The sequence below is a fragment of the Haemaphysalis longicornis genome, unplaced genomic scaffold, assembly GCF_048455015.1.
Source record: "Haemaphysalis longicornis isolate Haplotype H1 unplaced genomic scaffold, Haemaphysalis longicornis Haplotype H1 scaffold_1, whole genome shotgun sequence".
Lineage (NCBI taxonomy): Eukaryota > Metazoa > Arthropoda > Arachnida > Ixodida > Ixodidae > Haemaphysalis > Haemaphysalis longicornis.
In genome coordinates this window covers 469,347,305-469,591,097 of record NW_027526203.1, presented here as the reverse complement: position 1 = coordinate 469,591,097, position 243,793 = coordinate 469,347,305, and the positions used below count along the sequence as shown (strand labels likewise).

The 243,793-nt window shown below is 49.4% G+C and overlaps 3 protein-coding genes and 1 pseudogene across 5 annotated transcripts; all 4 read left to right on the top strand.

The window, feature by feature from the left end:
• The first annotated feature begins 1,180 nt into the window (after positions 1-1,180).
• On the top strand, positions 1,181-242,512 carry LOC144156241 (myosin light chain kinase family member 4-like). 3 transcript variants are annotated; one of them, XM_077688151.1, is made up of 13 exons: positions 1,181-1,335; positions 132,458-132,718; positions 138,896-139,483; positions 142,205-142,349; positions 153,623-153,785; positions 212,046-212,420; positions 213,951-214,038; positions 217,522-217,728; positions 221,505-221,685; positions 225,016-225,176; positions 229,207-229,359; positions 241,703-241,832; positions 242,196-242,512. In XM_077688151.1, exons 3-13 carry the CDS (start codon positions 139,104-139,106, stop codon positions 242,370-242,372), a joined length of 2,160 nt encoding a protein of 719 aa, XP_077544277.1. In that variant the 5' UTR covers positions 1,181-1,335; positions 132,458-132,718; positions 138,896-139,103; the 3' UTR covers positions 242,373-242,512. The 3 variants fall into 3 exon arrangements, with proteins under 3 accessions (XP_077544277.1, XP_077544278.1, XP_077544279.1); XM_077688152.1 differs by lacking the exon at positions 217,522-217,728; XM_077688153.1 differs by lacking the exons at positions 1,181-1,335; positions 132,458-132,718; positions 138,896-139,483; positions 142,205-142,349; positions 153,623-153,785 and adding an exon at positions 181,002-181,121.
• Positions 95,571-98,596, top strand: LOC144156240 (mitochondrial sodium/calcium exchanger protein-like). Its single transcript, XM_077688150.1, has one exon. It carries the CDS (start codon positions 95,989-95,991, stop codon positions 97,906-97,908), a length of 1,920 nt encoding a protein of 639 aa, XP_077544276.1. The 5' UTR covers positions 95,571-95,988; the 3' UTR covers positions 97,909-98,596.
• On the top strand, positions 157,367-159,951 carry LOC144173630 (kelch-like protein 10). Its single transcript, XM_077701974.1, has one exon. The coding sequence runs from the start codon at positions 157,864-157,866 to the stop codon at positions 159,604-159,606; it is 1,743 nt and encodes a 580-aa protein (XP_077558100.1). The 5' UTR covers positions 157,367-157,863; the 3' UTR covers positions 159,607-159,951.
• LOC144144125 (uncharacterized) lies at positions 202,429-210,320 on the top strand (annotated as a pseudogene).
• Positions 242,513-243,793: the final 1,281 nt, after the last annotated feature.

Below are 243,793 nucleotides of genomic sequence, written 5' to 3'. Positions count from 1 at the left end.
CGTACGTTAAAGATCCCCAGGTGGCCAAAATTAATCCGGAGCCCTCCACTACGGCGTGCCTCATAGCCCAGGTGTAGCTTCGGCGCGTGTAACCCCCCTAACTTTGAAATCCTTTCTGTGTCTCCGAGGTGGCTTTTTCGGGAAATGGCCAACCGCTGGATGAGTTGAGGAAATAAACGGGGCAGTGTTGTTTCGAGCGAAATCTAATTCTTACGTAAATTTTGCGTCATGCGGTCTAATCAAGACTGAGTAAGGTAATTAAATTAACATTACGGCAGTGGAAGACAACAGAAAATTTGATTCCGTGAGCGAGCAAAAAATGCTGATAAGGGGTCGTTACCTATTGAGTGGCCGATTTATTCTGACCAGAGTGTTTCTCAAGGCGTTTCCGCGTACTCTACTTTCCCGGTCGTCGCGCCGTGCTGTCCTGGCATACCTGTTGCGCCGGGCTCTCCCCCAAGACGCGGCTTTCCTCTGAAGTGACTCACGCCGGGCGTCTCCCTCGTGTAGCGGATGTGCCGTGGTGCTCCACTTGCGCACTCCGCTCGCTGTCGGTAGATGAACTCACTCGCGAGTGACGTGCCGTAGCGGATGCGCCTGAGCCGCGCATGAAAAGGCGAGTTAACGAGGTCCACTGTCCTCCATACTGACTAATCACCGCGATCGAAAGTCGCGCCCGCCATGTAATGGAACAACATACACAAAAATAGAGGAAAAGACAGTTTCTGCTGCATCACATTCTAATCGTTCTTGTGAAGCTGCTCTCTACCTGGCAATATGCGTATCGCGTGCACGAGCAACGAATGGTACGTGATCCTGTTGCGGAAGGCTATCGCCTTCCCTGTATTCGCGTGTGCGCGTGCTCTAATATAAGAAGTAGGGCAGCCATAACGGCAGAGGCACTTTAACCGAACTCCAGATCTTAGCCACTACCACAACTAAGTTTTGCACCCCACATAAGCGATCTGAACACGGAGACAACTCTGCAACGTCCCGGCTCGCTCTCCACGTTCCCGACTCTTCCATTCGACGAGACCGTCCCAGTTCCCCGCCGTCTCTCCGAGCAGCGGTGGTGAGTTCTCGTGTCGTGGGTGGCGCGCGGTGGAGGCCCGCGCGCAGGCGTGCTCCGGGCCGCGTCGTTCGCCGTCGCTTCTGTTGCTGCCGCTCCTTTTGCCGTTGCCTGCAGCCAGCGTCGCTCGCGTCGCTCCCAGCTCTCCACCGAGCGCGTTCCTCCGGCGCCGCCAGTCCGCTCTCGCAGGCTCGCCCCCGCCGGTCGGCTTCCCTGCCCGTCTCGTGCCGGCCGCGACCACCAGTCGCCGCCCACCTGCTGCGGCGGTGAGTCCCGCTTTCCGTTGTTCGCGTTCAGTTGTCCGCTGTCCCGTTTGAGGGCACTAGCCTCTTTGTCACCCTCTCTCGCCTCGTAGTCGTGACCGCGTGCAGCGTGCCACGCTGTGAAGCGGGAGCAGACAGTGGCTTTGCCTTGACACAAGAGCCTGTAATGCGGCGGCTTGCTAAAATTTGAAACATTGCTGGCGCTAAGCTACCACGGACGAAGAAGTGAAACACAAGACCACTGAAGCGCAGAATGAGTTCTAGAACAACGATTTTTGTTCGCCATCAATTCTTTTCCGCACGAAGCGTGCGCTCATCTGTCATCACTGGTGTATGTGCGTGCACCACAAACACAGTATCGTCGCAAAGTCAATTTTTCAACATTCGTTTTGCCTCCCTTCTGGCAGAAAATTTATTCCATCGATTGGGTGGAAAAAGCCCATTTAATGAAGACGAATTTCGCTCGACAATTGGAGTTTTCCCAAAACTGGCTGAGGCTGCTACTTGTCCTAAATATTTCGTCGGTGGTTTTCCTGTTTTCAACTAGCGCCCCAGTCATGTAATTCAATTCTAAGGCCAGAGCAGGCTGTGCATTTTTTGTGCCGTAGTGCACGCTTTCCGGTACAAAACTTCGAGAACTGTAGCTTAATAGTAAGACATTACGAGATTTTACTTCTACCACGGAGAAGAATCGGTAGTTGGTTACTAACGCAGACGTCGTGTGCACAAAGGCTTGTTTTCCAGTGAAATCTTTATCGTGCGAGAACACTTTGCGCAGTTGCGAGCGGGCCTCTTTCTTTATTTTTGTCTCCCTTTGCCGCGTCATAAGTCAGGCTGTGTCGGCGAATGTAGGGGCTAACTCTTGCGCAAAGCCGTCTCCGAGTCTTCTCTTTTCATCTTTCCACGGGATGCATCATTCTTCGTCGCAGAGAAACTGATATGTTCGGTTTATACGGTCGATGGCTCAAACAAACCCTGGCGTCGGAGCCGAATGCTGTAATATCGCTTATTTCCATGGGTCGTCGGAGGTGGACAAAGGGAATTATTGCTCTTTTGTACTGGTCGCAGTTTTCTAGGCACAGTTAAAGGGGCCATGAAGACAAAATACAGCATTATTTGATGCCAAAACACTGGCCTTTGGTAACGCACTCATCTCCATTCCAGACCCGAACTATGTTTTTTTGCAACGGAAGAAAAGTTAAAAAAATATTTAAAAATTTTAAAATTTGGCGCTGCGCGATGTCACACTGACGTAATCGGAAGATATTAAAAACATAGTTTTCGTTGTGGGAACTGCACGTTAGCATTGAAGTGATGCGATCAAACGGAACTGTAGGAAATCACAACTGCGCAGCCGTGCTTCTTGGTGGTAGCTTTGGCCGGCCGCCGCCAACAGCACAAACAAGTCGCTGCGACTTCACTATAATAGGACCCGCAGAGAAAGTGGCTGGTGAGGAGGCCCTGCTGCAGCTGTTTCCTTTTATAGTTCTTGGGAGTTCGCTTTGAAATTGGCAGCATTCGGGCCGACGCAATCTTTTGAATGAACGAAACTTGTATGCTGTGTGACAAACTAAGGCTTGACTTTGGGCTACTTGGTTGTACATATTGGGGGAAAATGCGTGGGAATAAAGTCAAAAGAAAGGAAAAAAAGACGGAACACGCGCTGTCACCTTTAAACAATTGGCCGGCACAAAAGGAAACTCACTGACTGTCTTCATTTAAAAAGTGTCAGTAACAAACAGGCAGTAACTTGGCGGTTTCACAATGCTTACGGGTTTACGGTTCTACAAGCATGCCGTGGGATTTGTTTCAGATTATTCGTCGAAGGAACACCAAGATTTCAGTAATGCAAACGTGTACACTTGAGTACGAGAGCCACAGATTCCAGCAAGGAAGGCGAGGAGGGCTCGTGTCCGTTGCTAGGCAACGCCAAGGCGCGTTGACCGTGCGCAGTGTGGCTCGCCTTGCGCCAACGAAGGCGTGTCCTCCTCTTCTTCCTGTTTCTTCTATTTGTTCGTTTTCTAGGTCAAACTTACTACTACAGGTGAAACCCAGAAAACGGCTCGTTTCTGGTAGCATCAGCCTGACCTTGAAGCTCATCCAAGGCCACGCCAGCGCCTCGCGCGGTCGCAGGGCGGAAACTCCGTTCCACAGGGCGAAGAGGGTGAGAGAAAGGGCGCCCAAAAAATCATGCAAGGGGGCTGCATCCAAGTTCACGGCGCCTACTCCACCAAGCTTTTGTGTTGCAATTGTGTCCTCTCGGCTTGAACTGTCCCTCGATAAACTTGGTTTAACCGCGTTCAACCACGCTAAATGTATGCTTCAATTCTGTGCCACTACGTACCTCTGTGTCATGAGCTAAACACCTTTTTTTTTTCTTCCTTCCGCCTCGTTCGGCTTTCGCTGCTCCCTTCTGCGGGTGCCCGGTCGCCCCTTCACTCGCGCACTACCGCCGCATTAAGCAGTTGAACGCCACGCAATTTTCTTGCCTCGTATGTATCACTTGCTTTTGTTTTGTTCGATCCACGCGCTTTAAAACCCGGCATCTCCGCCGGCAATCCCACCAGCGAACTCGCACTAAATCCCAGCGCTAAAAGATTGCTTTTAATGTTCGTGATTTTTTTTATTTTGTTGATGCTCGATCACGGAAATGAGAAGACCAAGTGAATTAATGGTCCGTATCATAAAGCACACAGCTCCATTAGGTACTTTAAGGTCGAGCTTCGACTGGCCGACTGCCCCTACCTGGGAAGAAGCCTTTTCCTGTGCACCTAGATGAGCGGAGGACCACTACGCGGGTGAAATTTCCAGCCCGCAAGGGAAGGGCTGCGTGAAGTGTGCAAAGGGCAGTTCACAAACGTACGAAAAAAAAAAGCGCTTGTTTTCTTGTCTTTTTTATCATATGCATGCCTTGTGCGTTTTGCAGAAAGAATCTTTTTGTATGCGTAAGCATTCTTTGGCCACTCGCCCTCAAGAATTTGTCTGTCCGTCCGGGCCTCCAAGGCATGGTATTAAATTTCGTGCTAGTGTTACTTGGGCAACTCGATTGTAGTATCAAACGCGGCTCATGAGTCGAAATGATAAGAAAAACGAAACTTTGCAGCTTAATATGTGGAGCAAGTTCGCAGTGTTCTACGTGTGGAAATAAAAACGGAAAGCATGTGCGTTATGAACCAGTTATTGCAGCCGAGCCATTTAATACCGTTATCTTTTCTAGACAATGATGGTAAGGGTACCTTCATCGAATTTCCTGTTTCACACGAGTGGGGCTGGAGTCTCGTTAGAGCCATTATGCACCAACGAATCTCCTGGTTAGTACCATAAAATTTCATACAGTAATAACAAAAGGGAAACTGGCGCTAGTGTCAACGCGAACATGGCAGCGGCGCGTACGCTTCAATGGAAATGATGGGTAGTTCTGGAACCGGATTGCGTAGAATCGAAACGGGCCTCTGGCTGCGCAAATTGTGTTTTTTGACCAAAAAAAAAAAAAACTCTTATTGCCCGGTTCTCCGTTTACAAATTCCATTGTGAACAAGAAAGTTAGTGACGAAAAACCGGTTTTGTACGAAATAAAACGGCGCGTTCAAATAAAAGCAGACGTGGAGTCGAGGAGGTTTGTGGAGCAGCTAGGTTTGCCATTTGCCGCCAACTACAGCAGGACGCGGACTTCATTAAAAACTACTTGTAAAAGTTTCGGCGCTGGTGGTTTGTAATAGGAAGAGAAAAGTTTTGTGCTATTAAAAAAAAAAAAAAAAAAAGAAACCGATTACCATTGGAGAAGTTATTCTTCCCTGAATTAGTGGCATTCATCAAGCAGCGTTCCTATCAGCCGCCGGTACTGCTGGTCTACGCCGTAGGAGCCGGCGTTCGCACGGAAGGTGTGGCTGTTCCAAGCGATTCGCAACCGTCGTCAGCTTCGACAATACATTGCTCTGCCGAACGAGCAGCGCCGCAACTCCTAATTCGCAGACAGAGCGCCGTTATTTGTGTTTTCGTGCTCGCTGTGCCGGCAATGAATTGGTAACCCACCCAATTCACAACTCTGGTTATAAAACATTCCACTCAGGGCGGCGTCAGTGCGCGCGCGGCATACAATTCGAGGAGAAACGTATTGTTGACAGCTTCTTACAACACCCCGCGTAGGCAAATTCGTTCATGTAAATCCAAAACGAAAACGAAACTACCTGCAATCCATAGTAATTTCCACAAGCCATCGATCGCCAATCCGAATCCAGAACTACCCATCACGCCCATTGAGGCATGCGATCGCAGCGCCAGATTCCTCTCTAGTTGATATTGTATGAAACTCTATGGTTAGTAGGGTGCGATTGAGCGAAGACGGAGACGAAGAGGCGCTCGCGGCGGGAATTTCGAATTTGTGGACTGAGCCGCATTGCGCTTGTTTTTCTGGTTTCCCATGCTGTGTGATAACGACACACGCGGACCGGAGGACACTGATCTAACGATGATGGCAACACGCAGGAAACCACGGAGAGAAATAGACACCTCCGGACTAAAATAGGCTAGACAAGAATTGTGAGCAATGCGGCCATCCTGCACTTACTGGCATCACTGGCAGCGCCCAATCCCAGTGTGTCGGAGCCATGCTCTGTCGATGTAAAATGAGGTCAGGTCAGACATTTCCGCGGTGTCGTGCACCCTGCAACACTAAACAAAAAAAAAAAAAAATTCCCCCGGACCTCCCCGAAGGGAATCGTGCAGAAATGCGAATGCACTGGGTGCACCGATGAGTGTGTCGTGAGTAATGGCGTAATTAATGACGAGAGTGTGAACGTAATCATTTATTCATCAGCACCTGTTTGTGTTATCGTTGTACCTGACGGCCACAATCACTGCCTTGTGATCGCTAAAGTGCACGGTCAAAGGGTCTTTGAGAAGCATACGCGCGTCACAGTTTCGCGTAAAGACCAGATCAATGCAACTCCCGTGAATGGTAGTGGGGCACGTGTCGAAGCCGGCAGAGAGACAATGCATAGAGTGCCTGGTCTGCATGTACTCGACCAGCCACTCGCCACTCTTCTTGCGCACGTCAACGTTGAAGTCGCCAAACCAAGACTATGGGGTCAGAGAGTTTGGAGCGCACGCGCACACTTTCCATAGCCGCGTCCAGAAATGCATTCGCATTTACGACGACGACGACGACGAAGGCAGAACTACGAGGCGCGAGCGCACGTGCGACGACGACGACGACGTCGAAAGAAATGCATTCGCATTTACGACGACGACGACGACGAAGGCAGAACTACGAGGCGCGAGCGCACGTGCGCGCGCTCACGTGCGCTAGCGCTGGAGGAATGCAGGCGCACGCCGGCCAACGGAGCAAGACAACCCCCGGCTAATAAATGCATTCGCATTTAAAAAAATAAATAAACGCAGTATATTTCATCATGAAGAGAGGACAATAACCACACTACTCACCTACCGGCAATTTCTCACAGGTTATTTAAACAGAAAGAATACGGCAAATGGAAAAATGTGAAACAACATTCTACAGCTGTAAAAATGAGCGCAGCATTGTTCATGACGGAAAAATTTCGCGGAAAAAAAACAAGCGTCCCGCCACAGTGTAGATCGCTAGTGAACCTCATAGATGCGTAACAACACACCGAAAAAGTTTAGAAAATCCATCTCGTTTGTGGTCTAAACGCTTTTATTTAAACGTTTAAAGATATTTCCTATCCCGAACGTCATGTCCACCCATTCCAAGCTTTCGTGGTCCTTGTCATAAAGCGCGTTGCGCTGCTGAGCACGAGGTCGCGGGTTCGACTCCCGGCCGCGGCGGCCGCTTTTCTGATGGAGGCGAAAAGCAAAAACGGCCGTGTGTACGAGATTTCGGCGCACGTTAAAGATCCCCAGGTTGTCAAAATTAATCCGGAGCCCTCCACTACGGCGCGCCTCATCGCCTGTGAAGCGTCGGCGCGTTAAACCCTACAACCAACCATCCTTGTCATAAAGCGGGTCGTTATCGTCATATACTCATAGACGACATGGGTGGACAGTATAAGATCAGATATTTTCAATGCTTACCTTTTCTTGTCATGCTTTCGCCTTTATAGCACCCAGGTGTTCCGCTTTGACCGGTACAGTGGCGCTTTGAAGGCCCAATCCAGCATTCTTAAGTCGAGCACGTCCTGTTTTGCGGAAATTTCCGTGGTTGTGAATGCAGTGTCCTAAACAAGCAACGCAAACAGAGCAGGAAAAAAAAAAAAAAACATCGCCGTGTACGTATTTGGTCGTCGAAAAACGAGAGCCTGCTGCGGCCCTTGCCATATAAAAATTTCCCTTCTCTCTCTCCCCCCCACCCCCTCCTCCACTTTTCGATCCTCCTACGGTAAACACGGTGGAAGTTTCTTAAAGCTAATTCAATTTTACCGCGTTCCGCGCCATCTACTGGAACCTTTTGGTACTGTTGAACTTGGAACACTGACATGAGATCCATGCTCGCGCGATATCTTTCTGTAATTTTGGGTCAAAATATTTTTTTTCACCACGTATTTTTCATTTGCTATCGCAAATATCAAGGACACATCTTTTTTCAATTAAAAGAACACTGCGAGTACCAGTTGTGCGTTGATGTTTTGCCTCAAATATGACTAATGTTGTCTTGTTGTTCAACAATGTTGACAAGTATGAAATGTGTCTCCATATTTAGTGGTCTGGAAAAGTTTTGCCTATATGAACATCTCGTTCAAGTATTTGGTTAATATTATTATTATTATTATTATTATTATTATTATTATTATTATTATTATTATTATTATTATTAATAATAATATTATTATTATTATTATTGATTAGTTATTATCATTATTCATTCATTATTGATGCCAGTTTTCCAGACCTGTGTCCTTAGGGATTTTCGTTGTAACAATTGATTTTGGTGTTAGAAATGTGCGTTAGTGCGGTACAGTACCTGTTGTGACATAAAACCAACCCTGTTTTGTATATTGCTGCATTCTTGAAGAGAATGTTTTTGTATCATTGTTTTCCTCGCATGTTAATCTTTTGGTTGTAAGCAACTCTAAATTGTTTGTATGTTAATCTTTTGTCTACAATCAACTTGAAACTTTTTATGGGTTTCTGTAAGTGTCTGTAACTGGCAGCCTTCGCGCTCTATTAGTTTTGTAGCAACAGGCGCTGCACTTGTTTAATTGTTTCTGGTTGTTACGTTGTATCATTGATACCAGGATTTTTTTTATAATAAATTTATCTTTTCATGACAGCATACAGACAGACCGAAATTTTCGAGTTCAAGTAGCCCAAGAAAGACTATCGTCTCTCAAAAACCGTCCTGCGATCGTATACCCGCGGCACATTTTAGTCCCACGAGGATGGTGTCTGATCCCATGGGACTAGAAAAGTCTGCCACCAGATATTTTAGCTAGAGCGCATAACTACGCAGTCTTAAACAAGCGTATCGCAATAGCAGTATAGGCCCATCATCAAATGAAAAAAAAAGCTCTTTATACAGTTTTAGGGCAATAGCTGAGCATTAGCTTAGGCTCATAGCTTCACATAGCGGTGGCTCAGTGGCTAAGGCGTTGTGCTGCTGAGCACGAGGTCGCGGGTTCGATTCCCGGCCGCGGCGGCCGCTTTTCTGATTGAGGCGAAAAGCAAAAACGTCCGTGTGTACGGAATTTCGGCGCACGTTAAAGATGCCCAGGTGGTCAAAATTAATCCGGAGCCCTCCACTATTGAGCGCCTCATCACTTGCGTTGCGTCGGCGCGTTAAACCGTGCAATCAATCAATCAAATCATTCAAAATTACTGTTATCACTCTAGTTTACACCCAATTGACTGTTGGTTTGTTCACAAACAGTTAACATGCGTTCAATGCGCGCGTAGTTTGTTCAATTCCGCCCTACGCTCATGCCGCCGTGTCGTCAGAGCAGACGCCGCCCAATCTGCGAGGAGAATGATGCGAGGAGAGCATGCACTTTTTTCGCGGAGACAAAAAGTGCGTGGAAAGCATGACATCACATAACATGACCTGCACTTTCTAGACGTTTAATCTGATCTAGCGAGTAGACAGCGTTTATAACTCACATCAGCGTCTATTTATGACTTCCTGCAGTTCGCTGATGGCGTTATTCTTTCTGCAGCAGCTGCTGCTCCTTCCGCTCTCGCTCTTGCAATGTCCGGGAGGGGGCCCCCTTTATGTCTCTCGCGCTGTTTCTCTGAAGATATACGCCCGAAAGTATGCTTCGTAAGACTTTCCCGTGGGAGCCCTCGCGATACACCGAGTACCCGCACTGCCGACTGCGGCAGTGGCTACAGTGTTAATGGCACGGTAGACTTTTACGATAAATGACCTCACCTTGCGAACATGGAAAGGCTGAGGTTTCGACGCAAGCTCATTCGTCTTCTTTCCAGTCGGCTTCCACTGATAGTTTGGTTGGTGAGCACCGTTCTAGCGACCTGAGCATTAGCCCAAACTCCTTAGACGAGATTTGCAGTTGTTATTATCAATAATGCCATTTGATTATTTATTAATCACATCATCATGAAGTGATTTGGGAGTTCAATTGTTCAGTGACTTTTGTTGAACTCTGTGTACCGGAGTGTTTTGTGCTGGTTTAGTTTGACGCTTTTCCCTTGCCACCCAGCTGTGAAATTCCAAGAAAGTAGCACGGACATCACCGTGCATGGGCCTCCTTTCATTTTCTTGCATCAAAGCAGCATGGCCAGTTATTCCGGCTACAGTCTTCATGACAACCACGTGTACAACGTGCCGCTTTTTTTCGGCAACATGCCGAGCAATTCCGGTCAAAACGCGGGTTACTTGAATTCGGCCTAAATTCTAGCGGTTCAGTGCCAAGGGAAGGAGTCGCAAGGAAGCCTGATTACCGAAGCTCAATCGGCGCTCCACGGCCTCGCAGTCGTGGAGTTCTCTCGGGAGCACGTTCCTTGGCGGCGGTGGTGGCCCGTTTCTTCGCATCCGCGAGAACATGCAGGGGTTCCCTAGTCGCTCACGTCCACACAGGTTGTAAGAGAACCTGCTTTTCGCTTTTCTTAAACCCGACCTCCATTTTCCTTTTCGAAATGGAGCGTGGAGCTCCGTTTTAGTCTGAAAGGGACCCGCTGGCGGGTCCCTTTCGGCGAGGGGGTTGCACAGTGACCGACGTGAGCCTAAAAGGAATTCGGTATGTGGCATATTATACATCGCTTCTGCAAATTTGCGGGCCACGCCTATGCACTGTGAAGCTCTCCGTGGGTTTGCCCGCGACTACCGGGCGCCGCTCATAGTTGGCGCGTGACGTTCCACGCCGGGCCTGGAGGCGAATCGCGGCCTCGTTTCTGGGCCGCGCACGGCCGTCACCGCCATGGAAACGGGCGTGTGCGTGACGGAAAGCGATGAGCGCGTTTAACCACCTCCCGCCGACGATGAACAAGGAGCTGCTTCGTGGTCCGCGGCGGGGCCACTCTCTTGCCGGTTAATCGATACAGCGTGGCCATGAGCATTGCGCACCGTGCTGGGTCATCCACGCCTGTTATCCGAGTGCTCCACTAGTGAACTGCAGCTTGGACCAAACGACAGCTGAGCGTGGGGCGTTGGCACATAGCTGTTGTGCAAATGGCCACGAAGCGCTGTTATCTCGAGCGTCACTCTGGTGACACACGCCGACAGAGCGCGTGTGCGCCCAGATGTCCTCCGTGCAACGTCCCAGGGAGCTCGCAGCGTGGTTACGTATCACCCCGTCGACAGTAAACGCAGAATTGTTTTCGAGAAGATCGAGCCTATTTTCGTCACGCAAAATTGAACAAAATTTACGTCGCGTGGCTTAGCCTGTCGCACGCAGGGAAGGCGGAAACGTAAAAATAGAGATGTCTACCTCGACATAATACTCAAAACGAACCGGCAATACAACGTTTCAACTAGTAACGTTGGTTTCACCAGAACCGTGCGGGGATATTCAAGACACAATGATAAACAGGCTCTGGCAACAGTTCGCGGAAGGGAGTTCTCGAGTAGCGTGTCGTCGGCGTGCTCCCGAAAACGGAAGCGTACGCTCTCGCCATCGGCTGCCGTAGCTTTCCCTTTCCCCCGCCGCGGGCAGGTTGTGGAAGAGAGTAGCCATGGTGTACCCCGCTGGCGCACAAATGTCTAGCTGTGAGTTCAGTGCGGCAGCATTTTCTGTACACCTCCGCAATTCGGAGAACTGCTATGACAAGACGGCGTTTGGCGTGGGCCCAGGGTAATGGTTAAGTAACTTGCCTGACACCTCGCGCCGCAGAGTTACATTCCCGTTCCTGCCACGTTTTTTAAAATCAGAATTTGGACGCCATCCGCTGCTCGCAATGCCGCTGTTTTTTCGCCACATGGGGTGCACATGACACTTCGGCACTCATAAGTTGCCCCGTTCCACGATCCATGGAGCTTACATGCCGGTATCTAGCCGGCGTCGAACGGGCCCCGCGCATGATGGAAAAGGCAAGAAATCAGCCCTCGTGCCATCGGCCGCAATTGACATTCCCAACTACAGCCCAACATAATGTCATGCCGCTCAAGGGTTGCCCGAGGATCCTGCATTGCCCCGTGTTTGCACCACAGAGCGCAACCCGTGGCTGGTGGCAGTTGAAACTCCGCTCTCTGCTCAACGAGCATTGGCGCGCCTACGGCCCGCCGACGCTGCAAGCGCGGGCAAAGAGCGAATCCGCCATGTCAAGAAGTCTCCGTGGAAAAGAAGAGTAATACAAAAGGTAATGGGCCGCACCCTTCAGCGTCTCTCCGCGGAAGACGATGATAAAAAGCCATAAAAACAGACTGTCGGCGCCAAACCTCACCCACACATCGTCAATATTTGGGTTTTACGCACCGAGGCAGCACCGCAATGGAATTCAGGCCACGGGTCATCAACGCGCGTCGAAACCTCGTTCACACGGCAGTTTTTGTTCAGATGCGGCTAGTGCTCCGACAGTGCTAACCAGTGCTACCCGGATGAATCGATACCCACCATGTGCACTAAGGTTAAGTATGGCTTTCACGGAACTGGGAAATTTTAGGGATTTTACGCGCCGAAGCTTAGCTGTGGAGCGGAGGGCTTCAGATTAATTTATACCACCTGCGGGGGATCTTTGACGCGCGCCGAAACCTCGACATTCGGCCGTCTTTGTTTCTCACCCCCATAAGAAAAACGGCCACCGTGGCCGGGTTCGAACCCGAGTCCTTGGGTTCCGCAACACAACACCTTGCCCACTAAACGCGGCGGGTGCTCTCACGGAACTATGAAAGCCACCGAAGTGACGTACAAAGCTATGGTGCACTGTATCAACGGCACTTAAACCCGACAAGGTTAGCGTGACACCATTATTGAATGCTATCGAAAACAACACACCAGTTATAGACCAGCAAGAGCACACAGAAGGAAAACTACAGTCGCGAACTCCGCAGATTAAAAGAAGGAAAGAACGCTGAGTAGGTCAAAGCTGCGATTCCGGTATCCGTAAGCGAAGGCGTAGCCAGTGAAACTACGCCACAGCTAGGGCGTCAGTGGCATATTCGAACGACTTGTAATCAAGTGTTGGTCGGAAGTGCACGCCTTTTCCCGTTTGGACGTCACCCCAGCGACGATGATAGTTCAGTTCGGACGGAATGCTAACGGCGGTGATACCTTAGTCTGAAAAGCATGCTAGACACCCTCTTTTTGTTTTTCCTCTGAAAACCACCGAAGAGCCGAAAATCGAACGCGGGACCCCGTGCTCCGCAGCACAACGGCTTAGCCAATAAAACACCACGGCGGCTGTACTTACAAAATACTCAGTCTCTCCTGTTCTTAAGAAGGTGACTCAGCATTTTTAGGCCTCATAACGGGAAGCTCTTGGTCGTAGTTGGCCGTTATGCCATTCTTTTTTATCCCTAAATTTTGTAGCGCTGTGTATTTCTCTCTCTCGTGCATGTTACTTGACATGGTTTGTGTTGCATTTCCCTCGTGTGATCGCTGCCGCGGTCACTATTACATGTATCACGGCGTCCACGCAACAAGCGCGGCGTGCACGAGGTTCAGTGCGACTTTATGTATCTCTTTTCCGTTAAGCGCCCGCAAAGAGTGCTAGCTAGGGCTTCTGCTTGTTGGTACTCCATAGCCGCTTTCTTTTGCATGCCGTCCAGTCAGTACAGAAGGAAGAGCTTTTCTCTATTCGTCTGTTTTGTCAAAGAAGTGGCTATATTAGATGAACGACTTCGCCTGTGCCATCACCGGAAATCAAGTGAGTGGCCCAGATTAAATATTACAGTATAGGCAGAGCACAGAAGAGCCAACTATTGCACGATAATGTGGCGTAAAGTGCGATGCCTGCCGTGCAACCTTTCGCCCGCCTTAATTATGCCAATTTCATCGGGTGGATGTTGCTAGTAAGCGCATTAAAATGCACTCGGGTGAACTCGCTTCTTGTCTTGCCCGCGCAAGACAAGAAGCGAGTTCGCCCCGTGATGAGCAGCAGGGCAAGAGGAAGCGCGGATTTCGGCTGTTTTATTTATTTCTGCTCTTCACGCTTGGCAATGTCACCAAGAATATGAGAGAAAAAAGTGGTTTCTAAAATTTTTAAGCACAAAAACCTAACAAGACACGAAAAGACGGCAAGTATAATTAACGACATGCTGCCCAGCACTCTCGGCGCACTGCATGTAGAAACTTCGCGTCATTTTCCCATGGGGCTGAAGCGCCCACTGACACGGGCTTGAAGCATCGTAAAGGTTTCTAATGTTTCTCTTTATTTTTTGCTCTTAGATGGGCCAGTATGTAATCTCTTCATCTGCAAGCTCAGGAGAGGTTCTGCGACATCAACGGAGTGGGCGAAACGTGGAGCTAAAACTACTAAAGTCGGCGTTTCCTTCCGTCTCCGGTTTTGTTTTTCACCCTGTGTTCGTCTGCCGTGAATCAGGTATGCCTGTGTAGGTTGACAAAAATATGTATTGTTATTCGCCGTTTGCACAGTGCTACGAGCGAGGTGGTCGCAAGTTTCATTCGCTTTTCAATTACCCTTTCAGAGCTCATAGACAGCGCCCACAATATTGTTGAAATTTACTTGCTCCGCCTATCCGCAATGTCCAGGATTTCGTGTTTGTGTCTTCCACATTCGCACACGACCCCACGGGCTACCCTTTGTCATAAAACAGGCTAGGCATGCGGCGCACGGCTCTCCCTGCGAACACTCCACCACAGACACGCGTGCGTGGGTGGGAACACATTCTTGACTTTTTAGTGCTATTCCCTGTATATGTGTGTCCTCTCTAACTCTTTCTTCTCCCTTTCCTGCCTGTGTTTTCCCCCATCCCCCCCACCCCCACACCAGCAGGTGTTCCGGTGTCCACCCTTACGCGACACAGCGCCTGCTGGTGGCCTTTCCTTTCCATGGTCTATAACAATAAATTCTTAATTCATTCCTCAAAACAAAAAAAGTGCTACGACAAGCGTTCAACACGAAGACGAAGCATGTCGCGATAAATTAACTGACGGCAATGCAATGATGCCCGCATCATCATCCTTCTAGCGCTAGGTGTGCGCCATGAGGCTTCCTTGCCTCCTGATCTCACAGCGCCTCGCGCAGCCTGGAAGGTCGCCAGGCGCGGCACAAGGCTCAAGTGGCGGACAACATCGCGCCGTGATTCAACTTTAAGGCGAAAGCATCAGATGCCCCATGAAATGCGAAAAGTAACCGTCGTCGTCGGCGGCGCCGTCAACACGATTGGTAACAAAATGGCCGCCGCTGTAGAGAGAAAATGAATAAATAAAAACACATTTGCGTTCGTGGGGGATTCAAGCACGGATCGCTATAACAGGGGGCCAAGAGCTTGCGTAGCACCCTGCCAGAGGGGAAACAAGGATTAGCCGGATGCGTGCCGCGTGATGGGTGAACGTGACGGCAAGTGGGTAGAACAGGCTGTGCACGCGGACGCGAGATCTGGCTGCGGCAAAGCTGCCGCGTCAAGTATGCGCCCAGTCTGCCTGTCGGAGTCAAAAGACAAAGAAACCAAAACGAAGAAATGGGCGCGAACACGATGCAGCACTAAAGAAGTCTGATAATCGCTAGGCTTCCCCCTTCAAAGCTCCGCAAGCAGATTTCAGTTCCCGGAGAATTCGTTTTTACGAAATTGCTGGGCTGAATCTTGCAAATATCCGGTGTGTACGAACTTAGCTTTCCCGGAAGCTGTCCTGTGTTTCACAAAATAGCCATGCATTTTGGTCATTTCGGTATCAATGCATGGATGAATGAAACTTCATTTTGGTTTGATGCCGGTGGTGGTCCCCGAGAGCCACGTCAACGTTGGCGCCACGTGCCTCGAAGGAGCCCGCCGCAGTTCCGTTTCCGGCCGCTCGCGTTGTAACCGCTGCGTCGGAGGTCTCACCTTTGGCCTTGAAAGCGAGTCTTCAGGGTTTCGGGTTCGGTTCCCGGCCGCGGCGGCCGCTTTTCGGATGGAGGCGAAAAGCAAAAACGCCCGTGTGTACGAGATTTCGGCGCACGTTAAAGATCCCCAGGTGGTCAAAATTAATCCGGAGCCCTCCACTACGGCGCGCCTCATCGCCTGCGTTGCGTCGGCGCGTTAAACCCTACAATCAATCAATAAATCTTCAGGGCTTCGGATCAATGACTCGAACGCATCGTTCGGATGCCGGGCACCTTAGACGTAGCGAGGCTGCAGACGCGGCCGTTCAAGCGCTTACTCACCGGGCACCTCACCCCAGGCTCTTCCAGCTCAGAGATCACGCTTCTGCAGTTCAGGGACATTCTGGCAGACTATTGTCAACGTCATCGGCGTTTTCCGGTCCTGCTAAGGGCCCGAGTAAGGCCGATGAACGAACCTTGAGGCGCCTGCACACCAAAACCCGGTTGTGCAGTAGCGAAACATTTTGACCAGTAAGTGGGTGGGCGATGCCCTCACTGTGGGGAAGTCTCCGATAACCTCCACGTGATGTGGGCATGCCAGGCGAATCTGTCCCTGTCACTGTGGTTATAATCTGTCACTGTGGTTATAATCTGACAGAATTTGTCGACACAAAGACAGGGGGTGCTGGCATAATATCTAGTATTCATGAGATCACGATGTGTATCTGCTGGCTGTACGCCTTCGTATACGCTTTAGTCACAAGGCGGCCAAATTCGTTTAAACTCAGCGGGGAACGTATACTCGTGTCTCGTGTCGTTTTTCACGGGAGGTCGAACAGTGGAAGTTACCACAAGGAAAGCACGCCGTAAAGTGCAGCACATAGATGTGAGCGTGGCGTGGGACAGCTATATTAATGCAAAAGCATTGCGTGTCTCATGAGTTGAAAAATACGGCGGCGTTGTTGACCGTCCACATTGAATGGTAGGAAAAGTCTCGCGGAGCGCAGCGCGTGGGCAGAGCACTTGACGGCACGTGAGGAGAGCAGGGGCACCCAGCCGCAGAGAACGCCGATTTTATGGACGTAGTGGCGTGAAGTGAATGCGGCTGCGTTTATAGAATGCTAAATAAAACAAAAAATTCAGGACACCTAATTTTAGTTACGTAATCGACCTGGCTTCCTACCTGGACGCTTAGGAACTCCTCCAGGCCCTCCACGTTCTCTCCGGGTAGCAAACTGGACTGTGGCCGTGTGTGTTTTCGTTGTTGTTGTTGTTTTGTTTATTTTTGATGTATTATACCGTATATACGTATATATGGAATATGCGTTCCCTCTCACTCTTTCTTCTCCCTTTCCTGCCTGTCCGTTCTCCCCATCCCCCCCACCCCCACACCAGCAGGCGCTCCGGTGCCCACCCTTTTGTGAAAGAAACTACGCCTTCTGATGAACTTTCTTTTCATTTACATGGACAATAAATTCATTCATTCATTCATTCATTCATTCATTCATTCATGCCAGGAAAGACCACAATGCTATCAAAGCACATAAGGAGGCTCAAGGGCCCTGAGGAATTTTCGAGCTGCTTTTAGTAGTGGTTCGTAACTTGTGATGACTTTTTTGTTTACGCAGTGTCTAGAGTGCCGTCCGACGGCACTCTAGCTGATCGTTGCAGGCATGGCTAGAGTGCCGTCCGACGACATTCGAATATTTAACACTAGGCTAGCACCGCCGGGAGAGCCTGTGTTGCCACCGCAGTCCCACTACGTTGCTTACTCTGCGGCTCAAGTGAAGGCACGCCTAAAGGTGGTTGGAGTCTCTGTGACGACAGTATGTACGCGTACCAGCATTGGTAACCACATCGAGCGTGCCAGTGCATTATGTATATATGTATATCCTTGTAAATAAAAAATTGTGTTTGGAAGGGAAAAAAAATCGTTGTAGTGTAGAGGTTCCGTCTTCGCTTCTTGATCCCAAAGTCGGGGGTTCGAGACCGGCTGTTGCCTCGGTTTTTTTTATTTACGTATTTATTTAAGGTGTAAGTTTTATGCCTTAGGTTAGTTTGGGTGTTTTAAATGATTTCTTTGTGTGCGTTAGGTTATCTTAGGTTATGTTTTCGGCGTTTTCCTAGCTTTACGTTATCTAGACCGATGTACTGCCGGACGCGGCAATTTTGCCCCGAAACGCCGGTGGATGTCGATATAGTGGAGTGCTTATAATACCGTCGGACGGCACTCTAGACACGGCCTTTTGTTTATTGCGATGTATACCCGATGGCATAAAGACTTTGTTATAGGTGTAGGTTAACTCCCGTTTCGCGAAGAAACGCAGGGAGGGAGGAGCGGTGGTGGGGTCCCCATATCCACCCATGGAGGTCAGGGGGTCTGCCAGGCTGGAGGACTGTGCCTCGAAGGTGTCGCGTTCTGGCTGCCTCCAAGGAAGGGCACGTCCACAGCAGGTGTTCTGTGTCCGCACCTTCGGCAGGAGCCGTGCACAAGCGGCAGTTGTGTGTGAATGAGGCACATTAGTGAGGTGGCCCCTGCCGGATCACAGCAGGAGCGAGGGGTCTGTGCGGCGAGACCGCCTTCCAGCGAGCGAGTCTACTAGGGAGGTCCGTTCCACACGGTGGAATTAGAGCTCGTGTGGCGCGAAGAAGATCTTTCTGTTGTCGAAACTGCCCTGGGGCATCTATTGTCAGTAATGGCAATGGTCGTGGAACGAATGCCGGGTGGCAGGCACCATCCGCCGCACTGTGAGCGGGGAGCGTATTTCGCCGAACCCACGAGAGCCCAAGATGGCATGGGTACGTATCCAGTATATCATGAATGTCCCTCGAGATAGCTGTGTGGTTATTTACTCGACGTAAATCACGTATGGCCGCCGTGGAGTCTGTATTAATTTGGAAAGTAGTACCTCCAGGGGCTTGATGAAGAGCAATAGTTCGTGCTCGTAAACCGTCCCGGATGGCAGTAAGCTCCGCCCGCGTAGACTTGGTATTGGGCCTCAAAGCAAGCCCTTGTAGCAATGCTCCTCGCCGGCGAAATGTATGACAACCCCAGCGGGTTAGGTCATGACCGCATGTTTGGGAAATTGATTGTAGGGTTTAATGGGCCGATGCAACGCAGGCGATGAGGCGCGCCATAGTGGACGGCTCCAGATTAATTTTGACCACCTGGGGGTCTTTACCGTGCACCCAAATCTCGTATACAAACGGGCGTTCTTGCGTTCTTCGACATGACGATGACGGCGACGACTATGATGATGACACGAAAAAAAAAAAACGCTTCGGAATTGAACCTCAGTCCCTCGCGTTATGAAGCTGACGTCTATTGTTTTTATTGTGTGCCATTCCGGCACGGTAGAAGCAGTTTGTATTATGAAGCGAATTTCAACACTTCGCTTTGAACGACGATGATGGGTGGAGGGGGGGGGGGGGGGGGTGCGCACAGCTTTCTCGAGAGTGGTTCGTTTGCTGTCGTCTGAGTTTGGACTTCGACCCGTGGGCAGTTTACACTTCGATCGTCGACACTTGGTCTTTAGTGCACCGGATTTGACTTCGTCACTCCACCATTTCATTTTCCCGCGCAAGAAAGCTTCGCGTTTCAACCATCGTCGGCGTTAGAGACGGGGGAATTTGAATTTTTCTCCTCTAATCGTGATAACCATTTAAAATGAAAGGAAACACGGTCTTTTAATGTTTTCTGCATGCTCGGGGTGCTTTTGTGCCGCTTGTCTCGTTCCATGTCTTCCTTGAATCGTGCGCCGGAGCCCAGCAGCCGAGCACCCTCCTGCCTTCCCGCCGTTGCGTCGACTTGCGTGACTGCGCGCTCTCGCCCCTGTTCGCCCAAGTGCAGTCACGTCACGCGGGCTATCGGGCATGAGTGCATGGTCACGCCCTAGGATACGTCGCCGTGCACGCAGATGAAGGGGGTCGACAGAAGCACGTCGAGAAACGCTTTTCGATGAAATCGCGAAGCATGGTCAGGCTGTTATAAGTATATCGCTGCTGGTGGTCGCATAAAGGCGTATCGTCGCGGGCGTTTGCATACATTTGCTGTGTCTGAGTGGCTGTACATGAAATTAACCCCCCTTTAATGAAGCTGGCCGAAGGACGCTGCGTGCTCAAGGCGAGGAACCGTTAATTTTAAAAATGAAAATTAGCCCAGCTTCACTGACTTAACGTCGCGAACGCTGATGTTGACAGCGAAAAAGCTGCCTGGCGTTCCCTAAGTGCATCACCCGAGAAGACCCAGCACTGTTGGTGAGAACTGAAAATAAATGAATGAATGAATGAATGAATGAATGAATGAATGAATGAATGAATGAATGAAGAAGTAAATAAATAAGGCTATAGGCTTCATACACCTTCTCAAAGCCAGCAGATCGATTCCCGTTAGCGGCACTGCTCGCGCCATCTACTGAAACCTTTTGTTACTTTTCAACTTGGAACACTATCTCGAGGGGGCACCGCGGGCACTTTTTGTTTTTTCACGACGTATTTTATATGCTATCGCAAAAATCAAGCAGCCATATATTTTTAGTTAAAAGAACAATGCAAATACCACTTATGATTTATGTCCTGCCTCAAATGTGATTAATGTTTTCTTTTTTCTCAGCGATGTTCACAAGTATGTTGGGCCAACAATGTTGGCAATGTTGGCAATGTTGGCAGCATTGCCACCGGCTTTAGTAGTGTAGAAAAACTTCGCCTTTATAAGCGTCTCGTTCAAGCATTCTTGCTGCACGTATGCGTGGCACTTGCTATCCTCCTCGCTAGGCTATGCCCTCTCCACATCACCGCGACCGCGTCACCACATTTCGTCCCTTGAAAGCCTCGATGTCACATCAACAACTAAGCGGATTCTAGCACAGAAAAGAAACATTTAATTCACGAGGACGGTATTTACACCACAAGACACCAAACCCTTAGCTGCACACAGTGCTATAGGTTGTGTTCACTGGCGTGGCCCGCATGCAGGCAACCATGTGTATGCGCCGCCATGACGGAGCCTGAGCGTCCCTGTTGCTAAGGCGACGTTGTATGCACGAGCCGTGCGCAACACAGGCGGCCGCGACTCCTCTATGTCTTCCGGGCTGCCTGTTACGCAGTTTGTGTTTTTCTTGTACGAGGCATCTTCGAGTGATTCCATAACGCAGGGTGTGCCGCGATAACGTTGGTTACGCAAAGAGAGCGGCTGTTCCGTTCATCGGCGTGACAACCTTGCACTGCAGTTCAACCTCAACCTCCGCGTACACTTACGAGCGAGTAGAAGTTGGTCGTGGCTCAAAGGCTGAAAAGTGAGCGCCGAAGTAGCGCTGTTGTACTGCAGCGTTTGTGAGGCCAGCAGCAGCAGCAGTATTGTGACCCACCGAGCGCGAAAGTATTACCTCGACGTCAAGTACTGTTTCGCGAACCGCCCGACAGCCTACTTGTCGCAAGACACGGCTGAAGTCGTCGGTACAGATCAGCTGATTGCCAGCTGACGCGTTTTGGTATCTGCCCCAGATTGCTCAGATCTCGGCGAACGCCTTCCCCTTCGACGGCTCGGCCATTTGATTGATTGATTGATTGTGGGGTTTAACGCCCCGACGCAACGCAGACGATGAGGCGCGCCGTAGTGGAGGGCTCCGGATTAATTTTGACCACCTGGGGATCTTTAACGTGCGCCGAAATCTCGTGCACACGGGCGTTTTTGCTTTTCGCCTCCATCAGAAAAGCGGCCGCCGCGGCCGGGAATCGAACCCGCGACCTCGTGCTCAGCAGCGCTCGGCCATTTGCCGATATTCTCCCAGCTAACAATGCACTCACTGCTACGCTACCGATCTATCACAATCGGTGTGCGCGTGAACGCTCACAATTTCTTCGGAAGCATTATTTGGGATTTGTACTGAACGACTGTGCCTTGGGTAAGGTGTGGGCGCACCTGCGTCGATATCTGCGTCCGCAGGCAACTGCGCCGCAGCGTGCATCGTACCGCTTTCTTTCGCAACCACAGATCCATTCTTTGGTGGGGATGCGGAGTTTTCAAGGGCAAGTAGAGCTTCACCACACAATATAACTGCGATTATTCCTCTATTGACGCCACGGCCAAGTTTATTCAGTCAGTCAGTCAGTCAGTCAGTCAGTGATGTTTCGCCGTTGGGTTTTCAACAGAGGTGGAGGGACACCATCGTCATCATCATCATCACAGCATCGCTATCATCATTATTAACCGGCTCAGGCTCGAAACGCGCTTGGAACCTGGCCTGGAGGGCGGGGGCCCCGTTCTACGCTCCTCGCGCTCACCATGGGCACAGCCATCGCAACCTCAGTAAATGTGGGCTCGGGCACACTGCCTCGTCGACCGCCTACAATTGGTGACCTAGACGTGGTCGGTTTCGCCATGGCAGCGCACCGCTGCTTCCCCAGCCACAAAGCGGACGACGGCACGCGACGAACAGCACCCGCCCTCCCAGGTATACCCGGGCTGATTCTGTTTGGCTTCATCGCAATAGACTCTGCATGGTTTGTCATCCTGGAGAGTCATTTTTATGTAAACGACATCTTGTTTTCGAAAATCAGGTACCATGTTGTCCTGCAGAAGCTACCTGATGACACCTCCTTGTCCAAATCCAGCTGTCGGTCCCTGGCCCCAGTGCGTATGACGACATAAAAGACATCTTCCTCAACCACGAAGGCATAAAAACCCGGCAGACGAAAATGGAAGCAGAACGTACTGCCGGTACCACCACCAGTCCTCCGTGGCTGCCCTCAGCCCCTGTACCGGAATCCTTAAAAGGCGACAGGGCCGTGATACTCAGCGGACATCCAGAGCTCCAAGACCCCTACGGTCTTACGGAAGTCTATACACCTCGCTGCGAGAACTGGTTTATTCATCTCGAGAGCCACTTCACCAACGACGTAAGGAGCCAACAGCTTTGCTACCACCACGGCTACCACTTCGCAGCGACGCGGCTACCGGACGTGTTCCTCGCACAGCTTAGGCTACCACAATCTGGCCCACAGGTCTACGATCACTTAAAGAAGGCTGTTGTGCGCGTTATGGCTCAGACAGCATCTCAATATTACGGCGACGGCTCTACTGACAAGCCCATCTCTGTCATGACTGCACCGACGCCATGCTCGTCAGAACCACGCGTTCCAACGGCACCTGTAGATGCAACTTCGCCGGAATGTCCAGCACCGGCTCTCCAGGAAACGCGAGCCTCCGCTACGACTTGCAGCACGACAGAGTCGAGCTTTCACTTAGGGTACTCGCGCAACATCCTGTCGCAGCACCACAGCTTGTCGCGTCTGCTGCGCAGACCCACGCAAGTTTTGACGGCTTTGCCATTCCTATAGCTGGGAAACTCCAGCGCCTTCGCAGCACGGCACACGGGTGAGAGTGACCTTCAAGACCACTGCACTCCCCACGTGCGACAACAATCTTCCCCAACGCGGATTCTACAGCTTCTAGCAGCCACAGACTGCTCGAAGACTTGGGGAGCTCAACGTATCCCAGAAGCAGAAACGTCCGCCCTGCACGATCGTCGCACCATGGATGCGATGGCTGAACCGACAATGAGATTGCGAGACACAAATCTCGCGTGTCAATCTCATCAGCCACGCTTTCGTGCGTTTTTGGAAGCCCCTACCTCTGACGGTCTACTTACAGGCGTCAGGCCTACCAAGAAGCGTCACTGAAAAACACATCACGTGTTCTCACGCCATCAAGGCACGTATCAGAAACATGTGACTAGTTCTAGACGAATACCCAGCTCCAAGGCAGTGCTCGGTAGTCGCCCTGGAGCTCGGCTGGCAGACTACCAACAAGAGCGGCGGTACTCACGTACACGAAGGATATCAAACGCATGTGCAGTTCTATCGGAGCTCTTGGTTGGCCCTCCCTCCGATTCCACTTGTCACCGCGGGTGTGCGAGCTTCCCGGACAGCGACGAAGCCGCAGAGATAACGCCGACGCACATGTCAAGTCTGCACTTCGGCCGTCACTGCGCTGCACTACGCTTCGTCTCGCTCTCCTTCGAGTCACGCCTGCTGTTCGCTCCACCAGTTACGCCTGCTGGCCGCACTCCCAGCCTCGACCACCAGAGGTTGCCCCACACCCCGGACAGTGACGTCGCCGACGGCCACGACCGCGCCGTTCAGTCAGCTCCTTCCACTTGACCACTCACTGCCCACGGACTCTATCTGGCTACGGAAAAACATATGTGCCTGTAAATATCTATAAATGCCTCCTCTACGAAAAAAACTTGAGAGAAAAGAAAAAAAAAAGACTACGCAGGACGATTCAGCGAGCAATGGAACAAAAGATGATAGGTGTAACATTAAGGGACAAGAAGAGAGCGGAGTGGATCAGGGAACAAACTCGGATAAAGTACATATTAGTAGAAATTAAGAAGAAATGGGTGTGGGCAGGGCATGTAATGCGAATGGAAGATAACCGTTGGTCATTAAGGGTAACAGAGTGGATCCCTAGAGAAGGCAAGCGTGGCAGGGGGCGGCAGAAAGTCAGATGGGCAGGTGAGATCAACATGTTTGCGGGGATAAATTGGTCGCAGTTGGCACAGGCCCGGGATAATTGGAGATCTATGGGAGAGGCCTTTGCCCTTCAGTGGGCGCAGGTAGGCTGCTGCTCCTGCTGCTGCTGCTGATGGTGATGATGACTGCGCAGAAATGCTTCCTTTCGCCCCGAGCATTATCAAACATCCGATACTTGTTTTCTCGTAACGCGCTGCGCGCTAAGGGGATCTCTGCAGCGACGTCATCATCATCATCATCTCTATCAGCGTCGCTATCATCATTACCAACCGGTTCGTGCTCAGAATACAACACGTCAATAGAGTCCTAAGAAGCGGCACTGTCCGGCTCGGACCTTTCCAGTCAGCGGGAACTGGTGGAAAGAGCCAAGTTGAAGGCTTTCGCCACTGGAGTCCTGGAAATGGGATTCCACCCTTAATTATACCCCTCCCCCTTTGTTGTGAATAAAGTTTACTACCACTACTACTACTACTACTACTACTACACGCTTAGCACCTGGCCTGGAGCCGCACCCCGTTCTACGCTGCTCGCCCTCCCCGTGGCACAGCTGCCGCAGCCTCAATAAATATGGGCTCGGCCAAACTACCTCGTCGGCCGCCGACACAAGAATGATCTGCTATGAAAGCTTGTTCGATGTTCAACCGCTGCGTTGCAAATAGAGTTAGATTTGAGTATGCCTCTAGAAACGAGGATGCAACTGCATGCCCACGTTTGAAGAAGTCTGTCTGGAGAGCACGCGGAACGTAGCCCAAGAATCCCTGCGAAAATTGTGGAGACAATATCAACTACCACAATTTCCCGATTTTTTTTATTCAAAATTGTGCCTCTTGTCACTGAGAAGGAGCCTGTTATTCCACTGCTGCTATAGCGATTGTTTTCCGGTAGTTGGTTTAGCTAGATGACTAGGGTCTGTTGTTCGGACCTGTATGGTCCGAACAGTCAATGCTATGCCCGGTAACATGAACAACGATCTCAAAATGCACTCGAAAGTGGAAGGTGGGGCTTAACAGCGTTCATGTAGGTGCCGATTTTGAAAATAGGCATTCATAGGCGTTTTGGCACGAAGGTCAAAATAGGCATTTATAGGCACTCTAAAAGCATCACAAAAACCCTTCTTAACCTCTAATTCATGCCCATATATCAAAGTGTCTTGATAGAAGCGCAGTGAACAAAATAAGCATTTGCCTAAAATCCAGTCTCTCACTCGACCAAACGGATCACTGTTAAGAAAGTTTCAGACCAGCGCCTCCTTGAACTGGTTGCTTGGGCAGTGTAGGCTCGCATAGTACACGTGTGGTTGGCGTTGAAGCAGAGCATGTGAACTCGCAAGCTGCAGCAGCTTATATGAAGCTTTCAAGTTCCGGTGAATAGCGAGGCACACCTCGGAGAATCAGCGTGGCTCAAGCATTCATCCCGCTCACGTTCGTACCCGTCACGGGGGCTGAAGCGTTGTGCTGTTGAGCCCGAGAACGCGGGTTCCTTCCCCGCCCGTTTTCCTGATGAAGGCGGAAAACAAGAAGGCCCGTGTGTTGGCATGTAGGCGCACGTCCCCAGGCCGTCTAGGCTAATGCGAAGCCCTAGCTCTTGCGTAGCTTCGGCGCGTAAAACCCGTGTAAAATAAAAATAACAAAACAATTAACGCTCGTACTCTAGCGTCTATATCCGCGCAACCCATTGCGCACTTCTCCGCTTCTGTCTCTGGAACATACGTGTCACTGTTAACACGCGGATGTTTTGTTTTTGCGCGCACGAAGCTGATCCCTTCAATTCATTGGGCTCAGCCCGACGGCTCAATAGGGGCGTGATTCACGCGGTTAACAATTCACACCTTGACAGAAAGGAAGGTTGGGGTGCAGAGGACAGGGCCATATTGAGACGACACGTCCGTGCATGCTATATTGGCCATTATCACACTCCCCTGAAACACACGGCCCAACTTGCATAACGTACAGAGTTGACCCGCTGCCAGCGTAGCGTTCGCGTCGCCACCAGCGGCGCTCGAAAGCTGGCCGGCCTCCTCTTGCCTTTTGAACGGGTTCCCCGCTTCTGGGATAGCACAAACGGAAAAGACGAGGAGACAATGGGCCCAGTGATACTTTTGCGAGCTTTGCATCGGCGCTTGGGCTTTGTATATCGCGCGTGCAAATTAAAATCACTGACTGTCCACCTTGCCGCACAATTCTAACAATGCGAAGCCCCGCAGACCTGTTTCGTGTCTCTGCGCCGGCTAAAAATGCGTCTTTGTGTCACGCATAGATGCTGCTTTCCGATGAATTCGAGTGTTATGCGGGGCGCGGGAATGGCCATAAATATCGCAGCTCTGTAAATGTCACAGTACCGGTCCTGCGAAATGACAGAATCGTGTAGCACAATCTACACGTTGAGCTGAGCATTAGAAGTGAACATTTTATTTAAATGGTTCAGTGAGGCATCGCGGCATGAGCGTCTTTTCGCTGCTCCACTGATCTTTGCTCATCGCTGGTGGAGAACTGCTGTTTTAGCTGCCGAGTCATTGTGCTGTAGCCTGACACAGCAAGTCGGGTGAGAACAAACGGAAGCAGCTGGACATCCCGGGACGCACGCGCAGCAAGCCGCTGAGCAGCTGGGCACAAGAGATGTGCGCCGGACGTTTGATACATATTAAAAGCAGTGAATGAATGAATGAATGAATGAATGAATGAGCGAGCTCGTGGGAAATAGTGCAGCCAGCGGGTAAGGCAGAAGAGGAACGAAGTTAGCAACGGCGCTGTTCGAAGCGTATTAGTTATCACTGCGACCCGCCGCGGAGGCTCAGTGGCTAAGGCGTTGCGCTGTTGAGCACGAGGACGCGGGTTCGATTCCAGTCCGCGGCGGCCGCTTTTCTGATAGAGGCGAAAAGCATAAACGCCCATGTATACGAGATTTCTGCGCACGTTAAAGATCCCCACGTAGTCAAAATTAATCCGGAGCCCTCCACTATGGCGTGCCTCATTGCCTGCGTTAAACCCTACAATTAATCAATCAATTAATCAATCAATTATCAATCAATTAATCAAGCAAGCAATCAATCAATCAAACAATCAATAAAGCAGTCAGCACTGCGAGACTACTAGATTGCAAGTGTGTGCTGCAAAGGGTGTTTCGAAGAATCTGAAGTCCCAAGTGCATTGTGCAAATAAATGACCCATAATGCCCCACGAGCCGCTGCCTTTAGAGACACGTTTCAGTTACAAGCGCTCCGTGTCGGAAGTCAGGCGTGCGCACTTTTGCCTCGCAGAATACCTGCAACCTCATTTTGTTGAACGCCCATGGGTCGCTGATCATTGTTGAGTATATGGGCGTAATGTTGATAACCCCTCAGGTCACATCGGGCATATTTTATCTGGTGCCACAGTATACGGCACGGTACGGTATAGCTTTGGCGACGTGCGTGCACCTAGCCGAGGAACAGGGCGCAGCGTGTGTTTGCGCCGTGCACAGAGAGAGACCCACCACCGGCGCAGCTGTACGTGGGCGCTGCTGCATGCTCCACGTGTCGGCGGCAGCCGCGCTCGCGGCGTCGCCAGGCTGCGCTCCCAAGTGCCACCGGGCGGGCGGCAGCAGCTGCTCGCTGTTTGTGCAACAATGCCAGCCGACGCCGGAACGTGTGGTTGCACCGTGCGGGCTTTGATCGCATGTGCGACCTCACGGCGCATGCATGCCGCTTTCCAGCCAGCAGAGATGGTACTAACAGATTATTGCGACTCAATAATACGTTGGGCACCATTTCGTGATGTTGGTGTTTGTAATGTTTATCCGGGCGTCGATGATATCAAAAGTTGCTTACATTTATTTATTTATTTATTTATTTATTTATTTATTTATTTATTTATTTACTGCATTTCCGTGATTCTAAGCACCCCGGGATTCTAAGCACCCTCCCGTACTTTCAGAAAAAAAAAAAAACGGAAAAAATGTTCGCATGCGAATCTAAGCATCACTTTTCTACGAGGCAGCGCGCGTTGCCCAGGCTACAGAATTAATACGGCCCAATCCGCCAACCGCGCTTTCTCGCTCTGTTTTTGAGCCTTTCACTCCACTTGAGTAATTTAAAAGAAAAGTTTGACGGAACAGAAGACAACCTGCTGTGAGATACTTTGAGCAGCGGCTGAAGCGGTGCTACACACTCGAGTGGTAGTGAGAGTGACTATAGACGTAAGCGGTGAGCTCAATATGTGTGCCTACTTGTTTTAATGTTTGATGCATAAAACATTATTTCTTGCGCCTGTCTCATCTAGCTACTGCCGCGAAAAGTGTGTGTGTATAGGGGGGGGGGAGGGGGGAGGGTATTTTAGATTTTTTGAATCTAAGCACCCCCCTCACTTTGGGCTCTGCAATCGTGAAAAAAAAGGGGGTGCTTAGAATCGAGTAAATACGGTATTTATTTATTTATTTATTTATTTATTTATTTATTTATTTATTTATTTATTTATTTATTTGAATACCTTAAGAGCCCAGAAGGCATTACATAAGGGGAATACATAGGTGATGTTAAAACAGTATCAGTAGAACAGTACGCCAGGGAGCAATACCAATAAAAAAGTGGAAAAGGGGCCAATAACACACGCAGCAGTACTAATAACACAGTGAATAATAACACAGTAAGCAGTCCGCGGTAACAGGAAACATATTTCAAAATATAGCAATAAACATTCTCGACGGATACATTACGCATTAAATGTCAACGGTGGCTACAAATTGTTGTGTACTTCTGCTGTTAAAGCAGATTGGAAACGGGGGGATTCCGTAATGGCGACGATGTTTGACGGTAGAACGTTACACTCGTTTATGTCCAACAGAAGAGGTGAAAATTGGTATTTCTTAGTGCGTGAGTATTGGATCAGCCTTATGCGCATGGTCTCTGAGTTTGCGCACCTCAGGCGGCGTTTAGAAAGACCGACTTTTTTCAACGATTTGCTGCTGATATATTCGGCATAGCTGTTCCAGGTTAAGCCGGAGCTAAAGAAAATACCGAGGTATTTGTCGACGAAGCGGTCTCAATTACGGTGCTGTTAACCACAAATCTGTCGGGGGAGTGGTTGACTACGGAAGTAAATCTAATGTGTTTGGTATTTTGAGTGTTGATGTCCGTATGCCACAAATTGCACCACTCTGTTAGTTTTACCAAATCTGATAGTAGGGTTGTAATATCATGCGGTTCGGTTATCATCTTATATATGATGCAATCATCTGCGTATAGGCGTAGGGAAGAAACTATATTAGATGCAATGTCATTGATGTAAACCAAGAAAAATAACGGACCGAGCACGGAGCCCCGGGGGACACCGGACTTTACTAAGCACTTTCTGGAAATTATGTGGTTACGTTTGGCTGACTGCGATCGGTTGCAGAGGAACTCTTGAATCTATTGGTTTGTTTTCTGATCAGGCTTGAGGTTGCTGACTTTGGTTAGTAATCGTTTATGTTGAATACGATCAAAAGCCTTTGAAAGGTCGGAAAAAAATTGCATCTATATGCATGAATTTATGTAAGTCTGTCAATAATTCAAATAGTTAAGTGTTGCAAGAGCGTTTTCCCCGAAAACCGAGTTGATTTTAGATGAGAAAGTTGTTTCTGTTCAAATTAGAAATAACGTGCGAGTAAAGAGTGTGTTCTGATAGCTTGCAAGTAATGCAGGTTAGGAAGATAGGATGGTAATTGTTGGGACATGACTTTTGTATTTCAATATCTATAGGTTTAACAAAGGCTTATTTCCTGTCTTCGGGTGCACAGCCCGCATCGAGCTATTGCTGAAAAATCAGCGACAATAAGTACAGTAATACCTCGTTAACTCGAACTCGCATATCTGTAAAAAATCGGCTAAGTCGAAATTTTCCACGGCACCGAACCATTTCCTATACGTCCCATGTATTTGCTGCCCTTTATTTCGAAGCACTTTCAGGCCAGACTGCGGATGTCTCGAAATCTTAACTGAGGATGGAACGAAAATTTCTCCACCGCGGACCATTTCACAAGATTTCCGCGATGCGGCCGTGCCAAGTCCCGCGATTTTTTTCTTCTTTAGCCGCGGCTACCACACTGCCGATGTTTTCCCAGAACGTGGAGTCTGAGCCTAGAAGCATATCAACTTCGTCAAGCAACCCTGCCGGTGAACGTCTCCTGTATGTTTTTTCTCTTTCAAACCTTTATGAAAAGCAAGATTGGAAGCTGCTTTCGAAGAGCTAGTAAGCTGTAGCGCCTTTTTTTTTCAAAGAACTCGATATTTCATGGCAATTCGCGCAGCTTTGCTTATCTCGAAATATTTCCCGGTTTTTAGTACTTCGAGTTAACGAGTAATGAACTCATACTTCTAGCGAACTTTAACACAGGACGAAGAAAGAAACGACGAAACACACGCTAGAGTTAACGACGTATTACTGTACTTGAGAAGCCATGAGAATTGCGCAGAAGGACGACACACAGAAAAAAGACAACAGGACGAGTGCAACTAACAACTGATTTATCCAAGGGCTTACGCCCCCAAATAAAGACAAAGTTGGTGCATGCGCCGAACATACATGGGCAAAACACCTAGAAGACATGATCGATCGTCACACCCTACGAGCACGTCTTTAACAAATCTGACTCGCTGTTATATAAAGCCAAGGATGTGTCTCTAACGCAATTGTGCCCATTATTTATCAAAAAGGCTTCCATAACCTCACGTGCGACATCGCTGCTGCCCCGGCCAAGAATCTTAATCTCATTCAGCCGCGGCCTGCACCCGCTTTTTTGGCAATTTCTGCAATTCTCCGTCAAGTTAGTTCTACAATCTTTATCTCCCAATGTGCGCTCATGCTCCCCTGCATGGACATTCACGCAAAGCCCAGTTTGGCCAATGTAGGCCTTTCCGCATGTCAGTGAAATTTCATACACGACGCATTTCGCGTATTTCACAAAGGGCTTGGTATGTTTTGTTTTTTTTGGTAGGTTTTCATATTCTAGTGGGTTTTAAAGTTCTGATAGGTTCTTAATGTATTAGACAATAAGTATGCTTATGTGTGGCAGGTTGATTTTAAGAGTTTGGCACTAATGCCGTCGAGCCCTGGGCTAGTCTTACAAATAAGTCGTTCTATAGCTCGTGCAACACGATTTCGGACTTCGATTCTCCTCGAGACACTTCCTCAGATCGCATAAGACAAAACTTTATTGTTGCTACGGGTGGGACCGTTTTCAGATCGACTTCAGTGTCCTTCCGGCGACGGCAGGATTCATGTAGATCTCTGCGGCGTCTTCGGCCACTGGGCTAGTGAGGCCTGGGCTATGGGGTCTGTGCTGAGCAGCACGGCCTCCCACTGCTCCTCGTTCGATATTTGTAATAAAATGGGGTGCTTTTTAAGAGTTTGTAGGGGTTTTTCTTCACAGAACCAAATCACATGTGGTACGTCTGCGTATTTATGGCAAAGAGGGCATCGGATAGAGCGCAACTTGAGGTAGTAGAGTGATAGGAAGGCAAGGGTGGGAAATGTGGATGTTTGAAGTTGGCGCAATACTACAGCGTGGCGGCGGGAGAGGGAGGCGTCAAACAGTCGGTAGTGATCGAGTAACGATCGGTAGGTCAAGAGGCGGTCCCTATGGGAGAACAGTTGAGGAGATTCTACAGCGTCACTGGGCTCTCAGATTACCAGTTCTCGAGCAACCTCGTGTGCCGATTTATTTCCTGGGAATACGGAGTGGTCCGGTGGCCAAATAATATATATTTTTCGCTTCGGGAATTGGCGTGCCTTCAGGAGTAGGCATAAAGTGCGGGGGTCAACTCGCCCGTTGGAGTAATTTGTATTGGCCTATTTGGATTCGCTTATTATAGTAGTAATCTTAGGGCTGGAAATAATGGCAAGAGCGATAGCCATTTCTTCGCATACGGTTGGAAATTGAGTAGGGAAGGCAACTTGTGGGTTGGAGGACTGTTGCTTGTGTAAAGCATGTGCTCTCGCTCGGCGCCTTCCCTCGTTATGAACCGGGTGCATGTGTTTAGGAAGGGGTGGATTACCAGTTGGTCTCGAATGACTGGGGGAATGTCGACGTAGGTGTCAGAGATAGTGGGTTGACTGAGGCTAAGACTCTGAAGAATGTGGCGTACAGTGTCACTCCTCGTGAGTCGCTCTAGTTGCGAGACCCGTTGGGCTTCGATAATTTCGTCTAGTGTATTGTGAAGACCAAGTGAGAGTAAATTGTCTGTTGAGAGTGTAACGGTAAGGCCTAGGGCCTGTTTGTATGATTTACGTATCATAGCTTCAATTTTGTGTGTTTCACTGACTTTGAGGTTTAGGAAGGGGGTGACGTATTCTATCCGACTGATGACGAAGGCTTGAGAGAGACGTATTAGGTTTTTTTCTTTCACTCCTGGGTGTTTGGTAGCTATGCCAGAGATGAGTCGTGTAGTCTGGTAAACCCCTTTTTATAGGGCACGGAGAGTATCTACATCGTATACCCGCTTGCCTGTATACGGATACCTAGATTCTTGATGCAGTCAACTATTGGGATAGGTTGGCCGTTAGAGGTAGTGATTTGGATGAGGAGGAGTGGGGAACGTGGTTGTTTTCCTGGTATTTTAAGTATGTATAGAAGAAACTGTTATTTTGTTGGGGAGGAGGACAGACCATGAGAGGCAGCATACGCCTCGACGACTTCAATTGCCGTTTGAAATGTCAGTTTAACTTCCGACGCTACACAGGCGATGAAGCGTGCCATAGTGGAGTGCTCCGGATCAATTTTGACCACCTGGGAATCTGGGTACAGTGGCCTTTGTGTCCAGTATGCTCTATGACTGAGGACATTAGGCACATCTTATGCCGCTGCTCGCGTTGTGCTAGTCAACGGGTAAGAGCATCGGAGGCACTTGTGCGACTCCGACGTTGAAGGGCACTAGAACTTTACACTTCCTCGGACACTGGGGCAATCATCGCGAGCCAGTGCTGGGGACAAAAACTCTGTTTGCCATTCTTGCGGAGTCGGGGCTGGAAGAGGTCCTGTGAACCATCTGAACATTTGCAATTTAAATATGTGGACATCTCCCCGTGATGGGCGGTTACATATCATATTTTGTGTAGCGAGATTGACGTATCATCGTGCATATCGCCATCTGTATGCCTATATATATCGCGATGTTGTACTTTTGCTCTCACCCTCCCCTCCCTAGCTCTCCATCCACCCTCTCTCTCTCTCTCTCCCTGCTTTCATCCGAGTAGCAAGCCCTAACCGTTAGTGGGCTGACCTCTTCAGCTTTCATAAAAGTTTCTCCCTCCCTCTACGCTCTGTGACACTGCACACTCCATTATACGTACGAATAATATCGCATTTAAAACCAGTGCACTGTCTGCAACTCCGAAAGTGCAGCCTCCTCCCGAACGCGTGCAAGGGTACTGTCGCTTCGGTCTGTTGCTTGTCTTCATGCCAAAACACATTTTGTTTCCCTGATTAAATCCAATTCCACTTACTCTAAATGCTGTACTGAGGTACTATCCCGGGGGACAATATGTAAACGTTGAATCTGAGCCTCTTCTACCACTGTAGTGCAAATTCATACATTTTAGCACCACTTTCGTTACACCGCCTGCAGCCGGTTGACTACGTGGTGTCGATAGTGTCAAGGGAACGCTTTTCCGAGAATCGAAGCAGCAGTATCAGAGCACATTAGCGAATCCCTCGCAGGCGTGATTCGCGCACGCGTGATCAAGCCAACCGGTTCACTGCCTGCACGCACTCACTCGCTTCTTTGGCACATAGACGAGTTGGCCATTTAGTGCTAACAACATCTACACTTTATTCCTATGCCGTATCAGCACTGCGCAGCATTTACATCGCATGGTTCCGCGAGTTTGCAGATTGCACGTCAGTTTGTCCTTGCATCAGCACTGCGACTATAGGTAGATTTTTTTTTCCTTCGTGGAGGAAAGCCTCGGGGTATACGAGCTGATTTAGACCATCGCGGCCCTTCTACTCCGCATCGACCGCGGCGGTTTTGCTTCGTTCCTTTGTTCTGCCTCTGCCCATCAGATTCTGTCACCCTCGGCCTCGAGACACGTAGCCCGACGTCTCGGGCTTTGTTTCTCTGTGGCAGCTGTGGCGTTGGGAAACCTAGAAGATCTTCCAGGGTATAAGGAACAAAATATCCTCTACACTTTAATGCTTGAGCATCACTCACACGTCACTCATATTAGTTGGCGAAAGACGCGGCGTCTTCTGATTGGCGTAACCGCACAGCGCGGCGAAAAAATGTCGCCAATTTTGTCCAACCTTAAAAAGGCCCAAGGCCCCTCATATTTTGATAAGACAGCTTATAGTGCCCTGACAAAAATGTCATAGGAATGCACTTGTGTAAAGTGGTGAAGCCTAGTTTGAAGAGACGCGATGTAAAGCTTGGTTATTTAAAGCTGGCTCTTCCACACTGTATCTTGCAGTAAAGATCACTCAAAAGGAAAAATTGAGGTCTTGCGTGTTTCACGCCACCACACACGCAGCAACACTAAACTCAGTCAACCCAACGATACTGAACTAAGCGACATAGATCGGCGAGTCGTGCCCATGTCATTGACGTCTTGGCGCTACTTCTCGTTACCGCAGCAAGTGGTGCTCAAGCAGGGAACTGTCGTGTGCAGTTGAGAGCGCCCCACAGTAGAGAATGGCGTTGATTACGTATAGTAACCACGAATAAAAGGCGGTTGATGGAAGGTCTCTTTCGAGGCGTACCACGATGTACTACGGTAGAGCAAGTATACTGAAAAGATGAAGAGGCAGTAACCGTTGCGATGATTCTAATTTCCATTCCAGAGGCCACCCCACCGAGTGGGCGCCCAACCGGCAGCGGCCTGAAGCTCGTTAAAATACATGTCTACTCACTCACACCCCTGGTGCGATTCTGTCTCTTTATGCTGCGAGTACCGCTGAGCCTATGCGGGTGGCGCCATTAGTTCGATTTGATGCTTTCATATGAAAACAGTAGTGCAGCGTATTTCGAAATCTCGCCAGTATGTAGTGCGCTTGGAAAACTGCAGAGAGCAACTTGCAGCCCGTGGCTCTCAACATTGCATTTCTCTCTACTGGAAAACTATATAAGGACCCTAACAAAGCACGTGCAAACATTTTGTTTGTTTTATTTTTTTCTCCTTTATACAAGCAAAACCTTTGCCGCATACGCTACACTGCGCCCTCACGGACACGTATGGCGTAGTAAACAAGTGCCTACCCCGGATGCGCTTTGCCCTCAGCGCAGCTGTTGTGATATGAATAGATCATCGGAGGGCTTCGCGTGCACATCGCGCAGCTTGGACGCTGCAACTTTGCATGTTTTGAAGAGAAACGGCGCCCAAGGCCCCTTAGCAGCGCATGTTACGTCTGCGGGCGTCGTGGGCCCCTTGGGCTCATTTCGCCCGCTGCCCTCTCCTAGCTTCGCAGTCTTGGCGGTTGGGAAACGTCGGTTTCCGGTGGAACAGAACAGGATCTGTGGCTTGTGTTTCTTTTATCGCTTGTGATGGCGCTTGTTTTGTCACTTTGATGCGGGAAAACAGACGGGGGGAAACAAAACTTCACCATAGAAAAGATAAAGAAGTCAACTCTGCAAATTGAAAGAACAGTGAAAAGAATAAATAGATACTCTACGAAAACCTACGTGAAACCAACAATCTGAATCCCAATACGATGCAATAACAATTCGCAGCAGCCTCTCTTGTAGAAGCGCAGCAACTTCGCTTGTCATGTCATTGTGTACGGAAACTGCGGCTTCCCGCCATATTCGAAGCGCTGTTCGTTCAATGGGCTGAATCTGTCGAATTCTAGCTCACTAATATCCCGAGGGAGAGCTTAACCGCCCTCAAACAACGGAGGTTGTGGCTATTATACAAGCAATGCGCCCGACTTAGTTTAATCGTGCGATACACAGGCTGCCTGATTTTGGCTGCTCCCTAAGATACATCGCTAATTGTGGGCAACGTCATTTTGAAAAGCTCAGTGTTGGAAGCATAGTTTCCCGTCGAACAACCCGTTTTCAAATGCCCCGTTTTCAAATGAAGCGAGGTTTTATATCGTCTTTATGACCCCTTTAAGAATAACCCTTGAAGTGCTTTTCGGCCGGAAGGGTTTACAATTAAAATCATGACAGTAATTTTTCCACCCCTAGGTTGGCATTGCGACCGTCACAAGCGAGTATCAGTGCTGCTTAATATTGCATGAGTAATAGATGGGGAATGTCGGCAAAATTAACGCGTCGATGGGCCAACAGAACAAGCGACAAAAGAGCACAGAACGATAGAGTGAAGAGCGCGCGGAGAAAGCAGCCTTTAAAGAAGTAATGAGTTGCCTCAGAGACGCTTACGACGTTGCCAAGGGGACGTCAAGTCGAAGCGCAGCTCGCCACCTGCCTCTTTGCAGGTTGGCCAAAGAGGAAGCCGGAGGAGCAAGGCGTGCGTGAACATCGGGCCGAGCCTCACGCATTCTTGAATATCCACCAACGCATTGTTAAGTAATTGTGCGTGGTAAACGGGATAAAAACAGCGCGTACTGTCTGATGATCACAGCCAGAGACGGGGGCCGAGACCCCCCCCTTCCCCGCCAGTCAAGGGGAAATGGGGATGTGAGCTAGGCGACGGGTGGAGCACAGACACATTACGACTGTCGCTGTTGGGAACAACGTGACGCCGGGATTCATTCCTTGTCATGTGTTTGGAGTGGACAAGTGGCACATCCGATGCCCTTTCACGGCTGAAGGGTGCTTCGGAGCAAGGGGCGACGTGCGAAGGCTGGGCTCTACGAGACGTTGTTTGGTAGTCTCTCGAACATAATGTTAACATGCGTATTATGTGTTGCAGGCTATGTAAGCTTCACAGGGCTCGCCAAGAGACGGCAAATCACGTTTAAAGGTTGCAGTTCGCAGTAGTGTAGATGGAAACATCAAAGGAAGCTGTCCGCAGGGTTCAACAGTATTGCAACACAGCTGCCCTGGTCAATTCCTTAAAGCACCAAAAGCTGAAAATATTATGAAGGCTTGGGTGAATTTTGACGGTGGCTGTGCATTGCAACTTCCGCAAGCGAGATTGCCCATTCTGCACCGAAGGTTTGGCACGCCTAATTCCAGGGTAAGCCTAAGAAAGGAGAAAGTGTAGAATTCTACGCCGGAGACGGCAAGCTATAGTTTGCAAGTTGCGTTCAGAAACTTAACCGATGACGATGGTTGGTGTTTAATGGCGCAAGGCCAACAAGGGCAAAGAACGCCAAAGAACGAGTTATTTAATGGGTCATGTAACCGTAAATACTAAAACCTGTGAGTAAAGGTAAAAGTGAAACAGAAACGTGAAGGAAACAGAAAGGGTATTAGAAACTTGATTATTGTTGCAGACAGCAAATATACTAAGCTATACTAATACAACGTCCGAGGATGACTAAACGCTTCTTATGAGTGGTGAATGAGGATGTCCGATTTAACGACGCAGAGTGCTCTTTCGGATCTGCATGTGGACGTCGTAGCCAAATGAATGGGTGAATCGGCCGTGGGCTTCTGGCGGCATCCGTCACCGTCGCTGGCCAACGCCACTGAGGTGTTATGCCTGTATTCAGCTTCAACGGGCAGGTTACGTTGATTCTGAGCCTTACGACGTGTCAAGCAACGTCAAACTCGTACGTCGGGCCGCGTGATCTGTTTGTGGACTCTTTCTGACTAATTGGCAAGCCACGGTAGTATAGTCGGAGTGGCGCTGGGATGCGTGCTCGAAGGGCATTACGGCGGCCTGTGTTTGATTCCCACCCAGTCCTAAATTTGTATTTTCGACTCAACTTGTTCATTTATCTTCTCCTGGCGCCGTCGGCCTTTTAAGGAGCCGTAAACGCCGGACGCCAGCTGTTCTGCTCAGCGGAACACCTAATGCTTTCGCGTCAGTAGGACCATAGAGTTAAGAAATACCAAGGAAGACGGAGCTCTCCATCCCGCAGGGCTGAGCGAGTGCATAGCCCAAGGTAGAATGCAGAGCTCTACAACGTAGAAACAACAGGGCTGGAAGCTGCGTCAGCGTGCGCTGCGGGGGCGTTTGATGCTCTGAACGTCGGCAGTGAAAGCATAAGGTATATGCCGAGCGCCGGTATCCCTCGGAAAAGAGACTATACCACTTGATATCTTCGATCTCCGTTGGTCCTTGCAGTTTCTTGTTTCATTTATGAGCGAACGGGCCCATTTTAGACAAACTGCGAGCGTCGGTGAGGGGCCCGTGATCACTGAGGGTCACAAAGACGTGTCTCCGCAAGAAAACAAATACTCGGAGGCCTGGTTTGCTGTCTAACAGGGTTGCTTTTAGAGGAGGTTTGCTAAACACGAAAGTGGTTTGCTAAAATCAAATCAATTTTCGCGCGTTCCACTGCTCGCGCACCGTCTAAAGGAACCTTTCGTTACTGTAGAACTTGGAACGCCGTCACGAAGTCCAAACTTGTCGCATGCTCTCTTTGTATTTTCGGGTCAAAGTATTTATGCAACGCATACTTTTTTATTTGACATCGGAAAAAATCAAACAGCCGCGTATGCCATTGCAAATACCACTAATAAAAATGCTGTTTATGCAAACGCTGCAAATGCCGTTTATGTGTTGATGCTTTGCCTCAAATACGCCTAATGTCTTCTTTTTTGCCGAACCAGTTTGGCAAGTATGAAGTGTGCTTCCAGATTTGGTGGTTTGGAAAAGTTTTATTTGTATAATCTTCTCGTCCCTGTATTCGTTTACCTTTTGACCTGGAGGCTGAATTGAGGGACAGACAGACAGACATTTTCGGGTTTGAGTTGCCCAAGAAAGACTGTCGTCTTTAATGAAAAAAGGCATGCTCAGCAGTTCCCGGTGGGTCGGGGGGGGGGGGGGGGGGGAGTGCACACTATGAAATTCAGATGAAACAAAGCGTATGCGCTTGTTTTATAGCTCTCACACCAGCTACTCAAATCTGTTTGTCCGAGGGAACGCCGTGAATTCCCTAATAAAAGTGGCGATAGTAATTCCAGATGACAGCGCCCTTGAGCACAAACACTACACCGAGGGGAAAAAAATAAACTACACTTCTGTCGAAACGACAACGGCGGGGAAAGCGAAGCTTTCAAAAATCAAGTCCACCACCAAGCGAACCAACCCAGAAGCGAGCTGACCCACATCACACCACCTTACCAAGGTATTTCTTATCGGGGCGGTTTACTGCACTGCGATTGTGCTGTATAATGCTTTACTGATGCGGGAATTCCATGGCTTTACTTAGCGTTCAGCCATCGTGGTTGTTTGGCGGCAGGGTGCATTTTCTGTCTAGTTTTGCACGTCCACGCACCCCTCTCCGAAACCAAGCTGCCTCGACCCTGCCGGAACGGAGCAGTCGGACACAGACGTCGGCTTCATCATCGCGAGGGAGCCAGGCTCGATTACGGCCACGTTTTAATTTTGCTTCGCTTCACCCACGATCATCATCACCGTCAGAGAAAGTTGGCTTTCCTGCAGTGCTTTCTGGGTGAACTACATACATCAGTAAGAGGCTGAGAGCTTCGCTTTAAAAAGAAATGCGATCGATGAATGACAGTAGAATACGTGCGCTTCTGTGTTTGCCCCACACTACGCGCGAGAGCTGCGGAGAAGAACGGCAGTATACGGGATCCAGTCTTTATTTTAGTTCCGCTAGTTTTGAGGTGCTCTAGTGTCGTCATAAGAGAGACGATACAACGTAAAAACGGGCTTTTTTTTTTTTTTTGCGCTTGTGATGAGGATCCCATCGCTGATGCGTGTTTTTATTATAGTTGAGCACATCGGCAAAATAGGCATAAATATATGCTGAGACGGCAACCCCAGCAACGTTGCGCAAGAGAGGAACATGGTGCAAAGCAGACGGAAATGGCAGCGCAATCGCCGACTCGCATCTACAATTTTATTGAAACGACGCCCAAGTGTATGGTCGTGAACCAACCTCTAAGAAATCTTTCGCAAGTTCACTCGTTGGCGAATTTCGCTGACGTATGTAACTTTACCAACGTAACGTAAGACGCTGGTGGATAGCTTCACAATCTGAGCGCAAGGATTTATGCTTTCAGATCGTCTAAAGCATGCCACATGGTTTTTCTTTGGCAAGTTTCGTGATCATTGGGAACGTGCGTGTCCCAACCTGTCTTGAAGTTGTAGCTCCAGCTCCACCGCGTATCCGTGGCTACTAACATGCGACACAAACGTAGGCGACAGCTTAAATAAAGTATCCAGAAAGTGTGAGGTCTCCGTAGGGACGTAATTCACGCCCGAAAAAAAATAATTGGAAAAGAGGGCCGCGTCTATGCGGAGCAGTACAAGCCATAAGAAAATCCCACATTTCCCAATAATAAAAATCAGTGCCATTCCGCTCTGTGAAGGTGGACGACCTAGAGACCTATTTGTGGGTTACCGTGGTTTGTCCCCGGAAACCTCAAACGATCTCACTCCGCACAAGCGACGCCGAACTAGCTGGCCGTAGAGTCCGGCTCAAAGTGTGCCGTCGCGGCTGGGGAAGCGGGACTGTAGTTTTCCGCCTCCCAGTGTAGGCACGCTGCACCGGACAGGGGCCGCTGTGAGCGCAGCACTACTCCTAATAAAGCCGCCTGTAGAGGAGCCTGCTGGGGCATCGACACAGAAGCGGAGATTTCTCTGCCAGTTAGCGCCCACTTCCTGCAGCGTGCCGTGCCAGCGCTCTACGGGGCTGACACTGAGACACGGCTTAACGAAGGACGGCCGTGATGAATGCATCGGTTCCTCCCTGCCTTTTGTATTATCTACAATTTGATTGGTCGGCTTCAATATCAACGACTAACGTCTGTTCATTTTCGCCACACAAACTATTCGTTCCTCTCGGCCTTTGTTGTTATGACATTATCGTACACAGGCCTTTCTTGTGAGGGCGCCCGTGCTCCACTCATGATAATACCGGCTGTTGGTATCTCGGGCAGAACGCCGACACTTGCGCAAATTTAGTGCTACGACCAAAGGCCATGAATAGCGTGGCATCTTTCAAACAGCAATGATGCCCTGGGGCCAGAAAAATGCGCCATCAGCGCAACGTGCCTATTCAGGGTTCCGACGGGCACCGCGCTTACACTTGGAGCCCGTGGCCCGACCTTCGTCGCGGTGGTCTCCTCCCGCCGCGTTCGCGGGCAGTTAGCCTATTATTTCTTTATTAAGGGCTTCACTGTGCATGACACGACGTGGGAACGCCCTCTTACAAAGACCAAGCTTTCACCGATCCCCTTACAGTAAGCTTCACATCTAAACACGAATAAAATTCTGGGAAGACTTTTTTTTTTCAGATGCAATGTACGCCGTTATATCAAAATATGAAGCGCTGGAGGCGAACAGGCGGCCAAAGGGTGGGCATACAGCGCGAGAGGAGAAAACTTGCCGTCAGCACGCTTTCTCCTCTATTGCTGAAACTGCGTCGGATACGCATTTTCAGCACCTGCTGAAAATGCGTATCCTTTCTGTCATCTCCATGGTAGCGTCATTGTCATTCTTTCCACACTGCGGTTGCCTGTGCGCCGTATTCACGATTTGGGCGAGCCCATAGAGTTTCTTACTATACACACTAGAGAGGAATATGGCGCTAGCGTCTATACGGCTCACATCAAGGCCGTCTGTGTCGTCATGGGACGCTATTATACCGCGCGCTCGCATTAGTTTCATCATTGGCTTGGACTAAAATGTTCTAGTGGCCGTAAAGTCAAATAAAATGCCACAAAAACGCAAAGTGGAGTGTGCAATTGTGTAATTATAAAATAAAACACGCTGTTTTAAAGCTAAAAAAATAATAAATCAAGCATTTTTTTTTACTGAAAGGCTGCCAGAACGGTTATGGCTACTATTCGTGCAGACCAAGCTGGTAGTCAACAATAATGTAAAATTTTGCGAGAAAGTCATTAAAGGCTCTTATTGTGCAAACGTTTCAATAATAAATTGATTGAAAAGCTCAGAAAGGTTTTGTGCGCGTACCTATGAAAACGAGCCCCTCGTCTTCGCGGTGTTTTCGTTCGTGCTTTCTTAACAGACCGTCTGCTACAATTTTCGCAGCGACAAATTACCCACTCAGATGTCCGGGCGCTGTTAACATAAGTACTAATACCGCAAAAAAAGAACCCTGAAGCACACTCTCCTTACTACACACTAACATGTCTACATTGTGGGCTTGTGCTTATGTAAGTATGTACTGATGGTCGTTCGCCGGCACTAGTCCTCCCACTTGCTTATAATGAAGCACAGCTGTCCTAGCATGAACTAATGGGGCGAATTTCGAGTTTCCAAGAGATGCGAGAGAAACGAAGCGAGTTTCGGGCAATTCGGCCGAAGCGGCTACCTCGTAGACATAGCACTGCATAGTGAGGAAAGCAAACCCAAGAACACGCTTAAGAATCTGATAGACATGCCAAGCCAGCAGCTGTGGTCTTCCCATGAGGCATAAGGCCTGGTTAATTCCTGGTTATACGACCCACATGCAGGCGGGCCGCCGCGTCAATTTAAAGCCGCTTATGAAGCGGTGGTTCAGGCGGCCTCGATTGCAAGCGGCCCGCCGAACACGCGGCCCACCGAACACGCGGCCCGGCGTTTAAGTGTCCCTCTTGAGGGCCGCCTAACCAAAGGGCCACCTAAACTACAGGCCGTGTGTTCGGCGGGCCGCTGGTCGTAATTTTTATACGCGGCCCGTTATGCTTATCTATTCCCGCTTGCGAAGCGGCCCTCAAATCATACGGCCCCTCAAATAAGCGGCCTTCTTGCTTTCACAAAAAAGAAAAAATGCCATTCGGCTAGAGCTGATTTTAATCGTTTTTTTTTTCGCTCGCATTACCAGGCCAACGCCAGCACCCCGTGGCGAATGCTCTTACACATGGTACAGTAAGGCAAAAGGCTACTCGAGCGGCGTACTCCGGACTGCGCGGGAGACATCTAGTGATAACGCCTGGTTTGAGACCGGTAGAATGTGAGCATGCGCGGCCCGCATCAGCGCGATGGCTGTTTCTTTTGTCGCTGTGCCCGTCGCCTTGGCTTTCGTACCTTCTTTCGCCGCGAGAAGCGCTCTCTGCGCTTTCGGGCCGGGAAACAAAAGTGGAGATTAGCGATTGTTAGTACAGCGTTGGCTGCGTTTACGTGCAACGCCGCGTAATTTTCGCAGCGCCCTGCGGAATTTAAACAGGAGTTGTTTATTTATGGATGTGATAAAACGAACAACAATCGGCGAAAATGCATCGCTACCGGCGTTCTGGAGTGACTAGATATCGGTCCGTGATCGCTTGCACAGTGCATTAAGTATTGTGGCGTGCAAAGCCAATCGCAGAAACCGCGTAGGGGTGCACGCGGTATTCATGCAGTTTATTGGCAGAACGTTGACTTAATGAACAGCTGTGCGCCAAAGCTAATGCAGCAGCGCACGCTCGCGCGAGTATACCCTTTCGGTTCCAAGCCCGGCAGCGCAAGCATTCAGCGCTTATTACGGTGAAAGAAGGTATGGAAGCCAAGGCGACAGGCACAGTTTGATTTGAACGCGCCGACGCAACGCAGGCGATGAGGCGCGCCGTAGTGGAGGGCTCCGGATAAATTTTGACCACCTGGGGGATCTTTATCGTGAGCCGAAATCTCGTACACACGGGCGTTTTTGCTTTTCGCCTCCATCAGAAAAGCAGCCGCCGCGGCCGGGAATCGAACCCGCGACCTCGTGCTCAGAAGCGTAACGCCTTAGCCACTGAGCCACCGCGGCGGGTCGACAGGCACAGTGAGGAGGGACACAGCCATCGCGCTGATGCGGGTCGCGCATGCTCACATTCAACCTATCTGAAACCAGGCGTTATCACTGGGTGTCTCCCGCGCAGTCCGGAGCACGCCGCTCGAGTGTTATAGACAAGCCTTTTGCCGACTGTACATCATACAAGACGCACAAATTACACATAAGCACATAGACGTAAACCTACGGAGATTCGAACCTGGGTCTACTAAAACGCATGAAGAGGCGGATATCATAACCACTGCGCCATGACCCACAGGCTGCTGGGAAGTGCAAACATGGGCTTATAAGTATACTGCATGCTGTAGCGCGTCACGCACAAGTCTAAAATAACACATTCGGCGGCGAGTGGCTTTCTTTCGCCCGCCGTTTTTGAACCGCTGTACCAAAGAGGCCTAATACTACGGTTTGCGGGTATTTAAGTAGATTGGTACGAGCGGAAACCTTTTGTCATGCTGTGTTCCCGTTCCAACAGTATCACCGCCGTGCAGGGCTTTATTCCATCGATGCAGGCGGAATTGATAACAGCTCTTCTGCCTTGTTACCAAAATTATTCTTGGTCATTGGCGGAAAGTGCCCTATCGCAATGCTTGCAAATAACTGGCACGTAAGGCGCACTGTCGTGCTGAAAATAAGAGCTGTCTCGTCACGAGTGGCAAGTATACCGAGCGTGAAATGGTGTACTGAATGTTTTCTGCTCGTCGTAGCTCTTCTGACGGTGCGGTTACATGCCCTGACCTTTATTTTTTTAATAGGGGGCGTAGTAAATTACGCATCTGGTAATGTAATGAACCAATAATAAATCACTCACTCTATATAACATTGTGTCGCGACGCCTGTAGAATAACTGCGTTGACGGCGCTCCAACGCCTAGGTAAAGAGCCGTCGGACGGCCCTCTAGATACTGCGTTTTTTTTTATGGATCGCCACCACACAAAGAATATCATAGCGTTTTCTCACGCAGACCGGATAAGCGCTCGGCCGTGTAACTTGTAACGCCCTGCGTTTCCAGAAAAATGCAGGTGTCGCGGAAGCCTTCCACCTTTAGTCGTTATAATAGCGTAAATGGAGATCATTGGTCAAATGAAATTTTGAGAAACTAGAAATTACGAAAAATACAAACAAAAAATCACGGAAAATAGCGAACCCTATAACGCCCTGCATTTCCACAATAATGCATATTTTGCGGAAGTTCCACTTGTAATCGTTATAATAGGGTAGATGGAAATAATTGATCGAACAGAATTTTGAAAAACTAAAAAACAAGAAAAACATAAAAATGCGGAAAATGGTGAGCCGTGTAACACCATTGATTCACAAAAAATTCAGATGTGGCGCAAGTAACCCATGTGATCGTTATAATATGGTACATGGAGATAATTGGACGGACAAAATTTAGAAAAACCAAAAAATTTGCTTAAAAGACTCACACTCAAGAGAAGCGGCATAATATTGCTGCGCATTAGTAGACAATTCTCTGAATTTCTGCAATTTTCTTCAGTGGCCTCATTTTATTCGCGCTCCTGTTATTAACGAGTTATATTATTGTACGGGGAAGCGCAAGGTCGCAGTTCAGCATTTTCAACATTTTGAAGGAGGTTTACCAAAACCTATGGCATCTTGGGCATTAACCACCCATGTGCATCTGAAGTTTAGACCGTATAAAACAATGCCACCAATAAATGGGTTGCCATGGCTGCAATTGCAATAACACATTTGCAATTTGTGCACTTCTGGAGCATCTTCATGACCTCAGTTTTCGTGCAATGAGGTTTTGCCACCTGATTTATCAGGCCTCAGTGCACGTACCGTGAAATAAAAGCCCCTATACTCATAATGTCGTGTTGCAAGCCAAGCTGTAAAGCAAGTATCTGTTATGGAACGGGACGCAGACGCGAGGCCATGGCTGAGCCGGACCGAGTTTATTAGCCTCTTTCTCCTCTAGCCCCTGATGGCCATGATAGTACGCGGTCGTCTTCCTCTTCTTCTTCCGTAATTCCGCAACAGTATCTGTATACCTTAAACCTATCCGGATCTTGAAGTGATAGTCTACTCATGCAAGCTTGGGACACGAACAGAAAACTGAGTTGGGTATGTAAATGTTAAGTATTTTGTCATTCTCTAATTCATGAGCATGCACACGCGTGAGATGAAAATTACATAAATGACACCATGTCGAAGGAACGATGTTTTTATTTGATATCTTTTTATTTAAAGGGGTCCTGAAATGCCTTCCGCCGATGCATGGATGTACATGTAACCAAATAAAGCAATGTATTAGCAGTCTCCTCCTGCAAGAATTTTGTTAAAGCGATGAGTATTAGCTGAGAAATCGTAAATCAAAAACCGCGCATAATCGTCGCGCCGTATTTCCTCCTCCTTTCAACTGTTTCTTCGCTGTTGGCCTCCCCTCCCATGATGCTCCGCTCCTCAGCGGTGACGTACTTCCTCTATTGCGCTCCCACAGACTGCCGTCTGCTACGCGCCAGCTCTTTCGGCTTTTTCATCTTTGTAGACACCATGGACACTCCTCTAAAGGCTGGAAAAGCGAACGAAAGACCTGGCCGCATGTGTGCGGCCTGGCCTTGCCCTTTCGCGGTGTACGTAGCTGCCGTTGGTATCGGCGGCGAACTCGCAGCCGCGCGGGGAGAATCGTGCGCTCGTTCCCTTTGGTGCACCGCGCACTGTTTATCCAAAAAGCGCGGTCTCAGATGTGGCCCCGCTGGTGCCGGGTGTTATTTTGCGGTGGTTGTAATTCCTACTACCGGCGGCATGTGAAAAAAGACATTTTCAACCGACACAGAACCCGTTCACAAAACGCGCCGGATCGGATCGCTTTATCAGCGGCGACGAACGGGAAGGCGCAGAGCAAACCAACGCCGCACTCGATCAGCGAGAACCCGTGTTCTGGCAAGCTGCACCCATGTGTTGCATTCAACACTGACGGGAAAGCGTTTGTTTGCACTTGTTTGGATAGTCGTAAAATGTCCAAACACTCCGGCACTCCGCTAGCAGATCAGCCGGCGAGACATTTCGGAAAACATTTGACAGATGGCGCCGTATGCATTAGTGTGTCGCTACGCAAAACTGATGAGACGCTCTACTAAAACAAACTCCCCTCGCGGTGTTTACGTAGCGGGACGCAAAAATTTAGCGTTTAGCGTATGCAAAGGCCACAAACGCTGTACTAAAACTTTATTAGCAGCAAAATAGCGTGCGTATGTGAGACCGCTTGCGTTTACAAAGCTGCACGCCGAGCGCGTACGTTTCAAACCTAGTGACATCGTTTAAATACACTGGAAAGCACAGTGTAACGTAGTCAGATATCAACCGTATACTCAGGCGACAAGCAATAGCTTGTTTTATGTGGGGCGGAGATTGCGCATAAAGGCCCGTTCGCACTTGCGACGAAAGCGAGTGAAAGCGGCAGGAATTCCGTCGCTTTGTCGCGCGACGATCGTTTTTGTCGGATGGTCGGGACAAATTTTCGTCGCGCGACAGAATTCCCGTCGCTTTCGCTCGCTTTCGTCGCAAGCGGGAATGGAAAGTTCTGCCGCTGCCGTCTGCTACGCAGCTCGGAGGTAACCGCGCGATCTGCTCGGGCCGGACGAACGCGCACACTCCCGTACGGCAGCGCCCCAAGCGGCAGCCGTCCGCGTACATCGCTCCCAGCGTCCGCCTGGAGCCCGCCCTCGGCACTGTAGCCAGTATATTTGAAAGGCACTATAATGGAGGAGATTTTTTGCTTCCGATGAACCTAGTTCTTTGCTCCTGTGTTTTTAAATACGTGAAGTGGTTAGCACGTCGTCCTCACGCAGCCCTGTATCGTCGTAGCATCGCTGATTGTCCGAACGAAGCTTGCAGCTAAGCCAATGCAGCCACCGAAGCTGTGTGTGTGTGTGTGCATCGCCTCCTGTGTGTTGTGGACGCCTTCGTTTCGCGATGAAATGCGATATTGTACTTCTGCGGGTGGATAGTGCTTCCCATGGTCTGGATTATCTTTCTCGAACGACGTACCACTCAACCTCGCATGGGGTATGTGTAGTGTGCCTGGCTAAAAGCCTTCTCGCTTGCGCGCCAGAGTTGTTACTTGCTGTTCGTCCCCGCAAACCGGGTGTAAGGTGAGTGCCGAATTTACGACGGGCAGGAGGAAGCAACCCATCGTCTGTCAATCGCGGTTCAGACTTGAAAACGCATGTTGTGACGGTGCGTTCGTTCGAAACGCATCTCTGGATTGTTTTGAAGTTGAATAAAATGTACGCGTCAAACCCGGGCATTCGGCTCAGGGCGTTCTCTGCGATTGCACCAAAGAAGTGCCACGGGGCTTTCTTTATGGTACGTACTCACGTAAGATAAAATCCATGTCGTGTTATGGCCGTGTTGCATTCAATACAAACGATTAAGCCTTTGTTTACACTTGTTTCGTTTGTCGTAAAATGTCAAAGCACTCCGGCACTCCGCTGGCAGATCAGCCGGCGAGCCGACGCTGAGCAGACGACACATCTCTTTGCCGGAAGTGCGTGAAAAAGCCGCCCAATAGCAGGATTTCTACCTCGTGACGAACATCAGGGAATCGATGATGTAGACATGTGAAGATGGCGGCGTCCAAAAACACGAAGGAAAGGGTGAGAAAAGGGCGACAAACTTTGCAACAAAAGTGTGAGCTTTCCGCTGCGCGTAAAAGAGTAATACTTGGCACAGGTGACGTTGACGACCCAATCTAACGATTGCGCTAGTTCATTTAGTGTGCTCAAAATGCCTTTCAGGGCCCCTTTAATATCCAAAATACAAATATGAACACGAAAGACTTATACTGAAATAACAAATACAAATATTAGCAGATTGCCCTTATGGAATGCACAAATGAAAATATTTCCTTGTGGAAGAGCAAATGAGGGCCTGTCAAGATAAAGTTATTGTTTTCATTTTTTCCAGAATTTTCAGCAGCTTGCTGCTTACAACACAGGGAGGAAACTCGTCTTTTTTGCAGGCTACTGACTGGGTAACGCCCAACGTTTGGCCTAAAGCTGACGGGTGTCTCATGTCCTCAATGTAATATATTACCAAACAAAAAAAAAAATACTTTCTCCAAGCGTCAATTATGGTCCAGGTACGCCACTTCCGATGATGTAGATGGCCTTTGTAGAATCGCCCCAAGCAATGTCTGGCCCCGGGGGCTGCTGCTTCTGGAATTTCGTCGCACTGGAATAGAAACAGCGTTGTAAACATTTCAAAAACGTTGAGTCACGGGTAGCAATCTGTTGTGTTGGCACTGCGTGAAGAAAAGAAACGGCAGGTGAAAAAGTGACCAGGTACAAAATGGTGGCGTTATTTATCGGCGCTATAACAGTATCCTGGAGGGGCGCAGCAGAAGTATCAACAATGCCTTAGCAGATATGTGAAAATATCACAAATCAGGCAAGACTGTAGTTTAGGCAATTATTTCTTTCGAGTCTGGTTTCACTCTTTGTAGAGCCACGTGTTTGAACTCAATGACGTCGCATGGGCAATTGTTGTGGGTGTCATTTAAAGCATTGCTTTCCGAACACCTTCACAGCGTGGATTAAAGCCAGTTTTTCCCTTCCAATTCTAGGTATCCTGTTCGCGTTGGACAACTTGCGGCGGGGTTAAACAGCTCCGCTGTTCATAAATAAATAAATAAACCAGTTCTGCGGACACGCCGGGGTGGCCCATTGTTGTTGTCCCTGAACATTTGTAATGATGAGATGCGTACTGCAGGTATGTTATGACGACCGAGGCTTCGCGCGCGTCTCGGTAGGTTCTCATTGCACGTTCGTTAAATCAGACCTTGTCTGTGCTTTTTCTCATTGCTTCCGCAGGCCGGATTCGTGTTCGAGCCTATGAGCACATTCGCGGAAGTAGCGTGCAGAAGGACTTTCTTTAACGTGGACGCGACCTTTAGACCTTTGCGACACGGCAGTCCAAAAAGCAAATGACGGTTTTTTTTTCTCGTGACTCCTCGTTCCCGGAGAAAGAAACTATTTAAAGAAGAAATAGATGCTACACAAAAGCTACGTCAAAGTATTACAAATGCTCAGCGGTGGATTTTTCTCTATGCAGACACTAATCGCCTTACCTGGTCTAGAATTGAACGCGGAAGAAAGCTAAGGGATGGAAAGAGAAGGACGCTATTGGCCGGAACAGTGCCCAACGCTCAAAGCAGAGCAATGCAAGGAAGCCAGAGGGCAGAAAGTGGCGTCTAGCAGCTTTTGCGCACAATTCTTCCGGAGAGTCCATTAGAGCAGCTCGGCGACCTGTCAGCCATTAGCGGAAGGCGAGACGCGGCGAGTAGCGCTCAGGCGTCGCGCTGCCAACGCCACGGCCACCGTTGTAAAAGTTTCCGACGTAGCCTAGTTCCGTAGCTCTGCCTCATCCGCACAGGAGACAAGTTGGGTTTGCGTGGGCTCTTAGCGGTGCCTCCGTGGTTTCCAGAGAGGCCGGCAGAGCCACCTAGAATATTTAATTGCTCTAGTGGACATGGGTCTGTATGCATGCTGCTCCCCAGCGGCAGGGAGATGTTCTTCCTAAATTTAGGAAATAGAAAAACCTCTTCCAGTTTACATCTCCTGCTCGTCGTAAACGCGAGGAGGAACGAGTGACACAAACGCCGCACGCCCGCCCCTCAGCGACTACACTCTTTCTCTCCTCTTGCGATGAGCGACCGTAATCCACCCGCTCTAGCGTCACAAGATTGAGTAGGAGTGACAAGGACTCGGCGCACTGGACGCCACCTTCCTGCGCTCAGTGGGCCATTGAAAATGCCGTGATGCAACGCGAACAGGGCTAGTTATTCTCACTTGCCGTGTGGCTGCCCTGTGTGGGCTCGTAGAGAGCAGCCGAAAGGCCCGCAAATTGCATTTGTGCGATATTGCCCAAAATATTTTCGAGGGATACGATAGCCTGTACGGGGTTCGAAACCAGAGATCTTTTCAGGCCAAGACGGTCAGCTACCTTGTGAGGAATCTCTCACGACCGCCGTTGAAAAGTGAAAAAAAGAATAATAATAAAGCTGAAGATCACGATACTCCCTATAATTTGGGCGCAGGGCAAACTGCAGTCTTCTGGGTGACGTCTCACGAAGTGATCGCCTCATCCGCGAACGCACAAAGACGCGCGATATACTCTGGCGTTGTCTCATAGCGCGTCGTCGCAGGGAACCATGTCTCGCACCTTTCGCCGTACTTCCATCTTCCGCTTTCCTGCTCGCTCTGTCTGCGGTGGCCTCTTCGTTCTCTCGGTTATCTCGTAGCGCGTCGCCGCCGGAGAGAATAATGAGGTTTAGCATAGCGGCTAGCGTACGCTAACGCTGTGGCGGTGGGCACTGGGCTCCGGACCCGACTAAGCAGGTGCGCATTCGGTCCACTGAGGGGCGACCTCCTCGCCCTCCAGGCGCGCGCATACGCGGTCGGGTTTCGGTAACTACTAACTCGCCGCCGTAGCGTTAGCATACGCTATCCGCTATGCTAGAACTCTCTACTGTCTAATGTCTCACGCCTTCGCGGCATACCACCCTCTTTCCTCTTCCGCTTTCCTGCTCGTTCTTTCTCGTCTGTCGTCGGTGTCCCCTTCGTTCGCTCGAGATCTGTTACAATGAGGGACGACGGTGCCGTGAGACCACAGGAGCGGGCGCTTAAGGGCTGCGCCCTAAAACATGATTATTCAAGCGCACGTGACTTACACACCCCTTCACGAATACGCCACTCCTCGCGTGAATCATGAAGTAGTGAGACGGCATTCTACTTTTGATTTTCCCCTTCAGTGACTCTACGACGTGTCATGGCAGGAACTGACATGATGCACAAGACTGCAATGAAACCACATCGCCCCCAAAGCGACCCAAGAGCATGAGCACTGGGCAGCTGTGTCGTCATTTCGTAACTGAGTAAGGCGGAAGTTTGGACTAATTGGTGCTCCGTTTCACAGCGTGTAAAGCGCGAAATTCGAGGTACGATGAAAGAACGACACAGACAAGCGCTTTCCCGTGTCGTTCTTTCATCGCCCCTCGACAAAATTTTGAGCTTTGCATGTTTTGAAATGACGTTTCAATGCCTGGCAAGAAGTGGGGAAACCAGTGCGACGGCAACTGCTAAACGGCGCAGTTCACTTGGCTTTTATGGCATACGATGCGCTCGAAGCCGCGAAATTCGAAGCACGGCATTTTGCATTGCGTTGCGTGATGTCATGACGCAGATCCCAATTTTAAGTCTAATCGTGTGGTTGGCCTCGTTCTTCGTCTGGTTTACCTTTTTGGTTGAGCGATTGGTCATCTAGGGGCAGTGTGTTGGAAAAGACCCGCAACCAGTCCAGGAGTGTAGCTTCGGTGCGGAAAACGCTATTTTAAATTTTAATTGTGATAAATATTGGTAGCTTTTTTAAAGTGCAAAAACAAATCTGGTCGTTTTGCTTTGGTCTCCTGATTTAAAAAAGCATGCTTGCCTATCGAACATTGGGAACCTGCCAGAAGTCCAATCTAGATTGTCTGGACGCCTGGACACGAGTCTGTGGCGGGCACTGGGTGGCCCGAGAACCCGCTATCCTTGCATGCCCGCCGGTCGGCCCAGCCCTCGTCGGAATCCCCAGAAAGAACATCCTGGAGCGTCACCGACTGCGTAAGGAAAGGGGCCCGCCACCACGCCTTCAAATCGGCAAATAAAAAACAGTCCTGTTCAGGGGACTGAAAAGTATTCCTTCTAGCACCCGGTCACAGAAGTGCGCGGCCACCAACGTTTCACCCGACCAACCAAGCAGCCATTCCCTACCTTGGCTGGTGAACAGGGCAAGGCTTATTACTACTCCACTCCACAAAGGTCGACTCACCACTTCGTATTTCCAAGTGCCCAAAGAATTATTGTTTTTGACCAACGACACGTGCGCTGTCGTGTTAATGGTTATATAAGTGTTTGATTTTACTCGCCGTACTGCGACATGGCACGCTTTCACCCCTAATAATCGAAAAAGTTTCACAAACATGTGGCCAGCCCCCCGACTACACGGGGCTGCTTGTATAACAACAGCCGTGACGAGGCCTTCCTGCTTTTTCTTATATAAGGGATTGGGAACCTTCGTGTTATCGCATGCATGGGCGCGTGGATCATGATCTCCTGAAATGGATTAGGCACAGAACGTTCATCTCATGGGGAACCCGACTGCAGACCGATCAGCCGAGGAAATCACACCGGCGCAACACAAGCAGCCGAGCGCCTTGAGGATATGTGAACAGGGCAAACGACAAGGAGGAAAGAAAGAAGGGAACAACACCGCAGCGCTGTCTGCATCTTGTTCGAGCGACAGGCTACCTTACGGATATAACAAGATACGGAACGCGATTTGTTGAGGCGATCAAAGCACTAGCCTCTGAGCTCTGTTAAGGTCCTGAGAGGGATGAATGATGCGGCTGTGTTGTACCTGGCCGCTTTTTGTTTGTGTGTGTGTGTGTGGAAGGGAGGGGCATTACAATAGACCCACTATTGTGGATCAATAACTAAAGTCTTGTGGGTCTGGGCACAAGTTGCGCGTTTGATTCTTCGCCGTGGACCTGATGAAGGCGGAAGACAAAAAACACCCCTGTGTTTAAGGGCATCAAGGAACTGAGCTTCACGTGCGCACAAACCCCGAATTAGAATTTCTTAAAATCTAGGGTTTCTGTATGCGCTCGCTTGCTCGGTAGTGTGCGTCTTGTTCACCCTCGCAAACGCTCTGTATGCGGGCTTAGCCGAGGAAAGCACACGCGTCACTCGCAGTTCAGTACTGCACATCGCACAGGTTAAAGGGGTCAAGTTTGCTCCATTAAAAAGACTGCTTTGCCCCGATAACAACGATAGCAATTCAATAGCGCACTTGGAACAAATACTGGAGATATTAAATAAAACCCGCGGAGCAGTGGCGACTTCCCATGGTCACTTTTCCGCGATTCCTTCGTGACGTCACAGAGAGTTGTCCGTTCCATGACTGGCGGCCGCCGGCCTAAGCCAGAGCCAAGAAACATGGCTGGCCGATTGTAGGGGGGCCTCCATAGTTACGTTTGTTCGCATCACTCCAGTGCTAACGAGAAATATAACGAACTGACATCTTTGTCTTTTGTGCTGGTCCATATTACGTCCCTGCTGCCCATAATACATCACTGCAGCACGAAATTTCAAAGTGTTGCATTATTTCTTGCATTTCTTTGGTTTAAAAATGCATTTCGTGTCTGTAATGGAGCTGAGATAGTTGCGAAAGGCTTTCAAACTGGACAAGGTTGTATTTTGTCTTCATGCCCGCCCCCCCCTTGACGTCGCTCGCTTCAAGTCCCTCCCCGGCCGCTTTTCTGATGATAGAGGCGAAGAGCCCCCCTCGTGTTCGAGATTTCGGCGCACATTAAAGGTTTTCTTTTCGCCTTAGTTAGGTCGGCGTCCCAGTCAACCCCTTGTGAATAATAAGTTCTCAAATTGCTACTCAAAGTATATTTGTGAATCATTTTGTAGTGCCAGTTTCCTTCGTATTTGAACGGCTTCGCTGTCCAATCACGTGAGTAGGGTTGAGTGCCAGTCATTTTTTCTGCTTCTTTTCTGTTTCCTTTCACTTGTTGGAGATTTTCATGTCTCCCTCGGGTCATGCGTGCGACAGTTGAAGGAGCCTCCGGAACGTTGAGCGAGGGGCGCGAAAAATCTTGCTAGAAATTTTTTGTGGAAATGCATTTAGCAACTTCTTGCCAATCCTGCATTGTAAATGCTAGCCTTAATGCCGGGGTTGCCGCTTCGAATGCGTAACTGCTTTACGTAATCTATTCAGGTTCGAACTAATTTAATATCATCAAAGGGAAATGAGGTTGCGGGAAGGGTGAGGGGTAGATGAGGGTGAAAGGGCAGTCCATGATTTTGAACCGGCGTTAAGGTGAACTTGCCTCAATGACGAGGTTGAAGTTTTGAGATGAAGCTGAGGCACGTTTTCATTGTGGGAAAAGTTATTGACGTCACTTTCCCACCTCTGCAACGCGGAACCTGCAGCCCGCAGATTGCCGTTTACTCCCAACTGCGCATGTACAGCGCTGCCCGCGGCAAGCACTACACTCGTGTCCTTTTCTGTAACGTCGGACACTGCACGGGACACTGCCACACATAGATTGATTGATTGATTGATTGATTGATTGATTGATTGATTGATTGATTGATTGATTGATTGATTGATTGATTGATTGATTGATTGATTGATTGATTGATTGATTGATTGATTGATTGGGTGAGTGGATGGAAGGAGAGAGGGAGTGGTCTTAATTTCGCCGAAACTCATCAAAACCACGAAACTGTGATCAGACGTAGAAGTCTCTCCCCGCCTCTCAAGTCTGAACTGAAAAACGCAAACCGTAAACTTAAAATAACGTCTTCTGGCCTCGTTTAGGCATTTCAATCGGAAAACATTGGCGCAGCTTGCACTAGGGGTGCAAAGCTGGAGAAACAGCCGAGCTGGGGGTCGACCTAGCTTCCCCCCCACACTGACAGCGGATCCCAGGCGAGAGGGAGCAGCCTGCCCCAGCAGTGAAAAGCAGTTGTGGACGGCACTGTAAAGCAAAGACCAGTAAAGTGTGTACAGTGTTACATTCAGTAGCAATCGTCGTCATCCCTTCCCTCGTCATCTGCCGACGGCAAATCCTCTTCTAGCGCGTCCCCGCCATGGTTAACCTCCACTTTGTTAGCTGGTCCGGTGGCCGCCTTCACATGTTGATTGGGAAGGAATGGCTTGACAAAGTCATCATCATCTTCTTCGTCGCGGTGACCCGTGGCGCGCCGGCCGCTACGGGACGATGACGACAAAGGCGAGAGCTCCTCATGGGGTGTGAGCCCACGCGCAAGCCTGGACGACGCCGGGCGGTCACCGCGAGGCACGCGCTCACGTGCACTCGATATTTTTGAGGGGCGAATACCCTTAGGGGCTCGGGCTGTCGGCGCCTTGAGTCGTATTATCATGTGGTCACTGTACTCGCTTCCCAATGCCTCGCTTTCCACTCACTTTCCAATGCCTCGCGCTACAACGTAACACGTACTAAAAGCGTATAATGGACAAAACCGGTTCAAAATAAACTAACATGATTGAGAGATTTGTGCAATGTTCCCTGTCCGCTTCAGCAATCTTCAAGCGCAAACAGACTGTTCGTAGAGGGGCTATAATTTGGTTACACTCAAGTACCCACCGGCTCTTGACGCTAGACCTGATCGGGTGTGGTCGGTCGAAGCAAGAAAAGGCTTGCTTACCCGCTGCTAGGGCCTCGTTGATTATCGAGGACGAGCTGGCGCTGACCCCGCCACTCCAAAACTGGGGCAGATAGGGCATGCGAATTACTTAACTGCTGTTCAACGCAAGAGAGGGCGCCACCGCCTCAGCAAGCCCGCGATTGCTCCACTCACCGGCGCTTCTCCGGCGCCCAGTCAGCGCGCGCCGTGGGGCAAGAGAGTAACTTACAATCTTTGAATACACTGATACACTACATGCTTGGCCCCTCCCTAGTTTTTACGTTAGTGGAGATGCCCCGGGATTTAGCAACCCGAAAAACATTTGTACCTCAAGTCAATAATAAAGATTTCACACAAAATAGATTATGACTTGAATTCGTTTCGTTAGATAAAATTTAATTTCAAAGATTCTACGCCAAGCAGCACAATAGGAATGAACTTCAAAGAGTCTATTTAACTGGCTAATATGAATCAGCGTGACAATTTTCTTTTGCTAAAGCCATTGCGCGAAGGTCGTTCCCGGCGCCTCGCGCCGCGGGGACGCCAGGCGGTCGCCGGGAGGCCCGCACACGCGTGCGCTCGGGGTTTTCTGTCTACGCCGGACAGATTTGTGTCGGCCTAAACAGCTCTTCGGTTAATATATGTGCAAAAGAAGATGATCTCGTTTGTGCCCATTTTGCCAGGATTATAGCGTTTACAATGAAGTAAGTTCCTCTCCTTGAAACAACTGCCCTCGTTTGTTTCTTATTTATATTTCTCGTTCCATGTATTTTAATGGCACCTGGTCGCGTTCTCGCATACGAAAAGCTTGGGCGAAATGGATGGGGGCTGGAGAGCGGCTCGAGACCTTTTGCTGTGCTGTGGCCACTATCCTAATTAATTCTGCTTTTTTATGTTATTTCTCTTTGGTCTGCATTTTCATGAGCATCTCTTTTGTTTAAATTTTTGTTCGGAAAGTTAACCTGAGCGAGTTCAAAGACTAATTTCGCTCTTCCGCTGATTAGGATATTAATCTCTAGTGAAGTTCATTTTCTTCTCTCACAAATATTTCGACCTTCGCTGTCTGTAGCTGTGAGAAAGGAGGTGGGCTCATTATTAAGCCATAACCTCATTTCTTCCCCAAGAGGAAAAGGAAAGAAAGAAAACAGGTCATTCCGAGAAGTTCTCGGTGAATCCTGTCATGTGCGGCCAAGTTGTGGAAGTGCGGTACAGCGTTTTCCTCGGCAGCACAGCCGCCCGTGACGGGACTACATGTGCTTCTCACATGGTATTTATAGTGACCGCAGGCTGCGACAGACCTCGTGCTGTGCTTTCCAAGAAAAAAAAAAGAGAAGAAAAGAGTCTCATTCGAGGGCGCACTTTATGACTTGGAAAAAATTGTTTACCACCGGCGCAGCGAAACCTTGACAGTGCATCCTCCCATATCTCTCCGTTCAGTCTGCCGCTCCCCATAGGGTTTTCGCTCTCGAAGTAGGAAAGGGGAAAACGCAGGGGACAAACAAGTTTGGTAGAAGCGGTTTCATGTAAAATATTGAAAAAAGGCGAGGAAATGGGAGGATGGGAAGCCCCGCCTGAATGTCATCCCGCAGTTATCCCGTCCCTGCCTCCGCTCCGCACATTGCCCGGCCCGGCTACCATGGCGACCCGGTTTCTAGCGGGCGCTTTTATGCGAGTCAATTGAATCTGGCGGGCGTCATTTTCCGCTTATGCGAGCACGCTAAGCGGCGGGGCGCCCAGGAATGATGGGGACATGTCGTTCACGGAGCGGTGACAAAGCGAGGGCCGAGAAACATGTTTTCTCCTGTGCACCTGCTGCATTTGCTGCTTATTGGTTCCTTCGTCACATATCGCCCACGCATCGCCGTCTCGGTGCGGCGTAAGCGGGAACTCGTGGCATTCGCTGCAGAAGGCCTTTCTCGGTTGCACCGCTCCTCTGCGGCACCCTCGTTCTAAACACTCGCGTCAAGACCTTGTTTAGACCGCTGGTTGTAGCTCCCGCAATTTTCCTCTAAAGCGAACCCGATGACTACTACTGCCGTTGGGAGCCCATAGGTGGTCTTTTTCAGTACTCCTGGATACGACACATCCGTCTCGAAACGCGAAAATACTGGTCTGTCTGTCTGTCTGTCTGTCTGTCTGTCTGTCTGTCTGTCTGTCTGTCTGTCTGTCTGTCTGTCTGTCTGCAAAGCTCACTAGTAAAAATAACGCCACTGCAATGAATTGAAGGAAACAACGTAGACAGTGCATATCAAGCGTAGTGAAAGCGCTGAGAACTCTTCCATTCAGTGTATTCTCCCTTTCCCAATGGCGAAAAAAAAGCATGCCAGGCCACTTGTGCCCAGCCCAACACCGCCTAGCTGATACTCGCCCGGCTGGGCGGGGCGGGGGGTGGGGGGGGGGCATAGTTTCGGTTTATGCTTGCCGCGATTTCGGGTCCGAGAAGGCGTCTGGCTGCAGCCGCGTGCTCGTGTATCGCCGCTACGGCCACCCCACCGTGATGTCACAAGTCACCTGCGCCTGTTGCCGCCAACATGGGGCGCTCCTTCCCCTTCGGTGCTTCGACGATAGCTCGCGGACGTTAGTCTAGTTGGACCGTCTCTGTGTGACATAGACGCGGTTGTCAACACGAGTGGGTCGCCAGCACTTCCGGTTAGCCGTATAGGAATGCTGTCTTTGTGAATGGCGAATTTTGGCCCAGTGCGCCTGCTATCGTTACCACGCACCTTCGTCGTGTAGCCGTGCCAGTATGTAAGGAAGGAAGGGTGCAGAAGGAAGGCAGGAAAGTTACACTAGCTAGAGCCTAGTTTGCTATCCTGCACGTGGGAAAGGGAAATTAGGCAAAAAAGAGAAAGGAGAGAATGAAGAAAAGTTGAAGCAGTCACGTATGCCCAGCACTGGAGCGCTAAACGTTCAGTTCAGTGATTGTCACTGGAGCCTTTCAGTCTATAGTCTGGCGTCTCCCGTCGTCGCCCGTAGGAAGCGTAAGAGTTCCTTAGTCGCCTTCTGAGCGCATGACAGAGGAGACCAGTGACATAGAATCTTCTCTTCCGAAAATGGCCGCCGATAGTCCAGGTTCCTCAGTGCTGGCGCCAGATTCTTTCTTTCAGGCGAGTAACGTGGGCACTCGCTTAAAAAGTAAATGCGCATTAAAAGGTAGGGACTGCACTTTCGGTTTCTAACTAAAGCTCGTTTCTTTCCTACTTCCGTGCTTTGGTGGTGGTGTTCTCGCCGCTGTCATTGTGGTACTTGAGTAAATCCGTAACGGAAAGGAACATATAGAGGGAGGCTTAGGAATCTGCTTCTTTTGAGAAGTCGGGCTGCGCCGACGTCCACATTACGCAATCTAGAAACACTGCAGAAAAACGTGTTCAGTTATATTTCGGCAGTTGGCACGGCACAGGCGTGGGACACTCGCGTGCCTGCGAAAGACGAAAAAAGTTTTGACAAGTCTTCAACAGTCTCTTACTAGCAGATCTTGGGGAGTAATACGTGCCTTGCCTAGGGACCTCTACAGCACTAGAGGAGAGGAACGAAAAAAAAGGCAACCGTCGACAAGACACTTCAACAGCCTGCTACTAAAAGCACTTGGTAAATGTTTTTTTTTTCTTTGCGCGCTAACGCGCAGAGTGTGTAACGGAGTAAGTAATTAGTGAAGCTATGCAAAAGAGTGCCAGGCCCCCTATTAGTTAAAACAACAACATATCGGTGGAATGGCGGCCAGGCCAATTGAATGAGACAATAAATGTCCAACTACAGTATTAAAATGAAACAAGAATGCAACGGTTACCTAATAGGATGCCCACTTCCCGCGCCCAATGCTTAGAGAGAAATCTTAGAATGCGATCTGAATTAACCAAGATAATTGATTAATAACATGAGGAGAGGCAGAAGTGGCGATGATGGTGTTTAGACCATGTTGCATATCTAGATTTTAACCTGAATGGTGAAGTTTTATTGAGGTCGAGAAAACGAATATGAGTGTAAGGTGACGTTATTCCCCCGCCTGTCGTCCCAGCTGGGCGCGCTGAAGTTGATTGATTATCAGGTTTACCGCGCCGACGCAACGCAGGCGATGAGGCGCGCCGTAGTGGAAGGCTCCGGTTAATTTTGACCACCTGGAGATCTTTAACGTGCGCCGAAATCTCGTACACACGGGCGTTTTTTGCTTTTCGTCTCCATTAGAAAAGCGGCCGCCGCGGCCGGGAATCGAACCCGCGACCTCGTGCTCGAGCGCGCTGAAGTACAGCGCCATGTCGTGCTCGTAGGTGTTTGTCGAGCACGGTGGCCTGTCTGTGAAATCAAAGGCCATTGTTTTTGGACGTAGTTTGCAAGGAAACAAAGAATGGAGGGTTTTTTTACCCAGGTCACTTTATACCCTAACCCCTCACCCACCCGTAGCCTCGGTTCTGGTATCAATACATTGAACCCTACGCCATATTATGCCACTGAGTCAACCGTTGAATTAAGACTATCTGTATGGTTCATCATGTGTGTGTGTGTGTGTGACAGAGAGAGAGAGAGAGAGAGAGAGAGAGAGAGAGAGAGAGAGAGAGAGAGAGAGAGAGAGAGAGAGAGAGAGAGAGAGAGAGAGAGAGATTGATTGATTGATTGATTGTGGGGTTTAACGCGCCGACGCAACGCAGGCGATGAGGCGCGCCGTAGTGGAGGGCTCCGGATTAATTTCGACCACCTGGGGATCTTTAACGTGCGCCGAAATCTCGTACACACGGGCGTTTTTGCTTTTCGCCTCCATCAGAAAAGCGGCCGCCGCGGCCGGGAATCGAACCCGCGACCTCGTGCTCAGCAGCGCAACGCCTTAGCCACTGAGCCACCGCGGCGGGTAGAGAGAGAGAGAGAGAGAGAGAGAGAGAGAGAGAGAGAGAGAGAGAGAGAGAGAGAGAGAGAGAGAGAGAGAGAGAGAGAGAATACTTTGTTGGGACAAAATGAGAAGACCGCTCTACCAAACTGTAGATTTCGTTGAGGATGGGCTAAACTCTCACACATAATGTGGAAGTGCCCGCACATCACTACAAACAAAGGGGAACACATCGCACATTTACTGAACATACACAACAGCGTGCAGTGTGAGGCTGCGCTGCACAGCTCTGCCCCTGAAAATCAACACGCCCTAGTCGGAATAGCGAGTGAGCCCGCTGACTTCTTTTTGTCTTCTTTCTTGTAGGGGCTCGGCCGACCCCCTGGGAGTCAGCGGCCACCCTTGAATATCACCTATCATGAGGCTGGCGGTTCTCGCTGTGACATAGTATAGTGCACTTGCCCACTCCGAGCAGCTCCAAATGCTCTAGTATGGCGGAGTGTCTGGCTTTGTCGAAGGCTTTAGTTAAGTCTGTATATAGTCCCAGAACGGTCCTGGTTTCATAGAAAGAGCTGTGTCGTCCCTCGATGACTTGGTGTTTGACATTTCGTAACAAGGATCACATGTCGCGCACCACCTGTTGTTTCACCTGCTCGGTCTGTCAGTTTTTTTCAAGCCGGGCAAGCTCACATATCTTGATTGATTATCACGTTTAACGCGCCGACAACACACATGTGATGAGGCACGCCGTAGGGGAGGGCTCCGGATTAGTTTTGACTATTGAAAATCTTTAACGTGCGCCGAAATCTCGAACATATGGGGTTATATGGGGTGATTTACTTAGAAGCACAAGTATTGCGGCGTTGTTCTTGCGTCCACATTCGGTAATCAGCAATAACTCAGGAACGAAGAAGCCGAGGACACACTGATGGGGATATAAATTTCTGGTGAATAAACCTGTACCTTCTTCCCGTTTAAAGGACTAAGGGTAACAGAATTAAAGCTTCAGCTTTTCCAAAGTGTAATTTTGAATAGTCCGCATTTTAGGACGTCGGTAAAAACGTTATAAGCCTATACCCTCGTTCCCGAGACCCCATTTGTTATTCCCTCCATATTTTGTGCTTGATAACTTGCGTGGACAAAAGTTGATGCGCAGTATGATAAGGGGCGAAAGAGGTATGCCACGGCCCGAAGTTAAACACGACGTTACGCCTTTGAGTCTAATTTTGTCTACTGGTACCCGTAGCCCGACCTAGAATGAGTATGCTGTTGTTTGACACGTCTCAAGGCTAAACTTGACGGTTGCCTAGCGGTACGCCTAAACATTGGACGTTAGGCCTAACGTCACGCTTTGAGGTCTGGCGTAAGTACTCGATGGACGTCAAGCTGCGGGTACCGGTTCACATCGTCAGACCTCAAAGCGAAACGCTAGGCCTGCGCTCGGGCACATATACTCGGTAGTTGCTGCTGTTCTCCTATAGCGAAGAGATACATGCCACCAGAGGAGGACGCACCCGTAGCGGTGCATTGCAGACCGCTTTGCAGGCAGGAATGCACGCCACTGCCGCAGGCGTTGCTGCAGCGTTGCCGGCCGCGGTGAATGATGGTTGTGCAGCAAAGGATCAACGAGGGGACAAAGCAACTACTCGGGAAACGGAGGCTTTAGAAAGCACCGGCATTTGTTCATTTTCCCTCCCTCCCAGTCTCTTTGCTCCGTCGTGACCAGTGGTCCTAGACTCTAAATGCTGCGTGCCTGGATTACCCAGGTGCACACAGCCACGCGGCAGCGCCTTCCAGCACTGGTGTACTGGACAACGCTTTGTAAGCACGAATATACATGCTGCTTTCGCAAGACATTCTATTTGTAGGGGAACCGACCGTCATTTATTTTACTTTCCGATTGGGGTATGGTTTTGGGAAGGCTGCATAAATCGCTCACCCGTAGTAGGAGAAGCTATAGCGTGACCGGCCTAACTCAGGGAATCATACAGCCAGAGCGCGTGGAGTGCATTTGTTGACGAGAAGTGGTTCATCTGCGAAGTCCGAAGCTTGGCCCCACATGGAAGACGCGCGCTCTCTTGCCTCAGCGCAGCCAGCCAGCCATCCGCCGCGCTGCGCTTAACAGACCCGGCGCCCGTCGGGCTGCGCGCGGATGAATGGGGATCCGTTACAGCACTTTCGCAAGCCACCCTCGGCCAAATATCCGAGAGGCGCGCGCCTGCTTTGAAGGGCGTCGCTTGTTGTTCCGCTAGAATGCCCCCCTCCTCTCCACCCGCGCAGAGGTGAGGTGACACATGCTCGATTTAGTGTAGCGCCATCAAAGCTTGCCCCTGCCGGCGTTTTTCCCTGAATACTCGCTTTCTGCCCTGCTTCTCCGAGCCCGCGGCGGAGAGTAACAGCGCGAGGGCCACCCGTTTCCGCGGCGTCCCTGTGCCACTCGGGCAGCGGTGCGTGACGCTAACTTCGCACATTTTTGCGGCTGTAGACGCATATTGATTCTCTCCCAATCTTGCACATAAAGCGCACCTGGTGTATTTTCAGCTGCAGTGCTTCAATTTCCATGCACATTTTTATTGAACGCCAAGCTTTTCTACGCGGACTTGGGTGGGTTTCTCGGTCGTTGGGATATGCGGCTAATGTGGCTGTACGAAGAATAGATAAATGAACCTCTGCTAGTCAGCTCTGACAGCACAAAGCTAAACAAGCAACAACAAGGCACGATTCCCGACTGTATAGCCTTCTCATGACGGCCAGCCCACGGGTGCGACCGCTGTAAGTATCGGCGCGGCATTCACGCTGGTCCGCTCACGCAGGCGAAATGTCGCCACTTCATCCCGTCCTTTCGATGCTGACGGAGGAAAGCTTTCCAGACTGCCCCTCCCTAAATGTGGTGACGACGGAAGGCCAGAGGTGTGAAGCAATTCCAATGAATGCGCCTTAAAGGGCTTTCCCTTCGGACGACTGAGTTGTTAGTATACTTTTATTGCGGGCGCAGTGGATGATGTCGGCAAAATTTTCGCGTCGATCTGCGTCGACCTGCGTCACACTGTAACACAGCGGACGAGAAAGGTGCACAGAGTGTCGAGAGCGCTCGGGAAAATGTGCCTTCGAGAGTGAAGAGAGCCGCCCTTGTAACGCTGGCGACGTTGTCAGCTGGAGACGAGAAGTCGAAGCGCATGTCGCCCGCTGCCTCCGTCTCGACTCGTACCGTCGCTGCCGCCAACGAATGAACGCGTGCTGCAAGGAGTCCGCAGCCAGAGCTGCGGTCGGCAAAACAGGAAGGAGTGGGGATGGCGGCAATGCATTAGCCCATGTTGGTCAACAGCGAAATGAGGACGGGCAGTCAATGCCACTGCTAAAGCGGCAAAATGAGACCACATAGAGTTCTAAGCACGGTGTACGAGGGGCCGCCGCATAGCGCGCTCCTGAAGCCGGGACAAGGCGGGCGCATAGGATCAAGCCTCAAGCCCGCGAGGGAGAGGGATCAGATGCTCGCGCATTCCTAAAGATCAACCAATGGAGGCAAATGTTATATTGAGCAAAAAAAGTGGGTGGCGTCCTTCGACCAGGAATCCCGGGCGGCCAGGCGCCGCTGGTCCTCCGGCTGCTAAATGGATTCTTTCTTCTTGGCTTCCAGTCACCAGAGCCAATCGTGATGGGCACGCGAGACAAGCGTCGTCGCCTAAATGATACACACGTGCGCTGTGTCTGAACTCGTTCGCGTTGGGTACAGGGCGACTTGGATTGCATCCACGGTCTGTGGGGAAACCGAGGGAATAGGAGGAACAATTATGATTGTATAAAAAGAAGAGCCTCTCTTTTGTATTCAACTCTCATCTTATCGCCAAGCACTAAACGTCCGATTTGTTACCAACTCCGTCCCTCAATCGGTCTCGTCTTAAGTCCCGTTTGTTTTTCAAAGCGACGACGAACACCGATTAACGCTATACGGCAAAAAACTGTCTGTCAGCCAGTTTTCACGGATTTTATGGCTCTACGACCGTATGATTGATTGATTGGAAAACTTCATTAGCTCAAAATATTGAGCGTCCATATTCCAGGACGCTGTATATCGAGGTTTCCATCTGGGCGGTTACAAATAGTTTCCCCGTTCTTCCGGCTGGTTCGCATTGTCTTGTCTCTGCAGATTGAGTTGGGCTAAAAGTGCTTCAGGGCGGCGATTTATCGTGTTCGGCTTCCTGCGATTAGGTGAGTGCGTTTCTTTTTCTTGCCGGGGTTTATCAGGCTTCGCTTAGAGGGCCTGGTGCAAGTCAGGTAATGTGGTGAGTATTGTGATTGTAGTGTGTAATGTTTGTACGAGCGCGGCAGTGGGATTTTTTTGCCAAGAAAAATCAGCGGAATTTCGCGGAACCATGGATCTGAACGCAATGTTGAAACTGCAATTGCTAGGAGAAAACTTCGACTGAACGTGCATTACCAAACTAGAAAGTCAGAAATACTTGGAGCTTTTCTTGCATTTAAACGAAAACGCCGAAAGCCGAGATTTTGCCGCACGTTAAGGGTCCCTATGCGCTAAATTAGTCCGCAGACGTGCACTACGGCGTGCCTCGGTCACAGCCCAGGTGGACCTTCGATGAACTAAACCTCCGAAATTTCATTTTTTTTTTCATTGGAGGCGGAAAATGATGAAATCACCAAGTGATTAATGTTATTCAGCGAAAAAAAAAGAAAAGCTACAAGGCGCACACAGAGAGAGAGAGAGAGAGAGAGAGAGAGAGAGAGAGAGAGAGAGAGAGAGAGAGAGAGAGAGAGAGAGAGAGAGAGAGAGAGAGAGAGAGAGAGAGAGAGAGAGAGAGAGAGAGGGAGGGAGGGAGGGAGGGAGGGAGGGAGGGAGGGGGTAGAAGGAAATCATGCACCCCTCCGTCTAACTACCACGATGGTTCAACGCGAAGCTTTCTTGTGATGCATGGATGACATCATGACCCGCCTAGGCAGCACAGTTGTACCACGGCCGCTGGATGAAAGGCGCGATTCTTATTTCTGTCTGTAGCTGTTCGTTAGGTACCCGGCACAGGGCCGACAGGAGTGACTGAAGTGCAGGCTTTGAATCACAGAAGATCGACCATCTCTGGCTTCCCAGTCACTGCGGCATTGTCGGCAACGAAAGTGCGGACGCTGCCGCCCGTTTGGCGCATTAAACAGCGATGACTGTACACATTCCATTGTCTAGGACGGCCGCAGCTAGGGCCCTCCTTATAGTTGCCCAGGAAGCAACACTCTCTCAATGGTCTACAGAAGAATTCACCTGTGCACGTACTGGTGCCCTGGACTTGCACCAGCAGCGTCCCCTCCCACTAAGCCTTTCACGGTGTGACGCAACTCTTCTTTGCCGCCCCTAGCTGGGGGTGGCATTCACAAATGCTTACTCGTACTTGATGGGAGTAGCAGCAAGTGAGAAGTGTGAAACGTGCGGCATGCCGGGGAGACGATACGCCACGTTTTATGCGAGTGCCCACGCTACTCGCCTGAATTACAGAAAGAAGCTGTCGTCAGCACTGAGTAACCTGGACTCTCGGCGGCCATTTTCGGAGAAGATTCTGTGTCACTCGCCTTCTCTGTTATCAGCTCCGAAGGCGTCTAAGGAGCTCTTACGCTTCGGGCAACGAACTTAAACACCAGACTGTACACTGAAAAACTCCAGTGACAATAACTGAACCTGAACGTTTAGTGCTTCATCCTCGACGCCACCGAAAAGTCCATTCCTTACGCCTCTGGTGCCCCGCGCAACCAGATGAGGCCGTGGTGGAATGAGAACTGTAGCCGGGCGCGAGAGGCCCAGAACAAGGCTTGGGGTATCCTTCGACGGTACCCCGCGTCGGATAACCTCCTTTTGTTCAAGCGGGCAAAGGCGTTTGGGGAACGTGTCGACGTGGGGAAAAACGAGATAGTGATGGCGCACCTTCTTGTGACATCCATTAACTCGTACACCGACACACACAAAGTCTGGACCCTGTTACGAATCGGCCCGCCGTGGTACTTCCCAGCATCACTCCTCGGCTGTGCGGCGAAGCCACTACGTGCGCCTTTCAGACAAGCCCCACCGTGTCGGTAACTCATGTTTTCATGCCTGGACAAAGCCCGGGCCAGACGCTTCGCTTTCGGCGCGTTTCAAACTTCGGCAGTTGCCGGCGAGGCGCGCCGACTTGTTCAAGGACACAGAGGCCCTGCGATCGCAGCGGAGTCTTCCTCTCTCCCCTCTCTCGCACTCAACGTGCGCCGATGCTACCGCCTGCTCACGAAGTCTGGAAAGAGCGTTGTGTGTGTCTGTGACGTTCGTGGCGTGTTGCCGCTTGTTGGCGTTTTGCCCGTTACCGCTTTTGGGTATAAATAGAGCCGCCCAAGCGCTGTAACCTATTCCTGTTTGAGCAGTGAATACATGCTGTCACTCTGCTCGAGTCCTGTACTGTTACCGCCGCCCGTCGGGGCATTGTTCTTTGGCTTCGGCTCACCTCTCGCTATGAAGTAAACAGTTACGTTAGCCTACGGCTTCTGGACTTCTTCACGGCTGCAACAGCGGCTGGCCGCTCGTCACACCACGCTACCACTCGTATGTCGGATGCGACGAACCTCGGCTCTAGTTGGCCCACCCGGTCGCAACAACACGTATACGAAAATTCAAATGACATCAGACACACAGCCTGCCCTTGATCAGTACAACGGGGGACACACTGGAAGACCAGGCTAACACACAATGCTAACCGGATGCTTGGTTTTATTCGTAGAAACTTTTCTCTCGCCCCTACCGCACTAAAATTGTTGCTTTATAAAACGCTAGTACGGTCAAAAGTAGAATACGCATCATCAGTTTGGGATACATCAACTAACACGCTCATTTCCACACTCGAATCACTCCAGAATCGCGCAGCACGACTTATACTTTCAAATTATTCCCGTTTAGCTAGTGTCACGCAAATGAAATCTTCATTACATCTTCCAGATCTTTCGTCCCGCCGACAACTATCTCGTTTATCACTCTTTCATAAAATTTTTTATACCAATGCAATCCTAAAAGAAAGTCTTTTCACTCGTCCCAGCTACCTATCATCTCGCATAGACCACGATCTGAAAGTTGGCATACCCCAATGCAGGACTAACCTTTTTTATGATTCTTTTGTACCCAGAACCAGCAGGGACTGGAACCACTTTCCGGCCTCTGTTGTATCAATCACAGATCATTCCACTTTCAAAAACGCACTTCTTGGCTGTATAACTTGAGATTGTTTGCCATTTTCATCCATTTCTTGCTTGTTACTTGATAATTATTTTTGTACTTTGTACCCGGTCCTCTCTGTAACGCCTGAATGGCCCTGACAGCATGTAAATGAATAAATAAATAAATAAAAACTCACATTCATTTCTCACATCAAGCAAATAAAACATAAATGCCTCAAAGCAATAAACATTTTTAAGGTCCTTTCACATCGCTCCTATGGTGCGGACAAACAACTCCTCTTACGCGTCATCACAAGCTTCGTGGGGTCCCGCTTGGATTATGTGAGTGTGGCTTATGTGTCGGCATGAAAAATAGCGCTGAAAATGCTAGACCCAGGGCTCCACTTGGGGCTTCGCCTCGCGTCGGGCGCTTTCCGTACTAGCCCTGTGCAAAGCCTATACGTCGAGTGCGATAAATGGTCCCTAGATCACCAGCGAACATACATGGATCTTCTTTACGCTTTTAAAATTTCGTCAATAACCCAACATCATTTTCAACCTTTTATTTGTGATACACCCATGTGCCAACTTCTTCTAAATCGTCCATCTATCTGTGCTCCGTTCTCACATAGAGTGAGACAGGAAGCATCAGAATTATCTGTCACCTTTTCAGACACCTACAAATCAACCCTTTCTGACTTTTTACCACCATGGCAGCTTCGCCCCGTGTCATGCAACTTGTCTTTTGTAGCAGTTGATAATAAACGAGTACCCACAACTGCAATTCTGCAGCACTTCTTGTTCCTTCAAGAGAAATATAAGTGTGCAGAATTTTTAAGTGCGAATGCACTTTATAAGCGACCCCAAACCATCCACCGCCGGCGGCGGCGGCGGCGGCGGCGGCGTCCGCAGTGCTCCTCTATATTTAAAAAAGAAACAGCATCCGGCGCCAGGTTTCCATCCGAGGACTTTGCGGCCGCAGCGCGACGCTCTACCGACTAAGCCACGGACGCCACGCTGATATCAGTGTTAGTGACACGCTTTATATCTTTAACGCATTCAAACTACGTCGTCAGCGGCGTGCGTTGGCGACTCAGCGGCGTTATAGCGGCTTGATAACTGCGTGGTGTACACGTGATACTACAAACCCGATGGAAGAGATGGAAGAGAAGGCGGCGAGGCGGTGGGCTGCGGGGGCCGAGCGCAAGCGCCGCAAGCGGGCCGACAACCGTGCATTCGCACTTTCACATTCTCCCCCTCGGGGAAATGCGGGGGAATTTTTTAGCGACGTGTCAAAAACAGCCCTTACCGTGTCGTGTGCTGCGCACGGACCTGATTTTTGGGTATGTAATGCCCTAAACTCGAAAAGCAGCATTTTTACGGCTGAAGCCTACGGCATTGTTCTGGTTTTAAAGCACATAGTCCATCATAAAATTCCCAAGTTCATCATCTTCACAGATTCCTTGAGCGTAGTACGTGCATTGGCATATAAGCAGTTTTGTAAAAATCATGTTATTCATTTAGTTTATAAACTATTATGTCAGCATATGCGTTAAGTCTTGAAGTGACCGTTTGCTGGGTGCCAGGTCACTCGGAGATCGCCGGAAACGAGACAGCAGATCAAAAGGCCGCTGCTGCTACACTTACAACTACAGTTCACATAACAACAATACCTTACACTGACCTTAAGTCACACATCACCCAACACCTTCGCAAAACATGGCAAGCACACTGGAATGAGCAGACAGAGAACAAACTACACACTATAAAGCCACTCTTGGGAGCATACACCACTGACACACACAACAGACACAATGAAGTTACCCTGGTTCGATTACGGATAGGCCACACGCATACAACACACTCCTATCTGCTCGCGGGATCTCCAAGACCCCTGTGTATCAGGTGTGGAGACGGCCTATCCGTAATCCATGTGCTACTTCAATGCAAAACACTCCACACAATACGACACAAACCCTTCGCCGACCTCTACAGACAACACATTCCACTACACCCAGCATTGTTTTTAGCGGATGATCCCATGATTCCTGTACAACGCACCTTTAAGTTTCTTAGTGACATCAAGTTTTTACACCTCATTTCATATCCCGCGTAGTTGTTTTTAAACCCGATTTTACGCCACGCACCATCACAACCTGTCCTTTTACACCAGCCATCCTCATTGTCTTTTACTGAATACACTTTTGTTTTGTTGAACGATTTTAGCGTTTACGGTTACATCCTTAATACCTAACCACCGTTTTGGCGCTCTTTGCCCACGTCGGCCTTGCGCCATAAACATCCAACCATCATCATCATCATCGCTGGGCATACCTGTCTGCTCCAACTTTCCTTCACTCTTTGCTTTCTCTTTTTTGCGTATTTTCCCTTTCCCGCGTGCAGGATAATAAACAAGGCTCTAGCCAGGTTAACTTTCCTGCCTTTCTTCTACATCCTTCCTTCCTTCCTTCCTTTCTCGTGATAGATTCTAGAATACCCACAGCAACTCTCGGTGGGCACTCCGAAGGCCTATCGTTTGGGTTTGGGGTGTACGGCGCGAATCGGTACCTGCTGCTTGGCGTTCATGAGTGGGTGCCGGTTTGGGGTGTTCAACCCCATGATGGGACGTTAGGCCTAACGTCTTGTGGCTAGCAGCCTGAAGGCATTCAGACCAACGCCATTCTCGTGACGGATTCTTTAATTGTCGTCCGAGTTTTCCAAACCGCTTCGACCACGTCGGGCCCTGACGGAATTGTCGCAGAGTTCTACTCAGCTTTCCGCAAATAATTTAGCCCCAGCCTTGCGAGTGTATTTGAAGGCATACGGAAAGAGAAAATCCTGCCGCCATCCATGCGGGGCAGTCATCTGGTCCTATAATACCAAAAACGAATATTTACCCGCCGCGGTGGCTCAGTGGCTAAGGCGTTCCGCTGCTGAGCACGAGGTCGCGGGCTCGATTCCCGGCCGCGGCGGCCGCTTTTCTGATGGAGGCGAAAAGCAAAAAAGCTCCGCTTTAAAAGTCCGTCAAGGTGAGCTCAGGCGTGAGGATCAAGAAATTTAGTTCAAAGGTATTAAATTTGAGCCCCAGCCACGACCGGCTTTATAGATAATGCCTAGGGCTGTTAGTAGGCACTTCCAAATAAAGAAATAAAGGAATAAAGAAATAGCGACCTGCCCACCGCGGCCGGCGACAATGGGAGCCAGCATGCCAAAAATGTTGCCATGTAGGGAAGGCACACTCTGTCAGGTTGGGCTAAGTTTACTCCTCAAACTTCCCAGCCTCGCTTCTCTCGCAGTGGGGCTCGCGATTGCTCGCATAAAAGGTATATAGGGGTCGTACTAATCAAGGCTGATTGTACCGAACACAACCTATAATACCGGCCAGAAACGAGAATTCACGATTAAGTCTAGACCCGTTCCTTTGCTAAGCAAACGCCAACGTACGCAAGTAAACCACACTGCTACCAGATTTGCCTGCTCGACTAGCGTTCTTTATTTTCGAGCATTTTCCTTCATTTGATTACGCGGAAACTTTGTCGACTTTCGCTTTACGTTGAGGCGCTTTCTTCTCACGTGAAGCTCATCTATGCACGTGCCATACGTTACAGGGCACGCTTTAATTTGTATAAACACCCCAGCAGAGCCATTCTGTGCGTAAAAGCGCCGCCATATTCTTGCGGGAAAACAGGGTTTTTCCAGCGAAGGGAGCACCAATCGCCGATAACCTTTTCGGCGGCTGCGGCGCTTTCACCGTAACTGAAGCGCCACGCTCCTAACAGCTCCGTCGGGCTGGCTTACAAGCCCAACAAATGGCAAAGTTGGGTATGGCAGCCGTCCCCGGCCAATGCTTGCGGCGAGAGCCACATCTTCGGGATCTATTTTTAAGCCACTGCCCCGCACCGAAACAAGGGCAAAACAGCGCAGCCAGAGACGGGACGCAAAGGAAGAACGACACCGGACTAGCGCTGGATATAAACTGAATAAATTTTACCGCGCACAAAAAAGGTATACAGCGCATGCGCGAACAGGAGCGAAATAATAAGGAAAATTTTTGCGACGAAGTCAGGTGGTTCTCTTTTTACGCACGTGGCTAGTGCGCGTTGAGATAATCTATTTCTGATTTTTTTTGACAACGCCATAGATGCCGTGCTAACACAGTTGTCGCCTGCATTAACAATACACCACGCTTCACATAATTCGTGGCTGGCCTGGTCTTTAAACCAGCGCAAAAATTGTGTGTTTTTTTTTTTTTGAAAAGTGGAACGCAGTGTGGAACGCACAGGCAGCGGTGGCAATGGTCAGCTAAATGGTGCTCCCGGAGCCTGTCATTGACGCACCTACCTGTCTGCCCTATATAGCATTTTCCACACCGCGTCTCACCAAAGACCCCGCCTCATTTGTGAGGTTGCCTGCCTCATTTAGCTCCGCTGCAGTCACATTCCTAACCGCGCCTGTCGGCGCCCTGGCCACCCTTCCTGCCCCACCTGTTCTCACTCGTCCACCCTTCACTCCTATTGGGAGGGAACGCACTCCACCATCCCTCGCCTCCATCACTTCCTGGGAGCTCTCTCCCCCGCCGACCGTGAACATCCAAGAAGCTCTCTGTGAACATGTGCGCCGGATCCGCACGGACATTCTTCAGCACTACGTGGACCATGGTGAACTAAAGACCGCAATTGCCACCTGGACCTGGGTCTCTTCAACAACAAAGTTTGTTATCTCTCCGTCTAACTCGAATTCTCCCCCGACGCCACGGCTGCCTGTTAATGGTGTTTCATTGCAGTTAGTGCGCTAGCACAAATACGTTTCTCACGTGCACCGCAGCTGTCTGGCGACCAAGAAGGAGGCTCTACATTCCCCTACTATTTTTCGTCACCGCGTCGCCTAGACCTTCAACTACGGGACCTTGCGAGGCGACCTTGCAAAGGAGAGGCAGCATTACCCGCGCAAACTGTTACCGCTTTATGTCGAGGCGGTCATCGTAGGAAGAAGCCTAGAAGGTCATAGAAAGCTAGCTCTGGACGCGGGACTGCACTAATTTCGGCTTTGAAAAATAAAAAAAAAATTCCGCACGCTTGCTTTCTGTAAAAGTTAGCAGGCCGTCCTTGTACCGCGGCATCAGAGACGGCCTTCGGATGCAGGCAGCCTCTCGGAAAGGATCGGCCTGCGGACTCTGTCTGCACGCGCAGAGGAGGAGCAAGTCCGGCGGCGGTTCGTTGGCGCGCTGCTACGCACGTGAAGTGAAAACGGGCGCTTCGACCCTTTCAACACAGGGCCCTCATTCTGTCGTCTGAATAGGGACCTGTTTGCGTATCTGCCCACTGCTACGATGCCGAAAGGAAACTCTGCCCAAACAGTGAGTCAAAAAAGAGTCCGCCGCGAGCAATGACGCTGCCAACACGGCGCCGATCAGCTCGCTGGCCCGCTTTTTTCGTTTTGTCTCGGCCGATTCCTTTCGATTTTACATACAAAACTCCTTGCCTGAACTGGAACAGTCCCATCCCGTAGCCAGCACCTTTGAAGACACGACACTGCGGAGCTTGTTTTACTGGCTGCGCCGATTGCACGATGAAGCTGATGGGGCAACGAGCCCACATCGTCGCAAAAAGCCCGCTCGTCACCGGAGAACTCGTCATAGGTCAACTCGTCACGCCGACCTTTTGGTTCAATGCCATCTCGAGACAGGAACTCTCGGGCAAGGTGCCTCACGCGGATTTCGTTGCACTGCGACCATGCGAACAAAAGCTTTGAAGGGCAGACCGAAAATCGGCATGTTAAGCGGGTCTGAGGCTGGTTTGGACAATGGTTACAGCTGTTTAGGAGGGCGTGGGGAGGACTGTGCAACCTGCACGCGTGTATGTATAACGCCCTGAAGGGCTGTTCTTTTTCTTTTGGGGAAGGGGGTGGGTGGGGAGTTCAGCGCTGCACTTCTTTGAAGCGCTGATGATACAGGGGCGTTGAGGTTGGGCACTTATCTGATATCGATAATAGTATACTTTAGTTACAGCTGTAGTTGGGGAGGGTGGTGGAGAGGTCTGTGGGACCACGTGATGGCGTGACCGGCACATGTGTTTAACCCTTGGAACGCAGCTGGAGGGCTGTTCGGATTGCAGTGCCTGAAGGATGAGCAGGGGCTGTAGGAGCTTAAGATGGCCCAGTTAGACGTCGGACAGCAGGCCCCACGCCTCGCACGCAAATCCTAAGATGTCAACGCTCGCATCGCAAGAATCCTGGCAGATCATGGCAGCAGAGCGGCAGTCAACACGCTTCGGACTATTGCCCGGAACATCCGCTTCTAAACTGAGGTAGCGAAGAATGACGACGCGTACATAAGGAGAGAGCGGGACAACACTACAATAGTAAGTAAAGCCCGCTTATATCGAACACGGATATATCGAATTATTGCCTATATCGAACCCTTGTATAATTCTGATAAAAATTACATGCATTTTAAACTTTTTATATCGAACTCGCTTTTGCCCACAATGGATATATCGAACTCTCCCGCGCCAGATTTTTCGCTCTGATGATGATGATGATGATTGATGATTTCTATTGGTTTCCCCTTTGTATCGGGGTGATGACATGTCATCTTACCAAAAAGGACTAATATACATATGTTTTACACTTTTGGTTCAATACTAGCGCTGCTTAGGGCAGGCACAAAAAGCTTATTAGGCACAAAATACTTTTTTTTCTGTTACAGGTGGTAACTGTCCTAGGCAATATTCCCCTCTCTGCTTTTCGTCCACCAGCATTCTAATCTTCTTTTCGTCCCCTCGACAGCCTTGAAGGTAACTTCCTCTGTGATACCCTTAAATCCTAGGGCTTCTGAAAGCCCAATATTCCCTTCATGTAGATTTGGATGGATACCCTCACATTCTAACACGATGTGCCGCATAGTTTCTGTTTCTTTTCCGCAAACCACGCATACCCCATCATTTTGTGAATACTTCCCCACAAAACTCTTAGTTCGCAGGCAACCTGCTCTAGCCTCAAAAAGCAAAGCACTGCCCTGGGAATTATCGTAGAAATTTTCCTTTCTGATGTTCATCTTCTCAGCCCTGTACATCTCTAACGACGTTTTAGCTTCCATTTTTTCCCTCCATTTATTCGTTTCAATCTGCCTTGCCTCTTTTTTGGTTACCTTGGCTGTTTTGGATTCCCCACTGTTCTTTCCGTATTTCATCGTTAGCCTTCTAGTCTTTCTTAATCACTGCGTGTCCACGCTTTTCAAGTATAGGTACCTAAAAACCTTAGCTGCCCACCTTCGTTGATCCATTGCCCTCAACCTCATCTCAAAGCATATTTTACTCTGAGCTTCTCTAACTTCAAACGACGCCCAGCCCATATCTCCCTGAACTGCTTCGTTAGTGGTTTTTCCATGCGCGCCTAAGGCCAAACGTCCTACCGTTCTCTGGTTTACTTCAAGGCCTGATAGAACGTCTGATTTTAAGCAGAGTACAGCATTCGCAAACGTGAGACCCGGAACCATTACTCCTTTCCACATTCCTCTTACTACTTCATATTTGTTATACCCCCACAGAGCTCTATGCTTCATTATAGCTGCGTTTCGCTTTCCCTTAACCTTAAGTTGCTCCTCGTGAGTACTTAAGTAGTTATCCCCTTCGTTTATCCACACTCCCAAATATTTATATTCCTTCACTCTAGGTAATTCGCCTTGCTGGATAGACACTACGTCGGTGATAGCGTCATTGAAAACCATTATTCCTGATTTTTCTGCACTGAAATTTAATCCGAGGTCAGTGGCTTCCTGGCCGCAAATATTTATTAGCCGCTGCATATCGGTTTGGTTATCAGCTAAAAGAACAATGTCGTCTGCGTATAACATTCCCGGAATATGCTGTTGTACCACTTCGCCTTGCAGCATATGGGTTAGGCTAAACCCTACTTGACTTTCTTCCATTTTCTTTTCTAACCCTGCCATGTAAAGCATGAACAGTATTGGGCTCAAAGGGCATCCCTGTTTCAGTCCCCGATGGATGTTGACCTGCTGGGCGCATTTCTGTCCTTCCCAAGTAAGGTGCACTCTATTGTCTTTATAGATTGCTATAAGGAACTGTACTAACTCGTCATCTAATCCCTGGAGTTTCAGCATCCTCCACAGCCGTTCTCTGTTTACGTTGTCATATGCCCCTTTAATGTCCAAGAACGTAATCCATAGTGGTCTATTCTGTGCTTTCGCAATTTCAATGCATTGCGTTATCACGAACAGATTGTCATCCAGTCGCCTGTCTTGTCTAAATCCATTCTGCAGTTCCCCAAGTATTTCATTTTCTTCCATCCATACTTGAATTTCTGATTTTATCGCCTGCATTACGAATCTATACACCACCGACGTTACTGTGAGTGGTCTGTATGAATCAATACTGGCTTTGTCTCCTCTGCCTTTATATATTAAATTCACCCTACTTTCTAACCAGTCATCTGGTATTTGTTTGGTTTCTATCACCTTATCTATTGCTCTCATAAACGATTCCTTACTTTTAGGTCCAAGTAGGTTTATCAGTTGCATTGGTATTCCGTCCGGGCCCACTGCTGTCTGGGGGGAAACCTTTTGCTCTGCTTTTTTCCAATCAAGGTTACTCAAACTTATTTCCCTTTCCGCAGTCCTTTGTGGCGCTGATGTTATCGGTGCAGGTTTCCCTACCACTATTGTCCTAAACTTCTCACTAATCACTCGATGAATATGCGCCAACGCGTGCTCTCCTTCTAAATGTTCCCCCTCTTCATCAATCAGGAATTTTCGATGGTTATCGTTTTTTGAGCTTAGTGATTTTACATGGTTCCAAAACTTCTTGGATGCGCTTTTGTCCTTCTTCCGTATTTCTGCCATCCATTGTTCGCTTTTCTGCTTGATCTTTGTTTGCACCATTTTCTGCACTTCTAGTTTTTTCCCCCGGTAGACCTCCCACTTCTCCTTCACTACCTCCGGTTCCATACCAGTTCTTTTTGCTTCTCTATGTTCTCTCGACGCCTTTCTTCGCTGTTCAATAGCCTCTTTTATTTCCTTATTCCACCAGCTTCTCGGCTTTCTCTTCCCTTTCCATCGGTTTCGTTCCTTTGCTTCATTCATCTTACCCTTTATGAACGCAATCATTTCGTCGTAATCCCAATTTTTGCCTGGGTATTTATTGATTTCATCTTCCAATTTATCAGCGATGATCTTTAACTGCTCATTATTCAAATTATTTCCTCCTATTGTACCTATTTCTGCCTTTGTCCGGGTTGCGCCTCCAAAGTGCTCTCCTTAGGCATGCGGCAGGCTTTCCCGCAATGCATCGGAGCGCAGCGGTGGCGTGGGTGTCGCTTGCGACTCCCGCGCGAGCTCGAGCTTTTCCAAACCGGCCGTGGCCGAGTGCACCAGCTCCAGACATGCGTGCTGTTGGCGCCTAAAGCGCCACATTGGGCGCTGCGGGCTGCGGTGTCACCGATCTTCAAGTCCGCGCCGCTCGCTGCCCGCACTTGCTCGGTTCGCTGGGGTCGCCGTTATTCGCTTGTAGCATAGAGTTTCTTACAGTATACACTAGAGAGGAATCTGACGCTAGCGTCTATGCGGCTCACATCAAGGTCGTCTGTGTCATCATTGGCCGCCATTATACATCGCGTTCGCCTTAGTTTCATCATTGGCTTGGATTGAAACGTTTTAGTGACCGCAAATTTAAACAAAGTGCCACAAAAGTGCGAAGAATAGCCAAGGTAAATGTAACTGGTAGCGAAGGTTCCATAGAAGCCCATACGTTCAGAAAATGGCGGCTCTCGAGCTGCTCATGGGGCTTAGCGCCATCTATGTGAGGAGGGAACACTTCCGGCGGAACAAAAAATAAACCGGATGTGAAGCAAGATCCGGTCAAAAAGTGACGTCATTTTGGTGGCATTAGCGCGAAAATTTGACTTCAAAATATTTTTAGCGCGCCTCTGATCGCTCAGGGCTCATGTCATTGCCATCTGACGTAAGTTGGCGAGCCGTTGTCGTGTGTGCTTCCAGTCAACGCCAGCCTAACTAGTACAGACTCGTGACTACAGAAACGTACTTAAGCATACTGTCGTGTGATCAACCTCGGCGTTGCTGAAAACATCTTGCATTATCTCTGAAACTTTATTCTCTATTCATGTCTTCAACTGCTGTACAAAAGCAATCAGTTGTTTATTTTGATTACAGTGGGTGGCAAACCGGGAACCGGGCACGCACACCCCCGACCGGAATTTTTTTTTCTGCCATGGGATGCAGAGCACAAAATGACACTCAACCACTCTCCCCGACCCCCTCCCCCCCCCCTTCATACCAAAAATGTGCCCACTCCTCACCCCGATACAAATTTCTACCAACGCCACTACTGGGCTGTTTAATTGCGTCGCACATACGCAGGTTGCGTGCGTGCCTTAAGTATAGATCAATGTTATATAATGCTTGCTCGGTTTGTGTGCTTCAGTTCTAAGAGAAGAAATAACGCATAGTCAAGCTATACCCAAGATATTTGAATTTTATTCCAGCATAAACATAAAACAACTTTAACACACTGTACAAAATCAGCACGTATACAATAAGTACAAAATGTTCGTGGAAACTACATGCATTATGGTTTTTTTACGAGCCAAAAAATTGACTTTACCCGTAACACATAGCATTATGAGCATGAAAGCCTCAACAGCAGAACTACTTCGAAACAAGTGAAAAGAACTAGGCACTGCATCTTGACGCAGAAAACCAGGCCGCAGTAATGCGGATTCACGAAAGTGAAGCGAGCACACCGCAGCTGTCCCGGCGTCTTATCAAGTAGACATGGGTTTCTCAGAACTTCACCCAGGATTCACGCCGGCAATTTCATGGTTGCATTGTTTAGGCAAGTGTCGCAACAGATAAGTAAAAAAAGCAGGAAAGATCTGGCAGCAGGGCAGCACGGAGCAGCACAACACAGTACTGTGATGGGAATAATGCTTGCGGGAAGCAACGATCAGTACAAGCGTTGTAATGCAATAAAGGCACTGAGATCGACAATTAAAGTGAATCATTTGAATTCAAGTGTGAATACGCTGAGAAGTCCTAGAGTAATTGACACCACTTGCTCCGATCCAACCTGAGGTGAAATCAAGAGGTAACTGTGACATAACAAAGCTTTAGACCCACTATTTTTCGAAGCACCACCACGTCCCCTAACACAACCCCCGTGCACGTATTAACAGTACCATATTTTCGCGTTACCTGTGAAAAAGCGAGGAAAATGGTGCAGTGAAACGCCAGGCGTACGGGAGTTGCTGTTGAAACCTTGTATACAGCACATCGTTTCCGTAGGTACCGAAGAAAGCGCTCCGCTCCAACCGTTGGCAGCATCGTCCCGTAGTCACCGTGCCCGCCGGGCACGGTACTAAACGTGTTCACCCACGATACGACGCACCTCGCAACTCCACGCACAGCAAAAATTAAGGGCACACTAAATTAACAAGGAAGAACAAATGCAAATGCGCACCACCAAAACACGCGAGGGGCGTTTCCTAGCAGACGAACTTTAGGTGCTCCTTTCCGAACACTACAATGACTGCATCACAGAAAAATGACATGTGCCATTCTTCAGAGGGCGCTACAAAAAAGGTTTTTAAGAATGAACAACATTTTCATAAGTTCTTTGCACACTGTGCCTAAATAAATGTGATTCAGAAATAAATACAGTTCGTAAAATATAAATGTTGCTTTATTGTTGAATAAAACTTGGTTTTTTGTTACTAGTGTTTGTTCCCTCCTCACCTAGTCGCGCTTCAATCGCTACTCCCATAAGCCCCCATGCTGATGTTGCTGGCAATAGGTTCTGAACCGCTTTTCGCGCGAGCCTTCGCTACCATTTATATTTACCTTGGAATAGCGTGCAATTATGCAAGTGGAAAATAAAAACAGGTTATTTTAAAACTAAGGCAAAAGGAAGTAAAGCGTATTTTTGCCGGAACAGTTGTGCCTGCTATTCCGCAGGCCAAGGTTTTAGTTACGAATAAGGTTAATATTTGGGGGGGGGGGACTCATTAGAGACTGATTTTATTAATTTTACCATTATTGCAAATAATAAGTTGCTTGAAGAGTTTGGAACGTTTTTTTGAGCGTGCCTATTAAAACGTTGCCTTCGTGGTGAACCGGTGCACCGACCGCCAACTAGTTTAACAAGACAAAAGAAAACGTGGCGTTAAACAGTCGTGCACGATGACAAGATAGGACGCATACAAGCTCCCGTATCTGTCGTATCCCCGTGGTCGTATCTTGTCTTCGTCGAAGTTTCTTTTCGTCGGCTACAAATTTCGCGGCGGCATATTACCCGCTCAGTCATGCGTCTTTCGACTGCGGCATGAGCAACATCAGGTGCGACCACGCATTGCCTGCTGTTTCACCGAACACGGCTACCACAGAACAGGGAAGATTTCAGCTTCCTTGTAGCTCGTAAACGTGTTAATGCATAGTGAAGAAAGCAAATCCAAAAACCGCTTAAAAATCCAATTGTCATGCCAAGCACAAGCCAAAAAGGAAGCCCTTCCCATGAATACCCACGACGACATGGCTTACAAGGCGCAGTTTCCTCTCTAGTGTATACTTACTAAGAAACTCTATGGGCTAGCGGGACCCGAATCGGACGAAGAATTGCGCGAGGCATTGTACCAGGCAGCGATTTCCTTTATATACAAAGGAGGCCATCCGCCGAGACAACCATGCTATACGAAAGAAGCAGGCGTTGAAGGCGTAAACGCCAAATACAGCATTTACACAGAAACGAGCTGGTATAGTATACACAGAATACTAAATACACAGAACGAGCTGGTATAGTAAAAAGAAACAATTGCACGAAAAAAAAAAAAGTCAATTGACGATCCATCGGTGAACACTGAAGAATGCGCGAGCATCTCGTCTCTCTCCCCGGCGAGCTTGAGGCTCAGACCGGTGCGCACTCCACGCTCCGGCTTCCCGCTTTGCCGCTCTGCACTTGCTGCACACCCGATTCTGCCACGCGTGCACGGGGCCTGTCGAGGCGGCGCAGGGGCCTCACCAGGGTGAGGCGGCACACCGTTGCGAAGGCGACTCTCTCCCCTCCCGAAGGCAGCTCTCTGTTCTCTTCAGTCACCCGCCGCGGTGGCTCAGTGGCTAAGGCGTTGCGCTGCTGGTCACGAGGTCGCGGGTTCGATTCCCGGCCGCGGCGGCCGCTTTTCTGGTGGAGGCGAAAAGCAAAAACGCCCGTGGTGTGTACGAGATTTCGGCGCACGTTAAAGATCCCCAGGTGGTCAAAAATAATCCGGAGCCCTCCACTACGGCGCGCCTCATCGCCTGCGTTGTGTCGGCGCGTAAAACCCTACAGTCATCATCATCATCATGTTCTCTTCAGTCGCTCGCTTTGCTGACAGATCAACGCTGCTGTTCGGAGCGACCTGGAAATTTTGAATTTAGACTGCAATATGTACAGCCACGCACAGTTTGGGCTGAAGCGATCGAGTCGCCGACCGAACCGCACCGGTGACGAGAACGGAAAATAATTGCGGTATAAGCATAGCCTCCGCAATCGTCCGATCGCGGAGGCCATGGCTGTAGTTCCGCTCCTGCGCGACTGTGCCTGCACCAAGGCAGCATTAAGGGAATAGAAACGGCGCCCTTATTCCATTTCGCATAGAACGCCGTTGTAGTGGTCCTCGGTTCGAGCACGGCGGAAAGCGGGGGCGTACGCAGATTTCATTAGGGGGGAGGAGGGGGTGGTGGAGCAGGGAGAGCGTGAACGTGAAAAAAGAACACAAGTACAAAGCATCAACAGCGAAAGCAAAAAGAACAAGTAGCCTGAACAAAGAATTAATTCAAAATAAAATATAGAATCCTTGGCCCGTCGTGCGAGTACTGCCATGACCCAAGTACTATTTGTGTCTGCATTCTTGTTGCTCTTTAGGAACATTGCGAAATGGCTGATCGTTGTGGTGAGAGCAGACGTCGAAGCCGCGTAGCATTGTGGTTAACATTGATTGATTGATTGATTGATTGTAGGGTTTAACGCGCCGACGCAACGCAGGCGATGAGGCGCGCCGTAGTGGAGGGCTCCGGATTAATTTTGACCACCTGGGGATCCTTAACGTGCGCCGAAATCTCGTACACACGGGCGCATTGTGGTTAACATATCAAGAGTTGACATAACATTGGTTAACATAACATTGGTTGACATTGGTTAACATAAGAAGACGTCGAAGCCGCGTAACATAAAAGTTTATACGTACCTGTTCGAAAACTAATGAAGTGCACTGTTTTTACGAGCGCTAACGTTGTAAAGAGCATAATGGTATTATTCAATTTAATCGTTAAATAAAGTATTTTGATGGCTATGTAATGAAACAGAAATTTTGTTAACAAAGCAAAAAATGTCTAAAAAAATCTTCAAATTTATCGACAAGAAATAGAATGAACAATGAAAAACATGCCATGCAATGGTGAAGACTATACGTCTGATTAATGAAGTGCAGTGTGTGTGTCCCGGCTTAATACGAGAAGCGGATAAAAGAAAAGGAGAAGAGCGTGCACTTGAATGAATTTTCACGTCCGAATCGTGACACTCCAGCTGTTAATTTGGCTTAACTGGGGAGTACGGGGCTGGTGCATGCAGGCTTGGGGCATCACTGGCAGCATGCGAGGAGGGCGGCAGCATGTCTAAGACAAATGTTATTTGTGCCGCGAAATGGGGCCATGGCGGAGAGACCGAGCTCTCCCAAGAATGAAAGACAGCCTGGAAGAGCGTGTCAGGTGAGGTCATTCCCTTCCCGGATGCCGTTTCCCGAACGGTGATTGAGTGGCTCGAGAACGGGACCAATATGGGCGTCGAATGTTGTGGTAACCGCCACATGCCTTCAGACTGCAAGGAAGGTCTGTGGGAGAACAGGTCGCACGGCAGTGAATTGACTTGCCCTTGGCGGACGCGGGGCCTCGGCGGCGTGCGAGGTGTGGGGAGGGCGGAGAAAGAAGACGACGTAAGTGGAGGAGCTCTTCGAGTTTCGTGAGTTTCTGTCGCCTGCGTTCGCGGAGCTTCGCGTTGTAATCTTCCGTCTATAGGGAACAAGGCTGCGCGGGGACGGGTCGCGAGTAAGGCATGAGCCCTTTCATCTTCCTCTATGCGTCGGTGACCCCATTCCCGAAGGACATTGGGCTAGGAGTGGAATAATATCGTGTTTTTTCGCTCGAATACTTGATGTTCTTTTGTTTGTTGATCGTTCCCTATCTGTTTGCATGCTCTGCGTTTCGTAGCAGTACCGAGACAATGACGACGGCGACGATCGCTCCGATGAGGTGAAAGCTTGAAGCGTACATTTACGCTTTGTGCATTTAGGATCAAATATACAGAAAGTGAAACAGCATCTCCCTGACCGACCCTGTGCACGTAGCGCTCTTATCCGCGATGGAACACGGCTTGCCCCACAACAGCCACGCAGGAAACCTTGCATGCATTTAGCTCGTTCCTTTCCCCGCGCTCTCCTCTCGTACCGCGGGCGGCTGTTATCGGGCCCGCATCCTCGACCCCGGCTTGTGTCCCGCCCCCCTGGCGAGCGTGGTTCCGGGCAACAGGACCGCGCGTTTCTGTAGTCGGCCGATGGGTACTGGATCCAGTCGTAAGGCGTTAGCCGGGTTCCTCACAAACCCAGCTTGCTGCTTCCGGAGGGAAGCTGTCACTGCCTACCTTAGCAATTCTGATTGCAGGTTTGGTTTCCTATCGGCGATGCTGCAGAATCTCTTCCACAATCCCTACTATCTCTTTGCAAACCAAGAAACATATCCCCAGCTCTCTCCGCCCCCGGCGGCACAGAGTATTTCGCCTGTTCAACACCAAAAAGCCCGCCCCTTTTCCTCTGACCTCGCTTAGTCGTATGATGTGCAGTTCAAAGCCTTCCCCCAGCAGCACATCTGAGGTATACCATCTCTTTGCACAACACTCGTATCAGGCGTTGCCATTTTCAAGCCAGTGGCGCGGGCTGTCGGGAAACAGCGATTCTTGGCACTCTTTTCTGTACGCTCACCTGACTGCCTCCTTGATTGATTGATTGATTGATTGATTGATTGATTGATTGATTGATTGATTGTAGGTTTAACGCGCCGACGCAACGCAGGTGATGAGGCGCGCCGTAGTGAAGGGATCTAGATTAATTTTGACCACCTGGGAATCTTTAATGTGCGCCGAAATCTCGTACACACGGGCGTTTTTTTTTTCTTTTCGCCTCCATCAAAAAAGCGGCCGCCACGGTCTGGAGTCGAACCCGCGTCCTCGTGCTGAGCTGACTGGCTCCTTGGCGAGGCGCTCTAAAACATACGTAAAGTACAATACTGAAATTCACTAGAGTTAAAGCTGACGCTAGTGGATGGCGAGTCTTACTTCAACGAGCGTGGCAAGATGCTGGAGAATTCTTGCTTGCCATGGCTCGCAACAATTATATTTGTAGCTGCCATTGGTTTCCAAATTTTTAACATTCTTCATCTTGTCAGTATAAAAGTAGAGTTAATAAACTGATTGTTCGTCAGGATTTTTTTAAGCTGCTGCAGAAAGATCAAGAACAAAAAAATGGTAGGGGATGCTTAAAACGTTCTAGGAATGTGAAGGCGAAAGCGTAGTTGGATCTCCTGTTGATGCGCTCTTGAGCACTCTGTTGAACTGTGCGGCTGGTCTCCTCTTGACCAGCCCACTGGACAGCACCTTCCGAAGCTCGTTCCGGTCACTCGCCACCGCCAGGAGCTTCCCGTTCAGCTCCGTCGGTAACCCTCAGCTCTCGAGCGGCTCGTACTGCACGTGCGGAAACGGGAAACAGCTTCCATCGTGGCAGCTGTTTCCCTTTTTCCGGTGCGCGCGGCACCGGCCTTTCTCAAAACCCTCCTCCGATCCCCCTTCCGCACTGCTGTTTACCTTTCCTGCCGCGTGATCGCCCGCTCACGCTCCCCGGCTTGACCACCTCGTTCCGGTACTACAAAATGCGCGTGCTTGAAGCATATAGATTTGAGACTTTCGGCGTAACAAATCTCAAATACGACCCACACGCGTTTCTTTCAGTGTCGTGATTCGTGAAATGCCCGCCGCGGGGGCTCAGGGGCTAATCCGTTGTGCTCCTGAGCCCAAGGACGCGGGTTCGCTCCCTGCTGCGCTGGCTGCTTTTCTGATGAAAGCGAAAAGCGAAAACGCCGGTGCGGCGAGAATTCGGCGCACGTCAGAAATCCCCACGGGGTCAAAATTAATCCGGAGCCCATCACTACAGCGCGCCTCATCACCCAGGTGCAGCTTCGGCGCTTTAAACACCACAATCTCCCAAATCCCCCTTGCACCGTGATCGAACCACTGATTCGTGATGGTGCGAGCTAACGGGAAATACTCTGCGATTTTCCAGTAGATGGCGCCACCGCCCGCTTGCGTGTGACTTTACTTGCGTGCGGCTCCCGCGGCCGACTGCTGGCTTCTCTGCAGCGCTCACATTGGAGCGAAGCTTCTCATTCGCTGGCTCCTACCCTCTTTTGCAATCACTGCACGAAAACAAAAAAAGCCCGCTCTTATTTACGTAGTTATGGCAGTCCATCATGACAAGCGCACTCACTGCATAGTCAGTCATAAACGCTCCGTAATGGCATCAAGGGATGGAACGCTGAGCGCAGCTTCCTGTTACCGAAGGAACTTTCACGACCAACGCAGAAATCCGAATAAAAAAAATACTAATGAAAGATTCGTTAGTCGTTGCTCCTATACGTTATCGCAACTTAAAAAAAAAAACTGTAAGTGACACAGTTTAAGTTACTGCTGTGTCGTCTGGCTCAGCACATGCGTAGCTTCCTTCTCCAGAAAAAAATATATTTAACCTGTAAGCTGCCGTTTCACTCCCTGATCGACTGTAAATAAAGCACATCACCTACTTCCCTACCGCGAGGCATATAGCAAGGCCAAAATATAGCCTGAACCGCATCTGTGCATTTACAATACCTGTAAGTCGACGTACATGCAGCAAATGACAAAAAACACCCGAATTCGGGCTAATAATACGCTACTCTAGAGGAAATTCCAAAATTAAAACGCTTCACCAAGTACTTCGTAGGAATTTTGTGTTGTGTATTTTTCTTGTCAAATCACCTCACTCGCTAACAGAATGACGTTGTTTGTGTTCGACACTCAAGTATTCAGCTTTAAATAATGCTGCTTTTGCATTAGCTTTACACTGTATTCACTACTTACCTGTGAAGAAATTGCAGTTCCTAGCAATGATGTCGTCACTGTACCTTGCCAGAGGTTTTAAGTGCTGTGACGCAGCTGTTTGTGCACGCGCCGAAGCTGCACCTGAGACGCGCCGTATGACTACGAAATAATTTAGGCCACCCGGGTATCTTTAACGTGTTCGGATGTAGGAGCACAAAGCCGTTTTAGTTTTCTGCCTCAGCCAGAAAAACGGCAGCCGCAGCAAATGGCATCAAGATGATAACAAGATGTTCGCTTAACAGTAGCCGACCACCCGTCTCGGTGGCTCGGTGACTAAGGCGTTGAACTGCTGAGCTCGATCCTGGGTTCGATCCTGGCCGCGGTGGCTGCTTTTTTTTATGGAAGCTAAAAGCGAAAACGCCCGTGTGTTGCGATTTCGGAGCAGGTTCAAGATCCCCAGGTGTAAAAAATTAATCCGGAGCCCTCCACTGTATACGGCGCGCCTCATCCAAGGTCTGGCTTCGGCTCGTTAAACCCGGCAATCAATCCATCAATCAATCAATCAATCAATCAATCAATCAATCAATCAATCAATCAATCAATCAATCAATCAATCAATCAATCAATCAATCAGTCAATCAATCCATCCATCCATCCATCAATCAATCAATCAATCAATCAATCAATCAATCAATCAATCAATCAATCAATCAATCAATCAATCAATCAATCAATCAATCAATCAAAAGTAGCCGACCGCTTTTGAACCGCTAAGCTTGTCACAAGTTATCACAGTGTTAAAAAGGGTGGACATACTGGGATAAATACGGCGCAAAAGAGCCATCAACATACCCTATTTACTCGTGTAATGATCGCACTTTTTTTTTTAAATTTCATGCAAAGTTAGGGGTGCGTTCATTACGCGGGGTAAATTTTTCGCGAAAAACTTTTGAGCACAGAAAAAGCAAGCAAGTTGCGGGTCAAAATTTTTACGGTAGATCTCATGAACATAATAAAAATAATAGATGAAAACAATAACTCCACACACCGCCGCCAGCCGCTTTCCAAAGTGACGCAAAATGCACTGTTTTCATGAATTACGGAATGCACCGGAACGAGTTTGCTGCGAGGTGACAACAGAGCGACTAATAAATGACTGCCGCTGTCCCAGTGCGGGACATCAAAACAGACACGGCTGCCGATGCAGGAAGCTGAGCGCATTTTCTTCGTTGTCTTGTGAGTACATTATGTGCACTTAGTGAGAGTTTCTTACTCATCAGTATTGAGCGCATGCTCGCCCATATCGGTAATATCGGCAAGTCTGCCGCAATAACATAGCCATGTCCGCTTTGAAAGGGAAGGAAACAGAGGTATGAACGATCATAATCAGCTAGACTTGGCACACATATGACATCTGCTGCGGCAAGTTCAGGGTGCGTTCATTGCGCGGGAAATTTAAAAAAAATCGAATTTTGACGACAAACTTCAGAGGTGCGATCATTACGCGAGTGCGATCATTATGCGAGTAAATGCGGTACTCTTTAAAACGGCAAAGCGAAAGATGCACCTAGTTGTCGGCGCGTGTGCGCTGAATGGGTGGCCGAATACCGGCTGAAACCTTTAAATGTACGGATGACCTATTTTTGCTGAAATACGAACGTTGGTATACATTGCAATCAATTTCTTTTTTAAACGGAGGGTGTTTTTATGGCCAAATTCAGCGGGTTTAAGGCTACGTGCCTGCCTCAACCCTTTCACTTCACCTCGGAAACCTTCCTAGAGGCGACTTCGTGCGGGGCCTGTAATACCAGCTTTTCTGCACAGCTTTCTCTTGATAATGGTGGTGGGCTCACAGTGGACCTGAGGGTATTGATTGATTGATCGTAGGGCTTAACGCGCCGACGCAACGCAGGCGATGAGGCGCGCCGTAGTGGAGGGCTCCGGGTTAATTTTGACCACCTGGGTATCTTTAACGTGCGCACAAATCTCGTACACACGGGCGTTTTTGCTTTTAGCCTCCTTCAGAAAAAAAGCCGCCGCAGCGGGAATCGAACCCGCGTCCTCGTGCTCAGCAGAACAACGCCATAGCCACTGAGCCACCGCGGCGGGTTGGACCTGAGGGTAGAATTTGCGTGCACAGACTACGGGAACAAATTTGGGAAGCGAGAGCAGCTACGATGAGTTTGCAGTGGATGCTTTGTGCACGTCATTCCTTGAACCAGCCAGCCATACGCAAGCACTGCGCAAATACAGCCAAGTTCAGCACGAGCACGAGCACATGCAGCGATGCCTATTTCAAACAGTGTCCTCTGGCGCCGTGAACCGGGATCAAGACCGACAAAATTGCCCGCCTGTCTGCTAGCTCCCCTGCAAGTCTCCTTCAAAGACCCTTCTGCAGCCCCTCTCGCACCCCTCGCGCTGCTCCAGTAATGGATGCAATGACGCTTTGTTCAATTCAGTTCAATTTTCCCGCGTTCGCACTGCTCGCGCGCCTTCCGTTGAGACAGCGCGGACCTTTTTCTTAACCTTTTTTTTTTTTTTTTGCTTGCAATGGCAGGAGCCGACATCGTTTGTTTTAGTGTTTTCTTTTACTTCGCCTCTGTTCGACACCTTTGGAATGCGCTGTTGGATTTTTTTTCGCTATCAAATACCCAGTATAACGCGTATTCGTATTTGAGGCGGTTTTTGTTTTTTTCGAAGTGAGCCAGATCTGGAAACCGAAACTAAGTCAGCTAAAACTGCAGTGACAAGAAAAACTCGGCAACATTTCCCCGAAAAAGAGGTGGCAAGAAAATAGGTGAGATAACGCCCTGCAAACGTGTACGCAGATCGTAGTTCGTATCAAAAATGATCCGGATCCTGCTGTTGCACGGATCAAAATTAGCCAAACCCATTTTCCGAATGGGAGTTTGCTTTTGTTTTGACTATTCAGTCTGTTTTGTGGATGTTTTCAGAGGATTTTTTTCCCCTTTTCGAAGCTGGCTTATCATAAATTCGGACTGCAATAATGAGATCGGCGAAAGACCTGTCCCCAGATGTCGACGACAAAGTCGACGGAAGAAGCAAACGAAATGAAAGTGATAGATGTGAAACAATGATTTCATCTCGTCTCCCCGTCCCTACGGAGTTACTCTGGTTATGTTTATTCTTGTTACTCCCATATTTATCAGTTTTGAACTTAACTAAACAGCCGCCGCTTACACGCCCTGCAAGTCCCCCCCCCCCTGATTGTACGAGCCACTTCATCAAGGTGAACAAGAGGATATGAGCAGCCTTCTTGTGGAGCGTTTTGGAAATTCATGGCAATACAATGAAGCGCTTGCTTACTTCGTGAGTGCCTTCAGGCGTGCCCAAGAAAATTATCCTAGGGAAGAATTCGAAAAGAGCTGCTAATGGTGCCACCTGCTCTTCATGTACAGTTCTACTGTTCTTGAAGCCCTGTTGCGTATGTTTAATGCCTTTTCTGCCAAAACTGAATCGCAGGAAGAATGCCGCATCAACTTCAATGTTTCATTTCAAGGGTGAAAAAACTGCGCGTAAAAGACAAGGCAATAACGAAGGGGACGGGCGCCCGTCTTGTCCCTTCCTTATTGTCTTGTCTTTTACGCACAGTTTCTTCACCCTGGAAATGATGCCCCAACTAGCCCGACAACATGCTGTTCAGTGTTTCAATTCAATATGAGCCAAACCCAAACTTATCATTCCGACATTGCTCAAATCCACCGCATAATTTTAATTACTTGTGGCCATAAACTTCCCCCAGCTGACATGTAAAAAGTATCATATAATAGCTTTGACAGCGTTACATTTAGGTCCGGTAACATACCCGCTTTTTTTGTGCAATTCGCTTTACATGTGCAGCTTTCCGGCTCATGGCAAATTCTTTCCGAAGTAATTATTCTGCAGTTATTTAGCGTTACCTAAATAATTTTGGCACTGCTAATACTGAGGGCAACAGCTTTCATTGTGCGGAGTTGGAGTTCTGCGCTTAACTCTACTACGTTCCAAGGAAACTATCCCATTGAAATGTATGGGCGCGAACCTTTGACAGCGAGTAAGTCAAAAATTATTCAGAATTCTAGAAACATCTTTCACCGTGTTTATGTCCAAGTCGACTCTCTGCTCCATGCGAAATATTACTTTCCTGCAGTGGTTCCACTAGGTTCCTCAGAATTCAGAATTCTGAGCGAGAAAGCTGGGGATGAGTTGGATTTGGCCCATTTCGAAAAAAAAAAAAAAACGCCTGAGTAGTAATTGAACAAATGCTTTTACTCTCGGTTATGTAGTTAGATATTGTCTCAAATATGCTTTAGAATAATAAAAAAAAACACAAAAAACTAACGCTTTTTTCTGGAAGAAAAATGGTTGAAACGCGAAGCATTCTCCGCTACAAATGCAAAAGTCCACAATCCAATCAGCCAAAGTCAAAATCTACGATAACGCTCTAACCGAACGTGATTTTGTATCTATTAGTTTGTGATTGGGTCACCTGAATGTCCTGATTCGGCTAGCTCAGCGTTGTCGTTGATTTAGGCTTCCCATTGGTTAAGCGTGTAACGTGATCAACGAGCCATCTGTGCGCCTGTCAGAGAATGCGTTCATCATAATCATCGCTCAACGGCGTGATGCTAAACTGCATTCGTCTGCCACAATGGAGCCCATTGTGCATGTAAAGAGATACCTTTGTTTATGCGGTGTGTCATTGATATGTGCCCTCTGTGGAAACCCGTTTTGTAAAGCTGGCCTTTTCTGCAGGGCGTTTTTTTTTTTTTTTTCGACACCGTCACAAGTGGGACATAGAAAGCTTCGCCTTAATAAATTGATTGGAGCGTAATTTCAGTTGAGTAAATTGTAACCTAGTGGTCGCGCTCAGAGCTGGTTACACGCACATGCTCCCCCCCCCCTCTCACACACACACACACATACATGCGAGGCGCGCCTACGCCCTACAGCCACCATGCATGAGTCGAGGAATCCTTGTTCATGAAATAGAGACACTTTGGACAGCCCAGTCGTTCCAGCCCGGTAGATCAGCCGAAGCTTATCTTCAACGCTCGAGCTGGCCTGTTCTCTCCCTCACTGCTCAATCCAGGTGTTACAAATCGCGGAAAGCGTTGGGTTAAGCTGGCACTCCCGCACCATGTGATTGATACAGAGTGCAGGGCGCGTTGCAGAACCGGCACTGCGAGTCGTATTGCACTGGCCAGATTAGTGGAGCTCGGTCGGATGACGGAACGTGCTGGTTTGCAGGGAATGCAAGAAGCCCTCTTCTTTCTTGGCCAGACAGGGGTTAACCAGGGGGAGCGTAAACCAAGTTAGCCTATAGTATTGGGTCGCCTCCTGATATGAAGTTAAAGGGACACTGAAGGCAACTAGCAAGTTGGGCTCAGACGAAAGTTGAGCTGCCCCGAAGCCCTCTCTGTGCTTATTCGGTGGCAAAAGATGCTTTAATTGCCGAGAAATTAGCAGTAGAAAAACGCATTTCATTCCTCGTGCCATTTCATATCGTCTCGTGTGATGTCAATGGTTGCCAGAAGATAGTGAAACAACGGTGTGGTCTAGAAGGAAAACGTAAATCCACAGAGCGAGCTCAGCGAACCATCGCGGCCGCAGGAACCACTGGTCGCGCACTCGGCGCATACGACAAAACAGCTTGTCCGCCTATACACTTCCGTTACCTGCCACTCTCTATGCCCCAATCTTGGTGCCTCACGGGACGTGAGATGGTGCTTAAACAATAATGTGAATGTGCCATGCGGCCATTTTCTTTACCTACTATACGTCTAGCTGACAGCGCAACCGCAGCGAGAACGACGACAGGGTCACTATTTTTCTTAGCATTCTGCTTATGGATAGTCAGGTATTAGTCGCTTCGATGCACTCGGCTTAACAACCTGGCGCAATCTGTTAGTTGAACTTTTTAGTTGAACTCCCGTCGCGATATGCCAACACTTATTGCTCCATCTCTGAAATGTTTTGCGAAGCGAGTTGCCTATTAGCCCATCTGCCAGAAGTGTACCAAAAGCTTTTACGAGCGCCCGAACCACCACAACCAACGATCAATTTACGCCCGATTGATGACGCAAATGAACAAAATGAGCCGGGTTTGTGCACCCAAAACCCTTTTATGTAATATCCCACCCATATTTCGTTGTGCGCTACTTTTTTACGGCGCATTGTAATTAAGTCGCTTTGACGCCAATGCCACCGTATTTTTGTGGCACCGCGCTATGAAGTACGCTTATTCAGAGCAGGGGTGCATCGAGGGCTCACGGAGATATTACTACTGCTATTCATGCCATGACAAAAAGGAACCAACGCAGTGATTACTCCTTACATAGGCGCTTACTACGCGGGAGCTTCGGGCCTCGTCCCCCCCCCCCCCCCCCCCCCCCCCCTGCCTTAGTCGAACCTCGATATAACGAGGTAGTACTTTCTGAAACTTTGTTTTATGTCGAACTTCGTTGCATCGAGGTTTTGTCTTTCGGTGACACAAATCGTGTTATGGCAAAAATATTCCTTTTTCAAGTTATTTTAAAGGAAACAATAATAAAACTGACGCCGGCGAGGGTCGGTTTTATTAATGGGCATCCTCGATTTACCAGTCCTGGACGGTCCGCGGGAGTCCGAGGACTGCGTTCGGACCGGAACTCCCATAGGAATACACAGGAAAATCGAGCGCCGGATAACGTCTCGGGCAGTCCGAGACGCGATCCGGGAGGAGGCCCGGATCGCGTCTCGGGGAGGCCCATCGAGGAGGCCCATTGTTTCCTCTAGGCCCCCTCCGATGCTTTCTGGGGAGGTCTGGCCTTCTCCACCGGAAAAGGCCTCGTTAAAATAACAGTGACACCACTTTTAATGGAAACTTTACTCAAAAAATTGGTGCCCTTCCACTCTGTGAAAAAGGATGACCTGCGAAGCTGGGTGCAATCCAAGGAACGCATAAAAACAAACACATTTGTAATTTGCGATTTAGCATACTTCCTAGCAAATTAGCTAAATGAAAGTTGGAGAGACTCGAGTTTTAGTCTCACAGACAAACATAGAGCTGTCTGTTTCAATCCCGCGTCGTATACATCTTACTGTTTGTGTAACACACCAAGCCAGTCCACTCGACCACTCAGGACATCGGACAGCTGGCAATGGGCCGTTTAACGTCCACGTTTCAACCCCCCGCTAGCACAACTTACTGTTAATCGCCGGCAATCGGCTATGTGCTCGTGCTTAGAGCTGAAAGAAGCCATCGAAAATGTCGCTCTGAAAGCCGTTTAAGCTGAACAGGTAATATTGGCGCACTGAAGCGTCCCAAGCGGGCAAGTTGCGTTCATCCGGTAGGGATTCGCAGCTACTCGAAGAGCCGTAGAGCTGGAACTTGAGCAGGTAACGGTGGTGGCAGCGACAGCGGTTTTTCGATGTTTTCGCGCTAATTGGCGCTTCTGTTCGGGCAGCCGCTTCCTCAATTTCTGCTCTTCCTCCAAGTGAGCAACATGCGTCCGTCCCATGGCGAGTTAAACCTGAAAGGCCTCGAGCTTTATTCTAGTGGACAAATAAGACTGTTATTTCCCTCCCCCGTCGTAAGCATGTTGCTGTATCGGTAACACACCAACACCGACCCAACCCGCTCGATTACAGAGGACAGCTGGCAGAGCGCATTGATCCAACAGTCTTCCAATAACGGCGCTACCGCCGTTGTCAGCTGATCGCCGATTGCACAACTCGTGAAAGAGGCATCGGCGTTGGCGAGGCGATTAACAGTTAGCGGTGGCGAGGAAGAGCCTCAGAGCGGCGCCGAGTAAATCGGCTTCACTGGAATGAAAACTGCAGGAGGTTAGACATATACTGCATCGCAGTAATGAGCTGTATAAAGAGGAAAACAGAGAACAGTCATGCGACACTCTAGCTACTTTCCCGCACTGAACTAAAATTTAGTTCACATGGGAGTGCGTTTTTTGTTCGCTTGTTCGAAATGACGTAACCGCAACATACTGAACGTCAATGTCGTCAGAGGGAATTGAAAGGCGCCGAGCGCACGTGCGCAACCTAGCTCCCCTTAACCCCCAAAAGATCCCTGTGGCTACGCGCCTGTCATACATTTTCTACTCCGCCGGGTCAACGTAGACGCGAATGGTGATCCGTGGCTTTCCTCCCGACTTCCCTTACCCCTGTAAAACACATTCGTCACACTGCCACACAAAATTACACCTCCCGAGGAATGGCGGGCCACGCTTGCGGCGGAACTTTAGGGAACCTGCGAGATTTCAGGGAGCCTCAGGCTTATTCAGCCATGCTGCCTTCGCAGTGGGATGAGGGCGTAAGATATGGAAACGTATAACTCTTTTAATACTGGCGTCCAGGAAACGGAACGCCGGCCGAAAAAAAAAATCAGGAGGCGGAAGGGACCGCGAAGCCGGTCAATCAACCGCTGGCTACGCCACTGGTCTACTAAACCAGTTGCACTGGCCATTTCGGCCAATGACACAATTGAAGTCGGGCCAGAGACGATTGGCAAAACAAATTTCAGCGTTAATTTCGTTAGTGAGACCTACTGGTCGCTGCCACAGCACGCTCACGCCAAAGCGCCCATTATAGTTCCGTCCGCTGTCACGGAGCCAGCACCCTGCTTTTCCCAGAATAATAAGAAAACAAAAATCATAACCATCGCACGTCTCGTCTTTCTTACTTCACTTCTTGCGTAGACAACAAATGCGGGAAGTTTGCCCCCCACTCGCTCTCCTTCGCAATCAGGGCCGAGGAACGAGCTCTGTTATGCAGACGCTTTTATCTGCGAACAATGCCCAACACTTCGTTCGCGTAGGAGGCCAGCTGTTCTTGCGCGTCGATCACGGCGCACACGCAACGCCCTCCACTGGGCCAACACAAACAAGCACAATCAAACGCCCCATCCGGAACTGCCCATCGCCGCTTTGTACTGCTTGTGGTCCGTTCCTTTCTTTATTGTTTTTCTTTTCTTTCGTGACGCAAAACAAACCGGCCAGAGGAGATTGCCCTGATAATAAGAGATCCATGACGCGTTTTCATAAGCTGCCAAGGCTAGCTATCGGGAGATAAGTTGCTGTCTAGGGATACCTAGCGCAACCACAAATAAGGCGAAATAAAATGTGTTTGCGCTAATTTTTCCAGGCCCATCGCGCATCTGTGTGGACCCTTATCGAGTTCGTCTGGGCATGCTCGCGTCAAAAACTACGCGCCGTTCTTTGTGGGGCAAAAGATGAACACGCAGAGCGGATCGGAATATTTCTCCCACTCGTTTTCCACCGGATCCCGGAACAGGGAGGGAGCCAGAAAGGAAAGGGAATGACAGTTCCGGCTGATGTCGCGACAACGGCTGCTTTTAGCGCTCGAGCTGTCGGTTCCCTCTGGCTGTTGATTGGTTGACTTGTTGCGCTCTTTCCACGGTATACAGAATCGATATCACGGGAGCCATGCGGCGGCTGCGCGCGTAGATTTGCTCGAGGACCGGCTGTCGCGCTGTTCGCTGCCCAGCTTTTCAACCCCTGTCCGTGGCCATCGGCATCTCGCACACGTGGTGACAGCCGCTGGCGCCACCCCTTGGCCTCCAGAGCATTCGGGCCAGTGATGCCAACCGCCAGGAAGTACAGCAAGCGCTGCAATGAGCACGTCCGCCCTGCACTCCGCGGCAAGCCCACACGAATGCAGCCTGGTGAACGCGCTGGGCAACGACAGTGCGAGCCGCTGCGTCTTGGTGCAGACGTTGGATGACTGCGACGCCGGCCGCGCGCTGCTGCCCTACGTGGACTTCCTGTACTGCGACCAGAGAGGCCCTGCATTGACGCTGGCGCTGCTCTTCCTGTGGCTCGTGACGCTGTTCGTGGCGCTCGGCTCGACGGCCAGCTCGTACCTGTGCCCGGCACTGGTGCTCATCTCCAAGTCTCTGCAGCTCTCCCAGGGGGTGGCCGGCGTCACGTTCTTGGCTTTTGGAAACGGCGCGCCGGACACTATTGCCACGATTGCCAGCATCCGACGCAACCGGACGGCTCTCGCCATCGGCGAGTTGTTCGGTGGCGGCACTTACGTGGCGACCATCGTCGTCGGCCTCATCTTCATAAACAGCGACTTTGACCTGATCCAGTCGTCGCTGCTGAGAGACATCATCTTCTACCTGGCGGCCTCCTACTGGGCCTTCACCCTCTATGCGAGCGGATGCATCAGGCTCGCCGATGCTGTCGGGTTTATTGTGCTCTACGTCGTCTACATAACGGTCGCCATTTGGGGTCAACCGCTTCTCGCCAGACTGAGCACAATTCGGCTTTGCCCCAAGCGCCCAGTGAGTCGTCGCGTCTCCGGAAGTAGCTACAGCAGCTTGGGCTACAAAAGTCTTGCCGACAGCTGCTCGATAGGTGACGGCAGCAATTGCGAAGACGGCAGTCAAGATCGCGCCTTGCTCGAGGAAGCGGAGGACGTGGTCCCCACTCCGCCGCCCTTCCTCTCGAGGCCCCGGCTGCGTCGCTCATCGTCGGGCATCAGCCTGCACCACCACCACGAGAACGCCATCTACTACTTCACCACTTCTGTCGAGGAGCCGCGTGCCGATGCCAGTGCTGAGCACCGGCGTCCATCCGGCGCGAGCCAGGCTTCGTTCAATTTCGCCCGCAGCGCTTCTTCGGTCTTTTCCCCCGGAGAGACGACGCCCCTGCTCGGCCTCTCGTGCGAAGAGGCGGCCTGCGGTGAGTGGACCGAGTTCCTGCTCCACATCTCGCCCGTTGAGCCGCGCGAGTGGAAGACCAAGCACGCGTGCAGCAAAGCCTACGACATGCTCACGCTGCCCATCTACCTGGCGCTCGTGCTCACCATTCCGGTGGTCGACCGCGAGAACCGGCGCGACAACTGGTCGCGGCCGCTCAACGCCCTGCACTGCGTCACCGGGCCCGTTGTCGCGTTGACCGTGTTCGGAGTGCTGGACGCGCGCATCGCGAACCTGGTTCCCGTCTGGTGCCCAGTTGTCAGCTTCGGCGTGGCGCTGGCCGCGCTCGTCTGGTTCACGTCGGCAGCAAATGAGCCGCCCCGCTACCACATTGTGTTCGCGTACGCCGGATTCGCCATGTCCATAATCTGGATCTACGGCATCGCTACCGAGATTGTGGCACTGCTGAAGGCGTTCGGCACCCTTTACGACGTCAGCGACGTTCTCCTCGGCATGACCGTACTAGCCTGGGGCAACAACATCGGGGACCTGGTGACCAATCTGTCCTTGACTCGCCAGGGCTTTCCGCAGATGGCAATGTCCGCCTGCTTCGCGGGACCTGTGCTCGCTCTCCTGCTGGGCATCGGCGTGGCATTCAGCATGAACTTCGCAGCTCGGGCAGCGGCCTGCGTCGAACTCCAGTACAGCGAGCTGCTCCCACTCATCTACGGTGCGCTCGTGGTCGTCCTGGTCGTGCTGCTGGTGTCGTCACTCGTCACCTGGTTCCACTCGTCGCGCGCTGTCGGCCTGCTCCTTGTACTGCTTTACGTTGCTTTCCTCCTGACTACTACGGTGCTAGAATTCACGTACTTCAAAAAGACCCCGTAAAACTCGGTAGCAGTGTCTCGACTCTGCACACTATTTTTTAGTGGGTACATTTTGGGAACTCTGGGTCTCGTTTTGCCATTACAAGAAAGCGGCGACAATCAACGTGACCATTCTCGAGTGTGCTTAGCGGTTTAGTAGAGCGATATTGTGAGCGTTGTGCGCAGCACTTCGTATATGAAGTTTTCAGAAAAAGACCGCTGGTTTTATGCGTTTCAGGGGTTCTGCCCAAAACCTTGAGTCGTGTTCGTTTTATTCCAAACTTCGAAACGCATGGATTGGGTTTTTATGTTTCGCGCGCATTTTCAATCGCCAGAAAGTGAGGGAGCCTCATTGTTTTTATCGAGCTAGCTTCATTTCATGTGAAACATAGATGTGCTTATTTACATGAACCGTAAAGAGCCATGTTTGATTTTTTCCCCCGTGGTGTTGTTTGTTTTAACAAGGCGTTTAATAAACGACTCCTTCGGGCAGTGCGCGCCCCGAACAAGCTCTTGTTCGTTCGAGCCTTGAACGCCTGTTTTTTTCGTTCTCCTGTGCGATGATTGTTCCTAACCTTTAGACGCAACTTTTATTTACTCTTCTAGACAAGCGCGCATGGTCTTGCTGGGGGGCCTGTTTAGCCGTGTCTTTTTCAATGCACTGTAAAAAAGTGTAGTCATGTAAATTTATAATAAATGATGTAACTGTCTTTCATCGTATGCGCTGCCTCCCACATATTTTGCCACGTGACCGACTTCTTGCGTAAACTAAGGTATAAAATGCCGTCTTTGCTCGCGGTGGAGGACGACGTTAGTAAAAGCTGCGGTAAAGCTTGAAATACAAATTCCAAGCGAAACATACATGCAGTGCACAGATGAGATAAAAACGATGTCATTTCGATGTGTCACGTAAGTGATACTCTGATTTAAACAAGACAATTGAAAGGTGGTCAGGACTATACGGGTTGTGGTAAACTTTCAGATTTCCGGTTTGAAACACCGAAGATTTTATTGATTGTAGGGTTTTACGCGCCGACGCAACGCAGGCGATGAGGCGCGCCGTAGTGGAGGGCTCCGGATTCATTTCGACCACCTGGGGATCTTTAACGTGCACCGAAATCTGGTACACACGGGCGTTTTTTGCTTTTCGCCTCCATCAGAAACACCGAAGCCACGAGGTGTGCCAAAGTCGAGAGCTCTGGATTAATTTAAGCCACCTGGAGCTTTTCATGTTCAGCTAATGTCTTGCACACACATGAGTGTGATCTCGCATGAAAAAAAAAAAAACATGTCGCGCCGTGGTTTCGAAACCATGACTGAGCGCGTGGCAGCAGGACGCCTGAGCATCTAGCGGCTACGGCCAGTGGTGGAAAGGTTTCTAAATATCTCAATTTGAGTAAACGGAATCCAACTAGGTAAATTGCAACTGACATATTTTTTACATCCAGTGATCGCTCTATTTTTAACCCCGCAGAGCGCGCAATAACCAGTTAAACACAGCAAGGGCACCCATTGGAACTGCAAGAATAAAACGAAAGAAAGAAAAACTCGTGGGCGGCTGGAAGAAGCACACATGCGCGACTAAACTTGCAGATCTTGCTGAAGTGGAGAACTATTTGAAATGTTTTAATATCGGCATAAACGCGGCTGCCATCAACAAAAACACCGTCCTTACTACCTTAAAATATCCGGCAGTTTGACCTGCTTTATGGTTTTCGAAGTCGATTGCAATACTGATGATAAGCTTCCGCTTCGGCGGAAACGACGGCCTTGGCAGCTCATTCATCCCGGTGCAGACGGCCGACAAACAACGAGAAGTGGTGGCACAAAAAAAAAAAAAAAAGACGCTAGCGTTAACGCAAAAAATAAACGGCGACGTTAGTAGGCACGTGGAAAAACAACTCGAAAAGCACTATGCTGCGTAGATAAAGACGGCAGATAAACAATGGACTGGGTCGTCTGTCGCATGTTTTCCGGCGTACTTTTTTTTCCCCTTGTTTCTGATCATGCCCGGTTTTTAGATGCAAATCATCTCTTGCTCGGGGCTATGTCCGTTGTCCTTCCGGCGTCCGTCCACACCTCTCCTCCTCTCCACACCACCTGTCTGCGCTGCTCCCCCTCTCCACGCCAGCTGTGATAACGTTACTCTCTCCTCTCCCCAACAGCTGTGCGCGCTGCTCCTCCTCTCCCCTCCTCCTCGCCGCTCCAGATAAACCAGGTCCGCGCCGCTGCTCCCTTCCGTTGCTTCTTCGGTCTGCGCCGTCCGATGAGCTGACAATGTACGCCAACGATTCTGGCAGTGACCCGCCGCGGTGGCTGAGTGGCTGAGGCGTTGCACTGCTGAGCACGAGGTCGCGGGTTCGATTCTCGGCCCCGGCGGCCGCTTTTCTGATGGAGGCGAAAAGAATAAAAATTCTTCCCACGTGGGAACCTTTACGAGATGCAAAGCATCTCGAGTTTGCACGGTTTTGCATCTCCTCAGGGTTCCCACGGGGGAAGATGGCGTAATTTTTTATTCGAAATTGCGTTCCGCAGCTCAATACGGTGGTGACATGTAGCCTTCAATAAATTAGAACTACTTGTTTTTTGAAACAAATTCTAAAAGAGAGCGAAGTTACGGCCCAAGGTCGTCTTGATGGTCGATGTGCATGCAGTTCTCACGTTTGCTAACAGCCGCTGTCGAGAGCGCTGGCGCTGCAGGGCAAGTCCACAGAGGATGGCAGACATTGTGCATGGCGCTGATGTCAATATCGGCCAATTTGGCTCTGTGCTGGATTTCCACTTTAACTTAAAAAAGAACTCGCGCTAACCAGTGCCGTACACCACCGTGTATACAAACCAATGCATGTTAACGTACAATATGAGGTCTGTTTCATCTCTACAGAAATTTAGACATTTAAGCGTAACGCCGCACCTTGTCGAAAGTTGCATTTGTCAGTCATGGGAGATGGGGACCAACTACTACACCAGGGTGACAACATCCTTTTCTGATGAGGGAGGTCTGTTTGTGTACAAAAGAGCCTTTCTAGCATAGTTGAACCTTTGTAGTGTAAACTCTTAGGTCTCCGAGATGATGGTTACTTCCGGAGCAGGCAGCACTCCATACCGGGCATGGGTTGAGCTCAGAGAGCCAGACGAAGAAAGAAGAAACAAAGAGTAAAAAGAGAGAGAGAGAGAGAGAGAGAGAGAGAGAGAGAGAGAGAGAGAGAGAGAGAGAGAGAGAGAGAGAGAGAGAGAGAGAGAGAGAGAGAGAGAGAGAGAGAGAGAGAGAGAGAGAGAGAGAGAGAGAGAATAATGTGCGCGCTAAGAATATACAAAGATACGAGAAATGCAGTGAGTGAAGCTATACCTTCCGAAATGCGGAGCTTTCTTGCAGCGGCTGTGGCAGCCCAGGTGCAGCCCCTGAGTTCTGGCCTGCAGAAGCTGGTGGAGGAACTCCCAGTCCGCCATTGTTAGTACCTCCTGTTCCTCCCTTTCCTCTGTGGTTAGGAATCACCCAATTTCGCCTGCCGGTGACGTCCCGAGGGCTGTCTTCTCTTCTCTGGGTGGCATCGCTTGCCGACCTTCTTTCCCGTCCATCTACGCTGCCGGATCCCCTATCCTTGCGGTTACTTACTGTCTGGAAGCTGTAGAGCATCCGATCACGGCGGCGGTCAGGCCAACGATACAGCAGCGGGTGCTGGGAATATCTGGTTACGGAGAGGCCTCCTTTGGAACTTGATTTTGGCAAACTTCATCGTGCGAAACATGTCTAGCGAAGAAAGTTTAGCTGTATAGAGGAGCTTTCGGGCGTAAAGTGGGATATTACAGGGTTTAGCGAACTTACAAGAACAGGCGAAGTCTTCATGCAGATAACTAGCGGACATGTTATTGGCTACCGAGGACCTCAAGAGAAGAGAGAACACGGTTTAGCATTCGTAATCCTCAGAGAAATAGCAGGGAATGTGGATTGGATTGGATTGATTAAACTTTATTTAAGCCGGCAGGACGACGTTTTTACGCGTCGCGACGCGGGCCTCGGCGTCTTCCTGGTGGCTACTCATCCGAGACGTGAGCTCGCCGTTGCCGACTCGCGAGTCTCATGTCTTGCGAGCGCCCGCAGGACCTGCTGGACGGCCCAGTGTTGATCTTCGTAGGTGTAGCTCCTTGCGGCTTCGGCAAGCCGTGGCGGGATGGTTCTTGACCTCGCTTCCATTGGGCTCGTGACACAGTTCCATAAGATGTGTTTCTGGTCTGCAGTCTCCCTGCAGCAGAGCTGCACTTGGCAGTAGGGTATGCTTCCGGATACATTCGGTGCATCAGAGCCGGGGTGGGTAGGGACCCGGTTTGAAGCTGTCTTAGTAGCACTGTTTCCGCCCGGCTCAACCCCGGGTCCGGAGGTGGGAAGGTCCTCCGAGCCAGGCGGTAGGCTTTGGTTATTTCGCTATAGTCTGTCATTCGGTCCTTAGCACCGAACCACGTTGGACGGTCAGTTGCGGGGGCGCGGTTGGTGAGTGCTCGCGCCTCCGCGTGTGCCGTCTCGTTGTGGTTTGCGTTCTTACTCGACACATCCTTGCCCGCATGCGCCGGGATCCACTTCACTCGAACAGTTCTTGCGTCTTCTAGACATGCATTGCGTAGCACCTGCAAAGCTTCTTTGCAGATGCGTCCCTTGGCGTAGTTCTGAACTGCAGTTCGTGAGTCGCTGATCACCGACTGGCAGCCTGCGTCGGTAATGGCCAGGGCGATGGCCACCTCCTCTGCGCGTTCTGCATCGGTGCACTTGACGCTTGCCGCCGTCACAGTGTCTCCCGTGGTGGCCTTTATGACAACGGCAGCGAAGGCTTCGTGTGGATATTCCGCCGCATCTACATAGCGAGCGTGCCTATCCTGGGCGTGTAAGTCGACGAGGGCTTTAGCCCTTGCCGCCCTTCTGCCCTTGTTGTAGTCAGGGTGCATGTTTTTCGGTAGAAGATCTACCCTGATCCGGCGACGTATCTCACCCGGGATGGTGAGTTTGTTGTCACCACCGCTGTGGCGTATGTATCCTAGGTCCTCTAGGATCTTTCTTCCAGTCCTCGTTGTAGATAAACGCTCGAGCTGGGCCGTACGTTGTGCTTCCGCTATCTCCTCGAGCGTATTATGCACTCCTAACTTGAGGAAGAGCGGTGTGCTTGTGGATTCAAACAGGCCTAGCGCGGACTTATAGGCCCTCCTAATGATGGCGTTGATCTTATTACGCTCGTGTTGTAACCAGTTGTGGTATGCCGCGACATACGTGATGTGGCTGATCACAAAGGAGTGAACTAGCCTGATCAAACTGTCCTCCTTCATGCCAGCTTTCCGTGATGCAACTCGTCGGATGAGCCTCATTGCGTCCGCGGTCTTGGCTGTGATGCGTGCGATAGTCTCGCCGTTTCTTCTGTGCCGTTCGATGATCATTCCGAGTACTCTGATCTTGCTGACTTCGGGAACAATTTGACCGGATCGCGTAGTTATCCTGATCGTGCCTTGCCTGTCCGTAGTGCGACCCCTCCGTGGTGTTATAACTAGGAGTTCTGATTTGCTTGGTGAGCAAACAAGTCCTGAACCATCCAGATGTTCTTCAATGGCGTCGACTGCTTCTTGTAGTTTGGTCTCAATGTGACCGTCGTTACCCCTGTCTACCCACAGTGTAATATCATCGGCATAGATAGTGTGCCGGATCCCCACTGTGGCGAGTCTGTTGGCTACTCCTATCATGACTAGATTGAATAGTAACGGCGATATCACGGACCCTTGCGGTGTGCCAGTGCTGCCGAGCTTCTTATCGTCGAGTTGTAAATGGCCTGCCCTTAGCTGAGCGGTTCTACCCGTTAGGAAGTCCTGGATGTAGTTATAACAGCGTTAACCCATGTTGAGCTTAGAAACTTGCGACAATATCGCAGAGTGCTTGACGTTATCGAAAGCACTCTGGAGATCAAGCCCTAGGATTGCCTTATTATCTCTTGAGGCACCGGAGTCGTCAAGGATTTCGTGCTTCAACTGAATCATTGCATCCTGGGTACTTAATCTCTTTCGGAAGCCGATAATCGTGGTTGGGTATAGATCCTCGCTCTCCAGGTAATCCTGCCATCGATTCAAGAGGACATGCTCCAGCACCTTGCCTACACACGACGTAAGAGATATGGGCCTCAGATTGTCGGTGTCCGGCGGTTTACCTGGCTTAGGGATGAGAATGGTCTTGGCTGTTTTCCCTTTCCGTGGCAGTGATCCTGTTTTCCAACACTTGTTGTAGAATTTTGTTAGGTTTTCAATTGAGTGGTCGTGTAGGTTCCTGAGAGTCTTATTTGTTACTAGATCCTGGCCTGCTGCATATTTGCTGTTTAAGTCGTGTAGTGCTACTCGAACCTCTTCTACATCGATTTCCCGATCGAGCCTTTTGTTTGGTAGCCCTTGGTATGGACCATGTTGCACAATTGGGGTAGGCGGTAAGTATTTGTCGTTGATTTTCTTAAGTACCTCCTCTTCACCGTGTTTCTGTATGGCGCGGTGCATAAGCTTGGTTAACCTATCACGTTGATGGGATTTTGATTTAGTTTTATCCAAGAGATGGCGTAAGAGGTTCCAGGTCCTTCCGCAATGTAGCTGTCCATCCGCCGCGTTGCAGATCTCATTCCACTGCTGAACGCAGAGGGCGCGGCAGTGTCCTTGGATCGCCCTGTTGAGCTCAGCCACCTTCTTTCTGAGGCGCCTATTGAGCCGTTGTTTCTTCCAGTGGTCCAGCAAGGACCGTTTAGCCTCGATGAGGTGTGCTAGTCTGCTGTCCATTTGCTCAATGTCTGCATCCGTCTCAATGGTTTCTGTCGCTTTTTGTACGTCCTCGGTAAGCTCCCTGACCCAGGCTTCTATGTCCTCAATTTCACAGTGTTCTTTGGGCCTACGGTCTCTGAAGGCGTTCCAGTCGACCAGTTTGTGCGTCCTGATGCTGGTGTCGTTGTATTCCGCGATGTTGATTTCAATTATAGTAGGGTCACTTCCAAGGTCGACTCCCGTGTTGGCCCAGGTAATTACCCCTTTATTATCGTTCTTCACGAACGTGAGATCAGGTGTGGTATCCCTGTAAACCGAGTTTCCGATCCTGGTTGGATTTGTCGGGTCCGTAATGAGCGTTGTTACGATCGGCGTAGTGACATTACGACGCCCGTCTGCAATGCTATCGGGTTCAGTCATCCAACGCTTCCGTCGGCCAATTATCGCAAGTTTTCCTCTCCCCTACCCTCATTGATGGGGAGCGACCCGGCTTTGTATGCGAAGACGCGGCGGAGAGGGACGCTTCTGCTGAAAAAGGCGCTTTCCGCAGCTTCCCCCCCGGCGAGGCAGGGAGGCAGGGAGGGATTTATAAAGACGTGCAGCATTGCTTTTCCAGCGGCAATCGTCAGCGGGGGACTGCTTTGTTGTGATCCGAGACGCTGCTATTCAACGAGTACTCCACGCCGGATTATCGACGGGGTCAGGGCGTCTTCTCGGAGCTTCAACCATTGCATCATCAGGAGTCAACTGAACATTAACCTGTGCAAAGTGCCATCTCTTTGTGAGTGTGTGGACGTCAGTCGGGGCGCCCCTGATTGGACCATACTGACGTCAGTCGAGAAAAGGGGGAATCGGGGTGGACCCAACCTGGTTATTTAAGCTCCTGCGCGCAGGAGCGAAAATCCCTGTTCACTCAGTCAAACGCCATGTAGATATCTGTACATAAAGTTTCTTTCGTCGCCCTACAAGCCCCAATGTTTGCCCCAACTCCGGATCAACGTACGCCACCACCGGTCACGCTACCAGATCCGCAACAGCGTGTAGCCGAGGTCCGTGGTGTCTTGGTGTAGGTCTTTTCCCTTAGCTGTCTGTTTCTTGTAACCCCAAGCAGGGTGCATCGCATTGAAGTCGCCGCACACTATGAGTGTGTTTCGACCCGCTGCAGTGCTTGCCCTCAGTAGCAGCGTCTTGAACTTTTGCTTCCTTTGTGATGGGTTGCTGTATACGTTCAGAAGGTATAGGGTTCCCTTCTTCCTCTTGCCAGGTATGATCTGGGTGAGCGTGTGCTCAATTTTTGCTTGCCCTTGCTGTAATTCATGTTCCACGAGGGTGAGCCCCTTTCTGACCAGTGTGCATAAGCCCCTGCCATCGGCGGGGCCCTTGTGCACCCTATAGCCGGGAAGAGACGGGGCGTCGGTGAGTGCTTCTTGAAGTAACAGTACATCTGGCTTCTTTGTGGTGTATGAGATATGTTGCTGGAGGACCGCCTTCTTGTTCTTGACGCCACGGCAGTTCCAATGCCAGATCGTTAAACCTGCGGTTGTTGCTGGTGCGTTGGTGGCCATGTTTGATTAAGGTTGATAAGCTGCTGGTTGCCTTGATTGTAAGGATGCTGCGCGAAGAGCGGTGCAAACGTTGGGTGACTTACAATTGGCCGTAAGGTTAACTCGATCTGCTGAAGCGCCGGGATGCATGAGCCCATGAGCTCCTCCAGCTTGTTGAATCGAGCTTCTCACCGTGCCTCTATGTGGTCCATCCTTGCTTCAAGTTCGTCGACATGCTTGTTTTTCTTATCCCTTGACGAGTGGGATTCGACAGCTCTCTTCTTAATGGCTGGTTCCGTTACGGGCCTGTCGCTCTCGCCTTGCGTCTTGGCAGTGTCCATTGGTTCGTTATTCATCTGCGCCGAATCAAATGATCACTGGGACGGTTGTGTTGTGAGCAATGCCCGGATATTGGCCATTTCTTTCGTGAGATTGTCAATCGATGTCTTGAGTTCGGTATTTTCTTTCTCGAGGTTGTTCATGGATACTTTAAGTGCAATGTTCTCCCTCCGTAAAGATTCCATGGCCTCGTCGTTCCTAGGCACGCTTACGTGTGCCGGAGTCTTGTTTTCCTTGTTTTCTTTCATCGCGTCAGCCCAGCTAACACGTTCATGTGACGGCGAGCGCTTTCTGCTTATGCTTTTAATGTCTCTACTAGGGCTCCTGTTGTTCTTGCTGCACCTGCTGGCGTCCCTTGTTTTCGACAGCGAACGGTTCCGGGAATGGGATCTTGGGGTACGTTGCACCTGAACTTGACCGAGTGGTGGAAAGTCTGCGTTCGACAGCTGCTGCTCGGCTTGTCGACGGGTCCATTGTCTTCGTCGAACGATGTAGGGGGTCTTGTACTTGGCCTTACAGGCGCGGTCCCCTGTGGGGTGTGTGCCATTACATAACTTGCACATGGGCGTGCATGTGTGTTCTTTTTTGGGGTTGGTTTCCCCGCATGCTAAACAGGTCTTAGCTGTAGGCGTCGGGCAGACGTCTTTCCGATGATCAACTTTTCCACACTGTTGGCATATGTCGATTTCCTTCCTGTAGAGATGGCAAGGAATCAGGGTGACCCCGTAGCGTACAAAGTTGGGAACCTTGAGGCCTTGGAACGCGACGATGACGGTGGTGGTCTCGCCAATTCTCTTGGTGCCCACTGCGAGAGGGTTCCTGTTTTTCACAATGTTGCGGTCGATGACTAAGGCGCTGTCCGACAGGGGGACTCCCCGTATGACGCCCTTGACGGTGTCGTAAGGAGCCGTGCGGTAGGCACCGACCTCGGGAACCTTATCATGCACACGAATTGCTTGAATTCGGGCGTATTTTGTAGCATTTGCTTCGCTTGGAGTACTAACAACCAGGATATTCTGTTGAACATTGGGACAGATGGTATCCCCCGCACTTTCCACGTTGGAAATGACGGCCGCACGCAGTATTGCATCCGCCACGTTTGTAGTGCCTGCTTTGATGATGTCCAGTCCCCCTCTGGGTCTCACGACAACCTTGCATTCCTCGCGCGGCATAATTGGCATGCGGGCAGCCTTGATGACAGTGGTGCGAAAATTCTTCCCTTGCCTTGTTGAAGTACTCACTTTGCGTAGCCCTTGTTCAGGTGTTTCGTCGTTGTTAGGAGATCGTCGACGTAGCCTCGACATGCGTTCCCCGGCGAGCGTCCAGCCTTCGTCGTTGCGATATTCCTCGGGTGAGATTTCCTCTCCTTCTACTGTGACGCACATTTGGTTGTCCGAAAGCATAGCTACGCTAGTAGTAGCCTCCATCTTGGATAAAAGTCGTTTCCACTTCTCGTATCGGGTGATTCCTTGCACCTTCACAAAAACACTGGTAAGAATGAAACTGCAATATGATTTGAACGGCACTGCCAGATCGCTCATCGAAGACGGAGCCGATGTAATCGCAGCACGATGGCGATCTTCGTCGTCCCAGGGAATGTGGAGGAATTTTTCAACATTATCGAATGAATCTCAGTGGTGGTGATCAAGCTAAAAAGCGATACAGGTTAAATATAGTAAAGACGTGTGCGCCTACAACTAGCTACGAGGACGAAGCCGTAGACAGTTTATACGAGGACATAGAATCAGCAATGAAAAAGGTAACGACACAGTTCACGATTGTGATGGGACACTTTAACGTGCTAGGAAATATTTGGAGCAGTGATCATAGGATGGTTAGATGAAAGGTAAGGCGGAATCTCAAAGGAGAAAGAAAGAAACTCGTGAAAAGTAAGAAACCCAGCATGGAGTCAGACAGAGCAAGGAGGCGGGAGTTTAAAATTACTCTTCAAGACAAATCTCCGCTTCTAAACGAGGATAGTGTAGACAGGCTAGATGACAACCTAAACAAGCAAACAGTAAATCAGCAGCAGCTGTGGGAGAAGCAGCATGTGGGTAACAAACTAGAAAACTAACTCAGTAAACAAACTAATTGCGAAACGTAGGAACATGAAAGTATCAAGTACGGCGGATCAAACTGAATTAGCAGAGCGGTCGAAATTGATTAACAGGAGTAAAACAAACGGCATTGCTGAACATAACGTAGCAGCAATCGAGGAAACACTGGAAAATAGGAGGAAGCTTAAAAGCAACTAAGAAGAACCTAGCCATCGGCAAAGACAATGTACGCACTCAGACACAAGCAGAGTAACATTACGCACAGCATTACGAAATATTCTACCCCAGGATACGCCAGCGAGGTTGGGCCAGGAGAAACTACTGAGCGTACAAGCTTAGCTTCCGATGTCCCGGTAGTAACTAAAGAGGAAGATGGAAAGACTCTCAAAGGCATGAAAATAAGAAAAGCTGCAGCTGACGACGGCATAACCGTGGATCTTTTAAACGAAGGAGGAGTTGTTATACTGGAAAAGCTTGCTGCACTATCTTCAGAATACTTAAGAACTCAAAAAGTGCACATAGCCTCGAAAAAACCCAGCATAATGCTGTTTCATAAGATGGGATATACCAAAGACCTTAAGAAATACAGAGCCATCAGCCTACTCTCAGTCGTTTACAAGCTGTTTACCAAAGTAATAGTTAACCGCATAAGTGACAGTTTAGATTCCCAACAACCCAGAGAGCAGGCCGGGTTTAGGAAAGGGTACTCAACCATGGATCACATCCATTTCGTCAGTCCAGCAATAGAAGAATCCGCAGAATACCTACACTAAATCACTTTATATGGCATTTATAGACTAGGAGAAAGCGTTTGGCTCTGTACACACCGCAGTCGTGCTAGAAGCATTAAAATACCAGGGCATAGAAAATACCTACATAAGACTTCTAGGCGACATATAAGGGATGTACGGGAAGGACAATTCTTCACAAGCAAAGTTACAAATTTCCGATCCGAAAGGGAGTAAGACAGGGAGATACCATCTCGTCAAAACTGCTCACAGCATGTCTGGAGGAGGTATTCAGAAAGCTTGACTGGTAAAACACAGGGTTAATAATAAAAGAAGAACACTTGAGTCATTTGAGGTTTGCAGACGATATATTCTTGCTAAGAGAGACTGCAGAACACCCGCAAAAAAATGCTTGAGGAACTACAATCAGAAAGCACGGCCGTATGGCTAGAAATAAATATGAATAAATCTAAAGTAATAATGAATAAGCATGCTGAAATCGCCCTGTTCAGCATGTGTAACGAAACGCTAGAACAAGTACAAGAATCTAACTACCTCGGTCAGATGGCTAGTGCTGACCCCAACCACAAGACAGAAATCCGGCGCAGAATAGGCATGGGTTGGGGAGGACTCGGCAAGTGCTCCCAAATATTAGAAGAAATAGAAGAATCTACAACCAGTGCATACTGCCGGTTTGGACATATGGAGCTGAAACTTGGCGCCTTACTAAACAACTGGAAAACAAACTTAGTTCGGCTCAAAGGGCCATGGAACGAATAATGTTAGGAGTAACACTCAGGGACAGGAAACGAGCTTTCTGGATCAGGGAGCAAACTCGAGGAAATGATATCATAATTCAAATGAAGAGAAAGAAGTAAACTCGGGCTAGCATTTACTCGCGTAATGATCGCACTTTTTTTCGGAAATATGGTGCAAATTTAGGGGTGCGTTCATTACGCGAGGTATATTTTTCGCAAAAGAAGTTTCAGCACAGAAAACGCAAGTTACAGGTCATATTGTTTACGATAAGTCTCATGAACATAATAAACATAACAAATAAAAACATAATAAAAACTCCACCGATCACCGAATGACCACCGAGTGACGCAAAATGCAGTGTTTTCGTTACGGAACGCGCCGGAATTACGGAATTACGGAACGCGCCGGAACGAGTTTTCTGCGAGATGAGAACAGGTCGACCAAAAATGCTGCTCAGCTGTCACAGTGTGGGACATCAAGACACGGCTGCCGACGCAGCAAGCCGAGCACGTTTTTTTTTTTTTTTGTATGTCTTGTGAGTGCATTATATGCATTTAGTGAGAGTTTCTTCCGCACAAATAATGAACTCATGCTTGCCGATATCGCTAATATCATCAAGTCCGCGGCAATAACGTAGCGATGTCCGCTTTGAGAGAGGAGGAAACTAAGGTAAGCACGACCATCGTCATCTAGACTTGGCACACACACGACATATGGCTGCGGCAAGTTCAGGGTGCGATCATTCCGAGGGAAATAAAATAAAAAAAGTCGTATTTTGACGACCAACTTCAGGGGTGCGATCATTACGCGAGTGCAATCATTATGCGAGTAAATACGGTCAGTGAGAAGAAATGACAAGCGGTGAACCACGTAGGGTAACAGAGTGGGTACCAGGAAACGGGTCTAGAAGAAGGGGACGGCCAATAACACGACGAAAGAATGAAACAGGGAAATTCGGGGGCAAAGAATGGGCTCCAGGAGCGCAGGACAGGAGCGGGTGAAGGTCAGTGGGGAAGGCCTTCGTCCTGCAGTGGACTTGAGTAGGCTGTTGTTGATGATGATGATGACCTTGCCGAACGGCTTGTTTCGATTTTCCTTGTGCGGTATAAGGCAGATTAGCATTGGTGTCAAACAATACAAAATCACTGCACACAGCGCGGGAGCTTAACATAAAAAAAGCAATATTCCTTGATGTTTCTTGATGCTTGGGGTGTTTCTATTTAATATTTTGTTTCGCTGCGTAATTGCATTCCCTCTGCGTACGAAGCTGTACGCATTGCGTTACGGCGGCTTTCGTAATTCACGAAGGAATTCCACGCGACTTCTCCTCTGACTGAATTGACGGTTTACTCAAATGCCTACGAGGTAGGGGATATAGATCGAGAAGCTGGCCGTTCACTCGATAGCCAATGCGTTCGAAGACTTTTAAAATAGCCGTGTAGCACAGTTACTGGAGCGGGATAACACCAAGTCACAGTGCAAACTTGTGTGACGCCACTGTGGTAGTTCATAACGCGACCGCCAAAGTTCCTGCTGCTTTGCTTTTTCCTAGCTTAAAAAATAACTTGTAGCTCCCGACTTGGGCTTGATGGTTAACTGAAGGATTACACGAACTGAATAACACAACGCGGGTAAGGTTATTATACGCCATTGTCGTTGTAAAGGTGCCTTGCGTAGCTTGCTGAGGTCGTGCGTAATTTCACTACTTCGAGTTTGGAGCTCGGGAGGAAAGAAGGAACAGCAGGCGCCCCCCTCGAGCCCCTCAGGAACCATCGCAGCCATGGCGCACTGGGTTGCGCAACATTTCAGGGTGACATGGCTGCAATTCGTATTGTTTGCGGTGCACGTCGGCTTCACAAGTTTTGGCGCTGCCCTCCATGTAGGTGGATCTCATCTTTTTGCTTGTTCAGGCCTTTCTAACAGAGACGTGTTAACACTCACTTGAATTCCTTCCTGTTTACTTGAGCATGTGTCGTCGCAGCTTATGTTACAGCTCGGTGGGGGATGATGCAAGAAAAATGGAACCTTGCACCGCGCCTTAACTTAGCCGGAAGAAGTTGGTACAGGGGCAGCGCATCCTAAACTTTCCCCCGGCAAAGCCACTAGAAAGTTCTTGCCTTTTAGTGTCACCCTTTAGTGTCACCCGCTTAGCTTTCGCATTTAATATCGATCTGCTAGTCAGTCCCACAGCGCCACGACACAGTAAGCCAAATGTCAGATTTAACTGAACAATCGAAGGCGATCGGAAAATCCAGTGCTCAATAACGACCAAGCCATTATTTTCTTCTCGCGTATGACGACCTAAATAACAATCTTAAACGGTTGCCCAACGTATACTCTTCGCACCTTGCTGTTTATCCACTGAACTAGCGCATTTATACTATTTGTGCATTTTGTTGCCTAGCGCTCCTCGTGCGTGGCCACGCGGGCTGATAGCATTTTATCTTTGGCGGCCTTTGTTAATCTTTGATCGGGTGTACTCGTGGTCCGGAAACGTACCGATTTGCTCATGATCTTGGAAACGCTGTTTTCCAGCCGCACACTGCGACACAGGCTCCATGTCCCGCTGCGGTGGCTCAGTGGCCAGGGCGTTGTGCGGCTGACCCGGAGGAAGCAGGTACGGCCCCAGCTGCGGCGACTGTTTCACGAGCAGAGCTGTTTAGGCGTTTAATTCCGCTGTGGAGCGTCACCGGAGAACTATCACCATCGGCGAAAGGGAGAGGGTGAAATGCTGAGCCAAGAGTGTGTGCCGGAAAGGGGCGAGGAGGCAAGGAACCCACGAACTAACGGCGCTGGGAGTGCGGGCCTCAGGACAAAAAATGCGGCTGGGGAGGTCCCGCGAATTGAGCCACGGACCTTTACGCCGTGAAACTGCCAACTTAATTGCTGGACTAGACCAAATGCCCGAAGGTGCGGAGTTAGCAGCGGCGGGTAACAATAACATGATCAGCCAATTGGAAAGAAAAAAAGGTTGTGTTGGCACGCAGTGCGCAATACCCGCAAGGAAAAAAGGCCAGGTAGGAAAGGCCAGGTAGGTGGAAGAGGAAATTAGAGCGAAATGGGTTAATTTTGAAGCGGAAAAAAATAAACCTGACAACAAATTTAGGCGCCCATAGCGTACAAAAAGCGTTCCATCTCGCCTTCCCAGGTTGGAAATAAATAATAAAGGAACGAAAAAAGCGACAACCTAACACCCCGTATAACAATTAAAAGACCGCAGCCGCATGAAACAAAAAAAAAAATGGTCGCCATCCCGAAAGTGGATGTCCAGCAAAGCTGTTGTAGACTACTACAAATGGTGATGGAGGAAGCTGTGAAATGTTTCTCGTAGTCGCGGCGGGCTTGTCGCTTGCGCTCGGCTAGTGTCACTAGATAAGGGTACAGAGTATCGGCACTCTTTTTAGGTGCGGAGTACCTCAGGACCGCACAATGTCCGTCCGCGTCCGTGCGCATAGCATTTACATTCGCAAAAAATCACGCAGGCACCGGCAGGATTTGAGCCTGTGTCTGGTAGACTGGACAGAGTTAGTGTCAGTCGTCTTACCCATTGGGCTACGACCGTTTTTTTTTCTCTTTATTACCGTTCGTCCCAAACGAAAAACCAGGTTACAGTGATTTCATAACACCCGCCACCTTTGCGATAATACAAGTTTAAAATCTCTTCAGCTGAACAAGCGAACCTTGTTCGCTAAGCGAACAAGGTTCGCTTAGCGCTTTGTATATTTCACGTATGTTGACCATACTGTCAATAAAATACTCTCTGGCGGGCCGCGCATTGGGATCGGCATGCCTGTCAGCCATCCTTGTGCGCCACAAGCTGTGCATGCTGATCAACATAAACATGTCGAATGACACGCCTCCTGTAACACCTACAGACAGGAAACGGATCCAAAAAAGGGTTTATGGGCAGCTCCTTTTTGACAGTACGCTGCAGGATGTCCCAGTGAAATCTCGCGTCTGAGCAGTCCAGAAAATTTTGGTCAATAGTTTCCGGGTTTTAGCATATGCGACAGTTAATGTTCCAAGGTATGTCTAATCCTTTCTCCTGGAGCCATGGCTTTACAGGAAGCGTGCCACTGTGGAGCTGAAAAAAGAAACTTTTAACGGAGGCGCGCACGGGCATTCTATTAACCCTCTTGTGCACATCACCTAACCTTCCCACTGCATACATAGACCTGTATAGGGGAATGGGTAACATAACATCAATGAGGTCCTTATACAACTTTTTGCGTGTTACATTGCTCAAGTACTCTATCGAAAAGCGCACTCTCAATAATTTGAACGCTCATACAACTTCGCGCATGAAACCACATAGACTCGTTCGTCTACCCCCAAAAGAGGACACAACAAATTCAGGTATATGATCACGAAGGCGCACTTAAATGACAGTACATAGGAAGGGATTATTCTGATCCCTTAAGAAACAAAACCTGGACACGATCTGCTTCAGAAACAGGTGGCACAGCCCCAAGCCTCCTTTTCGAACCGCGCGGAACAGGTTCGAGCGGCTGGTCCGCTCCCAATTCGATCCCCAAATAAAAACAGCAAACACTCTGTGTAGCTTCTGAACAGAAACTCTCGTCATCGACAGTACCTGAAGGACATAGAACACCTTGGCTACAATTAATAAATTGCACACAGTAGCTCGTGCAAACATCGACAAATCCTTCCCACCCCACTTAGTTGTCTGCACTCTTGCGCGTTCTGTTTCCAGCGTCCAAAATTCAGTAGGCTGCCTGTAGTCATTGAGTGGTATGCCCAAGTATTTGGCCGGAGTTACCGTCCACTGCATATTTTCAAAAACCTGAGGCGTGTGTTCCACTTCCCCGTGGCAGAAACCTAGGGACTTTTTCCAGCTTATAGCACTACCCGTATGTTTACAAAACTTTCTGGCTTCTTTTACTGCCTCTCGAACACTTTCTTTGTATTTGCAGATTATGGCTATATCATCCGCGTATGCCAATACTTTTACTTAGCTCTCTAATAACTTATAACCACTTATTTTTCCACTGTTAATCTTTAAACAAAATGGTTCCAAGTAGATGGCAAACAACAGAGCACTCAAAGGGCAGCCTTGCTTAACCGACGACAGAAGCTGAATACCCGGCGTAACTTGCATGCTTATTGACAATAAGACTAGTGAAGCAATCCCGATAACACATTTCAAGTACTCACATTCAAGTACTCGAAAATACAAAACTAAATTTCATGTGCAACACGGTTAAACGCTTTTTCAAGATCGATTTGAAGTATTGCCACATGTCCATTCCCCGCATCGCAACACTCCAGGATGCTTCTCATTGTATGTATATTAGTGAAAATTGTTCTTCCTTTAATTCCGCAAGTTTGGTGCGGGCCAACAATGATATTCATTACGGTTTGCAATCGTTTAGCCAACACTTTCATGTATATTTTATAATCAAGATTTGTGAGGCTAATCGGGCGGTAAGAAGTTACAGAGAGTAATTGAACAGGGTCCTAGGTTTTTGGCACCAAAACAATGTATGTCCTGCAAAACGAGGGGGGCATGCGGTTTTCTTTGTATGCATCGACCAACAATCGATGTAAAGCCGTGGCGATTTCGCTTTTAAACATTTTGTAAAAGGCAGTCCCCAAGCCATCAGGCTCAAGCGATTTTCCTCCGGTTAGCTCATCTATTGCCTGTTCAATTTCCCTTATACTGATCGGAGCCTCGAGCTCCGCCTTGACGTCGTCATCTAGTTTGGTCATAAGAGGCAAGACTTCAGTTTTAAACCCTTCTTCAACGTGCGGTTTTTTACCAAACAAATTATTATAGTAGTCGACAAACGCACCCGCTATTAGCGCTGGGTCTGTAGTGACCGTATTTTGATGACAAATCTGCTTGATTGCTTTCTTGACAGCATAGCTCTTTTCGTCACTAAGGGAGCGCTTAGTAGGGGCTTCGCCCCTCCACAAACGTTCCGATCAAGCTTGAACAACTGCAACTGCGTATCTTTTTTGATGTATAATCTCGAGCTTCTCCTTTACTTCCCTTATTTGTTTGTAGAAAACCCCGGGGTTGTAGCGATCACTACTAATTAAAAACTCTAATTCACGTTTAAGCTCGCTTTCTTTTTTCCTTTATTGCTGCCGCAATATACACCCTCTTTCAATAGCAAGCATTTCAACTTCGCTTTTAAACTCTTCCCATGGTTCTATGAAGGTATTCGACTTTGTCTTCAAGAGTTTTTCTAGAAGGCTATTGACACCGATTAGAAAGCAATAATCCTCAAGAAGCTTATCATTAAACTTCCACAACTCCCAGTTATAGCGAGAGTGTTTCGTTTTACTTCCTAGTGTAAAATATACCAGACAATGATCACTGAATGCGACAGGCGTGACTTCATATTCGCCACACATTGGTACCAATTCTGCTGATACGTATGCCCTATCTAGCCTAGCGTGACTAGCCTGCTGATGGTGCGTGTATCGCGGGGATTTACAGCAGGACATAATGGCACCAACATCTTCTAATCCATGTTCCTGAATCCGCTCATTCAGTTAACGCGCGCTAGGATCACGAATTGGTTTGTTTTTAAATCTGTCTTCAGCATAGCATATGCAGTTGAAGTCACCCAGCAACACGTGAAATCTTTCACACTTCAGGTATGGGCCAATGCGTTCGAAAATACACGCGCGCTCATTTGCGTAGTTCGGTGCATACACACACATTACACGCCACTGCTTAATTAGATATGAAAAATCGCAAACGACAAAGCGGCCCGTTTCGCAAACAACAACTGTCTCCTCTACAATTCCCACCGTTTTGCGAAGGAAAATTACACATCCCCCCGAATGGCCATTGGCATGACACACACATACATTGTAGCATGCTGCAAAGGGCTGTACCATCCGGTCGGTTTGTTCTTGACTCTCTATCTTAGTCTCTTGTAGAGCTATAGCATCAAGTTCATGTTCCATGAACAGGCGACTAAGTTGATACTGTCTCCGTTTTGCAGACAGCCCTCGAACATTAAAGGGGTCCTGAAATGCCTTCCGCCGATGCATGGATGTACATGTAACCAAATAAAGCAATGTATTAGCAATCTCCTCCTGCAAGAATTTTGTTAAAGCGATGAGTATTAGCTGAGAAATCGTAAATCAAAAACCGCGAATTATCGTCGCGCCGTATTTCCTCCTCCTTTCAACTGTTTCTTCGCTGTTGGCCTCCCCTCCCATGATGCTCCGCTCCTCAGCGGTGACGTACTTCCGCTATTGCGCTCCCACAGACTGCCGTCTGCTACGGGCCAGCTCTTTCGGCTTTTTCATCTCTGTAGACACCATGGACACAGGCTGGAAAAGCGAACGAATGACCTGGCCGCATGTGTGCGGCCTGGCCTTGCCCTTTCGCGGTGTACGTAGGTGCAGTTGGTATCGGCGGCGAACTCGCAGCCGCGTGGGGAGAATCGTGCGCTCGTTCCCTTTGGTGCACCGCGCACTGTTTATCCAAAAAGCGCGGTCTCAGATGTGGCCCCGCTGGTGCCAGGTGTTATTTTGCGGTGGTTGTAATTCCTACTACCGGCGGCATGTGAAAAAAGACATTTTCAACCGACACAGAACCCGTGCACAAAACGCGCCGGATCGGATCGCTTTATCAGCGGCGATGAACGTGAAGGCGAAGAGCAAACCAACGCTGCACTCGATCAGCGAGAACCCGTGTTCTGACAAGCTGCACCCGTGTGTTGCATTCAACACTCACGGGAAAGCGTTTGTTTGCACTTGTTTGGATAGTCGTAAAATGTCCAAACACTCCGGCACTCCGCTAGCAGATCAGCCGGCGAGACATTTCGGAAAACATTTGACAGATGGCGCCGTATGCATTAGTGTGTCGCTACGTGAAACTGATGAGACGCTCTACTAAAACTCCCATCGCGGTGTCACGTAGCGGGACGCAAAAATTTAGCGTTTAGCGTATGCAAAGGCCACAAACGCTGTACTAAAACTCTATTAGCAGCAAAATAGCGTGCGTATGTGAAACCGCTTGCGTTTACAAAGCTGCACGCCGAGCGCGTACGTTTCAAACCTAGTGACATCGTTTAAATACACTGGCAAGCACAGTCTAACGTAGTTAGATATCAACCGTATGCTCAGGCGACAAGCAAGAGCTTGTTTTATGTCGGGCGGAGATTGCGCATAAAGGCCCCTTCGCACTTGCGACGAAAGCGAGTGAGAGCGGCAGGAATTCCCTCGCTTTGTCGCGCGACGATCGTTTTTGTCGAATGGTCGGGACAAATTTTGGTTGCGCGACAGAATTCCCGTCGCTTTCGCTCGCTTTCGTCGGAAGCGGGAATGGAAAGTTCTGCCGCTGCCGTCTGCTACGCAGCTCGGAGGTAACCGCGCGATCTGCTCGGGCCGGATGAACGCGCACACTCCCGCACGGCAGCGCCCCAAGCGGCAGACGGCCGCGTACATCGCTCCCGGCGCCCGCCTGGAGCCCGCCCTCGGCACACTAGCCAGTATATTTCAGGCACTATAATGGAGGAAAGATTTTTTGCTTCCGATGAACCTAGTTCTTTGCCCCTGTGTTTTTAAATACGTGAAGTGGTTAGCACGTCGTCCTCACGCAGCTCTGTATCGTCGTAGCATCGCTGATTGTCCGAACGAAGCTTGCAGCTAAGCCAATGCAGCGACCGAAGCTGTGTGTGTGTGTGTGCATCGCCTCCTGTGTGTTGTGGACGCGTTCGTTTCGCGATGAAATGCGACATTGTACTTCTGCGGGTGGATAGTGCTTCCCATGGTCTGGATTATCTTTCTCGAACGACGTACCACTCAACCTCGCATGGGGTATGTGCAGTGTGCCTGGCTAAAAGCCTTCTCGCTTGCGCGCCAGAGTTGTGACTTGCTGCTCGTCCCCGCAAACCGGGTGTGAGGTGAGTGCCGAATTTACGACGGGCAGGAGGAGGCAACTCATCGTCTGTCAATCGCGGTTCAGACTTGCAACGCATGTTGTGACGTTGCGTTCGTTCGAAACGCATCTCTGGATTGTTTTGAAGTTGAATAAAATGTACGCGTCAAACCCGGGCATTCGGCTCAGGGCGTTCTCTGCGATTGCACCAAAGAAGTGCCACGGGACTTTCTTTATGGTACGTACTCACGTAAGATAAAATCCACGTCGTGTTATGGCCGTGTTGCATTCAATACAAACGGTTAAGCGTTTGTTTACACTTGTTTCGTTTGTCGTAAAATGTCAAAGCACTCCGGCACTCCGCTGGCAGATCATCCGGCGAGCCGACGCTGAGCAGACGACTCATCTCTTTGCCGGAAGTGCGTGAAAAAGCCGCCCAATAGCAGGATGTCTAGCTCATGACGAACATCTGGGAATCGATGATGTAGACATGTGAAGATGGCGGCGTCCAAAAACACGAAGGAAAGGGTGAGAAAAAAGCGACAAACTTTGCAACAAAAGTGTGAGCTTTCCGCTGCGCGTAAAAGAGTAATACTTGGCACAGGTGACGTTGGCGACCCAATCTAGCGATTGCGCTAGTTCATTTAGTGTGCTCAAAATGCCTTTCAGGGCCCCTTTAAGGGTACCAATGCGTAATACTGTTTATGTCGTAGTTTTCATTTACAAGCAAGAACGAATGAACTTCGCAGTACATACAAAATTCCCGGCCACTGATTGTGTAAAGGAAGTGCCAATGCAATGCTGGAAAAAAAGGAGGGGGTGGGGTGAAGGAAGGGGCATGATTCCCACACACAGCACATTCTCCTTCTTAACGTGGGTCGAACCGTCTTTCGGGTTGCCGCAATTGCTCCCGTCCCTGAGACAACGTTCACGTGGGTTCTGTTGCCGCCGGGTTCTTGCTCGTCGCGGTAATGGGCTTTTTGCGGTACGGCGAGCGACGCATAGGAGCCGCTTTAGGAGGCAACTCATCCGGGTTTCCAAAAAGACCGGCACTGGTCTGGTCGCCGCTGTCCTCACGCTGCCGTTTCGATAGCGTGCTGGTGCTGTCCATGTCTTCCGCTTTCTCTTCCTCAGGAGAGGGGACCGGGGACACAGGGTGCACTTTTATACCCGCACAAGCCCCTCTGGGAGTTGCCTGCTCATCGGGTTGACGGCAGGTTTTCCCTGCGCAACACTGTTTGGCCCAGACTCCTCAGCTGTTGGTACAGTTTCCTGTCCGTGCACCGCAGCAGACGCTTTTTCACCGGGACCGCCATCCTCAGTATTGCCCGTCACATCATCCGCCACGGTTACCGCTTCCTCGCCTCCACCGTTAGCGGCTTCTTCGGCATCCACTTTGTCCATGAGATGTTCCGAAATATCGTTGCCGCCGACGGGACCGGCAACACTAGCGTATGTTTTCACACACGCACTCTCGTCGTGCCCGAAGCGACGGCACCGGGAACAGCGCGGCACTCGGCACTCTCGACGAACATGGCCGGTGTTGTGGCACCTCAGACAGACAGGCAGCCTACCTGGGACGAGGACGAGCGCAAGGTCACTGGCGACGCGCAGTTGGTGGGGAAGGTCATCGATGGAGACGCCAGCTTTCAGCTTCAACGACACGGTGCGTGTCGTCGAGCTTTTCTCGGCGCAGCCCTGTACTCGCCACTTTTCCTTCGCCACCTCGGTCACTCTTTCGTAAGGAGCAAACGTTGCCCGCGCTTCGTCGCCTGTAACGTTGTACAACACCCAGTACAACTTCAAACGAACGTCTTGATTACTTGGGTCTCTCACGAGGCACTGTCGCTTCTTCACAGTGATGCTTGCGGCGGCCACCGGCTTCTTCACACCGTCTCCGTTCTTGAAGGTCACCGCCCAGCAGTGATTCATTTGGTATGCTCCCAGAGCGATTACATCCGGAAGCAGGCCCAAACGAAGGAGCGCGTCTCGGAAGTCATCGACGCGGTATGGCCTTCCGCTCGGGTCAGCGTGCAGAAAGACCGTATTTAAAACTGTGGAACCTGTTGGCAATTGGGGCACAATGACTTGGTATTCCTGGTATGCAAAAGCCTGATTACTGTTACCGCGGCCCACCTGGGCCGCCAAAACCGCTCCTTGAACGGAACACGACATTCTGCGTCTGCACGCTATTACCCGAGTCTAGTACCCGAGAGTCTAACGCTTACTCCCCTCGCCTGTAACGGTGCGGAGTACCTTAGGACCTACCAATGTCCGTCCGCGTCCATCCGTGCGCACACCACCATCAAGCGAAAATCACGCGAAATTCGATCTGAGTCGTGAGTTGCAGTTTCATTTGGGGAATAATCAAGGTTCAACTCACGGCTCAAATCGAATGGCGGTCAGGGCGCAAATCGGATGTCACTCGTGGCGCAACTTCGATGTCATTTCCTGTCCCCGTACTCCGCACCCCCGCCATCATCCACGGAGTGGAAATGCTGCCATTTTTAACACGAAAGTGTTTTATGCCGGGGTCCACCAAGATCTAACTGACGTCATATCCGTCTCGGAAATGACATCGCCAGAAAAACTTCGATTGACGTGGCGGTGCCGGGATTCGAGCCACGAACTCTTTCGCCGCAACGGGAGGTACGAAACGCGCTCCCGACTGCGTTATGAGCACACGCGTGAATAGGACGACAAGCACGCCTTATAGCCCTCCTTTCAGATGGTGTTGCCATCTAGGAGTCGCGAAGCAAGTAGTGCATCATGACGCTATTGAGCGCCGACAGTTCGCGCCTCGATGCCAGCGCCTACGTGCACGGGGGACGCGCAGCGTATGCTGCGCAGAAGCCGACTTGCGGATATCGCGCTCGTGACACGGTCCGCTGCTCCTTTCGCTGTAGCGGCCCGTGTGTTCACCAAACTATTCGCTGACAACCCGTTTGGTTTCGTTTGCACGGACGGTTTGCAAGCGTCTGTGGTTTCAGTCGGATTTACGCGATGTTCCTACGCGTGCAATCATGCGTCTAACGTTGCCATGCCGCCGAAATATAAATAGTGACGTGCAAGTCATAGCGATGCCAATAAACATTCAACTTCTCCTGTTAAGGCACATTTCATTTTCGTGTTTTACTGTTTCCTATGAAAGAGGGAACAACCACATTTTTTTCTTATGTTCCGTGCTGCCGCCATAATCATTGGTCAGTTCGCACTACGTGAGAATTGTTTACACTAAGACGGTTCATCGGCGCCGCCATTTTGTTGTTTGTGCGCTTTAGTCGGTCAACTCTGGTAGGCTTAGCTTGTCCTCCCTGCTCTGCGGCTGCGCGCCACTGACGTCGTTCCGGATGCGGATCAAAGATAACGCGTGTAACAGCATTTCAGCAGCAGAAGTGTGTCCAAAGATGCCGTTGTGCTGCATCTTCGGTGGTGTTGTTTACAAACGACCGGGTCGAAGTTAACGGTGAGGCAATCTCGCAAAACTGATGAACGACACCATGGCCGCCGTTGCTGCCGTGAGTGCCTCAGTGGCGGTACTGGTATATCTTATCTACTGGCACTATATACGCTCGGCTTCTCTGGCGGCAAATTCTGTGCCCTGCCTAGCCTATCGCATGCTCTGGGCGTCTTGGGCAAGAACGGATCTATTTAGTGACACTAGTCCTTCCTGGCCTTCAAACATAATCTGCAAACATATATTATAATCTTTACCAGGGGCAAATGGGGGAGGGGTTTCGATGCTTGTTTTGTGGTTTTCTTAAACGAATTCTGAGCTCTATGCTGTACTTCTGATTAGCCCGACGCATGCGCTCGGCGTGTTAGGCCTTGGCGTTATTGCCCGCGGAGATGAAACCGTCGCAGGTAGAGGTAATACGGTTTTTTGTAGAAGAGACGTATACCATGGGCCAAAACGCTTCCCGTGGTCGGAATCTGAACTGAGTCCCTCGCGTTATGAAACCGGCTTATATGCGATTGCGTTCACGGCGTGATCTCTCGCGTGCTGTAGTCCTCGGCAGTTCACGAACACAGACGCCGAGGTCGCGCTACAGATGCCGAGTTCGCGAAGCCGGCTTCTAGCGCGTGCTAACGCGGTCCACTTTGGGAGAGTTGTGAGAGCGTATACGCCACCCACCGCGGTGGCTCAGTGGCTAAGGCGTTGCGCGGCTGAGCGCAAGGTCGCGGGTTCGATTCCCGGCCGCGGCAGCCATTTTTTTGATGGAGGCTAAAAGCAAAAGCACCCGTGTGTACGAAATTTCGTCACACGTCAAGGATCCCCAAAAGGTCAAAATTAAATCGGAGCCCTCGACTACGGCGCGCCTCACGACTGCGTTGCGTCGGCGCGTTGAACCCTGCAATCAATCAATCAGGCCTACGGTCCAGGCCTGCCAGTCATAGACAACATTCAGCTGCAGGTTCGGAAGTCCATGCGAGGTGCACCAGCCGGGTCTTGGGCTAAGGGAAGAGGGGCCGCAAGCTCTGCCGCTTCCCCAACCTTGCACCACGAGTGCAAGCGGCGCCGTTTTTATTCCTGATGCAGGCGGAAAAGGAAAACGCCCGTGTGCGTAGACTCTGGCTCACGTTAAATTACATATCCCCAGGTCGTGTGAATTAATCCACAGCCCTCCTAAACGTCGCGCCTCACAGCGTTGGTGCAGCTTGAGCGCGTGAAACCACAAAATTTGAAATTTAAAATTTCTTCAGGTGACCAAGGAAGCGTAGGAGTGCGCATTGAAAGGTTAAATGAGCCGCTATTTTGCGCGAATGGCTTCCCCTAGTTTTGGGGAATGATTAGTTCTGGTATTTATTTGTTCGCATGCTGCCTAACAGGTTTGTCGTGCCACGTACAATTGTTTTGCTTAGTTAATGTTTCAGGGAATAAAATGCTATGGGTACTGTGGACCCCTTGAAACGAACAAACTGATTTTAATACTTTCTTTTGTCTCGTCATGCACCATAATTCAATTATTAAGGGTAGAATTTGCTTCTTTTAAGTGTTTCTGCTTAGTTTTTTATATACATCTAATGGTGCAATGTCGCCTGGGAGCTATTTCAGCAACGAAAAATGAGAATTCACCACGGGCTGAGATTTAATTACAGGTCTTAAACCACGAACGAATCACAGAACTCTATGATGAACATGTAATAGTTTAGCGTCCTTATTTCGTCCAGGGTTAGACGCAAGGAACAAAATTCTACCAGGGCAAAAAGGAAAATGTCCCTGTCGCACGGGCAGTTTCTATGTTCAATCAATCATTACAGACTGAACTAAGCAGATCGGTTTCTGCCGCACACTTTCAAGCGAAGTTTGAGTCTACTCTTGCACGCTGAAGTTCACAAGCAGAATGGATGCTTCGAAATGTATTACCCGAAGTGTGCACGTTGGTTCTTTCTACAGGCAAGAAGAAAATAAGCGGTAAAGCCTCCATATAGTTAACTACTGTTCCATGGTTTCCAACGGGTACTTATGCACTGTGCGTTTATTTACATTTGGCGCGTAATAATGTGGCTATTTCCTTATTTTAATAATAACTTCTACCCCATAGTTTTTTACTGTTCGAACAAAATTGCCGAAGACAGTTTTAGCTTGAACACATTCGGCGTTGCCTTACACATGAGAGAGCAACTCCTCAGTGAGTGCTTAAATGGGCGTATAGGAGCTGCTAGCGGAGCGCGCCTGGCGCCCCAGAAAATACAATGACCGCTGTAATAAATGCAAACGGAAAGTGGCAATGTTACGAGATAAAACGTTCGTTGTCTTGGTATAGCTGTGGAGGGCAATAAAAATAATAAAAAATATAAAATTAACATTTTGGGTGGTTTACGTTCCGAAGTTGCTTACTCCTTGGCTATCAGGTGAGCCAGAGTAGAGCGCTCCGGATTAATTTTTACCAACTCAGGATTTTTAATCTATACTTCACGGACGTTTCACGGGCGTTTATTCAAAACACGGGCGTTTTTGTATTTTGCCTCTATTCGAAAAATAATAAAAGCTGTTCGTTAATCAGCTCTTTGACTGGCGATTTAAGAAAACATGCCAGAGTGACAGAAATAGAGCCTGTTTTTTTTTTTTTTTCATATTTTGAGCTCCGCAGACCTGTGCGTGAGTGAGGCCTCCATCGCCAAAGACTATGCGTCGTGTCGTGTCAGCGAACCTGGCTCTTTTCGTTACGACATGTGGAATGGTTGCGCAAATGACGGCGCTGCGACTGCAGTACGTTTAAGCATGCACCGGCTTCGCGATCTGTGCACTCCCTGAGCGAACTGCCAATGCATCTGTTGTAACGCGCGCACATCCGCGCCTAGCGCGCATACGCAGATATTAATGTGATTTCGAAAACACTGCGCTTGCTTGTCCCCACTTCTCTTTTTACCTTGGAACACAGTTTAATTCTCTTACGGTAAATCAGAGGCTGCGCCCCGGACAAAGGGTTGAGATGCTTGTTTCCATTCGTTGGCTGCGCGCCCTCACACTTTGCACCCAACGCCTGCTAGAGCCTGCAACGGTCGGCTACGCTATACAGCTGTTCCTTCTTGCCGAGGAGGAACAAGGAAAACAAAGCATCTGTCAAGGGTAATCCCAGTATAACGTTGCAGCCGCGAGACCGCGTCACGTGCTCGACAAGTTAATCCGACGGAATGCGAAGCCTCTGCATGGTGCCAGGCGGCGGTGGAAACTGATTGTGTCTGAAAATGGCGAGGACCCTTGCGCTTTGAACAGCCTCTATCACTGTAAAATGGCGCATTTGAGCAACGTTTGGGTGGGCTAGCGATGTTGCGAAGCTTGCTCGCTCAAAGCGAGGCTATGTTTTCGTTCTGCGGAATTGTTAGCGCCTTACCCAAATGCGGCGCCATGTAAACAGAAGACTTGCCGGGTTTCGCATGGATTGCCAATACCGCTCTCGCTGTGGGCAGTTCCCTTTGCCTTGCTTACAGCTCCGTTAGTGCGCAGCCCGTGGGAGCCTAAGCACAATGAGGATGAAGTAATTGAACACATTCAATTCAAGTAATAATTCGAAAAGTTCACTCTTGACAATCAGAAAGGCGGACATTTGGGAGAGTGATATTCCATGTGCAAAACTAAACCGCTATTTATCGCACCGATGAGTTCCCCTAGCTCCTACCTGGTCGGCTAGCTCTAGCAAACGGCAGACTTATTTTCTCTCAGGTCACACTTCTAGCGGTAGCAAAGCCAACAACTTTGCCTTCTAATAAAGATGAATAGCAGCAAAAAACCCTTTCTGTGTTCCCAGAACAGAAGCTTGCACCAGTTATGTCTGATTGGAATTATTAGACTGGTTAGAACTATAGGAAAAAGGAAATCATCAGCCGCCGATGGGAATCTGGGGTCACCTTTTGGAAGTTCTCAAGGTCCGGCCACGCGGTCAGAGCATTTTTATGTTCCACAACACGTGTTGCCGAGCACGAACGGCGTGCTGCGTTCTGATACTTTTTATGCACTGAGAATTTCCTTTGTTTTAAATGAAAACGCTTTTTTCTTTGTAATTACAAATTATATAAACAAAGAAAAGGAATATTACAGAACGCTAAAATATTGCACCTTCCAGAACCCAAGTACAGACGATGGTTAGTAATGTCGAAAATTTTACTCCTAGGGCACCCAGTTAATGGACTAATTTAAGCTTTGAAGTGTCCAGGAACAAACGAAGCTATTCCGTTGCCTCATCGTAGTAAGTCACGCTGCCGACGATGACTAAGCAGGCCTAATTAAACATTAAACACGTTTTGACACCCAAGCGGATAAAGGAAGGCAAGTTCTTGGAATTATTTTTTTTTAAACAGTGTCTCTGTAGATAGATAGCAAAAAAAGAACTAGTGTTTAAAAGCCGAGGTGAAATATTCTCCGCAAATGATGTCGAAAGACCACAGCGTTTCGGAGCTGCCAGGCAACGTCCCTGTTGTGGATTCAGTTGTCGGTGAAGTATTTCGCGGCGCCGCGGGTGAAGGGGGGGGGGGGGGGGGGGCATTCTCGCACTTCTTTCTGCACGGCGCTCACTTGCAGTGACTCTGCTGGTGACTCCCCCCAGTGACTCGCCCGCCTGGTCGGAAAATTTTGGCATTCACCTAGCCCAAAGAGGACTATGGTCTTTGAAGGTTTGAGGACTATTGCGTGAAGTCAATGCAGCGAGCAGGGTCAGCTGCAACCGCTATGCTGTAGTATGCCTATATGCATCTGCGACGTGATGGTGGAACGATTTTGTGATTATTTACACAATTTCAAGCCACGGTATTGCACGCGATGGCACGAACGGTGCGTCCTGTAAACCCTGATATTTCACGTGGCAGACAGCAGCGATGGGGCTGTCTAGGAGTTCCCGCGCTCGTCTTTCGCTCACCTACCCCCCGCGGTGGCTCACTGGCCGAGGCGTTGTGCTGCTGAGCTCAAGAACGGGTGTTCGATTTCAGGCCGCGACGGCCGCTTTTCCGGTGGAGACGAAACGTCCCTGTGTTCGAGATTTGGGCCAACATCCCAAGGTGGTCAAAAGGAATCCGCAGACCCGCCGCGGTGGCTCAGTGGCTACGGCGTTGCGCTGCTGAGCACAAGGTCGCGGGTTCGATTCCCGGCCGCGGCGGCCGCTTTTCTGATGGAGGCGAAAAGCAAAAACGCCCGTGTGTACGAGATTTCGGCGCACGATAAAGATCCCCAGGTGGTCAAAATTAATCCGGAGCCCTCCACTACAGCGCGCCTCATCGCCTGCGTTGCGTCGGCGCGTTAAACCCTACAATCAATCAATCAGGAATCCGCAGCCTCCCACTACGGCGCGACTCATCGCCTGCGTTGTGGCGGCACGCTAAACCCCGCAATCAATCAATCAATCAATCAATCAATCAATCAATCAATCAATCAATAAATCAATAAATAAATAAATAAATAAATAAATAAATCTTTCGCTCACCTCACCCAGGGTGCTTGTGCACCATTTCGACTAATTTTTATTACTACCACTACTTTCTATCGGCAATACTGCACTCGTTCTTCTAACTCTCGTGCGGGATATTTGCGACGCAGCCTCTTCCATTCTGCTTTTCCAGTGTAACGATGGGGCAAGGGTTACACGCTGTATCGCGAGTATGCTTGCAAAGCCGTACATGTGATACCAGCAAATCACGTCGCAGGAGTCACAGATCATTATGAACGACACATTAGCTTCGCGTGAGCTCCTCAGAATTTTTCAGCGCGCACCATTTCAAAAGTGCAATTTAAGAGCCGGCTCATATGGTCCTGGCTCGTGGCAGGTGAGTTAGCCGGCACGCGTGTGTAGACATACCGCAGCGCGTGCCGCGCTTGGCCGTTGCGCTCGCACGACGTGACGCGGAAAAAAGGCCCGGCGGAAAGCAGCGTCAAGAAGCGCTCCCGATTTTTAGCTGATGTTTTCCGGCGCTCACAGGACGATCTCGCCTAAGCTTGTCCATTAATACGGGACGATGTGAATGTGCTGATGAAGGGGTGCGTTGTATATGAAGTAGAGGGTATGGAAACAGCCGAAGTGGACGTCACAAAAAAGCAGTTCCCTTCACAAGACCATAAAGGTTATTCAAGCCTCTCCATATTTTTTTATTATTATTTCGATAGTATGCCTTGTGGCATAAAGACTACATTACAGCTATAAGCGAGCTCCCGTTTCGCGAAGGAACGCAGGGAGGGAGCGGTGGTGGGGTCCCCATGGAGGTCAGGGGGTCTGCCAGGGTGGAGGACTGTGCCTCGAAAGTGTCGCGTTCTGGCCGCCTCCAAGGAAGGGCCCGTCCACAGCAGGTGTTCTGTGTCCACACCTTCGGCAGGAGCCGTGCACAAGGGGCAGTTCTGTGTGAATGGGGCACGGTAGCGAGGTGGCCCCTGCCGGATCACGGCAGGAGCGAGGGGTCTGTGCGGCGAGACCGCCTTCCAGCGAGCGAGTCTACTAGGAAGGTCCGTTCCACACGGTGGAATTAGAGCTCGTGTGGCGCGCCGAAGATATTCTTTCTGTTGTCGAAACTGCCCTGGGGCATCTATTGTCAGTAATGGCAATGGTCGTGGAACGAATGCCGGGTGGCAGGCACCATCCGCCGCACTGTGAGCGGGGAGCGTATTTCGCCGAACCCACGAGGGCCCAAGATGGTATGGGTACGTATCCAGTATATCATGAATGTCCCTCGAGATAGCTGTGTGGTTATTTACTCGACGTAAATCACGTATGGCCGCCGTAGAGTCTGTATTAATTTGGAAAGTAGTACCTCCAGGGGCTTGGTGAAGAGCAGGAGTTCGTGGTCGTAAACCGTCCCGGAAGGCTGTAAGCTCAGCCAGAATAGAAGGCAGGGCGGGGCGTGTTTCGTAGAAGCAAGTTTGGCAGGCCTCTGGGTGAGAGGGACAGTGTAGTGTTGTGATCAGCGCGTCGTCCTTGGCTCCGGCGTCCACAAATGCCTGCACCACCTTGGGTTGATACTCAGCCGTCAGTACTTGTGCGACCGCGAAAAGTGGGTCAGGATTGCCGTCGGATCGGCTGTGCAGTCGCGCTAGCGGCCTGTTGTTGGTCACCAGGTGGTATAGCCAGGGTGGCCTGGTAACGACGCAGGCCTGGGATGTGTGTATTGAATGACCCATGTAGTTACCTAACGCCTCTGCCTCAGCAACAAAAGTGAGTTCATGCACGCGGGCTGACCGACGCTGATGGAACAGCTCATCCGAGGTGTTAATTTGAGCTTCATCCTGAAGAGCAGGGATCGGGGTTACCCTGGGGAGGCAGGTAACGGTACGCATTGCGGCTCGATTGATTGCGACAAGTCGGGCCCACTCCGCCTGGTTCAAGTGTTGAAATTGGGCCTGGTAAACAAGCCGAGGCTGGAGTACATTACGCCTCGAGCGCTGCCTGTAGGGGCGCCACTGAAATCCCCCTAGCGGCCCGTTTCGAAAGCCGCCGCGGGAGTTTCCGGCCCGCTCACCAGTCGCCGTTGCTTTTGCGGCATGTTCGCGACTGATATTTTCCGTTTGTATGCTTTGGAAATACATATAAATGTGAAGCAATCACTTTTTTCTCAAATGTGTATTTACGAGAGTGTAAATGCTTCTGACGCGATGTTAGTGTGGTACATTCAGTCCGCATAAACGCCATGGGTGTGTGACACAGGGCGGCCTCGCGAAACCGGCATATGCATGGAGCTTATTGTAATTCCATGGCCTGAAACCTATTAACAGTACCTCCGTACGCAGCATTCGTTCAGATACTCATGCTACGTAAATCGGTTTCGTGGGCTTACATTATCTAGCGGAGCACATCTCACCAGTTACGCTTCATATCTCAGATATTGATGACTACCCAGAACAAGCCAATGTGGCATAAATTACAGAGAAATAAGTACGATGGATAACGCAAAATTATATGTGGGACTCAGCACACGACAAAGAATTTACTGCTGGGTCGTCTTGTAGCGAGGTGAGCACTCGCAAACATTCATCATCTGCTACATATATCATCCGCTTATATATCCGCGTCCGCGACTAAACTCTTCCTCGAAACATTGTCATATGACATAGGCAGCCTGTAGAATCTAGCAAAAAAGTGAACCAGAGGGTTTTATCACATACCACACTCTTCCAACGACACCTTTTATCGCTTGTGGCTACGTATACTTACTGCATACCTCGAAAAATGCGTCAGCCGAGTGATCCGCTGTTCGTTAAAGTCGAAAAACTAAATAAAAGTGAACGCGCAGCTTGTGTGTGTGTGATTACTAAAACGTCCATCCCTTGGTTTCGCTCCGCATTTCAACACAACTATCATTAAGCGTCCTCCTTCCGTACCTCCGCCCCCCCCCCCCTCCCCCCCCCCCCGTCTTGCGAAATAGCAGTTCATTTCGCATCTAGTGGTCTGGGGCTTAATTTTAGACGAACTTTTTTAGCATTTCCGCAGCCACACTGGTTTTTTTTTTTTTTTTTCATTTCCGTACGCCCTATTTCGTTTCTCCTGGAATTGCAGACCATTTATTTTTCCGTGGTTTCATTAACCCACATTTGTTCTTGCTATAAGGCGTTAATGGGCACATATTTCATGACATGGAGCCTTCTAATATACATAACATTTTCGCGTGGCATCTATTCCCATAAGAGGCACAAGTTATCGTCAGGTATTCGGTAATCACATCCCCGAATCATATTTCTCCAGTACCTATATATTCGAAACAAATCCGCATTCGCTGTCCGCGCCGCAAAACGAAACCAACCTCTCACTGTGCCAGTACCAGCTATAAACGAGGCGACAAAAGGTGACAGTGGTGATATGCTGCTGCCGTCGCCGACGCCCGTAAGAGCGGCGAAGAAGCGCGCACTCCGCGTTCTCGGATAGCTCTTGTTGGCGTTCGAGCGCTCTATCAGGACGCATCTGTTTTTTGAAGTGCCTTAAACGTACTATTTGTTGAGAGACATTACCATAACAAGTTGTTTAGGGCGCCGAAAGGCAAAAGGAAGCGAAAGGGAACCAAAATACTGCATGAGCCGCTACCAGCTGCGGAGCGGCCATCCCGTAAGTGCCGCGGAAAAGCGGCGGCAGGCGGCGCAGCGATCGCGAAGCTCAAGGCGTATAGACGGGCCTTTGCGCTCATAAACTGTTTTCTATTCTGAAAACGCAGCTCCTCTGTTATTCTGACTTTACTGTAACTTGGGGAGTCGTTGGGTGTTGCAGCATCCACTGAGTGTTCCACGTTTGTTTGCAAGGATATTGGTGAATTTAGAGTCCTCATATGACCATTCTCTTTATTTTCGCACAAAAAAAAAAATACGAAAATATCTCTGCCACCTGAACAGTGCGACACAGTGAGAACCCACGAGGGATGGGGTTTAACTGGTTTATATTGCATAATACGAGAATTTAAAGCGCTACTCTAGGGATAACATTTTCAGTGGCAACTGTGTACTGGATGAGGATGATTGTGGCTTCACAATGACAAAGTGAACACTTAGGCTGGCCTGCAGATGTTTGGCCAGCATAACATGGTATGGAAGAAATTTTCAGTGTTCAGGACGCGCTGTGTGTAAATTAAGCAAGTGCAGTTGCCGACACTGATGATTTGATGCACGAGGTGGCTCAGTAAAGTTACGGCGCTTCTGCCTCTGCTGACAAGAAAGCAAACGGTTGGTGCTTGCAACGTTAGCCTAAATCGGCTCATTTTGCCCTGTATTTACACCACTATTAGTTTAAGAGCTAGCAAAAACCGTTGTGCACACTGAACGGGGTGCATAAACTACAACATAAAATTCTATAAGAATCAATATTGTGAGAAAAGTGGTAACTGAGGCGTATAGCATAGAACAAGTTGACCAGAGGATTCTTCGTTTGTGCAAGCCTTGTCGCCTTATCTACCAGAACCATTTGGTTTCGTTCTCTCGATCTACTGTAAATTCATTTGAACGAAATGTGCTTTGTAGGAGCTGTCTAACGATGCAGTGCATACTTACCTTGATAATTTTGTTCACACTTTCGGCCTAAAGTATTTCGTCTCTCTGTTCTGCGCGCAGATACCAGCCTCAAACATGGCCGCCCCGATGAAGAAGAGTGACCCTAACGTGGCGCAGCGTGCCGCAGCCGCTGCGTTGTGCGGCCGCTGCTAAGACCCCGCAAGTTCGCACACCGCAGAGGCGCCACTGGTCGGCATATATAGTGCGGCCGCTGTGCACAGCATTGGCCGGCGGCTGTACGCTGGCGGCCTCCGAAGACCGGAGCGCCGGGCCAGAGGGGCGCTGTCCTGGACTCTCCTCCGTGCGCTGTCTGCGTGTCTGGTGAGAGCTTCGGCTTGTACAACGTCCGCCTGCCGTCTGCTATTTAGAGGATAGCACTGAAATGAGATGCACAGAGCCTGTGTAGTTTCGTTTTCTGAGTTGTGTCCATTTGAACTGTTACTTCGTATAGGCGTCTTCTTTCATATAATTTTTTTACTCTCTGTTCTTTAATAATTTGTCTTCTTGGGCGCTGGCAACAGAAAGGCAAAGCCAGGATCCTCGGTTGCTTGGCCAGTCGTAGGTGGTCCCTATCAGTCCAGAAAAGAACTTCGCCAAAAATAACTGTGCTACTGGAATAGCTCGAAAAACGAGGGGGCTGCCATGACCAACGCACCGGAGGCAATGATTAGAAAGGGCAAATATGCACATTGTTCGCCTAAAAATGCAGAGACGACATAAAAGGGGCAGGAGGAAGGTGAACGCGGTATAATAGTCGGTGCATTGCCTAAAAATAAACATGCATCATAAAATTGTAAACAACACAGGAGACGGTACAAAACCATTACCTGGGTCAGCTATCCCCCTACTTACAAGCCTTTTATTATTACTTGGAAGACCACGAAAGCCCACGAGATGACGCGACGTGTATAACACGGTTCCAATGAAAAGTTCTCATTGGTGTACAGAGAGAATAACGAGGGGCCCCCGGAAAGCCAACTGTGCTTATTGAAGCTTAGTCTCTCTCTCTTTCTCTTTGGAAAGTAGCATGAGAAAGGACGGGTGACAAGGGGAGGAAGGCGGCAGGACCGGGGCTGTTGGTTCCCTGGTCTATAACAGGCACTTCGTGTTTTCCCCCGCTGCTTTCCACCGTGCCTGCCGTTAGGCCCGAATTTCAGCTCTAACCCTTTCTGAACAATCAACGTCCGCTGATGTAGGCCGCCAGTGGTTCTTCCTTACCCGCATTCTCTAGAGCACGCCCCTTGCGCATCGTTTTTCTTTTTTTTTTTATCAGGAACGGCTGACAAATGACCGCCCGATGAATAGTCCCGACTCCCAGGACACGACGGCCACTGTTCGCATCTCTAAAAGAGTTCCCCTCTCTCAACACAAGCTGTTTTCTTTGTCCGCGCCTAATGGGCTTGCGTAATGCTGGTCTTGCACAAGTGTCCCGAGGGGGCTGTCGACGCGTTCTGCGTCGCGCTCTGACGCCCCGCCGCGCCCGCCCAACCGACGAGTTTTAGGCCGTCGCGTCTTCACGCGCTCTTTTTGCCAATGTTTTCAACATCTGGCGTTTCCTTCATGACGGCTCCTCGGACGACGATCAGTTGGAGAGGCGGTCATAGCCCGGGAAGCTTACCGCCTTTCCCGGTTGCGCTGGAAAACCCGAAGTCATCATTTGGATCAGCTGCGCGAGGTGATCTCAAGAGGCGCCATACGTGTAAGCTGAATGATTTTTCGGCATTTGCCTACGTCGAAAGCGCGTTCTAGCGTGCCGCAGATAATTGGCGTAGAAAATGGCCTTTTTCCTTGGGCGTACACAGGTAGTTTTGGATGCAGAATTTCGTAAGAATTACCTTGGACGTACTATTCCGTTGGGAGTAGAAAAGTAGCCTGTTACATGGCTGTTCCCTGACGTCAAAGAGCACAAATAGCAATAGAGCAGCCAGAAGTTATCGTCACTCCCAGTCGCCACAAACCTAATTGTCCAAACATGTCATTTCCATGCACCTTGATCACCCTACACACCTGCGTTTGGGTTGAGACGACGTGACGAAGCGGCAGATCTTCGTCCGTGTTGGATACTCATCTGGATGGAGCTTTCGGTGGTTCACATCTCACGTGTAAAGGCAACAGAACAGGCTGGAAAGTATGCCGTTAAAGACACTGCAGGCGACAGGCGGTACTTCTGAATGCCGTTCTGAAGTGTTTTCAGCAACCCCACGTCATCTAATATAGACCGGTTTGCTGCAAGGTGACTTCTAGTGCGCGTTTTGTTTTGTCTTGTCACGTCACCAATTTGATTTCAGTTTTTGGTTGTTTTAAATTTCAGTAAAGTTTTAAATTTAAGCATTGGTGGCGACTTTAGTTTTGAAGAACCGTTAGGAAGGGCCAAATCTGACCCAGCATTGATGATGCCCCATGCGCACTGCTACGAGAAAACGGATATAGTTTGAAAGGCAGAAAACCTAACCGTGCTGACGAGTATTTGCAAGCAGAATGTGAAGGGCAGTCAAAATCTAAAAACAATAAAGGTGTTTTTTGCGCATGAGAAAACCAAATTTCAAATTGTATTTTCGAGCAAGATTTTCAGATTTCGTGGCCTCACCGGTTTTTAGCTGAAGCTTTTGCAGCAACAGCCACCAATAAATATCTCTGTACTTGTAGGGGTTGCCTGTCCCCGTCGGCGCGTATGGAAGGCGCGTGGTCGTCGCTTTGAAGCACGCTCGTGCAACGGGCGCGCGACACTAGAGAGTTATCGCAGAGCGGGGAACCGGTCCCGGTACGGTACCTGGTAGGCGACCGGTGGTACTGCACATGCGCAGAGGCGGGAAAACTGGTTGTTCGCATGCGCAGGTGTACCGGGCACCGTACCGGGATCGGTTTTTCGCTCTGCTATGACTCGCTACTGCGGAATCTTTTCGCGGTATTTCGAGAAGACAGTCAGGGCCGGAAACTGTCGTTGACATTGAGTTACGGCAAAAGGTTGCTGTACTGCTCTGGCTTTCCGTTGAGCTCTTTCGTATTTAATTGATTTTTTTAGCATGGCATAATGTTGGTGCTTCACCGATAGACTTTCGTACTAATATATACTAGAAGGAAATCTGTCGCTTCAGTAGCGAGCCGTATGGGGAGCTGCCATAACAGGTGACTGTCTTCCATTCCTACTTCGCCTGGCTTGCGACATGGCTTCTTGTGGGTTGTGACTACAGAAGGGAAATGCCACGAAATAGTAGGAGTGGAAGAAAGAAAGGCATTTGAGGCAATATAAAACAGAGCAAAGCAAAACAAAACAATAGGAAGGTCGGCAACGTCGTCCTATTCCAGAAGGCCGCGGGCTACCCCTGCTGCTCGGGCCCGATTGGGGAGATAACCTTCGTCCTCAAGCCGGGAGCTGGTCATTGTCAGCCCGCTCAGCCACCTGCTCTGGGTAGGAGGAGGGTGCAGGTAGTGGGTGAATTTCCATGCGAGGTGATGAGCAAATCCCAGGACACGAGCCAGAAAAACGATCATAAAACCACCCTGGTTGCTGTAAGGGAAAAAAAACGAGAGAATATTTATGTGTTCCTGAAACATCCATTGAGACAAGAGAATTTATTTTTCCTCTCGAGAACTGGTTTTACCGCGGTCATCGCGTCAATTTCAAGGAATATGTTTAACAATAGTGCGAACTTGGGCTCGTTCGTACGACATTTGAAGTTGGAAAAAAATATCACTAGATTCGGGACCAAGAAAGGAGGCACTAGAGTAAACGCTGCATTTGTCTCTTATCCTTTCTCCAGTTTTTAGCGATGTTTTTTTCTTTCCTTCAAGCTTAAAAATAATAAATGTGCTTCATCTCCCCTATGCTTGAGCTGGGCGTAGGCCGGTGTTCGAGGCGTTGTGCTAAAATTAATTGAAAGCTACTTAGCTAACCGCAACCAATTTGTGAAAGTGAACCAAGCGTCGTCATCAATTTTAGGCATAAAAAATGGTGTACCCTAGGGATCTATACTTGGGCCATTGCTGTTCATCATATAAATAAATGATCTGTGCCATATTCCTGACTCCCCCAAATTTATCATGTATGCCGATGACACCAATATATTTTTTACAGCATCTTCGCTTACCCAACTCCAAAAGATAGTGAATGCTTATCTCAAACAATTATCTCTATGGCTTCACATAAATAAGTTACAGCTGAACGCGCAAAAAACCAAATACATAATCTTTGCACCTATTAACAAACCAATGGATAAAAACATTGATATTGTCTTTCGTGGAGCTAAGCTTGAGCGTGTAAAAACGGGAAAATTCTTAGGCGTATGGTTCCAGGAAAACTTGAGTTGGAACACTCATGTCGATAAACTAGCTGTACAACTTAGCAAATCGATTGGTTGCTTATACAAATTGCCACGGCTTATTCCTTGATGGTTAAAGAAAGTTCTGTATTACACGTTGTTCTTTTCTAAGTTAACTTACTGCACGCTAGTATGGGGCACCACGACCTGTAGAAACTACAACAGACTAACTATACTTCAGAAAAAGATTTTAAGGCTATTTGAAGGATATACAGGCCCACCTCGACTTCTCCATACCAGCCCACTGTTTAAAAAACATGATATATTGAGAGCAACCCAAGTTTACTATATCAAGTTATTACATTACATCAGTAGCAACACATTACACGTTGGCGACACTTCCGCCCTAAGTCCGCATTATACTTTTCGTAAACCACAATTAAAGAGACCACTCACTAGAACTAACTATGGGAAGCAACAAGTAAACTACCAAGTTCCTACCCTTCTAAATAAAGTTGGCTACCTCATCGACCTCAGTAATACAAGATCTAAGAAGAAATATAAAACACTACTTATAAAAAATGACATACAATTGTTGTAATGTATCAGATTATGTATGTAAACAGCATTCTCGAACTTGTGCTTTTTTTTCTTCTTTTCTTTTCCAGCTGCTTCACTTTCGGGCAAAATTTGTATTTTTTGTTTGCCTTCATGTGCCATGCTAACATTGTATGTTTTGATTTATTACGAGATGTATGCTTTTCAGGGACTGTGCTTTTTTGTACATGTGTGCAATTCTGAAATAGTGTTTTGGGGTACATCGAAGATGTGTGCTGTGTAAGTTTTTCTAATATGTTCTTCAAATGCATAGCCGTGCAAAACTGCCATCGGGGGAAAGGCCTCTGTCAGGCTTCTGGCCTTTTGCTTTTCCCCCGGTCTTTCCGTCATTTCGCCCTGTATGCGGAAAGAAAATAAACTTCAACTTCACTAAACTTCAACTTCACCAGTACTATGCAGTTCCGTCCGAGAGCTTATTCGGCGCCGCGCAAGTAACACAGCATTCGCTGCAGGTGTGCGGTGGGGCACACCGGCCATAATGCACCGTTAGCTGCAGCGGTCGCGTGGAAACCTTCGACCTGATATTGCCTGTGGAAGTAGGAGGTTTCATAAAGCGCGACCCACAGTGGTACTGCTTCGTGTACTAAAAGAGCACTTTGCATCTTGTCACCGTTTCCTTAATTGGGTGCGCTGTTAGAAGATGTGGGGAGTCGACTCAAGCGAGCAAACAACCCCACCGAATCTACGGGGCATAGGTGACGAAGGGGGTGGCCGTCTGATGTGCGGCTTTCGCCGACCAGAGCGGTAAGAACGAGTCAGAGCCTTGAACGAATCAACAACAGAAAGAAAATTATATTTGAGCAGGCAAAACACTGTACAAGCACGAGATTGTGTAACGTTAACGAGAGATAACTTAGAAGGAATACAATTGCGGGAAACAGTTCAAAATTAGACAAAATGATACAATAAGAAACTCTAACAATGAATGTTACGAGGTATAGCAGTTAGCTAAAAGAAAGACAGTTCGATGCATATGAGAGACAGAGTCCCACAATATTCACCGACCGGGCCGGACGATGCACCGCTGTCGGAGGTGATTCGGCTACCTGGGAAGCGTGGCTTTGTCGTAGGCCAGGCCGTCCGAAACGATCACGGTGATTCGAGGCCCGGGAGTACGTTGGAGTCCTCCAGGGCGCGGGTCGCCGATGGTGTGGTGCACAAACTGTCAGAAGCCGTTGTCACATCACGACGTCCAAACGTAGCTGATTTGCTTCGGCGCGGATTCTCTTTTTATAACTGCACCACCACGGCCTGTTTCTCCCTCTTTCCTCTTACCTCTTTCCACTTCCCTCTTTCTCCCTTCTGGAATCATCGGCGCGCCTTAGCACTGGCAAAGCTACGCTCGCCCCCTCGAAAGAACTCGAAGCTTCGGTGAAAGCTGAGCGGCGGAGCTTTTATTTTGGTATTTTCTTGCCGGCGAGCCAGCGAGTGGTCGGTGTTACCGCTGCTTCGTTCGAGAGAGTTCCAGTGTTTTCTCGGGGTGAATAGAACCGAACTGAATGAATCAGACGACTGTAACAAGAATTAGGCGCTGTACACTAATATGAAAAAAACTATACGGTACTTTTAGACGTCGTACGCTCGAGTTTGTGACACATCTGCTGTGCTTCTGTTCTTGCAGCCGGTCCACGAGCGCATCGCCTCTTCTCCAGGCGTCGCCTGGCACGCATTGGCCGCCTCCTCACTGCTGCTTGGGCCCCTCTAAGGATCCTGCTGCCCGGGGGCTGGCCAGGCAGAGCGGCCGCGCGGGCGACGGCGTGGTCTCGCTGCCATTTCCGCCCACCAGCCAACAGCCAAGCGTAGTGGCTTCAGCCTGCGATGGGCCGGACATGCTGCCCCGCTGCCCTGACAGCAAACACTGCGAGAATTCACTTCACAGCGCCATGGACGCCCCCCGACGTGGTGGCAGCGACGTTTCGCTCGTTCCGTGTCGGAATGGACTCGTTCAGCTTTCTAAGGACACGCCTCCCGACAACACGGAAACGAACGAGTTCGCGGCGATTTCACAATCTGACGTGCAAGCGCTGCAGTGTGCCGATTCTCAAGAGAACGACATTCCTCAAACCACTACCTGTTCATCACATCAGCCAGAATCCTGTCATCGTAACCTAGACGAGGACGCCAACGGACGTCTCGATGGAAACCTCCACGACTGCGCTGAAAGCAGGGGCGAGCGGGGTGGCCTAGAATCGAAAGAAAATGGCTCGAGGTGGGAACCTTGATTTGTATCTGATAGTGTCAAATCTCCGTGTCTGTAGTAAAACAGTTCTGATCATATCTTTATAGCTGAAGACAGCGCACGTACAAAGCAAGCACGTCGCCATATCGTCAAGTTTAGCCTGTGGCTGTCCCCCTCGTTGTAAACATTGTTTCGATGCAAAGTTGCTCGACCTTCCCAAAACTACACACGAACTCCAGAGGGCGCTTTTTTTAACAGAAACAACTGAAATCATATATATGCTGAAAAACTGGAATCCCTGTTGACAAGCTAACTCAACGTGACAAATTGCGGCTTAAAGCGGCCCTTTTGCTAATCCTGCATGTCTACAGAGAGACAGAGGGAGATGCGGCTCACTACCACAATGTTGATCCGGCACAGGTCAAATGTCAAGACTTGTCTGTAACAGCGTATAACGTGAGGTTGCACAATGATCCGCGACACGAGCCACTCGTGAGACGCTGCGGTGGACAAGAGCTGTCGTTCTTTTTGTGTTTGGGCTCGAAAAAGCAGAGTGACCTAAGACAGGAGCCCTAAAAATAACAATAGGAGCAAAGAAGCAATGCAGGGGAGCAAGCAGTGCTTAGTCGCGCACACGCGCACGAAGAAAATGTCTGTGAACGCCTTTGTATGCTCCCAACAGCGCTATCCAGAGGGGAAAGAAGGAAAGAGGATCTGCCCCAGACCACCCAACTGGCTATGAGCGCGAGCAAGGCATGCAGCGTAGGTTGCAGGGTCTGGTTTTCGCTGATGTCGTCATTGACTGATGGTAAGGCGACTCTAAATGAGATAATGTCAGTCAGAGTGACAAGCGAAGGTCACGTTATTTGAGCCTAACATCAATTTCTCGTTTGCCCATATCCAAGAATTTCAGGCTTGATTTAAAACGACGCCCAGGCCAGGCCATAAGAAAGGTGACTTGTTCACAGCTTACTTTCGATTTCAAAACGGAGATAATATCGAGCGCACGATGGGTGCTCTTTCACAGCTTTAGCAGCAACAAATTACACTTTTTGTGGGCCAAAATTATACGTTAACGTAGTGCAAGCGAATGATCGATGTAGCAGGGCAGATCAATGGTGCGTCTCTGTACCCCAGCCGGAACTAGGGCGTAGGGCGCGGAGCCAGAAATGCAAAATCCCACTTGGCAAGATACATGTTGCACGGCAATGATTACAGCAGAAGAAGGTCCCCAAGTGAAACTGTCGGCTGGATCACATGTCGAAGTATATGACACGCTGCCACAACGATAAAGAGTGGCCTAAATCTTTTCTTGCCATGTGTTAGCTGTGTAACTGTTAGCAATAGGTAAAGAGTACGATTTCGCTGTTAGAGGATCGAAGAGAGTCGTTATAAAAATTGAGGTTTTAAGTGTCGATTACGTAGACAATCAAAGCGACGACTCCTTTTTACGCACAGAATTTCCTCCCAGACTCGTTCGCTATCTGTTTGCAGGGGTAAATATTCCGCCTTCGTAAGGGAAGTGTTTCACTAAGGAATGGAAAAACGGAGCCCGTTAGGCAGGTTAGGGTAGTTGAGCTGGAAACTTTAGGCAGGTTAGAGCAGTATAACAAGAACGAAAGTGCAATGAACGACCACAACAAAACGCAAAGAGCGCCACAGTACTACAGCGAGGTGAAACTGTCACTCTAAACTGCCGCTATAAACTATCGCTTTAAAGCAGTCGCTTAAGGTGGCTGTTTTAATGCAACAGTTCTCAGTAGCCGTTACACTTCAAGAAAAATAGCGTTTCTTTTTCTATTGGTTCATTCACATCTGCCTTTCATGAAAAGACCCCGTCGGCCGTAGCAGCAGAAGCTGTTAGGCTTCTGAACCGGCGATAAATATGCAGCGAATGGTCGCTTGAAAGGGAAAACTTTTGAAGTTATGCTAGCTCAGTTGGCAGTCAATTGAGCGTGACTCCCCTCTGGCATGGAAGAAAAGGCATCATTTTGTTTAGCCTTGTCCCTCTGCGTTTGACGCCTGCAACTCTGCATCTAAACGTGAAAATAATTTGGCATTGATTCGATTGTATCCGATAGAGACGGGCCCCTGTGCAAGCATGAGCAAGCCCCACAGAGCTCGCGTAGCGATGCCATTAGCATCCAGCAGATCGTCTCCGGCGGCACGCCGAGCGCAGACCAACAATTTTCACTCTATGGAAAAAAATACCATAAAAAAATAAAAAAAAGGTCCTGAAGGTCTGCATATCTTGATACGACGGTTTACATTGCTTAACGAAATATGTCTTGCCAGCAATGCATTTGTGTTTAGAGGTGAAACCAACTTTAAAAATAGCGGTGTAGGCTTGGATTTTGTTAGCTGACTTTGCCACATTGTGAGTTTCCCAGTGAAGCACGGTCATCTGCAGAGGGAGCATGGTTACAGACGGCCCCTCTTCATACTCCTCTCCACCGCCGCCGCCTCTTTTCCGAGTCGTATATACTGCTCGCCACGAACGGCGTTTCCCCACCCCCGGTCATTGCGCAATGCCGCGCACTCTTCGGCGGCCGCTTGTGCGCCGCCATTGTCCCTAACCACCAATCGTGTGTGTCCTTAGTCTGTGACCTAGAGATCGCGCCACTGCCATTATATTTCAACACAGCAAATCATCAATACAGCTAAACCCCAGCATAGCACATCTTACCAGAGCGCAAACTTCGCTGGACGTGCCTCTTCACGGGGCTCTGGTTGTTTCGTTGACCCATGCAGGCTGGCTTTAGAAGGCAGCGACGAGCCCCAGCCGGCCAGGATCGTGCGCGGTCCGGCATCAGTGGTGGTGGTCATCGGCAGCCACGTGCGGCTGGACGTCGTCTTCGCCGGGATGCCCGCCCCGCGGGTCACTTGGACCAAAGGGGTAGGTCACACCCACATACTTGGAAGGCACGACGGCAGCAGGCGACGTTTCGGAAAACAAAAAGAAATGCACACGCATTCCAAGCACCGCCTCAAGTATCCTTACGCCGCTTCTCTGTTCGACAACACCCGCCGCGGTGGCTCAGTGGCTAAGGCGTTGCGCTGCTGAGAACGAGGAAGCGGGTTCGATTCCCGGCCGCGGCGGCCGCTTTTCTGATGGAGACGACAAGCAAAAATGACCGTGTGTACCAGATTTCGGCGCGCGTTAAAGATCCCCGGGTGCTCATAATTAATCCGGAGCCCTCCACCACGGCGCGCCTCATCGCCTGCGTTGCGTCGGCACGTTAAACCCTACAATCAGCCAATTCTCTGTTCGACAAACATTACGTTTTCTCGTGGCATCTAGTCTGATATATTGTTTTTGTTCTTTCGTTTTGTTCTTTCACTAGCTCTTTGCGATGGAGTTTCTGCGTTTTGAGTTTCTACAGCTAAATTTGGCTTTATGGAGCCAAATTCGGAGTGGCCCAGGGCGACTTTGGGCGACTTCTTCTTTCAGTAAACTTGGTATATATATATATATATATATATATATATATATATATATATATATATATATATATATATATATATATATATATATATATATATATATAGATAGATAGATAGATAGATAGATAGATAGATAGATAGATAGATAGATAGATAGATAGATAGATAGATAGATATCAATGGCCTAAATTCACTCTATTATAACGCTTTAATGTATTCATTTTGCCAGTTATACTTTACAAATAATGCGTGTCATGCGATAGGTGCTTCTTCACCAATTTTTTGTCTGCGTTTTTTTTTCGTTTTTCAGTTTTGTCGTAATCGCGTAATGGCGGGGGTTTACCAGGCCTTTGGGATTTTGTTAGTTTATTCTTAGTTCCTTGATTTCGTGTTTTTGATTCTTTGTTTTACTTTAAAAATAATCTTCATATACACTATGATAACGAATTATTAAGGGGGTTGGGTTCACAAAAGGATACTCTAGAATGGATCACATCCATGTCATCAACCAAGTAATAGAAAAATTCGCAGAGTATAATAAACCACTTTACATGATATTTATAGACTATGAAAAAGCGTTCGATTCAGTAAGCACCGCCGCAGTGATGGATGTCTTAAAGGACCAAGGAATTGAGAATTACACTTCACAAGCAAAGTGATAAATTCCCGAACCGAAGGGGAGTGCGACAAGGAGATACCATCTCACCAAAATTGTTCACAGCATGTCTGGAGAGTGTATTCAGGAGGCTTGACTGGGAAATCTTGAGCTTACGGATAAACGGCGAATACTTGAGCCATTTAAGGTTTGCAGATGGCATAGCAACTCCAAAACATGGTTGAGGAACCTTCCCTGTGGGGCTAAAGAACATGAATAAAACTAAAGTGATGATAAATAAACATGCTGAACGCACCTTTTTTAGACTAGGAGACGAAACACTGTTACAAGTACAAGAAAACAACTACCTTGGCCAGATTGTCAGTGCGGACCCAAACCACCAGAAAGAAATCAGGCGCAGAATAGGACTGGGATGTGGTGCATTCGGCAAGCACTCGCAAATAATGAAAAGTAAGATGCCTCTATCCTTAAAAAGAAAGGTATTCAACCAATGCGTCCTGCCGGTGATGACATAGGGATCGGAAACTTGGCGCCTTACTAAACAATTAGAAAGCAAGCTTAGGTCCGCTCAACGTGCCATGGAGAGAATAATGTTAGGTGTAACGCTTGGGGACAGAAAGCAAGCAACCTGGATTAGGTAGCAAACCCGGATAGAGGACATCATGTTCAGGTTAAGAAAAAGAAAAAGAAAAGAAAATGGACTTGGGCCGGCCATGTGGTACGACGAACTGACAAGAAGTGGACCACAAGGGCAACAGAACGGACACCTAGAGACGGGACTAGAAGAAAGGGAAGGCTGTTAACCCTATGGCGAGATGAAATAAGGAAATTCGGAGGCAAGGAATGGACTCGGGCAGCACAGGACAGAAACGGGTGGAGGTCGATGGGGGAGGACTTCGTCCTGCAGTGGAGCCAAATAGGCTGTTGTTGTTGATGATGATGATGATGATGAACGAATTATTGTGTCAACTTTGCGATTCTGCATTCCTGTGCCGATTGAAGGCGCTACCTCGTTTGTGCTTTTTTACATTTTTGTTTATTTCTGTTTTGTTTTCCCGTTTTTATTTTTGTATAACCAACGTAAGAGGGAGAATAATATAGACATTTCTCATTTTATTTTTTATTTCTACTTCTTTTTTATTTCTGACAAATAATCGCTACTCACAGTGTCAAAGCGATGTAATGTGTGAACTGCTCGTTACGCTTCTATTATGTCTGACAGCTGCGAATGCACTAGCTGTATATTTTAGTTTTATTCGGTGCACGTACAGTGAGGACGGTCCGTGCGCGAGTGCACGAGAGGCCGCGGCCTCTAAGCAGTGCGAGGCGCCTCTGCAGTGCTGCTTCAGTTCGCGGAGCTTACGAACAACACGAAGTGTCATGCGTCCATGTGGCGCAAATGGTGTGGGCCCAGCCGTGTTTGAAGAATAGCCAGGATTGAAGAATCCATATGGTAATAGCAGTCAAAAATGGTAATACCGGTCAAAAATTCACTTTGAGCGGCAATCGCATCATCACGGCGGAACGTATGGCCGGCGTACTCCCGTGTCTCCCGCTGCACCGCCATCAGTTTGGGTGGCTCCTCAGTCCTTGCTGTGGAGCCACACGACGCGGGACGCGGAATGGGGATTCCTGGGGCGGTATTCTCGAGTTTTGTCCCTTTTGCGTCCCTTTCAAAAGTGTCCCTTTTGGCGAGCCCTGATTGGCTAAAAGCAAACAACCGGAAGTGACGTAACGCAAGCGCATTGATGATTTGATTTTTTTGATTGTGGGGGTTTAACGCGCCGACGCAACGCAGGCGATGAGGCGCGCCGTAGTGGAGGGCTCCGGATTAATTTCGACCACCTGGGGATCTTTATCGTGCGCCGAAATCTCGTACACACGGGCGTTTTTGCTTTTCGCCTCCATGTAACGCAAGCGCAACAAACCTACTGCCAACGCCCACTGCTTAACCGGAAGTGCGTCACGATGAAAGGGACTCAAAAGGGACGTTTTCAAAAGGGACAGTTACGAGAATACCGCCCCTGTTGTCGACGGACGTGGTTGTTTCGCTACATGAGCCACCTACTCATGCTTTCGCGTAAAATGTTCTAATGTTTTCGTGAAGACTCACACTCCGAACGCGTTGGGAGACATTCTGACCAAAACGTGTCAAATCCATCTGTGTGCAAAAAAGAGAGAACAGATGTTTAGTCACCGTGGCATTGAGATCCTTAAGACAGACAGGGAGCAGGTAATCACGATAAAAATGCTCTAAGATCAAAACGACGCCAATAACTCCTTGTGAAAGTCCCCAAAGTGCCCCCCCCTCCCCCCCCCCCAAAAAAAAAAAAAAAACCGCGGGGAAAGACAAGTGGCTTGCAAGGCGACAAGGGAGCACACGCGCGAAGAAGCGATGTCTTTTGTAAAAAAAAAAAAAAACCAGAAAACAAGGCAGTAATTGTCGTGCAAAAAAGGGGAATCAGACGAGTGAACCAAATTCATCAAGTGAATGTGACACTAAAAATACGTTGCCTGCCTGTACGCGGGCGACAATAAAGGGTCATGGCCTTAGTTGCCACCCCATTTGACCTTTTATAGGCAGCAGCCCACGTGCCAAACAAAAGCCCGTTACTTTTGTGAAAACCTGCAGTGCACCGGATGCTGCATACTAAAGGCACTCTGGCGATCTCACATGGCCGTTTCTGGGTATGCAGCATGCCCACGCCGCAGATTCTTTTTCTTATTCAAGGCGACAACTTCAGAAAGTACAGGTGCGATCAAATGTAAACGGGTCACGGCTTAAAGAATTGAAGATAATTTCTCCAACATGCGCCTAGCAAGCACCTTTTAAGTGCGTTTTCATTTACGCAATTTATGCTGACATCGGTATAAGAATGAAATTATCTTAAATGCCCGAACCCGTGCTCCGTTTACCTTTGACTGCACCTGCACACTGTGAGGTATCTTTCTTGTTGAACCATCATCACTGCATGTAGCCGTACGACAACAGCGGTCGCTGTATGTCGCATCACAGTGCGGTTATCGCCTGAGAAGTTTTCTTCTAAGAAAGTATATGTCATTGTAGCAAAGCATGGTCGGAAAACAGAACTTGGTTTCACGCAAGGAACAAATGCAAAATACAGAAGGCACGTCTGACCTCCCGCACATTTGCGCCTGCCTGTTTCGTTGTGTTCCTTGCGTGTTTTTCAAGATCAGACGGTTTTCCAAGTTCAGACACCGGGCAGTCGGAGTCTTGCGTTGCTGCTATATAAATCCTCTTGTACGTTGACTTCCAGCACTTAGCCCTAAATAGGGAGGGTTAAAGAGGCTTTTCGTTGCGGGTGAGCAACCTCACACGAAAGCCCGCTAGGCCTAATCAGGAACGCATGCGCATGGCCGCATGGCTGCCGCCCATAGTGGAGAGTGCGCTCCAATTTGGCGACAGCGTAAGAACCTGCCTTTACAGTCGCTCAGTTGAGCCACCCAGTAAACAAACGGTAACAAATCTCCTCCCACAGCAGCTGCCTATAGTCAGTGGTCAATCAGCACCAAGTGCGCGTGCGCCGTGTGTTCATAAGAACAGTTTTACAGCGAAGCTGTAATGTCTCGGTTTCCCGGCCGAAGTCGCGTCGACGGAAGATTCGCACGCGCTCGCTCAGCCACGCGCCCCCTCCAGGGCTAGGGTCAAATTTTCTGCAGGTCTTGGTCTAATCTAAGTATCTTGAAAGAAATATGCTGAAATTAGCCGCCAAGACGACTCTGTCATTACGCTGAATTCATTTACTTTGTGTGATTAGTTTGTTCGCAGTGAAGTTGTGAACATTACAGAATTCCCGCCTGCTGTACATACATGGCCGTCTACGGTGGGAGTGTGCTTACAGAAGGCGGCTCTGACGCGTTTCATCTCCCGCCGCGGCGGCTCAGTGGTTAAGACGTTGCGCTGCTGGGCACGAGGTCGCGGGTTCGATTCCCGGCGGCGGCCGCTTTTCTGAGGGAGGCGAAAAGCAAAAACGCCTGTGTGTACGAGATTTCGGCGTACGTTAGAGATCCCCAGGAGGCCAAAATTAATCCGGAGCCCTCACTACGGCACGCCTCATCCCCTGCGTTGCGTCGGCGGCTTAAACCCCACAATCAATCAATCAACTCGTTTCATCGAACCTATCCTGCAACAAATCATATGAGAAGTATCCGCTAACACGTCTGTAACTTTACGCCGACCTTCACAAGCTCGAACTGAATTGAAAAAAAAAATTAATTTGGGGGGTATAATTAACGCGCCGAAGCCGCACCTTGGCGGTGACGCGCGCTGTAGTGCAGGGCTCCGGACTAATTTCGACCACCTGGAGATCGTTAACGTGCGCCGAAACCTCGCCACACTGGCGCTCTCGATTTCCGCCTCCATCTGAAAAGCAGCCACCGCAGCTGGGATCGAACCCGCGTCGTTTGGCTCCGCAGCTCCACCGTGGTGGGGGCGAAAAAAAGAAGAGAAAAGAAAGAAGAAACAACGGTTTCCAGTTCACGACGAAACAGTTGGACCATCCGTTGTTAAACAATGTGTCGGCAATGGTTTTCTGGGCTTTGCTCTTGCACGTTCCATAAACATCGTGATCTCCCACGCACTTTTCCCAGTCAGATCAAGCACAGCACAATCAACGCTCTGCTGGTGGCCACAGCATGGCGTAAAGGATGAGCATGAATATTGGAATGGTGCATTGCTGCTGGTCGCGCGACCAGAGTAGATGTTAAGCAGACACAGCGCGAATGCGAACGAATACAAGAAACACGACGGGACAAGGGCAGCGCTTTTCCGTCGTCTTTCTTGTTTCTGTTCGCCTTCGGGCTGTGTCTACTTAATATGCTTGTCCCGCCGTCTTCTCGTCCCTCTGTTCGCCCTAGCGCTGTATCTACTTTATATGACCTAACAACTGGCCCCCCAACAGTACACGTTGCCAGAGTGCAAGTCTGAGCAAATGAAACATCTCGGCAGTACGCAGGCAACACCGAATTCGCCCTGTCCTCGCTGTGACTGCGCAGCTTGGGGCAACTCACACTCCGCAAGATTGCTGCACCGCGCAGGGGCGAAGGCCCACATCCTAATTGTGCCCACTTGTTGCGCTTAATGATTCACGTGGTGCTAGTCGAGAACTAGTCCCCGACATCATGGCCGATCCTCGTCTCCAGCTAACTAAAGCTGGACGTATAATGATAGGGTTCTGGCCTTCGACTTAGAAGCGGGTGTTAGATACATGTACTGAGGAATGCAGTAATGTTAGCAAGCTAATTAGGGAAGTAGCAAAGCACGTTTGCGGTAGTAGCGTATATTTACAGCTACTACAGGCGACTGACCAAGTCTTTTAATCACAGTAACAAAGAAAACGAGGATCGCGAGGGTAGAAGTCAGAGGACACAAAAGCACCGCTGGAGGCCAATACCATTTTGAGTAATCTGAGCCTGCTTAAAACAAACGTAGCAAAGCACGTTTACGCTAGCAGCGTATATGTATAACTATTAAGGGCTATTTGCGAAGCCTCTCTGTCATAATAGCAGAGAGGAGTAGGAAACCACGTGGGAAACCATGACGACGGTCATGAGGGAACACAATCGCAACGCTGGACACGTGTCTGCATGTCTGCACCGTCTCTACTGCCATGAACTATTCAGCGTCTACCTCAGCGGCAGCGCTGAAACGTGGTCGCCCACTTATGCGCCCCAGAAGAAAAGGGGGTGCCCCCTGCTGCTGAATTCACCACCAGCCGACACCACGAAAACAATTACGACGCGGATATCGCACGCCAAACATACATCGCTCTGATCGCAAAAACGACCTCGCAACAGAAGATGACATAATCACGACATTGCGGGAGCAATAGATGGGTCATGTCGGGAAAAATTTGCGCCATCGATCCGTAACACCCGAACGAAAGGAGAACAGATAACGCGAAGAGGAGGACGCATCAGCCGCATTGGCTGCGTCGGCGCTGCGCTTGCAGTTGCTATAGCCGGCATTCAATGGCGCGGAATGCATGCAGGCAACCAAGTGTGCGCCGCCATATCTGTGGCCAAGCGTCTGTTGCTAGGCGATGTTGTGCGCACGGCCCGCAGATCATGGCACCCCTGTTCTCCTCCATGCAACCGTGTGAGTGCGCCCACGGCCGGGCTAGAGCAGCGGTGTGCGCGCGTTGGTGGCGGAACTTAACGTCGAGACGGGGCTGCATTGTTCTCGCCGCCGCCGCCGCCGCTGCGAAGGCCGTATCAACACAGCACGCGCCGCCGCTCTAGCCCGGCCGTGGTGCGCCGTCACTCGTTACGTCGGGCTCCGCGGGATGGCGGTACTTGTCCATGCTAAGCACGACTGTGAAAGACGTGACTGTTTCACGTTACAAACTCTACCTCACCGAACGCACAGTATTCCCTCGAGTTCAATGTGAGTGCGATTAATAACATCTCTGTTGACGCCACCGTTTATAATCGGATTGGAACGGAGCAGATGACGCACACCGGTGTTTTTTTTCTTCCGCGTGCGTGCGCAGTGGCCCAAGCCGCTCCGTGCCCTTGGCGCATCGGCCATGTCTGTGGCCATTTCCAGTGTTGCCAGGCGAAGAAATTGACCGCTAAACTTTTCAACGCATAGCACCTATAGGTGGACGTCAAGTCGAAGCGGGGCCGGTTAGATTCTCACTGCCTGCCGCGTCCGCCGCACGACGCCTCGGCGGCTCCCGGGACTTCCGTCGCTGCTTGTATGCGTTGTAGAACGAAGTCTGCAGCTAGAGAAGTGCGGCAAAAAACGAAGGAATGGGAATAACGTCGACCAAATGCCGATACTGGTGGTCAACAAAAGTAGCGAATGTCAATCAATGTTGCTGCTACGCGAGGCACGCGTGACCGCTGAGCGCGGTAGGCTCGTTTTGTACGAGGGACGTGCGGGAAATGCCGTGAAGAGGGCTTCCAAAGTCACAGCAAGGCATTGGGTCGAGCTCGCAAGAAAGAATAAATGGATCTTCCAATATGGCAGAAAGGATTATGGAACTGGCGCTGAAAATGGCTTCAAAGAAAAGAGGGACGCCCAAAAACCGATTGAAAAAATTACGCCCACCTCCCCTCGCGGGAACCCTGGTGTGATGCGACGCTGAGGGGGGTTCAAGCGCAAGCGGAGAGCAACCGTCGACCGAAAGGCCGCCGGAGAGCGGCACACCGGATATATATGCGCAGCGCACCCGAAGGAGAGGAGACCGCGGAGAGAGAGAGAGAGTACTGCACATGCGCAGTACCTTGGCATCCTTGGTTGTCGTCTATGTTTGGACTTTGACTCGCAGACAGCTTGGACATTGACTCGCTGAGCTTTGACATTGACTCGCATGCAGTTTGGACTTTTAATCGCAGCGGCTTTGACTTTGACCCTTCGCCATTTGATTTCGTGCAAAGAAAGTTTCGCGTTCAGTCATCGTCATCGTTAGACGAAGGGGTGCATTATTTTTTTGTCTAATTTTGCACTTCCATGCAACCCTGTCCAAATCCAAACCACTTCGTCTGTGCCCGAATGGAGCAATCGGATGGCCGTCGGCTTTATAATGCGGAGACCCAGGTTCGATTCCGGCCGCGGGGAGCGTCTTGATTTTTCTTAATTTCTCCCACGGTATTTATCATCGTCAGACAAAGTTGGCTTTCCTGCAGTGCGTTTTGGGTGGACTGCAGACAGCAACGCTAAAATGATGAAAGCTTCGCTTTAAAATAGCAAGCTAAACACGAATTAAACGTTTACAAAAACCGTGCAAGAATATAGGGCCTGTACTGAAATACGTCACGTGCAACAGTGATTTTGCTCTTAGCTCCCTTAACATGACTGCTTGTTTTATCTTCGTTTTTTTTTTTCGATGCACGCATTTCGGAAAGTGGTTTCCCGTGCAGATGTCATTTAAAAAGAAACCCAAATCATGTACGGCAGAGCGCGCATCCCACGAATTATGTCTTCGTTCCTCATGTGCGCAGTCTGTATTTCCTATCCAAGCTCACTCCGGAATATTGGGTTAAGGAGAAACAATCGGGTGTTCCTTTTGTATACGGCACCGTACGCGGTCGATACGAGACGTCAAGCACACGCTCCGTGGCCTGTTCGGAAAGCGTCCCGGGACCGAGGCGGGAGCGACCCGGGGCGCAGTAGTATGCCTGACCGTGCGCTGAAGCACGAGGGAGCCTTCGTGGTGGAACTGCCACCCCCTCGCGCTTGGAAGCAGAGGAAATCCAACGCTGCCAGGCTGGCGCCACAACTTTCGCCCGTGCATGCAGCCTCGTTTCCCGCTTCAGGCCCAACAAACTCGTTCGTGGCGTTCCCTATGCCGCCGCTCGCGCATTCACTTCATCCCCCGTTTTTGAAGGGCCAGGAAGACAAAATACAAGTTTGGTTCGTTAAAAAAACTACTACGTCCCGGTAACAGTGGTACCGACTGTATCGCAAACTTCGAGCAAATAATTGCGATAATTTTAAAGAAACTGTTGTTGGTTCCTCTGTCATAGGAATCGGTAAAACACGAAAGTGAAATGTGCAGCGAAATCTGCAGCTGAGCATGATTTGCTGGTCGGTGGGTGTCTTGTGGGTTTTCTTGGCGAGCAACGTCCTGCTGGCGGGTCGCTTTGGCAAAGGTGTACTGGCGTCATTTTCATGACGGATATGACGTCAGTGACATCTTGGTGTATCCGGGCATAAAACACTTTCGTGTTAAAATATAAAACCCGAAAACTAACAACCCGAAGTATAACGTACTCTTTGTACTAGAGGTTGCTTCCCCGCAAGGAGACCCTGTGTGCAGGGGTGCACCCTTTACAAGCGCTTGATTCGTTGTACTGGCGTCACTTCCGTGACTGATATGACGTAAGTGAAATCTTCGTGAATCCCGGAATAAAACACTTTCGTGATAAAAGATGAAGCAAGGGCGACTCCCGGCCACTTCCTGGAGAGGTCTGTATGACGTCACAGAATGCTGTTTGTGTGATATGACCTCCACCGACCAAAGCCACTGCCAAGAAACACGACTAGGCGGTTATAGGGGGGGGGGGGGTCTTAAAACTGCCCAGTCATGTTTCTTGGCAGTGGCTTCGACAGTGCCTTCAACTTTGTTTGGTCTTGGCATTTATAGTTAACACACTGATGACTGCGTTTGAAGCGAAGCTTCTATGTCTAGTATACAGGATTTTGTGGCTTCCGGACGCGCACGGAAAAAGTTGGTGCGGGAAAGTCAGCGGAAAATCAAGCTTATCGCCGAAACAGACGCATATTGCCGCTCGCGTCGAGGCGGAACCTCTTCCCTAAAAAGTGAGAGTGAAAGAGCCAACAACAAAAGCTAACGCATGATCGCCGATGCAAACGCATTTCGTCACTTGCGTCTGAGCTGAGTGTCTCCGGGAACGTATGACGTAGTTCGTGACACAGTGTGCCTCCGATGTGGCGTCCAAGCGCGCGGCGTTGCAAAACTGACGTCCCAGTGTGTGAGCTATTAGAACGCGGTCACCGCCAAAGTCGCCGCCGTTCGGAACATGATTTGGACCTGCAGCTTTTGCAAGCTATGCATTTAGAGTGGATTAGTTATCAGGCACCGTTTTCAAGATCAGTAGAGCCAAAGTAAATGTGTGTGCGTGTATGCGTACTTGTAAGGAATGACCACCGCCAACGCTCAAGAGAAATGAAATTCCCTCGCACCTTTCATCTAAATTCTGTGTCACCTCTATGTTGTGTGCTAAAAAGCTTCGAATTCGTCATCAACTTTCGCAAGGCCGAAATGGCGGCTAATTCGAGCCCAGTCGTGCGTGCTGTGCGTTTTTCTTGAGTGAAAGATCATTTTATGAGGAGGGTTCTTCGTCCGTCTCCAAGTGCTAGCCACCATACGTATCTTCAGGTCCCCCAACACAGTTTGGGTAAGCAAGTTTATCACGGAAGTGCGATACGTTCTGATGCGCTGGCGTTTACTGCCGATTTGTTAGCAGAGCTCTGCAACAACGCGGGTTGAGTCAATGCACTGATAATACCTGCACTTGCACGCTGTGCTGCAAATAGGAGGTGGCCAAAGTCGGTGAAGGACTTTGATTTTCGTCCGGACAAGCCGTCGGAGACAGTGTGGACGGTACTCGGCTCGCAGGGCAAGGCGGTGGTGCCGGAAGGTCGGGTGAGCGTGTCCTCCAGCGAAGACTCTTCACAGCTGCTCATCCGGGACGCCTGCTGCGATGACAGCGGCAAATACTCGGTGGCCGTGGAGAACTGCCACGGAAGCGACTCCGGCTTCGCCTCGCTCAAGGTGGAAGGCAAGTGGTCAACCATGTTCAACAAGCTGCGCGGAACATATTTTCGGCGCAGTCCAATTGGCTGCCGCAGAACCGACACGCAGGCGCATTTCCCGCGCTACCAGTGTCCATTCCCATGAAGGGTCATCGTAGCGCCACAGTCGCCTGCCATGCCTGCCACGTCAGCGATTTGTTCGACCCACGCTACTGAATGGAAAATTAATTAGAATTAAAGCTGCAGCGCTGGGGGTCATTAAACCGCTTTAGCTCATTTGCGCTAACTCTGCAGTAAATAGGTAATTTTGCCTCCAAACCTTTAATACAAAAAGGTAATTAACAAATATGAGCTAGTCATGCTAGTTATATAAATGTGGTGGCAAAACGTTTATTGAGCTTAAAGGGAAGGGGTATAAATAACTTTTTTTTTCAGAAAGTGTTTTCACATGTCCGCCAAGAGACGTGCGCGGATACATTGCAACGTGGGGTTGCACCCGAACCATAATCACGTTTGCTGGAAGTTCGTCGGCTCATTCAAATTGGGTGAAGCGGGTGGTCGCCGGTGTGGCGGTTCATGTGGCGGCCGGGCGGGGCTCTGTGTCGGTTACCGGTTTGGAAGAGCGCCACCTCACTTAAGACTGGGGAGGGCATCATGTTCGCTCTAGATGCAAAGGACGGAAGGTGTGCACCACACTTTCAAATACCTCGCCGTGGTTGAACGCGCTTAAACCAAGATTGTCGAGCGATAGCTTCGTTTTCGCACCGAGAGCGCGCAGTGAAAGCGCAGTCACCGGTCTAGGGGCTAACACGCAGTGAGCTTGGTTGCACTACCGGATTTGTAGATTATGACCTGTCCATAGCAGCCGGCGACAATGCGAGCCGGCGGGCCGAAAAATTGCTGTTTAGGGACGGCTCCCTCTGTCAGGTGGTGCTTAATGTAATCCCCAACCTCGCCAGCTTCGCTCCACTCGCAGTGCGACCGGCGACTGCTTGTATAAAATGTAGCGGTCGTAGAAATCAATACCGACTGTACCGATCAGTACCTATATAGTGGCCAGCACCGAGAATTTACGGTTAAAGCTAGACCCGCTTCTTAGCTATGCAAACTTCGGCGTACACTTGTGTAAACCACATTTCTACCATATGTTCCTGCTCAATAAGTATTTTTTTTTATTTTCGAGCATTTCCGTTCAATTGAACATTCGCAAATTTTTTCGACTTTGGATTTACGTCGAGAAGCTGTCCTTTTACGTGAAGCTCCTCAATGCACGTGCAAAACTTCATATCTTGGGAATACTTGCATTTCTGTAAAGCAGCTCCGACAGGGCGATTCTGTGCGTGGAGGCGCCGTCATTCTTGCGAGGAAACAATACATTCTTTTTTTTTTCAGGGATGTGAACACTAATTGACCGCAACCTCTGCAAAGGCTGCGGTGTTTTCACCATAGCTGGAACTAGTATCACCAGATGAGGTTTCAGAGTATTGGCACTCTTTTCTCCTTTTGTTCCGTTCCGCCGCCATGATCATTGGTCAGTTCGCATGACGTGACATTTGTTTGCACTGCAATGGTGCATGGACGCCGCCATTTTGTGGTTTATGCGTTTTAGTCGATCAGCTGTTGTCATCTTAGCTTGCCCTCCCTGCTCTGCGGCTGCGCGCGACTGCGTTGTTCCGAACGCGAATCAAAGATACATACCGTGCTTCGCAGCATTTCAGTTGCAAAATAGTGTCCAGAGATGCCGTTTTGCCGCGTCTTCGGTAGTGTTGTTTAAAAATTACCTGGTTTAGTGTGCCTCGATAGCGGAAACGGCCCACGTTAAAGACCCCCTCAGGTAGTCAAAATTTATCTGGGGCCTTCGACTATAATGCCTTTATATTGCCATCCACAATGATGTAGGATGAGAGGGAAAAAAAAGCTAATCTGGTTAGCTTGACGGCGCTCCCTCCTCCTCGAATAATACATAGATAATTCAAGAGGCACGCAGCACAGCACAAAGCGCTAAAAAAGGAAGTAACAAAAAAAAAAAGCAATGGCGCTGTATTTACAGGTGTTCCGAAAAAAAAAAGAAACAGAAAAGAAAAGGAAAATGGAAATTGGCCGCAAAATTCACAAACGCTTTCTTTAACGCTGGAAGAACTAGCAGGCTAGTAAAACAGCAAAGCAAAATATTAAAAGAAACAAACAACAGAAAACACCTCCAGAAAAAAACTTCTCCATTTTACACCGCAACGTAGGGCTGACACGAACAGTTCAAAACTAGAACTAAACATAAACAAGGAAACACTTTTTGCTTGGCAACGCAGCGTTGATAGTAGACCAGCGCACGGTTCAGAAATATACAAACAACATTTGTAACATTAAAAACGCTTTTTACGCAGAAAACCACTTTTGACAGTGAGATAGCGAAAAGGAACAAACCATCGATTGCACTCAATACAACAAAAACAGAAATAGAGAACAGCCACGATTAGCTTTCGTTACGGCTGCAAATAAACACTCGTAAATCCCTTTTCTTCACAGTAATCAAATTTATATTTGAATTTATGCAAAAGTTGAACATCTCCGGAATTTTATGTCTCAACATTTCTTGTCCGTAGTTTGTTCTAAACGAGGGAATGTTCCAAACACCACGGCTGCGTGTTGCGTGTATCACGGGTCGTTTCTGTAAAGCGGCTAAACTGTGAAAGAAATTACTTGGGCTTTTTATTGCCATTTTATAGCTCATGCACATATTATAGATAGTCATTATTTCGTATTTTCGAAATAACAAATGCGAAGGATAATCATACGAGACGTTTGCTACGTTTCTTGGCATTTTTTTCTGTAAGACATGTAATTTTTGTAGATTGACAGCCCCCGTATGTCCCCAAATTAAGCAGCTGTAATTTAGGTGCGAAGCAAACAGGGAGTTATAAATAAGAAGCTTCACCCGAGTAGGGAGGATCTGTTTGTTAACGAAAGTAAGGCCAGTAGTGCGAGATAACTTCGATGAGACATACTGTACGTGCTCGTTCCATTTCATGCTCTCTGAGAAAATTACACCCAGTGTTTTAAATGATCTGACTATTTCTATGTTCGCGCCACATAGCTCAAAATTCATAACGCGGTCAAGTTGCGTATTCTTAGTGCGAAACAAAATAGCTTTAGTTTTATTAGTATTTATTTTCAGTCCATTGAAATCTGCCCATTTTCCTAGTTCTACAAGACTTTTATTTGCTTTCAATTCTAGTTCATTTGCCGATGGCGCGCCTCGTGAACTTCGAAGCGTTAAACCCTGAAAATTTGAATTTTTAAATCTTTAGGTCTTCTGCCCCCGATCGATACCGGTATATAAATACATAACACATGCGTATGTTCGGGATTTTTTTTTTCAGTTTTAAGCTATAACTTTAAGAAGTATTGTATAAAATATCGGCCTTGGATAATCATCCTAATCACATAGCCTTACTTTAACACCGCTGCTGTATGTCGTGTATCTTAGGCAGATTGCCAGGTATTTTTTTTTTGCTAATTGCGGACCTGATACCAAGGTAATTTTTTGTATCCATGTAATGAGGGGTGCTGCACCCTCCCAACAATCGGAGAGAGAATGATGATGATGATACCCCTTGCTGAATGACACATACCCAAACAGAGGATAGGCCAATCTTCAGTGCTTGAATAAAATGGTCTTTTCTTACTTCAGGGCTCCGCATAAAATTAATTTAATGCCGGTGGTAGCATTTCAGGCGAAGTAAAACGTAGAAGGGAAAAATTGGAAGAAATGGATAAATAATGAGAAATTTTATAAGGTTTGCGAGTAAACAAAACCATCCTCGGAGAGAAATCGCTGAGTCCTTATTCTCTTCTTTTACATTCTCGCGCTGTTTGCCACGAGCCCGTGCAGGCGCTTCTCGACCTCGTCGAGGCATCGAAGCTGACTGCTGTTCCCGCAGCGCTAGAAACCTTAAAGCTTGTCGCTGGATCACCCGGACGTCACCGAAGGCAAGAGCCTTGCTGGGCTTGTCGAGATGCTGTCGTCCTAGGAGCCGTGGTCAGTTCTGACCATCACTACCGGAGAACTGTGAGCAGAAATTGAAATTCGGCGTCAGGGTTAGAGCGATGGATGAAGACTCCCCAACTACTCTGGCCACGCTACGAACAATCGACGGCGGAGCCGTTACGGTCCCCAAAGAGAGGCTCAGCGCCTGCAGCAGATATTTCCAAGCGCTCTTCTTCGGACCCCTATCAAAGCCGTGCCAAGGCGACTACGAGATCCCCGGAGTGAGCATGGCGAGCTTGCAGGCCATCGTCACCTTTTGCACTACGGGGCTTGTGGAGATAACTGTGGCCAATGTTCAAGACCTCACGGTCGCAGCGGACCAGCTACTCGTGAACGGCCTCCGGGAACAGTGCTGCGCGTTCGTCTCGAGCAACATGGACGTCGACAACGCCGTCATGGTCCTCGAATTCGCGAAGTTCTACCACTTGACGGGCCTTTTCGAAAGCGCCTTCCGCTTCCTGCTCGACAACATCGAGTTCGCCTACTCGGCCGACCCCGACTTCCGTAAGCTCAGCCTGGCGCACCTTGAGGACCTGCTCGGCTCGGATGAGCTGAAGGTGTGCCGGGAAGAGGTCGTGTGGAAGGTCGCCATGCTCTGGGTCCGGGCCAATTACAAGGAGCGAAGGCGGTGCCTGGCCACGTTGCTACCTCTTGTACGATTCGGCCTCATGAGCAGCAGGTACCTGAGGAAGGTTGTCATGCGGAAAGCATTCATCGACGGGGACTTGTCCTTCAAGGTCAAACGCTGCTACGACCTCAAAACAGCCGGCCACAACGCGTCCCCAGCAGACTCAGTTCGACACTTGTTCGTCCACAGGGCACCCGCCGAAATCTTGTTCCTCTACGGAGGCGTGTGCGGAGGCCCCAGGAGCGACACCTGGGAGTTGTATAACCACAAAACCAACGAGTGGAGCATGCTGCGCACCGAGTTCACAGCGCAGACCGTGTTCGGTCCCCAGGCCGCATCCATTGGACACAAGATATACGTCTTGGGGACTGACCTGAATAAGCAATCCGCTTTCAACTACTGCTTCGATGCGGTCAGCATGAAGTGGTCGCCCATAAAGCCCATGAGCCAGCGCAGGGCGTTATTTCATGCCGCCGTAATAGGGGCCTCTATTTATTGCATCGGCGGCACGACGGACGGCAGTGATATATTAGACACCGTAGAAGCGTATGACACCGACACGGACACGTGGCGAGCAGTAGGCCGAATGAACCAGCCACGGCTTGGAGCTGCCGCCACGTCCTGCTCAGGTCGCATCTACGTAGTAGGCGGCATTTCCCCGACGGAGCCGCTCCGGTCGGCTGTGGCCTACGACCCTGCCACAACGAGCGAGCCACTCCGGTCGGCGGAAGCTTACGACCCCGATACCGACCAGTGGACCCTCGTCGAGCCTATGAAAACGGGCAGGATCTTGCCTGGTCTGGTGACGTACCGAAAAAAGATTTACGCCATCGGGGGCCTTTCAGAGCCATCCGACGTCTTGGAGGTCTATGACCCCATGACTGGCAAGTGGTCAACAAAGTCAAAGCAAAAGGCCATGAGGGGCAAGGTAGCGGCTGCGGTACTTAACGACAAGATCTACGCCATCGCCGAGACGAACTACAAGGACTGCAAGCGCTGCCTGGAGTACTACTCGGTGGAGGAGGGCCAGTGGCACGCCATGCCTGGCTCATTTCCCATGCGCTGGTTCTACAGCGCCTGTGTGCTGAGGAACCTGCCCAACACCCTTGACCTCATGCGTAGGCCCATTGAGGAGAACCCGAATATCGCTGGCGACAGTCAGCGGGTAATTTAGCTGGCTTGAAAACAGACTGCAGCGTGATACCCTCGGACATTTAGACGCTGTCAGCTCTCTCCGACGCTTTCTCGCTCTCCGTGCAGGCCGGGTCAAAAAGATGTAAACGAAGCCACAAACACGGATTGAAGGTTGCGTATCTCACGTGCTTCATCTGCATCGTCTGTAGTGAGGAAACGTGTCCGGCAACGTGGACAAATTCGCGTGACTAGCGTCCTTTGCCTAATCTTGCAGTAAACGGTCATTGCAGCCACGCCGCGAGGCACATGCGGTGTCCCTTTTATTATTCAATATGCGATACACTTTCGCAAAACTAAACGAACTTCTCCCTTCATAACAAATTTAATATATTTGCGAAGACTTTGTATTGAAGCAGACTTAGCAGTGGGAAGACGTCACTGGCGTTGCGCAGCCTCGTACAGGGGTGGCTGGACTGGCTAAGGCGTCAAGCTCCCTTGTAAGCACCCACAGTTCAATAGCTATTTATTTATTTATTTATTTATTTATTTATTTATTTATTTATTTATTTATTTATTTATTTATTTATTTATTTATTTATTTATTTATTTATTTATTTATTTATTTATTTATTTATTTATTTATATGGGGGGCGACTCGGCCCCCACATAGGCCGAGTCGCCATCCTTGTGCCAATAAAGTTTCATTCATTCATTCATTTATTTTGTAGCAAGTATGTTCGTAGCACACATGGTAGTAATTGGGACGAGCATCAGCCACAACGGGCAAACCCCCATATGTGGGTATGCGCCGGATGCCGACGAGGCAGAGGACACTCTCGTTTTCTGTATGCCTAGCCCTTTCTTCCCCTAAAGACACTCCCCTTCTGCGGACGTTTCGGTCACTCCTGCCACCTCACTTCACTGAAATTCATCTTCTTTGGGTTCCTGGTCATGCAGGGATCACATTCAACGAGACTGCCGACTCTCTAGCAAGGGTAGCACTTTCTGGGCCTGTAGTAGACGTCGTAGAGCCGACACCTTTAATAACAGCAGCTAGGTACCGTAGGATGCTGAAACTCGAAGTACAGCAAGAATCGGTTTTATTATCATTAAGGGATTTTAATCATGTTAAATTCTCATGGAAACCTGAATGGTACCCTTCACGCAACTTAGAGGTGGTTATTACAGCCTTGCGTTGTCAAGTACCCAAGTTAAATAGGTATTTGCACAGGTCTCGTCTGGCGCCAACAGCTCTGTGCAGTTATTGCAACGAAGACGAGTCTGTCGATCACTACCTTTTGACATGCCGACGTTTTTCCCGACTGAGACGTCAGTCCCTGGAGGTGCCGCTTTACAGTTTGGGGATATCCCTAACAGTGCCGGCTATTCTATCGTTCGGGGCATCCGAAGCGGGGTTCTGCCGCCGGGATGTATGCTCTGCCCTCCTGCGCTACATTGAAAATTCAAAACGATTCTCTTTATGATTGCGATTGCATGGTCACCCTCGCTTTGATTTTTCAGGATTTTTTTTTCCTTTTTCCTGAAAAATTTTTTCCACCGGTCTAAATTATCTTTCCTAAACGTCTCGTGATTAGATAAGAATTCCATTCATTTTAACCATCCTGTTGATTGGCCGATCTCCTGATTGGGTATGTTCCATACCTAAAGGCGCAACAATAACAACAACAACAATCAAGGTCAGCCTCGCGTAAAGCTGGTCGTTTCGGCTCGCCCCTCCTGCGTTGACGCCTCGTTCGCGAATAAACGAGTCCAGACTGCTACCGGAACGTCGACTATCTCCTTTACAATTTATTTATTTATTTATTTAGTGGGACGGTGAAAGGTATTTGTTTGCAGTGCACGGAGCTGCCGTTCCTCCTCTTTCGTTAGGTATTTATGCGGTGCTGGATAGATGACGCGTTCTACCTTATAGTGTTGAGTTATTTCGTGATACGTGATCAACGGAGTTGGCCTATCCTGCTCGCTTCCAGGGGCCCGGAACTGACGTAGCGCCATTGGCGCCACTCTATGATCTCGCCGCCTTTCGCCCTCACCCGCGCTCCTTCCCGCCTCCGTGTTTTGCCATTTACTTTTTCTCCGGCGAGCACCGCCTGCCATTGGCCAACAGAAAAGTCACGTGGTAGCTCTGCCGTCCTTTTTTTTTTTTTTTTCTGCCTCCGCGGGCGGGTCGACTCGCCGGTTGGGGCACTTAACAGCGGCGCCGGTGCGGCGCCATTTTTGGCCGTGCAGCCTCGTCATTGCCGGCCTTATCGTAGGCTCTAGCGAGTAGCAAAGTAAGAATTAGTTGCTCGTTCCCAACAAATGTCGCATCGGTGTCGCTTTATGTCGCTTCGCGGTGCCGACGTGTTGTGCCTTCGACTGCGCGAATAGCGTCAGGGATGGCAAAAGACCATTATTCCGTTCGGGAAACGCGACGCAGAAAGGAGAAAGGTTTGGTTGCATATATTTAGATGGGCATACTTCAAGCGGACGCTGCCATCACTCTTGCTAGGTAAGTTTTGGAATGCTTATCCTCGCTTTCTTAAATTCTGCTCACGCTTCAGCGCTCACTTACCAAGAATTGCGTATTCGCTCCGCAACCGTATATCCACCCTTTCCTCTGAGTAGGCATTCCGCGCAGCGGCGAGTTCGTCACGTCGTAAGCTTTGCTTTGGATAAGAGGCCGCGTATTTGTTATGTGCGCGCTTACCTCCCAGCATAATTATCAGCGGCGTGGCATGTCCAGCCGCTTGTAGTAAGGTTTTCGTGACGCAAGGATTGTTTACCTGAATTAGCGCTTGTTTTGGTCGACGGCAGCTTGAGTCTGCACCGTGTAGCGTGTGCGTTCCGAGTGCGTGTAAGCTCTTTGTGGCTTGATGTCATGTTTTGTGTGCAAGCTACCCGGGTAGTATTATAAGCCCGTTGTTATTACGTATTATAAGCCCGTTGTTTTTATCTCTATAGCCGCAATTTGCGCCGCACTGAAGAAGCCCATATTACGCAACAAATCGCTCATTGGAGCGATTTGCTGCGTAATATGGGTTTCGCCAGTTCGGCGCAAATTGCGGCTGTAGAGAGAAAAAAAATGCGGCCAGAAGCATTGAATAACTCTGGTAAAACAATTGTAGCCAGCTGAAATAAAGCCAGCTAATCTAGTGGCCGCGCCGTTGACGTACGTTTGACTCGAAATTTCTGTTATCGCTTTGTTAAATTCTCGCACGTTTGAGTGGGCACTTGAAATGCATATTCGCACCGCAACGGCTGCACGCCCTTTCTTCCGTGTATGCACAGTGCAATAAGGACCGTTAATTACGTCTTAACGAACGCTTTACACATGAGGCCGTACATTTGCAGTGTGCGCGCTTACTTCAGCTTAATAGTCAACGGCGCAGCGTACCCGGTCAAAGCGATGCGAACCAAAACACACTGGGCAACTATATTCTCAGCAGACTTATTTTTGTCCAGCAAAGCGCTTTTTAAACGCATTTAGTGTAAGCGATTTAAGCGTGGACGCGGAACTGAATAGATGCGCGAACACGTATTTGACCAAGCTATGGTAGAACGGTCTCTTCCGCAACTCTCTTCCGCAATGCATTATTGCCTATACTTATGGAGTGTTTGTGGCGCATCTCAGACTCGGTGGTGACATTTTTTTTAGGTACGATGCATCTCATTCACTCGCCTTGGCCCTGCATCCATCCGGCGTTGTTGTCGGCGTTGTCGGCGTCCACCCTTTCCCCATTCTCCTCGCCGCGCCAGCTGCGCTCTCCGCCGCTTCTCCTCTCCGATAGCGAACACTCTCTCGCGAGGGGCATTGGATTGTATTCGATTGGATTGGCTTTGCTTGGCTTGGTTTGGATTTGATTGGATTGGATTGGGACTCTGCGATGCTTCGCATCACCTCAGGGTTCCCCTCGGGAAGATGGTGTAATTTTTTCTTCACAATCGGATTATTTCACGGATCAATTTGAGCAACGATATTGGAGAAGCTTGGCGTTTAAAACCTGAACCCAAGTGCCACTCCCAGCATTTTTTCTGACAGGAGGCCACCTCAGCAGCGCAAGCAGCCTGCACGACGTCATTACGGGTGTTCGTTCCAATAAAGTTTCAATTTGGTGGCACCTTTGTGATATGCCTTATTGTTTTCTCTTGATAATCATCGTTATATCGGTTCTCTTTTTAATTTGTTTTCGGTGCGTTCCTGTGTTAGTGTAATGTAATTGTGTCCCTGCCTCCAATATTAACGGGTGTGCACGACCGCGCCCGGTAAAAAGGTATGCATGATTAATTAACTGTCGTAATCAGTTACATAATCATTATATATATATATATATATATATATATTGAGAGGGCCTTGAGGGACAGGTGCAGGAGGGTGTTTATTAGAAAGCGTTGCAACCGTCGCGGACCCGGAGCCAGCCTCCTTTGTTGACGATGATCTTTCCAAGAGGGGGATTGGTAGATTGGTGATGAGCATGAATATGAGGAAAAGAAGATGAAGCACAGTTGTCCGCAGGAGCACTGCACGGAGCGACGCGGTAGTTCACGGGCGAAGTTTCTTCTAAGATGGTGTACGGGCCTGTGAAGCGATGAAGAAATTTTTCGCAGAGCAAAGATTTGCGTGTGGGCGTCCTCTGTAGAAACTCGTCACCAGGACGGAAGCGGACGGTGCGGTGACTGGCGTCGTAACGGTCCTTACAATCCCGTTGGCTGGCTTCCGTGTTGAGACTAGCAAGCCGACGGCAGTAGTTGAGGCGGGAGATGAACTCCTCGTGTAACGGGCTGGAGCTATGCACAGGAGCACTTAAGACACTGGCGTCCAGCATGAATGAGGGATCGCGGCCGTAGACGAGCAAAAAGGGAGAGTTACCGGTAGTCTTTTGTGCTGCAGTGTTGTATGCAAAAGTAACGAATGGTAGAATTGCGTCCCAGTTGGTGCGATCAGGCCGAATCTACATAGAAATCATTTCAGAAAGAGTCTGGTGGAAACGTTCAGTCAGACCGTTCGTCTGCGGATGGTAAGCGGAAGTGGTCTTATGAACTGTGTTTGCAGCACGGAGAACTTCTTGAACAGTGCTGGAGAGAAACGTCTTGCCGCGATCGCTCAAAAGAACACGGGGCGCGCCATGGTGCAACACTATTGCACGCAAGACGAAGTCTGCTACCTCGGCTGCACAACCAGAGCGAATGGGCGCTGTTTCTGCGTAACGGGTTAAATGTTCTACGGCTGTTATAATCCACCGAAAGGCGGCAGCCGTGCAAGGAAAAGGTCCGTATATGGAAGGGCTCCGAAGGGCAAGGAAGTGGCTGTAAAAGTCCGGCAGGCGGAGATGTGGGCTTTTTCCGCTGCTAGCAAGATGGGCATGAAGCGGTGTAGCGGGCAACGTAGGTGGAGATACCAGACCAGAAGAAACAAGAGCGGACACAGTCGTAAATTTTGTGGAAGCCTAGGTGACCCGCTGAAGCATTGTCGTGAAGGGCTTCTAATATCTACTGTCGAATAGCGCGCGGTACAGCGGGGACCCATATGTTGCCCGAAGAGTGGTGATTTGAATTGCACAAAATACCATTCGAAAACTGAAGGTGCTGAAGCTGCCGACGCGCCCGACGGTTCGGTGGTTGTATTGTGCCGGTAAGCCGGTCGATTATCGTGCGGCAGTATGTGTCTGCTCGTTGAAGAGTAGGCAAATGAGACAGGCCGTCATTAAATGCTGTGTGGTTGACGGGTGCGATAGGGAGGGCGGTATCGGGTGACGATGATGCGGAAGTCGCAGACGACTCAAGAGGGCACCGAGAAAGTGCGTCCGCGTCGAGGTGCTTTTTCCCGGACTTGTAAGTGACGGTGAAATCATACTCCTGAAGTCGGAGAACCCAGCGTCCGAGGCGCCCCGATAAATTTTTGAGTGTCTGCAAGCAGCGTAACGCGTGGTGGTCAGTCACTACTAGAGAGTTTTAGTATAGCGTTTGTTGCCTTTGCGTACGGTAAAAGCTAAATTTTTGCGTCACGCTACGTGAACACCGCGAGAGGAGTTTTAGTAGAGCGTCTCATCAGTTTTGCTTAGCGACACGCTATAAGGTAATTGCAGGGACCTTAACACGCTAATGCTTACGGCGCCATCTGTCGAATGTTTTGCAAAATGAATCACCGGCTGATCTGCTAGCGGAGTGCCAGAGTGCTTGGACATTTTACGGCTATCCAAACAAGTGTAAACAAACGCTTTCCCGTTAGTATTGAATGCAACACGGCCATAACACGCCATTATTATTCTCTTACATGAGTACGTTAAATAAAGAAAGCGTTTAAGCCCCGTGGCGCTTTCGTGCAATCGCAGAGAACGCCCTGAACCGAATGCCCGGGTTTGATGCGTGCATTTTATTCGACTTCAAAACAATCCAGAGATGCGTTTCGAACGAACACAACGTCACAACATGCGTTGCAAGTCTGAACCGCGATTGACAGGCGATCGGTTGTTTGCCTCCTCCCGCCCGTCGTAAACTAGGCACTCACCTCGCGCGCGGTTTGCGGGGACGAACAGCAAGTCACTTAACTCTGGCGCGCAAGCCGAGAAGGCTTTTAGCCAGCACACTGCACATACCCGATGAGAGGTTGAGTCGTACGTCGCTCGAGAAAGATAATCCAGAGCATGGGAAGCACTATCCACCCGCAGAAGCACAACGTCGCATTACATCGCGAAGCGAACGCGTTTACAACACACACACACACACACACACACACACACACACACACACACACACACACACACACACACACACACACACACACACACACACACACACACACACACACACACACACACACACACACACACGCACACACGCGCACACACGCACACACACGCACACACACGCGCACACACGCGCGCACGCGCACGCGCACGCACGCACGCACGCACACACACACACACACACACACACGCACACACACACACACACGCACACGCGCACGCACGCACGCACGCACGCACACACACACACACACACACACACACGCACACGCACACGCACACGCACACGCGCACGCGCACGCGCACACACGCACACGCGCACACGCACGCACGCACGCACACACACACACACACACACAACACACACGCACACGCACACATGCACGCACACGCACACGCACACACAGCTTTGGTCACTGGCTTGGCTGCAAGCTTCTTTCGGACAGTCAGCGATGTTACGACGATACAGAGCTGCGCGAGGGCGACGTGCTAACCACTCGACGTATTTAAAAACACAGGAGGAAAGAACTAGGTCCATCGGAAGCAGATTACTGTCCACAGAACAGCGGAACCGTGGATGGTTGTCGTGCTACTTGCCGCCATGTTGTAAACCCAAGCGGCTTCACGTACGCACGCTATTTTGCTGAAATAGCGTCCGCTATTCTTCCGTCGGCTAAACGCAGAAGCGGCTTAACGTAAGACGCATGCGCAGTGCGAACTATGCAAAACATAGCGTTCGCCAACTGTTTTCGTACATCTGCGTACGTTATTCTAAAACTCTCTACTGTGAAGTGGCGTCCGTAGAGGTATGGTCGAAATTTCTGGTTGGCCCAAACCACAGCGAGACACTCCTGCTCAGTGATGGTGTAATTTTTCTCAGCAGTACTTAAGGAATGACTGACGTAAGAAATAACGCGCTCTCGATCTTTACCATCCGACTGCAGTAGAAGAGCCCCAAGTCCGTGGCCACTGGCGTCCGCGTGAAGAATTACAGGTCTGGACTCGTCAAAATGGCAGAGGACCGGCCCAGAGGTCAGCGCGGTCTTAAAGAAGCACTGACACCAATTTTCGGCGTTAATATTATTGCACAGTTCGCTTCCTTCACTCAACAGAATACCCTGGGTGAAATATGAGCGGCCTGCGACGCGAAGAACATAGTTTAATTGGATCTCATTTATCGCGCCGACGGAGCAGCGCGCGGAGCGGCACTCAGCAAATGGACATCAGCGTGACATCATCCAGTGAGAGCCAAAAGAAGTGACGCGGCAGCGCTCGTCAAAAGCTCGTAACGTCACTTCATGCGCGCGGCCCCACGAGCGGCGAGCGGGCGCAACACCCTCTCAAGCGGGCGCCGGTGACGTCCGCACAAAGCGGTGAGGTCAGGCAGGGAGTCTGTGATATGTGCCGTTTGGGATGATAGCGCGGGAATTTGAAACAAATGATTTTCAGGCCGTTCAATGTAATTAACTATCGCGCGCTGAAGTATTTGAAGTGTTGTTTCAGGTTCGCCAGGCATCGATAAAAGCAATAAAAGTGTAACATAAAATTTCCGTGTCAGTGCTCCTTTAAGCTGTTGGAAGGCTGTTTCACAATCATCTGTCCAGACGAAGGGAGTTCCAGAGTTAATGAGCGTGTTGAGGGGTGAAGCTATGGAAGCGAAATTCTGGACAAAGCGTCCAAAGTAAGACGCCAGACCAAGAAAGCTACGCAGAGAATTTTGCTGCTGGGGCCGTGGGTAGTTAACCACAGCAGCAATCTTGTCTGGGTCGGGCCGAATCCCGTCGTGGCTGACGACGTGTCCGAGAACTTTTACGCTTCGGGAGGCAAAACGGCACTTTCTGGTGCTGAGCTGAAGGCCAGCACTGGCAAGGCATGTTAGTACCTCATCTAGCCGTTGTAAGTGCTCAGACCCACCGCGGTGGCTCAGTGGCTAAGGCGTTGCGCTGCTGAGCACGAGGTCGCGGGTTCGATTCCCGGCCGCGGCGGCCGCTTTTCTGATGGAGGCGAAAAGCAAAAACGCCCGTGTGTACGAGATTTCGGCGCACGTTAAAGATCCCCAGGTGGTCAAAATTAATCCGGAGCCCTCCACTACGGCGCGCCTCATCGCCTGCGTTGCGTCGGCGCGTTAAACCCCACAATCAATCAATCAAATCGTTGTAAGCGCTCAAAAAAGGTTGAAGAAAAAATAACGATATTATCGAGATAACATAGGCACGTTTTCCATTTAAGACCCCGGAGAACAGTGTCGATCATTCGCTCGAAAGTTGCAGGAGCGTTACATAGCCCGAAGGACATCACATTAAACTCATATAGTCCATCAGGGGTGGCAAACGCTGTCTTTTCTTTATCCGCCTCGTGCATTGGAATTTGCCAATAACCAGATCGAAGGTCGTTACTTAAAAAAATATTCCGCTCCTTGTAAACAGTCCAAGACATCATCGATGCAAGGCATCGGATAAACATCTTTTCGTGTGATTCGATTCAGTGGGCGGTAATCAATGCACAACCGAACGGATCCGTCTTTTTTCTGCACTAAGACAACAGGAGATGACCAAGGGCTGTTTGATGGACGAATAATTCTGCGCTGGAGCATGTCGGCGACGTTTTCGTTAATGACTTTTCGTTAAGAAGAGACGCGGTATTGTCGGCGGTGAATGATCTGTGAACCGTCTGTTTCAATTAGGATTAGGATTAGGAAAAACTTTATTTGTGCCTGCGAAACGACTGAGCGCCGCGACGCGGGCCTGGCGTCGTCCTAGGGATTGCGTTTACTAGGCGCAGCGCCAACGCTTCCCCTCACCGGGTCGCCTGGTCTGTGCTTTTTGAGCGCACCCCGGACTTGCTGGACAGCCCAGAGTTGAGTGTCCCTGTCGCTACTGCGTGCAGCGTCCTGGAGCTGCGGCGGATAAGTTCTTGATTGAGCTTCGTTTGGAAACCGGGCACAGTCCCAGAAAATGTGCCACTGGTCTGCCAGACCCACACCACACACTTTACACACGCCCATCGAATAAAGTTCTGGATGAAACCTGTGCAGCGTTGCCGGAGCGAGGATGGACCCGGTCTGGAGCTGTCGTAGTAGAACTGCCTCCTCCCGGCTCAGGCCCTAGTGAGGGGGGGGGGGGGGGTGGCCTGACCCGTCAAGCCAGGCGGTAAGCCTTGGTGATCTCGTTGTAGCTCACGAGGCGATCTTTGTTCGCGAACCACCACGGACGGTCGGTCTCGGAGGAGCGGAGGGTAAGTGCTCGCGCCTCCGAGTGTGCCGTCTCGTTGTGGTTGGGTGCAGTTGCGCATTCGCCCATGTGCGCCGGAAACCACTTGACACGAACTCCTCTGCCCTGGAGCCTTGCCTTGCCGATGATGGCGGCCGCCTTGTGGCAAACGCGACCTTTCGCGTAGTTGCGTACGGCTATTCTCGAGTCACAGAGCACTGTGCGGCACTCAACCTCAGAGATGGCCAGGGCGATGGCGACCTCCTCGGCGTCCGTGGCTTAGGTGCACCGTACACTCGCAGTCGTGGTCTTAGTGCCCGTGGAGGCCTTAACGGCGACCGCGACGTAGCTTTCGTGCTGGTACTCTGCTGCGTCGACGTAACGCGCGTGCTCGTCTTGGGCATGCATCTTGATGAGGGCTTTGGCCCGCGCTGCACTTCTCTCCTGCCCAGCCAGCTCAGTAGCTGTCGTCGAGGACTTGTGGCTCAATAGGGCCAGATGGTAGTGAGCGACGAAGGCATCGAGATCCCTATCGCCGACGATGTAGCCGTCACTGTGCCGGAAGAGGAGACGAGGTTGGCAACAGACTGGTCATGGATGCCAACTCCTCCTTGACAAGGTCGCGCAGCTGAGGTCCATCCTTCCGAAAGGGATCACGTGGAAGGGTAGGCTGGTCATGTAGCTGCAGCTCTTCGCGGATGATTTCGCGGATTAGAGCCCGTAATTCTAAGTCCCCATGCGGCTGAGTAGCCCGAGCATCCTGTGGCAAGCGAATTGTCTGCAGTTCATCTAGGCGTTGACACGTTTCGCGCACATCGCTGACGCTTTTAGGATGCTGAACCGCCAATGCATTGAATGCAAATGCAGAGATGCCTTTGAGAAGATGGCGTACCTTGTCGGCCTGTTTCCTGATATTAATCGACCAGATTTAGGGGAAATCCCCAAGGTGGAGTAAGTGTCTGCGAAGGAAAGTTTGACATCCACCTAAATGCAGCCATACGGCTGCAAAGGAAAGCTATACAGCTGTTGTTGATCAATTCGCTCTCGCGCTACAAACGACTAGCCTCCTGGTTAGCTCAGTTGGTAGAACGACTGCTCTGGTAAAGCGGTGGTCCCGGGTTCGAATACTGGACCAGGACGAATTTTCCTTCAACTGCGAAGGTTATGAGAAAGCTGTATAGCTTTCCTTTGCAGCCGTATGGCATTGGCTGCATCTAGGTGGATGTAAAACTTTCCTTCGCAGAAACGTACTCCACCTTGGGGATTTTCCCTAAATCTGGTCGATTAATACCTGTCCTTCACTTCGAGTTGTTGATCAATTCGCTCTCGCGCTACGAACGACTAGTCTCCTGGTTATCTCAGTTGGTAGAGCGACTGCTCCGGTTAAGCGGTGGTCCCGGGTTCGAATCCTGGACTAGAACGAATTTTTCTTCAACTGCGAATTTCTGAGAAAGCTGGATAACTGCGAAGTTTCTGAGAAAGCTGGATAGCTTTCCTTTGCAGCCGTATGGCTGCATTTAGGTGGATCTCAAACTTTCCTTCGCTGTTTCCTGATATTGTGGTCGTGATTTCTCATTTGAGATGTCTGACACTGCAGAGGGGATGTGAGCCCCAGACTAGAGGGAAGAATCCTCCCTGTGCTCGTGACTCCCAGTCTCAATCTTTGGCTCGAAAGATGGGCTTCTATTAGTACATCGGCCGTATTGTGAAGGCGCTGCTTTAATAGCTTATCGGTGCCCGTGCTGACGGGAAGTCCGAGAGCCTGTTTGTTGGCCTTCCTAATGATAAGATCTAGCTTTTCAATTTCTGACTTGGTGACAAGAGCATAGTGTATGCCGTATGTAATTCTTGAGATTATGAATACTTAGACGAGGCGAAAGGTGTCGGCCTCGTGCATTCCCCGTGTTTTGGTGGTTACACGTCTGATCATGTGTGACCTGTTCCGAGGTATGTTTCATCCTAATTATTCGGATGGAGTTTGTACGATCGGCTTGAAAGGTCACACCTGTGATGAGTGGCTCGGAGGGGGCACGGTGAAAATAGTGCAAGAAGATTTCACATCGCGCGAGACACCAAGCGGCCGCTGGTAAAAGACACCACCGAGAAGAGGAAGACGAAGGCGTTGTGCGAGCGATTGGTCACCCTCGCTTTGATATTTCAGGATTTTTTTTTTTCCTTTTTTTTCAAAACTTTTTCCAACCGGTCTAAATTACAACAACAACAACAACAGCGAGAGCTGCGAACCCGGGAAGCGCAGGGCGACCGAGACAGGGCACGGTTGGATTGGGCATTCCCACGTCAGACGTCCGGTCGACGTGCCTTCCGTTACGAAACCATTGCCATCGGTCACCAAGACGAGCTGCCGTCTGGGTGTGGCTACCCGCGCGGGCACGAGTGATCACAAGGCACTGCTGCGTCGTCCCGTTCCGGCTCGAGCCAGGATTCCTGCTGCTGTGAGACCAACGTTCGTGGTGCGTCAGCGACATGCTCCTGCTCGGACCGCCGGTTTGCTGAGTCCTGGCCACGACTTCCGGGCCTGGTCTGCTTGGCCTCGGAGGTGTTCCGGAGCGTCTCGCACCAGCTCGCTGGTGACCTGTCCGTGAAGCGTCCGGCCAAGTTCTGCGACCCTCACCCTCGACGACCACTGTGCTCCAGCAAGGCATACCTGTGAGCCGTGCTTAACGCAACTGTTTTGCGGGCGTAGCGCCAGCCAGTGCCGCGGAAAGCTAACTGAACCCGCTTTGTGGACATTTCTTTTTGAGTAACCGTTATTTTCTTTCAGTGGTCGTCCAACGTCTCGAATATATGTTATAAATGCACTTCGTCCTGTGCGTGCGTCCGGCATTCCTCTCACTGAGTTATGCACGATCCTAGCGTAACAATACCAAGGATCTTGATATGCGGGGAAGGAACGTTGGTGTGGCCCTCCATGTGGATGGTGACAGTGGCTTACCTCTGGAGGAATTTCTTTCTTGTAGAAACAAGAGTTTGCAGCCGCTCCTCCATCTCGCCTAGGGATCCTGTATTCGACCAGATGGTAATATCGTCTGCATACAAGCCGTGATGTATGCCCGGAATAGAATGCAATAAGGGAGGGAGACTCATGAGCGCAATGTCAAAGAACAAAGAGGAGAGCACTGCCCCTTGGCCACACTGCACCAAGCCACAGATCCGATCCCAGCAGGATCGGATCTGTGGCTAGGTCTGCTACTTTCAATATTGCCGTGTGACCCATGAGGAAATTCTTAATGTACGGATACACTGTAAGTCCGCAGTCGAGAGTATTTAGTTGCGAGAGGACGGCAGCATGTTTAACGTTATCAAACGCCCGTTGAGGTCGAACGCAAGGATGGCTGTGGGTGAGTTGCGCGTGGTAGGCAGCATTACCTCTTCTTTGAGCTGGAGTAAGATGTTTTGCAGGTTTTTGTAAAGAACAAGCAGGGTTTCGTAAAGGCTATTCAACAATAAACCATATTCACACCATCAATCAGGTGATAGAGAAGTGCGCGGAGTATACTGAACCCCTACATATAGCCTTCAGAGATTCTGAGAAAGCATTTGACTCGGTCCAAACCTCAGCTGTCATTCAGGCATGATGGAACCAGGGTGTAGACGAGCATTATGTAAAAATACTAGAAGATATTTACAATGGGTCCACAGCTACCATCATCCTCCATAAGGAGAGCAGTAAAATATCTCTAAGGAAGGGCGTCAGACAAGGAGATACAATCTCTCCAATGTTATTCACAGCATGTTTACAAGAAGTATTCAGAACATTGGATTGGGAGCAGGTGGGAGTAAGGGTTAACGGAGAATACCGCAGTAACCTCAGATTTGCTGATGACATTGCCTTGCTAAGTAACTCGGGGGACGAATTGAAAAGCATGCTTACTGCATTGGACAAATAGAGTGGAGCCGTGGGCCTGAAAATTAATATGCAGAAAACTAAAGTAATTATCAATAACCTCGGGACAGCACAGCGCTTTGAGATAGCTGGCGAGGCAGTAGAAGTGGTAAGCGAATATATCTACTTAGGCCAAGTTCTGACCCCGGGTCCATGAGGCAGAGATAATTAGAAGGATCAGAATGGGGTGGAGTGCATTCGGCAGGCGTTCTCAGATAATGAATAGTAGCCTACCATTGTCCCTTAAGATGAAAGTGTATGACAGCTGCATCTTACCGGTACTCTCCTACGCGGCAGAAACTTGGAGGCTCACTAAGAAGGTTCAACTTAAATTGAGAACGACTCAGCGGGCAATGGAGCGGAAGATGATAGGTGTAACATTAAGGGACAAGAAAAGAGCGGAGTGGGTCAGGGAGCAAACGCGTGTTAAGGACATATTAGCAGAAATTAAGAAGAAATGGACGTGGGCAGGGCATGTAATGCGAAGGCAAGATAACCGTTGGTCATTAAGGGTAACAGAGTGGATCCCTAGCGAAGGCAAGCGGGGCAGAGGGCGGCAGAAAGTTAGATGGGCAGATGAGATCAAAAAGTTTGCGGGGATAAATCGGTCGCAGTTAGCACAGGAACGGGTAATTGGAGATTAATGGGAGACCTTTATCGTGCAGTGGGCGTAGATAGGCTGTTGTTGTTGTTGTTGTTGTTGATGATGATGATGATGATGGTTTGCGTAGACAGACGAGGTCGAAAGCCAAACATGGTCGTAGGTAGCTTATCGTGATCTTCAAGGTACGTTTGTAGTCTGTTTAAAGCGATGGGTTCTAACAGTGTCCCTACACATGATGTGAGGGAAATAGGTCGAAGGTTATCCGTGCTAGGGGGTTTGCCCGGCTTAGGTATGAGCCTGACTTCCGCTGACTTCCATTCGTCTAGGAGTAAGCCCGTCTGCCAGATGTGATTGAGATAATCTGTTAGATCAAGCAGGGAAGGGGTGTCCAGGTTAGCCAGGGCCTTCGGGAACCCCGGAGGATACAGGTAGTGTATTAGATGTACGTTCTCAAATGAAACAAACTGTGATCTGTTAGTAAGATCATTTTTCATCAATTCCAAAATTTCTCCAATACCAACAGCATTTTCAAGTTTGGCTAATAATTTGCTATGGCATACACGGTCAAATGCTTTCGTTACGTCTAGTGCGATTATGTCAGTTTGGCCACCGTCATTAATGCTCAGGGCAAGGTCATCGACTACTTCGATCAATTGATGGGTGGTGGACAGGCCACTGCAAAATCCGTGTTGGTTGGGAGTAAAGACATTTATTTGCTCGAGAGATAAAAGCAAGTGCCTTATTTTATTTATTTAAGAAATACTGCAGGCCATAAGCCCGAGCAGGAGGGGTACATATATCGCACAAACACAAAAAACATCAAAAGCATCTTGTGTACATACTGGAAAATACACAAGATGTGCCAAGACATCGATAGTATCAGTAACTCAATGACAAAACAAGAGGAACAACAATGGGTCAGAACAGTGAAGAAGTGCAACAAAGCGGTCAGCAAAACAATACGCAGAAAAGTGGCTATGACGATTAAAGCATGACAGGTATCCATTTTAAACATTGGGTTCAAGGCGCTCTACTGATAGCAGGTCCTCTACAGAAGTGTTATTCCAATCGTTGACTGTTCGCGGGAAGAAGGAAAATTTGAACAAATCGGTCCGAGCAAAAAACGGCGTGAGAGATAACGCGTGTGAAATAATATCTTCCAGTAGCTTTCACGACGTGCAGGTAAATTAAATAAGCCTGAAATTGTTAGGCTCAGCTGTGTCTCCTGATTTATGAGTTGGGGCTATTTTTGCGCGAGGACTCGGCCTCGATGCACTCGAAGATGTCGTTCACGAAACTGTTTATGATGGACATGGCCTTGCTGGAGACGCCCGTGTCGGGGTGCACTTGCTTGAATTTTCCATTCGTCTGTAAACTTGGATGTTGAAAGTGACGTGTGATAAATTATTGCAGGATACCTGCTGCACCACGCGGCTTGTTTTTTTAAGAAATTCATTTGGGGTATTGTCCGGGCCATTTGATTTTTTGAAGTCCAAGTTTAGTAAAAGGTTTAGGACTCCTCGCTGAGAAATGTTCAGAGGATCTATGCGTAAGGGATTGGTTGGTGGGAGTGGAAGAACAATGTTGTTGTCCTTTGTAGACACAGAGCTAGCGAAAAAATTCGCTGTATTGATTTGCCTTATAGTTTGTTCTTCTAATGATAAAGACGAAGACGGCGAGTTAGAGCTCCGAAAATGCCTACAAAACTCATTCAGGCTGTTTGTGATGAAACTGGGAAGGGTTGTATTAAATTAAAAGTGTTTGGCGTCTTTACTTTTTGCTTTCTGTTACCGCGTGTGAATATTTCAGTGGTGCCGCGGGGTCTTTGTTCGCGATTTTTACTGAGCGTCGTAATCACTTAACTCGACGTTCAGCTAGTATCACCTCTCTTGTGATCCAGTGATTATGCGTCTGCCCTCTTTTATGTTTTACCGAAATGAAGTTAGCGATGCAATATGATACAATGTTCCTAAATTGGAGCCACAAAGAATTCACGTCGGTGGTAGGATGAGAAGCCATTTGAGAAAAGTTCCAAACATTCCCTTTTAGACATATGCTGCATGCCTTCAGTGCTAACCACCCAGCTTTAATTTTATTGCGAGCGCATTTAATGCCCTGTCATCAGGCGTCGCCGCGACCGAGCGATGGTCCCAAAACTGGCGATGGTGCCAAGAGAACAAAAAAAAAGTAACAAATAAGAACACAGGCCAGTTTTGTCCAGTGAACTTTGTTCTGTTGTAATTTCCAGTTTCATGTCCTGGTTCACTGAGCTTGAAATGCTACAACGAGAAAGGTAATGGCTACATTGTTTATAGTAAGTTTGAATTTTAAAATAATGCGTTTTTGTATCAAAATTTTTTGCGGGAGCCAGATTGCGAATTTGTTTGAGCAGATTTTTGACTATACCGTTGTAACGAATATCAGATATAACGAACTAAATTACTGTCCCAATACTGCATCGTTATAACGAGATTGGACTGCAGTAGTTTCACTGCACCGAGAAAGGAATATTTGGTCCATTCAAGGTTAGTGTCCTTTTTGCGACCTTTCCACATACCGATGATATAAAGATAAAGCTATTTCACACCACCGAGGGCTGGGCTATCTTGACAACTGTTTGTCTCCTTTCGAATTGTGCGTCTTACTTTCGTAGACAAGTATTTCCTGTCAGCCATTCTCCTTAGTGGATTTTACTACACCCGTAAAAATTACTCATACGCTCCGTATCCCATTATTTCCGAACACGGACGCAGTAAAAGTGTTTTTAGGCTCGTTTATAGATAATTCTTCCACCCTTCCTTCACACTGTACCAATGAATTTTTTTCTTAGAAATTTTCTTTACGAATTCACGGCCTGCAAACTGAGCCGATTTAGCAAAAAAAAAATAGAAATAGTGAATAGACTGCTTGAACGTTAAATAAACCGATGATTTCAGGATGCTCAGGGAAGGGAAAAGAAAAATTCTTGAGGTAATTTCCCGTTGTCCGGCAGAGGTTGTTAGCGCACAATGCAGCTACCTTCACAGGTTGTGCGTGCGCTTACACAGCCCCCTCCAAGGTCGAGATAAGCCGTCGAACCTATATCGCGCCTCGCCTCCATGTGGAGAGTGTGCGACTGTAGGGCTCGTTCCGCTCCCTCGAGACTCGTACAGCCAGTCGCTCGCTCGTCTGTGCGGCTGTTGCGGCAGTAAAAGCTGTGCGCGCAGAACACCCCTAGCGCGTTGTATACGGCCTCGCATTCACAAATAAGTGCGGCGTCTGCCCATGGTCGCACAGCTTGCGCGCGCTCTGCCCTTGACAGCAGCTGTGATGCTGTTCGCAACACACAGCTCGCATCGGAAAGCGCATATTCGATTCTTCTCTCGACGGAGGCAACCGTGGCGCTTCCCCTCTGCCTGGTTGGTGAGGAACCACCGGAAGAAAGAGGAGCGGGAGAATGATCAAAAAGGCCAGCAGCAGGAACATCCGATATCGATGCAGGGAGAAAACACGTTTAGTTGTCTAGTTCAGGTTGTCAGAGGCTTGCAGCACATGTCTCCTAATTTTGAAGGCTCATGCAGCTGTCTTTTTTTTTTTTTACACGTGTTTGTATTGCACGTCAAGGCGGCCGATTCACCTGCACTCGCGGGGCCTGAATCAGGCCTCGAACTGCGCTCTTTTCCCCCTCCCTAATTTTTTTCTTGCGCGGTCAGAAAGGCCGTGATTTACACGCTTGTTTACAACACTGCTGACCTTTGGTACCTCGAACGCCGCGTAAATTGGCAGCAGAGGAAACGCTGTTTTACCCAGCTGTGCAGAGTGAATTTAGTTCCACGAAATTACCAATTGGGCTGCGAAGTCTCAATTCACACAGTACGCGATGGGAAGAGAGTATAGGTAGGTGGTAAAAGGCTGAAAGATAACCATGGTAAGATGACTTCGAAAATATTCACGTTAGTGTATAGGTGATAAATGCACATGTTATCGTGGCAGTTTCTTTGGTAGAAAGAAAAATTTAGCGGAGTATTTTTAAAAATTGGGCATTCTCCCGAAAATTCACGGGATAAGTGAAAACGACTATATTCGTTGCACGTGAACGAGAACGCCTTATTATGCAGCTGTTCTCACCTGGAAAGCGAAGCATGTTGCTTCGTGATTACTCGAATAAACAAACCGATGGAAGAATGATTCACAGACAGCAGAAACAGAAAACACAATGACACCGCTGGACTTACAACAATTCTTTATTGCAAGAGAGAGAGAGTAAGCATTTATTGCTGAAAATTAGGGTGGGGAGGGTAGGGGGTTAGGGAAAGCGGGCAAGGGCGGCCCTCCTATTCTGGTAGGTCACGTGCCACGGCCTCTGTCGTAGCACGTTGGGCCAGGGCAGCCTGGTCCTTAAGCTGGCCGTCGCGCAGCACGCACTCTGACTGCTCGTATACGTTTCAGGGGCCGGGGTTTGGGCACTGCCATACCAAGCGGAGTGTTGTGAATGGCAAGTCGCAGGGTTTGCAGTTTAAGGAGTACGTGGTCGGAGACTTGTGCTGTCGATGTTGATCTGCAGGCAGCGCCAGATCTGTTCGTCCTGAGTTGATAGGGAGTGTTGAGGGGGTGTATATATAAGCGCGGCGGGACTGTCGTAGTGGGAGAGTGCATTGGCTTATTGGGTAGAGGGGGGGGGGGGGAATTACAGCTGGAGTGTAGGGGGTGTCTCAGGGAATGGTGGGTGGTTCATACCCTCCGGGAATGCAAGGCGCGGGCAGTGGCGTGAGCCACCTCATTTCAGGGACTAGATATATAGGCGCGGTGGGACTGTCGGTAGTGGGAGAGTTTTATTTTTTGCTTCGAATAAGTAATATCAAAGCCCCTTTCTTAAGAAAAAGACGGTTCAAACGCGAAGCTTTGTCCTATGCAACCTGAGTCAAAGTCAAAGTCCAGAATCCAAACTGCTTAGACCCTTTTGGAACGGCGAAATCGGATACACGTCGGCTTCGTAGCGCGAGGGACCCAGAGAGAGATAAAAAGAGAGACAAAACTTTTATTGCCGCAAGGGCTAATTCGGGGAAGGGGTAGTGACCGTGGGAGGAAGGTCCCCGGTGACTTTGGCAGCCCGATCGACGATTTCGCCGAATCCGAGCTGCCCAACACCCTCGCCCAGTGCTCACCGTCTCGATATGGGGGGAATGGGTTGTGGGGGCATTGGCAGAGGAGGTGATCCATGGTTTGGACCACCCCACAAGCGGGGCAGTGGGGTGAGGAGTGCAGGGCGGGGTACATGCGGTGCAGGCGGAAGAGGCAGTACTGGGAAGAGAGGATTCTGTAGCGAAAGGGAAGTGACGTGGAAGTCGCCGGAGGAGAGCTTGACTTGTTGTGGTGGTTGCAAGGCGGGCGCAGTTCGGGCCTGGGCTGAAGTGCTTCCAAACATGAAAGAATGAGGGACAGCGCTTATCAGCATCACTTGCCCGCCCACACTTCCGTTACCTGCTACTCTCTGTGCGTCAATCTTGGGGCCGCACGGTACGTGAAATGGTGGTTAAACATTGTGAATGTGCCCTGCGGCCTTTTACTTTCGCTACAAAACATCTAGCGGACAGCGGTTCGCAGCTCGAACGACGACAGGGACGCTCTTTTGATTTGCATTCTCGTTGTGGATAGTCGGGTTTTAGGCTCTTCGATAGACTCGGCATAAGAGTGTGGCGCCATCTGTGAGTTTAACTTCTAACAGCGTGCAACGCTTAATTTGGGTGACTTGCTACGTCGGCACTAGCATCACTAAATAAGCTACGCTTAGCCTTTATTTAATGACGCTAGTCTGACCCACGTACACGAAAGCCTATACCTAACTGCGGCCTGCCACCTGTGCGGCGAACATGCCACCCTATCTCACATAATATGGGCATGGCCCCAGGATCCCACTAATAACCTCTGAGGAGCACTGGGAGGCCGGGCGCCACAGCTCCGACCGAGACCTTCAGGTGCGGATATTCGACAGGGCTGTGAAGGTCGCTGGGGAGTGGATGCCACCGGCTACAAGCGCGACCTGACAATAAAGTATCTCTCTCTCTCTCTCTCTCTCTCTCTCTCTCTCTCTCTCTCTCTCTCTCTCTCTCTCTCTCTCTCTCTCTCTCTCTCTCTCTCTCTCTCTCTCTCTCTCTCTCTCTCTCTCTCTCTCTCTCTCTCTCTCTCTCTCTCTCTCTCCATGCTGACAGCGCAGTGGTAGGGCAAGTGGTGCTACTATGGAGACTCTGTTTCAAATCCCAGTGGATCCCACCTGCTCTTTATATTTGCTCTTTACAACGGCGACCATTTTCTTGAGGGAACAACAGCTACTACAACAGCGACAACGCCGACGGTTTTTCCGGAATGGATGACTTAAATAGTCGACAATTAGTGGCAGTTTCAAGTTCAGTATGGCGGATGGTAAGGTGACTTCTTTTCGGGACCAGCAATTTGTTACGGCGGTACTCATTCGAGAAACGTCATTATTGGAAAGGCATTAATGAAAAATTAGGCGCAATTAATTACCTCGAAAAGTATTTCGCCATGCGCTCCCGGCGGGGCATCGTCTCGCCTGACCCCACAACGGCGATGCGAGTTTTATTTTCCTTGTATCTTTCTAAATTTCTGTAGATTGCTGCATGAAATCGGCTCTCCGGACTAGCCTCAGATGTTGTCGACGTGGCCGCTGCAACACTTCGTCATTCCTCCGGCCGGGTCAGTTGTTGCCGCCTCGGCGCAAGCACGCTGTCACAGGATAGGCGCGCCGCAGAGAGGGCAACGTCGCGGGCACGCGTGCACTGGCATCGCCTCCGCTCTGACCTCAAGCGGACGGCTTGTGACCGCGATATGCGCGCAGGCTTGGATGATTGCAGCTGGATTAAAGTTATTACAGCCTTCAGTTTGTGTTTTCGTTTCTCTCTTCATTTTTTTTTTCGAGCCGCCTAGGCAGCGTTGTCGCAACCGCTACACTAGCGCTGAAACCCAAACACACAGAACTTGGACCGCGAGTGCTTGGACGGGTCGGTGGTTTAGCCGAAGCGGTGACACGTCCCTCGGGGTTTCTCGACTTTGAAGTTCGAGCAGTCTGGCAGAGCGGGCAGTATCGTATGGACCGTGAGTTATTCTTTTTACCGCTTTTTATAGTGAAACACAATTTGCTCGGGAAAGGCCGGGGAATTAATGCGCTATTCCCATCATTGTACAATATATAAGCCATCATCGTTTCGTAAGATTTGCTACGTGCACACACACACACACACACACACGCACACGCACCAGGAGTGTAGTTTGGCCAGTGTGTCTGTTTGTAGTTACTGAGAGTGTGCTCTTTAGTAGGGCTTTTGTCCGGTGGTGGATAGGTTCTTCCGTTGAGTCTCAGTATGCTTAAATATTCAGTGAAGGTTACGGTCTCCATGCATCCTACAACAGGCTCCTAACCCACGCTGGTACGCGTGCGTACAACCATGCGTTAGGAGCCTTTTCACTGCTTTCGACGCCAACGCCGGCTTTCTCGCTCAATCGGGCGTCTCGTTCTTTCTTCGCATTACAGCGGCGCCAACATGACGAGTAAATTGGCGCTGCTTCTCATGCAGAAAACGCCAGCCCAACGTATCTATCCTATCTAAGCGCATGCGACCTTGTACGCCTTTATACTACACTGTGCTTTTATCGCTTCAATTATTCGTCGACGAATGCAACTTAATACGGCATTTATTTTTATAGCGATTAATCCTGATGCCCCATACAAACGACCTCATTTGCGACTCTCTCGGGTCAAGGCTTTGTGTTTTAAATCTCAACTGCTCAGCGCTCTTGGGTAGATCAAAGAAACCGGTACCGGTAGGTCCATCCGAGGGGATGGATCAGTATTGAGCGTTCTCTAGGTAGTCGGGCGATGCTCGCAACTGGTTCTTGCTACAGGAGACCCAGATGTTCCAAAGTAGCAAGCAATGGCATGCCAGCGCGCACTTGGCATCAGCCCGTATCACTGCCTTGCTGCTCAGCGAAAAGACATCACAAAGGCTCGGATGGTTTCTACGCTGCACGTATTCTGGTTTCCAGTGCGCCACCGAATAGTATAACGCACCGCTTTCATATGGAGTTGCCCCTGCAAAAGATTTGCGGTACCACTGGCTTTATTACCAGTTCTACGTGTTTTAGACAGGCAAGAGTGGTCGAAATGTTGATACTGCAAGAGGCTTTGCCGTGCACGAATTTCGTGCAAGCTGAATATTCATGTCAAGGTTGTTTCTGTGGTTAATATGCTTCACTCTGCAAACAGTCGGTCAGCCTTGACACTAATTTTCGCGTCAGGCTTTTCTCTCGATTGCAGTGGCTTACTTGTTTAGCTGCCTCTACCACCAAATAGTTTATCTGCGTTCATTTGAGCATGCATAGAGAACTAGAGCGAGGCAGCGAGTGCGAACTTACGCGCATAAGGAATAGCGCAAAATTGAAGTGATATCTCCCCTGTTTGTTCCGATGACGATTTTAGCGCAATAGCATGTAATAAAAAGGCATTATACGACTGAGCTATTTGGCTCTTCCGTGTGTTCATATTGTCGCCACTTTCAAGTAAGTTTCAGGTCTCCCCCCCCCCCCCCCCCCCAAGAGTTTGCTTTATTTGAAAAAGAGCGACCGCTGTTATGGCAGCATGCCATAACTTCTATATTCACCGCATAAAGAGGACGATGAACACGTTTGAAGTGGATGTACGTCAGTACGCAAGCAAGGTAATGGAAGTAAAAAGGGTACATTAAAAAGCGGGTAGCCGACGACACGCGGTTCGTTGATTGCAGACAAAATTCCTGCAGAGCTTTTGGCCCTGAGTGCCTGTCGTGCTCAGCGCGTTGGTTTGCTTTAACCACGTATGTTTAAAGTATTTTATTGAGATGTTTTTTTCCAGCGGACATTTCATCTAAAATTGTAGCTGGGCTGGTATCACGATTTCATTGCTTAAATAAAATTGGCTGCTAAAGAAGATTCCAGCGGTCTGTTCAAATTCTCAAACATGCAACTAATTTGGGTAATCTAAGATACCGTAATTACCCGATTCTAACGCGCACCTTTTTTCTGGAAAAATAGGTCGAAAAATCGCATGCGTGTTAGAATCGGATACGAAACCGAAATTGCCGAAACAACGGAAACTTCGTCCCGCCCATCGCCATCGCCATCTCAAGATGGCGCCAAAGCTTTTAGCAATGATTTTTCGGACGCAGGAAGCATAGGCGCCCAGGCTTTTCTATCGGCGTTCACACAAATCGTCAAATCGTTCCACTTGAGCACTTGATAACAGCAATGGCAACAGCGGCTCTCACGCGTTCAAAACGAGTGGTCGGCTGAAGCGTGCGCCTCTGGAGAAGTTCGCAGGATGGGCGTGCGAGGCGTGGGCCACCATCCCGTCGATCATGATTGAACGTTCGTTATGAAGTGTGGCATCGCGAACGCGCTTGACGGCACCAAGGACGAGATGTTGTGGTCAGCGGAGAGCGGCGAGGAGTGAGATTAGTGAGATTACTTCGAGAACTAAATCGCCCGTTTCTCTCGCATTCGTTTTTCTTGCTCACAAAGTTCCGTTCGCGTTATAAACGGAAGTGAAAGTTTTTTCGGTTCTTTGACAGGAAAATTGGGTGCGCGTTAGAATCGGGGGCGCGTTAGAATCGGGTAATTACGGTAGTCTTTTTTCAGTTACTATCTCACTACTAACGATTTCTTTCGGTGGTGGTATTATGATAGATTTTATCACATTTAATTCCCTTTCTTCACCCTCATCTGCAATGGGATGCCAGAAACATCATTGGCAAATCAAGCCGTTGAGAGAGGATTATTCCTGTCGATGAAAGCGAGTTCACACCGCCTCCATATGATGCTTCGTCTCGTGGGCCCCAAACTTAAAATGCGTTTACAGCGGCATAACAAGGTAATAATAAGAAATTTTAGTTAGTTCCCTGGAAGGCCAGTTTCACAGCCTGTACCTGGATTATACATGTATAGATTGTCGTATGCCATGATCTGACCGTCGTGTTATCTACACCATGCTGTGCGCGGCTTAGAGTTGGGCTACTCGGTGTGTACTAAGCTTCGACGTGGTTACTAGCGCAGACAGGTAAGAGGAGAAGAAGGCCTCACGGCCCAAATGCTTTTCTGCCGTCTGGTACTTTTTTTCTTTTCGCCCCTTTATTTGCTTTTCACGCTAGTAATCATGCCGAAGTGCGGGGCACCATCACGCATTCCAGTTTTCTTGAAATTTTGGGTTCGATTTTTTGGTCTCGTCTCTTTAGCCCACAGGTCGCAAGTGGTCACGTAACACCCATGCAGTTGTAACAAGGGACAAAAGCCGTGTAGGAAAAGCAAAAAAAAATACTCAGCATGTCTTCAAGATGACATCAGTGAGCGTGTCATCGAGAAGAAATAAACAGCTGCGTAATGTTACCCGGGTTCGCAAAGAAGAAATATGGGTGCCTCACCACGCAGGGCAGCGAACGCTGTTAACGTTTCTTGCATTTTAAAAAAGGCGAAAACACACCAGATTTTTGCTTTTTGGCTGGCGACGATGGCATAACCGCTACAACGGCTTCTTACGTTTTAAAGGTCACTTTAATGCAGCGCTCTCCGTTGCACCTAGAAAGCCGCCAGGTAATACGAGGCTTTCGCTCATCTATGTATAGTTGCGACCGATTTCGGTCTCGCACTTACCAGATGCAGCATAACACGTGCCACTTGGAAGTACGAACAGTCGGGCAAGCCTCTTGTTCCTATTTCCGAATTCATTGAATGGGTATGCTAAACTTCGAGGAACGACTGCGCTAAAGCGTTGTGGTACTGGACGCGAGGTCACGGCTTCATTCCTGGCTGCTGCGGCGGATGTTTTTCTGATGGAGACGCTAAACGGAACGGGGTGTGTGTTGAGATTTCAGTGCACGTTGCAGATCTCCAGGAGGTCGAAATTAGTCCGTAGCCCGCCGTGCGCTACGGTACGCCGCAATGCCCACGTGTAGCTTTCGCGCATAAAGCCACAATATGAATTTTTATGGGTAAATGTCGGTGGTTATGCGTACAAACTTCTGCGGTGATCGTGCTTTGTCGGCAATAATCCAGAATCATCCTTTTAAATGGGTAGCATCTCTGAGTTAGCTCACTGAGCTTCTGCGTCGTACTGTTGGTCGATCGTTGTAGGGCATCCTTGCCTTGGCCAAGCTGGCCCGCCTTTATGAAGTGCCATTACATACGAACAAAAAAAATTCCTGAAGAAGATCACATGAAGGTAGATGTTCAGCGTCACCTGCAACAACTACGATGTATTTGCAGATACTGCATATACTTACATAAGATTGAGTGCTACGAAGCATTTTACACTACCTCTTGAGCCACTACGTACGATTCTTTGTCGACGCGACCCGATAGGCACACGCACTTTTGGTCAGGACCGGGCGCATGGCAGCCTCGCTGTAAAAACTGCCGCGTAGCATCGCTGTGACTGCAGCGCGTAACGCGCGGCGCACCGGCCCGTTCCATGCCGGCTTGATCATTAGCACCAAATGCCACACCGTCTGCAACACGGCCAGCATCTGCCCCACTCAAAAGGCCCTCGGATGCATTAAATGTGGTCAAATACACCTTCTTGAAGACTGTATAATCAAACGGAAGATGGAACACCACCCTCACCTTGCCCAAAGCACAGCCCTGTTGTGAGAACTGCAATGATGCGCAACCAGCCGCCGACCCAAAATGGCTAGCTAGAGAGGAACTGGATCCGAACCAGCAACCCCGAAGCAGCAAACCGCGATTTCAACGATAATAAAACACCTTCTACCTACACCATGGCTCTATCTCCTTACCTCCATATGCACTCCCCCCCCCCCCCCTCTCACTGCGACTATCGAATGTCTGTCCCTCCAGGTAAAATGGATATACCTCCCCCTACCCCACTAAACCACCGGATAGCGCTCCTCCCCATTTCCGTCTAGACCCCTTCCGGTTTTGAATTGTCGACTCCCACGGCGCCGATACTCACCTGCTGTCAAGAAAACCATTATGGAGGGTATACGGCACAACCTTCGCCAAGCACCCTATCCCGTTGATCCCGGCACCTACACCTCCAACGCAGCCTAACCCAACTGTTCTCAGCTCCTTTTAGTGCACGCAGCTATTTGAAACGTTTCAGAAGAGTTTCGCCGCTCGCTGGCCACTGTCCACTGTGGCGAACACGCATAACAAAAAGCAAATGGTCCCAGTGACGATCATTCAGTGGAATTCTCAGTGCCTTCAGTCGAAAAACACTGAGCTCAACCCAGTTTCAATCGACCATGGTCCTCCTTTTGTACACGGTGAGGTGAGGTGACTGTGAGAGGGAAAGAGGTTCCCAGCCTGCACCGTTTGTACAAGGTCAGGGAGTAACCAGGATTCGCAAGAAAATATTCTTTTTACTTAACCCAGAATCCAACACACCTCTCGGCGACTCACAACCGCTCCGCCACTCCAGTCTGGCGCAGCCAGGCAGCACTGCTATATGTCGGGTGTAGCGCAACACCGCCCTGGGCACGTAGCCCAGGGCGGTGTTGAGCTACACCCGACACGTAGCCAAGCTTTACTCGATACAATGAAACAGCACAACCTATAGTGCTATTTAATGACCATGACTACCCCAACTTTATCGGTCAGCCTTCCAGCCAACCAGATACACCCCCGACCTTACCCGGGCGTCCCCGCAGTTATGAATCCTGTGGCCAACCCAAACAGACACCCTAGGCAGTGACTATCCCAAAGTTCGCTCTGTTTCGGCATCCTACCCGCACAAATCGCCGCGCGTGATCAATAAGGAAACAGTAGAAAATATTATGGATAAAAGAGAAGAAAATCATGAGCCATTCCAATCCGTGAAAGTGGATGAACAGCGAAGCTCTTTAGCGCATGACATAGAGGTCACAAAGAATTCCGGTGAAATTTTATTTCTCTTGAGCGTTGACGGCGGTCGCCCTTAACAAAGAACATACATAACTGCACGCAATTTTATTTTGACTGTACTAGTGATTTTGAAAATGGCGCCTATTTATAACTAATATAATCAAAATGCATATTCAAGGTATGAGACCTGCAAACATGAGGTATAAGTCAAGTTTTGGTGTTTTGATCTTGCGGATGGTGCCTATTATTAACTAATGTGTTTTCGAGGTGTCCAAGTGTTGAGACGTATGAGCTTTAGGTCAAAATGATCTTTTGAACTGCGAGCGACTTTGGTGGTGACCGCGTGAAAGAACACTCGCTTCGGGACGTTCTATTTCCAACGCCTCGTTCTACAGAAAGCCTTTTGCTTCAAACACACGTGGAGCCTCAGGAGTTCTTGCTCGAGGACATAGAAAATACACGGAACCCAAGCCATAAAAGCTTTCTTTAAAACAACCGATCTGCTTCACGATCCCCTACAGCCTTAGGCTTTCGACTGGCTTCGTTCTGCCTCCTACGCATTGTGCCGCTGCTCGTCCCCTTTCGCTGCCGCCAAATGAAGCGCGTGCCTTGTAGCGTCTCGCGCTTCAAGGACGTGTGGTGCCTCGGGAGTTCTGACGTGATGTCATCAAAAGAGGTGACAAAATCTTACCTAATACAGCTCCGCTCTAAAAATCTGAGTTCAAACACCACCGCCCTCCGATGAAAGCAATTAAGGTGTCTTGCGGTAAAACCACTTTATTTGTATTTCGCATTCGTAATTTTGTAATATACCGGAGAAAATTGATTCTACGGTTGACTTTATTCAATAAGGGGGCTGGTATCCTCAAGACGGGTAGGGTTTACAGGAAGGGGTTAGTTGGGCGGCACGTCCTCGGTTCTTAGGTCTAGGATGCCATCTTGGAGGGTTTGTCAGGCTCGCCTGAGACTGCTTTATGGATACCGCTTTTTATAACGCAGCGGCCAATGTCCCCAAGAAAGGGTGGTCGCTCAGGACTAATCGGAGGCGGACATTTGGGCCAGTAGGGGTTCGCCATTGCTTGAGTAAGGCAGCCCCACCCCTGCTGAAGCTTTTGCAGGGCCATATATATGGTAAAGGTCCAGAAATAGTTGTGCCCCGCAGAAGCTGCCGCTGTGTCTTGATCAAGCGTGCGGGCTGCCTTGTTCATGGCTAGATTAAATAAGTGTACGGCGAGAATGGACCCTCGAAAAAACTCGAGATGATTTTAGATAAACGATCGTATATCTAAAATCAATGCTTTAAACGTTATAAGTACCCTTGGAATTTAATTGAGTACGAAAAACAGCATTCTCGAAATATTTTGATATTTGCACGCCTCTGCAAACGGGAAGCTCTGATGGAGATTTTGGCGTCATGCGGGACAGTACGTTTCGCCTGCGTTAGTCGATTGCGCTCATTTGGATCATTTCAAAAGGTTTAACTTTGGTAACTAGCGGTAAGTTTGTTCTTTCCCAAGTTCACTAGGACCAATAACGTGGGTATAAGGTGTCGATTGAGCATATATTACCTTTTCATTATTAAGTAATCATCCCAAAAATATTGGCATCTAGTCTTCATTTCAACCTTGAAATGAAAGAATACTGACATGTTAGGGTGGCTGACATTCTTTTTTTTTTTGTTTTTGTTTTCGTTGTTTTGCGCGGCTCAGTGCTAAGGCCTTGTGCTGCTGAGCCCAGGCACGCGGTTTCGAATCCTGAATGCGGCGGCCGCTCTCGAGATGGAGGCGAAAAGCGAAAACGGCCCTGTGTCGAGATTCCGGCCGACGTCAAAGATCCCCAGGTGGTCAAATGTAATTCTGAGCCTTCCATTACGGTGCGCCACATAGCTCAGGAGAGCTTCGGCGCCCCCAAATATCTAAAATATTTTGGTGATTTCCGCTTTCCAAAGTTATTTTCAATTACCAGGTGGAACTGCTCGTAAAGGCTTCCTTACATTTGATGCCTAATACAAAGCAGTAAGCTCCAATCTCATTAGTTCTTATGGGAAATGTTTTTAGTTTTTTCTCCTTCGGGATTTTTTTTTGTACAGAACCACAAGCAATGAAAACTGTGGTTGATTCATCTGTCATAGGAATCGGTAAAACACGAAAGTGAAATGTCCAGTGAAATCTGCAGCTAATCATGATTTGCGGGTCGGTGGCTGTCTTGTGGGTGTGCTTGGCGAACGACGTCCTGCTGGCGAATCGCTTCGGCAAAGGTGTGCTGGAGTTATTTCCGTGATGGATATGACGTAAGTGAGTGTATTCCGGCATAAAACACTTTCGTTTTAAAATATAAAACCCGAAAACGAATAACCCTAAGTATAACGTACTCTTTAGTACTTAAAGTTGCTTCCCCGCAAGAAGACCCTGTGTGCAGGGGTCCACCCTTTACAAACCGCTTGCTTCGTTGTATTGTCGTCATTTCCGTGACAGATATGACGTCACTCAAATGTTTGTGTATCCCAGAATAAAACACTTTCGTGTTAAAAAATCTGCGACAAGTAAAACGCTTACGTTGATTTTCAGCAATGAAATGTAATGCTATGTTCAGATTACCAACGTAACAGCCAAATCGTGCGCTATGTATGTAAAAAACGGCGTTTCACGCAGTTCGGCTGGCTGAGACGTCAAATGACGTCAAAATTTAAAGATATTACGACAGTTGTGAGAACACTCTGAACCCGGCCTTACACAGACAGTACCTTCTGCAAATGGTAAACTTCAGCTTCGCAATATATCCGTATGAAATGTGAGTAGAGGGGAGGTAGGGAAAGGGGAATATGATTCTTGAGCACACTGCGCTTCGTGAGTGTGCGTGAGCGTAGATAACTTTAACTGTGACAAGGACCATGGTGTTACACTTCTGCGCGGATCATTTGCATTGCATGGGTACTTTATCAAGTGGCTGAAAGCTGAGTCGATCTGCGATAACAATTCATTTAGTTATGGAAATTGAGCAATCAACCCTGTAAGGTCCACTTATGAGATTAGCGGACAGGTGCCCGGGCTGCGCGTGAGAACGCGCCGCTCTGTCTGGCGACGTAGCACTGCCGACACTGCGCTGCAACCACCGCTAATTCGTCGCGGCGTGCGCGGGAGACGGATTGTCTGGCCCTCCGCATTCCGCAAGGATAATCTCCCATTGAGAAGGCAGACTGCGGCGCCGGATTCCAGGAACGCCTGCCGGACCCGCTGGGATTACCGGCGTGTCTCCATTGTCGCGCCCTGGTCAGCATGACGCACGGTCGCCGTCTTTCCCGCTTCACCCCCCCCCCCCCCCCTCGCGGGGTCGCCCGAACTTGCTCGTCTACGAGCGTGCCGTTGACCTGAGATAGCGGCGCCTCATTGAATGTTCCGTGACGTGCTGAGTGACAGCTGTCTACGTGAATTCGGGCACTCCTATACGCGTGTACGAACGCTACAGGGGCGTTCCCGAGAGAGGGTGATCTCGAGGTTTTAAAAGGCCGAACTTGGCCGTTTGAAATGGTTCTCGTCTGAGCGCTGAGCTGGCAGTTCCCGGCGAGACAAGGAGTCTCGACCGTTAACGCTAGGTTGGGATTTAGGAGCGCCCTAGTCGAGGTTAAGATCGCGTCGGAGGTTCAGGGTGCAGCGCCGCACCGGGCAACTAGACGGATCTTGCGGCGAGACAGAGTCTCGGCCGTCGTTTCTCGAGCGGTTTGTGTACGCTCCGAGAATAGGAAGAGTTAGACGAAGTTGAGGAGCTCGAGTGATTTGTGCGCACTCGGAGCTAGCGTCTAGCTGAAGTTGGCAGTTTTTCTTTTTATTACTCATGTACCCAGTTTTCATACTGTAAATAGCTGTACATAAACTTCCGTTTCACTTAATCGACTTCAACGCCTCGAGTTCGTCAATTCGACCGCCATCCCCAAGAACTTCAACACCATCGCCCAGCCAGGCTCCTGCCAAATCAACCGGAGCCCGGGCGATTGGGTTCCTGATCGACACCGGACTTCGGGGAAACGAAACTTCACTGGCGCAGCCGACAGGGTTTGGCAGAAGAGAACACCAGGCCACAGCCAAGGGCAGCAAGCGGACGCAAGCCCGTCTTCATCGGCACCAGCCGAGCTCCGCGCGGAGTGGAGCGGCAGAGCCAAGCCAGCGCACGGAGCCAGCGACGCGGCAGCCGACCACCGAAGGTGCGGGTGAGTGGGATTTCTTGCGCTTCGTTGTGGCGGTGTAGGCTGAGTCTTGAGTTGCATGGTAGTCACGCGGAGCATGCTGGCGAACATGGCGGCAGGAGGGGTGGTCCAAGTGGAGTCCGAAATAATGATTATTAGGCGAATGGAATTGGAGTTTCAAGAGCGAAGGGAGAAAGCAGAGCGCGAAGCGGCAGAGCGAGAAGAGAAAAGAGCGCGTGAATTCGAAGAACGAAAGAGAAAAGCCGCGCAAGAATTTAAAGAGCGCATGGAAAAGCTGAAGCTCGAATCTGAAGAGCGGTTGCGAAGGTATGAGTTGGAGCTGGAGCGGAGAAGGCAGACGCCCTTGCGCTCGGACACCCGCGAGCAGAAACAATGGGGCACAGACCCAGCTAGTTGTATAGCAACAGCGAAGTTGAACGGTTCAGGCCAGTGTTTGGAGGTTGTACATTGCGATGACAAAACAAGCAGCCGTGACTCCCTACACGAGGCTAGCATTTCCGCCGATGTCGAACGCGCGGAGATGGACATTGGGATGAGGAGCGACGAGGTAGGCGCGGCCAGTGATACCGTAGAGCGGTGTAATGAAGTGATGCTCGAGCATGACGAGCAGCCTCGCAGGCAAAGTTTGGGAATGGAGCTGCAGCGCATGAGACAGAACCCTTCGAACAGGCCCAGTTACGCGCTGACAGCAAAGTTGAATGGGTGCAGCCCGTTTTTCAATTTGAAGCCGCGCGAGGACGAGATAAGCGGCCGTGGCTGCGCACGGGTGGCGAGCGGCTCTGCCGGGAACGGCTGCATGGAAAGAGAAGCGAGCGCGAGGAGTGTTCCAGCGAGCGCGTCCGGTATAGGAGCAGAGTCAGAGGGTAGCCCCGTTGTTGCGAGTGTAGAGCCGCCAGCTGCTTTTGCACCGGATACTGCGCTAATGCATGCTGAACTTGCTGGCACGGGCAGTACCCAAATTCTAATCGGTGGACCGGAGGAGGCTGGAGCCGCGCAGGAACGTCTTGGGGCCCGCCGCGCTCCCAATTACGCTCGAAAGTTGCACGAGAAAGCGAACTCCGTGTCGGGCGTTCAGGAGCTCGCCCAGATGAGAAAGGAAATAGAAGACGAGAAAGCATGTGACGAGACGGAGCGAAAGGGAGACGGAGTCTACGATCAGGCTGAGGAAAAGCAGGAGTTAAAGACGGATAAGAGAGCTGAGAAGGTAGACTGGGTTGAACATGTAAAAAAGGGAAAAGGAAGTGAGAGAGAACGCGAAAAGACGGAGGATGAGGAGCTCAGAACGTTTGAGGAGGGTAAGAACGATACGGAGATGTCGCGTGGGTTTGGTAGTCTTGATGGTGAGAGTGTAACCGAGGAGGCCGATGGAGAACACGAGAACGCATGCGTGGAGACTGCGAAACCAAGAGTGAGTGCTCCCGAGGAGGTTGCGAAGGAGAGGGAAAAACCATGTGAGGAGGCAGCTACAGTTGACACAGAGGAACGAGACACAATCGGCGATCTCGCGGAACCGGTGTCTGAGATGGAGCTTCGTAGTTTTAGTGTTGGTTGCGGCCATTACCGAGATTTATTCGGGAGCCGCGCTGGATGGGTCGACGCACTAAGTTCTGCCAACTGTCAGTGTGTCACAGGCGCGGGCTCTGAGTTGTGGCGGGATGAGTGCGGGCTGGGACGGCTGAAAAACTGTCTTGGTCAGGCCGCTGCTCAGAATGCACATAGCGTGCACGAGCGGCTTTTGGTAATGACAGGTGCTTGTGAGGTCGTTGTTTTGGGGCAGTCTGTGCGTAGGGGAAAGAATGATCCCGAGAAGGTCGTCGCGTTCGCGGGCTGCCATTGCGCTCCAGCATCAACCCTGCGCTCACGCGGCCAGCGCGCAGCATTGCCTTACGTTGGGGCATTGGAGAGGCATGGCCACTTGGCCTATTGGACAGGAAGCGAAGTCCCATTTTGCGATACCACTCCGTCTTCCCCGAAGTTGTGTTCGCCTCATGGGGCTAAATTGTCGAGACTTGCGTTGACATTGCAACGCTACGCGGTCTGGATCATCTGCAGAGGGGGCTGGATGTACGCGAATGCACTCCCCTGCTTTCAGATTGTTGCTTTGGGGGGCCACCATTGAATTGCCTCCCAGCCTTAACACCGCCACGACGGACGTGAACGTTCCCGTTCACCCGTCCTTTTTCGTTGGTGGTGTGTGGGTGTGTGTGTGTGTGCCGTGGTTGTGCGCGACGAGATGCCTTGGGTGCTCGATCCGTGCACCGAATCGGTCGATCCGCGCACTGAACTGAACTTTGTGCGCTCTACAAGTGAGCGAAAGCACCGCCGTACATTCTTGAAGGAACGTTATCAGGCTACGCCGTCAAGGAGGACATTTGCGTGCGTGCGCATAGTGACAATGCAACCTTTATTAGCGTTTTATTTTTGTTGACTGCGAAATTGCCCGTGTTCTTTGCCAGCCCTTATTCCTTTTGTTCTTGTTGTCGAGTGCCGGAGTAATTGTGCGTGTTTGCAGTTATAGCGCGCATCAGTATTTTAGGTTGAGTTGTCTCGTTGATCGTGGCGTTTACGCGCTCCGGAGACACGACCCAATTTCTTTTACCCGCACTTAGTGTTTTTAGCATTTTTGGTGTGTTTCCGGTTTGCTAGAGTATTCCGTCCCTGTGGAACGGCTAGGGAATAGGTTGTGTTGTAGTTTAGGCGAGAGAGAGTTCGGTTCAGCTGCAGAAATGGGAGGGGGCTCATTTGTGGTTATACCCAGCTCCTTCCACGTGTTTTTTTTTGTTTGTTTGTTTATGCCGCTGTTATTGCGGAAGGAGAGATGAAACGAGTGGCCCTTTTAAATTCTTTCCGGATTGACTGAACCAAGAGGTCCAGTAACCCTCTTAAAGGGGGGAGTTGTAAGGTCCACTTATGAGATTAGCGGCCAGGTGCCCGGGCTGCGCGTGAGAACGCGCCGCTCTGTCTGGCGACGTAGCACTGCCGACACTGCGCTGCAACCACCGCTAATTCGTCGCGGCGTGCGCGGGAGACGGATTGTCTGGCCCTCCGCATTCCGCAAGGATAATCTCCCATTGAGAAGGCAGACTGCGGCGCCGGATTCCAGGAACGCCTGCCGGACCCGCTGGGATTACCGGCGTGTCTCTATTGTCGCGCCCTGGTCAGCATGACGCACGGTCGCCGTCTTTCCCGCTTCACCCCCCCCCCCCCCCCTCGCGGGGTCGCCCGAACTTGCTCGTCTACGAGCGTGCCGTTGACCTGAGATAGCGGCGCCTCATTGAATGTTCCGTGACGTGCTGAGTGACAGCTGTCTACGTGAATTCGGGCACTCCTATACGCGTGTACGAACGCTACAGGGGCGTTCCCGAGAGAGGGTGATCTCGAGGTTTTAAAAGGCCGAACTTGGCCGTTTGAAATGGTTCTCGTCTGAGCGCTGAGCTGGCAGTTCCCGGCGAGACAAGGAGTCTCGACCGTTAACGCTAGGTTGGGATTTAGGAGCGCCCTAGTCGAGGTTAAGATCGCGTCGGAGGTTCAGGGTGCAGCGCCGCACCGGGCAACTAGACGGATCTTGCGGCGAGACAGAGTCTCGGCCGTCGTTTCTCGAGCGGTTTGTGTACGCTCCGAGAATAGGAAGAGTTAGACGAAGTTGAGGAGCTCGAGTGATTTGTGCGCACTCGGAGCTAGCGTCTAGCTGAAGTTGGCAGTTTTTCTTTTTATTACTCATGTACCCAGTTTTCATACTGTAAATAGCTGTACATAAACTTCCGTTTCACTTAATCGACTTCAACGCCTCGAGTTCGTCAATTCGACCGCCATCCCCAAGAACTTCAACACCATCGCCCAGCCAGGCTCCTGCCAAATCAACCGGAGCCCGGGCGATTGGGTTCCTGATCGACACCGGACTTCGGGGAAACGAAACTTCACTAACCCCATCGATGTCAACTTTTAGTCCCTGTTCTAACTGCAAAAATTCAGCCCTTGTTGAACGCGGACCTCTGTAATGAGTTACTACACGGATTAAAGGAGCCATGAAGAGAAAATGCAAGTTGGTTTTATTCGGAAGATTTCGTGTTTTATAGTGCCCCCAGCGCTTGTCCGGATACAAACGGTGCTTTATTCACTGAGAAATTAAACAATTTAGGTTAAAATTTTGATTTTCCTGTTCAATCGTGCGTTTTCGTGGTCCCAAATGACATCACAGGAACCGACCGCTCTGCAGCCTAGAGTACCTTCATTCACGCATCCGCAGTACAGGGTAGAGACACGTATACGCTGGCGCCGCCATTTTCGGTTGCTCGCTCGCCGCCGAAGCAAGTCGTTGTGTCAAAACCGCGCTAAAATTATCTCCGCAACGCAGTTTACTGAAGAAGTTTGAATCATATTGTCTGTTTCGCGTTGCTAGGTCTCGTGGGAAACGAAAAGAATAACGCGTTTAGCCCGTTGGCCCAATTGCGGCGGCACGGGACCGTTCAAAGGTTGTCTCCACCCTGTACAGCGGTGTTGGTTTGTTTCCGCGTTTCTTTACGTTCCGTAACCTAGATGGCGCCACCATACCGTGGCAAGCGTTTGGTTTGTTTTTTCCCGCATTTAAACCTGGCTTGTTTTTGTTCTGGGAGAAAATATTCGTTCCCTGAAACAGTGCTGCTCGCTCGACAAATGGGGTCGCGTAAGACACCGTTGCTTGCGTCAATCGGCCAGTGTCGTCTGAGACAACTCCAAGCCCCGTAGTGCTGTGCAGCTAAACCAAGCATGCTGTGCGCAGTACGAACAGCAGAACGCATCAGTACTTCTATGTTTACATGTGCTTTTGTAACTTCCACTGTTTGTTCCATCATTCTTATTGCTTTGTAAAGAATGCGCCCTAAATTTAAGCGCAAATCGCTCGTTCGTCTAGTTTGTAAGCTCTACCTAATTTGCGTGTGCTTCTGCCAGCCTCCGCCAATCGCAGAGCTTAGCTCATGTGACATCATAGGTTCTGTTGCGGGAAATGAGCTGGTGGGTCGCATGACCATTCCCGTTTTTCCTAATTATGTAGCTTATTTGAGCGAAGTTTACGTTAAAAGTGGTGTCAGTATGCTTCTAACGAGACAATCTTTTGAATGAACCAAACTTGTGTTTTCTCTTCATGGCTAGTTGGGTTAGTCGGTTGATGGATGCTGGGTACATTTCGCTAGCGCTGTAGGACGGAACACAGAAAGGAGAAAAAAAAAACACGGGACGAACGCTGTATAGAAAGAAACAATTATTTTAAATTATGAACAAAAACTTTCAGCGTCATTGTTGGGTCTTATAGCCGAGAAGCACCAGAAGAAACTTGACAAAGGTTAAATATTAAACTTCATCGCAGCTCATAGCCAGAGAAGTGCAGAGCCACTAAATAAGCACCAGAAGTGTGGACATCTCATTCCTTGTCGAGACTTCTTGGTCTGTCCGTAACTACAGCACCAAAAATCATGCAGCCCTCTGTCTAACGATGATGACGTTTGAACGCGAAGCTTTCTAGTGAGGGATTCCTCGGTTTTCTTCCGAGTTTGGAATTTGACTCGCACACAGTTTGGACTTTTGATCGCAGCGGCTTTGACTTTGACTTTCTTCGGACGAAGAAAGCTTCGCTTTAACCATCATCATCATTAGACGGATATGCGCATGATTTTTCTCTTTCACTTCACCCGCGACCATCGTCATCGTCAAAAAAAAGTTGGTTTTCCTGCGGTGCGTTTTCTTCTGTCTTACTTTGCACGTCCATGAACCCCTCTCCAAGTTAAAACTACCTCGACCGTTTTGGAATGGCACAGTCGGATAGAAGTCGGCTTCATAACGCGAGAGACCCACTTTCGATTCTCACCACGCGGGAAGCGTTTTTCCTTTCACTGCACCCGCTGTCATCATCATCGTCAGAGTACGTTGGCTTTCCTGCAGTGCGTTTTCGACGCGACATACGCCATCAGTGAGGCATAAAAAGCTTCGCTTTAATTATCGCTGAAAATTTCTACGCGTCATTTACTATTTCGCGTTCATATTTATGAATGCCGAACATTATCAAGCACTTGTTTCTACCAATTTTTTGCGGAAACAAGAAGTTAAATGAACAGGAGCTCTCTTTGGAAGTAGCATTTTTTAATATCAGCAATATCCTTTGAAGTAATTCTGGAAAGTAACCCGCCGCGGTGGCTCAGTGGCTAAGGCGTTGCGCTGCTGAGCGCGAGGTCACGGGTTCAATCACTTTTTTGATGGAGGCGAAAAGCAAAAACGCCCGTGTGCACGAGATTTCGGCGCACGTTAAAGATCCCCAGGTGGTCAAAATTAATCCGGAGCCCTGCAATATGGCGCGCCTCATCGCCTGCGCTGCGTGGGCGCGTTAAACCATACAATCAATCAATCAATCAATCAATCAATCAATCAATCAATCAATCAATCAATCAATCAATCAATCAATCAATCAATCAATCAATTCTGGAAAGTAAGAGACCCGGACATTGCCTCGCTTCCTAAACAGTATAGAGTGGCAGTGCCGAGTTTCGGCATGGCTGCGCAGGTTATAGCTTTTACGGGTACCAGTGATGGGAAGCAACAGCGCAGTGCTTTCGGGCTATGGGCAACGCAGTTACGTGACAACATGGCTGGCAAACAAATTTCAATTGGTTCTTTATCGGTCTTATCACTTTCTTGTTGTGTGTTGTGCGAAAGTGGAACGCTGATATACATAACCGTTACAAAAGCATGCATGCTGCATTTTAATGAGCGATCATCACGGGCTAGGCTCAGTTGGCGAAGAACGCGGCGTCCCCGCATCCGCGTAACGCCGGCAAACAGCGTGCCCAAAACCTGTCCGGAAAAAGCGGGCATTTCGGCAAAATATAAGGTCCTAGGGCTGATTGAAATAGTTCGTATGGCCTTCATATTTGGATATACAAGTACTTATACTGCCCCTAAAAAGTTATCTTTCCGACAATGTACTTTTGTTAAGCGGTGAAGTTGATTTTGAAGACACTCAGTGCCATGTTTGATTACTGTAAAGCTGGCTTTATCGCAGCCGTTCTTGCAGTGAAGCCTGCTCATAAAGAAACATTTAGTTCTTGCCTGTTTCGCGACATCATACACTCAGCAACACTAACCTCAGTAGCACAAAAGCCAGCGACTTTACTCGGTGACATAACTCAGCCAGAAATGAGGCTCATGCATTCTTGCATCGTACGCGACAGCTTAGGTGCCCCCGTAGTGCTTTCTTTATGTGTGACCTAAACGAATGTAATAAAAAAGAAAATAACAAGCTTCTCAAAACAAACATAAGTTCTACTAGGGGTAGGGAAAAGGTGAATAAATTGATACAAATAAAACGAGCTTCTCGCGTGTGCAATCACCTCCAAACATAAGTACACAGCATAAAGTAATTATGCGCAATAGACAATTAAAACTAACAAATAAAACAAAAGAGAGAAAGAAAATACGTCTCTAAATAATACTCTCAGTCCATAATTAGCTTAAGGGTAGGTTCTTCAGAGAGATTGTCGATACCTACGACAGGGGTGACTAGTGTTCGTTTATCTATTCATCAATTCCTCTTTGTTCACCGGGCTGTTCATGTGCGTCTGTCCGTTAAAGATCCCCAGGTGGTCAAAATCCATCCGCGTGCCTCATTGCCTGTGTTGCGTCGGTGCGCTAAGCCCTACCATCAATCATGTGCGTTGGTCAGCCATTCGTCCGTCCATATGATTTGATAGTGCACTTGTTCTCTTTTAGTGTTAGTGCATCACTCTTACTATAGATCGTGCCTGCCAGATCCTAAGTGTGTCATTTGAAAAATCCTATTACGCCCTTATGTCTTTCCGTGCATCAGTCTGGTTCTCAGTTCTTGACCCTGTCGCAAGCCCGTTTCCTTTGCCTGTCTGTCTGTCAATCTACTCCTCTCTCTGGTCATCCGTCTGTCCGCCTTTTCATATCTCACTGTATGTGCGTGCCGTAATCTGTCTTTCTATTATTATGTACTTTCGTATGTCTGTCTATCCTTTTTCCAGCGAGCTCTTCCTTCTTTGTCCAACCACGCATATGTCTGACCATACGACCATCCACCCATCCGCCGCCCGCCTTTCTGTCCTGTGTGTTGTTCATACGTTTCCTATCTGTCTGCCCATCCGTCCGTCTGTTTCTTATTCTGTCGATTGTATTTAGGAGCGCCTATCCGTGCGTGTGGCAGTCCCACTTGCGTCGGTATTTTTGTATATCCGTGGGGCCGTCCGTCTGTCCGTCTGCCAGTCTTGTAGACGGGTGGACTCGCTCCCTCACTCACCCACTGATGTAGGTTCCCGTTATCCCCCTTCTCCTCCTCCTCCTCGTCGTCGTCTCTGGCAACCACAGGTTCCACAATTCTCACCTGAAATGTGTGGCGACGGCCTCATCTACAGCGTACCACACACCGAGGCACTCGTGTGCCGGAGACGCTTTCCGAAACGGCCGCCACGGGGCGGTGTCATCATTTGAGTGATGGCGGTTCCTTGCAGAGTTCGCACGCCTGAGCCGCAGCGGCGACGACATTTTGCTATCGCAACCATTGCCACTTGCTGTTGTGCCCGATTTTACCTTCTCTCTCCGTTCTTCTCTCCGTTCCTGAGGCAACGCTGCTCGTGCGTAGGCAGGGGTATGTTCCCGTCGCGGTGTGCCAGGAGCCTAGCCACCGGCGGGATAATGCGTAGTTAGAATTTTCCGTAGGGGAACCTACTTGCGTTCGAATTAACGAGCTGTTTTATACATAGACTTCTATGGAGCTTTGCCGGGCCAAATTGCACATTTAGAATTATCCATCAATTCGAATTACTGAAGTCCGAATTAACGAGCTTTTTTTCTGTATCACAATCCCGTACGACCAGACATCATCACGAGCGCCTTCTTGCTGGCATCCCATCAGATGATCTTCAACTGCGCGTTGCGAAGAAGAATAAGCTCAGATTGTGCCGCTTAGGTCCGGATTGGCACCAACAGACGCTTGCACGAATCGCAATCAATCAGAATCCCCAAAACATTACTTTTTAACGCCGCCGCTTCTCTCAGCAGAGAAAAAATGATCTCACTGCCCCATTTAAATGCATCGGCCTCGAACTTTTATTCGGCACCAGCATCCTCGAAATCACACAAAAAATATAATTGTCTTGTCCCTTCACGATTTTATTTCGGCCAACGGAAGACTCCTCTGTTAAAATTATCTTTTGATCATGTCTCCCCCTCCCCTTCGGAGTGAATCGGCCCGGGTATACCAAGATCTCAGTGATGTCATATCTGTCACGGAAGTGACGTCGCCAGAAAAAGTGCCATTGACGCTGCGGCGCCCGGATTCGAGCCCATGCCCTCTCGCCGCAACTGGAGGTACGTGGCGCTCTACCGACTGCGCCATAAGAGACGTGAGCAGCTCTACGAACGCGCCTTGTGTCATTCCCTATGACTCATTCAGATGGGGCTGCCGTCTAGGAGAGGCGAAGCGAAGTAGCGCATCATGACGCTAATGAGCGCCGACAGTTGGCGTCTCGATGCCAGCGCCTTTGTGTACAAGGGACGCGCATGAATTGAGGCAAGGCTCCGCTGTAGCGTTGTTCCCATGACCGTTTTGTGTTTCAAGCTGCTGTTTCTGTGCATGGCATTTTTGGTTTTGTTGTTCCGGAATAAGCCGGTTGTTTTTTTGTTTGTTTGTTTCTTGCGTGTCGGCGCCACTTCGTCTGGCGGGGTCAGGCTCGCGAACCCTTCGCACATGAAGGAGGTTCCTTTCAACTGCTACTGTGAAGGCACCTTTCACTTCCGTGTTTTACAGCTTCCTATGACAGGGATCAACCACATTTTTGTTTCCCTTCCATATTTATCATTATTTTCATTTTCATTATTTTTTAATTGACGAATAGCCGTTCTCAAGCCCTATACAATCCCCTCTGTGGGTACGAGCCACTGCATTAAAGTGAAGAAGACAAGGAAGAGGAGGAGGAAGAAGAAGATAATGCAGTAGTTTAATTGTCCTGGCACTACGAAAGCTGGATGCATCAATTACATCTCCAATCATAATTTCAGATTCTTTCTTTGTATGCTTAGCCCTCTCTTCCCCTAAAGACACTCCGCTCCTGCGGACGTTTCGGTCACTCCTGCCACCTCACTCACTAAAATTAACCCTCTTTGGGTTCCTGGTCATGCAGGGATCACATTCAACGGGACAGCGGACTCTCTAGCAAGGATAGCACTTTCTGGGCCTGTAGTAGACGTCGTAGAGCCGACACCTTTAATAACAGCAGCCAGGTACCGTAGGATACTGAAACTCCAAGAACAGCAAGAATCGGTTTTATTGTCATTAAGAGATTTTAATCATTTTTAAATTCTCATGGAAACCTGAATGGTGCCCTTCACGCAACTTAGAGGTGGTTATTACAGCCTTACGTTGTTGAGTACCCCAGTTAAATAGGTACTTATACAGCTCCCGTCTGGCGCCAACAGCTCTGTGCAGATATTGCAACGAAGACGAGTCTGTCGAACACTACCTTTTGACATGCCGACGTTTTTCACGACTGAGACGTCAGTCCCTGGAGGTGCCGCTCTACAGTTTGAGGATATCCCTAACAGTGCCGGCTATACTATCGTTCGGGGCATCCGAAACGGGGTTCTGCCGCCGGGATGTATGCTCTGCCCTCCTGCGCTACATTGAAAGCTCCAAACGATTATCTTTATGATTGCGATTGGTCACCCTCGGTTTGATTTTCCAGTTTTTTTCTGTCGTTTATGAAACCAAAACTCTTTCCAACTGGTCTAAATCATCTTTTCTAGGCGTCTCGTAATTATATAAGAATTTCATTTATTTTAGATGCTACGCATCTCTTTAGCTCGCCTTGTCGCGTGTTGTCGCGGCGTAGTCCGCATCCCTCCCCCATTCTCCTCACCGCGGCAGCTGCGCGCTCCGCCGCTCTCACCGCAGCGCCATCTGTGCGTCAGCGTGGTCAGCGCGCAGCTTGCGCTCGGCTGCGCTCGCTCCCGTCGCCGTGCCAGCTGTGCGTTAGCGCGCAGCTTGCGCTCGGTTAAAACGCAACGGCAACCCCGGATGCGTCGCATCTACCCCATGGTTCCCCTCCCGGGAAGATGGCGTAATTTTTAACCGTCCTCTGTTGATTGGCCGATCCCCTGATTGGGTATGTGCCATATCTAAAGGCGCAACAACAACAACAACAAACAAGGAATGGAATTGAATGGAATGGATCACCTTAATATAGGAGGAGGCCAATAGGCCCTGCTGTGGGACAAGGAAAAGAAATTCCCCCGTGTTGTTTTGCCCTGCGAGAACCTGGACCAATAAGCACCATGCCCTCTTCGTCTCCTCCTCGTGCACCGCCCCCATCGACAGATACCCTGGACGCCCTGGAGTCCCCCCTCCTGGTGCTCTCGCAGAAGATGGAGACGCCGCGGCCCCTGCTGCCCCGCGTCCTCGAGAACAGCCAGGAACCGCACCAGCCCTCCTCCAACGCGCCGTCTTCCTCCTCTTCCACCTTCGGGGTTGCTGGGGGTCCGCCCTCGGAATTCCTCAACCACTCCCCCGACGGCGAGTGTAGAAATGGCGCCGGGACTGATTCACGGTACGACGGCAACGGGGAGCGGTTGGAGCAGGTATTCGCGGCAAGTAGCCCCGTGGCGCCGTATATCAGGCGCTTTCTGCGGCGCTGCTGGAAGTCCCGAGGGAGGAAGCTTCGCTGCCGCAAGACCCACTCGGCCTACCCAAACCCGCTGCTACCGTCCCTACCTGTGGTTGTCCCGCCCGAATCCGGGGTTTGAGGGCTACCGCCGCTTCCGGGCCATCCGCTTGGAGAGATTGCTGCAAGGCCCACTCGGCCTACCCAAACCCCCTTCTACCCTCCCTACCTGTGGGTATCCATGCCAAATCCGGGGCTTCAGGGCTACCGCCACTTCCGCGCCATCCGCTTGTACAAAGATTACTGCGAGGCCCACTCGGCCTACCCGACCCCCTGCTACCCTCCCTACCAGTGGGTGTACCGCCCCAATGCGGTGCTTCAGGGTTACCGCCGCTTCCGGGCCATCCGCTTGGAGAGATTGCTGCAAGGCCCACTCGGCCTACCCAAACCCCTTGCTACCCTCCCTACCTGTGGGTATCCCTCCCGAATCCGGGGCTTCAAGGTTACCGCCACTTCCGGGCCATCCACTTGGACAGAGATTGCTGCGAGGTCCACTCGGCCTACCCGAACCCCCTGCTACCCTCCCTACCAGTGGGTGTACCGCCCCAATCCGGTGCTTCAGGGTTACCGCCACTTCCGGGCCATCCGCTTGGACAGAGATTGCTGCAAGGACCACTTGGCATACGCAAAATAAACCCCCTGCTGCCGTCCCTACCTGTGGGTGTCCCGTCCGAATCCGGGGCTTGAGAGTTACCGCCGCTTCCGGGCCATCCGCTTGGACAGAGATTGCTGCAAGGACCACTCGACGTACCGAAACCCCCTGCTTTCGTCCCTACCTGTGGGTGTCCCGCCCGAATCCGGGGCTTGAGGGTTACCGCCGCTTCTGGGCCATCCGCTTGGACAGAGAGCGGGACGAGGCGTTTCGCCACACCCGGGCTTCGTTGATTGCGGTGCCCTGGTTGATCTGGTCGAATGCCGCGACTGGTCTGGACCGCATGCCTACCGGCAGGCGGTTGCTGAGCGCACGGCGGCCTCCCTCGCACACCTGCAGGGTCTGGTGTTTGTCGGAGGAGTAGCGCCGTGCGGGGCTCTCCCGGGTGGCCTCCGACCTGCGACGTCTGCTGGAGGCCCCCGCACCCCACCACGGCGCCGGAGGGGAGCGGCAGCCGTCGACGGAGCTGCAGTTCGGGCCCCGGCTGAGCAAACGGTCCGCACACCTCAACAGCAGCAGAAGCAGCCGCCAGCCGCCAGCCGCCAGCCGGCAGGATCGGAGCCAGGCAGCTACGCGGCGCAGTGCGCCATACACGCCCAGGACCCACTTCGGAGCAGCGACGGCGGACCTGGACTTTGGTGTCATAGCCTCTGCAAATCACGTACTGCCAGTTTATTTAACTTCCAGCACAAGATTGGATAAGTTCTTAAAACTCCTTCCTTTCACTCTTGCCGTGTACGTTCTTCGTCGTTACATTATTATATTTTTTGTTTCTTGTACTTTGTTTTTATTTCATTCTCCGTACACCAGCACTAACGCCAGTGGCTGCTCCTGGGAACGTAAATAAACGTGATTCATTATTATTATTATTATTATTATTATTATTATTATTATTATTATTATTATTATTATTATTCCTGTATTGTTCCTAGGGTTGTTCCTGTATTTAAGACAGGTTCTAAATTGGACCCCACGAACTACCGACCGATATCTATTATATGTGCTGCTTCTAAATTGTTTGAGTCAATACTGCATAAACTACTCACATTCAGTATAAATACCACATTAATACCTGAACAGCATGGTTTTTTCGCGGGCCGATCGACCACTACCAATCTCGTCAACTTCATGCTGCATGCTTCGGAAGCTGTGCAAGGGAGAGGTCAACTTGATGTAGTCTACTTTGATTTAAGCAAGGCTTTTGATGTCGTCTGCCACGAGCTCTTAGCCAAAAAACTATCTGAGCTTGATATACAACCATCCCTGATATCTCTTATATGCAATTATCTATGTGATAGGTCATGTTTCGTGCATGTAAATGGACAGTCTTCTCTTTCCTATGAGGTCACCAGTGGTGTCCCTCAGGGCTCAGTTCTCGGGCCACTTCTCTTCTCAATCTTTATAAATGATGTCGCGACAATATTTAATGATTGTAATTTTCTTTTATACGCCGATGATGTAAAAATATTTAAATCTGTTTCCAACTCTGCCAGCTGTTCCGCTCTCCAGAGAGCAATCTCGTCCTTCTCGCATTGGTGCTCATGCAACAAACTCCTCATTAATACATCTAAAACTAAGGTAATGACATACACAAGAAAGACTGACAACATCTTGTTTCCCTATAACATCAACGGTGAATTACTCCCACGTGTGGTAGAGGTTAATGACCTAGGCGTCACTTTCGACAGTAAACTGAGCTTCTCTCCACATATTCAGGTAATTACTCGAAGAGCTCTACGATCGCTTGGCGTTGTCTGTCGCGTGTCCAAGGAGTTCAAGGAGCCGATTTCTCTTCTGAAGCTCTACACAACTATATGTCGTCCTCAGCTTGAATATGCATCTGTTGTCTGGAACAGCACGAGCAAAACAAACCGTAAGCTTGTAGAAAGGGTCCAAAATAAGTTCATATCTATCTTCAACCATCGCTTTGGCGATAGTAGTAATTATAACCCTGGATCGCCCTCTTCATTGACGCTATCATGCTTAACTTCCAGGCGGAACAAGGCTGATATTCTCTTCCTCTTTAAAATTATGCACGGCATAGTGTCTTGTGGTGAGCTGCTACAGCATGTTCGTCTTTATGTGCCGCTAAAGTGGACCAGGAAACATGATACCTTTTGCAACCCCAATTGTCTGCGTGTCTTGTGCCCTGTGTGCCGACTGCAATGCACGTACAATCGGTACTCGGATTACCTTGATATATTTAATGATTGCCCTACTCTGTTTCGCAAACATGTCTGTGAGTTTGTGTTGGCGTAACTGCCAACTTTTGTTATTCTGCATTTGTCTTTTATCCTTGAGTTCATGCACTCAAATGACTTTCATTCCGTAACTTCAACATAAGCTATCCTTTCGTTTTTTTTTTTGTATTTTGTATTTTATTTTGTATTTGAAAGATGTGTACATTATGTTTCGTGTGTTTCTGTTTCCGTGCGCCAGCACAAAGGCCGACCCCGGCTGTTCCTGGGCACGCAAATAAATGATTGATTGATTGATTGATTGATTGATTGATTGATTGATTGATTGATTGATTGATTGATTGATTGATTATTATTATTATTAGATCAACAAGCGGTGTGCCTCAAGGCTCCGTGTTGGGGCCTCTCTTGTTCTCCATTTTTGTTAATGATGTGTCAGCCGCAATTAAGATGTCTTCTTTCCTTCTTTACGCTGACGACATTAAAATATTCAGACGGATTGAGTCCATTAATGACTGCATTGCCCTGGAGCAAGATATATCCTCATTTTCCAAGTGGTGCTCAGACAATAGATTAAATCTTAACTTTACAAAAACAAAGGTCATGTCTTATAGCAGGAAAACGACCTGCACTTTATTTTGCTACAGTATTAACGGCGGTTACTTGTCTAGAGTTGAAGAGATCAGAGACCTCGGCGTGCTTTTCGACAGTGCCTTAACTTTCTCACCTCATGTCACTCAACTTACTAGGCGGGCGCTACGCTCTCTTGGGGCTGTTTGCAGGTTTTCTCGAGAATTCCGGTTTCCTTCTTCATTCCTAAAACTATTCAGAACGCTTTGTATTCCGCAACTAGAATATGCTTCTGTCGTTTGGAATGGCACCTGTAGTTCCAACTGTCAACGTATAGAGCGTGTACAAACCAAATTTTCATCAATATTTAGGCATCGTTTTCCTTCGGAGCCTATCCCTATAACTGTTTCTCTAAGTTCCCGGCGGACCCACTCAGACCTTCTTTTCATGTACAAATTGCTTCATGGTATAATTTTATGCCCGGAACTACTTGAATCAATCAGTTTTCGCGTTCCACAAAAAGCTACAAGGCTCGCCCACCCTTTTAAAGCAGCTGGAGCTCTCAGCACACGTTCTCCTCTTCAAAGGATGCAGCATCTCCATAATGTTCACTCCGAGAAGCTCGATATCTTTCAACGTCCTCTTCGGGAGTTTTTGGCCGGGTTGTCAGCTCTGACACACTAGGTTCATCTTGGCAGTGCTCTTTTTCTTCACTTATCGTCCTGACGTGTGCATTGACTTCACCGAGCTTGTTCTTGTTCCTGGTTATTCGTGTATTGTGCTGATACTACGACGGTAATTATCGTAGAATTTTTCTTTTTCTGCCGTTTTTATCATTAAAAGTTGCCATATTCACTTCATGCGTCCATTTGAAACTGAAAATGTACGCTTCCCGAATCTTGTAAAAACTTTCTTCTTTTCACTCACCCTTCCGCATAGTTACGCTTATTGTAAGATGTCTTCTTGCAATTGACCAGACATTACAGTTTCTATTGATTGTGTAATGTTGCCTAAAATTACACTATGGTATTTTTATTCTTCTTTGAAGTTGTAGTTTCTTCTTATTTTTTGCTCACTCACTGTTCTTTTGCCAGCTGTTGATGCATTTCATTGCTGTCTTATACATTTTCTGTGCGCCAGCACGACTTGATTGTGTAAAGTCGGTTGGATTGCACTATTTTATTTCTAATCTTCTTTGCCGTTTTTTGTAGGTCTTTCTTTCTTTCCTTTTTTTTTTTTTTTTGCTCACTGAGTGTTTATTAGCACATTGTCGATGTACTACAGTGCTGCATTTTCCCCTCTGAGTGCTCCAGCACGAAGGCCTCCGCTGTTCCTGGGCACTATAATAAACATTGATTGATTGATTGATTGATTGATTGATTGATTGATTGATTGATTGATTGATTGATTGATTGATTGATTGATTGATTGATTGATTGATTGATTGATTGATTGATTGATTGATTGATTGATTGATTGTTATTGCAGGCTTCGGCTACAGGCTTTGGCTGACACAGGCATCGGCTGCAGTTTGTGAAAACGGCCAGTTGGACGTTATTTATTTTGACCTCAGTAAGGTGTTTGATGTGGTGAACCATCAGTTATTAATTAACAAGCTTGCTACGTTCGGTGTAGACGCAAACCTTGTTGCCTTGTTGTCCAACTATCTCCTTGACCGGTCCTTTTACGTAGATGTAAACTACAAAAAGTCTAGTGTTTACCCTGCAACAAGTGGTGTACCTCAGGGTTCTGTGCTGGGTCCATTATTGTTTTCTATCTTTATCAATGCTGTGTCGACAGTGTTAATAAACTCTTCTTTTCTTCTCTATGCTGATGATGTCAAACTATTTAGGCACATTAGCGGTGTTCAGGACTGCTGTGCCTTGCAGAGGGATGTGTCGGAATTATCGCTCTGGTGCAGAAAAAATTGCCTAATTTTAAACCCCGCTAAAACAAAGGTTGTGACCTACAGCCGGAAAACCCACCGTCTGCTGTTTTCCTACAGTATTGTGGGAGCTCCTCTGCAAAGGGTTGAGGAGATTAGGGACCTCGGCGTGCTTTTCGACAGTACCCTGTCTTTTTCATCTCATATTAGGCTAAACACCCGGCGAGCGCTCTGAAGTCTTGGAAATGTGTGTCGGATTACAAAGGAATTCCCTTCTCCAGATCCATTGCTAATTCTATATAATGTAATATGTGTCCCTCAGTTAGAATATGCTTCTGTTGCCTGGAACGGCATCTCCAAATCTAGTAGTGGTTTAATAGAACGTGTGCAGATGAAGTTTTTATCCATATTTAAGCACCGTCATCACAATCACAGTCCGGGTCCTGATTCTGACTTACCCATAGTTCCTTCAATCCCTTCCTTGAACTGCAGACGTATGCGTGCAGATCTTACATTCCTTCACAAAATTGTTCATGGTGACCTTTCTTGCGCAGACCTGCTTAACTGTTTAGAGTTTAGTGTTCCGCAACGGCCCACCAAGTCGCATCGCCCGTTCTAGACCGCTGCGCGCAACTCCAACCATTCTCCTGTACGCAGAATGCAGAATTGTTACAACCGCTTCTTTGAACGCCTTGACATCTTTCAAAAATCCTTTACAATTTACCGTACTGCGCTGTTGAATATAGTAAGTTAAACATCTATGATATCTCTGTCGTTCGTTTTTTTTTTTTCTGGAATTTGGTTTCTCTGCGGTTGTGTCTAACCAACTGATAGTTACCTATTTTTCAAACTGTTTACTGTCATTTGTTCGTCTTATCATTTGTCTCTACGCTCTTGCCGTTGTTTTTGTTGTATTACTGTCAAACTTTGTTGCTCTGCTTGCTGTGTGGTCTTTACAATAAGCAGAGCAACAAAGGTATCTTCGTTTTTTATCTTTCTATCTTTTTGCCTGTACCCAGGCTCCGCCTATGCCATATTTCTGTCATTTTCATTACTTCAATTTGTGTGTGTCTTGTCGCTTGTTTGTTTCTTGCAATATCTCGCTTGTATTTTGTTTTTATGTAACTATCTGTGTGCCAGCACTCAGGCCTCTGGCTGTTCCTGGGCACGTAAATAAACGTGATTGATTGATTGATTGATTGATTATTATTATTTTTATTATTATTATTATCATTATTATACACGCATGCATACATACCAGCACACACGCGCACACACCCACGTGTGCACGTACCGGCGCAAAGCCCTCAACTCCACGACATTGCTCTGTGGTTCACGAGTCGCGATAGAGGCTAACATATCATAGTGGACCGCCGAGTCAGCCGTGTAATCCGTGCGGTCGGCGTACGCTCTCCAGATAGTCCGAGTGAGTGCGCTTGGGAAACTCCGCTTTTGAAGGTCACTGCTGCTGCGTCTGCAACAGCGAGGCTGAGTTTTTGGGCCTTTTTTTGCTCTCACCATTCCCTGCGCCCCACCACTGTAATCCGAATGGTGAAAAAAAAAGAAAATGGCACAGCTTGCACTAGTGGTGCAAGGCTGGAGAAACAGCAGAGCTGACTATTGCGGGTCTCGGGCGGCTATTGCGCCTCGTATGTATTTCCGAACTTGCCTCCGAAACTCCTCCATTACTGGCAGGCCGGGGTCGATTTTGCACGCAGCCTTTCACATCTCTCCCAAAGTGGACCGCGTCAGCACGCGCTAGAACCCGCGGCAACCGGATTCGCGAACTCCGCGTCTGTGCTCCCCACTTCATGCGCGAACGCACGTGAACTGGCGAGTAGCAGAGCACGCAAGAGATCACGCCACGAACGCTGGGCAGTGTTTTCGAAGGTCGAGCTTGGGGCGCTCGTCACGAGGCGCGCGTTCACGTGCGCTCGTTATTTTTTGTGCGAGCTCCTCACGTGGTGCAAGCCCACGCGAAAGCCTGGCCGATGCCGGGCGCTCCCCACGAACGCTCACGCGCGCTCGGTATTTTTGGGGTGATTTTTTTTCTGGTACCTCTCGACGGTTGAACGAAGATCTTAAACATGCAGCTCTGCGGTTAAAAAAGTGGTCCTAAGTTTGATTTTTTTTTTTTTTCAGAAACATCCCCGCCTGAAAATTTGGCGTCCACATTTCAGAAGTTTGAGCGGGTGGGCTGAAGCCCCATAAACCCCTTCCTTGGATACGCTCCTGCCCTTCCCTCACGCGCCTATAAAAGTCCCTGCGGTTCTTCGGAATTTAAATCGGCTACATCTCGCAAAATAAAATTCATCTTGGTATACTGGGATCAGTGTGGCACGGGAAATACAATAGAAAGTTGCTTATTAATGTGACGCAGTTTTCAATTACAGCATGACCCTGACAGCTCCCTTGTTATTTTATCCTAGTCTTAACAAATCATGAGCGCAAAAGTCTTCCCGTTTAAAGAACAATCACAGCTCCGCGTCGAATTCACTGGGACATGATAACGCGGAGAAAACGTAACAAAAACAAGAACAGAACAGCACGAAGAAATCAATATTAAAAGAAAAACCTCGTGATACAGTGGGCGTACTCTGCCTATTTTTATATTTTTTTATCTGCTTTCTTTCTTCAGGAGCATTCCAAAATAGCTGAACGTTGTGGCGAGCGCAGGTGTCGAAGCCGTGTAAGCCTAATGTGTGTCACTCGCGATAGAAAGATATTTACCGTTAAGCGTTATTTAATAGGAAGCAGAATCAGCGGCCGCGTCCAGCCGGCTCCGTGCCCCTCCCCCCTTTCTTGACCTCGAAAATTTCGCGGGAGACTGCGGTCCCCTCCCCCCCCCCCCTCCTGCGTACGCCATTGTGCTACAGTAATATATATCGATGTCTGTTTCATAAAACTGTGACTGTTTTGTGATCTCAGAATCTGCACTAGCGTGGTGAGCACTGCGGTGACGGTAGCTCCACTTTGCACGGCGCGAGGCATGACCTGCGCTTGGGGAGACAAGAAATTAGGTTGCTCGCCGGCTGTGACACTAAACGCTGATACTGGTCGGAAGCAGAGAGCACGGTTGACTTTGTTCAGGTTTCTTGGTCCAAACTACGATCACTGAGCGCAGCAGTAGGCTGGAATTTCACAAAGCAGGCGACACCGTGCGCACGCAGGAAGGTTGTGTTTGGGCAACTGTGCAATAAATTCGGTGTTTGCTTTCTAGTTTATTTTTCGGGATCGCAAAACATGTTTTTCTTTCTTGAAATCAGCAATCTGTTAGTAGTTGTTGTGTTTTAGAGATATCAGAGCGTCATTTTACGCGGTGTTTCGTAAGCGATTTGGGAGCTCAGGAATGGCGTTGATGAAGACCCCACGTGATAAAATGTCGGGGCACCGGCAAACTCTGGAGTAGGTCCCCCATTATCTAACGTTGCTTCAGCGAGGTCGTTTTATTATCGCCCATCCCAATGTTATCGCCGTAGCTTTCACACAATAAGGGGAACAACGTAGCTATCAAGTCCCGGTGATGTGAAAAATGGCCAAAAAGCGATTTTCGAGTAGAAACATGCCTGTTTCTACTCGTGACAAAGCAATTGTCTGCTTTCTATGACGCGGAGGCGTGTTCCGCTGCCTATTTTGCACGTCTAGTGCACGCTTTGGTTGCGACTACTGCTTACGTTTGGCTTCTTGCCTATTAAGGATGCCTGAATTAAAACCCAATCCGCTAGGCATTCTTCGGCATGCACCGCCATTCCCTTTCTGGCATTCAGATATACGTTTGCGCGGCAGGGAATTAACCCTCGTCCTCAACGTCAGCAACAGGCATGTACTTCGCCCCTGCGCTGCCGCAGCGAGTCGCAAGACATGCACGTTGGCAATTTCGTCAGTGGTTCGCAGCGTGTAACGGATTGAGCCTCCTCCGCCGGCAGGTCCCCCGGACCCGCCGTCCGAAGCCCCCCGAGCGGTGGCCCTGCCAGGTGGCGCCATCGAGGTGACCTGGTCGTGTTCACCCTTCGACGGCGGCTGCCGCATCGAGCGCTACCTGGTGGACGCGTCTCCGGCGTCGGCGCAGCCCCGCGCCTGGAGCTGCGTGGCCGCGGCGCTGAGCACCTGCTGCCGGCTCAGCAACCTTCCGCCCGCGACCGCCTACGTGTTTGTTGTGCGCGCTCAGAACGCTCGCGGGCTCGGCATGACGAGCGCCGAGTCGCCGCCGGTAGCGCCGCTGTCGCCGGACGCCGACGGCGCTCTGTCCTGTGGTCACTGCCCGGAGGATGAGAACGACGAAGAGCTGGACGACGCTAATGGTAAGCACGAGGCAGCCGTTGTCACGCCGCGCTTCAACAGAGGCCTGTGTTGGGACAATGAAAGGAAAAGGCAAACCACACTTGCCGCGTGTCCCTTCACATGACCCTGTCCCTCGTCCAACTATGCAATGCCAGCTTCACTAAGTACGTTTTGTTCTCAGAAATAGCTAAGTAACTGTCACCTGCCGCTTCGAGTACGGATGATTCCTGGAGCACTACCGTGCAATTCCCAGCTGCAGTCACAGCCCGGCGACGAAGGCAAATGACGTAAAACTGCTTACAGCAGTGGGAACATTGCACGCGGTGCCAGACGATGCGTGTTCTCGACATCGGCTAAACACGAATGGGGCTCTGCAGGAAGGGTGCCGGCGCTCCGTACGTCTCGTTAATGGGGTCGAGCGTCTAAACGTCGAGCGTGAAGTATTATCCTCGCTATGCCGAGGCACACGTGTTTTTCCTCCCTTGCGAGACGCCCCGGAAATATGACGCGGTTCGCTTGCGCTGCACGGAGGCGCTAGTTTTGTATTCCCGCCCCTACACGTCATTGGGCTGGTACAACTTAAAAGGTGTTTGTCATGTGCGCGGAAGTCAACTATTGCCCCGTGTGAAGGAATTGCCGGGGAAATAAATTTTGGGCGCGGAAATAGGTTGTTCTAGCCAGCATTAGCAAATATGCACTTAGTTTTCCCTGCATAGCCATGATTAGAAATTGTGAGATGGAGGTAAGGCGGCAGGCGTCCGCAGGAAAGGTGCAGTAGCACTTCCTCTGGTGTGATGTTCGTAAAAAGTAGCTGTAGTTAAAATTTCAGCATCAGTGCACAACGCGAATAAGTATTTATTTTGTTTGCATACTACAGCGTGTTTCCCCTTACTCCTGTATTCAGTATAAAGTTTCTGATATCGATTTTTCGAAGGCCCCTTCGACTCCAAACAGAGCACCTATACTCTCTCCCCCCGCAATTTATCCTCTAAGAAATCCCGAGGACTCCCGTGGATACGGGGGCAGTGAAACGGGTCGTTCACAGGCGCTTTTTCTTCGAAGCCTTCCTCTACTTCAGAACTGCTGACCGCTGGGGAAAGTATTTAGTCGTGATTGTTTCAGGGTGGATAATGATGCTCATAAAAGTAATAAGCCGAACTTGTGTATTCAAATTGCATTCTTGCTACTTTTCCGCGGGCGTTGATTGATACCCTAACTTTTGCACAACCTTTTAGGAAAATAAGCGCCCGAGAGCATCATGACAAACCCCGGAATCTGTGTGAGGAGGCTGAGCTGGGAGAAAGAAAATTCCTACAGGGCGCATACCGTAAGGAACGACGGAGTGGTTGAAGTAAAACTGCGTTGCTGTGCCGTACCGGACTTGTCATCAATGGCACTAGCTGCAGCCTTATACCGAATGACGCCAAATCAGCCCATGCGGTGACCCCTATGCACTCTCGCTTCACGCCTGCAATCACGCTTCAACATTTGCAAGGCGTGTTCCGTACATATGCAGTGTTAATATAAACGCGGCTGTGCGAACCGCGCAGGCGCCACCGAGCCACCTGGCCCTCCTGTCACGCTGCGGCCTGGCGAGGAGTTCGGCCAACACTACCACATGCACGAGTCGGTGGGCAGGTGCGTGTCCTTTTCTTTTTATTGCTGCGCAATTGTCCTACTGCTTGTCATTCTCGTCGCGTTTGACTTGTATGACCGCATTCATGTCGAACAAGCGTTCTGCAGTGGTCGCAGGCAAAGAGCAAAAGGACAGCGGAAAGCGACCCGCACAGCGGTTGCGGAGCTGGAGCTGCGGGCTCGTAACTGGGCTCTGCTTCTCTCGCCTCGATCGGGATCGGCACACGTTCGCACTAAACAGCGTCTGCATTGGGCCGTTTCCATAGGAGCGGTGCCTGAAATTCGTGCATAATGCACGTGAATGAACGAGCACGCCCAATTTACAGGTTCATTGAGCGCATAATTTAGATATGATTGGGGCGAATCCTCCAAACCACGATTTGTGTGCAACTGATTTGGACAAACTTACGCCCATTTGAGACCTATCATTTCACCCTAGGTCTGTTAAATTTGCGCGCACCTACGGCGCGTGAAGCCCAGGAGTCAAATTCAATTTGTTAGACCCTCTGCGCAGAAAGGCCGCAGTGCTTTAGTATGGTCTCCAGTTAGGCCACATTGATCACCTACAGCCGGCGGATAGCCCTGTCATTTAAGCCTGCATCGCAGTCAGCTCGGGCCCTCTCCAGCACCCTTGAGGGGAATGCACTTCACAGGCGATGGAAATGAAAACATCGCACGAATGGGCAGCCAGGTCATTTCCGGCCCCAGGGATCCGCGCAAGGCAACGAGCTGATCAGTGCGCCGCGGTGGAAGATTCCAGTGACTGCACTCATGACATGCGGTGGTTCGCGACCTCCCAACGACGTTTGCCGTAATAGCCGAACGCATTGCCTCTTATTATTTGTTGTCGCTGCTTTCCGCACATGTATGGTAACGCTGGCTTGAATGCGGCATCGTTTTAGCTGATTTTGGTGTTGATGCGAAACACCATAGCAGTAAAACGTGTATTTACCTGCTAGCGCGATCCTCCCGTTGTCTGTAAAAAAAAAAAAAAAAAAAAAAAAAAAAACAGGCTCACTAGTCTTATTTTCATAGCCATAGAACTTGAAAGGTAAAACCTCAGCAACCCTTTCAGATGTTCAAAGCGGTGTGCACATGGGCAGTCGATACGATTGGTTAGATGCTTTTAAGACACATTTAAAGGGTAACCACATGTAGCGATTATGGTGATTAGCGACGCGAAAAACGTAACTCAGTGGCTACATTAGGGGGTGACAATAAGCGAAAGAATTAATACACTGCCGCCTTGGGCCTCCGTCACTGTCGCTCACTTGTGGGCTGCTTCTGGCCAGGCAGACGCGAGTGACGGCGACGGCTCGTCGCTGTCGTCGACCCCGGAGGCAGTGCATTAATTTTTTTAGCTGGTCTTTTTCGCCCCCACTACCTGTTTACTGCACCCACTGAGTTCGCTTTTCGTGCCGCTCACCAAAATCACTGCGCATGCTTACCCCTTTAGCCCCAGCTGCAAGGCAAATATGCGGGAGTCATTTATTGATTTATATATAGTACTGTCTCGATGGGGGCGACATAGCAGGAGTGGGTACATCAGGCAGCACATACTTCAAACATCAAAACACAAGCATACAATGCATTTGAAACGTATTACAAAATGTAGTCAGGCAATTCTTTCACAAACTGTTCATTTGGTTTTTCCCGCAAGGAACCATCTATGTTATTCCGAATATCGACAGCGCTTGGAAAAAAGGAATACTTAAAGCAATTTACAAATGGCTGGAAGGGAACAATATTAAGTGGGTGAGAGCGGCGCGTGACACGCCGAGGGGAATGCCTGAAAGAAATCGGTGCTTGAATGCAACTGCGGCCATGTATGTACAATGTTATGTACCGAAGTGATACGACGAAACGTGCGCCGATGAGCGAGGGTTATAACAATAATGCGCAGACGTGGGGTGAGGGCGAAAAATTCCGGTGTTATCGGCGGAAAATGAACCGTATTCCTTTATTTTGTATGCCCTCGAGCTTATTTATGTCACTTTAGGCGTACCCTGAGGCGACGAGGGATAAGCAGTCCTTGGTAGAGTGATTGAACGTTCGCTTTAAGTATCCCAATTTTCTAAGTGTCCGTTTTGATGTGAAGCTGCCACTTCCGGTTTTGAGTGTTGCTAACTCAGAGATATGTGAAGGTATTCACAGAATTTAGGATTCCGTTGCTCGGAACTGACTGACTGCACATCAAGCACCGAACCGAGTGGTTAAGATAGCACCGCAGACCTATGTGTGAGCATGCAGACTGGCGAAAACTGACAGCTGTACACGTCCTGCACCAGGACGAATTTTTGAACCACGAAGTTTCTGAGGTAGCTGTACGTCCTCTTGGCTTTCTCAGTTTGTGTAAATTGGTGGCCCTCCACTGCGACGCTGCTCGGACGGCGTAGCCCAGGTGCACCTTCGGTGCTTTAAGCTCCCACGTGGGCTTATGTGCTCGGTAAAAAGCGACTACTCGGAAACCCTGCAATTTGGTGCCCTCGTCTATCCCTAACCACCTCCCAGCCTAAGTGGCACACCCAGCCCGTTCGAATCGTCCTATTTCAATATGCCCCATTTCATATGCAGGTCACAAGCACGCTTTTCTGGGGAATCCGCATGTCTACCGATAACCGTGTCACGGTCTAGCCTAAGCGGTGATTATCTAGCGGCCGGTGTCTACGTGTTGTGCTCTAGTGGATAATAAACGTGATTGCGGAATGACGCTGTAATTGCTTGATCGCTGCGTCTTTTCCCTTTCATGTATCCTGAAAGGGTGGGACCGTGGGAATCGGGCTTTTGAGGCTAGGCCTGGAAATTGAGGTCCGCCCGCTTGTGTAGTGTGAGTGCACAGGGCGGTGGACCCGTTGTGACGGATACGTCCGTTGGCTTTAACTCGTGCGGGCCCACTAGTTATTGTGCAATTTATTGTTGTAGTCATTAATCTCTCAATCTGCAACTATGGGCTCGAGCTTGCCCGGAACGAATTTCTTTTATTTTGTTCAAGAAAAAAGTGAAACCTCTATTATTAACGCCCGTGCTTGGGATCGCAAAAATCCGCGGTTTTGCACCTCAAGCGCCGTTTGCTTTTACTTCGCCAGTGCTGACACGTCAAGCCTTGGAGTTTTTATTGTTATTTAATTGTTTCGCTGTAGAATAACCGTAGGATAAAAGTCCAGGTAACGGAAATTGTTCTGCATGAAACCAGTCGGAACAGCTCGCTCCAGATTGAGGCAGCGTGCATTTCATGGTAGGATAAAAGTGGTTTTTACGATCGCTCGCCTTCACTGTGCCTTCGGGCCTTCCCTTTCGCGCATTCTGCGGAAATTCCTCCCGAAAGAAAAGCACACAACGTTATTTAATATGTACCAGCTAGCCCACGGAGAAAGCAAGCATTTGATTTTTTTGGGTGCTTTAGAACCGCATAGTTAAACGGCCCCGAATGTGTGCGTGCCATGTGTCGGTGGCACGTCATCATCCCCCCCCTTTTACCGTCCTCAGGGGCCGCTTCGGCGTGGTGCACCGGTGCACGCGGGTCTCGGACGGCACCGCGGCGGCGGCCAAGCTGGTTCGCTGCACGCGCGCCACCGAGCGCGATCGGCTGCGCCATGAGCTGGCCATCTTGAACCTGTTGCGGGGACACCCGCGGCTGCTGCGGCTGCTCGACGCCTTCGAGAGGCCCCGGGAGGTGGTCCTCGTTACCGAGTAGTACGTATCTCGCGCACCGACGGATTTTTATGCGTACATTCCGGCTGCAAACCCGAAAAAGACTCCCTTTCTCCCTTCGCTCTGGGGTTGTGCGGTTTGGCAGCCGAGAGTTTTGCCGTGGTTCAGCCACTGACCACCAACCCATGTCAGCTGGTGGGCGGTGATGCGGAGAAAGCAAAAACTGCCGCTCTCGAGGTCTGGAGGCGTTAGGTTGCTGAGAAGTGGGCGCGCTCAAAGCGCTCAGCGGCTGTCTGGACCGAGGCGGCTCATACATCCCCACCATCCCGCGTTTGGTCAAGTTTTTATCTGTCCATCCATCATTGCTCCATCCACGAGAAGGGAATTACGAGACCACAATGGGATGGAAGGGGCTGGCCGATGACCCTGATTTAGCCGCTAGTGATGTGGGCGTGACCTATTTTTCGAGGTCTCATTACCGCGCTCTAAACGAAGGCAGCAGAAAGAGTGGAAGAATATAGACGCACGTTAGCCTGCCCATTACACGTGTCGTGTGAAGCTTCGCTTAGAAATCTCGGTCATATTTAGGTTATCACCACGGCGTTCAAGCTTTTGTTCGCATGTATACGCAACAGCGCTGTCGCTATTGTGGGCGATACGACCCCTTCGTATTAACTTTGTGGCCTTCCTACGCACCGCTTCGTCCAATAATCATTTTACTGCGCGGTATTCTCTGTCGAAATATTTGTTATACTTAATCAAACATTTGTCCGAAAGCTGTGCACGTGCAAGCATGCCTCACTGCTGCTCCTCGTGACAGAATGCGCTCGGGCAAGTAAAGCAGCGTCGTCCCCTCAGAGGAATTCGGGTACTGCAAAAATAAGACAGGCATGCAGGACAAGGCGCAGATGGGCCGTCAGGTGAATTTGTTTAAAGCGATAGCGTAGCGCTCCTCCATCGGTTGCTTGGAACACACGAGTAAAGATGTCTGTGCCTTCCGCTCCATTTTCTTCGCTACTTCAGAGCTGTCAGCTAGGCGTGCCTACCTGGCTGCCGCTCGTGCGAAGCGCGGGAGTTTTTCTGTGCAACAGAGTACGTGCAGACGCTGCTAATGGCCAGCTCGCTGAAGCAACACCTTTCCGAGTCAGAAATTGCGCTCCCGTGCAGAAGCCTGGCCGTGAATTGGAAATTTCATTACACGTTCCAGCGTCTGGGTCTATAGGGCCCGTAAATTTAGACAGCCCCGCTAAAAACCATCGGAACACAAGTCACGCCCATATAAGCGTATTGAGCTTTCCAAACACCCTCGTGAGCTCTTATTAACTAGAGCCTGTGTTTAAACATCTGCCTTATTGTTTATTATCGCTTATTATTGCTGCCCATGCTGTGATGAACCAACCATGATCCAATTCAGTTTCTTTTCCGCTCCGAGCAACTGAGTTAGTGTGCCGCATACGACTTGATCGAGGTCGTGTGGTATACGTGACCGGAACCCATCCGATTAGCATGGAGCGCTCCAGAGTACAGTTGAGAACTTTTCACGCTTGCTCCCGTCGTCCTTTTCCTTAATAAAATCTGCGAAACCTTGACCTTGCTGCTTCTCTCACCGCTCATCGTCATATCGGCAATAACAGTGAGCGGTGCGGCAGGTAACGTTTGCCCTTTCACTTCCTGGAAGAAGGTCAGGCGCTGGTAGAGAAAATGTTGCCAGGGGGCGCGGTTTTCTTTTTCCAGTTTCTTTCCCAACTACGAAATTGTCTTGGGTGACGCGGAAAAATAAGAAACCGTGCTCCACTTGGCCATTTCGCCCTGACCTGTAGCGGCAGCCGTCACATTTTTGTTAGTTTCTACAGAAAACATTAAATGTGCGCACAAGCGCACAGGAGTAACAATTTTCGCGCAGAGAAGTTACTGTTACGCACAATAAAAAAACATTATGTCGGGGACACAAAATCACATAAAGCAGTGCAAGTGGAGAGTCAAGAATATTTGCAGCTGCAAACAAGTTTACGTTGTAGTCCTGAATGTTTTTTTTCTTGGAAAATTTATTTCTTTCTAGTTTTTAATGTTTGTGCTTGGATACGCACTGTATAAATTGCATTAAGATGCGGTTTTCATTTGACAGGTTTTCATTTTCATTTGATGCGGTTTTCATTTAAGATGTTGATCGCTGCTTCGGTAGGTTTCAGATCGCGGCTTGTCAACTAAATTTTGTCTCGCTCCAAAACAGATATTTTTCGTGTGGTAATTGGTTCCAAACAATGCTTTATATGGCTTATGCGACGAAAAATTTTTAGACTTAGTTCTTGTTCGTATAATCGTTTAACATGTAATCTTTCATAACAAACGAAGTTCGGTCGGACGTATTCAGCTATATGCAAGTTTTTATTATCATGCATGACTTTTTTTCATTCCTAAATTGTTATTTATGATGTTCTAAGTTGTCGGTAACGAAATTAGATAACAGTAACTTATATGCGTGTAGCCAATCGCGTAATAAATTTCGCGTTGAGTATTCGTCTGTAGATAATATTTCAACTTAAAAATAAAGCCATTGCACTGCAGAGGCCCGTTATAAGTGGGCCGGTTATAAGTGAATGTGTATGGGCTGTAGGAGGGATTTCCGTCAAACAGGAATCCTATCAATGGGGTCACCAATTATTCGTGGATTGATAAAGCGCGAAAATTTTAAGGTCAATTTGAATGTCTGCACTGCCTCTCACTCTGAACAATATATGGGGTTTTTTTCTTTGCATTCACTTGTCACAAGCTTAGATCCGTCACTTAACTGTTTGCCAGATTAAAGAAGCTTACACGTTTATCCGAGAACTAATGCATTCCTATCGTCTGCGTAAAATATTCAATTAGCGTCTACTTTTATGGTTAATGCTTCATTTACATGCAAAATAAGTAGCCTAGGCCACAGAATGGACCACTAAGGCACTCCATTTTATTTTTAGTCTTAAAGTTTGCGCCTATAGCATACGGCGCTGTAAGCGAAAGGCCTTTTTTATCAATTACAACTGAACTCCCGGAATGGTGTCGGTTCGGCATTTTGGAGGCCGTACAAATAACAGTACTTTAGAATGTCCCCGCGGTGTCGGAGGCCCCGTGAATGCCCTAATGCAGGAACCGTCATTACGACAGTGCATTCTTCCAACTACGCGCAACTGCTATCGACATAAACGCCCCGTGAAGACTACAAAGTCGATGCGAGCGGCTACACAAAGCCAGAACTTGTGAAATGAAGTTGAGTTGCGTGACTGGCATTACCGCTCTTCCGGGAGGCCCCTCAAAAAGTTTTATAATGGACTATATTGTATGACGGGCTGCCAGATTAAGAAAAGTAATACAAGCGGGGCTGCAGTATGTTCGCCTCGTTGGAAAATTTTAGGGAAAATTCATGGGCGGGTGAGAACAGCTATGCGCCGGAAAAGGTCTTGCTGCCATCGGAAGAGCCGCACAAGCGCACTCGTGCCTTCGGACATACGTGTGCCTCTGTAATAACCGCACTATGCTTTTAAGTCTCGGTGTATTGGGAAGATAAGCTAAATTTTGTTTTGTTCATTTCTGTTCAGTATTTAAAGTAGTTCACTTTAACGCTTATGCTATTTCGTGCTCGGCAAAGTGAGGACCTTTTAGACTGATAAAGGCAGCCGATGGGCCAGTCAAGCTCGCCTCAATGTAGTGTTTCTCCACGGTTCCCACCAACGGGTAAACACTGACCAGTGTTCGAATTTCTCAAACGACGTCTCTTGGAGAGGAGTAGAAGCCCACGTCGCTGACCGCCCTCCTTCTCCTCCCCCTGCGCGCTGCAGCGTGTCTGGTGGGGAGCTCTTCGAGCGGGTTATAGCCGACGACTTCGTGCTGACGGAGTGGGACTGCGTCCTGTTCCTGCGGCAGATCTGCGCCGGCATGGCGTTCATGCATAGCAGACACGTCATCCATCTCGACCTCAAGCCCGAGAACATCCTGTGCCAGAGCCAGGTCGGACACAAGGTGCGTCGCTGCTCGCCGGAGTGGCTGCTGCGTCTTATCGCCCCATATACATCCCTACACAAGTGTGGTCGGCAGAAAAGAAAGCTCTCTCAAACTGAATTGCATGTTTTTTCTTCATGCTGTACTCGCTAAACTCAGACTGTGAAAGCTCGTCTGTACTCAAAATCACCCGTACTCCTCACCAGATACTCATTTGTAATCGTGCTCATCTGCGCTCAAACTCATTAGTCCGCACAAGTGCTCGTTCTCAATCTGTACTCCCTCGTACTGAACTAATCTGTACTCACTTGTACTCGATCTGTACTCATTTTTACTCAATCTTCATTCACATTTACTCGTATTCAAGTGTTTCTACTAATCATTTTTCGTAATCAACCACTTGCATTCACGTGTACAACTAGGTCTATTGACCTATAATTTGAACGTCGCAAGTCCAGCAAAGCCGCCATGCCTGCCCTTGCTTTCGCTCTGGCAACCACGCGGCGAACGAGTGCCGAGAGCCGCTGAAGAGGGAATGGGAAGGGCGGCAGTTTTCCCCTTTATCACCTCATTTTGCCTTAAGACGGGCGCTGCGGCTCCGTGAAATGCGTGATACCCGTGCATGCACGTTGCGATTCGGGTGCATGATCCAAACTCACAAGTTTGCACTCGCGAGTACTGTTGTTGTTGTTTGTTCGTTTATTTAATAGCCTCAAGGCTTAGTAGACACCAAGCGGGTCCGATCTATATCCAGGAAACTAGGTTGGCCTCCCGGATATAGTCCAGTAGGGAACGGTAGGCAGGACCATGGAGCCACCGATGGTAATGCGTGTCTTGCCGCAAATTTAGGCCTGCTGCCATCAAACATTTTCTTCTAATGTCCTTAGTTCCAGGGCATGTCCATAGTAGGTGGTGAAGGTCTGCCGGAACCGTTTCCTCACAGCAGGTTGGACATTTCACATGTCCTCGGTAGTCCCCTTTCCATCCACTCGTGCGGGCAGGAGTAAGATACTCACAAGTATAGTACTCGTGAGTACTACTCTCGAATGCATGTAATCGGGAGTAATACTCGCAAGCTGTTCTCTCGTCATTTCACTCGCATTTTTCGTCTTGGCCTGTACTCACTCGTCATCAGACTCATTTTTCTTGTCTGAGTCTGTACTCACTCGTCATCGTACAAATGAGTGTACTCATGAGTACGCCGTCCTATGCTGGCAACAGCCAGCTATGGGGCTTGCTACCGCGCGTCATCTGTGGCGGCAAAAAAATGTCACGAGGACACACACAGTGAGAGAATGCAGGCCAGCCGCGCGCAGGTGTTGAAAGAATCCGCACACGAGATGCCAACAGTGGAGCGCGTGAGTTCACTGGAAGAGGAACTTGAGTGCGACAACCTGCGGACGACGCAGGCGGAAGGCCAACATTCTATTTCACTGGCCATCAAGTAATGCGCTCGCGTCAATGAATATGCGCACTCAATGGAACACACATTTCTACGAGAGAATGAAAAAGTAACATGGTTCGAGCAAAGAATGGGTGTCTCTAAGTGTTGTATCAGCAATGCATTGCCTAATATGCACTATGTAAAAAGGGAGAAAAAGGCATTGGCCCGGCTGTCGACAGCACATTCATACGTAAGCAGACCGAAGAATATCAAGCACTATTTCTTTCAGCTGCCAGAAGAAACGGGCCTGCGGCCAAACCCTGTTACCGCTACTAGCTGCCGCAAATTGCGCTGGATACCAACACTAATTCTGGTGAAACTGTCGTTGGGAGCGCAGATTGATTGCGTCACAACGCAAGTGCGTGCAGTAGCATGGCAATGGCTGCTTGAACAGGAGAAAAGGCTCGTCCACTTTTGGTGCAATATAATGCCCCGTAAACGTCTTTTCAGGCTGTTACCACCGCGGTAACCCAGCTAACTTATAATCAGGAAAAAATCTGCGGCAGTCAGACTGGGGCAAAATGTTTGTCTGCAACGGCAGTTAACGGTCTACCATTCTTGATTGTTAGCGTGTTGAGCCCACTTTCATCAAACACCTCGCTAAGCGGAGATTTTGCTTGGACTCGGCTAGGGCGGAACTCTTATAGTTTCGCAAATCGATTTATATATAGGCTCTCGGTACTGCTGTTGGAGTTCGCAACTGAGGCGTCATGATGCGTGCAGCTACAGACATCTATTCAATTGTCTTTTTTTATTGTGAGGCGCGCTTATGGGTTGCAATGACTTTTGAAAACTTTAGTTTCTAGGAGGGCATGTGTAATCAAATCCAACACCAAAGCTGATCACTGAACAAAAAGTCTCGGAACAAAATTTGCAGTGTCCAGGTCTTCTACCCAAAGAAGGTGCATCAGGAACAGTCATTTGAGATTTAAAATTCTCATACATGAAGAAAAAGGGTACAATAGTAGTCTTCATGGTATATTGTTCAAATTCAAAGACAGTTGATATCGTCGCATTTGCTTACCATAATTTGTTCGTATATTCGTTGTTTCCCAGCGGTCAAATTGGCGAATGGTGCATGCGTAGTTGTTTTAGCGTGATATTTGAAATGTTACGAACTATATTGTTATTGCTTTTTGCATGTATTTCATAACGCTCGAATAGTAAGGTTTTATAAAAAGGACTTATTGGTAATAAATCGTACCTTCCCAACAATGGTGCGTGATCATCACATGCGGCATTTTCATCATTTATGAAGGTGTTATATTCGCTTTTGCAGTAGCGCCTTGTTCGAAGGTACAAAGTGCCACAGAAACGGCGACTGGCATATGAGAAACTTCACACTTTTAGGCAGACAAAACCGCAGTTTAGAAAGGACATTAGTAATACGACATTTTTATTATTTCCAAATCAACGGGATCCTTTTACGGCATTTGCAGCTCCCCCGAACACTACCCCGAGACATTTCTGCCGGTGCAATTTCGATGTTTGAACTATCAATTTGAGTGCGCAATTGCGGTCAGATTTACAATTTCTTTTTCCGAACAGGACAGCTTTATTCTAACTTATTTCTTGTGCTTAAGGAATCAGGCTACCGGCTGCAGAACAGTGGTTAAGACAGGACTTGTTCCTTTTAATTTACCGTGTTTGGCAACTCCCCCAGAAATCTGCCCGTCGGTCTGTTTGCAAAGCGTGACACGATGGCCTTCATTGGCCGTATAATTTATTTAATTAATAAATTCCCTTTGTTTAATAAAGGTCGTTTAAGAAAATTCATTTAAGAAAAAACATGCGTAAGCGTGTATGTGCAGAGGTGGCCCCTGGCAAGAGTGCTTACTCACTAACCGACACCTCGCCCTGGGAAGTTTACACATTATCTTTTGTTTTCGCTGCTGATTCCCACGCAGATCAAGCTCATAGACTTCGGTCTAGCGCAGCTTTACGAGCCCAACTCCGGCCTGCGCGTGATGTTCGGCACACCCGAGTTTGTGGCCCCCGAGGTCGTCAGCTACGAGCCGGTCAGCCCCGCCACCGACATGTGGAGCGTCGGCGTCATCTGCTACGTTCTGTGCGTATACACATCATCTCAATCGGGGTGTTAATTGATTGGGGCTGAATCCGTCGACCTACGGGCTCATTGCGTACATGTTTTCTACTTTCTGAGGTAAAAGATATTTTTTTTATTTTTAAGCTGAGCCACAGTACTGCTTTGGCTGCACAGCAGGTTACTTTCTAGAAGATCATGTGTAAACTTGGAAGGCTTTTTATCTGAAACAAGAATTGAGACGCCATTCGTGCAGGCACAAGATAGTGCTGGGAGACTCTAAATAAAAAACCATGCTGCTGCTACGTTGTGTACTTTCCCGGGTCTACGGAGACGGCGAAGAAATATTGGGCCCTAGTGCCTGCACTGTGCTTGAAGGTAATTAAATTTAGTTTCTAAAGCTTAAACTCAATGGGAAGGGTCTTATAAACCTTGAGAAAAAGTCTTGAAAAAGAAAAACACCTCTGCCCCATTGCAAACCGCATTCCAGCGGCTGCAGGCATTAAGATTGTGCATCATAGGATGTTTTTCAACCGTCTCGAATTTTTCGGTGGTTGTCCGCGAAAGTGTCGGCTTGTTCGTGTCGGGATATGCACCGGATTAAGACTATAGAGCATGCAATAGCGTGCCCAATTTTTGGTCTCCTTTTAGCGCACAGTGCACATGTTTTGGGCGTAAACATTTGACAGAGACCAGTCTGCATGGTTGGTGACAGTGAAAGAAAATTAAGAGATACCCGTTGGTATCTTCCATTTTTCTTTCTCTGTCACCAACCAGACTGGTACGTCGGATGGATAATTCTGGCCAAATGTAGACAGCTTGTTTCTTCTTAAGTTTACATACACTTGCCAGCCCCCTTCATTCGGCCCCGCCACTTGCAGTGAGGCTACGCCCCCCTCTTCTTGATGAATTAATAAAAGTGTATTGTGAAGGCTGTTGGCTCTAGCCAAAAGATGTGCCGTTCACATTCAACCATTCTGGCAGGTATCGCGAGCGCATATTTATAAAATGTGCTGATGTGGATGAAATTATTTCCGTCCCCGGGTGTCCTTGTGGCTGTTCACATGTACTATCCGAATTTTTAACAAGTTCCTCCAGAAAGAGAAACAGCAACCTGCATCATGTTGGTGGTTCGGCGAAAAATACCCGTGCGCTATCGAAAATTCCTGGGAAAAAACTTACGACATTCAAGGAGGATCTGTTCCAGTTTTGTCGAGTGCGTAAACCACAGATATGCTCTCTTGGACAACACACCGACACAACTATAACGCTGGCAACGCCACGCGATCAATACGACGTCATACCCACACCACGGCCTCCGCAATCAGCTCTGCTGCGGCCACGCCGTTGCTGACTGCGGAGGCCGGCCGTTCACGTACATACAGGCGCAGATACGAGATTTCGGCGCACGATAAAGATCCCCAGGTGGTCAAAATTAATCCGGAGCCCTCCACTACGGCGCGCCTCATCGCCTGCGTTGCGTCGGCGCGTTAAACCCTACAATCAAAAATCATACAGGCGCAGAAACATCGGCCGGATCGCTACGGCACCCGGCAGGGTGCCGTAGTGCGCTCGACCAGTTAGCGCGCTCGACCGCGCTCCGTAGCAAACGTCATTAAAGAAAAAGCCCTGCTTTGTAAAACTTCGGTTTGCTCGAATGACCGTTGAGTACAGGTTTCGGGAGCTCTCGTAGTACGGTGGGTTTTTAAAGCGAAGCTTTAGTGTTCTCACTGATGACGTCTGTAACGGAAAAACGCCGAAGGGAAAGAAAAAAAAAAAACGCTTCCCGTGGCAGCTAGGAATCGAACCTGGGTCTCGCGTTATGAAGCCGGCATGTCTCCGAGTGTTCCATTTCGACATTTCCTTTTTTTTTTTTTTTTCGATGCTGTTTGGAAAGCTTAGACGACAACCAAAGAATCCGTCACGAGAAAGCCTCGCGTTCAGCCATCGTCGTCGTTTGACGGAGGGTGCGTGATTTTTATAAACTGTTGCATTAGCACAAAGTAGTTACGCTGTTACTGTATTACAACACACTGTCTGTACGGTATACTGTCTGTAATACTTTCGTTCAGCCTTAATTCAGCGTTTACCAGCTTTGAAAGCGTGAAACAAATGATCAGTCCAGCGGCCATAGCAGGCACGTATACGCTGCCCGAAAAGCACTTCGACGTAAGTAAAGCAACGCGGCACAAATGGCAATCAACAACTAGATCAAGTTGCACGCTGAATTCCATGAAAACACGGGAAGCGCACTGCCTGTAAACTCAGCGCGCAGTAAAGACTGGGCGGGGCGGAGGACGTTGATTGCTGCTTTTAAGGAAATTGCGCGAGTGTCAAATCCGGCTCCTAATTGGACCTGCATCGCTTCCTAAATGCGACTGCATCAGTGGCCGTCTTGGATAAAGGGCCGGGGCGAAAAAAAGCTCCCCCGGATAAAGTGAAGAGTCGGGGGTCGCCAGTTAAACGCGTGTCACCCTGGACATGGCGGTTTTAGCTAAGAACATCACCCGACGTCTTCAAGTTCGTCCTTTGCAAGTGTATTGTATACGAAGCGATTTTTTGTTCGTTGTACTTTTCAGCGTGTACGCGTGTTTACGCCACCGCGTTTGTCTTCCAGTCACGGGGAAGTTTTCCTCCGCAGCGCTTGGCAAGAGCGCCATTAGCGAAGCAACCCCGGCAGCTTCGGCGAGAAGATTACACCGTCGAGAGACCTCATAGCGCTGCTGCAGAAATGCTGTATTTTGCATGCAGCAGAGGCTCACCTTGAATACGCACGCTGCGAGAATTCGGGACGCTCGATTTTTTTTTTTTTTTTTGTATTTTTCCGTCAAAGGGTTCTTACCGCAAACTTGAAACTGGACACTGATGAACCTTTCACCTCCAGCAATAAGAGCTAGAACGATCACTCCCGAGGACCGATGCTCCGATACTATACCTATTAAATGAAAGTGGCAAATACTGGTAAAGGCACTTCTGGACAATATCCTCGCAATACAGCTCTAAATAATCCAAAATTGGTTACATTCCTGCATCTGAAAAAAAAAAATGGTCCCGTTATTGATTCGCGCGCCTCGGAAGAACTTTCGTGTCGTCAAGATGCCGTTGTTCCTAATGCTTTTTGGTTTTTGCGTGAAACGTGGGCGGAACGATTCCTAGATTCTCTTCAGAACTGTGTGCAGATCCAAACGCGATTCTGCAGTGTTCTCGATCAGCGTAGTATATAGCAAGATGCACGGAGAAGTTGAGCCCCTCATCAGTGTTGTGACCCCGACCATCCGTGCTGGTCGGCCATTAGAGCAAGAATGCCAAGAGAAATCGCGCGCTGAAATTTCGCTGAAATTGAGCTCTACATTTTGCGTACCCAATGCACCCTTGTAGCGGGAACGGGCGCTCAGATTCTTTCCCCGTTCACAATCTTGCCGGGGAAGGGAAATGGTGCGCGTATCTGACGTCGCTAAATCATCTCCCCATTCCATTGGTTGTCGAGCCTAGACTTCCTGTATAAAGCTCCCTGCAGGAGCGATATACAGGAACTCTAGTCGAGTCTAAACGCGGCACCTGCATTTTGTGCATTATATATCTGCTGCACGCGCTACGACGTAATTCTGCGCGAACGAATTCTCCTACAAAGTTTCTCCGAGAAATATTTTTTGCAGGCCAATTTGTAATGCTTCCGTCGTCAACACAGTAGTGTTATAAAAGCAGTGGCTGTGAAATTTGAGGACGGCAGGCAATACAGGCATTTTCATCGCACGCTGCACCGCAAGACACCGCTTGGCGACTTGGGCACGACCTCACCAGGCGGGGAAAACCTTTATCTGCCTTTATTTAGTGGGCGACCATAAAAGCGAGTCGTGCGTCACGGCAGAAGTCCACGTCGGGCTTTCACAGCTTTCTTGCTCGTCGTCTCCGCCGTAATGTGCGCGGCCAAACCGTCGCGGCATCGTTACGGGCCTATCTGTACGACGCCAGCGGCAGCCACGCCGATCGTGTGACGCCCCGCCCGAGCGCGCCCCTTTAGTAAAGCCACGCTTCCCTGGCTCGGCGCGTGCAGACTTTCCGGGTTGTCTCCGTTCATGGGCGACTCAGACTCGGACACCTTCAACAACATCGTTCGAGTGGACTTCGACTTTGACGACCCGGTCTTCGAGACGATCTCCGCCGTCGCCAAGGACTTCATGTGCCAACTGATCGTCAAGAACCCCAGGTGCGTATACGCCGACTAATTGCAGTTAGACGGGAACTGTCATTGCAGAAAGTATGTTTCAACGAAATCAAGCTGTCTGCGATCAGGTTACCTGTTCAATTGGAAAGCATGTTAAATGCGCAAGTCGAAATGATGCCCAAAAGGGCTTCCTAAAGGGTTAGCTGGTGAAATCTGTCGTTATAGGGGGCCCCGTGCGCTGTTTCACTCTAACGAACACGGATGCGGTGGCAGCGTCCTTGTTTTTCCGTGTCAAACACAGCACGCTACCTGACAAGATTCCTATAGGGTTGCGCGGTAGTGGCTTCGACACATCCCCTCGGTTGGGTTCTGGTAAATTTGCACCAACCGTTACTTGTGTTCATTTGTATACCTGCGTACCTGCCCAATCGGAGTGCGCTGCCTAAAATGAGCTCAAAGATGCAGTTACCATTCTATTTTTGCGTTGTGTAGCCCGTCTCGGTATTACAAGATACTGTTGTTAGAGGCAACCTCCCCGGTTTTTCTCTGAACCCTCCACGATGGTAGCGTTCACGAAGTGCCGGCTTCCATCCTGTTGCGATTACTTACGCTCGAAAACCCGCCTGCCCTCACGACCGTAATAGTGCAGCCAAGCAGGGCTTATCAAAATTTCTGAATTTCGGTTGTTTTGGCTGGGGTTCTTCCCTTCACTAAATTCTCTACGAGTTATTTAATGAAACGCGCGCTATTTTAAACGAGTTTTTTAGGGGGCGGAGGGGGGGGGGGGGGGAGTAGAGGGAAATGGGTTATTGTATCGCTGGCGCTCATGGAACTGAAGTTCGATTGCCTGATGGCGCATATCCGCTGATTGTAACGAAAATAGTGACCGTCCGAAAAACCACCAATCTCGCTGAATGGGTGTGCGCACAGCTGAGGCAGAGGCAATCTACCAGTGGGTATATATGCAACGCAGAGACACAGCGGCAGCCCCGTCGATAGCTCTTATGCGCGGGACTTGCGCGCGGATTCTGTACGCCTCGAACGCTGCCTGTAGGGGCGCCACCGAAATCCCTCTAGCGCCCCGTTTCGAAAGTAGTTGCGGGAGGCTCCAGCCCGCTCACCACTGCCGCCGCTGCTTTTGCGACACGTTCATGACTGAGATTTACCGCTTTTATGCTTTGGAAACACATATTTATGTGGAGCAGTCACTTTGTTCGCAAATGTGGCGTGTTCACGAGAGTGTAAATGTTTCTGACGCGATATTAGTGCGGTACGTTCGGTCCGTATAAGCGCCAGGCGTGTGCCACAGGCCGGCGTCGCGAAACCGGCATGTGTGTGGAGCCGACTGTAATTCCACTGCCCCGAAATTTACTATCAGTGTCTACGCGTAAGCAGCGTTTCTTCAGGTGGGCATGCTACGGCCATACACTATGATGTAAATCGGTTTTGTGTGCTTACATGATCTAGCGGAGAACTCATACCTGACCCCTCCAGTTACGCTTCATACCTCAGGTATTGATCAGTACCCTGGACAAGCCAATGTGGCTTAAATTTCAAGAACATTCTACAAAATAAATGGATAATGCAAAATTCTACGCGGGAATCAGCACACGACAAAAAATTTAATGCTGGCTCGTCTTGCTGCGAGGTAAGCGCGGAGACAGCGGAGAAGCGTTTAGTCGCGGGCGCGGAGAGTAATCCGCGCCCGCGACTAAACGCTTCTTTGGAACATCGTCATATATGACACAAGAAGCCTGCAGACTCTAGCACAAACTGAAATCAGAGGGCCTTATCAGATACCGCACTCTTCCAACGACACCGTTTATCGCTTGTAAACTTATTTACTGTATACTTCAAAAAATTCGTCCGCCGAGTGATCAGATGTTCGTTAAAGTAAAACAAACAAACAAAAGGGAAGTGAACGCGCAGCTTGTGGGATAACTAAAACGTGTATTCCTTGATTTCGCTCCACATTTGTACACAACCACAACTTCTAAATTGGCTTCGAACTTGCGACTTGCAAAACAACATACCTAGTGCTCCAGACCGCCCGGCCATTAGCCAGCGATGCCAGAGGCGGAAATATAAAATATATAATGTATAGCCAGTTTCCATTTTTATGTAGTTCTCGCATTTCAAGCACCGTAAACGACTATTTCTTGTATAATGCTTGATCAGATTTGTAGTCGTGCTGCTGACCGCTGTGCTATCACCCAGCGCGAAAAGTGCTTCCCGCACCTCGGTTTTGCGCTGCACGATAAAAGTTTCGGTTGATATATATTTTAATTCCTTAGTACATATATTACCTTCACTGACCTTTCTACCGCCTTCAATTTACCTAAGATTTTTATACTAGCGTACCAGTAAGCGAAGCGTCGCATGTGCGCTTGTGTGGAGCGACTTGGTAAAGGCACATTCTTCCTGGCACAAACGCTTTGGGGCTTAGTTTCAAGTGAGCGAATGAATTGCGGCGGCCCGCCGGCCGACTAAACGCTGGGCTGGCTGATTCTGTCTGAGGGTCGGCGAGCCGTGCAGTAGCTCAGTCAAGCCAAGCCATCTTGTTTTGACGTCATACGAAACGTCATAGGAAATGGACAAGGAGGATGCAGAGGGGACAGCATTTTTAATTGATTGTTCTACTCAATAAAGTCGCGTAAGCGCAGCGAAAGGGGTGGAAACATAGCCTATAGAGACTCCAGACTACAATTTGCGCTAGTAATCCCGCAATGCTCCCAATTCACGTCAGTGGGGCTTTTAAAGTGAAAGCTTTTTACTCCAGGTACAAACCTATGATGGTCAAGATCAGCCAAGGTCAAGCGAGGACATCGAGTAGTTGCGCAGTGAAAGCGGCTAATCGCTGGTTCGTCCAATATGAGGGGTGCGGGGAAAGAGTGAGAGCCCGTGAAATGATACAAGGAGGCCGTGGCTGCGTGAAAGTTCACGGCGCATTTGCGCCTGACTGCGCCGAGCAGCATCTGTGTTTTGTCTTGCTGTGCAATTGTGTGCGCGCTCTAGGCGCAAAAACCGAGCTATCACTACATAAACTTAGCTAAACCGCGTTCAACCACGGCAATTGTCTTTAAAGCGAAAGCTTTCCTAGGGTAGCCAATGGCGTCCTGTCAAAAACCAACGCATTTCCCCATAGACCGGTTGGTCGAACGATAAGCTCCGATAAGATCTCTGGACACGGCGCATGCGTGAAATCAGTCTTCCATTCTGTCAAAGCGGTTACTTGAAAATCGCGAAAAGGGAACGGTTCTCGATTAGACAGTACACGCATCGATCATGAAGGAGGAGTACAACAGTATACCTCTATCGCATAAACCACGTACCCGTGTAAATTTAGATCGTTCGTGGGTGCGTTTACTTATTGCGTGAAAAAGCGCCGCGAAAAATCATCGTAAACGAAGAACGGACGATTTGGGTCTTCGAAGGTTGGACGATCGATAAGATTCACTTTCAGCGCAGGCTGCAGCTTTCACGCTTCTCTCAGCTTTCTTTAGGAAGGAATGGTAAATTTATAGCTCTTTCCGACGGCACTGCGTCTACTTGATCTGCATTTCATCCCCACCTATCAAGTTGTATAGGCTGTAAACGTGCTTCTTCGGCCTGCCGTCATTTTTATTTCATCTTTTCCTGTGTTCGTTGCGCTTAGTCTCGCCGATTCACCGTGGGCGAGTGCACACCTTCTTCGGGCTCGACGCTGGGCTGAATGAAGAGCTTTCTTTGGCGCTAAATTGTTACGTGGCTAGGAGGGGTAAAGCACGCACCCGGCTGACGTCCTCGTAATGCGCACCCGGATACCGTCCGCACAAAGCTCCCACAACTGCTAACCCTTTTCTTGCGCCGTGCATATAGTTTCACGCGTTTCATGGCGGCGCGTACACCCTAAAAAAGAAAACACCAAAGAACAATCGGAACGCCTTTTTCCGCGGCTTGCATGGGATCACAATGAAGCAGTTAGAGCGCGGTGTTCTTTATACTGTATCAGAACAAAATAAAACAGGAATAAACAATCGGTGCTCGGTCAACTGCCGCTGGCTTGCGACGCGTTCCATAGTGCGTGCATCGCACAGACAAACACACACACACAAAAACCTGGCGTGCATCGAAAATCTCGGCCGCAGTCATGGTTGGGTTTCTGCGAAGGCAGTATCGCAGAAGCATGGATAGTGATTCTGCAATAAGTAGTTGCAGGTAGTTTGATGTCGACGTTGTAGTCTATAATGCACATCCGAAAGAGGCTCGGTGATAAACCTAGCCAAAAGAAATGCTTTCGCGCTCTCATCCCATACGACATATTCTTTCAGTAAACCCATCAGCGAAGCGATGGTATGTAGCCGACCGTTTTTCGGACTCCGAAAATTCGGATTTGATGGTTCATCAGGACTTTCCCGAGGAACCGCCACTTGTCCAATAGGAGTAATGTATATGAACAACGGAAAGTTCGGACAAAATAAAGCCAAAAGTTCGATTTTGCGGACAAAATTTTCTGCGGCAGAGCCACGGTGCGACTCCAGGGCGACACCATTTTGAATCCTAAGCCAGCTGACTATCTTCGGATGGGATGGGGATTGGCTTGACTCCTACCGGGGTAACAAAATTAGATTTTGGAGGCCATAATTTTGCATGTACTCTGCTGCGGAAGCACTTTAAAGCCAAAAACAGGTCATACGGGGCCAGTTTGTTTTAGACACCACTTCTTTAGGCACTGGTGGACGCTGACTTATAAGCAATATCATCATAAGGTTTGTCCTGAACCATTCGGACTTCTTTAGTCCTATATAAATGAAACAAAGTTCATTTTATTCGCGGACTCGCGGTTTTTTCGGACTGCTATTTTATTCGGACTATTTTTAGATGCGAACGCATCTCAATCACTCGCCTTGTCCCTGCATCCATCCGGCGTTGTCGGCGTCCACCCCTCCCCCATTCTCCTCGCCGCGCCAGCTGCGCTCTCCGCCGCTCACCCCCTCTCCTCTCCGATAGCGAACACTCTCTCGCGAGGGGCATTGGAATGAATTCGGATTGGATTGGATTGGATTTGGATATGATTGGATTAAAGTGGATTGTGTTGGATGATGTTGCGTCATAGCCGCGGCAGACGCAATGGCGCCGGCGCGTCCCCTCACCTAGGGTGCCTGAATGTTCCTCCTCGCCGCCCCTCCGTGACGGGTGGAGACAACTGCGTCGTCTGCTACGGAAGCCGCCATGTTGAACCCCGCCGCTGGGACAGCGCGCTGCAAGCACGGGGATGTCCTATCGGATTCTTATATGCACACGCATTCCGTGGCCACAAACCGCTTCCAGAGGGAAGGAGAACTTATTTGTGGGCTTGTTTGTACGCCTTAACAGTGAAAACACTGCGCTAGCTAAGTCGACAAGACGAAATAGCGGGAGAAACACGGCACACAGAGGCGCATCCGTGCCCACCGCCTATACGTGCGTCTCCTACGTTTTTGTTTGTAAACTTAAGTCAGCGCAATGTCTCTAGACTTTTAAATGTAACACGCATAATAAAGCATCAATGAGGCTCGCTTCTTGATCGTTAGTTTTGGTGTTAAATCTCATCTGCGAAAAAAGTTGCGTCTTATATAAGTGCGTTCGACCGGCAATGTATTGTGAAAAGAATTCGCGGAAGAGGTATGTTACATGAATCGCCCTGTTCTTCCACTAAGTCTGTCTGATTTCGCAGTTAACTGATATTAATCATGAGCCTTCTTTGCCGAAAATCATAGCCGCAAAAAGCATACCTTGTATATGCAAGATAATGCGCAAATGGCGAAGCGAGGACTCAGTTGTTGTAGTAGTGTATGTAGTTATTTCTCCAAGGGGAAAACGAAAGCTAAAAGTGAATGGACGAAATAGCAGAGGCTTATCTAAAGTACCGCGGTTAACACATAAAGAAAAAAAAAAGAAAAACCTGCCAAGAAGCACCAAATGTAAACGCTTTGTAAATGAACAAAAATGCCTAATCGGCGAAGCCATTTAATAGGTACAGTAAATAGTGGCGCAGAATGCACAAGTTAATTTTGGGTGAGGGGGTGGACCTTAGAGCTGTGCATGGGCCGAAATTTCTAGGCCCGGCCCGACCCGCCCCGATAGAGACACGGCCCGGGCCCGGCCCGAGCCCGCCAGAGTGTTGTTAAATATCATCCCTAGTCCGACAGGATATTAACATGAACTTGAAGATGTTTGTTGTTAACCTAAAAACCGTAAGCACAAAGCGAATACGACTGTCTAAGATTTAAATTTCCTTTAAACTTGGATCGAACTTTGTACAACTTATCCTCACTTAGAAGCTTTTTTTTTTTCGGTAGCCGTGTAATTGCCAGCCTTCGAAATCAAGGCACACCCGAGGATACCTTAAATGATTCCGAGTAAGGGGATTTTTTTTATTATTGTAGTTCTTCAACAGATATTGCACCTTGCGTTCTTCCATTCCTTGCTGAAATTTGATCAGACGATGCGTCCGGTTTCACCGTTTAATTTTTGTGTCTTTCCCTCTAGTTACGTTGGCAGCATGATTTTATCTGCGCTTCAGTTCTTTCTTGCCTTTAGTCATGGCTCTAAAGAAATTCTTACGCGAAATAATTATGGGCTCTGCTTAGAAAATTGGTTCTTCAAACTCTGCACACACTGCGAAATCCAGGCCACGTTTGTTCTGTTTGTTTTCGAAAAGGAGAGAGCAACTACAATCATGTTGTAGTCGGTGGCTGGAGTGTCCTCGTTTCCTGGCCCCTTCTCTCCCAATAAGCTGATGATTGATTGTAGGGTTTAACGCGCCGACGCAACGCAGGCGATGAGGTGCGCCGTAGTGGAGGGCTCCGGATTAATTTTGACCACCTGGGGATCTAACGCGCGCCGAAATCTCGTACACGCGGGCGTTTCTGCTTTTCGCTTCTATCAGAAGAGCGGCCGCCGCGGCCGGGAATCGAACCCGCGACCTCGTGCTCAGCAGCACGAACTAAGCTGGTGGGACCCAGACGTTTCTTTTATTGATGTGAAGGCTTTCTAAGTGCAATCGTTTTTTTTTATCATGTCTTTTAACGGCGCGGTAGTGAATCAGCACTTCCTTTTTTTTGTTTTCACGTTACCTGAAATATCAACAAAAAAACTTTCTCTTGCCAACAATTTAGAATTTGCTGCACAGGATAGCCGTGCCTCAGGAACTGCCCTGGCCGGATCGGACCGGCCCGGCCCGACAAAATTTTCGGTTCAAGCCCGAGTCCGGCCCGGGCCCGAAATATTGCGTGCTACCCGGCCCGAGCCCGGCCGGCGGGTCGTGCCGAGCTCGGGCTTTCGGGCCGGCCCGGGCCCGTGCACAGCTCTAGTGGACCTACCTCCAAAAATGGAGGAGGGGAACTTGTAAGAAAACTATCATAAAAAAGAAAAATCGATTCACAATCGATTAATAATTAAAAGTAAAAGAATTGGGAATCAATTGGTAAAAAGTTAAAAACAAACAAACACAACCAAACAAAGCGAGAAGTCATGAAAGGGGAACTGATTACAACAGCAACAGTCTCCCAGTTTGCTACACACAGCCACATCTCGTTATAATACTCAAAATGATGCAATGAAATCCCAAAAGTACGTGTCTGGTTCAGCACCTTCACTTGATCAATTAAAAATATTGCACAAGATACCACCACAGAAACATTCGCCAACCATTCCTGCAGTGGTTTGTGCACAGAGGCACGCAGCAACCAGGCATTTTGAGCCGCTAATCGCGGCCACACAGTGACAGCACGTCGGCCGCTGCACAATTCGGCGGTTCCGCCGCAGTAGCGGGGATGGTAATGGCGGTCGGTGGCTCCGAAAACCGGTCGAGGCGGCGAGGGACCCTGCAAAGAATGTCTCCACCCTTCACGGAGGGGCGGGCGAGGAGGAACATCCAGGCACCCTACCCTCACCGTCATGCGCGCTATAAAACGCGGTGCCTGCGCCGCTCCGCTCCATCGTTCCAGCACCGTTCCTCCGCTGTCCTACGCTGCAACGTGAACCCTCTATGCGTCGCATCTACTCAGGGGTTCCCGCGAGGGGAGGTGGGAGTTTTTGGTGCCCCTCCAGGTCCGAAAGATAGGTCGGCTACTGTATATAGCTTGCATGTGACGTCACCACAGCTCTTTCTGGGGCGGTATTCTCGTAACTATCCCTTTTGAAAACGTCCCTTTTGCGTCCCTTTCACCGTGACGTAACTCCCGGTTGAGAAGTGGACATTGGCAGCATGGAGGAAAATTGGCAGTAGGTTTACCGCGCTTGCGTTACGTCACTTCCGGTTGTTTGATTTTAGCCAATCAGGGCTCGCCAAAAGGGACACTTTTGAAAGGGACGCAAAAGGGACAAAACTCGAGAATACCGCCCCTGGAGTACTGTTCTCAGCTTTCACGGCGCTCCTCGAGATAACAGCGGCAGATAAGTTCACAGCTTTCCACCATGCATGCAGTGCTCCAAGATGACCGCTGCAGTGACGTTAGTGCGAGCTAATTGCATACCGGTGAACAAGACCAGCAGCCGTACAGCAAAGGCAATTTCTTTTCACCAGGCTCCCATCTCTCTGATGCGCGGGTAGTGGTTTAGAAAGATTTCCCGAAGATAGGTACAATTTTAAGGGCGGGCATTGGCTGGGGTGGGCTATGCCTATCCATTAGCCATTTGTTGGGCTTGTAATCCACCCCGAGGTAGCTGCTGTAAGCGTGGCTCCAGTTATTGCGAAAAAGCCGCAGCCGTTGTTAAGTTTTCGTCAGTGCTCCCTCCACTGGAAGAATATTGTTTTTCAGCAGTAATGCCGGTGCTGCCACATTCAAAATGGTCCTGTTGGAGCTGCTTTCCACAAACTCAAGCCCAGCCTGTGAAATTTTGCGCTTGCACATACCATCCGCTCAAAAAAGATGCTCGACGTTGTGGTCTCTCTACCTCACAATATGCATAACCCTAGCATTGCACAAGACAGGCACTCATGCACACTGCGAGGAACCACCGTGGGTTCGAGCTAGTTGAGCACGCTCACGATACTGAAACGCCGTCGCGCCAACCTAACACCGCCTCTGTTGGGCAGGTGGAGTAGGGGCGACAAAGGAATATGCCCAGGGTACGGAGGGAAGACGTTTATTTTATACTAACGTTCTAGTCACATATTTTACAGTCTCAATTACATAATTTACAGTACAGGTACGTACTTCCCGTTAGCTGAAAGGGGCGATGGGGCGCCACGCGCAAGTGTGCGCGTCGTCGGCGCAAAGCCAGTGGGCTCTTCGGTCAGGGCAAATTCCGGGGTGCGCGCACGTTGTGCGCGCGCGCATCGCCGTGCTGGCCAGATCGGCTCGCAGCAGCGATGGAGACGGGGCCCATTCGCTCACAGGGGCGTACCGCATGGCGTGATCGTCGAGTGGTAGGTATGGCCTTACTATATGCAAGCGTAGGGGCAACAGGAGCAGCCTTAGGCACGGGCCGCAGCCGGAAGGGCTGGTGGGCTTTCGCCGGCGCAACAGAGTTGCTGCCGGCTGGTAAAGAAAGCGTCACATATCTTCGGTCAACGCCTTCGGCGTCCTGCAAGCGTCTCCCCGAACGGACCTCCGCGCAGGGCGCGCGTTCGCGTCCCGGCGAGAGTCGGGTTCGGGCATCGTTCAAACGGACTAATGAGGTGAGGTTAGCTCCGCTACCAGGGCGGAGCGCCCGCTGCGTGACAGTGTTTTATCGCCGCAACGGTCTCTGCAGGCTTCACCTCAGGCAGGAGTTTGAGACGACGGCTCGGCTGTGCACAGTGGCGCCGAGACGAGCCGGCATTTCGGTGAGAGAGGGGAAAAGCGCCGCGCAACGCTACAAACCCAGTGATCGCGCAATGGCTTGGGCGTCAGGATCCCCACAACGTAAAGCCGATAAAGCCGAGTCGATAAAGTATGCTAGTCAAGCAGAGAGATATGGATCCGGACAGACTGCCAGTGAAGCGAAGATGGCCATGTTCAATAAATTCTGCAGCACCTAACGCCGCAGCTCGCCGTTCTCGGCGCGCTGGCTCCAATGGGCACAGGCTGGCTGGTCCAGATCGCTATCTATAAAACCGGTCGTAGTGCAGACAATATTCGTCTGGAAGAAACCCGCCTGTCACGCACAAACCATTAATGCGCATGCTCATTTTCATCGACTCAAATAGTACAAACATGGAACCCGCGACAGTGCAAACGTAGCATGATCAAGCGAGATGCTCCCTCGGACAATACTATGGACAAGTGTTTATATTTCTCTTCCCTGCTTTGGCTATATGAAATCCCGTTTGAAGAAGACAGCAGTGTCCCGAAAAGCAGAAAAAAACAGTATGAGGACAATTGGTAAGGCTTATCACTTTACCACTGCGTTCATTCAGCGCTCCATTCACGCACCGATTTAGACTTTCTTTTTTCGTTCAGACTCGACACCATGCCAATTACCTTACTCTTGACCCGTTGCACACACCAGAAAAAAGAAAAGCTTTTCTTTTCTTGATTTTGCAGTAACCGTGTTTAACGCGCGCATGCGCAGCATGCTTATATGGAGCGCCATAGGCACGTTGCACCGCACAGAGGCCGCTGTGAGCGCAGCACTTTTCCTACTAAAGTTGTGTACAGCGCACGCTAGGGCATCGATAAAGGAGCAGCGATTTCTAGAGCAGTTATCACCCACTGCCTGCAGCATGCCGTGCCAACAATCTATGGGGTTGACACTGAGACGCGGTGTAAAGAAAGACGGCCGTGACGAATGTGTCGGTTCCTCCGTTCCATTTGCATTATCTGCAATCTGAGTGGTCGGCTACTATAGCAGCGACTTGCGTATTTTCGCCTGCGCCACTTAAGCTGTTCGTTCTTCCCGGCCTTATTATCATGACGTTACCTTAGATACCTTCTTTGTGTGGGCGCCCGTGCTTGACTCGTGATAATCCCGGCTGTTCGTTTCTGGGGCAGAGCGCCGACACTTACGTTATACGGAGGCTACGAACCGAGCCCGTGATATGCGTGGCATCTTTCACAACAGAAATGACCCCCCGAACCACCGGGATAGAGAAAACGGCGCTGCTGCTTGCGAGGCAAGCATCAGAACAACGTGCCCATAAACAAGCACGCCTGCCAGGTGAAATGCTCCTAGGCAGCCGCATAAGATAAGGCTGTGAGAATATAGGTCAAGGGGTCAAGGGCTAGATAGCACCAGCTGCCAGACGGCAGCGCTCCAGAGACGGACAAACTACTGCAGCGGCTCATACCTCTGCCCGTGCTAGACAGGACACCTCCCTTGTTCCACGCTCTCTAGCCTTGTGCGAAATGCCAGGCTGGTAGCCCATCCATTTCTCAAGGAACATGCATGCTGGTCCAGCATTGCAGTGCGTTGGCGTTAATAAAGCACGGCTCGAGACCTCCAGTGAAGAGGCAAAGGAATAAATTAATAGTGCCAACCTTTTTGTATATATACTGTCGTCACCTGTCTGGTACGGGGGCATTTCCACAAGAGCTTGATATGGGCGAGTTGGTTGGTACATTATGCTCGATAATTACTACGGTGCAATAAAACGGACGAAGAAGGAACACGTACGGTGTTTGTTGTGTTTCTTCGTCCCTGTTTTATTGCGCCGTAGTAATTATCGAGCATTTCTCCCCATTTTCCAAGCGCATGCGTGTGGTAGTATGTGGACATTCGGACGCACCAGCCTGTCAACCCAAGGCGGAATTACGAGGTTTGTCCGCTTCAAAGCATCCATTTCGAGCCAGCCCTGATTGTCAGACGAGCAGATGTGACGCAGAACAAGCATGACGGGGCCTCGGCTTCTGTACGTGTCCCACTACCCGCAACCGGGAGGGGTCACGGTTGAAGCGGTCGCCAAACGAATGCTGTTGAAGGGGACGCAACTCGGAATTCCACCCCTGCTGGTGAAGACTTTCTCCAAGACGGCTCTCAACCTCAATGCCTTATCCTCATTGTGAGAGCGTGATGATTCGCTTCGGACGGGGAAAATAATTATTCGGCGTTATTATTTGCTGATAGCCAGGGTCAGTGGTACCCATTGGGAACTTCTTGGACCCAACGCAAAGTATATTTGCAATTACCGAAATGGCCGCCGCATGCGTTGCTGCTTTGCGTACACATTGCTATTCACTCACTTGATTCACCCTATCAGAAGAAATGGGTTAATTCCACCTTGCAAATTTGCGTTCTTATATGTTGTTGTCTGTTTGTGACCTTTCTCTTTCCGTGTGCCGAAATAGAAGCCTACGCAACGGCAAGAAGCCCAGTGTGGGCGCTGCTCGGGCCGTACGCAGCAGAGTGCGCCTGTTAAACTAGTGCTGGGTGAGCCCCTGTGGAGTTCGCCGTGAGCCGCTCGCCAAGGGTCGTCTGTGCCGGGTGTGTGCGTTCGCAGGAAGCGCATGTCTGCGGACCAGTGCTTGGAGCACGAGTGGCTTCGCGTGGTGCCCAAGCGCGGCGCCAGCGCAGTGGTGCCGCTGCCCACGGACAAGCTCAAGAAGTTCGTCGTCCGCAGGAAGTGGCTGGTACGCATGCGCCCAAGGGCTCTGCATAACAATTTTTTTCTATTGCTATTTTCCTTTTTGCGACGACTGCGATAGCTGTTGTGATGCAAGGCAAGCTAAACAGCTGCGTACCTCATTTGCCACAGGACTTTTCAGAAACAAGTAGAAATGCCACCTCTTTGCAATCCTGCATACCTAGGATTCATCCTTATCAAAGTATTGAGCCTTACGCCCAGGGCATTCTTTCAAGAGGGATTATGGGATCAATTTCTCGCATAAACCTTAGGCTTCATTTACCCGTGCGGGACAAACAGCGCAATGGGCTCTTCCACCCGACACGAGCCAACTCGTGATTTTCTTTCTCTTCTCCTCCTGGATCGGCAGAAGAGCGGCAACGCACTCAAGGCGCTGAGCCGCATGACCAACCTGAGCGGCCAGCGGCCAGCCGCCGCAGTGCACGGGGACGAGGAGGACCTGCTCGGCTCCGAGGACGCGCCGGAAACTTCGTCCCCGCCCCTATCCACCACCGCCGCCGGGGAGGAGGCCGTGAGCAAAGACTGACCGCGCCGACGGCGACACGTTGCTTCTGTTCCTTAGTTCCACTAGCACAGCACGCCCGCATACACGCGCCCATCTTGGCGCGGGGACCTTAAATTATATTTGTTTTAACATTTCACATTAATAAAGACTCGTCATTGGAAGCGTTTTCAGAGTGCCATTTTTTCCAGGGTCGCCGACTACGTCGTCGGAGACTACGACGACGGACTTGCAAAAGAAAAACAAGCGCAGCGTAGCGTAGCTATATAGAAGCTGTGGCGCTTCTATAGTTCTGGTTCGGTCGGGCTATCCCCCAAGCTTCCTGTTTGTATTGCACGCGCGGTAGTGGCCGGAAAGAGCTGCTTTCCCGACAGAAAAGGGAGACATGCATCGCCGCGCTGCATGGGGTCGGCTGGCTAGAAAATAGCGGCTCCTTCACTGAGCGGGTCGCGTGCGCTCCGTGAGCAACGCTGTATCGCGTAGCATCATGGCCTTCTTTATATAGGAGGGGTATGTACGCGATGCAGGGTGTTAGGTTATGCGCCAGGCAATACCGCTCAATGCGTTTCTTGCGCACAGCAGTGCCTTCACAGCAGGTATCTGATTGGAAATACCGTTTGTGTTATGTGCACCCATCAAGCAGCAAATAGAATTTCACGAAGAGCGACTGCAACGCGTTCAAGCGCGGACCACCAGTTCATACTTCACGGGCAAGGCTTACAGCTCGAGTTGCTGATCTGCATTGAAAGTCTCAAATTACTCGCATATTGATGTCCTAAATATAAATTCTATCAGAAAAGGTAGTTCCTTTTTGGTCACTCGCTTTAACGGAATTCATTTTGTGCGCTGCCTTGCCCAGGGATTTCGGATTTTTTCATGCATGTGCGTTCTCTGCCGAGTTCCCCAACCCTGGAAAGTGTTGGGGTATGCCTTGTATGTACTCAAAAGTGAGTAATGGGGTGAAGTTAAGTAATTTACGATACAGTACAGTGCATTTCCGCTACAACAGTTCAAATGCAGATTAGTTATCGAAAGAACACAAACAGAACAATGCTAAATCCAAAAAATCAATTAAAGTCGCACAATAAAGCAATGAAACAAGATTTTGAGTGATCATTTCTTTATTGTGCGACTTTTCTTGAGATTCTACAATGAAAACACCAAGGAACATTCACTGTCGGCAATCATGGTCCAAGTTCGCGGCGGGCTGAGTCAAAGTTCGACATGCCGGCTGCAATCTTGCCGATTCGTTCTTTCTATAGCTTGACGTAATTCAGTACCTCGGCAAAGCTCGAAAACTTGTCACCAACGTTAAAGTTGACATCTCCGGCTGCCGGAGCATTGGTGCCCAGAGGAAGCATTGCCGGGGAATTGCCGGCAACTTTTCTCCCGGGCTAATCTGCCGGCAGCCGGCAAAATAGCCCCCGTGGAAATGTGCCGGCAGC

What these genes read in the sequence shown, in the direction of transcription:
- LOC144173630 (XM_077701974.1), top strand. Translation starts at nt 157,864, where the DNA reads ATGGATGAAGACTCCCCAACTACTCTGGCCACGCTACGAACAATCGAC.
- LOC144156241 (XM_077688151.1), top strand. Translation starts at nt 139,104, where the DNA reads ATGCTGCCCCGCTGCCCTGACAGCAAACACTGCGAGAATTCACTTCAC. An exon ending in AGAGCTGGACGACGCTAATG is followed by an intron (nt 212,421 to 213,950) that starts GTAAGCACGAGG and finishes CGAACCGCGCAG; the next exon opens with GCGCCACCGAGCCACCTGGC. An exon ending in TCGTCCGCAGGAAGTGGCTG is followed by an intron (nt 241,833 to 242,195) that starts GTACGCATGCGC and finishes CTGGATCGGCAG; the next exon opens with AAGAGCGGCAACGCACTCAA.
- LOC144156240 (XM_077688150.1), top strand. Translation starts at nt 95,989, where the DNA reads ATGAGCACGTCCGCCCTGCACTCCGCGGCAAGCCCACACGAATGCAGC.